The sequence below is a fragment of the Rattus norvegicus genome, chromosome 16 (assembly GCF_036323735.1).
Source record: "Rattus norvegicus strain BN/NHsdMcwi chromosome 16, GRCr8, whole genome shotgun sequence".
In the NCBI taxonomy this organism is placed as follows: Eukaryota; Metazoa; Chordata; class Mammalia; order Rodentia; family Muridae; genus Rattus; species Rattus norvegicus.
This window is the reverse complement of record NC_086034.1, coordinates 29753937-30042294: the sequence shown is the minus strand read 5'-3', so window position 1 is coordinate 30042294 and position 288358 is coordinate 29753937. Positions and strand designations below refer to the sequence as shown.

The window sequence follows — 288358 nt, the reverse complement described above, 5'->3', positions numbered from 1 at the left end:
ATTGCTACCTATGAAGTTGGAGCCCAGGGTCAGTCCATGGATAGTCTTTGGGTAGTAGCTTAGTCCCTAAAAGCTCTGGTTGGTTGGCATTGTTGTTCATATGGGGTCTCAAGTCCCTTCAAGCTCTTCCAGTCCTTTCTCTGATTCCTTCAACCGGGGTCCCTTCTCAGTTCAGTGGTTTGCTGCTGGCATTCGCCTCTGTATTTGCCATATTCTGGCTGTGTCTCTCAGGAGAGATCTACATCTGGCTCCTGTCAGCCTGCACTTCTTTGGTTCATCCATCTTATCTAGTTTGGTGGCTGTATATGTATGGGCCACATGTGGGGCAGGCTCTGAATGGGTCTTCCTTCAGCCTCTGTTCTACACTTTGCCTCCCTATTCCCTCTCAAGGGTATTCTTGTTCCCCTTTTAAAGGAGTGAAGCATTCGCATTTTGGTCATCCCTCTTGAGTTTCATGTGTTCTGTGCATCTAGGGTAATTCAAGCATTTGGGCTAATAGCCACTTATCAATGAGTGAATACCATGTGTGTTTTTCTGTGATTGGGTTACCTCACTCAGGATGACATTTTCCAGTTCCATCCATTTGCCTATGAATTTCATAAAGTCATTGTTTATGATAGCTGAGTAATATTCCATTGTGTAGATGTACCACATTTTCTGTATCCATTCCTCTGTTGAAGGGCATCTGGGTTCTTTCCAGCTTCTGGCTATTATAAATAAGGCTGCTATGAACATAGTGGAGCACGTCTCTTTCGTATATGTTGGGGCATCATTTGGGTATATGCCCAAGAGAGGTATAGCTGGATCCTCAGGTAGTTCAATGTCCAATTTTCTGAGGAACCTCCAGACTGATTTCCAGAATGATTGTACCAGTCTGCAATCCCACCAACAATGGAGGAGTGTTCCTCTTTCTCCACATCCTCGCCAGCATCTGTTGTCACCTGAGTTTTTGATCTTAGCCATTCTGACTGGTGTGAGGTGGAATCTCAGGGTTGTTTTGATTTGCATTTCCCTTATGACTAAAGATGTTGAACATTTCTTTAGGTGTTTCTCAGCCATTCCTCAGCTGTGAATTCTTTGTTTAGCTCTGACCCATTTTTTAATAGGGTTATTTGTCTCCCTGCAATCTAACTTCTTGAGTTCTTCATATATTTTGGATATAAGCCCTCTATCAGTTGTAGGATTGGTAAAGATCTTTTCCTAATCTGTTGGTTGCCATTTTGTCCTAACAACAGTGTCCTTTGCCTTACAGAAGCTTTGCAGTTTTGTGAGGTCCCATTTATTGATTCTTGTTCTTAGAGCATAAGCCATTGGTGTTTTGTTCAGAAAATTTTCTGCAGTACCCATGTGTTCGAGATGCTTTCCCACTTTTTCTTCTATTAGTTTGAGTGTATCAGGTTTGATGTGGAGGTCCTTGATCCATGTGGACTTAAGCTTTGTACAGGGTGATAAGAATGGATCAATCTGCATTCTTCTACTTGCTGACCTCCAGTTGAACCAGCATCATTAGCGAAAATGCTATCTTTTTTCCATTGTATGGTTTTGGCTCCTTTGTCAAAAATCAAGTGCCCATAGGTGTGTGGGTTCATTTCTGGGTCTTCAATTCTATTCCACTGGTCTATCTGTCTGTCTCTGTACCAATACCATGTAGTTTTTATCACTATTGCTCTGTAATACTGCTTGAGTTCAGGGATAGTGATTCCCCTGAAGTCCTTTTATTGTTGAGGATAGTTTTAGCTATCCTGGGTTTTTTTGTTATTCCAGATGAATTTGCAAATTGTTCTGTGTAACTCTCTGAAGAATTGGATTGGTATTTTGATGGGGATTGCATTGAATCTGTAGGTCGCTTTTGGTCTTATAAAGGAAAACATCTAACTGGGGCTGACTTACAGTCTCAGGGGTTCAGTCCATTATCATCATCATGAAAACCATGGCAGCATGCAAGCAGATGTGGTGCTAGAAAAGGATCGGAGAGTTCTACAACTTGATCCAGAGGTAGCAAATAGAGACTGGGACCATATATGACCTCAAAGCCTATCTCCACAGTGACACACTTCCTCCAACAAGGGCACTCCTACTCCAGTAAGGACATACCTCCTAATAGTGCCACTCGTTCTGGCTAAACACTGAAACACAAGAATCTATGTAGGCCATTCCTATTCAAATCTCCACATATACAAATATACAAACACAATTGTATGAAACCAATATACTTTGAGATACAATACCACATTCATCTTGCCATAATAACTCCAAAATGTTTTAAAGGTTGCGATAAAATCAGCACTGGAATAGATAACTGCTTTTAGTATAAGAGGATTGGAATTGACAAAGAGGTTCAGAGAGGGAGGGAGAAGTGGGGAGGGGGAAATCCCAGGTTCTTGTGATCAAGGACAATGACGTAAGCAGAGATAGAGACACACAGAACAGAAGCAGAGATAGTTTATCCGCAGATCATTTCAAGGTGGTGAAGTGGGCTGATTCAAGTTGACTTCTTCATTACTAACTTTAAGATTTTACTCAGGTCCTTCCAGGCTTCTACCTTGCAATCCTCCTGTAGCTGGGAAGATACTGACCTATGAAAGAGAAGAAAATAAAAAGAACTGGTGATTGAAAATGAGTAGAATGGATTTGTCTCTATCCAGAAAGTTCTGTTCTTAGAATAGAGCAAAGAAGAAGGAGATTGCAGTGTGCGTAGGAAGGAGTGTGATGATTTCTGATATAGTGCTTCCTCTAAGGGAAGCTTCCTCTTAACCTCGATTCCCGTCTACAAAGCTCTACTTGTTTGCTTCTCTGTTGCTGCGATAAAACACCATGACCAAAAGCAACCCAGAAAGGAAAGCTGTAATTTCAGCTTACAGTTGACAGTCACCATCAGGAGGAACCAAGGCAAGGAGTCAAGGTAGAAACTTGAAGCAGAAACCCGCTGGCCTGCTGCCTGGCTTGTGCCTCGGTACGTTTTGGGGCTTTGTTTCTTCATACAGACCCACCTGCCTATGGATGGTACTGGCCATAGTGGGATGCGTCCTTCACCCCATAATTAATGAAGTCAGTCTCTCACAGTCATGGTCACAACTTCCCTCGTCCCAGATTGGTGTCAGGTTGACAGCTGAAGTTAACTGTGACAACAATATTAAAAGCTCACAACCAGTGTTTCTGGTTGCTCCTGATGTGCTGAAATCCCCTCCAAATCCAGGTACTTTTCTTAGTCTTCTTTCTTCTTGATCTCTCAACAGCAAGTTAATCTTTTTTTCTCTTGTCGTCATCAATATGGCATCCTCACTTACAGAACATGCTACTCGTGTATTTCCCCGGCTCATTCCAATTCATTTGTCCCTATGGCCTCGTATTCCTCCGAGACTCTGCGTCTCTCCTCCCTCCCCCCACCCCCAACATGTTCAGAGTCCATGCTCAAAGTTTTTCAGAAAGAACTTAGTTTCTCTATTAGGCTGTCATCCCCTGTTTCCATTGATGTTCGGGGTTGGATCTAATGCTTTGTCTTAATTTACCTCCCAGAATCATACGGGAATCTGAAGGTTCCGCTGCTAAAGGAAGACTGCCCCCAGTTGGCTCTGAATGGGAAATAAAGTTGCCAACAACCAATGGCTGGGCAGGATGAAAGAGGGAGGGTTTTTAGATTGTATGGGAAAGGAACCTACGGAGGAGAGGGAGAGAATCTCCATGACTCAGAAGCCCAGTACTTAGATGTAAGAGATACAAGAAAGAAAGCAACCAGCCATGAATCACTTCCCCATTACGTCTGGGGTAGCAGAGATGAAATGTTGATTTAGCAGGTTGGACTCAGTAAATTTGGAGGGGAGGATGTATATGCTAGCCGCGCGGGGAGGATTAGGAAGGGCATATCAAAATTAGCTGTCGTGCATGTGTGCATGTGTCCATGCGTGCGTGTCATTAGCAAATCCATAGAGCTCTTGGTCGGGTGCAGCCTGTGTGTTACCTACCTGAGCCAAAGCAGTTTAACTAATTCACTGCTACACAATATTATTATAAACTTTACATATCTTGTTCTGGAACTTCGCAATCTACACAGTTAAAATCTGTCCCATCTCTCCATAACCTCTCAGGTTAACAAGGACATATTCTTTTCCTCTTTGAAAATATTTGCCAGCTGAAATGGCTATGCAAGAAATTGACCAAGAAGCTCAGCCCAACTGCCCTTTTGTCTCTCACAAGCTTCAGCTAGTCCACTCAGAATTTCCAAATATTCAGGTGGTGTGTCTTTGTAACAATAGTTAATATCTCATGCCAAAATATAAATCACAGAAAAAGTTCTTTAGTTATTTTTAACTGATATTAGGGACAGTCCTGTTTTTTTTTATACAAAACTGTCTCACTTCCAATTATGTCTGCATAGCTATCTATCCCCTTTCAATCACTGTTTTTCTACTTTTTGATATTTATTTTTGCTCTTTGTATCCCAATGCTGTCTGTCAAGGCAGTGACAACTGCATTCACCAACCTGCTCCTGGGGTCCCTGCCAAGCGTGCCTTCAGCTCCAAATGTGTACAAAACCCGAAGGAATCATTTACAAACATGGCTATGCTCCTGAAGATAATCACACCGTTTTAATATTATAACGGTGTTCACATTAACTATACTTAATAAAACCAAGCTACTTAACCTGACATTATTCTAATGCATAAAAATAAATGTTATCATTAAAGGAACTTGTTACTAAATACAGCCAAGCTACTACACTAAGAAATGATGAAATTGGACTCTGTTTCTTCATGATTTAACTTTGTGAATCTAGCCTTTATGGTGGTCCTTGTGACTTGTGGTCTTCGGTTACACTGACTATAAAAACAAGAAGAAACTGAATAAGTGGATACAAACCCATCCTGCACATTCTTGCTCCTGCTGGACCTAAGCTGGCAGCAAGAGGACAGTATTAACTGAGTACTACAATGCTGAACAAGTTTATACAGCACCGGTTGGCAACAGTGCAGCCAGAACAAAATTAAAAGTCAGAGGCTCCAAAGTCGGATGAGATCCAAGGATGCCCTGTGCCTTGCAAAAAGCAGCTGATAGATCCACCCACAGGTGGTAAATCCTATCCAGTGATTAGCATCTGGATTCAGGTACCAGAAATTTGGCAAGCAGATCTCTTGCCCAGAGAATGAATGCAACAAGAAGAAGGCCTGTTTCTATTTCTGTTACATAAGACCACTTATCATTAGGAAATAATTGGCTATTGCTTGCCAAGTGTGGAGATCTGTCTTTTATGAGGCAACATGGCTGCTTTCACATTCTAAACACAGGCTCTGAGGACAGACAGATTCTCTATTTAGCATAAAGAAACCGAAGACACTTGATATTTGCAGTAGAAACCTCCAGAGTGTTTATATATGACCTGACGAACGTCTCCTCTCTAAGTAGAAAGATGGGGCAGTGGCCTGTTAAAGTTCTAATTTCCCTGCCTGGGGCTTTAACCAAAACACATCACCTTGTAATAGCTTCCTCGAGTCTCTCTGGCTGTGAAGTAAGTTGTCTGCCTCCTGTTCTCACCATGCCACACCCACTCCATATCCTGCTTTCTTTTTTTTTTAACCTTTTGCAAAATTCATGTTAAAACTTAATCCCCTTTAATATCTTAAGAGGAGGAGCCTGTTGGGGTGTGTAGAGAGAAATCCTCTTCCTCAAATTATTTATTTATTGGATTATTTATTTATAAAAGTGATGATGAGATCTTGGTAGAACATAATTTGTCCTTCCATGTCTCCTATCATGTGAGAACAGATTATTTCTTCCTTTGTGTCCTCTTCTGTGATATAAGGATACAGTCATGACAGAAACAAGATTAGCCTTCACCAGCCATTGAATCCATTGGCACTTTGATCATGGGCTTTCCAGACCCCAGAGTTGTGTGAAAATAAATCCATGTTATTTGTAAAGTATTCAGGCTCAATTATTTTGTTATAGCAGCACAAGACATACCCTTGCTACAGTAGACTAAGATATACCCTTCTCTCTAGACAACGTCCTGCCAATCAAAATTCCAGCTTAAGAGGCAGAGTGTGCCATTAAGCAAGGGTCACTGGCTGAGACCAGAAGCTACTCACAGCTTCCCCCACTAAGTGGGCTAGACTCCGCAATCGAGGATTACAGTCTGCCACACAGTGAAGACCCACCAGATACTATATGTTTCACATTCAAGTTACTGGTGACTTCAAGTAGGCAACCCCAAGATTTGGCAGCAGGAGCAGGCCATAGTCTTCTTCTACAGGGAAAATAATGAGAGAAAATGACCCAGAAGTCACCCAACCCAGAATACATTTGCTGAAAGCCTGAATTACTGCCACCCATTCAATGTGGCTCTTGTATCACAACAGCCACATCCTCGAAGCGGAACTCTGACCAGACCACGGCCAGCTTCTTACTCAGTGCTCAAATTTAGGAAAATGGATAAAAACTTCCTGCCTCAGACCTCTCGAAATCATCACTGTCCATTGATGCCCATATGCTGGCACTGCCTGTCTGAAACAATGTTTCCAATCAGAAACGTCTTGAGATCATTCACCGAGTATTTTTGAAAATGCACATTTGGCTTAAATTTCTGCTGAGCATGGTATGGTACGCTGGAATATACAGAGCACAGAGGCACACTGTCCTCCTGCTCTGTGTGAGATCAGGTACCAAAGATATTTGAGAGCTTTATACAGACAGAAAGATTTAGTCTGGGAGAAGACCTGGGAGTTAAACATTTTAAACTCATTACTCAGTTTGGAGGTCTGAGAACAGCTGTGATCAATGGTATGATATAATGAACTAGACATGCACACAAGTGTGCATGCATCCTTCAAACCCCCAGCTTGCCAACATTTTTTGGTTTTGTTAATCGAGCAATTAAATCCCTAAATACTAACCGTAAAGCATGGGGACTGTACAAGCACAACTGAACCAAGCATGAGCAGCAAGGGGAAAACTAAAAATTATAAATGAGTGAAAAAGAAAACCTTCAGGCCAAACACTCTTAGCCCAATTAAGCTTCCTAAGGGCATCAGTAGACTAACAACAGCAAATGACTGACACTGCTCTGTAAACAATATGCCGTGGTTTTTGTACACTGTGTGCTACATTTAAACTTTTAAACCTATTTTTAAATATGAGCATAGAAATACCTAAACTATATTCATGAAGTGAATGTTTCACAGCTGTGTCAATATTTATTACTATTTTATATAATGGTATAAACATGGCAATTACCAGACATTGGTAGAAGAAATTAAAGTTTGTATGGGCTCATTCTTTTTATCTATTCCCATGCAGGAAAAACCAACAAATGTCTGATACCAATTCTCTCTAAAAAACTAAAATTCATATGAAAATATGTCAGACAGTTAACATAAAAGGAAATCTGGATGTGTGATTTCTTTAGGAATCAACTTTTTTATCTAATTTTAGAAAATTAGAGCATGTTTTTTATAGACAATATTTATTTTTAAGATTTATACTTTGAAATTTTTTTTCCTGATCATAGAAATCCCTTAATGATGGGATAGACATTTATAAAACAGTGACCTAAAGTCAGTGATAAAAGTCAGGGTCATTGAAAAATTCTAATTTATGTTTTTATTGATACACTTAATATATAACATGTAGAATGAATAAAGAATGAAGAAAATTCTTACCACAGAAAATAGCAGACTAATTTTTGGAATATAACATTTTATTGGTCCTTGAGAATGTATGTAATGCAATCCTACATGTTCAGGTATTTTGATCATACTCTTGCCATATTCCTATTTCTTATCCTCCTCCTTTTCTTCCAACACGTACCTTACCTGCATCTATGTCCTTAAACTGAGTTTAATAAGAGTTACTTCCATATCATGAGTATAGAGATATTTACTGGATCGTGGGTACTCCTGAAGAAAAATGACACTCCCTCTCTAAGAAGCCACTACCTACTAATGGGTCCTCAGTGAGGGGTGGGACCTTATGTATCTCTGTCATCTATGCTGGAATGTTAACAGGCTCCATTTTGAGCATGTCTTACATAGGTACTAGCAGCTGCTATAAGTTCATGAGAGCGGCAGCCATGTCATGTCCAGATGACAGAGCGTCCTAGTATACCTGCCCCTCCTCCAGGTCTTACACTCTGTTCTGCCTCCGGATGAAAACAGAACCATCACAGATACAAATAGTTAAGGCTGAAGGTAAGACCATACTGAATTTTCAGTAGTAGATCCTAAATCCAGCATGGGTGTCCTTATAAGCAAATGGGAGACATACAGACAGAAGGAAAATGAGAGGACACATTTCTGATGTGTATGATAACGTGTTATGGCAGCAACAGGAAACTCAGACAGTGGACATGGTCCACTTCAGTATCTGCTCACAGATGTAAGCTTAATGTGAATGGAAACAAATTTATTAGCTCTGCCTCCATTTAACATGACTGAATTGATTATAGATAAGGCCTACACGGTGTCCAAGAAATTAGTCTTCTCCCACAAATTCTTAAGTTTGAAGAGCAGCTACTCGAATTCATGGGATGCGAGGATTGTCACAGGGCAAACATCTTAGTATGTGCTCATCCTCCCTCCCCTCTAAAGACCCATAAAGTTCATTTTAAAGTTCAAAGTTGACTTACTACAGTTACAGGCTTCATGAATTAATACTTTGGGAAAACTCTGCTTGTTAATCCGGATTTAGCCTTTACATTTTACAGTGTGTGGTTATGCAACGGCTTCATGTTATTCCTGCAAATGATACGCTACAATTCTTGAGAATCATCCTGGAACAAAGAGCAAACCTGACCCTACTTTTGCCATAGGTGGTGATCTCGGCAGTCTCTTCTGGGTTGTACCTGGGAGACTTTAAGCCTCAGTAATATTTCCTGTTCTGCATAAAGTGATCCAGGCTCTGCTATTCTCTTATTCCTCTCCTGCCGGGAAAGAGAAGCTGCCACCATCTGGAATTCCTTGGAGCTTCCTGAATGATCCTGTGTCAAGGCCACTGCGATTCCAGGATCTCTAAACCTTTATGGTCTATTGTTCTTAACGACCATATTGTTTTCAGTTGTTGTGGGAAAAGCTTGTCAGATTTATGTCTCATTCAATGCTCTAAAACCACAGTTAGCATGAACTTCCAAGAATGTGACTTCAGGAAGGAGTTATGAAGAATATGATTAAAATACACTATATGAAATTCCCAAATAATTGATAAAAAAAATATTTTAATCCTTGGAAGGCCTTTAGAAGTGGTTAAAATTTGCTGCCTACAAACCTAGGCAGAACAGGTACAAATCCCATGAAAACTAAAATCATAGTCTTACCAGTCTCTGCAGGTTGACAGAAACAAATGAAATATAGGTGAATTAGAATAGCAGAAGTCAGAGAATGTGCTGTTCTTCCAAACAGAAATAAGTCAAAGTCTTCAAAAGGTAGCCATCATTGCTCTCCCTGGCTGTCTAAAGCATACGACTCTTGAGTTATGCTGTCTGCAGTCATGTGTAACCAGCAAACCTTCCCTTCAGAAACTGGACGTCTTAACACTGAGCTTCAGAGTGATGGCAGACCCATGCAAATAGCTGTGCTGACAGGGCAAGGGAAAAAAGAACTCAAGGAAAACACCGGCCCTGCCTTTGGCTCCAAGAAAATACAGTTTTAATAAAGAGAAAGGACAGGAAGCTGTACACCGCAAGACCGCCGTCCACATGGTGATCCTGTCCTCTTCAGCATGCAGAGGGATTAACCACTGATCCTTCCCTGAAATGGCCAAACTTATTCCTGGAAATGTGAAGTTCCAACAGAATTCGGTGACTCCCTAAGTTCATGGTGCCTAGCACAAAAAAAAAAAAAAGTTGTAATCAATTGACTTTGTTGCATTTCTCCTTCGATTTGTTAGAAATTTCAAGTAGCAGGCATTTTAGCATTGTTTTGAGCAGGACTTTACCCTGAGTAAAGCTCTTTGATGCTACTTAATTTGATTTTGGGGAGGGTATAAATGTGTGTTGTGCATATGTCTGTGCCGTATGTGGCTATTAGTGTACCTGCAGGTATATGTGAGCATGCATACACATGCATGTGAAGGTTAGGTCTTTTCTCAATCATTCTCCACCTTTAAGTTTTTAAGACAGGGTCTGTCACTAGGCCCAAAGTTCATAGACTCAGCTTGGCTTACTGGTAAGAGCTTTAGGGGTCTTTGCTTCCAAGTGCTGATGTTATAGCATGTGATCTCAGGCTAACATGCTTGTATAGTAGGCACTCTAGTGACTGCTATCCCTTCAGTCCTTTGATCTCATTTTTAAGCTATGATTCCTTCCCAATCCTCCTCTTAATGCTAAACTTTACCAATTCCAAACCCCATACCAGTTAAAAAGAGCTGTGAACTCTTAAACCTTCACCTGTGTTAAGAACACAATGTTATAATGCACTGGGAGAGTCATATGCGGTAATCTCAGGGTAGTCATCACTTAATACAGTCACGGGTCAAAAAGGAGCTTTGAGGGAAAAGGTCTAGAGCAACACAGAAAGGTACCAAAGTGATGGGTACAGTGAGCTTATAACAAACACCCGCCATGGAGAAGAAACCCTGGGAAGATCTCAAGTTCTTTGCACACTGCAAACATTCTTTTGCTTCTTCACAGTCAATCTGCCTGCAGTATCCAAACACCAGCCACAGGGAGTGAACTTGTTGTGAGTTCTCTACATGACCTTTGATTTATCTTCTGATTCTTTGGTTTCACAAATTTTCTACGCCCAAACCAATTATCAGAAGACAGGATACAATCTATGCAAATTAAAACTGCAATAATTAATGCATTGTTGGGTTGCCCATGCCTAAACAATATTCTTCCTACACCCAAATGCCTGGCCCCACATGGATGTGTTGTTTCATTTCGGTTGTTACATTGTGTTCAGTCTTCATTCTACCAAAAGCCTGGGATTGCCACAACTCACCCATCCTGAGAGCAAATTTGGCTTTGAGCGGCTGTCTTCAATTCTGTAACTTTTCATATTTTATACAACTCATCTTCATGGGTCTCCCTGACAATATCCTCATTCAACATACAAAAGAAAAAGGACAAAACCAACACCATCAACCATGCATGCTAAAAGCATGATATCTTCCTACCACCATGTTGGTCTCATCCCTTTCATTTATCTTCTGTTGGCCTCATTCCCAAGTTTGTCCACTCACTCTCTGTGTTACCAGAAAAATTGTTACATGAGACATTGATGAAATATGGCCCATTTTAGCTAAATATACATGTGTAATACACATGTGCTTTCAGAATAGAAGTAGGCAGAACTAATTTCACATAGACCGCAGTGGCACCACATCTGTTCTCCATAAACATCAGTGAAGGAACAGAATTAGTTTGGAGTTGGCCCAACGATGAGAAACTCCCATGCATTCAAGTCTTGGCACTTTCTCTTGACTAGCACTCTCATGCTTCACCAACATTTTACTCTTTTGAGACACAATTGTTCTCTTCTATCAAGCGGCAAGAGGGGTCTTCTGACCGCCATTATCTCATTGTGTGGATGTCCTCATTTCTGTGTGCAGATGTCACTGATTTAGAGAGGTGTTCAATTTAGAGAGAAAAGATATAAGTGAAGGAGAAAAGGGGAGCACTCTCTTCCTTACAAAACTACCTGATTTGACGTCAAGACACATAATACAAATGCTTCCCCTGCAAGTCAATCTTGGATACCAAAATCTGGTACAAACATCTGACTCATATTTTTATCTATTACTAGTGCAATTTAGTCCATGTGTTATATATAATACTACAGGTTTTCCTAAAAATATCAACATCCTTCCATTTAACTTTAAAAATGCATTTCCTTTTCTAAGGGTCCCCATCAACACCCAAACAGATGAACTGACTTCCTTTCTTAATTCCAACAGTAAATAAATTCTGAATCAAATTACCCTTTTGAGATTCCTGATTTTAAAAGTTAAAATAAGGCAAAGAAATTTTTTATATCTAAAATGAAATTTATTATTAAAATGAAGATCTGTAGTGACATTTGTCCTTCAAGAATCTCAAGTAAATATAAATACTTCTTGAGCCATTTTCAGTTTTCTAATTTAAATGATACACTGTGTGATGGTTACGAACAATTGTTTCGTGAAAAATTGCTTCCCATACAAAGTTTCCTATCAGCTCTCATAAGTTATTTCCTACAATTTCTGAATCATGTGGAGAGTGTTTATGCATCTGTGTATAACTGAATGACCTAAATTACTTTAACTTCTGAGTCATCACGCCCCCATCCTATCTTTATATTTAACTCTATTTTTTTCCCCTCGGTTTCAATGTCAGTGCCTACCAAGCTTATTCACAAATAGCCCGACTCACAGTTTTATTGTTTCCTACTAGAGACAGAGTTTGCACATCCTTTCTTCCTAAATTTCTCTCATTTTATGTCCTAAATCACTTTGTGATGCTAGGTAAATACACAGCATCTTCAAACTACGAAGAAACTACTTTAACTCGCTAGTACCAGAGATTCTTTTCTTCAACAGCCCGAAAAGTTATCTAGACACTCTACTGTTCTAAGACAAAGACTCCACTAACTCACAAAGAAGCCACTCTCTTCCTTCACAACTCTGTTTTACTTGTTCTGCCCTACGCTGATAAAAGTAACTTCCTTCCAGTTCGTTGCATGGCTGCTCCATGAACACAGTCGGATGCGCACTTCAATGTCACCCGCTCAGACAGACTAGACTAGCCTTCTCCATTCTGCCATTGCTCTTGACTTCTTTTCATAATATTGGCCATCACTTGGCCTCTTATTCAATTAGGTGACACAACGCAATCAGAACATAAGCACAAAAGAAACCAAGACTACATTTTGTGACCACTTTATTCCCAATTGCTAGAAATTCCTGATATAAACTGAAGAGCACAGATCTATCCTGTTTGGCTGGGCACTGACTAACCATTGAGCTGAGCTGGGCATTATTACCAACTTTCATTCACTGTTTCTAGTTAGAATTACATAAAAGCAAACATTCTTCCACATAACAGCCAATATTTGAATATTTGAAAGCATTTTAATTTCAAAGCTACCACATATTAAGCTCTCTGAGGACCCGCAATTAAACTACAGTTTCATCATCTCAAAACAGACAAACAGAAAAGTGAATGCAGAAAGCAAAATCTGAGGTTTAGATGGAGTAGAGGAAGTATTGGTTGGGAATTGAAAGCTGGAGCTGGTCTAAAGGAAAGGAATACCTACCAAACCGGCTGGGAAGCTCATGCACCTATGTCAGCACTAGGGATTGGGGGATGGGTTGCTGTGGCAAACGGATCATGAGTATGAGTTTGAGGCCATATTGGGCTAAGTAGAGAGTTATAGGTCAGCCTGAGACTCTCTACAGAGAAGGGGGGAGGAACTGAGGAAGAAGAGAAAGATGAGAAGGAGAAGAAATAATAATGATCAAGATTCTCCCAGTTTTCTCTTACCAAAAGATCTAATCCCAGCACTCAGAAGACAGAGGCAGGCAGATCTATGTCATTTTAAGATCAGGATGGTATGTATATCAAGTTCTGTGTCTTCCAAGACTATGTAGCAGAACCCTATCTCAATAAATAAATAAATAAGAGTATTATAAATTAAAATTAGATTTCTAGGTCAGTAGTATCTCTTTGTGACAGAGTAATACAAATTCCAGTATATGCCAAGAAGTGCTATTGTGATTTCTTTCTCAGTAAAAATGTTTTATTTTATCTGGAGAATTAACCTCTGGCCCTTGTTTCTTTGTTTCTAAGTTAAAAGGAGGCGTGGCACTATTCTATTTTTCTTCAGAGCTTTAAACTTGCCCTTATAGCCAATGTGCACATGGGAAATCAGCTCCACTTTTTAGAGAGCATAAATTTCTCTTGACATTAGAAGAAACAAGGGAGTTAATGATCGAGGGTTCTAACATTCCATAGCTGAGCAATATATCCTTAAACATATTATGAAGGAAGGTACTAAAAACACTATGGATCTACTTAGTGGTTTGAAATAAAAATAAAAGTAGGCTGAATACCACTGACTGGATATTCTTTCTCTACAGATGGTCTATGAACCAGAAGAAAAAAGAGAAAAAAACATATTACCTGAGTGACCAAGGTCTGACATTAAACAAAGAGAAGGCCAAATCATTCATCTGAATACAATGGTGACATTCTAGTTCTGCGTGCATCTCCCTATGAAAATGAGTACACACACACACACACACACACACATACACACACACACACACACACACACTACTGAATTAATTTAACTAGAATTTATGAAACACATTACTGAATTAGTTTAACTAGAAGGTATAAAACAGAGAGAGAGAGAGAATAAATACATGTGCTCAATAATAGAATACATTGTGGGAACTTATCATAACATCTTGTACTATTTATAGTAGGTGATCCCTTTAATGTATATTCCTTATTCTTTTCATTTTTTATTTTGCACCAGTCCTGGCTTTCAATGCATCTTGGATACTTGCTGTAGGACATTGTATTAATTTCCCTGTCATTGTAATAAAACACTTGACAAAAGCAGCTTAAGAAAGGAAGAGTTTATTTGTCTCCCGGTTTGAGGATACAGTCCATCATGGCTGGGAACTCATGACAGGAAGAACAGAGGGGCTGGTCTGGAAATAGAGATGAGTACTGATGCTCTGCTAGGTTCCTCTCCATTATTCAGCCCAGGAACCCAGCCCATGAAATGGAGCTGCCCACTTTTACAGTCTGTTTCCACATTTTACTTAAACTAATCTAGATAATCCCTCACAGAAATGCCTGGAGACTCATGTTGGAAGTAATTCAAGACCCTGTCAAGTTAACAGTCAGTACTAACCAACACAAAGATAATTATTTTTAAGTATAATTCTTTCTTGAGTTGTCTTAACTTTTACTTAGGTTTTTTAACAATTTCATACTTAGAAAATTTTTCTTCTTACTAGAATATTATGACAATGAATAAAATTGGGAATTATAGTATATATGTATTTTAGATGTTTTCTTACTAAAGAAATTATAGATGATTCTCAATAAGCTATAAATTAATCTTCAAAGATAAGACTAATATGCATAATATGCATAAATTAGGACTATAACTCTCATCTTAGAGCCACCATAGCTAAAGTTGTCAGACTACAGCCTGACAAGTTCAAGGCTATCAACCTTCTTGCATGGAGCGAGGTGTAGCTGAATAGCTCCACCACCAACTGGAGCTATTGACAGTTGATAGCTTTGGAGAAAAACAGTTTGCTTTCTTTAAGAGTATGACCACTGGTAAATCCACCACACTCTAGTAGATGCCTCCTCCCACCCATGATTACATGGACAGTTCATATAAGTTAGGTGAGTTGAGGAAAGACAGAGAGACAGACAGACACACACAGACAGATGAAAATGGACAGAGGCAACAAGACAGAGAACTAGCCAGAGAAAATGAAGAGGCAGAGAAGGGTGGATCTGGAGAGAGTTGGAGGTTAGGAGTAAGTGTAATTTAGATTTTTTTTCAAATCTTATTTTTAATGATGGTTCTAATGTTTTAACCTCCCTTGTAGTCCACTACCCAACAGAGGCAGTGGAAAAGAAAGGATACAGGGAAGTGGACCTGTTTAGAAAGGTTCTTTGGAACAACTCCATCTGTGTTGTCTGGAAATCAACAGTTCAGTTCACAAACACTTCACAGATACACCAGCAGTCCAGGTCAGTAGAGTTGGGTTAACGACAGTGGTAACATGACCTAGCAGCCTTGTTTCGAATCAGCAGGAGGAACCAGGAAGAACACCAGGAGACGTTCTCAGCTCTGCCTCTTTCAGAGAAGTGAAGATCAGCAAAGACGGGAGACCTACACCCATTGCACAGCTAGCTCTACCAGCAAGCCAAACTCTGTCTCAGTCACTCCACTGAGTCTTATTTATGCCCTCCAAACATCACATGTCCTCCACATCCCATGAATCAACCTGAGTCTGTGGAGTCTTGACATATGCAGCTCAACTACTAAATATAAAGTGGACCAAGACATGTGTGTTACTAGCTAAGAATCCTTCATCACTTGTCCTTTTACATGCTTGCTTTAGTAGACCATCCTCTCTCCTGTGTCTGCATCAGTGAAACGTTCCATCATGAGTCTGTCTTAGTCTTTCCCCTATGTTCACATCAGGAAAACACTCCTTCAAATGCTTGCCCCAGCAAAACATCATCCAACAGCTCAATCTCCAAAGAACCCTCAAGTTTCCACTTCAAGTAAGGAACAAAAACAACCAAAATACATTGTAAGAAATTCTCAAAAAGTTCATTAAAAAATGATGTTAAGCTCTTTTTTGATATATTTATGTTCTGTGTCAACAGTACACAATCATTTAACCTTCAACCTCATGAGTTCCTCAAAAGGCAGCCAGCTATGAGTGCAGGAAGGCAGTGAGAGTGGTCTGCATGGTAGCCCACACCCAGTGACAAAGCTCACTGCCCCTACCTGTGCCCTCCTCACAAAGGTGTGTCCACTTCCTTCAGAAAAGAATCTGGCCATATTAAATCAGCCAGTTTTCTCCTGCTGTCCAACTTACTTACATTTACCATCTAAATTTTCTCCTCATATTATTTCCTGCTTCTCCTTGTTGAACACTTCCAACACAGGGCAGCCTAAAACCTTCCTCATATACCATTTTTTCCATGTTTCCAATCTTCTTTACAGATCATTGCCTGCCATTATCGTTTTCCTTTTTCCAAAACAATGAGCACTTCTGAGGACTCCCCCTTGGCCCAGACTTCTTCACCTCTCCTTCCTTGTAGAGATCTGCATCAGGACCCTGTCATAAAAATGTTTACTGATTGCTGTAATTCCTTCCTCTTCGAGTTCCCAATGAACCTTCTTCCCCTGTGCCAACACCATCTCCCTGCAGATAAAGACATTGTTACCTGGAGGAAGCTGGTTTCCTGTCCCCCATTTGCTGAGTCACATGTTATTACTCTGCTGTCATTATCCAAGTCTCTCTCTCTCTCTCTCTCTCTCTCTCTCTCTCTCTCTCTCTCTCTCTCCCTCCTTCCCCTCCCTCCCTCCCTCCCCCCCATGTATCTCCTTGTCTCCGTCTCTGTCTCTGTCTCTTCCTCTCCCTCCCCCCCACCTCTGGCACCATATCCTATGTGCATTACCGTCAGTGCTTTGTGGCCTCCTCAGATAAAATAAAAGGTTTAACTTGCACATCTTGGTCACTTTTTCTTCATCAATCATTTCCTCCAGCATATCTAAAAAGAGTAGAAATAAGCATAATAATCACCATATACTTCAGTTTAAGAGGGAAAAAAAAGAGGCTATGACAAGATAATTAAGTTACCTAAGCTTACAGACTAAACAAACATTAGCATACATAGGTGGTGGTGTATATATAGGTTGCAGTTATGAAAGTAACTGACATTTTGAAAATAAAAGCTGTTGAACAACAACCTCTGGAAAATATGAATTTATTTTACCAAGAGTCTCCACGGACACTTGGCTGGCTCACTCTCGTCCCTTCCTCTGAACATAGAATTGTAAATGGTTTTAACCGCATCTCAAAGGGCCTCAGTGAAAGTACAGTAAAACTCAAAGGTTCCCTCCTGATCTCTGCAGTTCTCTTCTCCCAGGGTTGAAGTTTCCAGCCTGTCCCAAAACCCGGACAAGTGAAAATAACTATAAACTGTAATTTTTGAAACACTCGTTGTTCTCCCTTTTTCAACCTCAGCAGATTTCCTCTGCTTAATTCCCATCTCTTTTGTTTTCATTGAAAACAATTTGTCGGGCAGTATAAATTGAAGCCTCGCGTTATGCTTAAAGATCTCTGGAATCGATGGAGCTCATCAATGTTCTGCTTGATAAACTGCTGAGCCGTGCTTCCTCCGCCTCTGCCTTGGATGTTCCACTTCCTCTTGCCTTCAGTAACATAACAATTCATGATATCTGATTAACCCTTAAGGAAGCACTAGTGGTCTGTGTCCTATAATGTCCAAATATATGTCCTGGTCAACTTTTAGGATCCATGATAAATACTGTGTCCTAAGTAATGACAGCTTAACTCTCCAGGGCTGTATAAGAACTCATTGACCATTACAGTTAACACAGAGAGAGCTCATAGGACCCTTATCCATACAATGCAAAGGACTGCCACTGTTCTTGGTTGTCCCCCAGAACCAAACAGAAAAACCCTTAAGATATGACATACTTTGATTGCAGGACACAGAGAAGTAAAAATAAAACTGGAATGATTGTTTTGATAGGAACCAACCATTTTATGATTACACTGTTTAACCAGAAAAAAAAATTATACCAAATACCGTAAACCTAATCAAAATCCCGTAACTCAGGAGGTCAGAAAGACCCATGGAAAACCTCCTACTGTCATTTTGCTAAATTGACATGTTGCCAAACTGCCATCTAAATACTTCTCTTTATACCTATAGATAGCTTTTCTTGCAATCTTGGTCAGAAAAGCTTCTATATGTAGTGGGTAGCAGTCAGTGCAGGGACCCATGACTGATCAAGTGACTGAGATTAAGAGACAATAAGTGCTCAGCCCTTAATGGGACACCTATAACCTCACACATACATACACACACACACACACACACACACACACACACACATATACACACACACACACACACCAAAGCTCAGAGGACATCACAGGAGAGGAGATGGTAGCATGTTAGTGCCCCAGGATAGGGAGGTATGCCATGAAGTCTTCTGAATGTGACATATCTGTTACCTTCATAAACTCACAGAAGCTATGGCCACACTGGACCAAACCAGGCAACAACTCAGCATGGATAGAGGAGAAGTACATGAGGCTCTACCCCTGGCTGAGGAGTTATTTACACCAAGAGATTAGTAAGAGAGTTAGTTTCCTCCAGAAGTGTGGACAATGGTCAGTTGTGCATTCTCCAAAGAAAGGCTCTACTTCCAAAAGCATGCAGGCAATGTTAATTGGTCTCAGTGACTCATATTTTTTTTTAAAAAATAGGACATTTTATAAGATATAATAACTGGAATGCCTGGCCCACCACATCCACAGGTCAAACACACAATGAATCAGAAAGCTCCTAGGACGTGTACATTTGGAATATAGCAGTTGAGGAATGCACCTCGGAAGCCATGTTAGCACTCCGCCAATCACAAGGTGCAGGTAGAAGTTGCCTTCAAAACAGATAAAGACGGCTACATTTCTTCGGGTATCACAATGAACTAATTGATTAGACAGATACTTTTATCAGTGGACATTTTCCCAATACAAGGCCTTATTGGAATATTCAAGTTTGCTATAAGTGACCTACAGGGACAAATGTTCACATCAAGTTCCATTGTAGAAAGCTAAAAGAGAAATAAAATTTGATAGCTGATAAGTCCTTGGTAAACATTTCTGTTTTTAAATAAATTATGATAATCATGGAAAATAAAAAATTTCTCTTAAAGCTTTTGGGCACAGGGGATTCTTTGTAGCAGTTAATCCTTAGTGGGGACATTTAAAAGAAAATTTTCCAAATAAATTGGTAATTTAAGGATGATTGGGGCATGACTTAGCAAGAGTTTACCACAAACCTTTGTCTACTACTCTTTTGTTTCTGTTGGGGTGATTACTTGAAGGAGAACAAAATGACAACCACTTTCCTCAAGATCATTACTAACTCCACATCTGACAGAGAAATAATATCCAAAATACATAAAGAACTCAAGAAACTAAATACCAAAACAATAATAATCCAATTTTAAGATGGAGTACAGATCTCAACAGAGAATTCTCAAAAGAGGGAACTCAAGTAGCTGAAAAACACTTAAAGAAATGTTTAACATCTTTAGTCATCAGGGAAATGCTTCTGTCTTACATCTGTTGGAACTAATAGGATCAGTCAGACAGTGACAAATCATGTTGGGAAGGTTGTGGAATAAGGGGAACAGTCACCCACTGTTGATGGGAGTACAATCACTGCGGAGTATCACTAGGAAGAATAGTCACTATGGCAACCAATATGATGCTTCCTCAGTAAGTGGGAAATCAATCAACGTCAAGACGCAGCTATACCACTCTTAGTCATATACTCAAAGAATGCTTCATCCTACCCAAAGGACACTTGCTTAGGTTTGCTCATGAAGCTTTATTCATAATAGTCATGGACAGGAAACAACCTAGGTGTCCCTCAACAGAAGAATGGATAAAGGAAATGTGCTACATATGTACAATAGTGTATTGCTCAGCTGTTAAAAAACAGGCACTGTAAAATTTTCAGAAAAAAAATGTATAGAACTAGAAAAAGAATCATCCTGAGTGAGTTAACCCAAACCCAGAATGATAAACATAGTATGTATCCATTTGCATGTGGATATCAGCCATTAAATAAGCAATAACAAAGCCACAATTCATAGACCCAGAGAAGTTAGGTAAAGGGAGAGGAATTGCAGGGGGTGCGGGTTGCAGCATGGATCTCCCTAGGAAGGGGAAAGAGAATGCATTTATGTGTGGAGTGGGGGAGATAGGAACAGGAAGATCAGGTAGGGAGAGGGAGGAGAGATGGTGTTGGGGGGGAATTCAGAATTTGGGGAGAGACAGTCAGAATTGAGGGGCCCTTAAGGGGTTTTATGAAAACCTAGTGCAGTAGAACCTTCCTAAATTGTATAAAGGTTATTGTAATGAAGTCTTCAAGTAATGAGGGAGGCAGTCCCAACAGGCCATCTCTTGTCACCAAATGAAGCTTCCAGTATTGGGGCTGGATTATATTCAATTGAGCTGTTGGCCAAATCAGTCCCGTGGAATTCCCCTCAAAACCCAGGCTGTTACCAAGACAATGGGTTGCTTCCTGGAAACTGACAGCAAGACCATATTGCTGAAGGCAACATTCACACAAGTCATTGAACACAGAGCTGGGGCCTACAAAGAACCTTCACTACCAAAGGAGAAGCATAAATACCAACCCAGCCACACAACCTTTCATCTACCATCTGCAAAATATGCTAGGGCAATGGTGGCACAAGCCTTGTGGGAGAAACCAACCAATGTCTGATTTGAATGAAGGCCCACTCCACAAGATGGAACCCATACTTGACATTGCTTGGATGACTAGGTAGCCCAGAGACCTAGAGTAAAACCAAATACTACTAGTCTAAAAAAACAAAGTAACAAATGACTCCTAATGACATTCTGTTGTTCTCATAGATCAGTACCTAACTCAGCCGCATCAGAGAGGTTTCCTCCTGCAGCAGATGGGAATAAATACAGAGAGACACAGCCAGACGTTATGCCGCTTTTGAAACACAAAGCTCTAAATAGGGTGGCAAATTTCTCCCCTCAGAGAACCCAGCAGAAGAGGAGGCAGAGTGTAAGAGCCAGGTGGGTAGAGAAAACCAAGAGAATAAGGCCCTCTAAATCAACTGAACAACGTTCATAGGAACTCATGGAGACTGAAGCTTCACTCTCAGGACCTACACAGATCTGCATGAGGTCCTCTGTGTATGAAGTTTTCAGTTTAATATTTTTATGGGACTCGTGGACATGGGAGGGGGTTGGTCTCTCATTCTTCTGACTTCTCTTGGGTCTCCTCATCTTCTGCTTGTTTGCTTTATTCAGCTACAATGAGGTAGTTTCTGATTTATCCTATTGCATTTTATTTTGTTATTCTGGTTATCTTTTAGAAGCCTGTTCTTTTCTAATGAAAGACAAAAAGGGAGTGGATCTGGATTGGAAGAGAATCATAAATAAAGGAGAAACTGTAATTTAAAAAAACTATTTTTAACAAAAGGGTGTAAAAAGAGAGAGAAAACCATTTTCCTCTTTGGCATCCTAAAATTACAGACTTGCAAAGTTACATCTACCCAGCCTGGGCTTGCATACTTATAGAATATTGATTTTTAAAAGATGTGCCAGATGGGCTGGAGAGATGGCTCAGTGATTAAGAGCACTGACTGCTCTTCCAAAGGACCTGAGTTCAATTCCCAGCGACCACATAACGGCTCACAACCATCTGTAATGGGATCTGATACCCTCTTCTGGTCTGTCCAAAGATAGTGACAGTGTATTCACATACATGAAATAAATAAATAAATCTTTAAAAAAAATGTGCCAGAGAATCAAATCTGACTTACTTTGCTGGTAAGTAAAATTTAGTATTTTCCTTATTTAATCTACTAGATAAAACATATCTCTTCTAGAATATGTGTGTTTTATGTTTTAGACATGCATAAAGACAATAGAGCTAGCCAAGTCAATTAAATTCTTAGCTATAAGTCTCCAGTCTATGGAGTTATATGTTGTTCAGAATAACAGCATTTCCCAGAGCAGTGACCCTTATCCTCTTTCTTCTAGCCACTAAGTTCATAGCTACCACTATCACAATATTTAATAAATAACAGAGTAATAATTTTATCTTTGAATACAAAGGCATCATAGTCACCTTTCTGTATGGTAGTCTTCAACCTTCTTACTGCTGTCACCCTTTAATACAGTTCTTCATGTTGTAGGGACCCCCAACCATAAAATAGATTACTTCATAACTATAGTTTTGCTACTGCTATGAATCATAATGTAAAATTTGATATGTAGGATCCTATATGCAAACTCCATGAAAGGGTTGTTCAATTTCCCAAAGAGGTCTCGACCCATGGGTTGAGAACCACTGTTTTTGAACTTCTCTTTCTTTTTATTATCATTTTCTATTTTGTTCAATTTGTGCCAGTTCAGTTATAGGTGAGAGCTGTGATGGTTCTCACTCTTTTCTCCTTAGGTTTTAGAGGTTCTTACTGTACCTCAGAATCTCTTACTGTCTCACTTCTAATTCTATTTAAACTCTATGGGACTCATGAGCCAGATATAACTGCCGGCTGGGGCTCCAAGAAGAGCTTAGCTTGCACCCTTGCTCTTGGCTCCCCAGGAACTCATCGACAGCATCCAGCCCCTTCCTTGTCATCTAGCTGTATCCCAGCCCTCCTGAGACCTTGTATGGCCAACACAACTGCTCATACTCTATGCTCTACATTTTTTAAAAAAGACTTTGGCTTTCTGGATAATGTCTGATCCAAAAACTGATTTTAGGTCACCCCTAGGCAATATTTGGTTGAGTGGAAATCTTAAGTATATGTTTTATGCCATTCTTAAGCAAATACTAGATTGAGTCTTTATCTTTGGGGAAGTCCTATCCAGATTTCAGTTTCTAAGGGGAGATGATAATGTAGACATACTTTTCAATGGCAACGGTATTCTGAGGGTAGATACAAAAGTCTTTCACCTTTTGGTATCTAGCCTCTGAGGAGCACTGCCAAAGAACCAAAGATGGTAGGCATATTGTGTCTTTTATACACTTGTTCTATTCACATACATTCTACTCATTCATTTTATACTTAGGCATCTATTTTACCATTAAAAATGCAAATAGGGGGTTGGGGATTTAGCTCAGTGGTAGAGCGCTTGCCTAGGAAGCGCAAGGCCCTGGGTTCGGTCCCCAGCTCCGAAAAAAAAAGAACCAAAAAAAAAATGCAAATAGAACTTAGAAACCATCAATATTCAAAAGAGTCCACTGCTGTCTTGATTTAAAAGGGCGATAGACGTGGTGATTTATGAAAAACTGAGTCAGCTGGGGAACACTGATAACCGTCTCCCCTTGTGCGCCCTCACCAAACACACTGTGTAGAGTGTGAATCAATTGTATTTCAACCATTTTGTATCCTTCCAGAAGCAGAAAGAGATGTTCCAGGCATATGAGGCAGAGCAAAGTTAAGGCGCTTATGGTTAAACGAGCCTCATTTCTAATAAAAAGTGAGCAATTCTTAGGACCACACTACTGTATACTGAAGTGGATCCACCCTAAAAAGATAAGGAAAAGTCCAAGTCACAGTAACTCAGAGTGTGTCCTTAATTAGAATAAAGGCTTTGGAATGTGATCAGTGTAATTCAGTGTGATCAGTTCAGAAGACAGCATTAGGATGGATTCTAACCGAGTTTATCTGCTGATTCATAAAAAGAGAAATTAAGACAGAGAAGAAAAATGCAGACACACAAAAAACATCATTTACAATCAGCTGACTCTACCCAAAGCTAGAGGCAGAGTCTGAAAGTGATTCCCAACTCGTTCCACTACACTATTAAATTATTATCATATTTATCATATATACTATATTTTCATTATATTACTATATTATATTATATGATAATGTAAAGTATAATTATAATTGAATTATTATATTAATATATTATTTATTATATGCCTTATATATTATGTCTGATATATTATGTCTTATACATTGTCTAATAATATGACTTATATATCACATATTTATTATATATTATGTTAAATTATTATTATTATTATTATTATTATTATTATTGAATACAAAATAACTTTGCCTTCACTTTTATAGGCAAGTGTCACTCTACTGCCCAGGATGACCTGCAACAATCTTTTTGTCATAGCCTTCTGAGTGGGGATACTGCTCACTTTTTACTAGAAACGAGGGTCATTTAACCTTAAAGCACCTTAACTTTGCTCTGCCTCCTATGCCTGGAACATGAGGCAAGCACCCCAGGCCCAGGTCAGGCGACTGGAAGATATAAACATTTATTGTTATGAACAGCAAGCAAAAGGTAGCACACCAAACTCCACAGAAATTCTCTCCTGTGAAATGCATGCCCTCTTCTGCTGATTGGGCCTCACTGATTAATATGAATGAGACCAGAGGCTCTGTGTCAGTGCCTCATTAAAATATTCTGCATGCTATACTTTTTAAATCGCCTATGATAAATTAGCATGTATCTGTTAATAAATTGTATGTATCTATTGTTATAAATTGTGAAGAAGTGACCTAGGCTCAGAAAAACAAACAAACAAACAAACAAAAGAAAAGAATGTTCAAGCAAGCTCCTGCTATCTCCTGATCAAATGGGCCTAGGAGAGACCACTTACCGATTGGTCCCTCTCTACACTGACTGCTCTTCATAGAATGCCTTTCTCCTTAGTTCTACAAAGAGATTAATCTTTTCCTTTTTTACTTGGAACACGATTACACCATTTTCTTCAATTTTCGGAAAAGTCAAATACTAAATTTTTGAAAGAGTGTAATGTATTAGTATCCCCCGCCCCCCAACTTGGTGAATTTAGATTCAAACACCGGCTTGAGGTAGCCAGTGAAAAGGATATCTTGTGGTTTGGCGAAAATGCCTGACGCTCTTTCATCCCTGTTAACCGTTATATGTTTGAATTTGGTGGACAGTTTTTCTTCAAAAGCAAAGAGATCGAGTCCTGAACAGCCCATCGGTCTGAATGAAAGGCAGTGGGAGCTCTGCTCTGTGAGTATTTGCATTTCCTCGTTTATTTAGCATGCAGTTTCCTAAGAGCGTTGACCAGAAAGCATCTGTCCGAACAATCCACATAGCCAGTCAAAGGGGGCCCTTTTCCCCTTGCATAAGTATGTTAGAGCCATTGACCTGATTAACCATAAATCAGCTGATGGGCTTAAAAATAAAACTTCACGAGCTAATCCTTTGCGGCATACAGAGGCGCGGACAGTCAAAATCGAAGTGAAGAACATCCAGCACTTTGCTAGGTCCCACAAAAACAATCTTATGGATCAAGATCTGACGGCTTCATGCTACATTTTCCTTAAGTATCACACACCAGGAGACTGTTTTTACAAGCCATATGAAGGGCATAAGGAAAGCCTGCTAGCCTCAGGGTCAAGAGGTACAAGCCTTTTTTATTTTATGTGTTTGTGTTGCTTTTGCTGCAGCCTTGACGGGCTGTAAATGGGGGAGGGGCATTTAAAATTCACCTAGAATGAATAAAAATCTGTGACTGTCGTGCCTGCTGTTTGTTTGTTTTCTTGTCTCTTGAGAACATGGAGGCGTCTCAATCTTCTGCCTGGCTTTCCAACCCCAGAGTTTCCTCAGGGGAAAATAACTAAATCCTTTCACCAGCATGCCGTCAGGAAGAAACTGAAGGATGACAGAGATGTGTGGAGTGTGTGAGTTTTCATGTGAATGCTGTCAGCATAAATTAGGTGTGGTTAGGAAGAGAGAAACAGCAGTAGCCGCAGGAAGACATCTTACAGGGTTAGAAAAGCAGACAAGAGAATAAAAAGACAACAATGTGTCTTGAGAAAGGGCGGCCTCGAGTGGAAAGAAATACACACAGATTTTTTTTTTTTGCGCGGGACACAGAGAAAGGAGCGGGGAGGGAGGGAAGGAGGAGGGAGGGAGGGAGGAAGAGAGAGAGAGAGATTGAGAGAGAGATTGAGAGAGAGAGAGAGAGAGAGAGAGAGAGAGAGAGAGAGAGAGAGAGAGAGAGAGAGAGAGGCAAAGAAATAAAACCAACCAGGCTTGAAAAGTACCAGTCAAAGGAGAAGCGGTGGGGGTTAGGCGGGGTTTCACTGTGTCTGGGGGTCCACAGCAAAGGTGGCACAAGGCTTTGTGAGAGGAATCTGGGCTGGGGAGAGATGGAAAACACCCTAACAGGAACCTGAAGTCACTCTCAGAAAGGAGAAGGCCATTTCTAAGCTTTGAAATGCCAGGTTCCTTCCTTCACTAACCTTAGGCAGAAAACCTCTCCCTGTGAGAGGATGCTTGACCTCCACAGTGTGGCTCTAATTTACTTTTATAGTCAAGTGATGTCAGTCATTTTAATTGTTGTAGCCAAGTTGATTATCTTTACATTATCCTTTTAATTACGGCTATCATCTAACAATGCTGCTCCATTGAGCATTTAAACCTGAAGTCTCTAGGGAGGACCTTTTGTACAGACGAAGACAGACAATCCCACTGCTCTGATTGAGTCTATTAGCAGCCTGACCTATCCTACCTATTAAATTGCCAACATAACAGAATGAATGATTGTGTGATTTCCCGCTCCAGATTCCCTCCCATCTGGAGAGGGTCTCAGCAGGCCAGAGGGATGGAGCTGTGCTGCGTATTTCTGCTCACTTCTCCAGCTTCTCCTTGTCCTGTCTGTGAAGGTTCTGTGTTCAGGGGTAGCTGATGTGTATGTTGTTTCTGGCACAGCACTAAGAACAACATGGAGCCGATCTATCTGGGCTGTTTGTGGCCAGTGGTAGCATTCATAGGCATATCCTATATACTACATATACTACATATACTACAGCAGGGCTGCTTCTAGATGTCCATTCATTCACTCCTTTCCTATGCATTAAGTTATATTCCTAGCAGAGGCCGTGCAGTCATGCTCAATGGGCTTTGTTCTTTGTCAGCTCACCTGGGACCTAGGTTCGTGTTTTAGACATAGCTCTTCCTAATTCTTAAAAATATGCCCATATCATAACCCAAATATTACCCACATTTATAGGAGGAAATAATGACTTCTGAATGGGAGCCCGGGAGGGGAGCCTGTAGGAAAAAAACATGGTATTGGTCGGATAACCCATAAAATACAGGAATGTGGTAGAAAAGGTCTGAAAATATACATATAGTCTGTAAGGCAAAGATACGTGCATACTCGTGTTTACTAAAACATTTTCATACTTGCTTAGCTATAGAATCAGCCTAAATGCCTGTCAACAGATGAATGGATAAAATGTGGATTCATACACAATGGAGTTCTATTCACCTTTGAAGAATGAAGTTAGGTCATTTGCAGGAAAAATGAATGGGACTGGAGAACATTCTGGTAAAGACTCAGAAAAACAAATGTTGCAAATTCTTCTCATTTCCAGAGTCTACATTTAGATATATACGTAACATGGAAGTAGGAGGGTTCTATGACAAGAGGGTAAGATATAAATGGAGAAAAAGAGTGAGGGGCAATGTCAAGGACCAACTTTGGCTTGGAGAGGAGTTTGTCTGGGGAAGGACTGTTGGAGAGCTGGGAAAAAATGACTCAAAGTCAATCATGGGGTATAAGCCTGTGTTCTGCTCCAGACAGCATTCTTTGGAGATATCCAGACAATTTATACAGGTAGCTCAGATCTCAAAAACCAAAGCCCAGTCTTATCTACATATCAATTCAGTCATTTACTCCAGGTTCCCTTTTGATTATCCCATGAATTAGCATTCCACCACTCCAGCTCCTTGATCTTAGAAAGAGACAGAGATTTTAGCTTTGCAAATGAATTCAGAGATCTGCCCGCCTTACTAAACTCAAACAAACCAAAAAAAAAAAAAAAATGGCTGGGTGTGATCCCATCCTGAGATTACCTATTCCTACCACACCTGAGTCCAATCTAGCTCTGTCCAAGGTTGACCTTAAACTCAGGAATCGGCCTGCCTTTGTATCTTTCTGACAAGCTGGCTCTTTGTGTAGCTACCACAGTTCTTTTAAGTATGTGAAGCCCCTCATATAATTTATATTGCATGTTTATATTTTGCATAGTCGAGAAATTATATATTTTGAACTCATGTTTTCCGAGTTAATTCCCACAGCCTTAAGGGCTGTCCTGAAGGTCTCAGCATTTACCATTTTTGCTAAGGATATGGACACACCCTCAACTCCTAGACTTGTGCTGTCTCTGATTATCATGGAGTCATTAACCTTAACAGGGGAGCATTCCCTGAAGGAGGAACATAAAAGTATATACATTATTACACAAATAAACCTTATGCCCACAGCAACCACCAACACTTTAAAGGCGCATGCCCTGCTGGCTCTGTTCCAGAGGTTGGAATCATTTATGACCAAGTTGGATTCTGCAGGAGAATAACAGGAAAAAGAAAATATATATATGGAGGGAGAGAGAGAGAGAGAGAGAGAGAGAAGTAGATCTAGATATAGATAGATCTTTTCCTTAGTGTCCTGCCAGAAACAACACACACATCAGCTACCACTGAACACAGAACTTTCACAGATAAGATAAGGAGAAGCTGGAGAAGTAGAAATACACACTACAGCCCCATCTCTCTGGACTGCTAAGATTCTATTACTTTCTCCAGATGGAAGGGCATCAGGACTGGGAAATCACACAATCATTCATTTTAGGGTGCTGGCAATTTGTTAGGATATCTGTGTGTGTGTGTGTGTGTGTGTGTGTGTGTGTGTGTGTGTGTGTGTGTGTTCATGAATGTGACATGAAAGCATGAGGCCTGTTTGGTGGCAGGAAAGTGTCCATCAAGAAGAGAGGAGGCATGGTGACAGGGAAAATAAGAGCAAAGCAGTGATGTATCCTGTGTGATAATGAAAATAATTATACATTAATTAAGACCTTAATTTAATTTACTCGACTTAAAAATATAATGCTCAAGAACACAAAATTTAGAAAGCAAGTGTCTAGGTAGGAGCTATATAAAGTTTCCTAGAAAACATATATGCATAGGAAAAATAAAAAGGTGACATTTGTCAACGGAAGAGAAGAATACCAAAGGAGGCTGTGCCCTCCTTAACATAGTTGGTATTTCCCCTAGGGAGGCAAAGTTTAGAACAGAGGCAGAAGGAACACCCATTCAGAGCCTGCCCCACGTGTGACCCATACATATACAGCCACCAAACTAGATAAGATGGATGAAGCAAAGAAGTGCAGGCTGAGGAACCGGATGTAGGTCTCTCCTGAGAGACATAGTCAGAATACGGCAAATACATAGGCCAATGCCAGCAGCAAACCACTGAACTGAGAATGGGACCCCCGTTGAAGGAATCAGAGAAAGGACTGAAAGAGCTTGAAGGGGCTTGAGACACCATATGAACAACAATGCCAAGCAACCAGAGCTTCCAGGGACTAAGCCACTACCCAAAGACTATATATGGACTGACCCTAGGCTCCAAATTCATATATAGCAATGAATAGCCTAGTAAGAGCACCAGTGGAAGGGGAAGCCCTTGGTCCTGCCAAGACTGAACCCCAGTGAATGTGATTGTTGTGGGGGGGGCGGTAATGGGGGGAGGATGGGGAGGGGAACACCCATATAGAAGGGAAGGGAGAGGGGTAATGGGGATGTTGGCTGGGAAACCGGGAAAGGGAATAACAATTGAAACGTAAATAAGAAATACCCAAGTTAATAAAGATGGAGAAAAATATATATATGTTCAAAAAGAAAAAGAAAAGAAAAAAATTGTGCAAGACTTTGAAAAGCTGTTGGAGAAAAGATTTATTTAAGAAAAAAAACATAGTTGGTATTCTATTTACTAACAATGAGAATCCAGTGAAGTTTCCTAGGCAAAGGAGTCTTTTCATAGGATATATTGGAGCATCATTTTGTAGGGACTGATACAAAATGTGCAAGAGGTAGTAACTTCAGTTAGTGGGCCAGCCCTGGTGGCACACACAGAGAATTTAATCACAGTACTCTGGAGACAGATACAGAGGTATCTCTGAGAGTTCAAGGCTAGTCTGACCTGCAACAGCTAGTTCCAGGCTAACCATGAGAAGAGGGGTGGGGGGAGTATGGGAGGAGAAGGAGGAGGGAGGGAGGGGGAGAGAGAGAGGAGGGACAGAGGGAGAGGAGAACGAGAAAGGAAGAGAGTAAGAGAAAAAAAGAGAGGGGAAGGAGGTAGAGAGGAGGAGGGAAGGAAGGATGAGAAAGAGATAGACAGACAGACAGGTTTAGTGAACTACTCTAGTTCTGCTTCTTTCTCCCACTCACTGACTCTTTCTGTCAGAGAAATGTTTACTCAATTCCTGGCATCATCTGTATATGAAATAAGAATACAAACCAAACATTTAACCATAGAAAATGATACAAAAACTACAGTTAAGCAATTTTTTTCATTTGGAAATTTCACTATTTGGTAAAGATGAAAACACATTTGGATACTAATGAGACTTTGTGTTAATTTTCACAAAGAATTGAATTCTGGATGATTATTTGACAGAGAAGACACCAAAATCCTCCACATTTCCAATGTTTTGGCTTTATTATATTAATTCTGAGAACATTGTTTCACATAATACACAGCACAGAACAACAGAAGTATGTTTAGGGTCATTTCAGAAATTTTTGGAAAACCTATTCTAATCCCAAGCCAAACTGACTTCAGGAAGTCAGCAATTGAAAAAGAAAAGTTTTTAAATTCAAGTTTTCTAACACAACACAATTCAAAACTACATTTGGTGCATACACCCTGAGGAATGACAGTAAAAAAAGAATGAGAACTGTTTTCCAAAATTAAGTCCTTGTCCACAGGAGCAGGGTTGTAGAGGAAAAGCATTGCAATTCACTACACAAGAGAGTCCACGATCTTAGCAAAAACAAAGAGTCCGGAATCTTAGCAGAGTGCCAGGCTGTTAAGTGGCCTCCTGTACACACGGCAGGTTTAGAGCTGCAGTGAGGTCATAGGATATGAAATGGGCTCTAACGTTGTTTCATAGTCTCAGATTCACTGTGTGCTTGATTTTAGTCACTGACCATTTAGAAGCCTTTTACTATTGCCAAATTTTCCACAGTCCCACATTCAATCATAAAGCCTCCTATAAGACCACCGCCACAGTTTAAGACCTGGGGACTAGTCTACCAACCCAGGCATAAAATTTTATTGGAAAAAAAGCAGAAGTAACTACTTTTAAACTTTCTGGTAGAGCCATGCGATGGCTCAGAGGGTAAAGTCATTTGTTGTGTGACCCTGAGGACCTGAATTCGATTTTCATCCCACAGTGGAGGAAACTGACTGGTACTAATCCCTCGATTGTCTTCTGTCAATCACAAGTACACTGCAGCGTGTACACATGTGTGCTGCACTCACACACACAATGACAGTTTAAAGCACTATTAAAGTTGCTGGTAGCAGCACTGGTGTTTGTATCCTTGCCTCAGTGGTGTCTATGAAAAATCAACACAGCCATGATAGAGAACATGTGTCCTGTGGCAGGCCAAGGATCAAGAGTTCAAGTCCAGCCTAAAGAACATAGTGAACCCATCTCAAATAAAAAATACATAAGTAAGCACTAATATGCAGACAGAGGTATAGGGAGAGGGTCAGGAGGTCACAGTACACACAAACTCAAAGGCTATTCATGCTGCTCCTATCTTGACAAGGACCAAGAGTGGGGACCAGCGGTGGATTGTAGATGGTGGCATATAGCAATGAAGAACAAAACAAGGGAAACAAAGAGCAAAACTGGAGGAGATAAGAGACCCTGTATTAGTCAGGGTTCTCTAGAGAAAGATAACGGATAAAATTCAAATGTACATAAGATCATCAGAGTGTAGGTTATAATCTTACTATTTGTAAAAGGCAAATTTTCAATGGGGCTTTGTTTTGCTTTATGTTTTGTAATTTTCAAAAAAGTCCCCAACCTGAGAAAGACTTGGGTAAAGAGAGAAAAACCTACTGTTCAGAGATAATGAAGTCTCCAGTAGGAGAGCAATTCATAAGACAGAATTAAATAAAATTCCAGTAATGAATATTTGAAAGTCACCATTATAAACTTGACATTAGACTTCTCAAGAGAGATCAGAAGATGAAAATAAACACCTTCTGCCCTCCCAGGATTTATATTTAGAGAGAGAATCAGATAGGGCTAAACAACACAATTATAATGTAAGAATTGTTTTAATTAGCATACTCATCAATCAGCACATTCACCAATCAGCACATTCACCAATCCCAGTGAAAGCAGAGAAAGGACCACAGGGAGCCCTAAGGGAGAAACAGAACACAGGAGGATCTTTATTTTGTTTGTTTGTTTGTTTGTTTGTTTTGCTCTACTGATTGAGTTCCTATCTCGGTTTTGCAGCATGACAGTCTCCCGACCACCACCAAGTCTGCCTAGTTTGTTACCATTAGCCATGATCTCCAGCTTTGAGAGAGAGTCATAGGACAGTGGGTGACATGCAGCCAGGGTCAGGCCAGTGGAAATCCTCTCCAAGATATTTATTTTGTATTGTATCTTGCTTTATCGTTTAAGTGTGTGTGCAGTGTATTGCACATCAATTAGCACTCATAGTTGAAAAGAAAGGTCAGGAAGAGTAATGAGAGAAACAAGGAAGAGACACAGAAGAATGGGAGGGGGGTGTGATGAGTTCTAAGAATAATCATTTATTTTGATGATGTCTCCAAGTCTTGGCTAAGATAAGAATAAAAGAAGGATGATGTGGATACTAAACTTCTTGATACAAGTATGTTATCCCAGGCTTTTGGAAGGCAAAGTAGAAGCTATCCAGTTGCAATACTACTTAGGTCTTAAAAAAGATTGATTAGAACAAGAGCCAAGTACAAGAGCCAACAAAAAAGATAAAAACATAAGGAAATATCAACTCCTACTGCTTGACCCCTGCAATAAGGAAAGGGGGCAGGAGCATCCTCCATGAAGGGAGGGGGAACTTCTTTGAGACACTGAAGTCATCAGCAGCTAAGGGGAGTGCCTGGACAGAGTGTGCAAGCTTTGGAAGGTGGCAGGGAGTGCGGATTCCCGATCTCACACTGGAGATTGTTTCATGGAAGGATACCAGGAGAAGACATCTTTAAGGAAGAATTATACAGGAGTGTTTGAATTTAATGATGGGAAGAATAATTACCTTACCTAGCAAGTTTTAAATATGGAAAAGAGACAAGAAACAAGAACATGAAATGCCCAAACCAAACACAGGCAAAAGCTGCTCTAAGTATGGCAGCATGGAAGAGAGGTGCCCTGTTTTCTCAAGTGACCGTGACTGCACACAGAGCCATTCTGTGAATGGAAATGCTCAGTCCTTGAGAGGGGATGGGAGAAAAGTGGGAACTCAGAAGCTGGGACTTAAGTCACTTAATCCTGCCTTAACCACACTCCATCTATTCCAGTTGGATGGCCCATTCCATCCCTCTTTTCTCCTTCTTCCTTACAACAGAACACTGGTTTTATTAACAGTTTCAACTCAGGGCTATGTAATCGTATCCCCAAACCACATTTAAAATGCAGTAAGTCGACCATTTACGGCCATCCCATTATCCTGATGATGATGTTTGTCTGAGAGTGGGCATGTAACCCAGTTTGAGGACATTAGGAGTGGGGAGAAAACCTGAGAAGTATATTCTTATTCTTAAACTAAGAATTGAGGAAATACTATTTCATCTCCTTTGGTTCAGCCTGTTCTGACTAGATGTAACACTTAGAACATGGTTTTCTTGTGGCTTTGAGAGAGGCTAGTCTAAGGATCCAATATTCAACTGGGGATGGAGGCCTGAAATGGAACACTAGGGAAAATGTGGAATCTTTTTGTTTTGTTTTGCATTTTTGTTTTTGCTTTTTGAGACAGGGTTTCTCAGTGTAGCCTTGGCTATTCTGGAACTCACTGTACAGACCAGACTGGCCTCAAACTCAGAGATCCTCATGCCTCTGACTCCTAAGTGCTGAGATTAAAGGCATGTGCCACCACTGCCAGTCTTAAAACATGGATGGGTTCTTGATGACATTAGCAATGAATTAAACAAAACAAAATATTTGCAGTCCAGCATTTTTCTATGTCAGAGTCTCACTTTATATCTCTGGCTGGCCTGAAACTTGCTATTTCATTGAGGCTAGCCTGGAACTCAAAGAGATCCACCTGCCTCTGCTTCTCTATATAATGCTAGGATTAAAGGTGTATACCATCATGCCCTGCTGCATTTCAACATTAAGTGTATGTTTAATGTTTTTGTTTTTGTTTTTTTTTTGTTTTGTTTTTCCATCTTTATTAAATTGGGTATTTCTTATTTACATTTCAAATGTTATCCCCTTTCCCAGTTTCCATGCCAACATCCCCCCTCTCCCTCCCCTTCTATATGGGTATTCCCCTCCCCATCCTCCCCCCATTACCACCTTCCCCCCAACAATCACGTTCAATGGGGGTTCAGAAGCACGTGCCTTGCTTCTCACATAAAAGAGATGTGTCACTCCAGATGAATTTGCAAATTGTTCTGTCTAACTCTTTGAAGAATTGGATTGGTATTTTGATGGGGATTGCATTGAATCTGTAGATCGCTTTTGGTAAAATGGCCATTTTTACTATATTAATCCTGCCAATCCATGAGCATGGGAGATCTTTCCATCTTCTGAGGTCTTCTTCAATTTCCTTCTTCAGTGTCTTGAAGTTCTTATTGTACAGATCTTTTACTTGCTTTGTTAAAGTCACTCCGAGGTACTTTATATTATTTGGGTCTATTATGAAGGGTGTTGTTTCCCTAATTTCTTTCTCGGCTTGTTTCTCTTTTGTATAGAGGAAGGCAACTGATTTATTTGAGTTAATTTTATACCCAGCCACTTTGCTGAAGTTGTTTATCAGCTTTAGTAGTTCTCTGGTGGAACTTTTGGGATCACTTAAATATACTATAATGTCATCTGCAAATAGTGATATTTTGACCTCTTCTTTTCCGATCTGTATCCCTTTGATCTCCTTTTGTTGTCTGATTGCTCTGGCTAGAACTTCAAGAACTATATTGAATAAGTAGGGAGAGAGTGGGCAGCCTTGTCTAGTCCCTGATTTTAGTGGGATTGCTTCAAGTTTCTCTCCATTTAGTTTAATGTTAGCAACTGGTTTGCTGTATATGGCTTTTACTATGTTTAGGTATGGGCCTTGAATTCCTATTCTTTCCAGGACTTTTATCATGAAGGGGTGTTGAATTTTGTCAAATGCTTTCTCAGCATCTAATGAAATGATCATGTGGTTTTGTTCTTTCAGTTTGTTTATATAATGGATCACGTTGATGGTTTTCCGTATATTAAACCATCCCTGCATGCCTGGGATGAAGCCTACTTGGTCATGGTGGATGATTGTTTTGATGTGCTCTTGAATTCGGTTTGCCAGAATTTTGTTGGGTATTTTTGCGTCGATATTCATAAGGGAAATTGGTCTGAAGTTCTCTTTCTTTGTTGTGTCTTTGTGTGGTTTAGGTATAAGAGTAATTGTGGCTTCGTAGAAGGTATTCGGTAGTGATCCATCTGTTTCAATTTTGTGGAATAGTTTGGATAATATTGGTATGAGGTCTTCTTTGAAGGTCTGATAGAATTCTGCACTAAACCCGTCTGGACCTGGGCTCTTTTTGGTTGGGAGACCTTTAATGACTGCTTCTATTTCCTTAGGAGTTATGGGGTTGTTTAACTGGTTTATCTGTTCCTGATTTAACTTCGGTACCTGGTATCTGTCTAGGAAATTGTCCATTTCCTGAAGACTTTCAAGTTTTGTTGAATATAGGTTTTTATAGTAAGATCTGATGATTTTTTTAATTTCCTCTGAATCTGTTGTTATGTCTCCCTTTTCATTTCTGATTTTGTTAATTTGGACGCACTCTCTGTGTCCTCTCGTTAGTCTGGCTAAGGGTTTATCTATCTTGTTGATTTTCTCAAAGAATCAACTTTTGGTTCTGTTGATTCTTTCTATGGTCCTTTTTGTTTCTACTTGGTTGATTTCAGCTCTGAGTTTGATTATTTCCTGCCTTCTACTCCTCCTGGGTGTATTTGCTTCTTTTTGTTCTAGAGCTTTTAGGTGTGCTGTCAAGCTGCTGACATATGCTCTTTCCTGTTTCTTTCTGCAGGCACTCAGCGCTATGAGTTTTCCTCTTAGCACAGCTTTCATTGTGTCCCATAAGTTTGGGTATGTTGTACCTTCATTTTCATTAAATTCTAAAAAGTTTTTAATTTCTTTCTTTATTTCTTCCTTGACCAGGTTATCATTGAGTAGAGCATTGTTCAATTTCCAAGTATATGTGGATATTCTTCCTTGATTGTTATTGAAGACCAGTTTTAGGCCGTGGTGGTCCAATAGCACGCATGGGATTATTTCTATCTTTCTGTACCTGTTGAGGCCCATTTTTTGACCAATTATATGGTCAGTTTTGGAGAAAGTACCATGAGGAGCTGAGAAGAAGGTATATCCTTTTGCTTTAGGATAGAATGTTCTATAAATATCCGTTAAGTCCATTTGGCTCATGACTTCTCTTAGTCTGTCTACATCTCTGGTCACATAGGCTCAAAACAGTGTTCTCCATGCTAATGAGGTACCTAGAGGTCCAGAGGGCTTAGTCAATAAGCTTCCCTTCCTAGACATTCCTCCCTGAAAAAGGTATTTGATCTCAGGTCCACCCTGAGAAGTGGGGTATGGTTTTACACATCCATTTTCCGCCGTGACAGTAAACTGTTTAGAACCACAGACTGTCTCTTTTCACCAAGATCCACAATGGGGAGCCATGAGGAAGGCCTTTGCCTACAGAGCCATAGCCTAATCTCCAGTAGAAGGCCTCTCTGCACTCCCAGCCACAACCACCACCAAGTCTGCATCTGCCAAGCCAATATCAATCACCACTGAGACAAGCCAGAGCTCCCCTCCCCTACAGCCCCCTCTGTCCCAGGCTAGATGCTACTCCCAGCCCATGAGTCCCTAACTCCATTCTCTGCTCTTCTGAGACTCCCAGCAGTGCCTGGATATTCAAGAACCCAAGAACCCCACTGCCCCGACCTTGTTGCAGGTCTGGGGACTCCCAAGCCAGCTCTGTCATTCCCACAACTAAGACTGTGCTTTCCCATACCCAGAGAGGTGCCTCTGAGCTTCCCTAGAGTCCAGCACCCGCCCCTGCAGCAGCGGTAGGATAAGTGCAGTCAAGCTCCCTGTGTTCCACCTCCTCAAGCAGCCATGTCCTGTGGCAGAGCAGACACTGACCCACAACCCTACACACTTACACATATGTGTACACACATATGCACACACAGGTACACACAGAGACATGAACACACACACACAAACCTAAAAAATTTAGAATTCATATATAATATGCCCTTGGACTACTTAACAATCTACAGTTGGTAAGTGACAGAAAATTTAAAAGCAATTTATTGCCTTAGAAATTACATTAAGGCAATACCTCTGGTTTCCATGCAGGGCTTAATCTAAGTATCAATCATGTGTATCTAACCTTTTGATATTTGTTCACTATTTTTTTTTGGTTTTTTTTTTGTTTTTTGTTTTTTGTTCTTTTACAAAGGCCATTTTCCAGAAACTCTGACTCAACTCCCTAAATTCACTTTTAATGGAACAATTTTGTGTCCTTGTCTTGACTGGCCAGAGTAATATAATTATAGATGGATGAAGCTTGCTTTCCATGAGTACCATGGAAATAGCAGAGGAGCAGTCCCTGAATATACAGGCTGGGATGAAACAGTTGGAGGGAATGCAGAAGCCCTCGGAATGGAATGGTTTAATAAGAAGAAGGACTAGGAAGTGAGCAGAGGAAAGCATTACACGTTCATTTGGCTACCCATCCTCCACATCTCTAAGAGAAGATAGCACACTAGTCCACTGAACGATCTCTGAGTGAAGCATCCCTCCAAATCCAGTCAGTACATGAATCCTTGTGTTGTACACTCAGTTGGAATCATAATACTTTCTTAGATGGAAAGTATTAACAGGAAGCATTTAGAAAGAGGCTGAGAGAGAGAGAGAAAGAGAGAAAGAAAAGCAGAGAGAGAGAGAGAGAGAGAGAGAGAGAGAGAGAGGGAGGGAGGGAGATATGTTGCTCCTTGTAATTATAAATTACAGTTAAATGGAGTTGAAAGCTAGCACACAAGACAGATTTTGAGATTGTTGATGTAGAGGCGGGGCCATTTGTGCAATATACACAATAGAGAAGATTATACAAAGTAGAAAAAGCAAGAGTCAAGATGAGGTATGCCGGCTGCCCCCGCGGAGAGCTCTTAGGCAGCATCCCACGAGCAAACTTGAGCCTCGGGACCACAGGTAAGACAAACCTTCCTGCTCCAAGCAAACTGCATGGTGAACTCAGGACACACAGAGGCAAAATTCCTCTAGGACCGGACACTTCAGGTTTTTAGCGGGATTCCCAAACCCGCAGATCCCTGCCCGCAGCAGCTCGCTGCTCCCAAACACCTTGGGAGAGAAACCTCACTGCCTGGACAGGTGGGCACTCCTGAGACTGCAGAGCAGAAGAAACCACCAACACTGGTCACCCCGGCCCACATCCCTGGCCCAAGAGGAAACTGTATACGGCCTCTGGGTACCCTTGGATAAGGGCACAGCAGCAGCAGGTCCCCTGCATCTGAGACACCGCCAGAACCTGAAGGGACCAACCAGATAAACAGTTCTCTGCACTCAAATCCCCTGGGAGGGAGAGCTAAACCTTCAGAGAGGCAGACACGACTGGGAAACCAGAAGAGTCTACACTCTGCCCACATTACTGATTCCAGAAGAAAACACCAAATGCCATCTGGAACCCTGGTGCACAGAAGTTCCCGGAAAGGGCAGCACAGATCTTCCTGGTTGCTGCCCCCACGGAGAGCTCATAAGCAACACCCCACAAGCAAACTTGAGCCTCGGGACCACAGGTAAGACAAACCTTCCTACACCAAGCGACCTGCCTGGTGAACTCAGAACACAGGCCCACAGGAACAGCTGAAGACCTGTAGATAGGAAAAACTACACGCCCGAAAGCAGAACACTCTGTTCCCATAACTGGCTGAAAGAAAATAGGAAAACAGGTCTACAGGACCCCTGACACACAGGCTTATAGGACAGTCTAGCCACTGTCAGAAATAGAAAAACAAAGTAACAAGAGAGATAATCTGATGGCAAGAGGCAAACACAGGAATCCAAGCAACAGAAACCAAGACTACCAGGCATCATCGGAGCCCAATTCTCTCACCAAAGCAAACACGGAATATTCAAACACACTAGAAAAGCAAATTCTAATTTCAAAATCATATTTGATCATGATGCTGGAGGACTTCAAGACAGATGTGAAGAACTCCCTTAGAGAAACACAGGAAAACATAAATAAACAAGTAGAAGCCTACAGAGAGGAATCATAAAAATCCCTGAAAGAATTCCAGGAAAACACAATCAAACAGTTGAAGGAATTAAAAATGGAAATAGAAGCAATCAAGAAAGAACACATGGAAACAACCTTGGATATAGAAAACCAAAAGAAGAGACAAGGAGCTGTAGATACGAGCTTCACCAACAGAATACAAGAGATGGAAGAGAGACTCTCAGGAGCAGAAGATTCCATAGAAATCATTGACTCAACTGTCAAAGATAATGTAGAGCAGAAAAAGCTACTGGTCCAAAACATACAGGAAATCCAGGACTCAATGAGAAGATCAAACCTAAGGATAATACGTATAGAAGTGAGTGAAGACTCCCAGCTCAAAAAGACCAGTAAATATCTTCAACAAAATCATAGAAGAAAACTTCCCTAACCTAAAAAAAGAGATACCCATAGGCATACAAGAAGCCTACAGAACTCCAAATAGATTGGACCAGAAAAGAAACACTTCCCGTCACATAATAGTCAAAACACCAAACGCACAAAATAAAGAAAGAATACTAAAAGCAGTAAGGGAAAAAGGTCAAGTAACCTATAAAGGCAGACCTATCAGAATCACACCAGACTTTTCGCCAGAGACTATGAAAGCCAGAAGATCCTGGACAGATGTCATACAGACCCTAAGAGAACACAAATGCCAGCCCAGGTTACTGTATTCTGCAAAACTCTCAATTAACATAGATGGAGAAACCAAGATATTCCATGACAAAACCAAATTTACACAATATCTTTGTACAAATCCAGTGCTACAAAGGATAATAAATGGTAAAGCCCAACATAAGGAGGCAAGCTATACCCTAGAAGAAGCAAGAAACTAATCATCTTGGCAACAAAACAAAGAGAAGAAAAGCACACAAACATAACCTCATACCCAAAAATGAATATAACAGGAAGCAATAATCACTATTCCTTAATATCTCTCAACATCAATGGCCTCAACTCCCCAATAAAAAGACATAGATTAACAAACTGGATACGCAACGAGAACCCTGCATTCTGCTGCCTACAGGAAACACACCTCAGAGACAAAGACAGACACTACCTCAGAGTGAAAGGCTGGAAAACAACTTTCCAAGCAAATGGTCAGAAGAAGCAAACTGGAGTAGCCATTCTAATATGAAATAAAATCAGTTTTCAACTAAAATTCATCAAAAAAGTTAAGGAAGGACACTTCATATTCATCAAAGTAAAAATCCAAAAAGATGAATTCTCAATCCTAAATATCTATGCCCCAAATACAAGGGCACCTACATACGTAAAAGAGACCTTACTAAAGCTCAAAACACACATTGCACCTCACACAATAATAGTAGGAGATTTGAACACCACACTCTCATCAATGGAGAGATCATGGAAACAGAAATTAAACAGAGATGTAGACAGACTAAGAGAAGTCATGAGCCAAATGGACTTAACAGACATGTATAGAACATTCTATCCTAAAGCAAAAGGATATACCTTCTTCTCAGCTCCTCATGGTACTTTCTCCAAAATTGACCATATAATTGGTCAAAAAATGGGCCTCAACAGGTACAGAAAGAGAGAAATAATCCCATGCGTGCTATTGGACCACCACGGCCTAAAACTGGTCTTCAATAACAATAAGGGAAGAACGCCCACATATACATGGAAATTGAACAATGCTCTACTCAGTGATAACCTGGTCAAGGAAGAAATAAAGAAAGAAATTAAAGACTTTTTAGAATTTAATGAAAATGAAGATACAACATACCCAAACTTATGGGACACAATGAAAACGGTGCTAAGAGGAAAACTCATAGCGCTGAGTGCCTGCAGAAAGAAACAGGAAAGAGCATATGTCAGCAGCTTGACAGCACACCTAAAAGCTCTAGAACAAAAAGAAGCAAATATACCCAGAAGGAGTAGAAGGCAGGAAATAATCAAACTCAGAGCTGAAATCAACCAAGTAGAAACAAAAAGGACCATACAAAGAATCAACAGAACCAAAAGTTGGTTCTTTGAGAAAATCAACAAGATAGATAAACCCTTAGCCAGACTAACGAGAGGACACAGAGAGTGTGTCCAAATTAACAAAATCAGAAATGAAAAGGGAGACATAACTACAGATTCAGAGGAAATTCAAAAAATCATCAGATCTTACTATAAAAGCCTATATTCAACAAAATTTGAAAATCTGCAGGAAATGGACAATTTCCTAGACAGATACCAGGTACCGAAGTTAAATCAGGAACAGATAAACCAGTTAAACAACCCCATAACTCCTAAGGAAATAGAAGCAGTCATTAAAGGTCTCCCAACCAAAAAGAGCCCAGGTCCAGACGTGCAGAATTAGTGCAGAATTCTATCAGACCTTCAAAGAAGACCTCATACCAATATTATCCAAATTAATCCACAAAATTGAAACAGATGGAGCACTACCGAATTCCTTCTATGAAGCCACACAATTACTCTTATACCTAAACCACACAAAGACCCAACAAAGAAAGAGAACTTCAGACCAATTTCCCTTATGAATATCGATGCAAAAATACCCAATAAAATTCTGGCAAACCGAATCCAAGAGCACATCAAAACAATCATCCACCATGACCAAGTAGACTTCATCCCAGGCATGCAGGGATGGTTTAATATATGGAAAACCATCAACGTGATCCATTATATAAACAAACTGAAAGAACAAAACCACATGATCATTTCATTAGATGCTGAGAAAGCATTTGACAAAATTCAACACACCTTCATGATAAAAGTCCTGGAAAGAATAGGAATTCAAGGCCCATACCTAAACATAGTAAAAGCCATATACAGCAAACCAGTTGCTAACATTAAACTAAATGGAGAGAAACTTGAAGCAATCCCACTAAAATCAGGGACTAGACAAGGCTGCCCACTCTCTCCCTACTTATTCAATATAGTTCTTGAAGTTCTAGCCAGAGCAATCAGACAACAAAAGGATGTCAAGGGGATACAGATCAGAAAAGAAGAAGTCAAAATATCACTATTTGCAGATGATATGCTAGTGTATTTAAGTGATCCCAAAAGTTCCACCAGAGAACTACTAAAGCTGATAAACAACTTCAGGAAAGTGGCTGGCTATAAAATTAACTCAAATAAATCAGTAGCCTTCCTCTACACAAAAGAGAAATAAGCCGAGAAAGAAATTAGGGAAACAACACCCTTCATAATAGACCCAAATAATATAAAGTACCTCGGTGTGACTTTAACCAACCAAGTAAAAGATTTGTACAATAAGAACTTAAAGACTCTGAAGAAAGAAATTGAAGAAGACCTCAGAAGATGGAAAGATCTCCCATGCTCATGGATTGGCAGGATTAATATAGTAAAAATGGACATTTTACCAAAAGCGATCTACAGATTCAATGCAATCCCCATCAAAATACCAATCCATTTCTTCAAAGAGTTAGACAGAACAATTTGCAAATTCATCTGGAATAACAAAAAACCCAGGATAGCTAAAACTATCCTCAACAATAAAAGGATTTCAGGGGGAAATCACTATCCCTGAACTCAAGCAGTATTAAAAACAATAGTGATAAAAACTGCATGGTATTGGTACAGAGACAGACAGATAGACCAATGGAACAGAATTGAAGACGCAGAAATGAACCCACACACCTATGGGCACTTGATTTTTGACAAAGGAGCCAAAACCATACAATGGAAAATAGATAGCATTTTCAGCAAATGGTGCTGGTTCAACTGGAGGTCAACATGTAGAAGAATGCAGATCGTTCTATGCTTATCACCCTGTACAAAGCTTAAGTCCAAGTGGATCAAGGACCTCCACATCAAACCAGATACACTCAAACTAATAGAAGAAAAACTAGGGAAGCATTTGGAACACATGGGCACTGGAAAAAATTTCCTGAACAAAAGAACAATGGCTTATGCTCTAAGATCAAGAATCGACAAATGGGATCTCATAAAACTGCAAAGCTTCTGTAAGGCAAAGGACACTGTGGTTAGGACAAAACGACAACCAACAGATTGGGAAAAGATCTTTACGAATCCTACAACAGATAGAGGCCTTATATCCAAAATATACAAAGAACTCAAGAAGTTAGACCGCAGGGAGACAAATAACCCTATGAAAAATGGGGTTCAGAGCTAAACAAAGAATTCACAGCTGAGGAATGCCGAATGGCTGAGAAACACCTAAAGAAATGTTCAAATTCTTTAGTCATAAGGGAAATGCAAATCAAAACAACCCTGAGATTTTACCTCATAGCAGTGAGAATGGCTAAGATCAAAAACTCAGGAGACAGCAGATGCTGGCGAGGATGTGGAGAAAGAGGAACACTCCTCCATTGTTGGTGGGGTTGCAGACTGATACAACCATTCTGGAAATCAGTCTGGAGGTTCCTCAGAAAATTGGACATTGAACTGCCTGAGGATCCAGCTATACCTCTCTTGGGCATACACCCAAAAGATGCCCCAACATATAAAAAAGACACGTGCTCCACTATGTTCATCGCAACCTTATTTATAATAGCCAGGAGCTGGAAAGAACCCAGATGCCCTTCAACAGAGGAATGAATACAGAAAATGTGGTACGTCTACACAATGGAATATTACTCAGCTATCAAAAACAACGAGTTTATGGAATTCGTAGGCAAATGATTGGAACTGGAAAATATCATCCTGAGTGAGCTAACCCAATCACAGAAAGACATACATGGTATGCACTCATTGATAAGTGGCTATTAGCCCAAATGCTTGAATTACCCTAGATGCCTAGAACAAATGAAACTCAAGACAGATGATCAAAATGTGAATGCTTCACTCCTTCTTTAAAAGGGGAAAATGAATACCCTTGGCAGGGAAGAGAGAGGCAAAGATTAAAACAGACACCGAAGGAACACCCATTCAGAGCCTGCCCCACATGTGGCCCATACATATACAGCCACCCAATTAGACAAGATGGATGAAGCAAAGAAGTGCAGACCGACAGGAGCCGGATGTAGATCGCTCCTGAGAGACACAGCCAGAATACAGCAAATACAGAGGCAAATGCCAGCAGCAAACCACTGAACTGAGAATAGGACCCCCGTTGAAGGAATCAGAGAAAGAACTAGAAGAGCTTGAAGGGGCTCGAGACCCCATATGTACAACAATGCCAAGCAACCAGAGCTTCCAGGGACTAAGCCACTACCTAAAGACTATACATGGACTAACCCTGGACTCTGACCTCATAGGTAGCAATGAATATCCTAGTAAAAGCACCAGTGGAAGGGGAAGCCCTGGGTCCTGCTAAGACTGAACCCCCAGTGAACTAGACTGGTGGGGGGAGGGCGGCAATGGGGGGAGGGTTGGGAGGGGAACACCCATAAGGAAGGGGAGTGGTGAGGGGGATGTTTGCCCAGATACCGGGAAAGGGAATAACACTCGAAATGTATATAAGAAATACTCAAGTTAATAAAAAAAAATAAAATGTAAAAAAAAAAAAAGAAATACTCAAGTTAATAAAAAAAATGGGGTTCAGATCTAAACAAAGAATTCACAGCTGAGGAATGCTGAATGGCTGAGAAACACCTAAAGAAATGTTCAAATTCTTTAGTCATAAGGGAAATGCAAATCAAAACAACCCTGAGATTTTACCTCATAGCAGTGAGAATGGCTAAGATCAAAAACTCAGGTGACAGCAGATGCTGGCAAGGATGTGGAGAAAGAGGAACACTCCTCCATTGTTGGTGGGATTGCAGATTGATACAACCATTCTGGAAATCAGTCTGGAGGTTCCTCAGAAAATTGGACATTGAACTGCCTGAGGATCCAGCTATACCTCTCTTGGGCATATGCCCAAAAGATGCCCCAACATATAAAAAAGACACGTGCTCCACTATGTTCATCGCAACCTTATTTATAATAGCTAGAAGCTGGAAAGAACCCAGATGCCCTTCAACAGAGGAATGGATACAGAAAATGTGGTACATCTACACAATGGAATATTACTCAGCTATCAAAAACAATGACTTTATGAAATTCGTAGGCAAATGGTTGGAACTGGAAAATATCATCCTGAGTGAGGTAACCCAATCACAGAAAAACACACATGGTAAGCACTCATTGATAAGTGACTATTACCCAAATGCTTGAATTACCCTAGATGCCTAGAACAAATGAAACTCAAGACGGATGATCAAAATGTGAATGCTTCACTCCTTCTTTAAAAGGGGAACAAGAATACCCTTGGCAGGGAATAGAGAGGCAAAGATTAAAACAGACACAGAAGGAACACCCATTCAGTGCCTGCCCCACATGTGGCCCGTACATATACAGCCATCCAATTTGACAAGATGGATGAAGCAAAGAAGTGCAGGCCGACAGGAGCCGGATGTAGATCTCTCCTGAGAGACACAGACAGAATACAGCAAATACAGAGGCGAATGCCAGCAGCAAACCACTGAACTGAGAATAGGACCACCGTTGAAGGAATCAGAGAAAGAACTAGAAGAGCTTGAAGGGGCTCGAGACCCCATATGAACAACAATGCCAAGCAACCAGAGCTTCCAGGGACTAAGCCACTACCTAAAGACTATACATGGACTGACCCTGGACTCTGACCTCATAGGTAGCAATGAATATCCTAGTAAAAGCACCAGTGGAAGGGGAAGCCCTGGGTCCTGCTAAGACTGAACCCCCAGTGAACTAGATTGTTGGGTGGAGGGTGGCAATGGGGGGAGGGTGGGGAGAGGAACACCCATAAGGAAGGGGAGTGGGGAGGGGGATGTTTGCCCGGAAACTGGAAAAGGGAATAACACTTGAAATGTATATAAGAAATACTCAAGTTAAAAAAAAAAGATATACCAAGATGAGTACAAGTGTCAAATGAGTCAACAAATATAATATACTAGCAACACCCTGCAACTTCTAATGTCAGAACCAGACATGCCCAGAAATTCCCACTTCAAATTGTCATGCGCTACTTGAGCTCATTGAAAATCTGGCCCCAGAAGGGGGTTTGTCATCCCATTTCAGATACAAGCATGTTTGTCCCAAAGTAATTTGAAGGCCACTTGTTCTACAGATGGGCTGCCTATTCCCCCAAATCTGCAATAGGGAGGAAAGAGAACTGCTGGTAGTGTTAAAAACAGTGTGTCCTTAAGAATAGCTAGAATGCAAACTATCTTAACAGAGGCTGCTCATGGTGTCAAAGAACCTACAGTGGGAAAAAGAAGAGACAAATCCCTCCATAGGAAGCTCATCCAAGACAAAGCTCAATTGAGGGCTCCAGCTGCCTCAACTTCCCCATCAGTTTTTGTTGGATGCTGTAAGTACCAGATCTGATCGTACCTATGAGCTATTATTCATTATTTTGCCTGGAAGCCTCACCTGAGGGTACACTCCGCTCCGATCAGAACATATTTTTAATCAGGAAATCTAGGTTACAGTAGACCAGGATAGCCTAGTCTACTTCTGTTGGATATTTGTAAGCCCCCAAATTGATGATGTTCCCCTTTGTTTGCTCTCAATGGGCCACTCCAGTCATCTCTGCTAGAGTGTGTGAACATGTGATTTGAAGATGTTTTGCTATCTATCTGTTGCCTCTCCCTACCTACTATTATATATCCTTTCATGCACTACTTACTAAATTCATTCATATTTATTGTTATCTCATAGCTTTGTTTTACCCCCAAAACAAGTTTGTTGTAAAACAGAATGCCACGTTATGCTAGAATAGCCTTTACACTTCACGCTTGTTCTATGGCTGGTGTGTGGTGATTTCCCTTGAGTTTTAGTCAATTTTCTGTTGAATTGGTTGCTCCATTCATTATGGTGCCAGAAATAACTGTCGTACCATAGATGTATATAAGAGGGTAACCATGTATGCTAGAAATACCTGGTATACCTCACAACCCATGCATTTACAATGGTACTCAAGTATGTCTGTGTATGTGCTCTCCATACTTTTCATGTGATGCACTTTCACAAGCAAAGCTATGCCATTAAGGAGCGGGCCAGTGTATCTTTTTTCGCTCTTCCTATAGAAAACCAAAGTGCTACTTTCCACCCAGTATCTGTACCACAAAATGTAATAATAACATTTGGTTCTTCATTTTTGCTCATCCCTACACCCAAGTCATTATCAACTCTGCCTAAAAGTGTATTCCAGATCTTTCTGGTTTACATCAGTCTTTGCTGAGTTTAATAACCAGCCATACTATAATACACTCTCCAAAGAACAGCAAGGATATGTTTTTCTAAAAAGAAAGAATTGGAGCTTGCCACTTTCCATTTTTAAACGTTCTAATTAAACTTCTTTTAATAAGAAAATATAAGATCTTTTTACCTGTCTTCATAGCAAGGACTGATATCACTACCAGTTTTTCTGTCTTCCAAAATTCCTTTTGTTCCCAGCTCTGCTCTGTGATCCTTTGACCCACTATGGTATATAATCCACCGACCTTAGCATCAGTCATTATCCTTCTCTATCCACCATTTGCATGTTCGTTTCTATCATCAGTTTGAAGTTCATGACCATTCATTATAATAAGTCCTTGTATATATCTTCAAATCTCCTGGACCTCTCATGACATTATTATTTAACTTTTTTGTACTACAGATATATTGAGTCAAACTCATAGCTTTCAGGGTGGGACATGCAGACCGCCATACCTCAGGCTTAGACCATAAGTTGGACACTCCTGGAATGTGTGCATATTGGAGGTAGTTGTTTGAACATCAGAGGAACCTAGTTGCCTACTGATAGCCCTCTGCATTTCTCTGGACCATCCCCTCCTTCACTCTTCTAAGCTATCCCAGCTTCATCTTGCTTTTAGAAAACAGGATAGATCAGATAAGACGTCATAAATTTATATTACACCTCCCAAGCTGTGTGATTCTGTTGTCCCTGTTCCCTCTACTATACAACTTCAAACCAACTATCATTGTCTTAACCAAAGCCCAAGTACTCCATGTAGTAATGCTAACTCTGATTTCCTCTCATCTACTTGAAAGTCTTGATACATTCTCCATGGTCCTTCCCATTTACTTCCTACTTGAACCTTTTCCAATACCACATCAGTGTGTTATTATTTCTCCCATTAAACTAAGAACTTTGCTTGAGCCCATATACATCTCTACCTTGCTCCATTTCTCATCTTCCTCCTGCAACGAAATGCTTTTTCCTCTTTCATTCTTTGAGCCCACATTCCAAAGGTGAACACAGAACCACTCAGTTATGAGACACAATGCTGAGAGGGGGGCCAGCAGTTAAGACTACTCGCTGCTCTTGCAGAGAACCCTGGTTCAGTTCCTAGCACCCACAATAGGCTGCTCATAACCACTTTTAATCCCAGTTCAATGAGACCTGATGCCTTCTTCTGACTTCCATAGCACCATGCATACGGCTCATACACACACATGTGTGTGAAGGAACACATGCACACACACACACACACACACACACACACACACACACACATTTTAATTCAAAATTTTAAAAAACAAAAAGTAATCTTCAACTCCTAGGGTTTTTTTCTTTTACCTTAGCTTTCAGCAACAATTGAGAATATTTTTCATTCCTCCCTCGTTCACATTTTATTTACTTAATGTCTGGCAAATTGACATTGCCTGACTTTCCTCTTATCTCTCTGGCCACTCTTTCTGACTCCCTATTACTCTCGTTTTCTCTTTCCTTCAATATATTAATGTCAACTACGCTGAGGCCGAGGCTTCAGGGCATTTCTCTTTCTATACTCACTTCTTTGATGATCTCATCCAACATCATGATTTTATACATCATCTGTAGGGCTGACAATTTGCAAATTTATAACCCTAGCTGGGACATTTCTGTTGAACTCCAGATCCAGACACCCAAACACCTACTACATAACTTCACTTACAAATGTCTAACAGGCAATTAAGAATAATATCCTAAACCTAAGTATTTCACCTTCCCTCTCAGCCAGTCTCCTCTATTTCTGTGCATATGGACTCCATCTTCTGTCTGGATTGAAATCTCTCTTCCTATTAAAATAACCACCTACCTGTCAGCACACAAAGCCGCTGCTGGGCTCCTACCAACTAGACTTTCTATTTCTCTGCCAACAACATCACCTTCTGTGTCGAGTATTGAAACAGCCTTCTAACAGGACTCTATAACCTTAATGGATGTCCCTTTAGAGTTTCTCTCAATGTAACAGACTAAGTAGCCTCACCAAAATATGAGAAATCCTAACACAGCATTCTAATTGCAACCCATTTCAGTGAAATGAAAAGGCAGATCTTACAGACCATCTGCAAGGCTTTAGAAGAGTGGCTCTGAATCCCCTACGACTGCTATCCTATGAGGCAACTTCCTCATGTTGTGGTGACCCCCAACCATAAAATTATTTCCATTGCTACTGCATAACTATAATTTTGCTATTGTTATGAATTATGATGTAAATATCTGTTTTCTGATGGTTTTCGGCAACCCCTGTGAAAGGGTCCCTGGATGCCAAAGGGGTCATGTCACAGGTTGAGAACAGTTGCTTTAGAATATGTGTTACCCTCTTTATTCTCATAGTCTGCTATATCAGATATCCTTGCTCACTTACATCCAGTCCAAAAGTCTTAGTATTGCTGAGACGCATAAAGAGTGTCCCACTGTAAGACTTTTGTTCTGTGTTACCCCTTTCCATTTCAACATTAAGTTGGCTTAATCCTTTATTTTCTTCATGATTTTCTTAAATATCACTATTTGAAATATAAAATCTTCCTACAACCATTATTATCTAGTCCTCTTCCTTCTGCACTTTTTTCTACAAATCACTTAACTTTGGTCACTTCTGAATGAACTCCTCTGGATTTGTGTGTGTGTGTGTGTGTGTGTGTGTGTGTGTGTGTGTGTGTGTGTGTTTCCCTAAACTAAAGGCAAGCAAAGCAGGTCTCTCATGACTCCCCCATTGCCTGCTTTGCTAATTAAATATTCATTCTAAATAATAATTATCAATAATTGTTTCCATTATTACTGCAGAAGAGATAGCTCATGAATTTAAGTTACTTGCCTAAGTTTATTCAGCCAATAAGGAGTCTGACTCACAATTTAAATCTAGAATATCAAAGCTTATATATAGAGTCCCATTTGTAAGGTATACTGTCCTAAAACCATGTTGTTAGATATTTAAATTAATAATGTACTGACTGCTTACTAGACATTTTATTTGAGACCCTTTTAACATGTTCTATGATCTCTTTGCTTTTGGTTCATATGAAACATATTTTTATAATTATAGTTCAGAAATTTCATCTACCTGCTTCTGACTGCAAATCCATCAAGTATTCACTTACCTTACCACCTCTGTTACTCTTCTTGCTCTATTTCGTAACATTATAATTACATTGTAACAATTTAGGCTGACATTTGTCTTTCACAGTCAACAAAGATCAAATAGATTTGTACTTTGTACAAAATTAATGTGATTCACACATTCATAAACTTATCCAGACTTCATCTGAGTAATATATAAAGATATTTAAAATTGTAGTCCAAAATATCCCAAAGCCCTCAGCTCCCTTCACTCACCACTAGATTGATGGCATCGATTTCTGCTCTTCATCAAGGATTCACTAGTGCAGAATCTTGATGACATCCCATCTGCAAACCACCTTGGAGAGGACCAGGGTTAATGTGCTCCCCTCTGGTCAGATCTTTTTTTTCCTGCTTTGTGCTCGGCACTGATTCCCTGACATTTGGCTAGCCATGAATATCCTGAAATACAGCTGCCCAGACAAATACCTTCCATCTTCTAGAAAATGAAAACTTTGAAATAATGGGAATTCCTGTGGTCTGGAATAAATAACCATTTTGTAGGTGCTGCCTTCCTCCACTGAAATATATGCCTATGTGCTGAGTTTTGAGAGAGAAAAACACCCTCTCGATTCTTTTTTCAGCTGCTGGAGAAATCTCAGCTGGCTATTGCTTTCTTTCTTTGATTTTAATGTTGAGTTCTTCCTCTACAAATGCCAAGTGTAAATATCTCCATGTAAAGTAGAATACTGTGACACGTTAATGCTGATTTATCATGAAACAGAAATTACAAGAGATACATTAGGACTATTATGACAGAGTGCTATATTGTTGAAAAGAAGAAGAGTCCCCACACCCGCGGATCCCGGCCCGCAGCAGCTCTCTGCTCCCAGACCCGGTGAGAGAGAGACCCAACCGCCTGGTCAGGTGGGCACTCCTGAGGCTGCAGAGCGGAAGAGACCACCAACACTGCTCACCCCTGCCCACATCCCTGGCCCAAGAGGAAACTGTATAAGGCCTCTGGGCTCCCGTGGGGGAGGGCCCAGGAGCGGCAGGACTTCTGCGCCTGAGACACCGCTGGAACCTGAAAGAAACAGACCGGATAAACAGTTCTCTGCACCCAAATACCGTGGGAGGGAGAGCTAAACCTTCAGAGAGGCAGACAAGCCTGGGAAACCAGAAGAGACTGCTCCCTGAACACACATCTCGGACGCCAGAGGAAAAAGCCAAAGACCATCTGGAACCCTGGTGCACTGAAGCTCCCGGAAGGGGCGGCACAGGTCTTCCTGGTTGCTGCCGCTGCAGAGAGCCCCTGGGCAGCACCCCACGAGCGAACCTGAGCCTCGGGACCACAGGTAAGACCAAATTTTCTGCTGCAAGAAAGCTGCCTGGTGAACTCAAGACACAGGCCCACAGGAACAGCTGAAGACCTGTAGAGAGGAAAAACTACACGCCCGAAAGCAGAACACACTGTCCCCATAACTGACTGAAAGAGAGGAAAACAGGTCTACAGCACTCCTGACACACAGGCTTATGGGTCAGTCTAGCCACAGTCAGAAATAGCAGAACAAAGTAACACTAGAGATAATCTGATGGCGAGAGGCAAGCGCAGGAACCCAAGCAACAGAAACCAAGACTGCATGCCATCCTCGGAGCCCAATTCTCCCACCAAAACAAACATGGAATATCCAAACACACCAGAAAAGCAAGATCTAGTTTCAAAATCATATTTGATCATGATGCTGGAGGACTTCAAGAAAGACATGAACACACTTAGGGAAACACAGGAAATCATTAATAAACAAGTAGAAGCCTACAGAGAGGAATGGCAAAAATCCCTGAAAGAATTCCAGGAAAACACAATCAAACACATGAAGGAATTAAAAATGGAAATAGAAGCAATCAAGAAAGAACACATGGAAACAACCCTGGATATAGAAAACCAAAAGAAGAGACAAGGAGCTGTAGATACAAGCTTCACCAACAGAATACAAGAGATGGAAGAGAGAATCTCAGGAGCAGAAGATTCCATAGAAATCATTGACTCAACTGTCAAAGATAATGTAAAGCGGAAAAAGCTACTGGTCCAAAACATACAGGAAATCCAGGACTCAATGAGAAGATCAAACCTAAGGATAATAGGTATAGAAGAGAGTGAAGACTCCCAGCTCAAAGGACCAGTAAATATCTTCAACAAAATCATAGAAGAAAACTTCCCTAACCTAAAAAAAGAGATACCCATAGGCATACAAGAAGCCTACAGAACTCCAAACAGATTGGACCAGAAAAGAAACACCTCCCGTCACATAATTGTCAAAACACCAAACGCACAAAATAAAGAAAGAATATTAAAAGCAGTAAGGGAAAAAGGTCAAGTAACATATAAAGGCAGACCTATCAGAATCACACCAGACTTCTCGCCAGAAACTATGAAGGCCAGAAGATCCTGGACTGATGTCATACAGACCCTAAGAGAACACAAATGCCAGCCCAGGTTACTGTATCCAGCAAAACTCTCAATTAACATTGATGGAGAAACCAAGATATTCCATGACAAAACCAAATTTACACAATATCTTTCTACAAATCCAGCACTACAAAGGATAATAAATGGTAAAGCCCAACATAAGGAGGCAAGCTATACCCTGGAAGAAGCAAGAAACTAATCGTCTTGGCAACAAAACAAAGAGAATGAAAGCACACAAACATAACCTCACATCCAAATATGAATATAAAGGGAAACAATAATCACTATTCCTTAATATCTCTCAATATCAATGGCCTCAACTCCCCAATAAAAAGACATAGATTAACAAACTGGATACGCAACGAGGACCCTGCATTCTGCTGCCTACAGGAAACACACCTCAGAGACAAAGACAGACACTACCTCAGAGTGAAAGGCTGGAAAACAACTTTCCAAGCAAATGGTCAGAAGAAGCAAGCTGGAGTAGCCATTCTAATATCAAATAAAATCAATTTCCAACTAAAAGTCATCAAAAAAGATAAGGAAGGACACTTCATATTCATCAAAGGAAAAATCCACCAAGATGAACTCTCAATCCTAAATATCTATGCCCCAAATACAAGGGCACCTACATACGTAAAAGAAACCTTACTAAAGCTCAAAACACACATTGCACCTCACACAATAATAGTGGGAGATTTCAACACCCCACTCTCATCAGTGGACAGATCATGGAAACAGAAATTAAACAGTGATGTCGACAGACTAAGAGAAGTCATGAGCCAAATGGACTTAACGGATATTTATAGAACATTCTATCCTAAAGCAAAAGGATATACCTTCTTCTCAGCTCCTCATGGTACTTTCTCCAAAATTGACCATATAATCGGTCAAAAAACGGGCCTCAACAGGTACAGAAAGATAGAAATAATCCCATGCGTGCTATCGGACCACCACGGCCTAAAACTGGTCTTCAATAACAATAAGGGAAGAATGCCCACATATACGTGGAAATTGAACAATGCTCTACTCAATGATAACCTGGTCAAGGAAGAAATAAAGAAAGAAATTAAAAACTTTTTAGAATTTAATGAAAATGAAGATACAACATACTCAAACTTATGGGACACAATGAAAGCTGTGCTAAGAGGAAAACTCATAGCGCTGAGTGCCTGCAGAAAGAAACAGGAAAGAGCATATGTCAGCAGCTTGACAGCACACCTAAAAGCTCTAGAACAAAAAGAAGCAAATACACCCAGGAGGAGTAGAAGGCAGGAAATAATCAAACTCAGAGCTGAAATCAACCAAGTAGAAACAAAAAGGACCATAGAAAGAATCAACAGGACCAAAAGTTGGTTCTTTGAGAAAATCAACAAGATAGATAAACCCTTAGCCAGACTAACGAGAGGACACAGAGAGTCCGTCCAAATTAACAAAATCAGAAATGAAAAGGGAGACATAACTACAGATTCAGAGGAAATTCAAAAAATCATCAGATCTTACTATAAAAACCTATATTCAACAAAATTTGAAAATCTTCAGGAAATGGACAATTTCCTAGACAGATACCAGGTATCAAAGTTAAATCAGGAACAGATAAACCAGTTAAACAACCCCATAACTCCTAAGGAAATAGAAGCAGTCATTAAAGGTCTCCCAACCAAAAAGAGCCCAGGTCCAGATGGGTTTAGTGCAGAATTCTATCAAACCTTCATAGAAGACCTCATACCAATATTATCCAAACTATTCCACAAAATTGAAACAGATGGAGCCCTACCGAATTCCTTCTACGAATCTACAATTACTCTTATACCTAAACCACACAAAGACACAACAAAGAAAGAGAACTTCAGACCAATTTCCCTTATGAATATCGACGCAAAAATACTCAATAAAATTCTGGCAAACCGAATTCAAGAGCACATCAAAACAATCATCCACCATGATCAAGTAGGCTTCATCCCAGGCATGCAGGGATGGTTTAATATACGGAAAACCATCAACGTGATCCATTATATAAACAAACTGAAAGAACAGAACCACATGATCATTTCATTAGATGCTGAGAAAGCATTTGACAAAATTCAACACACCTTCATGATAAAAGTCCTGGAAAGAATAGGAATTCAAGGCCCATACCTAAACATAGTAAAAGCCATATACAGCAAACCAGTTGCTAACATTAAACTAAATGGAGAGAAACTTGAAGCAATCCCACTAAAATCAGGGACTAGACAAGGCTTCCCACTCTCTCCCTACTTATTCAATATAGTTCTTGAAGTTCTAGCCAGAGCAATCAGACAACAAAAGGAGATCAAAGGGATACAGATCGGAAAAGAAGAGGTCAAAATATCACTATTTGCAGATGATATGATAGTATATTTAAGTGATCCCAAAAGTTCCACCAGAGAACTACTAAAGCTGATAAACAACTTCAGCAAAGTGGCTGGCTATAAAATTAACTCAAATAAATCAGTTGCCTTCCTCTATACAAAAGAGAAACAAGCCGAGAAAGAAATTAGGGAAACGACACCCTTCATAATAGACCCAAATAATATAAAGTACCTCGGTGTGACTTTAACCAAGCAAGTAAAAGATCTGTACAATAAGAACTTCAAGACACTGAGGAAAGAAATTGAAGAAGACCTCAGAAGATGGAAAGATCTCCCATGCTCATGGATTGGCAGGATTAATATAGTAAAAATGGCCATTTTACCAAAAGCAATCTACAGATTCAATGCAATCCCCATCAAAATACCAATCCAATTCTTCAAAGAGTTAGACAGAACAATTTGCAAATTCATCTGGAATAACAAAAAACCCAGGATAGCTAAAGCTATCCTCAACAATAAAAGGACTTCAGGGGGAATCACTATCCCTGAACTCAAGCAGTATTACAGAGCAATAGTGATAAAAACTGCATGGTATTGGTACAGAGACAGACAGATAGACCAATGGAATAGAATTGAAGACCCAGAAATGAACCCACACACCTATGGTCACTTGATTTTTGACAAAGGAGCCAAAACCATCCAATGGAAAAAAGATAGCATTTTCAGCAAATGGTGCTGGTTCAACTGGAAGGCAACATGTAGAAGAATGCAGATCGATCCATGCTTATCACCCTGTACAAAGCTTAAGTCGAAGTGGATCAAGGACCTCCACATCAAACCAGACACACTCAAACTAATAGAAGAAAAACTAGGGAAGCATCTGGAACACATGGGCACTGGAAAAAATTTCCTGAACAAAACACCAATGGCTTATGCTCTAAGATCAAGAATCGACAAATGGGATCTCATAAAACTGCAAAGCTTCTGTAAGGCAAAGGACACTGTGTTTTGGACAAAACGGCAACCAACAGATTGGGAAAAGATCTTTACCAATCCTACAACAGATAGAGGCCTTATATCCAAAATATACAAAGAACTCAAGAAGTTAGACCGCAGGGAAACAAATAACCCTATTAAAAAATGGGGTTCAGAGCTAAACAAAGAATTCACAGCTGAGGAATGCCGAATGGCGGAGAAACACCTAAAGAAATGTTCAACATCTTTAGTCATAAGGGAAATGCAAATCAAAACAACCCTGAGATTTCACCTCACACCAGTGCGATTGGCTAAGATCAAAAACTCAGGTGACAGCAGATGCTGGCGAGGTTGTGGAGAAAGAGGAACACTCCTCCATTGTTGGTGGGATTGCAGACTGGTAAAACCATTCTGGAAATCAGTCTGGAGGTTCCTCAGAAAATTGGACATTGAACTGCCTGAGGATCCAGCTATACCTCTCTTGGGCATATACCCAAAAGATGCCTCAACATATAAAAGAGACACGTGCTCCACTATGTTCATCGCAGCCTTATTTATAATAGCCAGAAAATGGAAAGAACCCAGATGCCCTTCAACAGAGGAATGGATACAGAAAATGTGGTACATCTACACAATGGAATACTACTCAGCTATCAAAAACAACGAGTTTATGAAATTCGTAGGCAAATGGTTGGAACTGGAAAATATCATCCTGAGTGAACTAACCCAATCACAGAAAGACATACATGGTATGCACTCATTGATAAGTGGCTATTAGCCCAAATGCTTGAATTACCCTAGATCCCTAGAACAAACGAAACTCAAGACGGATGATCAAAATGTGAATGCTTCACTCCTTCTTTAAATGAGGAAAAAGAATACCCTTGGCAGGGAAGGGAGACGCAAAGATTAAAACAGAGACTGAAGGAACACCCATTCAGAGCCTGCCCCACATTTGGCCCATACATATACAGCCACCCAATTGGACTAGATGGATGAAGCAAAGAAGTGCAGACCGACAGGAGCCGGATGTAGATCGCTCCTGAGAGACACAGCCAGAATACAGCAAATACAGAGGCGAATGCCAGCAGCAAACCACTGAACTGAGAATAGGTCCCCTATTGAAGGAATCAGAGAAAGAACTGGAAGAGCTTGAAGGGGCTCGAGACCCCAAAAGTACAACAATGCCAAGCAACCAGAGCTTCCAGGGAATAAGCCATTACCTAAAGACTATACATGGACTGACCCTGGACTCTGACCCCATAGGTAGCAATGAATATCCTAGTAAGAGCACCAGTGGAAGGGGAAGCCCTGGGTCCTGCTAAGACTGAACCCCCAGTGAACTAGTCTATGGGGGGAGGGCGGCAATGGTGGGAGGGTTGGGAGGGGAACACCCATAAGGAAGGGGAGGGGGGAGGGGGATGTTTGCCCGGAAACCGGGAAAGGGAATAACACTCGAAATGTATATAAGAAATACTCAAGTTAATAAAAAAAAAAAAAAAAAAAAAAGAAAAGAAGAAGAGTCACAACTCAGAAAATAGAAATGGGAAAATCAAAATACAAATCTGTTCTTTCTCTTGGAGGGGGACAGTAAGTACATAAAAAAGAGAAGGGAAAAGTTCCAATATAGTTAGCACTAAGTCTGACCTAATTATTGTAATAATAGCTGATATTAGGGAAATAGGGATTAGAGTGCTTTGAAATACTAGTATCATATTGCTTACACCAGTATCTTACACCAGTTTCTAATGGTGCTAAACATCACGTAGCCTTCGATCTCAGCAAGCGAGTCATCATACAGGCTAATCCTCCTATTTCAGACACATTCCTGGAGAGCCTCTATAGGAAGACCACTGATTCACTAGTTCCTCTGAAGACTGTCTGACAATCACATCCAGGCTAGCCCTGTGCAACCTTCTTTATAGCCATAGCATATGTCTACCTCATCCAACTAGAACACTTCTCATCCACAATGTTCCCATCCATACCTTCAGCTGCTTATAAGACACCATCTCCGTCACTTAAGAAGTAGGTTGAGGGGGCTGGGGATTTAGCTCAGTGGTAGAGCGCTTACCTAGGAAGCGCAAGGCCCTGGGTTCGGTCCCCAGCTCCGAAAAAAAAAAAAAGAACCAAAAAAAAAAAAAAGAAGTAGGTTGAACCATTCTGGAAATCAGTCTGGAGGTTCCTCAGAAAATTGGACATTGAACTACCTGAGGACCCAGCTATACCTCTCTTGGGCATATACCCAAAAGATGCCCCAACATATAAAAAAGACACGTGCTCCACTATGTTTATAGCAGCCTTATTTATAATAGCCAGAAGCTGGAAAGAACCCAGATGCCCTTCAACAAAGGAATGGATACAGAAAATGTGGTACATCTACACAATGGAATATTACTCAGCTATCAAAAACAATGCCTTTATGAAATTCATAGGCAAATGGATGGAACTGGAAAATGTCATCCTGAGTGAGGTAACCCAATCACAGAAAAACACACATGGTATGCACTCATTGATAAGTGGCTATTAGCCCAAATGCTTGAATTACCCTAAATGCACGGAACACATGAAACTCAAGACGGATGATCAAAATGTGAATGCTTCACTCCTTCTTTAAAAGGGGAACAAGAATACCCTTGGGGATTAAAGATGTGTACTAAAGGATTCCAGCCAAAAGGATTAAAGATGCATACTAAGGGTGTGTCTGTATTCTAGCCAGATTACACAAGCCTAAAAGTTCTTTTGATGTGATCAGAACAGACATGTTGCTGGATTAAAATTCCTTCCCACTCTTCTCCAGAGTCCTCACTGCTTTTCCTTAGAGTCTCCCATAATATGCTAAACATTAGCAGGAAAATCGGGATCTGTAAATCCAAGATCTGTGTGTCCCATCCCCACACTGATTTCAACATACCCAAGGCCTGGAAGAGATGGTTCCCATGTTCTAGTTTTCTTCTTCTTGAATCTACTCTTATGGCACACAGATATATTTTCTCTACACAGTTATAAAATCTATGAAGCAATTCTTCCAGGATTGGATTATAATAGTTTAAAAGGAGAAAATAAACTCAGCAATCACCCTCAAGAAAGAAGAAAGTAGTCTTACTATAGAATTCTATTTTGCATGTCAAATGCTTAAGGAGTTTGCACTCTTCCCCTTTGTTTTACTAACATAATAAGTCTTAATTTTCTTTAAATGACTCAGAAAAAAATAGGAAAAAGCTTATATGATAAAATAGTAAAAGTTAAGCACATTAGTAATTTCAAAATTATCTCAAATGTGAATATAATAAAGCACAAGAAATGACTTAATAAATGGCTTAAATAAATACATCTCTTTCCTATTATAAAAGTTTTGGGGAGTAATGTATATATAACCTTATATTTATATATAATTTTCATAAAATGCAATGAAAACTGAAGGGAAGGCTTATTTTAGTTTCCCAGAGTTACTTAAATTTCAGGACTCAACTTTTTTGTGTTTACTTTCATGTCCCATATTCAACATTTCTTTTTTCTTTTTAATAGTAGCTTGAATCTAAAATTTCTTTCCAATTGTTCCTTGGCTCTTCTTACCATATCATACTCACTTAAAAGTTTCTGTTCCATTTCTTAGAAAATATTATATTAAGAGAAGAAATCTAGGCTCTGAAAGACTAACATCCATGTTGTCTCTCACATGTGGATCCTACCTTTTAATTTTTAAGAACTCCCCATCTACCCCACTTCAGATACCTAATTCCTGAAGAGTAGAAAGTGTGTGTCAGTTTCCATGCAAAGCTCAACTCTCCCCAAGACTTGGCTTCTATTTGACGAAAGACCTTAGGAGTGGTTAGAGTGCTTTGAATTTCTCTATACTTAGGGCATATCAGTGCCTTGAATTCTAAAAACTTAATCTGGATCAGTGACACCAAGGGAATTAACTCAAACAGTTTTATGGAGGTTACACAAGCCAGATTGGTCCCTGTGGAACATTGGGAAAGACTTCAACCATCTCCAATGCTGTTTGCCCAGCTCCTATCAGCTCCTTGCTCTCACTGAAGTTGTCTAAGGGCAATTGGCTGTAAAAAGAAAAGATCCTATATAAATACCCATGTTATTTTTCTATTTCCTTCTTCCAAGTACATTGGAAAGGACAGGATTTCACACAGGAAACACTTAATGATAATATTTGGAAGAAACCTGCTGACTTCGTAAGATGCAGTTGGCCAAGATTCAGCTCAGAAATACCCGGGGAAGTAAAAGCCTCCTAGAGTTACCAAGATGAGGTTTCTGTAAGTAATGAAGCTGCCCATAAAGGGCAGGGTACAATATCACTTACAAAGGAAAAAAAGAAAACATTAGCAAAACTGAAAGCAGCCTGCGAGTGTGGGGCACAGGTGTGCCACAAAGCAACTAAAGTGTCACTCTACAGCGAATGCGGTCCATGAGGGCTCTTGGGACAGATGGTGGTGACAAAGGGAGTCAGAAGGAAAAAAGACTAGAAGAAATGAAGAAAAGGGGAAGATGAAAATAAAGGAGCACAGGGAATGGCCATCCAGAAGGGAAGTCAGCAAAGTAGTAACAGACACTCCGCAGTCATGGTGATTCCCTGAAATGCCAACTGATGGGTTCCCAGTGGAAATGCTTACCAAAGGCCTGGCAGAATGCTCTTCCAGAAGTCATTTACATTATTGATAATTGTAAAGTGCAGTGCCCAGAGCATAAAGTCCTTACTTCTTTTGTTTCATAAGGGCACAAGTACGAAGGAAGATTTGTATTCGTTGCTTCCTAAAGGAATATGAACAGACATTTGTTTTGTTTTGCTTTGTTTTACTTCTTCTTGTTAAACTCATCAGAGAACAAATTCCAACTAGGTAACAGCCAAGGTTAGATATTAAGACTATTATTACTAACCTTTGTCAGTGGTGGTATTTTGGCTTGGTTTCAGACTACTTAAGACTATTTTATCATCATGTAGCCTAGGCGTGCTTTGAATTCATTATGGAACTCAGGTCGGCCTTGAACTCGTCATCTTCCCACTTTGCCATGTGAAGCTCTGGGACATGTGCCACCATATCCAGCTAGGTTATTAATCATTTAAACGTTGGTAGAAACTATCATGTTTTTATAGGTTAATAAAAAAATAACTTAAATGGCAACCAAAATTCACATCTAACCTGGTGAAGAAATGAAATTTCCATATGCAAATGTTGGGAGATTTTATAAAGGCTAAGTCCTGACAGGAAGTAGAGGGAAACCCCTTATTTTCCCAACACTGTTGATACTGAATAAAAGGCTGAGAATTAAAAATGGGAGTATCAAGATACTTCCTCATGGGGCGATGAGTCAAGGAAGAGAAGGAACATGATACAACACTGATAATTAATCAAAGCTTATGAAGACATGCCCATGATGGTCTAGTAGCAGAGAGCTGGAGTTTCTAATCCTGGAGGTTTCAGAGTGACTATGAAGGGACATATGGCTTCACTTCAACTAAGAACAGGAGAGATACAGGTCCAATACAGGAGTATCAAAACTTTCTCTAAATAAACAGAAATAGAATTTGCCACTGCTGAAGAGCTGGAGACGCACATGTGTGGGATGAGGGGAGTAGGCTTACAGTGACCCTGGCTGGCCTCGGCAGACCTGTAGCACAGCGCCTGATTCTGGCACAAAGCCCAGGCTTCCAGCTGACAGGTGTGTATCCAGAAAGGAAAGCCAGCTCTATGTGAGATTTCACACGCTTCCCTCCTAAAACCTTCCCTAATGTAGATCTCAGATGCACAAGTCACTGCCCAAACTAACTCCTTGCCAGGAGAATTAATTATACTGGTAAGTGCTAATCCCATAGCCAGGAAGTGACTGCAAAAGGCTTCACTTCCAGAAGAAAATCAAACATAATTCTCTGTAGTTCTCTTTGAACCACTACACGGCCATTACCTTCAATAATTTTACTAGTGGTTTACAAAACGTAACAATTAGTGTTTTGCTAAGTAGGCCTTAGCCCTGTTTTATTTTGTCATAATAGGCCTTGAGTGAATTAGGCCTACATAGGAAAGAATGTTCCTGTCTCTTTTTGGAGGATGAATCGAGTCTTAACTGCATGTTTTGATTAACATAAATGAACCCAAACTAAGGGGTGGGGTCCAGCTCAGTGATACAACACTTGCTTAGCAGTTTCAGAACTCAAGGCTCAATCTCTATTTTATTCTTCTTGGTATATACTCAATATGCATACATATGTGTATATGTACATCACGTACATGTACGTATATATACATGTCATCACCATCGTGATACATGTATCATCACTATGTTTGAATGAGGTGTATGCCATCAATAACTACATGAAGGCAGTTGTGTAGGCTTCGTGCTTGGCAGAGACATTGACGTAATATGTATCAGGAAGTGACTGTTACTGGCTTCTATTCAGGGAGTAAAACGGAAGGGATATTGTTTTTCACAGAGTTCCATCAGTATCAGTCACACGCTGTGAAATGTCATCCAATCATTTCCTGCCTGATAATTCTTGCTAATACTTAGTCCCTTGACAGGACTGAGGTATTCATCACTTAGAAGGAGAACAGAACCCAGAACCAAAAGAGAACTGTATTGCTAGAGTTACAAAACAAGTCTTAGCTTACATTTGGAAGATCCAGGATTTGAAGAAGAATTTGTGTAGCCTAAAGAAGCCATGGTGAAGGTCTAGAATATAGAGATTGTGAGAGAGAACCATAGTACACACAAGGAATAAGGGAAACTATCTTTTTCCACCCAGTTAGAAGGAGGGATAATTGTTTCTTGGATTCAGAATTGCTACCACAGATGAGGTAGAGCAGGTGAAGATGTTAGCACACGATTCACTCCCTTCTCCAGTTAAAATTTCAAAGGACAGAGATGCACAGCTAGGTCTGTGACTCTCATACCAGAAAATTCGAGACTATGCTGTACTATCTACCAAAGTGAGGGATAGGCCCAGAAAGGAGAAGGTAGAACTGTGTCATTATTCCTCTGTTTGGATTTTACTTCCTACAGAGTTCAGTGTTTTGTAACTCTAAAGATATGGATAACCTCACCATCACCATCACCATCACCCTCATCACCATCATCCTCATCTTCCTCTATCTCTTCTCCCTCCAGGCCACTGATCCTGATAAACCACTTCTTCTGTCTTCATGTTTCCATTAAACGTAATTTATCTAAAGCAGCATTACTGATCTCTCTCCACCCCTTCCTCCTCCTTCTCCATTGGAAGAGGTATGGCTTATTTGGCTACTGAACTGGCGAATGGCACAGAGCTCTGTACTTCTGGCTTTTCTCCAGAAACTCTGCCTCAGCAGCAACTTAAGAGACTCTGGGGCAGCAATATGTAAGAGATATATAGTTACACGTGGGTATTCTCCACAGAGATTAAGAGCCGGACGCAAGCCCATCATTCTGTGATGGTAATTAGCACTTTGTTTACATTGGATCATTTGACACTGCCATCTCTTAAGGATCTTTATATTCAGAGACAAACTTGTTTTGGAAATATAAGTATACTCTTACTTATAGAAGAGGACTATTGGATTACACTAGCTAATTGAGTGACTACTCCATAATACTATATTTAATGACAAACCAAATGGTATCTAATAAAAGCCAAGTGTTCTTTGTTTGGAAGCAAAGTGATGAAGTTCACATAAAATGAGAGAACAAGCAGTTTTTAATTCTGACATTCTTACCACAGCCATAAGCAGTCTTTCACATACCCTTCCAAAAACCTACATAGTACACAGTTACTCAATTTTATTTGGTCAGAAATAGTCATTGTCTACAATTATCAACTGACAAATAAGGGAAAATATTTTTTAAATTTCAAAATTTGCATGTATGTATGGCCAAGGTCTTCAGAGACATAAGATATTACAAATTATAAATGCTTTCAAATTCATATTAGACTTCTATGATCAAAACTTCAAGTCTTTGAAAAAAGGAATTGAAGACTATACCAAGAGATGGAAAAGTCTCCCACACCCGTGAGTCAGTAGGATTAACATAGTAAAAATGGCATATACCCAATGGATGCTTCATCCTACCACAATAATATTTGCTAAACTATCTTCACAGCAATTTTATTCACAATAACCAGAAACTGGTAACAACCTAGATGTCCCTCAACTGAGAAATGGATAAAGAAGATGCAGCCCATGTACATAATGGAGTGTTACTAATTGCTAAAAAGAAAAAAAAACGATATGCATCATGAAATTTGCCAGCAAATGTTTGGAACTAGAAAAAATATCATCCTGAGTGATGTGACCCAGACCCAAAAAGACAAACATGGTATGTACTCACTTATAAATGGAGAGTAACTGTTACAGGCTAAACATGCTACAACACACAGACCCAGAGAGACAGCACTGAAACAAGACTATACACTATGTTTCAGTTTAGGAAAATATTACCACACTGGGCACATTGGACCTGTACTTTCAATAAGTCAAAGGTTTAAGCATATCTGGCCAGCACACAGCTCAATGTGAAAATGTCTAGACATTGTGTGGAAGACGTGCAGTTTGAGCATTCTTTAAAAGAGGTATTGTATAAAATTAATGGGGATGTCTAACCTACTTCCCACTTTTTCCCGGCAGAAATATCTAGGAAAAGTGGTTCCTGGGATGATGCATTTCCTCGGATTCCTTCTGACTCTAAGAAGACTAAGAGTGTCTCCAGTAAACTGTAAAGGTTCAGGACTGACCACCCCTTCCAAATAGGGCTGTGGAATACATGCGAGGATAATATATAGCCAGCCCCCACGGGGAAGAAATAAAAGCAGAGAGCTCAATTTAGTTCTTTAAAGTAAAAGCAAGATCCAATCTCTTCGTAGCTACAGCTCAACTCACATCGGTTGTGCAAGTATCAGCAGCACATCTGGGATGCACAGTGACTTAGCTCCTTGTAGGCAAATAAATGTTTACCTAGTTCATTAAATATCCCCAGGCAAAGTCAATCTACTATTGAAACCATATATGAGACTGCTGTATGTAGACCTTTATAATAAAACAAACACAAAAGGTAAGATAATAAATCAATTGACTTTATATCTTACAAGGTTTAACTAAATGCTTCTTCACTGTTGTAAATATATATGTATATAATATATGTATATTTATATATATTTACATAGACAGGTGATTTATATATTTTTAACAAATATATATTATTCAATACACACACATATATATATACATATATATACATATATATGTATATATATATGAGTGTTATCTTCACATCTTCCTTCTTGCAGTATTATTTTTCCAGAGCCAGTTTTGAACCATACTCTCTCAATCCAGATTTGGATTCTGTCGCTCAGTTGTGCTTCCATTTCTCAGCCTATTTTTCCCTACCTACCCCTCGAGGTGACTCATAGAAGTTGATGATTATAACAAACTCTAGATTGCTCCTGGGACACAGCGAGTGTGTAGTGCATGCTAGCTGCTGTCACAGTCTGCAGTATCAGCACCAGCATCATTGTTCTGTATCCTCTTCCTTTGCTACCCTCTCAAGTACATGCTATTGGGAGACCATCAAACACAGGCTAACGGGAGACCATTCCGGCTGGCCTTGTTTGCAATGTAGAAACTGCAGGTGGAGCAATGTTTTCCCATCACGTCCTCACTCCTCCCCATGGAAATAAGAATGGTGTACTTCATTGGAGAGTCTAACAAAAAGAACCTTCTTCTCTGTCTTCATGCAGACGTCTAGCTTATCCTTCTGTTCATTTCCTCTTCTGAAGTGATTAACATAACCAGTTGAAGGATGAAATGTTAGTAAAATGGTTTTAAGTAAAACTCAAGTGCTATTGTTCAATCAGTGTTACCAGTAAGAACGTTTTCAAGACCAAGCGACTGCTGTTTCCACGTTGCATCTGGAATCAACAGGGGAAGAGTGGTAAGACACACTGACCTTCTATGACCTCAGCACTAACCTGCACTCAAATTCTTTCCATTCTTCTACCTGCTCAACTCTTTCAACAACTGTATTTCTCAGCCAATAACATGCCTGCAAACCATATCCACAATTGATCTGGTCAACACTTTGGACACTGTACAGAGATGAGTTCATACATTTTTCCTGATTTTGATCTTCATTCTTCCAAGACTTAATGACTTTCACATTCACTTTGTCCCTCAGGCCAAAGACCTGAGCTTTCCATGATACCTCCTTTCTAATCTTACATGTTCAATTCTACTCCTGAGACATCCTATTCTTCCTGTGGTCCCATATGGATCTGTCTATGTGCTTATTTTGGACTTTCCTTGTCTCTCTTATATAACAGTCTCCTATACCGTCACACCCACCATCACCAATATTTCCCTTTTTTCTCTTCCTCAACTTCTCCTAGAGTGATCCTAGGACCATAAACACAGTCCACCAGTCAGTCATGCCACATTCCCCTCAGTAAAGTTTGAATTTGTCGAAAGGAGAACTTCAATTTGTAACTGTTGCCTAGTCCCCCAAGTTAATTACTCCTAGCCAGCATCCTCCATCAGCATGTTTTATGCCTTAGTTATAGTGCATCCATCCAGAACGATGAGATGGGAGGTGGAGAGACAGTTCAGTGGGTAAAGTGCTTGCTTGCTGTCCAAGCATAAGGACACGAGTTTGGATACCTAGCACCCACATAAAACCTTGTCTGGTGACTCACACCCTAACTTTGGTGTTGCATAAGACAAATGAAAACAGGTAGACCAACGCGGTTGGCTTAACAGCCAGTCTACTCACAACTGTAAGACTGCCTCTTAGGGGAGAGAGAGGCCGATTCTTAGAAAAGATGTAGTGAAAGTAAAGCACCCAGCATCAGCCTTTGGACTCCACATGTGCACACATAGATATGAATACCTGTACAAGTATACACACACACACACACACACACACACACCCCAGAAAAGGGAGGTTATGGAATTATTTATATGACTTACTTGAAAGCTGAAACAGAATCTAATCAATAGAAAATTATTTCACCATCACTGAAGTCTGATTTCTCTAATTAAAACATAGTTTTGCACATTTAAATACATTTGAATTGTTCAAATATCTTAAAGCTGAGCATGATCAAATCAAATGAGCACACAGAGCACTATTCCTTTATATCATATTCGCTATCCTTGGTCAAAAGGGAGCGAGTGCAGGACGGCTGAGCTACCTATGCATCTGAATGTAGTCCTCACCCAGCTTGGAAGAGTTCCACGGGACCCAGGCAATATGTGGCTCGCCCATTCTCATGAATCCACCTTATGGGCATCTTATCTTTCTTAACATCTTAATTTTTCCCAAAAGAGCTTTTTCTTAACCTCAGTCATCCCCCAGAGCACGCGTTACATTGCTCATGTGACTTTATACATATTCTCATTGTCACTTCCTGTCACCTTTTTGCTCCCTCCAGACTCTTGATCACCCAACCTCCAGCACCTCCCACATGTAGTTCAATAACTGCTTATTGGAAATGGGTACTGCTTATATTTTATTAGATTTCATGATTAATGCAGAAAAGAGACAAATACAGAACAAGAAAAAATGCGCCTCTGTTTTCCTTTTGAAAGCTTCCTATTTCTACCAGGTTGCAAAATGAAGTGGGTGGGGAATAACCAGTTACTTTAATGTCAGCAGCCATTTTTCAAAACACATTTAAATGCAGAAAAAAAATTTTGAATAATTTCAATCTTAACAGGAAATCCAAAGCAAGGTCAATAATTGCTTTTTCACAACTTTATTTCGGAACTGCGTATTCCAGGAGCAAGCACGCCACTATCTCTCTCCACAGCCATAGCTAGCCTTGGTTCTATTAAACCTGAGTGGAAAGGTGGCTTTATGTGAAATTGGTTTACTTTTAATCAATTTGGACAATAGCCATTGATTGCTTTTCCTGCACTCTTAAAATTTCACGATTACAAATACCTATAAATAATGTCACCTTGTCTTGGGACTTGAATTTGAAGACAGGAAACACATCAGCCTGACACGAATCAAAATCCCCACTGCTGTAAGAGTTCAATCATGTTCAACATCTCAATAAAGGCTGTGGCTGCTCATTCTTAGGGCAATGTCCCTGCTTTATCAATGTCCAGAAGTCAGTGCTGAGTCATTTCATTTCTTGAACAGAACATTATGAGCATTTTCTACCAAAGCTCAATTAGTCATAATTTTAATAATTGCCTTGTTAAAACATGCATGGCAGGCTGACTGTTCTAGGAAAAACAGTAGGTTAGTCAGCTGGCTAATAGCGCTCAACTGGTAAATTGCTATGTTTACTTCTTGCTGTATGGACACTGCAGTCAGACATTTGTGGACCGGTAGACATGAGTCAGAGGCTGAAAATGTCCAGGCACATTCATAGACAGCTCACCAAGGACCATCGTGAGCTGTTTTTATCTTTTTCTAACTTGCAGTTTCTAAATGGGCTTGAAGAGTGGAGAGAGCTGGGTACAAGGCCATTTTCCTAGATGCAAGCAAGACTACACCGTGCCAGTTGGGATCCAGGAAGGAGAAATCAGCCTCTATACGTAGAGCCCTTGAAACTTGTGCCTGGACTTGCAACCAGAGCATTAAAGCTATTCAACTTTAGGTATCAAATATGACTAAGTAATTCCATGGCAGAGCGCTCTTCTAGTGTGTCTGATAACGATGGGTTGCTTGATTCCCCAGCAGCATAAGTGCATGCACACACACACACACACACACACACACACACACACACACACACACACACACAAATGTTTCTGCATGTTCTGCAAACCTGTTCAGATAATTTCTCATTACATGTCTGAGTGCTTTCAGACCACGGTGCTGTTCTGCTGCTTGTAGCAAGAGAAAGGAAGGAGAAAGAGGTGTTTTCAGGAGTTTCTAACTGAAGTTTGAATATGGGAGTCTCTGCTCGGTGAAGCTGCAGGACAAAGACTATTCCCAGAGGATCCTGAGCTAAGTAGCAATGGCTACACTCTGACCCTGCCATAGTTCAATTACTAGATCCGTGATTGGCAACGTTTCTAATGCTGAGACCCTTTAAGACCGTTCCTCATTTTGTGTGACCCCCCAACCATAAAAAAATCTGATATGCAGAATATCTTATATGTGACCCCTGTGAAAGGTCATTCGACCCCTCATGGGGTTGAGACCCAGAGGTTAAGAACCGCTGTACTACATAAGTTGTAGGCATGCGCAGTGAATCTGGCCTCATGTAAACATCCTAACTGTGTGGAGCAGCACTGGGAAGCTGTCCGCAGCACATCTGTGCAACACATTCTCTTGAAAGGAGATCTGAGCCGGTGACATCCCATGTCCAACACAGACATCATTTGTATATTTGTGAAAATAATTTAGTATCAAGTTTCCCATAGGTCTCCATTTGTCCCCCGTAGAACAAATGCCTAAGATTTGAGGGTTTTTTTTTTTTAATCACATTAAAAGAAAACAAAGGACTAACCTACACTAATGACATTTTCTAGAAAAAAGAAAGCATAGTAGATTCCATTTGGACAACTTTAGGCATACACCAGTGTCGTAGTTTGCGTTTACACCGCTGTGATCAAACACTGACCCAAAGGCCTGCTCTGTGACATGTCTCTGGCACCCAAGAGACTAGACAGGGCAGGAACCTAGGGGAAAACCAAAACACTAGTGTTCTGCTAAAAGAATATGGCAATAAAGTCAATGCTAGTGACATTCTGCTATACTCTTATATCAGTGTCTCACTCAGCCATCCCTGAGAAGTATCTTTCTGCAGCAGATGGGAACAAATAGAGAGACCCAAAACTAGGTTACATACAGAGGGTCAGTCCTTTGTAACATTCAGTCCAAGGCAAGATGTCTCCATCAAACCTCTGCCCTCGTGGTTCAGGGAGCTCTTAAGAAGAGATACAAAGATCTAAACTGCAATCTAAAACTCGACCTGCCCAAATTCCTTTCCATCTTTCTCTCTTGCTACAAGGATCCAGTTCTCCTCCTCCTCCTCCTCCTCCTCCTCCTCCTCATCCTCCTCCTCCTCCTCCTCATCCTCCTCCTTCTTCCCCTCCTTCCTCTCCTCCTCCTCCTTCCCCTCCTTCCCCTCCTTCCTCTCCTGCTCCTTTCTCTCCTCCTCCTCCTTCCCCTCCTTCCCCTCCTTCCTCCCCTGCTCCTTTCTCTCCTCCTCCTCCTTCCCCTCTTTCCTCTCCTCCTCCTCCTTCCCCTCCTTCCCCTCCTCCTCCTCTTCTTCCTCCTTACCCTCCTTCTCTTCCTCCTCCTCCCCCTCCCCTTCTTCCTCCTTACCCTCCTTCCTCTCCTTCTCCTCTTCCTCCTCCTCACTCTCCCACTTATCTTACAGCATGACTTGACTCCTAAAATCTGATAAATTGGGCAGTGAGGTTGCCACAGTTGAATATTGTTTACACACAATGACTTCTATGCACCATTCTGCTGAGGTCTGGAGCTCTTTAGATGGAGACCTCTGCTATGCTCATGTCCAATGGCTTTTCCAGCTCTACTTTAAGAAAATGAAAAAGCAGGATAGCTAAAGCTATCCTCAACAATAAAAGGACTTCAGGGGGAATCACTATCCCTGAACTCAAGCAGTATTACAGAGCAATAGTGATAAAAACTGCATGGTATTGGTACAGAGACAGACAGATAGACCAATGGAATAGAATTGAAGACCCAGAAATGAACCCACACACCTATGGTCACTTGATTTTTGACAAAGGAGCCAAAACCATCCAATGGAAAAAAGATAGCATTTTCAGCAAATGGTGCTGGTTCAACTGGAGGGCAACATGTAGAAGAATGCAGATCGATCCATGCTTATCACCCTGTACAAAGCTTAAGTCCAAGTGGATCAAGGACCTCCACATCAAACCAGACACACTCAAACTAATAGAAGAAAAACTAGGGAAGCATCTGGAACACATGGGCACTGGAAAAAATTTCCTGAACAAAACACCAATGGCTTATGCTCTAAGATCAAGAATCGACAAATGGGATCTCATAAAACTGCAAAGCTTCTGTAAGGCAAAGGACACGGTGGTTAGGACAAAACGGCAACCAACAGATTGGGAAAAGATCTTTACCAATCCTACAACAGATAGAGGCCTTATATCCAAAATATACAAAGAACTCAAGAAGTTAGACCGCAGGGAAACAAATAACCCTATTAAAAAATGGGGTTCAGAGCTAAACAAAGAATTCACAGCTGAGGAATGCCGAATGGCTGAGAAACACCTAAAGAAATGTTCAACATCTTTAGTCATAAGGGAAATGCAAATCAAAACAACCCTGAGATTTCACCTCACACCAGTGAGAATGGCTAAGATCAAAAACTCAGGTGACAGCAGATGCTGGCAAGGATGTGGAGAAAGAGGAACACTCCTCCATTGTTGGTGGGATTGCAGACTGGTAAAACCATTCTGGAAATCAGTCTGGAGGTTCCTCAGAAAATTGGACATTGAACTGCCTGAGGATCCAGCTATACCTCTCTTGGGCATATACCCAAAAGATGCCTCAACATATAAAAGAGACACGTGCTCCACTATGTTCATCGCAGCCTTATTTATAATAGCCAGAAAATGGAAAGAACCCAGATGCCCTTCAACAGAGGAATGGATACAGAAAATGTGGTACATCTACACAATGGAATATTACTCAGCTATCAAAAACAATGACTTTATGAAATTCGTAGGCAAATGGTTGGAACTGGAAAATATCATCCTGAGTGAGCTAACCCAATCACAGAAAGACATACATGGTAAGCACTCATTGATAAGTGGCTTTTAGCCCAAATGCTTGAATTACCCTAGATCCCTAGAACAAACGAAACTCAAGACGGATGATCAAAATGTGAATGCTTCACTCCTTCTTTAAATGAGGAAAAAGAATACCCTTGGCAGGGAAGGGAGAGGCAAAGATTAAAACAGAGACTGAAGGAACACCCATTCAGAGCCTGCCCCACATGTGGCCCATACATATACAGCCACCCAATTAGACAAGATGGATGAAGCAAAGAAGTGCAGACCGACAGGAGCCGGATGTAGATCGCTCCTGAGAGACACAGCCAGAATACAGCAAATACAGAGGCGAATGCCAGCAGCAAACCACTGAACTGAGAATAGGTCCCCCGTTGAAGGAATCAGAGAAAGAACTGGAAGAGCTTGAAGGGGCTCGAGACCCCAAAAGTACAACAATGCCAAGCAACCAGAGCTTCCAGGGACTAAGCCACTACCTAAATACTATACATGGACTGACCCTGGACTCTGACCCCATAGGTAGCAATGAATATCCTAGTAAGAGCACCAGTGGAAGGGGAAGCCCTGGGTCCTGCTAAGACTGAACCCCCAGTGAACTAGACTATGGGGGGAGGGCGGCAATGGGGGGAGGGTTGGGAGGGGAACACTCATAAGGAAGGGGAGGGGGGAGGGGGATGTTTGCCCGGAAACCGGGAAAGGGAATAACACTTGAAATGTATATAAGAAATACTCAAGTTAATAAAAAAAAAAAAAAAAAAAAAAAAGAAAGAAAATGAAAAAGGATGAACTGCAGGCATCTGCCCACGTGGGCTGACACAGCTTTCCCATCTGCGCTTGTTGCAGATCCACTCTTCCTCCCGCGTGCCCCTGGGTACAGCGCTGCTCCTGCGAACCCCACTGCCAACTCTGATGCTGCATCCACGGCGCGCATTTATGCTCCACTGGTTTCCACAGTTTGAATATCCCTTAAACACCAACCTGCCCAGCTCTGTTCAGAGCTTTGTCTGAAATACCAGTGGTTGTTTTTGAGTTCTGTTTATTATGGGTGCAAGTAATAATTATTGGCTACCGGCTCTAAACATGCCTGCATTTGTTTCCTTATTCTGTAAAAACAAATGGCCAAAACACTGCAGCCTAAACATTACTCATTTATTGTTTCAGCTTTTCCACAGTCAGAAGACTTCAGAGCTCAGATGAGCTCTCTGCCAAGGGTGACACAAAGCTGCAATCTTTTTCTATCTTTTATCATCCTTTCCTCCCTTCTTTCTTTCTGTCTTTCTTTTTTCTCTTTCCTCCTTTCTTTCTTTCTGTTCCTTCTCTTTTAATCTGATGGAGACTTCACTGATTTCTAATATGATATGTTTTGAATACTACGCATTTTCTTGTCCCCCTTCACCCTCTCTCCCACTTGTTCCCTTCACCCGCTCCCTAGACAGTTTTACTTCTCTGTTCGTGCCCGATGTGCCCACATGATTCTGCGTATGTATATAAAAACCTAGGAAGCACAAATGGGAGGAAGCATATGTTATTTGTCTTTCTGGACTGGCTTCATCTACTCAATAGGATTTCCTCCAGTCGCATCCATTTTCCTACCAACAACATGACTTTTTTCTTCTTTAAGAAAACAATTCCATTGTGTGTGTCCACCACATTTCCTCATCCATGGCCCTTTGGTTGGACGCTGGGTCCCATAGTTTAGCTTTTATGAACAGTGCTGTAACAAGCATCTCAGTAATATCTTAACTAAAAGTCTTTGGGGTAAATATTCAGGGGTGGTAGAGCTAGGTCATATGAAAGCCATAATCTTATTTATTTTTTTGAGACCTCTATACTGACTCTCATCACAGCTGAGCTGAACTACCTTATAGTCCCAATAGAAGTGTATGAGGCTCCCCCTTTGTTCACATCATCATCAGCATTTTTTAAATTTTGGTTTTCTTAATGCCTGACAAGGCAACAATGCCGAGGCCAACAGCACCACAGCTCTGACTTCAAGCCCAGATTTGTCTCCAAAGCCGCCCAAGCTGTGAGCAGGCTGCCGGGGGAAGACCGTGGCCTTCGTACTGGCTATTTAATAAAGGGAAATTCTCAGGTACTGCTACTGCCTTACAGGTTTTCCCCATGAGTGGTTCGTGATGTAACTAGTTGCTTTCTTCTAGGCCAATGAGGGAATGCATCTCTAACCCCAGTCCTCCTCCAACTGGCTATGACTGAGTGTTACAGCAGTGTCCTGTGTCAGCGGGGTATTGTCCAGTATTACTATCTATAGCATAACCTAACCAAGGGAACCACAATCCCACTAAACTCAAAGCTTCTCAAAAGTAGGTTTTCTAGACAAGTACTCACAGGTACTCACACTCAAAGGTAGGTTTTCTATCCAAGGCATGTTAAGCTGGAAGCCAGAATCCAGGAGACCATCTTAGAATTCTGATGGCTGCACTTCCCTCCTCTGCTGGGCATTGCTATGCTGGAGCTGCAATTCTGCAAACAATTCTTCATGGTTACCTGTGTGGTCCCCTTTATCGCTTTCCTATGATGGTCTAGAAGGGAGAGAGCTGCTGAAGAAAGTATTATCCTGTGTCATGTGCTGTGTCCTTTCTAGCATTACCTCGACAATAACCCTTTAGTTTGAAAGCAAAGTGATTCGATCTTCAGTTAATTAATAATGCCAGCAGCAACTTCACCCAAGCCCTCAAAGGTCTGCACTTGAGCCACTCTTCTGAGTTCCAGGGAAGCAGTGCCGGACTCGGGGGTTCCTGTACCTGATTCACCTGGTTCTTCCTAGTTTCTAATAACCTCATTTCCTTCCCTAAATCTGGACTGGGAGAAAGTCCTCTGTTCCTCTATCATATCACCTTATGATTAAGGTGATACTTTAACTGTATCACCTCATGGCTGCTGTTTTTATTTTGTCAGTTCTCCAATAATTTAGGCAATTGTTTGTTGTGAATTTTTCCTTTAAAGAAAATACTATGGTGTTCATGTTTATGATAACTTCATATTGTGTAATAGCTGTAAACAGTATTCTTGCTACTTTGTTTTCTAAATTCTATTTTTTAAGAGAGAAAAGAAAAGAGAGACAGACAGACAGACAGACAATGCTGCCCGAGATAACCTGAAACTGGTTGTGTAGATTAGGTGTGCCTTTTTCCCCAGAGTGCTGGAATCAAAAGTGTATACAACCGCACACAGCTAACTCTTACTTTAGTGAATGGTAGTGCAGAACACAATGTCTTCCAGAAGTGCACTTGCTACACTTACAAGTGTCTGTAATCGGCATTTTAATGACTCGGTTGTCCTCTATGTATCTGCTGTAATTGGTTTATCTGGCGCCTCGCCTTACTAAGCCACTTTAAACGTTTGTTACCATGTGTAATCTCTTAATGAGTATTCACAGAGAGACATGTTTGCATCATTCCAGCTTTTTCTTAGAATGAATTTGTAGAAGAACGATAAGTGAGTAAATGATTTTTTAATGTTGAGATGAGGGGCTGGAGAGATGGCTCAGTGGTTGAGAGTAACTGTTGTTCTTCTAGAGAACCTGAATTCAATTCCTAGTACTCACATGGTGGCTTATAACCATTCAATTCCAGAGAATCCGATGTCCCCTTCTGGCTTTTGTGGGCACAGTGTGCACATGGTTTACAGAAGTACAAGCAGACACATCCACAAGCACAGCCAAACATCAGGCAGAGGTCGAGGAGTCTTAGGGAACGATCTGGGACAGGACTGAGGGAGCCAGAGGGGTCAAGGTCACCTCAAAAAGACCTACAGAGCCAGCCAACCTTTGCCCGTGGGAGCTCACAGAGACAGAACCATCAACTAAAGAGCATTCAGGGGGACTGAACCCAGGCCCCCTACGCGTTTGTAGCAGATGTGCCCTGTCTTCATGGGAGTCCCCTAACAATTGGAGCGGCAGCTATCTGGTACTTGGTTGCCTGCTGTTGTATCTCCTTCCCTTAGCCAGACTGAGTGGGAGAGGATGCTCCTAGTCCTGCTGGACTTGATGTCCCAGGGCAGGATGACACCCACGGGAGGCTTTCCTTTCTCTGAGGAGAAGAAAAGGGAATAGTGGGGGAGGGTTTGTGAGGGTGGGACTGGAAGAGAGATAGGGACGGGGTACCTGTGTTCAGGATGTAAATTAATAGATGGAAAAAAATAAGGTCAATTTTTTTAAAAAAAAATTTTAGATCAAATTTCCCCTTTAAAGGCTCATTTTTATATTTAAAATTTATCAACCATGAGTGTGTGTCTGTCCATCTATGTTCTTACTGGTGCATTACTTTATCTGGTAAAATTGTTAGCATTTGGGTAGATAGAAAATAGCGTCTCATTTTAACGCATCACTGAAAGGCAAAACCCTGCCTCTGTGTGTGCTTGGGTTTTGCTTCTTTACTTGTTAATAAGATGCCACTGTGGCTTTTCCAGGTACTTCAGCTGGAAATGATAACTTTGCTCCTCTCAGCATCCGTCAAACTTCCTCTGCATCTGGAACTTTCCATGCTGTATTTTTGGTCGCATTTTCCATTTACTTTAGTCCAGTGCCCCTGGTGGGAACATTATTCTGTTTCTTTTAATTATTATCACAGCATTATTTTTCCCACATGCTTACAGGTTGCATGTTTTCATCCTCTCTTGTCTCTTCTCTTATCAAAATAATACTTTGAAGAAGCTCCTTTCCTTCCCAGAGCAAACTCAGATATTCACAAATACAATTGAAACCCTTTGGTTTTCTCCCAGTGTTATACTTTATGCTTCTCCGGTCAAACTTCACACCCTACTCTGGTAAGCTGCATTCTTTTGAACTCATTTGAGAACTTTGAATTTGTACCTATGAAACTGAAAAATATTCAGTCTTAAAAACTAATCACATAACCCTTGATCATTTCCAACTATGACAATGAAAATCAAATATTTGGCAATAAGCCTCTGATGTTAAAACATACTTATATTCAAATATGGCTTTGATGTTTAGCTTTGCAACCACATGTATCAATAGGAGGAATGTTCAAATTCCTGTGTGAAGGATAGATATAACAACAATAACTACTGAATATTAACTGTGTGAATTAACCACAATGATGTGGTAGGCATCCAGCCTCTATCAGAAGGTACAACAGAATTGACGAATGTTTGTTGGGCTCCTTCTGTGTTCCAGGCAGTCACTGATTTGAGGGTGTGAGGATATAAAATCCGATGAAGCATGCAAACTCTCTCCTCCTCAGGCATACATTTTAATGTTAAAAAAAAGAACTATTAACAATAGTAAGATATGTGTTTGATGAGGTAAAACATGGAGGTGGAGGAACAAGGCAAAGAGCATGGAGAACTGGGCAGTTGGAGGACCAGAGCAAGGTGTAGGGTCAGGTGGTCACCAGATGTGCCTAACTCAAAGGGCGCATGGGAGCAGAAATTGGTACCTGTCAAAGAGCAGGAAATCCTGCTTGGGTACGGAGCAGAACACATGCTTATCCTCTGATGCCAATGAGAGGGACCACCACAGTAAAGCAAATAAAGCAGCAAACAGGAAAAGGAGAAGTCAAGACCATGCAAGGAGAACACGAGTTCAAAGAGTAAAGATTGAGCACTAACAATACCTAAAACCAAGATGGGAGATCCTGGGCCCAAGAGATGGCTCCGTGGTTAAGAGCATCTGCCCTTATAGAGGCCCAGAGCTCAATTCCTAGGACCAAAGCCAAGTGGTTCATGGCTATGTGTAACTCCAGCTACAGGGGATCTGACACCCTCTCCTGGCTCCCACCATACACACACACACACACACACACACACACACACACACACACACACACATTCACACAGTATAGATACATACATACACAGAAGTAAAAATAACAAAGTAAACCTTTAAAAAGAAAACACAGAATGCTTGAGGAGATGTCTTAGCAGACAGAGCACTGCCTGCCCTTCCAGAAGACCCAGATTTGAGTTCTGGCACTTGAGATGGCAGCAACCATCTGTAAGTTCAGTCCCACAGGATCCAATACCCTGTCTGGCCTCAAGGGGAACTGCACACACACATGGTAGACAGACACATCTGCAGGAAAAATGCCCATACACATGAAATGAATAAAAGGAACAAGAAAAACCTTTAAAAAGAAAGACATTGTTTTAGATGGATGGTACTGCAGAGATTTTAAAAATACAGATACATAATGGGAATTTGTTTAAAACTAGGAGAAGTCTTGGGAGGGGAAGCAAAAGCAAGCTCCCCAAACTAGAGAACAGGAAAGTGAGAATTACAGACATTCCCTAGGATCAAAGCTGGACACTGCTCTACAAGAAACCTGACCACATGAGCTTTAGGAGGAAAATATGTTGAACATAGCCATCTAAAGATGCCTTTCTTATTGAATACTCTAAAATGACAATAATCAAGTAAGTCTGCTCAATTTTCATCTGTCTTGGCTTGTCTGGATATTTTCTGATGTCCTTCGTGCTAAGATGCTGATTCAGCTGACAACACTCATTTTTATCCCACAAGAATAAATGAATAAACATTCTACTTTGAGGTACATCTCAGAGCTGATGCCTGGCCAATGCAATTGTAAAAGAAAAAAGAATCTGAGAAGCCAGTTCTTCAAGTATATTCCTGCAAGATGGTCAATAGCCCTGACTCACACCACATACTTAACAAATGCCCCAATTTGGGTTATACCACATTTCCAATGCCTTGTCCACTGATTTTCCCAGAAAAAAATATTTTTAACAAATCTTTCAGGAGTATAAAGCCAGTCAGTAATATTAGAATTCTGTTCAAATGTCTTTGGGTAGTTTTTATTTAATATTGAACGTATTACCTTTCCCCATAATTTGGTTTATACTTGACATTCAAGGTTCTATAACCCATTCTCCATGTTTTATTTTATTTAAATAGTTTTTGATAAATTAAAGAATATTTTATTTAAAAAAAAACTAAAAATGATACTAGCTGAAGAGATGGCTCACTGGTTAAGAGCACTGGCTGCTCTTCCAGAGGTCCGGGGTTCAATTCTGGGCAACCACATGGTGGCTCACAACCATCTGTAATGAGACCTGATGCCCTCTTCTGTCATGCAGGTGTACATGAAAACGCAGCACTCATATAAATAAATAAATCTTTAAAAATATATGTTAGCAAGGAAAAAACAAATTACAATATTGAACCAAATGGAATTTCTATCTCTTTTTTTTTTTGGTCTTTTTTTCGGAGCTGGGGACCGAACCCAGGGCCTTGTGCTTCCTAGGCAAGCGCTCTACCACTGAGCTAAATCCCCAGCCCCTGGAATTTCTATCTTATGACAATAAAAATACCCTGATAGAAGCACCGGAGGGGAAAAGAATTATTTCTATTCACAATTCAAGAGCGAAGTGCACCTTGGCTAGGCAGGCAAGGAAACAAGAGACTGAGGCAACAGCTCACATTATACCACAGTCAAAAACAAACAAACAAAAAAATAATAATAATCACAGTCAAGCCGGGCATGACAGCAGACAGCATTAGTCCCAGCACTCAGGAGGCAGAGACGGGCGGATCTCTGCGACTTCAGGGTCAGCCAGTCTACATTATGAGTTGTATGCTAGCCAACTGCACAGTGAGACTCTTTAAAAAATAAAATATATAAAAACAGGAAGAAGGGAGTGTGAGTGGTCCTGTTCAGCTACTCCCCCGTCTTTATGTAATTCAAAACCCAAATAAAGGATGATCTCACACACACACACACATACACACACACACACACACACACACACACACACACACACACCACTTAGGGTAGCTCTTCCAAACTCAATAAATCCAGCTAAAATATCCCTCATAGCAATCCCAAAAGGCTGACAGAATTTAAATAATCGTGCTCAGATGGCTGTGGAGGTCTGTCACCTAAATGATTCAAGTTGATAATTGGTTAACAACTTATATGGAAGTAGAACTTCCTGAAAATCCCTTTTGGTTGTATCTAATTAATCAATTGACCTATTGCAAATTCTTAGACTTCCTAAACAAACAGGAAAAAGAAAAGAAGACTGCCCATTAGGCACTAGGTCAATGGAACATTCGCAGTCACTGTCTCTAAGGAGTAACACAGGAGTGCTTCTTCGGAAATGCAAAGGTGGTTCTTGCTAAACTCACACGTCTACCACGAGATGAAGAAAACCAAAAAAGAACCACGACAGGGCTGAAACTAGATGGAAATGTTAGCTTTATATGCCCTTTTTGCTTGTACATAATATGTCTTAAAGAGATGGGGGCAGTTGGGGAGACAGAGACAGAAAGACAGAACAGAGACATAGTAGAGTAAGAGTACCAGCTTCCTTTCTGCTCCCCTTACCCTGAACCTCTGGGCAGACTGCAGTGACTTAGCAGCTGAACTGTGAGAAACAACAAACAAACAGAAGGTGGAGAAAGAGAACAAAGAGCCAAGGGCAAGAAGGGGCTTAGGAAATGAAATGTAAAAGCTGAGAAGAAAGAGAGTCACGGAGCTCCAAGTTCTGTCCAAACACACACCTTTTCTATAGATGCACAAGGGGAAAATGTACACATTTCCAGACAGGCAGGAAAGCCTGAAATGATACTTTATCAGCTTCTGAAAACACAGCGCACAATTTTAGCTTCCGAGACGCATTGCTTACTAAAAGAAAAACATCAGTGTCCTTTGATGAAACATAAGAAAACCAACAATCGCATCATAATATCCACAATGTCCAGGATATGATACAAAATTATTTCAAATAGGAAAATGTGTCTCATTATGGGGGTGTGGGACAATCAGTAGACGGAGACACAGAAACCAGCCCGGAGTCAGTGAACAGTATCTCCACGTAGCTGCTGTGACTGTCTTAATGAGGCTAAAGAAATCAAATTCTAACAAATAAAAATAATGGAGGTCTCAGTGAAAAATGAAAACGTATGGAAAAGCACAAATGGAAATTGTAAAACCAAGTCTGAATTAAATCATGCATGAAGTGGTTTCAAGAGAAGAGTGAAGAAGACAGGGAACAGATAACTATGAGTCCATTGGAATTACAGTCTTAACTCCTAAGTGGAGGAATAGTGTAAATAAACACTGACCAGGGTCTCAGGGACTCACAAAGCATTAACCAAAGCTCTAGCACACATGTGACTGGATTCTCAGAAGGAAACAGGTGACAGAAACAGGAAAAATATTTTAAGGGAAAAAATGGGTGAAAGTTCCTTCAATTTAACATGAGACATAATTTATAACTAAGGACAGAAAATTCTGATCAGGTTGAAAACAAGTCAGCAACGAATAGCCAGGCACAAAACTCAAAAAGCAGGAATGCATTTTGAGCATATAAAAGATAGAATAGCAGATGCTAACAGTTTGAAAAATAAATGTTCACAATCTGATTTCAGACATGTTTTTGCCTCTATCTTGGCTCCTGTGTGAAACTTTTTAAAAATGTAATTTTATTTTATTTTAGGGAAAATTCTCCTTTTTGTGGTTTAGGTTGCCTTATCTAGCCAAGGCTAGCCCTGAATTGTAGATCCTCCTGTCTATGTCCATCTCTCTGTTGCTCTTCCACTCCTGAGTAAAGAAGTCTTGTGCAGATATTGACAGCCATACTCATTTTTTCACTGTTCACAAGAGCTTCATTTTTGCCAAAAAAAAGAATAGATTTAAAAAATAGTGCATAGCACAACGCAGTTTTAGTCAACCATAAAGCAAAAATGAAATTATAAAATTTGCAGGAAAAAAGGGTGGCCCTAGATATAATTCTATTAAGCGAAGTAATCTGAACACAGAAAAACAACTCCATGTTTTCTGTACTTTTGGGATTCTAGAATTTAAAATTTTATCTCTGTGTTTCTGAGAGGGAATCTAGGTTGTGGAAACAGAAAGGGATCCACAAGTGGGGAGGGAATCATTACTACTCTGTCCTCAGCACATGGTTTGGTTTGTTCATGGAACAAATGTTGTAGACTTCACAGCCCTTTTCTAGCATACACCACTCCCAGTACAGAATTTTCTTTTGCATTAACTAAATTTACTTAAAACAGTAAGAGACCAGCACTCTGAAAAGGACAAGAAGGTAGAGAGCAGGAGCTACGTGTGAACACAAAGCTGATGGTTAGGAGAACACAAGGTAGACAAGCTAGCCAATATGAAGGACTAGCTATTAGAGACAAAAGCAGGGTGAAAGGGTTTGTCACCTGTCACAGCTTGAGGGCGCTTTACAATCCTCTCAGGGGAGGTCTGGTTGTCATCCCACATTGCATCTGCCCTTAGTGTTAGACCTGAGGGAAAAAAACAGTTCCACAACTGCCTGATTCAATGGAGCTGTATTTAGAACTGGCCTGCCACCTGCCTCTCCCAAAGTCAGGATTTCAGAGAACAACCCCACATTAACTTTTGAGGTCCCTTTTATGGGGAAGGGTTAGGGTTGATAGAAAACAGCTGTTGAGATAATTGGATGTTAGCACCTGGACCCAAAAGTTAGGGACCCAGGACTCAGGGTTTTGTGGGGTAATTAAGTGCCAGAATACATCAAGGTACATGGGAACACAAGTTTTCATAAGGCAGAAGGGATATTGTGAATCACAGGTCCAGGAGTTTTGCAAGGCAAAGAGATCATGGGGTCACAAGTTCATTGTAGGCTGAAAAACATGGTTTTCAGGGTACATTAGGTTTAGAAACAAGACCATATTCTTGTAAGGTGTGGAAACTTAGTGCCAAGTCATGACAATGTGACTCCATAACAACGATGGGGCTCCTGTTTTGCTTTCACGCCAGGTAGCAGAGAGCAATAAATGCTGGTGTTCAAACCACACTCACTTTTGTCTTTAGTTGGAGACCCAGTTCATGAGAAGATTGTCTCCCACAGACAGTGTGGGGCTTCTCTGATTAACTAAATCTTTCTAGAATGATCTTTCCAGGTTCAGGCAGAGATGTGTTTCTACCCTTATCCTAAATCGACTTAATATGGCAATGCCCATTAACCCTCACAGAATGTGAAACTGAATCTGTAAAAGTGTACGCACTGCGATCTAGGAAGAATGGACTTTCCAATAAACCTTCTTGAATAACTACTTACTATGTGGAGAGCAATGGAATTTAGTCTAGTCTACAGAACATGTGCAAAAACTCATTCAAGTCAGGTTCTACAGGCTGCTGAAAAGGATCCGTAGGATTTCAGGAGAATAGAAGACTTCTAAAAACAAAGCCAAGACTAACTGCAGGATGATTCTTGTGGGAAGTAAGAGGATCCATGTGTATATAAAACAGGATTTATCAAAGCATTGGTTTAAATGGCTATGACATCTCACCCTCAAGGTCTACAATCTACCTCACAATGGCCCAAAGAGTCCAAGATGCTATCCAATCCTATGCCAAAAGTCCGAGAAGCAAAAGAAGGAAGATGGCATCTTTCTGTGAAGGGTAAACAATTTGGAGTGTCATGCTGACTAGATTTAGGGATGCTTAAAGAATAGGTATAATACTATTGATGCTATTTCTGTGAGAGTGTTTCCAGAAAAGGATGTCATGTGGTAAACTGAGTAGGAGATCCATAGACCCCAGGATATGGGTTGACATATTCTGGCAGCTACAGATGGAGCAGAAAGCAGAAAAAAAAAGATAAGGCCTATCTTCCTCCTCCTCCTCCCAGCTCCTCCTCCTCTTCCTCTCCTTCTTCCTCCTCTCCTTCCTCCTCCTCCTCTCCTTCCTCCTCCTCCTCCTCCTCTCCTTCCTCCTCCTCTCCTTCCTCCTCCTCTCCTTCCTCCTCCTCCTCTCCTTCCTCCTCCTCCTCTCCTTCCTCCTCCTCCTCTCCTTCCTCCTCCTCTCCTTCCTCCTCCTCCTCTCCTTCCTCCTCCTCCTCTCCTTCCTCCTCCTCCTCCCAACTCCTCCTCTCCTTCCTCCTCCTCCTCTCCTTCCTCCTCCTCCTCTCCTTCCTCCTCCTCCTCTCCTTCCTCCTCCTCTCCTTCCTCCTCCTCCTCTCCTTCCTCCTCCTCCTCTCCTTCCTCCTCCTCCTCCCAACTCCTCCTCTTCCTCCTCTCCTTCCTCCTCTTCCTCTCCTTCCTCCTCCTCTCCTTCCTCCTCCTCCTCTCCTTCCTCCTCCTCCTCTCCTTCCTCCTCCTCCTCTAATTCCTCCTCCTCCCAACTCCTCCTCCTCTCCTTCCTCCTCCTCCTCCCAGCTCCTCCTCCTCCTACTCTTCTTCCTCCTACTCTTCTTCCTCCTCCTCTCTTTCTTCCTCCTCCTCTTCCTCCTCTCATCTTTCTCTTGTCTCTCTTCCAGTTCTCTCTTCTTCCTCTTCCTCCTCCCCCTCCCTTCTTCCTTTTTCTCTTCCACCTCTTTCTCCGTGCTCAGTTCTTCTTTGATGAGGAAGCATGTTTTCTGATGCTACTTCTCTTAAATTCTAGGTTCTACTATGAGCTGCTGGGGCTTGTTCAATGATCTTCTCTGCTAAATAGATTTATGTCAACTTGACACAAGCTAAAGTCATTTGAGAGCGGGGAACCTCAATTTTTAAAAAATGCCTCTGTAAGATTTGGCTGCAGGAAAACCTGCAAGGCATTTTCTTAGAGATTGATTGAGAAAGGGCTCAGCCCATTGTAGGTGGTGTCATCCCACCATTGGTGGTCCTAGGTTTCACAGGAAGCAGACTGAAAAAGCCGTAGAGATCTAAGCCAGTAAACAGCACCTCTCCATGGTCTCTGCGTCAGCTTCCGTCTTCAGGTTCATGCCCTGTGTGAGTTCCAGCTTTACTTCCTTCAGTGATGAACACTGATATATAAATATAAGTCAAATATAGTCTTTCCAACCCCAAGTTGCTTTGGTCATGGTGTTTTATTATAGCAGTAGTAACCCTAACTAAGACACCCTCTTAATATTTGTGGACTTTGATCCTTGAACTGATGGCTCTGACTTCTGAGTCATAGTTGCTGGGTCTATAGAGAAGAGGAACTGTTCCTCTTCTATGATCATGGGAAACAATGTCCTAATAAATCTCCTCACATGCACATCTAGAAAGTGCCAGCTAACATACCCTGCTTTTGTTCAGTTCAAAGGTCAGAAATACTAGAGTCTCAGCTCACTGTAGTCAAGTAGTAGGAGTCACAGACTACTCAAAGGAAGGTCAGACTCTCAACTCCATATGACCGCAACTGGCTTCATGGAGACCTTTCACAGTCTATGGATTTAAATGTTGATATCATCCAGAAAGACTCTCACAGACACACCCAGAGTAATTATTGACCAAAAGTTTGAATATACCCAGTCACATTGACCACCGCATTAACCATAAAGGAAAAGTTAGATAGAGTCAACCACATTTAAATTAAGAACCCTTCATCCAAAAACAACACAGGCAGGATAAAAACAAGCCACAAACTACAAAAGGACAATTGTAACTTAAGTGATGGTGTTAGTCATCTTGGGTTGCTATGACAGAATGACAAAATGCCAGTGACCAGGAAAATGCCCAACATTCATTTCTCACAATTCTGAGCTCAAGACGCTGGCAGATTCTAGGTTTAGGAATCTCTCTCTCTCTCTCTCTCTCTCTCTCTCTCTCTCTCTCTCTCTCTCTCTCTCTCTCTCCCCTTCCCTCTGGTTAGTAGACAGTTGCTTCTTGTTATTTGGTTGAGAAAACAATCACTTCCCTCACTCTCTAAGGGTTTACATCTATCATTAGGAGTCCCACAGTCATGACCCTGCCTAATCAAATTACAGTGGGAGCTCCTGCTACCACTGTATGGGGTAAGAGTTACAACATATAAATTTTAGGAGAACATAAATATGCAGAGCATGACAGTGGCCAAGTGAGGATTAATATCCAACATATGTAAGCAACTCTCATGAATCAACCTCACTCTTAATCAAAGAAATGAAATTAAAACCAGAGGAAGGAGATAGTCTTTCCTACCACAAATTTGCTAAAATAATGCCATGGGCTGGTAAAAATAAGGAGCGGCAATAATGTAGTCTAGGGAGGAGAATAACTAGTGTCATTATTGTGGGAAATTACTCAGCAGTATACGTACTAGCAATGTGGAGTGAGCACTTAACTTCTGTCCTGAAATTCCACTTCTGGGAAGATGCCCAAAGATCCAAGACAGCACTTATCCCCGTGCAATGAGTCAAGCACAGAAACATTTTTATCAACAGTGTCCGTGTGTGTGTGTGTGTGTGTGTGTGTGTGTGTGTAAAATGAGGTAATGAATTACTGAAGAATGGGATGATGGTGATCATGATAATATTAAAAATGACAATACTAGCTAATACATAAATTGTTTACTGTTATCAAGCCCTATCTAGCTGTTATCTAAATGCAATTTAGTCCCAGACGAATCTGATCTAAGGAAAGAATGAGGAGTATGTGAAATATTTTCAGAACCAGCAGCTCTCATTTCTATGCCAATATATAGTGAACACGGGAAAGAGATTTCCAATAAGGAGTTAAATAGTGGCATATTATTGAGTAGGCTAATGTGATTCCAGTGACAGGGAAAATAGGAAGTAGCATAAACCTAACATGTGAAAGTAATTTTTCAAACCATATACATCAATCGTGAGATTATTGGCTTGAAATAAAAATGGGAATGAATGAAGATGGAAGATATAAAACACCAGGGAAGCCATCAAAACTCTCAAGAGTCACCCGGCTCCAGACTGGCTCGGACGCCACAAAGGAAATCCTAAGATCTCCTTAACGAGAAATAGGCCGTGTCCCTACACATGGCACTGAGTGGAGGAGGAAAAACTGAGAATCATTAAGTTGCCTTGGTCTATTGCCGACAGAATAAATTTAATGAAAATACAGTTTACATACTATCCCATCAGTACCCTGTGTGCATGGGCAATCGAAGAAACTAAGTAGATCAATGTTAGTGGAATTTAAATGATCAGTGATTTTTAAATCCCAGAGGAAAGATAAATGGTGGGGAAGCCAGGCCTCTGTGATCACTCATTAGAATGCCACTCACCAATCTGCATACGCCTTCCATTAGCCCTGAAGTCGGTGCCACAGCTCTGCAGGGATAAACACATACCTCTCTGGTGATCATGGTTTACAGAAATACGTTTCTCCATAATGTTCATAAATAGCCAAGATCTACATTAAAATAAATATGTCCCTTATGTTCTATTCACACGCTGGAATTGTACTTGGTAATGATTATAAAACTCCATTTAGCAGTTTACAGGAAACAAGTTGCTCACCTTCCTAAGGGCTGAGCTCTCTTCCACAGCAAGCTGGGTGGGAAAATGGTACCCAGGACTGCGCATACTTGTCAAGCAAGTTTGAAAAGAAATGGTGCTGGGGGGTTGGGGATTTAGCTCAGTGGTAGAGCGCTTGCCTAGCAAGCGCGAGGCCCTGGGTTCGGTCCCCAGCTCCGGAAAAAAAAAATAATAACAAAAAGACCAAGAAATGGTGCTGGACTGAGAAGACTATATTTTAATTCGTGTATGGGTCATAAGTATATGTGCAGGATATAGGTCATACAATTGGAAAGAAGTAAGAAAAAAAAAGAAAGCCCAAGGACTGTAGAAAGGGGGAGGAGCAAGGGGGAATAGAATGCATGTGACATGCAAATAGAATGGAAACTACTGGAGAGAGAAGATACACGAGGAAAGGAGAAAGCAACAGGGGAGGAAAGGAGAGACAAACATCACCCCCCACAAAAAAAGCAAAACAAAACAAAACAAAACATGTATGCCAGTGTGAAGGCACCACATAGTCTTTATGCAAGTTTTTAAATTTTTAAAAATTAATTACAAAAAGAAGCCAAAGATTTTCATAATAATTTTTAATAGCTGAAGGTGATTGTGTGTCTCTGTATGTATGTGTGTGTGTGTGTGTGTGTTTACACACACCCTAAAGAAGAAGACATCGAAGTCATGAACTGCAAGCATTTGTTGACCATAAATACAGCCACCAAATCCCAACCCGCTCAATAAGAGCCAGAAAGAAGGTAGTTCTGGAACAACTCTACTAAGCATCTGGAACTCATTTCCCCCCGTAAATTGTGTATGACAAAGCTGAAACAATGCAAGAAGGAATTGGATAGAGCTTTCTGTCCATAGATTTCATGCAAAAAGCGCAGCAGAGTGACATCCACCCATGAAGGCAGTCACAGCAGGACATCCCTCCAACCACATGTTCCTGTGTCACTGAGAGTCACCAAATAGATTCTACAGAATGCCACCTCTTGTCATTTTATCTTTACTGGCGGAGCGCCCAGTACATGGTGCCGCTCTATACATAGTTGTTCAATGACATCGAATACAGCCTGTAACCCAGCTCCCTCTAAACCATCATTAATCTTCAGGGTGCTGTGTCTTTGCTCTTAGGGAGATGAGAAACTGGAAACCAGAGACCTCTGGCAGACTGAAATCCTCAAGCTAGTTCTTAAACTCAATAAAAATGTAAAGTGAGGTATCCTCCCCTTACATTAAAAAAAATGGAGCTGGGAAGGTGTTTCAGTGGGTGACAGTGTAAGCACAAGGACCCGAGTTCAAATCTCTGAGGTTGAGGTATGAAGCCTGGGACAGCTGCACACGACTGAAACCTCAGCACTGGGGTGGGAGTGGCCACAAGCAGATCCCAGAACTGTCTGGCCAACCACGCTAGCCTAAATGGTGAGTTCCTGATAGGGAAATCCTATTATACACTATACAGAGCTATACAGAAAGATTTCCAACATCCTCCTTTGGCCTCCAAATGCATGTGCACAGGTATGCAACCCACACACTCCTGTGTCTATACCACACACAACACACATATTAACCCACATAATACACAAATATGTAGAAAAAATACACATACAACCTGTTGAAAGAAAGAGCATAGCATATATGCAATACAAATACAACACAATACATATACACAGAACACACACAACAAGACAACCCTTACAAAAGAAAGCATTTAGCTGGGAGTTTACTTATAATTTTAGAGCTTAGTATATAATTATCATGGCAGGAAGCAGACAGTTATGGCATTGGAGCAGTAGCAGAGATCTTTACATCCTGATCCACTGGCAGCAGGCAGAGAGAGAGAGACAGAGAGACAGAGAGACAGAGACAGAGACAGAGACAGAAACACACAGAGAGACAGAGACACAGACACAGAGAGAGACAGAGAAACAGAGAGAGAGTCAGAAAGAGAGAAGAAGAAGAGGAGGAGGAGGAGGAAGAGGAAGAAGAAGAGGAGGAGGAAGAGGAGGAAGAGGAGGAAGAGGAGGAGGAGGAGGAGGAGGAGGAAGAGGGGAAAGAAAGACTAAGCTTAGTATGGGCTTTTTGAAACCTCAAAGCCTACCCTCAGTGACACACCTACTCCAATAATATATCAGCCTCACACGGTCCCATCAAATAGAACCTAAGCACTTAAATATGTGAGCCTCCATAGGGAGGGAATTTTATTTAAAACCACCACAAAGTATTGTTGGAAGAAACACTAGCAATGTTAACTTACTACATTAAATAAAAGCACACAAAAGTTACTCAATAAAGTCGCCATTATGAATACCTTTAATTTTTATGGAAAAACTCCATTAAGCAGAGAACTTAGCAGTGCCACATTCTCTCCTCCTTCACTGGATGGTTGTGTAATAAAATTCTATTTACCAATCTGTTGAGTTTACAAATGAGCAGAGACAACCATAACTTGTGGGTCAAGTGCTACCCATCTGTGGAGAAATAAAATGTATGAGAAAATAATGCTGCTCCTCCATCTTTCGTGTGGAATGACCGAAGAAGGCATCCTTTCTTGAAAGTTGTTCACAATGCATAACTACGATGCCAGAGCTGCCAAAACCTACCAACAACAGAAAAAGACCAAGTCCTGTAAAACACTGTGACATGATGACTTTAGCAGACTCCCATGGAGAAATCTCAAGGAAATTCTCTCCTATTTATTCCAGAAATGTTTCTAGCCTCCCCCTGAACCATGAAGAATGTATCGTGCCTTTACCACTTTTCTTCATTGGCCCTCTGGAACCCATTCTCGCAGCTGCAGGGAATAACAAGAACCAAAATGGTCCTGAGGTCCCTGGCTGTCACTTTATATAGTAATCAAAGATTACGGACAAATGAAACTAGAGTCTAAAAATGTAACCTCCTCACTGTGATGTTTAAAATCACCCGCCGGGAAGCAGAGCGAGTCTGAGCTCAGAGCTAAACTCTACACAATGGGCAAACATTTTCTTCACGGAATTATCACAAGAAGGAAGGAAGGAAGGAAGGAAGGAAGGAAGGAAGGAAGGAAGGAAGGAAGAGACTTGAAAAGTAGACAGAAAAGAATGCTTCCTCCTAGTGATTTCCGTGGTTCATTTTCTTATTTTGAAAAAGTAAAATCCATGCAGAAAGTAAAGAACAGGAAATAAACAATGGCGAGACTCCTAACTCGGGCGCCTCCTGACTCGGGCGCCGCCTGACTCGAGCATCAGCAGCTGGCTGTTACTGCTCTAATTCCATCTCCACATAGAACAGATGTGCTCCTGTAGAGAAATTTCAACCCAGAAACATGGCTACCCTTGCAAGGGATCGCATCCAAACACTTCTAGGTCTGAGTGTGCCGGTTGGAATGACACACACCTCCCATCCCAAACAATGAAGATAAAGTTAGTTTGTAGTCAGTTGTTAGTTGGTTGTAGTTAGTCAGTATAGAGGGCGCTTCAGTGAGTGCTGTTCAGTTGAGTTCAGGCAATGCAGTGGAGTTCAGCTGAATTCTATTCAGTTCCATTAAGTTCAGTTCAGTTTGTACAGTCAGTGCAGTGCAGTTCGTGGGATTCAAAAGCAGTTTTTCCAAGCAGAGCAATTCAATGAGAAACCGAGAGAAGTCAGTTTGAAGCAGTCGGCTCAGAGTGGAGTTTTGAGTCAGAACAGCTGAGTTGAACCAGCCAGCCAGAGCTCAGAAAAAACTAGAAAGGGTGAGCTTACTCAGCAGTAAGCCTCCTAGACGACAATTACATCTGGTGAATAAAAGTTACTACGACATGCTCTGAATAGCTGTGTCTTCCCAAATTGTGTGTGATAAAACCCTAGCATAAAAGGTACAGTGTTGGGAAGATGGGCCTCTGATCTCGTCACTCTGTTGTTCACAAACTTTCCATAGCTCCCCAGTACCTCAGAGTGTCACCAGGGCTTACACACCACACTGACGGAAAACATGGACCATGCAGCCAGGTTGCTCAAGATTAAGTCATAAAGTTACTACAGCTATCAACCCTATTCACGGGATACATTTCAAGACCGGAGTTGACGCTTGAAAGAGCAAACAATGTAGAATGAACTACACGTATGAAGAACGTTCAGTTCTCACTTCAGGAGGCATTTTAAGGCTTCTCTGGTGCACCTGAATTGTGAGCTCTATTACTTTCAGTGCATGGGGTTATTGCTGAGAAGAGTAAGGACCACTCAACTGGAAGTAATAAGATGTCACAAGAGCTCACCAGTCGATCGCAGACATTGGATTGAGTAATGGGAAAATAGTGTATAGAGTATGAGTGCACTAGACAGGGGAGTGGGTCACATGCCAGGCAGCACTGAGGACGATGATGCAGGATCTCCTTGCCCCACAGAAAAGGGTACACAACTTACAGCTTACACGTTATTTCTGGAATTTTGGACCACATATATAAAGAGGAAATACTAAGCTTATTAGTCCATGGCCCTGGGTGTGCTTCTTAGCATCCTAGTACCTCACCCTGTCTACATATAAATGAGAGAAACAGTAATACCTATTTCACAAAATGAGCGAATGTACATACTGCACATGGATTGATGCCTATGGTTCTTACACTATCTACCTACTCACTCTGTGGGAAAACATCATACTTCCTTCACACAGTTATTTTTCCGTTAACTAATTTATTCACATTGCATACCAATCACAGTCCTGTCCTACCACTCACCCCTCACACAGCCCCTCACCCTCACCCCCAACACTCCCCTGGGTATCAACCCATCTTGGAGGATCAAGTCCCTGCAGGACTAGGCTCATCCTCCCACTGAGGACCGACAAGGCTGCTCACTTATGAAAACAGGATCCACAGGCAGGCAACCAAGTCAGGCACAGCCCCCACTCCAGTTGTTGGAGGACCCAAATGAAGACCAAGTGGTACCTCTGCTACATGTGGGCAGGGGGCCTAGGTCCAGCCCATGTATGTTCATTGGTTGCTGGTTCAGTCCACACAGTTATTTTTAGGGAAATATAATGGAATATTTTTTTGCATAATTCTAAAGGATTTCCACCTTTGCTGTGAACTTATCAGTTTGTTGCTTTCCCTCTCTGATTGAAGTTTCTTGAACCAAACTTGAGTCCCTGTCTCCCCATGTGGGGTACTTTCCCCACAGTGCTGTACCTTATCTCTGTGGAAAAAGTCTCCTCCCTTCTCAACCAGTCAGATCCTCCCACTTCAACTTCCCAGATCCTCCCACCTCAGCTGTCCAGATCCTCCCTCCTCACCTGCTCAGATCCTCCCACCTCAGCTGCCCAGATCCTCCCTCCTCAGCTGTCCAGATCCTCCCTCCTCACCTGCCCAGATCCTCCCACCTCAGCTGCGCAGATCCTCCCACCTCAGCTAGACAGATCCTCCCACCTCAGCTACATAGATCCTCCCACCTCAGCTGCCCAGATCCTCCCACTTCAGCTGTCCAGATCCTCCCACCTCAGCTGCACAGATCCTCCCTCCTCAGCTGTCCAGATCCTCCCTCCTCAGCTGTCCAGATCCTCCCTCCTCACCTGTCCAGATCCTCCCTCCTCAGCTGTCCAGATCCTCCCTCCTCAGCTGCACAGGTCCTCCCACCTCAGCTGCACAGGTCCTCCCACATCAGCTGCACAGGTCCTCCCACCTCAGCTGCACAGGTCCTCTCACCTCAGCTGTCCAGATCCTCCCACCTCAGCTACACAGATCCTCCCACCTCAGCTGTCCAGGTCCTCCCACCTCAGCTGTCCAGATCCTCCCACCTCAGCTGTCCAGATCCTCCCTCCTCAGCTGCACAGGTTCTCCCACCTCAGCTGTCCAGATCCTCCCACCTCAGCTGCACAGATCCTCCCACCTCAGCTGTCCAGATCCTCCCACCTCAGCCGCACAGGTCCTCCACCTATCTCAGTCCACCTGAACAGCTCTACCAAACACCATTCAGGTCCTTGCAGGAGAATTTGTTCTAGCCATGACTTCCTTCTTTGAGAATTCCTTCTATGAAAACACCTAAATTCCATCTTATGAAATTCCTTTTAATTTTAAATTTTATAACATCACTTATTTGGGGGCTGGAGATCTAACTCAGTGTGTACAGTGCTTGAAACCGTGCAGACAGCACTACATAAACTACAAAGTGGTGGAGCACACCTGTAATCCCAGTCCTCAAAAGGTAGAAACAGCGGAATAGGAACAATGAAGTCATCCTAAGCTGCATAGTCGATTTGAGAACTGCCTTGGCTAGAAGTAGAAAGAGGAAGGGGTGGGGAAGAAAGCAAGGGGGACAGAAAGGGAGACAGAGAAGGGAGGGAGGGAGGGATAGACAAGGAAGGAAGGAAGGAAGGAGGGAGGGAGGGAGGGAGGGAGGGAGGGAGGGAGGGAGGGAGGAACAAAGGGAAGGAAGGAAGGAAGGAAGGAAGGAAGGAAGGAAGGAAGGAAGGAAGGAGGGAAGGAGGAACAAAGGGAAGGAAGGGAAAGAGGGAGGGAGGGAGGGAAGGAGAGAGGGAGGGAAGGAGAGAGGGAGGGAAGGAGGAAGGAAAATTTGAGGACAGGAAGAAAAAAGGAAAGATTAATATTGGGAGTAGTTACAAAGAAGGAAAAATACTTTCAAAACTTAGAACCTTCTGTCTACTTCTGACTGTCACACCTTCCCTAAACATACCATCTCATTGTGAAAACACAAAACAAGCAGGACTATGTTCTTGGGGCATATCCCCTATCTATAGGAAAGAATTAAATCTGATTCATTTTATTTAGACTCTCACAATAGTTAACAGAGGTCAGTAGACATAGTACACACTAAATAAATACAGGAAGGGGCAGGGAGTTCTGCAAAAGTCTGTGCTCCCAGCAGGTTTGATTCAGAACAGGAAAAGGTAAAAGAGTTTCACAAATACACAAAAACATCGTGATCACCTTGGAGCTGTATTTTAAAATGTTCCACCTTTACACAGTTTAAGTTAAAAGAAACACAGTAACTTTCCTCTTTGAATAAAGCCAGAGATGCTGGGTACAAGCTACACATTGGAATTGTTAAGTACAGGGACAGAATGTAGCTGTGGTTCAGCACCAGCCCAGCCTCTAGCTGGCACTGACTCCAGAGGGAAATGGTAAACAGAAACATTCTGAGTCTGACCACCTGGAGCTATAGGAAGCTTCTAAGTTTGATTTGTGTTGGAAGAATCATGGTCAAGAAAGGAACATACGCACAGCCACTTGACATGTAATTCTTGAAGGAAAATGTGAACTCAGAGCCTCTCCCCTTCGCCCCAGATCTGTTTTTCGGAAAACTGTCTAGGAACACAGAATTAGCCCCTGTGCATCTTCCGAGAGTTTTAATCTCATGTTCAGAAGCAGTTGGTGTCCTCCCAGCAGGCCGGCAAAGTGATTGATCTAGCAACAGAGCAGTTTCGAGAGCTCTGTACCACAAGCATGGGGAGGATGACCCCAACAGAGCAGTCTTTCAAAGGCTAAGCAAAAACATAGGAAATAACAGGTTGATTTTCTTTCCATTCTAGTCTATTCTCCTCAATCTGAAATATATCTGACTGCTTCTATATTCTCTGCCTTAAAGATTAAACCTGTGTGAGCTGGAGCTGTGGGTCAATGGGTAGAGTGCTCAGGTGCAAGCCCTGGCACTACGTACACCAGAGGTGGTGGGAGACACCCACCAGTCATCCCAGAGGTGGAAGGTAGAGGCAGGCAGGGTCAGAAATACAGGCTATGCTCAGCTATATCAAGAATTTGACCAAGATGGGCTATGGAGAGACTCTGTCTCAAAAACAAATAATAGGGGCTGGGGATTTAGCTCAGTGGTAGAGTGCTTGCCTAGGAAGCGCAAGGCCCTGGGTTTGGTCCCCAGCTCCGAAAAAAAGAACCAAAAAAAAAAAAAAAAAAAAGATATCCAGCAAATAAAAAAAAAAAAAAACAAATAATAGACTCTCTTGATCTCGCTCTTGCTTTCCTCTTCCCACTCTCTCGCTCTCTCTCCATTGTCTCCCCCTCTCCATGTGCTCATGGCCACACTCTACTCTCTCTCTCTCTCTCTCTCTCTCTCTCTCTCTCTCTCTCTCTCTCCAGATATATACATATATATATGTATATATATATATGCCTTTCTCTGTCTCTGCTACCCTCTCAACTCCCCCTCTCCATGCCCTGAATAAACTCTATTCTATACTAAAAAACAAAACAAAAAGCAAAACAAAAAAAAACACAATAATATAAGCCTGTAGTGGTTTACAGCTATGAAACAGCTAGTAGTATCTGCCTTAATATCCTTTTTGACACATGGAGTGATCATAGTCTCACTGAGTCCTTGTGGCATAACTAGTTTATTCCTGTCTGACTATGAAAGATGCTGAGTGCCAAATGTTGGGACAAGACCTTAGGACGTAGCTCAGCCACAGTATGCATAGCATATACACGCAAGATCTGGGTTCAAGCCCCAGTCCTGCAAAGAGAAAGAGGGAAGCGTTACAAGAACTTTCTGGAGGATTTCTGAAGCTAACAAGGGGTGGCCCTAGATTCGCATCCATGACCCACAGCGATTGCCAGCTATGGCTGCCATCGCCACCAACCAACAGCAGAACCAGAGGAAGATATGCATGCCGTTGATGACACCTTCATAAGACACCTGTTCCAAGACCTCTATTATGTACCCGTGTCAGGAGGTGATTGTCTGTCATAAAGACCACACTTCATTTTTATTAAGAATCTGTGGGAATTCTCAGGACATAATTCTAGGCTCTCACTTTAAATTTGAAAGCCGATAAAACCATCTTCTTACCCAAAGAATGATGTCCGGCATCCACAAGGTCCTCGAAGTCTCTTCTTCCTGCCGCTGCAGAGACGAACAGCAAGCCCTTGCTGGTTTCCTCATCCTTCCCACGTCTCTGGAGTCACACTTCTTCAAAGATCACCCCATTCCTTTCATGTACCCAGTTTGCTGCTCTCAATGCCATCTAGATGGTGTCAACTTCCAAATGTGTTCCTCCAACCTTGCTAATACAGAATGCTTCTCTATTGATGAGTAACGGACACTTGAGGCTTAATATATCTCTCAAGGAGCTCAACATGCCTGCTCTACGTAAGTCTTTCCTCCCCTGCTTGGAAGCTCCTCCATCGTTCAGCTGGCCAGGTTGAGCCTTCAACAGTCGTACTCAGCTGTCTTCTCTGTGTCTTAAGTTCCACATAAACCATGAGGACATCCTCCTGACCTCAAAACTCATCCTAGATCCTACCTGCCACTGCTCAGTGTCTGTTCTCTGCCATCTGGGAACACAATGTTTTTACCTTGCTCCTGGGTCACTGGTACTCTCTTGATCCCTGAAGTAATTTTTTATATTAATGCCTGACAAATCGCACCTCTCCTCAAAGTATTCAGTGACCCCCTGGCTCTTTCTGAGTAGATGCTTCATTAGACTGCAAGGACACTTTCTGGTCTATCACCGACTGCCCCCACGACACCCTCAGCCTCTATACAGTCTATTCCAGCAGCAATTGTCTCTCTGCAGATGGACTCATCACAGTTTCTGCTCCAGGGGATGCTCTTTGGAGCATGCCCTATCTTTGACCAGAGTCAACACACTCCACTATGCACCCAGCTCTTCCTTTGCCTTATTGCAAGCTGTCACCCCCATGTCCCCACTCAGAGAGTGCCTCCATCACCACACCATGCTAACTCTCTTCTCTCCTGCTCCCTACTTCTCTGTAGTCCTTGCCTTCTATTTTACTATGAAATCAACTCAGGATGCTTCAACTGAGATACACCCTATGTCACCAAGATCCATTCCCTGCTTGATCTGCCATTGAATCTCCAGCACCTAGACTAGGACCTGCTGCAAAAGTGTCTAGTGGATGGTTTATACAAACATCAATATCTTTAGAAGTAATCAAGTCAAACATCCCTACAAAACTCAGTTAGCCTTTGTGCAGACTTTCTCATGTCTTAATTGATTTGCTTTTGCTAAGCCTGGGATTGTTTATTTAATGCATCTGTCTGTCCTTTGTGAGATGACGAATAGCTCAACACTGGGGACTGTCCTCATCCCGCTGAATCCCGGCAACTGCCTCAACACTGGGGACTGTCCTCATCCCGCTGAATCCCGGCAACTGCCACAGGACACGTTACAAAGCAGAGGCTTACTAATGTTTGTTGAGTGGGGAACTGGACCATAAAGCAGTGAGAATAGGGTTCTCACACACGCAAGCTCTATGTTCCTGGCTTGAATGGGTGTCCTGATGAGATAGTGGTCAGTCCATCTACATGTGAGGGACTGGCAAGCTGGATAAGAACACCATGCAAGGTCACAGGCTGCTGGGTTTGACTGAGCACAGTGAGACAGCAGCTGTTTAAGCAGAAGGCCGTTTGTTTGGGTTTGGACGTGGTTCTCTATTGTTTTTAATCCTCCCAGTCTCTCTTTACAGGCTTGCTTACATCTGGGAGGTAAAATAAGTTCTTCAGGGAGTGAGAGTAGGGGTCAGTTTTACAGGATTCTTTCAGTTTATTCCAATTTATAAAACTGAATTGTTTGGGAGCCAAAACACTGACGAACTAAGATAGATTTTCTCTCTTGAGAGTAATACAGTGGTGTACATTTAAAAAAACTAAGTTTATATAGTTTTTGTTTCTAGCATACAATTGTCCCTCTCTTAGAAGTAAAGGCCTGCTTTGTTGCTGGGAGAAATGGTGTTTCTATCAATGTTATGCTGCCATCTAGTGGACAAATAATGTATGACTCAGCTGGACAACTGAATGCCACTAACACAAAATCCCCCAAGAAACCCTAAAAAACTGATCTACTCCTTTCCCCTCAGTGGAGAGAAGATTCTAGCAGAATTCCACCATCTTTCAAACAGCTTATGCTTTATGTAACAAACTGTCAACTTTTCAATATCTTTGTTAATAAGTCACTTTAATAGGACTTTGATGTAAGGGACGTTGTCCCCTTCAGGGAGATCCCCTACCCTGTCTTTATAGCAATCAGACAGAGTCTCCAGGAGAAGTGAACCTCAAACGCTGTCTCCTCACCATTGTACAGAGAGCCTGAGAGACAAGTGTGGAGAGCAAACTTAACCCGATCTCTTCCCAGGTAGGAGCACAAGTATTTCTGCTCATTCTCTTTCATATACCGATACGATATTTCATATCAAGAAAATTCATATATTCTTTTACTCACTTGTGTCTTAATGTGCTGGATATAACTACGAGCTTTTGTGGATAGTGAAAGAACTCATCTTCGGGATGACAATAGACTCCAGCATATCCCTCAAAACTGTAAAGTCTACAGGCAGCTCTTTTCTTCAGATTTCCTGTCACTTCTTGCACCACACTGACTTTGTGTCAGAGCGATGACTTCTGGCTTAATCCGTGTCGTCTTTTTCTCAATAACTTTTAATGCTCGTTCTAGGAAAACGGAGAAAGACACTGCATGGTATGAAACTCATAATACATTCCCTTCCTTTCCCCTCTCTCATAGAGAGAGCAGCTGCCGTGCACTTGGAAGATCACCCTGGATCACTGACACAGGTAAAACATAGATGTAGGAAATGGGCAGGGAGGTCTCCAACTTTAAAGCTCTCATAGAAGCTTCTCCAGCAGAGACATTGCATATACTGTGGGGTGTGTGTGTGTGTGTGTGTGTGTGTGTGTGTGTGTGTGTGTGTGTGTATGAGTGTGTGTATGAGTGTGTGTATGAGTGTGTGTGTGTGCCTGTGCGTGTATGTGTGTGTGCGTGTATGTGTGCGCGTGCATGCATGTGTATGCGTGTGTGTGTGTGTGTGTGTGTGTGTGTACATATTAAATAAAGTTATGCCATTTGGGGTCACAATGCTCCTGAAGGAGCTACGGGCTAATAACCCAGTACTACGAGGCTTAAGAAACCTCTTTTCAAGTTGTTGGTCAGTGAAGTCCAAGGGACTCCAAGAGTAATATAGGCTGATGCTATTGCCTTCAATGGTCTTCTAGAGAGTAAAGGTAAGTCTCTACTGCTGAAGGCGTCATGCACATCAGACACCAAATTCAGAAGATTTGAGCTATATGTGACCTGGAAGTTCCTTCCTGAGAACTAGCTGTCAGGTTAGCAGAAGGCTCTATGGAATCTTCCAAGGGAAGGGAAGCGACCAAGAGTACTACCCAGCGGTGATGATTATGAACAGCAGTGAGTGACGGAACGGGTATCCCTACGTGTGCAGTAGTGGAACTCATCTCTTGGTGGTAACTAGCAGCTATCTAAGTGTCTAAGTGGACTTAAGGCCTACTCGAGACAAGGCAAATCCTACTTGTAAATGCACCCAACTTCCCAGTGGCTTGTAAGTCATGAATCCTAGCAGAGAGCCTTCTGCCACAATCTTACTAAGCCAGGATCACTCTCAAGTGTATACTAAGTACTACAGGTAAGTATAACTCTTGCCACTTCATCAAAGAAGCTTCTCTTTGAAGCAGATGGAGACCACAACTGGTCAACATGCCCCTAGAGTCAGTGGATACATCCACAACACAACACCTAAGGCTTAGGGCCTGCAATTTAAACACACACACACACACACACACACACACACACACACACACACACACACACAAATTCCAGCTAAGTATCAACATCGGTGGTCTCACCCATCCTGATGGCCAGCCCCAAGCGGCCATCTGGCCCTGGTTCCTGTGGCCGGCCTGCTGCCAAGCTGCTCAGGTCAAAAACCAACTCCTAAGCTAGCTCTCTTGGCCTCCCACTTGTTAAACTGGCCAAATCAGTCTTTTCTGAAATGCCTGGAGTGGCTGCTCACACTTCCCAGACCATCCACACCCTGTAGCTGGCCTGCAGAAAGCCTGCTACCGCTCTGCTCAGCTTAGCCCTGTGAGAGGATAACACTAGAGACTTGGATCAGTCGGATTTGTAACGGTAAAAGTCCAACCCCAAAATGCCTGTGCAAAGAACACACAACTCAACTGATAAAAATATAAGCTGCAGACCTAGATTGGGCAAATGTACCCTGTACTACTCTACTGCCCATCTGTGAAACCCCTAGCTACTGGTGGCTCCTCTAAGCCATGTGGGTCAACTCCATCTTCACCCCCCCATCTTGTCTCCCTCCACCCTCCATTTCGTCTGTCCTTCTCTTCTCCGCTTTCCTTCCTTTTCTGCCCAGAAGATCCTGCCTCTATATTTTCGCCCAGTGATTGGCTTCCTTTTGTCTTTATCAGCCAATCAAATAACTAGGGGAAATTCCCCTATATCTCACCCCTTCTGTCCAATAAAAAAACTCTTCCCCCAGATATAATTGAAAAAATTATGACAGGCAAATTATATAGTATGAGGTATAAATGACATCTAGTCCATTAATTCGGTAGAGAAAAGCACTCTACCATCTATCTAACCTAAAAGGCTTACAATTCTACCCCTGAGTTATGTCCTGGTTTAGCTTGTTACTATCTGAAAACTATCTTTTCAAATATATATTTGAAAAGATTATATCAATAATAATATATATTGATATATATATCAATGTTAAATAGCTTGGGTTGGCTGAGAGACTATGGTCAGTCTTCAATCCTGCCAGAAATCTGAGAGTGACTTAATTATAACCTGAAAGTATAAGGAACACAAAACATGATTTCAAAAACTTGACCAATTTATAGGACAGCTGATCACCTGGACAGTCCTTCATTCCTCAACATGTTGTAGCATCAGTCTGTGGCGATCATCGCAGAAAAGGAGGTGGGAAGATTGTGAGAGCCACAGGACCACAGTGTCCTGGGAGATTGTGTCTCCTAGAAATAGCAGGGAAGCTACAACAGTGAGACCTCAGCATTGCAGCTGCCTGAACAGGACCAGAACAGTGACAATACCAACAGACAAGCTAGAGTAGAAGGTGGGATCTCCCAGAACCCTATCCCTAGACTAAGAACCCAGGAAATTAAAGACTAGTGAGAGATGGAGAATAAACCATCCCCAGGGATAAGCCTCTTTCTTGGTTATTAAGACATCCCTAAAAACATATACATACAAGCAACAACATCAGAAAGACTCTGTATGTTGTATTCATACATTTATGCATTTAAACATGTATGCAACAACAAAAATTAAAGAGAAAGAGTCCACGAATTTAAGAGGTATTGGAGGGTATGTATGGAAGGGGTTGGAAGGAGAGAAAAGAAAGAGGAAAATTATGTAACTATATTTCAATCACATATTAATTTGCTTTTATAGAGGTAGTGGATTACTGGCTGGTTTTGTTTCAACTTGACACAGGCTACAGTCAGCCCAGAAGAAGGAGCCTTGGTTGAGGAAATGCCTTCACCAGATTCAGTTCTAAGGTATTTTCTTTTTTTTTCTTTTTTTTTTTTTTTGGTTCTTTTTTTCGGAGCTGGGGACCGAACCCAGGGCCTTGCGCTTCCTAGGTAAGCGCTCTACCACTGAGCTAAATCCCCAGCCCCCTAAGGTATTTTCAAAATTAGTGATCAGTGGGGGAAGGCCCAGCCCATTGTGGGTGGCGCCATCCTTGGGCTAATGGTCCTAGGTTCTATTGCTGAGGCCAAGAAGCGCTTGCTGGCAGGAGCCTCATATGGCTGTTCCCTGAGAGATTCTACTGACACCTGACCAATAATAGATGCAGATACTAACAGCCAACCATTGGACTGAGCCTGGGGACCCTAATGGAAGAGCTAGGGGAAGGACTGATGGAGCTGAAGGGGATCGCAACCCCTTAAGAAGAATGATATCAACTAACTGGACTACCCAGAGCTCCCAAGGACTAAACCACCAACCAAAGAGTATACAAGGAGGGAGCGAGGACTCCAGCCATATATGTAGCAGAGGATGGCCTTATGTGACATCAATGAAAGGGAAGGGCCTTGATCCAGTGAAGGCTTGATGCCCTAGCATAGAAGGATGCTAGAGGGGGGAGTGTGTGAATGGGTAGAGGAGCACCTTCATAGAGGCAAAGGGGGGTGGGATTGGAGCAGGGTTGGCAGAGAGGGAACCAGGAAAGGGGATATCATTTGAAATGCAAATGAATAAAATGATTTTAAAGAAGAAAGAGAAGAAAAGAAGGGAAGGAGGAAAGGAAGGAAGGAAGGAAAGAAGGAAGGAAGGAGAGGAAGGAAGGAAGAAGAAAGGAAGGAAGAAGAAAGGAAGGAAGGCAGGCAGGCAGGAAGGAGCTGGCTGATCGAGCTATGGAAAGAAAGCCAGTAAGCACATTCCTTTGTGGCTTCTGCATCAGTTCCTGCCTCCTAGATCCTGCCTCCTAGATCCTGCCTCCTAGTTCCTGTCCAGACTTCCTTCAATGGTGAACAGCACTGTGACAGTGTAAGCCAAATAAACCCATTCTTCTCCAACTTGTTTTTCGGTCATGGTGTTTCATCAGTTCAATGGAAACTCTGAGACAGTGAGGATCCATAAATACAAAAACTCTGAATTGTCAAGAAATAAAGGGAAGTAAGAATGACCTCCTAGAACATCCAGGCTGTAAAGTGAGTACTTGCTCATACGGCTGACAGAGAGAAAGGAAGACCCATTACGAGTGTGTCAGAGAACTCAAGATTTTGTTCTAGGGAAGTCTCACTGACTTAGACAAGTTGGACAGGAGTCCCTCTGGAAGATAAGGGGATACCATAGTGGCATGCATGGCAACGGAAAGGCAGCCATAACTGCATTTATATTAACCATGAGAGTTTGAAGAGATATTCATTTTAGTTTTTCAAAGCATGGTCTCAAGCAGGCACAGGGTCCTGCAGTCTTGTTACTGGATGGGCTGATGAAGGGGCATCATGAGTTTGAGGCCTCCTGGACCCTCCCAGGCTACATAGCTAAACCATGTGAAAAAAGAAGATAAAGTGGAGATGGATAAAGTGGATAAAGAAGATAAAGAAGATGAGGAAGAGAAAGAGAAAAGGAGGGTGCTCTTTTTCTTTGCCATCATTGAGTAATATTTTCTAGAATTAAATAATAAAGTAAGTGATGAATTCATGTTTAAATACAATAATCACTTTAAAATTTGTCCCTGTGATTATATACTAAGTATGAGAACAATAGATTTTCTTGGAAAGGGTTAAGATGTACAGACATCTTTTGGAATTAATATAACCAAATGCCATAGACCAGGTAACCAATAACCATCAGAAATGTATGTCCTGCCACTTTGGGGATAAGTGCCCAAGATAACAGTTCCAGAAGACTCAGTGTCTGTAGTCAGCCACTTCCTGACTCACACACAGCCAGGCAGGGAGCTGGTGAGAATGCATTATGTAGCCTATGTGAGATGCTGGCCTCATGATTAATAAGATAGGGCTAATGACATTCTGCTGTACTCATAGATCAGTCCATGTCTTGATCAGCCATCATCAGAGAAGCTTCCTCCTGCATCCGATGGAAATTAACAGAGACCCACAGGGGACAATGTGCATAGAGTGACAGCCTTTGAAGTGCCTGGCCCTAGTGGGATGTCTTTATCAAACCCTCCCCTCAGGACTCAGCTATGAAAAGAGAAGGAGAGAAGAGTATAAGAGCCAAAGAGTGTCTTTCAGACACAAACAGACTCATGCACACATGAATCCAGAGACTGAGTCTGCAAGCACATTGCACAGGTCCAAACCAGATGGGGTCTCAGCCCTGGCATGGGGAAGTAGACATGAGTTCCCATCCCTCATCAAAAATCTATCTCCAATTGTCATTGTTTGCAAAGAAAAACTCAGTTTTCTCCATTGGAGGCTCACTGGGTGTATAAATTAAGGGTCAGCAGACCCTGCAGTTGATGGCCAGCACAATATGAATTCAATCATGGTTTTGTACATATTTTTGTCTCAAATTGCTTTGGCATTTTTTAATCTCATGAATGTTTTGCTTGTATATTACCGTTTTCAATTTTGTGCTTTTATAGGTTAAGTGCGACAGTGTCTATGTGTCTGTGGGTGTTTCTTATGCTTTTTTCTGCTGTAATTTTTTAATTCGGTTTTGTGCTGTTTTATTAACCTGTTTGGTTTCTAAAGAGAGAAATAAGGCCTGGAGTCAGAAGGGTAGGGAAATGGGGAGGACCCTGGAGGAGATGGAAAAAGGAAAACTGATCAAAATTTATTCTATGAATTTTCAATGAAAAAGAAACAGATAAGCCAATACAAACCACTTTTAAAACGTAGAAAAGTCACCAACTTAATAAAGTATAATTATGAAGAAGAAGGAAGGGAAGAAGGAAGGAAGGAAGGAAAGACAGAAGGAAGGAAGGAAGGAAGGAAGGAAGGAGGGAAGGAAGGAAGGAAGGAAGGAAGGAAGGAAAGAGGAAAAGGAGCAAAAATGAAATGACTGAAAGCACCGCCCCACAGGAGAGGATACTTTTAGTATGTTGGACATTGCCAAATTTGGGATGGGGTATAATACACAGAAAAGATCTAAGAGGAAATACTAACCTTGGGAAGAACAGGTAGTTGAAATCCTTGAGGAACTAAGAGAAATTAAAGGCAGAAAAATTCTTTGAAAACATAATGACCAGTTGAATGAAGCTGGGTCTTATGGGTTATCAATATTGACTGTTCTTTCCAGAGAACCTGGGTTTAATTCCAAGCTTCCTCCTAGCGGCTCATAGTCAGCCATAACTCGGGGAATTTGCTATCCCCTGCTGGGCTCCACAGGCCTTGCACGCACACCAAGGATGCGCAGGCATACATGCAGGTAAAACATGCATTCACATAAAATAAAAAGTAAATACCTATATGACATGAGTGTAATATATATGTGACAGCAGTAATTTTTCTAGTCATACTTATAAAAGCCACCAAATATTTCTGAAAGTTCCAACCTACAAATATGAAGAATGCCTCCAATTCTCCCTCTCCTCCCTCCCCTTACCCCCCCTCTTGTTTATTTTAAAACATAATAAAATCTGTAGATACACTGCCAAGCTTGTCAACAGCTTACATGGCTTAGAGTTATCGTGACAGCTGGCTTTTCATTTGTGGTTAAAGGCTGTTTTGAATCACTCCGGACATTAAGTAGGGAAACCAGAAACTCAGAAGTCTATGTTGTTGGTCAGACTTCCTCTTACATTCCTTATTAAGTCACCACAAATCACTGTCATTTATTCATTCTATAAATGCTTGTCTAGTGCCTGCATTTTGTATAGGCTACATTGGCTGAAGGATCAGAATAAACCTAGGAGCTATTGGATGAGGAAGATTGGATGTGAAGTCAGGCATGGATAATCAACACTTGCAACCCCAATATTTGGGAGGGCTGAAGCAGGAGGATCACATATTTGAGACTATCCTGAGCTGCAGAGAAATATGCTGGTCAAAAAAGATATATAGTAAGCCACCAAATCAGCAGCTAATCATAGGGAGAAGCCATTTTTTCTCGGAAGCATTAGTGATGTCAACTGTACCCCAAGGTGGACCAGCATGTTCTAAGAGTGTCCAGGCCACATACAGTCAATGCAGCAGTCCTGTGCAGGAATGATGAAAGAAGAGGCAGGGGGTGCCAAAGACCCCCAATGCCCTGTAGATAGAACTCATTCGTATCTGGGAACCTGGCTCCCTGACTTTATCAATGAAAGTATTTATCAATGCAGTGAACGTGAACCTCACTGGAAGCCAGTAGTGACTGTTGGCAAGCACACAGGTCTAGGAGACAGTTACTACCATAAGCCATATTTACAGTAATGCCATGGTGGCAACTGCAGGAAACAGTTACCATCACTGAAGAGGCACAGACACTTTAGAGGGCCACATCCTCCTCTCCCTCCTTAATTCCCTAAGGCCCACCTTCATTGTTCTTCATAGTAATTCATCATTTACACATTAAAGAATACATTAGCCAAAACCATAGATACCATTGATATCTTTAAATTTTAGTAGAAATTTTCTGCCTTTACACCCACAAGAGAAACTACTTGGACATATTGCATAGCATCAAAAGATAATACAGCACAAAACTAAGTATAAACTCTAGCATATACAATTCAGTGGACTGTGAGAGTTCACAAGCTGTTATAGTGTTTATGAAATAAAATATATTGATTGCAAAACATTGTTACAAGCCAATATAATGCCAATTGTATGATTCATTGTTTCCAATGGGGAAAGGAAATGTTTAGAGAATATTGAACTTAAGTGAGTTCTAGACACTTAAACAATCAGTGAGAAATCAGCTGACTTGTTTTAAACATGCACACACACACACACACACACACACAAGCTTTCATAAACCACAGGTAGAGTGGATCATCTCTCTGAATTTCTAACTTAGATTTCTAAATTAATGGTTCCCTGTGATAATTTGATGGAGTAACAAAGTTCTGAATTGTAGTTATAGTAGGTAAATAGTATGAAATACCAGGGAGACAAGGCTTCATAGCAGAAAAAATCCAGTATTACTGTTCTCTGCAGTTTTTTGTTTGGCTTTATTTTTTATAATTTTGGACAAATTAATCACCCCGAGTGATGAAGTCAAGTTTAAAGCATGGATAACTTCACATAAGTCAGAGGTTGTCATGAGAACCAAATGAAGAAGAAAATGCTTAGTGTACAAAAGGGCACAGATGATCCCAAATCTCCCATTGTTTCCCCCGCCCACACAACTACACAGATGTGAGAGCTCGCGGGTGCCTGATAATTTGACTTGACAATGTAGTCAAGTAACTCATATGCTATTTTTATTAACGTAACCCATATTTTGGACTAAGTTGATTGTTCAAGCTAAATGGTTAAACTGACAGCCTAACAAAAAGCCTTATCATTATAAAAGAACTTTAAAAATTATTAAAATTTGTTTCTGGGTTTTGAGGGGTTTTTTTGTTTTTGTTTTTTTTTTTTTTGAAGAAGAAGAAGAAAGTGTAAGGCTGAGCGCAAATCGTCACTGTGCTCTCAGGCATTTGAAGGTGGTCGAGCGTGATTGCTTTGTGTGGAATGTGGCTTCAAGGTGAACACTTTATTATAGAAACCTCCTTTTGTTTAGAAAATATTTAATCTCAATCAGGGGCCTCTGACTATTCAGTTCCTGGATAAAAAACACACACAGCCTTTATGTTTACAGTAAGCCTTAATCAGCACTAGAGCTGGGCAGACATCTACACTCTAGGCTATTAGAATCAATTTCTGCATCAATAAACCCCGAATTATAACTTTCCACATTTCATCTGAGCAGCTCTTAACTCCAATTTGCTAACCCTTATGGATGTTTTCATGATTCACATACCCATGGCAGCTTCCTCTTCTCTTCGTCTCCTTATAGTTCTCCTCATACTCCAAGCCCAGGAGCTCCATGCCCTGACTGTCTCTTCTGCTTAGTTATTTTAGCTTCTTTATTTAACCAATAGGGGGTAACTTGGAAGGCAAGGCTACATAGAACCATTTGTGTACGTGCAGATTCTCTTGTCCCTGGGGCAGCCAGGCCTTGGGGCCAGTATTTAGCATTTCAGTACAAGCAAAAGACCAAACCTCAACTTAGTCTTTTTTATGCAGTTTTGGCATTTCACTGGGAAACTAATAATTTAGTGCCTCTCAGGGAAAGGTGAGTTTGGCGTTTTAACCTCATACCCCCTCCCACTGGGCTGGGCTGTCATGGGTCAGAGACTTATAGACATGGGGTGTCATCCAATACTGGCATCTCCGACTGCTGTTATCTGAGCCCAGAAGCTCTTGAACTTAACACTGAAAAGGGCTTTTGTTGGGTGGAAATGCTACCTTGGTACAGCTGGGACTTGCCTGCAGATGTACAAAGGAGAGAGCTCTGAGAATTGTCTCTTCTAAAAGATGCTTCAAATTTTTTTGCCCTCCATATACTGAAGGAATGCTCTATTTTATGACAGAAACACTTGATCAACTATGCTGACTGCTGCTCCAAGCCAGAAACTGGAAATGACCTGGGTATCTGCCAACGGATGAATAGACAATGAAAGTGTGGCACAGAATATTACCCAAACACTAAAAGAATGAAATTATGAAATTCCCAGGTAAATGAGTGGAACTAGATAAAATCCTGAATAAAGTTGCTTAGACCCAGAAAGACACATGAATACTGATAAACTAAAAAATAATAAAAACAAATTAAAATATGGCCAAAGAGCCAAAGGAAAACACAAGAGACACATATAGACACACACACACACACACACACACACACACACACACATATGAATTCCCATTAAAAACTGGAAGCCAAAATATATACACAAAGGACAGGTAATGTGGGGGCCGGGGGTCATCATGACTTATGATTATGAGATAAATTATTAGTTTCCCAGTGAAATGCCAAAACTGCATAAAAAAGACTGAGTTGAGGTTTGGTCTTTTGCTTGTACTGAAACGCTAAATACTGGCCCCAAGGCCTGGCTGCCCCAGGGACAAGAGAATCTGCAAGTACACAAATGGTTCTATGTAGTCTTGCCTTCCAAGTTACCCTCTATTGGTTAAATAAAGAAGCTAAAAAATAATAAACTAAATGATAAACTAAAAAATAATAAAAACAAACAAATTAAAATATGGCCAAAGAGCCAAAGGAAAACACAAGAGACACATATAGACACACACACACACACACACACACACACACACACACACACACATATGAATTCCCATTAAAAACTGGAAGCCAAAATATATACACAAAGGACAGGTAAGGTGGGGGCCGGGGGTCATCATGACTTATGATTATGAGATGAAGAGCTTCCAAAAATGTTGTTGAATCGATTTTGCGTTGGACATCTACTGCTGGGCCTGAGGCCTCCCCTTAAGAGTGCTTTGTTTCTCCAGTGAAACTTTCTTGCAGAAAACTAAGTTTCACTGGCACGAGGCTATCAATTGGAAACAGCTTCTGAGTTAGACCCTCTGCTTCTCCTTTCAGATCTAGCACCCGATCTGGTACAGACCCATGCCGCATGCTGCTGCAGCCTCTGTAAAATCATGTGTGCCCAGCCCTGCTGTGTCTGAAAGGCCTTATTTCTTGGTTGTTCTCCATTCCCTTTGGTTCTTACACTCTTTCTGCCTCCTCTTCCTCAAAGTCCCCCGAGCCCTGAGGAGAGGTATTTGCTGGAGACATCCCTCTGAGTGCTGAGAGTTCTAAGGTCTCTCTCTCTCTCTCTCTCTCTCTCTCTCTCTCTCTCTCTCTCTCTCTCTCTCTCTCTCTCTCGTCTGGCTGTGGGTCTCATCTGCTGCAGATGTAAGCTTCTCTGATGATGACTGAGCAGGGCATGGATCTGTGGGCATAGCAGAATGTCTTTCCGAGTCATTTTATTGCCATGTTCCTTTAGCGGAACAGTAGCATCTGGGTTTTCCCCGTTCCCTGGACGATCTATCTCGGGTTCTTGGTCTTCCAAGCAGAGTTGGGTATGGGTTCCATCTCTAGGAATGTGCTTTAAACCAAATAATAATTGGCCACAGCCACAAACTCTGTGCCATTCCTGAATCAGCGTGCCTTTCAGGCAGGACACACTGTACACTGGAGGGTCTATGCTCACCCGATCCGTGGTAGTGTGTGGGGTACCTTCCAATACGGTGAACACTCACCCAGAGAGGTGACAGCTCTAGGTGGGCACTAGTTTGACCTCTCCCATTCAGTGAGTTGTGTGGCTGTTGTCTTCAGCCTCAGGGTCTCACTGTCTGTGGAGAGCAGACCCATAATGTCTGCAACAGTTTAAATCGTGCAGGGATTCCCATGAGTCACTTTGGCCAAGAACTCAATTAGATGTAATCCATTCCCAGTACTGAAGCTCCACTGGGCGATGAGGGAAGTCCAGCTAAGTCCCCCTCCCATTATTTGGTGATTTTATATGGATTCCCTTCAGATATGTACATTTTATAGGATAACTACTGTATTAGGTTTGCATATGGCCCCTCAGATGGCCCTTGGTTTTAGCTGTCCCTCTTCTGATTCCCTCTCTTACCTCCCTCTTCCTATGCGATCTTTCCGTCTCAGTGCATCTCCTCATTCGTAGATAACTATTCTATTTCCCTTTCCTAGGGAGACCCATTGCTCTCCCCAGCCCCTTGCTCTTTACCTAACTTCAGTTGTCATACAGACTGTGGCTTGCTTATCGGTGACATCACAGCTAGCATCCATGTAAGTAAGTACGCAGTCTCTTTACTTTTTTTTAACTTGGTCATGTGGTCTATTTTTAGCTTTTTGAGACGTATCTGAGCTGATTGCCACAGTTTGCAATGCCACCAACAGTGAACGAAGGTTCTCCCTTTCCCACATACACTCTAGCATTTGTTGTAGGTTTGTCCATTGATCTTTGCCATTCTGACTAGGGTAAGATAAAATGCCAAAGTTGTTTTGATTTGTACTTCTGTAATTGCTATAGATGATGAACATTTTTGAGATTTTTTTTTCTTAGACAACTTTTTCTTCTTCCAATAGCTTTCTATCCAGGCCCCAGGCCTATTTTAAAATGGGTAATTTGTTGTTTTGACTTCTTTTGCATTTTATATATTCCTGATATTAATCTTCTGTCTGGTACATAGCAGACAAAGATTCTTTCTCATCGTATGAGCTTCCTCTTTACCCAGTTGATTCAGTTGATTGTTTCTTTAGTGTTGTAGAAGCTCTTCTGTTTTCATTTGTCATGAAGCTCAAGAAGCAGGAAGACCAAAGCATGGCTGCTTCAGTCCTTCTTAGAGGGGAACAAAATATTCAAGGGAGGAAATACAGGAACAAGTGTGGAGCAGAGACTGAGGGAAAGGCCATCCAGAGACTGTCCCACAAGGGGATCCAGCCCATTATACAAACACCAAACACAGACAATATTGCAGATGCCAAGAAGTGCTTGCTGACAGGAAACTGATATAACTGTTTCCTGAGAGGCTCTGCCAGAGCCTGACAAATACAGAGGTGGATGCTCACAGCCAAACATTAGACTGAGAAAGAAAATGGAGTCCCCCAATGGAGGAGTTAGAGAAAGGACTGAAGGAGCTGAAGAGGTTTGCAATCCATCGGAAGAACAACAATATCAACCAAGCAGACCCGCCAGAGCTCCCAGGGACTAAACCACCAACCAAAGAACACACATGGAGGGACCCATGGCTCTGGCTGCATATGTATCAGAGGATGGCCTTGTCAGGCATCAATGGGAAGAGAGGCTCTTGATCCTGTGAAGGCTCGATGGCCCAATATAGGGAAATGCCAGGGCAGGGAAGCAGAAGTGGGTAAGCGGGTGCAGGAGCACCTTCATGGAGGCAGGGGGAGGCAGGATGGAATAGGGGGTTTCCAGAGGGGAAACCAGGAAAAGGGATAACATTTGAAATGTAAATAAATAAAATATCCAATAAAAACAAAGTCAAAAAAGGAATCCATTTGCCCAAGTATTTAGTCTAACAAATGGCAAAGTGGACCTTCCTAAAACAAAAGAGCCTGTTTACTTTCTAACAAGAGACAGAAAGGTAAGGAGTGTCAGGATAGAAGGAGAGCCAGGGAGGAACTGAGGGGCTAGGAGGAGGAGAAACCACAATAAGAATATATTATATGAAAATAATCTATTTTGAATAAAAAAATAACTTCCCTGGTTGGGACAGGCCTGACATGATGACAATATATAGCACAGTAAATGATCGTCGCATTTGTGTTACAAAATGCATAGTTGTTGGGGGCGGGTTGTTTATTTGTTTTCGATAGTGGTGACTTTTTAAATTGTTTTTTAAAAGTTGCCAGTAAATACACACCCATGTATACATACTAAAGACTGTGGTCTCTATACTCATTTCTAACTGTTATTTGACCACACTAAGTACAAGTCTTGCTGCAAGCAGGATATCCACACCACCCCCCACTTCTCATACCAACTCCAAGGTTCCATGGCTTCCCACAACCCCCTCGGCACAGCTCATTCACTGGAAGGACTGAGTCTTCACTGAGGGACTTGAACCCAAGGTTGTGCTTGAGTCTAAGAATACAAAGGACTCCGGATCTGACACCTCCATGGTGTCCAGCTTTGATACCTGGCTGAATACACGGCACAGTAGCAGCCAGTCAAGCTGACCCAAGTCTTCCCAGGCAGAATTCCATTGAGGTCTGATGTGTTAGGCATGAATGATTGGTTGATTAACTACATGGTAGAAAGTCAACCTCCAGGTTGGCTGATATATGATTCAAAAAACCAGGTTGGCTTGTCTTTCTACTGTGACTAACTCCCAGCTCATGCTCTGAGTCATAGGTAGTCCCCTTCCCAAACAACGACATTCTTACCATGTGACTCTCAGTCAGGGCTTCTTGAATTTTTCCCACTTATACTCCCTTTCTGCACAATTTTATTCAACCTTTGACATACAGGTATATACAATAGGTACACAAATTAAACGTTTACGGTAAAAATTGTCATAAAAATTTATTCCAACACAATTCTTTGATACACATATAATTTTACTACTTATTAGATATGAAAGAAAAGTTGCATACTAATAAATGATGTGCTTGTTTAGTTTTACAGAAAGAATTAAATCCTGGCTGAGTATTGGAGTACCTTCAGTTTTTTTCTGAGTTGATTAATATTTTAGTTTTATAATTATTCTGAGAGCACTGCCCCATATAAATGCATCAGTTCCAAATTATCTAAGTCAGTGACTCAGCCATCCTTAAAATCAATTATTCTAGCACAGTACAATCCAAAGATAAGTGAATTTGACTCTTACATGCTGAGGAAAGATGGTAGGAAAATATTTAAAATCTTCATTTTCCATAATTTAACCAAAACTGTCTTTCTACAAGAGCAGAAAACTTCTTGTGCACAGTAAAAGCACTGCAGTTCATAATTTATAATAATAAAATTGCAGAGCTGAGCAAAGGTGTCTCAGGCAGCGGTCACTGGTGCGTGCATACTTGACACCATGTACTATGCTCAGCTCACATGCTGTGTATCAGAACCAAGGCCAAAGCAAAGACACAGACATAAGGAGAAGGAAGGGGGAGGGTACATTTAAAGTCCCCCCCCAAACCCCCAAATCCCTACACAATCAAAATATTTCAGAGCTACCAAAATGACTCATTCAGCAAAAGCACTTTTGGGACAAGCCTGTCTACCAAATCCCATGATGGGAGGAGAGAATTGACCTCTCAAAGTTGTCCTCTGGACTCCATAAAGGCAGCATGGCTGCAAACACACACATACACACACACACACACACACACACACACACACACACACACACATACACACACACTCGCACACACACACATGCACATACATATATAAATACATACATACACACACCACACACACAGCACACACTTAACACACTTATACACATGCACACCACACACACTCTAAATAGTAATTTTTTTCTTTTTTTTATTGGTTATTTTCTTTATTTACATTTCAAATGTTACCCACTTTCCCGGTTTCCCCTCTGGAAATCCCCTATAACCACACCTTCCCTCTGCTTCTATGAGGGTGCTTCCCCACCCACCACTCACTCTCTCCCACCTCCCCAACCTGGCATTCCCCTCCACTAGGGCATCGAGCCTTCACAGGACCAAGGGTCTCTCTTCCCAGTGATTCTCGACCAGGTCATCTTCTGCTACACATGCAGCTAGAGCCATGGGTGACTCCATGTGTATTCTTTAGTTGGTGGTTTAGTCCCTGGGAGCTCTGGTTGGTTGATACTGTTGTACTTCCTATGGGGTTGCAAACCCCTTCAGCTCCTTCAGTCCTTTCTCTGACTCCTCCACTGGGGACCCCGTTCTCAGTTCAATGGCTGACTGTGAGCATCTGCCTCTGTATTTGTCAGGCTCTGGCAGAGCCTCTCAGGAAACAGCTATATCAGGCTCCTGTCATCAAGCCCTTCTTGGCATCCACATTAGTGTCTGAGTTTGGTATCTGTATATGGGATGGATCCCCATGTGGAGCAGTCTCTAGATGGCCTTTCCTTCAGTCTCTGCTCCATATTTTGTCACCATATTTCCTCCTGTGAGTATTTTTGTTCCCCCTTTTAAGAAGGACTGAAGCATCCACACTTTGGGCTTCCTTCTTCTTGAGCTTCATATGGTCTGTAGACTGTATCTTGGGTATTATGAGCTTTTGGGCTAATAGCCACTTATCAGTGAGTGCATAACATGTGTATTTTTTTTTTGTGATTGGGTTACCTTACTCAGGATAATATTTTCTAGTTCCATCCATTTGCCTAAGAATTTAATGAAGTCGCGGACCCAGGGATCCATCCCATATGCAGCCGCCAAACCCAGTTATGTTTGCACCACCAAAGTCTGGCAACCCGGGAAGCCTCAGTCTACCAGCAGCATGATGGTGTGCTGTTCTCAGCTCCTGTGATGTCTTCTGACGCTCCCTTTTCTCCCAGCCTTATTCCTTACCTTTAGATTTAGGAGAGAAAGGACCAGACGCGGCAAGAAGGAAGTGAATATGTACCACTGTAGCTTTTGCCATCAGCAGGCTTGGTGTCCCTAGTACTCACGGGAACTGCACGGGATCAGTAGGCACCGTTCTGTCCATTCGAGTCCCCGAATCTGTGCTTTGAGAGAATGTTTCCCACCACAGAGAGCTGATGTGGTTGCTTTCAGCCATCCCAGAAATGCCAACTATTTCCATTTTAATGAACGATGTATAAATCCTAAGAGGTGCGATTCCAAATTACATGGAGGTCAGTGCCCCCACCTGTGCGCCACTGCAGAGGAGAGTGGGTGAGTTCGCAAGCAGAGGAGAGGTCAAGCATGAAATAGTTCCTGCAAGGAAGGACTATTCCCTGAGGTCAGGGCTGTTTCATTAAAACGAAACCCAAGGACTGAGCAGAAAGCAACTGCATGTCTTCGTGGGCGTGGCCCGGTGCCAACCTGTCAGAAACCTCCTGTGCTCGTTTAAGACGAGGAAACATATGAATTTGAAATACAGTTTTCTGTCTGCAATTTAAGTAGACAAACAGACATGGTTTCTAAACAAAGGATTCCTGTGTTTCAGACTTGTATCCGTCAAGATGGAGCAGAGAACAGAGGCCAACTGGCTGAGACACTAAAATGAAGCCCCAGATGGGTCTACGGAGGACAACGAAGAGGCCATTGTGCTGTGGCCTAGGCCAGCTGACAGCTGTTACCGCTGTAATTCATCTCCTCCCTCTAACCTGTGCCCTCCATGGGCCTCACATACACACACACATAAGTCTGAAGATGAGAGAGGCAGGGCACGTAAAATGGAAAATAGGCCTGAGAGTATAAAGCACAGGGACCCTTTACTTTCAACCTAACGTGGGGATGTTCAGTGCGTTGTTGCTGGCCTTGGCCTGGCCCTGTAATCACCCAAGTCTAACCTCACTAGCACAGTGAGTTGAGTATCTTTATGCTGCATGAATATTGACCCTGGTGACCAACTGGGTTGTCGCTGAGATACTAAATCTTTTTAAATCTTCTGTTTTCAAAAGTTGGACATTAAAAAAAACACATTTTATGAAATCTCCTGAAAATGGAATCCCTTCCAGCAACTTACTCATGTACCATTTCCCTAGAGGTTTTTCGTCCTCTTAAAGGACACCTTGACAATACTGAGATCAGGCTCCATTAGCTAACTCCATAGACACAATTAGGCAGAGAGCCCTGGGGATGGGCATTGACACAGGAGAGAGAGAGAGAGAGGGAGAGAGAGAGAGAGAGGGAGAGAGGGGGGGGAGGTGAGCTGAAAATTAATCAGAATGTATTACATACATACACAAATTGTCTAAGAACAAATTTAACTAATAAAACAATTACAAAATTAATTAGAAATGAGTTCAAAAGAAATTTGACTTACTGTATTTCAAAAATACTATACCAAACTACTTAGGAGATATGAACATCTACCCAATTTTAAAATTTCATCACCTCTGTGGTAGATTAAATGGGGTCTTCCCTGGGACTCACTGCTGCTACCTTATTTGAAAAGAGTGTCTTTGCAGATGAATGAAAATGTGGAACCTAAATATGAAAAGATTATCCTGAATTACCAAGGGTGTCATAAAAAAATCCAGCAAAAAAAAATCCTTATAGCGATAGAAAAAGAGAAGGTACAGAGATGGAGAGATAACAGAAAATAAGGACAACATAGCATTACTGCTGTCTCCAGAAGTCATTGCAGTGTTTACTCTGTGATGAAAAGAACTGTGTCCCAAAGAAATATATATTCAAGTGCCAACCTTTGATACCCGAACTGTGACCTTATTTGTAAATAGGGTCTTTGTAGATGTCATCAATTTAGAGTGGTGTCATATCTATTAGTATGATCCAATCCGATGACTGGATTCCTTATAAAAAGAGGAAGATCTGGGCAGACACAGTCAGAAGGGCTTCCATGTGATGAAGAGGCAAAGGTTGGAACCATGTGTCTATAAGTCAAGACCAGGGGATTTTCAGAATCAGAAGTTAGGAAGAAGCAAAGAATGATCCTCTATTTGAGTCTTTTTCTTTTCTTTTCTTTTCTTTTTTCCGGAGCTGGGGATCGAACCCAGGGCCTTGTGCTTGCTAGGCAAGCGCTCTACCGCTGAGCTAAATCCCCAACCCCCTCTATTTGAGTCTTTAAAGGGTTCACATCCTAGCCAATACCTTGACTTCAGACTTTCTAATCTCCAGAAATGTAGGAGTACAAGCTTCTGTTATTTTAAGCTATCTGTCAATTTTTTACAGGAGCCCTAGAAAATTAAGACAGTGGTTACAATGCATCTGTGTCAACATCAACATGCAAATGTTACCACATGTATTACTTTTCTTTTCCCTGAGACAACAATGCAATTTAGAAGATGGAGGGTTTGTTTCAACCCATGGTTTGAGAGAGCAGAGTCTACTATATGGCAGGGAAATTGGTGGGAAACTGAACACTGGTCATTACCGTGCCCACAATTATGAAGCAGGAGACGAATAATGGTGTTCAGCTGACTTTTTCCTTTTTCCAGCTTACTGGATCCAGGACTCAGCCAGTGAGCTGGTCCCTCCTACACTCAGGGCGAGTCATCTCAGGTAAACCTCTCTGGAAACACCCTCATGGATACAACCAGAGTGTGTCTCCTAGGTGATTCCAAACCCTGTCAAGATGACAATGAAGAGGAACCATTGCATCATTCATCAAACCAAGTACCACACATGGAAAACGTCCCTCCAGGTGCCATAACTTCTAAAAGGATAATTTACCTTTGAAAAATAACAAGAGAGGGGCTGGAGAGATGGTTCAGGTTAAGAACACTGGCTGCGCTTCCAGAGGTCCCAAGTTCAATTCCCAGCAACCACATGTTGGCTCACAACCATCTATAATTGGATCTGGTTCCCTCTTCTGGTGTGTCTGAAGAGAGTGACAATGTACTTGCATAAAATAAATAAATAAATCTTTAAAAAAAATAGCAAGAGACAATATCACTAAGATCCACCATTGTGGATCTGCTGATATGGCTCAAAAGTTAAAAGGCTTGCCACTGCTCCTCTGGGAGACCTGAGTTTGTTTCTAAGCTCCCATGTCAGGTAGCTTAGAATTTCAGGAGTTCAGTGTTGCCTTCTGATACCTACAGACATACACACACACACACACACACACACACACACACACACACAGAGAGAGAGAGAGAGAGAGAGAGAGAGAGAGAGAGAAACCTTACTCTTTTTGAATTGCTAAACATAATTACCAAGACAGGGAGGCTTCTAGTAACTCCTTAATATATATAGTATGTATAATATATATGTGGAATGTATATGAAATATATTTGGAATATATACTATATATATGGAATATATATATATATATATGTACTTTGTATATATGGAATATATATGGAGATGGGAAATTTCTACCCTGTTACTTGGTCTCCTCTTCATTTGGCCAGAACAAGTCTGAATTTCTTACTACCCAGTCATGTGTCTGAGAAATTCTATTATTTTCTCTAAAATAAGCTGTTTCCACGATTGTATAAACATACTTAAATGTGTTTAGCCTATCCTAGCCTTTTAAAAACATGGAAGTCTACTGTCTCTTAATTGTGACTTTGTCCAGGAAAAAGACATTAGTATGTTTTGTGTGCCTGATCTCAAGAGAGTTCCAGAACCACCAGTCAAGGGAGGGTCTTTAATTTTGTTTTTTTGGGTTTTTTTGGGTTTTTTCTGAAACTAAGTCTGAGAGAACAGCTGGGCCATCAGATATTTCGAAAGGTTAAGCTAAGCAATCAAGGCTGGATTCCAACCCAGGTGTGGCCCTCTCCAACGCCAATGCCTTTCCTGAGGCAGTGGATGCCCTTCCCGGGGCCTTAAAAACAAGTTTGAGCTGCAGTAGAGATGGTTCAGTCAGTAAAGTGTTTGCCACACAAACAGGAAACCAGAATTCAGTTCCACAGAACCCATTAGAAAACAGCCTGGAAAAATCAACACTCTATCGAGAGCTGGAAGGGGGTTTATGAAACTCCACCCTTGCTGAGATCTATCAGCAATTGGTGGCTGCTGAAGGACGGGTCAATTTTCTTCTGGGTTGTCGCCACTGGTAATTTTATCTTGCTCTGGTGGATGACCCCATACACCTGCACATTTGGGCAGCATTAATTGGTCAGAGTAGGGTATGAAAGAATTTTTAAATATTTTTTTATTTTTTTTAAAAAGAGAAAGTAAAGGTTGGGGTGGCAATATTAGAAGAGTCTTCTGAAAGTGGGACAGGATTCCACACAATCAAGATGCATCATGTACATGTGTTAAGATTTCAAGAAATAAACTTGGAAACTCCTTGAAGAAAGAGGAAGATGGGGAAGGGGAGAAGAAAAGGCAGAAGAGGAAAAAGGAAGAGGAAGAGGAGGAGGAGGAAGAGGCGGAGCCAGCCTGACATGGTGGCACATGTCAGTAGTGCTGACATTGTAGAGGCAGGCAGATCCCTGGGAAAGCCAGGCTCACAGAATCGGTGAGATCCAATACAAAGTCTTAACAGAGAAGGTGCACAGTGATGGAGAAAGTCAGTCAAACTTAACCTGTGGCATCCACCTTCAAGAACTCATGTGTGTGCATGCATACGGAGGAGCATGAACACATAGGCACATGTTTTCTCACTACGACCACCCCCACACAAACATGAGTCCATGCATGCCCATGAACACACACTCACATACACTCACACACACATACACACTCATGTTTGAACCCTCCCCCTCCAGGTCCCACCACTCCTCTGGCCTTTTCTTTCATACCCTCTCTGTTTCACACACTCAGCCCTTCCTCTAAGCATTGCTTCTCTTGGTCATCAGAGGGTCAAAGCGCCTACTGGATAAGTGGACTCCGTTTGCTCAGAAAGGAAATTCCAAAGAAACCAAACAAACAAACCCCAGTCAAATGGTGACATTAGAAGGGTATGTCTGCCTTCCTTCCCTCATGCTCTGAGATATGTTAGTCATTCTCTCACATCTTAATTTCTTTAGGCTTTTGAATATTTCCCTCATGTGTTCCCTCATAGTACATTCTTTCACATGCAGTATAATTCACTATGAAAATAACTGCCAAGGTCTATGACAAACCAGCCCTTGGCCCAATAGTATCTGCTATCACCGTGCTAAACACTGTCCACAGACCACAGACCATCAATGAAGACCTTCAACGCATCTATAAGAGGAAATAAACAAAATTCTGACTTCAGCAACTGCAAAGATCTAAGAGCTTCCTGCTGCCAGCAAAGGCCTGCTATTGGCAGAGGTTAACATTGGCAGCCTGCGGTATATAACCACTAGTGACGATGGAGGCCAGTGGGAAACCTAGCAAGGAAATCAGGCAAATTCTGACATTGAAAAAATGATCAGAACTTTACATAAATGGTGATATACTTTTACACTTAAATGGTTACATGATCTACATTCTACAGAGGACACACTCCCGTGTCACACTCCCAGAGGTCACACTTTGTGACCATGTGTGTGCTTTGTCTGTGCAGACACTATTACACTCTTGCTTTTGTCTTTTAGCCAAGCAATCAACCAGGAGAATCTCCTCTTTAAAAATAAGAAAGCCTTCCCCCAAGAAATTGAGCACAATCTTTCCCAAGGACCTTAACTATTGGCACATCTTAATCAGTCTAGCAAGGGTACATTAGCATTTTCATGTTGTTTTGAGGGGATCTCTGCATATGTCATACAGGGAATCACTGTATTTGAAAAAAAATTTTTTTCCTATGTAATACAACCCCCAGAGGACAGGAAGCATAACTCTTCTTCATTGACTCTCAGCTCGGGGTCCATGGCATCTCTCCCACCAACAATGAGTTCTAAAGATACTGGCTTCAGGGCCTAAAGGTCTGGCCTGGTCTCCATGATAACAGATAACATAGAGGTCATTTGTGCTATTAGCCACCTCTGGTCCTGGTTGTGGGAGCTTGGGGGAACCTATGGCTACAAGGGTCATTTAGATGACTAGCCACCTTCTATCCTGGGAGCTTGATATGGCCAGGTCCAATAGACGACACAGGTCACCAAGCTAGACTTAGATGATGAGCAAAGAAAGACTGTTTTAGTAATACCCTAGGCTTCAGGTCATCCACGCAGTGGATGAGCTTACAAAGCCTGTTGAGCCCCTTGTGCTCAACCACTCATCTTCTTTTCTGAACCTCACTGACCTTCTCACACTGACTGAAATTCAGACTTAATCCTCTCTGGATTCTAGTTAAGTAATTAGTTAATTCATTCACAGGTTAGTTGGAGTTTTACAAGTTCTTCAATAGTGAAGGAAGCATCCTAACTCTTGGATTTCTGTTTCATTTCTAGAAGCTGGATTTCCGTTAGGTGGGACATAGCTAGGAGTCAGGACAGGAGCTCTGGAAGTCAGGGTCTGGGGGTGCAACTTCTTGAAGGTTATGGACTAGTCAAGGTGGTTTTTAGCAGGCAAGCTATACTGAGAGAGGCCGAGGTCCTAGGAAACCCCTTTTCTGAAAAGTCCTCTCCAGATAGATAGATAGATAGATAGATAGATAGATAGATAGATAGATAGATAGATAGACAGACAGACAGACAGACAGACTAGAGAAGTCTAAAGAAGCAGAAGGAGACGATGCTAATGAGAAAAGAAGACAGAGGAGAAGAGGGGAGAGAAAAAGAGAAAGTATAAAAGTTTCTAATAGAAAAAAAAATATACCCAAGGACCAGATGAGTAGAAAGACAGAAATACAAATGGGGTGTGGTGGTGCATGCCTTAATCCCAGCACTCAGAAAGCAGAGGCAGAAGCAGGTGGATCCCTGAGAGTTTGAGGTCAGCCTGGTCTATAAGGCGAGTCCAGGACAACCAAAGATATTACACAGAGATACCCTGTCTTGAAAAACCATTAAATAAAGAAAGAAAAAGAAAAGAAAAACAAACACAAACAAAACCATCATACATGTTACAATTACTCACAAATAACATGTTCTGGTTTGGATGTGAGTTAGGCAAAAGCACATGGTTTCATGTACCTTAGTCCTAGACCCTTAAAAAGTGGGGAAGGGTGCAGTGTAGTTAAAATATCAGCGGTGTGCCACACAAGGAATAAGGACCTCTCTCTCTCTCTCTCTCTCTCTCTCTCTCTCTCTCTCTCTCTCTGTCAGAGCCCGGTGAGCTCTCATGATGTTCACCCCACCCCACTCTCTGACTTCCTGTTTGCTGTGTCTCACACACACACATACACACAAATACACACACACACACACACACACACACACACACACACACACACGAGCAGTGCTGCCCTGGTGCCATATACTATAAGGTCCTCACCAGATTTTGACATCCCCACTCCCAACCACTGCACAAGTTATTTAATAAATAATCTGATTTTTATAATAAATTACCCAGAATCAGGAATTTTGTCATAACAATGGGAAAAATTTAAATATTATGAGACTGAGTTTGAAAGCGACTCTTAGGTAGGAAAATAATGACTTCTCGTCTTCCCCTTTTTCCTCCCTGTTGTTATCTGTGTGCAATCGCAGGAAGCTGGGGTGTCAATCACAGGCATGCTGCCTTCTGTAGGCTACAGGAAGCTCACTCGGATGTCAGCTCGGTTACCCCAGGTACAGAGCTGAGAGTTCCGACTCCTGGACTGTTAGGAGCAGAGTTAGATCATCCTGTCTGTATTGATGAAGAAAAAGAAAGATGAAATCCAAGTTTGTAGAGCTGGGGTTGGGTTTCTTTGGGTTGGGCATAGAGCAGTGGGGATCTTTGCTTGAGAAGCCCAGCATTTAAACGCCAGCACTGCATGAAAAAGGAAAAGGCAGGCAGGAGGATGGGGGTGGGGGCAGTTGTTGGTGTGAGCATAATCCTACAGGACTAGTTAAAAAGGACTGAACGGAAAACTCCAGCAAGTAATCCTCCGCTCATATGTTCCTGTCCACCCTGTCTCCTGAACTCTTCTAGCTGCTTCACAGACAGCATAATGATGGAGTAGACCTGAAGCCCTCCTTACCTTAATGATAGGCACACTTTGGCTTCAGAGGCATTCTGTGTGTTCAATACTGACAGTGGTGCATCTTGAATTTTAAGCAAAGAATGCTGCACCAGCTGCAGCCATAATAGAACCCCAAATCCCACAGCAGTAGTTTAGGAGACCCAGACAAGCCATCTCAACAGACATGCAAAGGCCTGGTAAGACCCAGTGCTTTCTCACCATCTTGCTCTTTGCCTTTAAGGGGAAAAGTTAGAGTGAAGTTTCTATGCAAAGGACAGCAGAGGGTGGCTGATGAGGTGGGCTACTGAATCCCTGCCTTAGATAGGCCCGTGGCAAGACAGGGGGGCAGAAGTAGGCCTGACACAGTGGGTCTGATTTTTTTCCAGAAATATTTAGAATAACTGCATGCTGGTGTAAGCAGAAAGACCAACTGTCGTCAGAGAGTCCACTAGAAAATTCTAAAGAATGTATTGTTACTCCAACTCTGACCCTCAAACCAGTGATTCAGCTACCCATAAAAGGGCCTCTCATCTTCCCTGACATGTGTTGTTCTAGGGTAATGAACTAGTGACTTCTTAGGAATTCATCTTAGGAATTCATTAAGTACAGTGCTAATTTGTCAGTTGAGTCCATGAATAATTCTAAGAGAGGGAGTCTGTCGTGAGTTAACTTTGAAAACATGCATAGAAAAAAAGCATAAGGAAAGACTACATTTCTTTCCATTTTAAAACGATAACAGGCAAACATTATGTGTCCCTAGGTGTTGGTGAGGGAAAGCAGGCTGTGTCAGTGTCAGACTGCCATTGGTGACAAGGCTCTGGTTTTATTAGAAGTTCATATTGGGACGCCTTTGTTTAGACATGTGCTAATCATTGCCTGCCATACACTCCTTCAGGAATCACTCCCTCAGCAAACACCTGCAGAAAGACATGCGCATTCCTGTAACCCAGAACATCTGGACCAAGTTCCTTGTCATACCATTTCATCTCCAGCGGATGATTCGGTGACCATTTTACAAACAGGTTTTAACAATTTGCTCTCATATGCTATTCTCCCTCTCCCCTCCCCCTCCCCCTCCTCCTCCCTTTCCTCCTCTCTCTCTCCCATCCCTCTTTCTCCCTACCTCTTTCTCTATATCTCTCTATGTCTCTCTGTGTCCCTCTCTCTGTCTCCCCCATCCCCTCTTCCTCCATCTTTACCTTTCTCTTTTCTTCCCTCCTGCCCTCCCTATTTGTGTGTGGGAGAGGGGAATCTGAAACAGGGATATTTAAGTGGAAGAAAGAAAGAAAACTACTTTATATAAATACACTATAGCCCAGGCTGGCCTAAATCTCAATGCATACTTGAGGCTGACCTCAAATCCACAGTGAGTAGCCTGTCTAGCTTGCCAAGTGCTAGGATTACAGGCATAAGCCACCAGGTCCAACAGTTAAAGAGTAATAAATAGAAAACACACATCTCAGTTTTCAGATGCATCAGGGAGAGCTGCGAGTGGTACCCAGATCTATATGACTAGAGGCTACTCTTCCAAGAAGAATCCCACCACTTCCCTTATGATGTCCCCACTGCTGATCTTCCAAGGCTATTGGCAGACACAAGTCACATGCAGAACCCTCAACTCAAGTTGATCTGCAAGGAGGATATTTAAGTGGAACCAAGGTCTCTTTATAGCCCAATAGTACACCACATCACTTTTCCAATAAGGAAACTTTTACCTCAGGTGAAGCACACCCAGCTGTGGGTCTTTAGCTTCCTTAGGTCAGGCCCCAGTGTCTCAGCACCAAGTTATTTCATTTATTGTGGGACCATAAAAATGATAGTGTATCAGGGGATAGTGAACTGGCTCGGCCAACAGTGTGCTTGGCACACATCAGATCCTGAGCACTCCTGTTATAGGAAGGAGGGAGACAGAGACAGAGACAGAGAGACAGAGAGACAGAGTAAGAGACACAGAGAAGCTGGAAGTGGTGCATAGCTACAACCGGAGCCCTACGGGCACAGATAGGCAAATCCCTGTTCAGCTAGCCTAGCTCATCCAGGGACCTTAACATTCAGTGGGGATGATTGAGAAAGACACCAATGTCAACCTCTAGTCTTTACTCATGCTCACACAGAGAAGCATGTACCTGGCACATGTGTGTCACACACAATCATATATATACACATACACTCTCCACACACAAGACAGATAACAACATATCTTTAAGTGATCGTCACACATCCTGGCAGACAGAGGTGCTAATAATAACATTGACTGCATTTGGCCCACATTATATGCAGTCCGTTTCCTAAGTGCTTTGCATGCACTGGTTTATTTGACATGTGCTGCACAGACCCCTTCCCACCAGCCTTCCTTCTAGACTATACACTGAGCAGAAGCTTCACTGTGCATGTGTGAGTGTGTCTGACTTTGTCTTCAGGTCTGGTTGACATCAGTTTCCCACCTGATTAAAGACTCCTGTGCTTTTATTTTGTGCAGCCCACCTCTGTAGGGTTTCCCTGATTGTAATGTGACTAGAAGACAAGACATTAGCCAGGACCAGCATCTGAGTGTCTCCCCAGGAAGTCCCTTGGGAAGCTGGCAGACAGTGGGAGCAATGTGGTGCTGGGTCTTCCTCTCTTGGGATGATATAAGTGCCTGGCCTGACCTGGTAAATACTGAAACATGTCTGTCTTCAGTAAGTGTAACATTGTGCCAAACATTACCATTTCCATGGGGATATTGGTTGAGCTAATTAGATTCACAGAAATTCTCATGGCAAGAATACAAGACACTGCACTTACTGAAGTGGTGTTTTTAAAACATCTTCTTCAGAATAGGTAATAAGTTTCCTGAAATCCAAAGGGTACTCATTGGCATCTGTGAAAAAATCAGCTGAATAGATACATTGACTAGAAAAATGAAATCTCTGGTGGCAGTCATGCCAAACAAGCAAGCCAGGGGGACTCAAGGGTGGACTTTGAATCTTGTACTCCTGTTTGCCAGCTCACTGAGGTAAAGCATTTCACTTGAAACTCCAGCTTATTTTCTTCATTAGTTGCCTGAGGATACTAGAGGAGCTCTTACCATACAAGGTGGTTGGAAAATAGTGCATGTCGCTGTTGGTTTGACATGGGATGTGCCACAAGATCCAGGCTCAGCGGTGGTGAGGAATATGAAGATGGTGCGGACAGTGATAGATATGGAGGTGGTGATGAGGATGCTCCCAGTGATGAAGATGACAGTAATGATGATGAGGGGGGGAGGATAATAGAGGAAAAAGAGACAGAGATGACAATATGGTAACAGTGGTGATAGTGATGTGAGGTGGCAGTGGTGATGAGGAGGATGGAGAGAGAGGACAGTAATGGTTAGGATGATAGAGACAGAGAGGACAGTGATGGTGAGGATGGTAGAGACAGAGATGGTAGTGATGGTGAGGATGGTAGAGACAGAGAGGACAGTGATGAGGAGGATGGAGACAGAGATGACAGTGATGGTAACAGTGGTAGTGAGGATGATGAGATGGAGGTGGTAGCAATGGGGACAGTGATGGTGAGGATGATAGAGACAGAGATGGTAGTGATGGTGAGGACGATAGAGACAGAGATGGTAATGATGGTGAGGATGATAGAGACAGAGATGGTAGTGATGGTGAGGATGATAGAGACAGAGAGGACAGTGATGGTGAGGATGGTAGAGACAGAGATGGTAGTGATGGTGAGGATGGTAGAGACAGAGATGGTAATGATGGTGAGGATGATAGAGACAGAGATGATAGTGATGGTGAGGATGATAGAGACAGAGAGGACAGTGATGGTGAGGACGATAGAGACAGAGAGGACAGTGATGGTGAGGACGATAGAGACAGAGAGGACAGTGATGGTGAGGACAATAGAGACAGAGAGGACAGTGATGGTGAGGATGATAGAGACAGAGAGGACAGTGATGGTGAGGATGATAGAGACAGAGAGGACAATGATGGTGAGGATGATAGAGACAGAGAGGACAGTGATGGTAGTAATGGTTAGGATAATAGAGACAGTGAGGACAGTGGTGGTAGTGATGGTTAGGATGATAGAGACAGAGAGGACAGTGATGGTAGTGATGGTTAGGATGATAGAGACAGAGAGGACAGTGATGGTGAGGATGCTGCTGATGCTGCTGCTGCTGGTGGTGGTAGTGGTAGCATAGTTACGGTGGTAACACCTCATACCAGGGCAAGTTGATTTTCAAACCCCAGGAAGAGAACTCAGATCCTAGTAATTACTGAATGAATATTCAAAAGCAGGGGATGAAACAAAGAAAATACAAGAAGAGTCAAAGGAACTTAAAATCTAAAAGAAGAAAAAGAAATCACAGATCCCACCAACATTTTAGAGACTTGTACCTCCTGACGTCAGGGGAATTTTCAATACATTTCACTGTGGTTTTTCTTAGCACAATGAGTCATTATTGCAGATTCTACCCGACATCAACTTGTATCACTCTGTGACCTTTACCCTACATAAGCCTGCTGTTTGCCCTGTTTTATAAGCACAAATTCCTGGGGAATTATGCAGTGCTATAAAATTAATCACAGAAAACTGCACATATGCACTACCCTAGAAAAGCAAGTCACAATTAAGTCAATTCAGGCATACACTAGTCATCTAGATTAGTAAAAAGGGAGGGGCAAAGAGGGGAGCACCAAATTGAAGCATATATAATGACCCAGATTGCCATTTATTTTAAAATATCAAAACCAGAATGCTGTGTATTGTCAAGGTAAGTCATGAAAGTCAGGAAACATTCTATCTAGACATTTTTGAGGTAGAAATTCCAAATGTCATCCAATTGTAACCACGGAAGAAAATCCTCATGAGAACCTTGAAAAGAGAAACTTTGCAACATGCTGGATTAAATGATGTCTTTTTCTTTGTAAGCTTCCCACACTAAATCATGGGAAGATTTCAGAGGCTGTCTGTATAAATAAAATATGAATACCAAAGTTCAGTATTTCATCTTTGCAAACACTGCTTCTCTTTGTTTATGTCAAGAACTGGAAATCAGTCCATGTAGTTATTCCCTGTAAAGTGATGGGTCTGGTTTTCATTGTCTGTGAGAAAAAGAAGTTCAATCTGTGTTATTGAATTAAAATCAACTTCCCAGGCCCCTCCCTCTCTGATTTTTGTTATCTAGAGCAGCAAAACGTAGCTGTTCCTAACCCACGCTTTTACCACTTCAACTGCATCTCCAGTGTTAACCTTCCATTAAAAAAATAACAAAATATTTTAGTTCATATTTTTATTTAGCAACAGTGTTGAAAAACTTCCCAAAAATGTCTTAGCATCCAGGATTATATTTTGTTTTGTGAGGTTTGTTTTGTTTTGTTGCTGTTACTGTTTTGTTTTTTATTTGTGTGTGTGTGTGTTCCTTTGCTTTTGTTTGTATGTGTGTTTGTTTGTTTGTTTGTTTTTGAGACAGTTTCTCTATATCCTATCTAGGGTCCCCTAGCTGTCCTCAAACTTGCTGCACAAACCAGGCTGGCCTCAGATTCCTGAAGATCCACCCACCTCTGCCTCCCAAACATTTGGATTAAAGATGTGTACCACTGTATCTGGCTCATCCAGGACTACAGAAAGAGAAGTATAATACTTGAAAGATAATGCCCCTAGCTCAGTTCTGAAAAACAAATGATACCAAAAAAAAAAAAAAAAAAAAAAAAAAAAAAAAAAAAAACTCCTAAAATGTGAGGAATTCAGGTGCTAAACACGTAAGACCCATCTCTCCCATTCATCCCTTCATTCAGAACCAGCTGGAAAGTAGACTAAGTGGAGATCAACTTCTTACTGATAAATTGTTTAAAGAACTTGTTGGCTCTATGCACTAATGACCCTGTTAGTCCTCGGTTCTCATCAGTCTCCTTCACCAGACCAGCACATGTACCCAAAGCTTCTACTGGCTTCCCAAGGGAAAGCTTGCATGGAACTCTAGGGAGAAGAAGGGGATGGGGGAGGCGGGATGGGAGGAAGAATTAATTTCTTCCACTTGATTAGCATATCTGGTGTTGCTCTGTAATTAGATAAGGGATTTCTCTCTAGGAAAGAACAAGTGAGAGTAGGCACTGGGGACTGAGATGTAGTTCAGTCAACACAGTGCCAGGAAGGAGTTTCCTTCCCACAGCATACAATCCACCTCTCGTTAGGTGAAAATGAAAGCTATCAGGACATTGACTAGGAAGAGCCAGGCATCTGTGATTCCAGCACTGAGGAAGGCAGAAGATTGTTTTGAGATCAAGGCCAGTCTAGAGGTTATAAACAAACACTATGTCCAGAAAAATATTATGTCCAAGTTATATCCTTGGGCACCCCAAACGGTTGAAAGGATCACCCCAGGAACAACTCCCAACCCCTCATATATGAGTGACTGCTCCACCTGGTCTCTATGGATATGCAGGGTTGAGCCTTCTCCAGTCTAGGTCCTAAGTGGATGTGTAAACAAGTACAGGGAGCAAATTTAAAAGCATGAGGAAGGAAGTGTTGGAGGAGGTAGATTTTTCCCACAGGGCAAAATCAATTCAAAACCCAGGACTATTTTCAACCCTCAAAATAGTGGGCTATAAAAATGTCTGCCTAAACATCAAACACCTGTAGCAGTAAATATTAAAAACCAAATCTACCACCTTGCGCTAGTGTTGACTCCATTGGGCCACATGGCATCTGCAAGGTATTTCCATCTTAAAAAGCAAAGCATCTCAACCCAACTGGCCAAGCTACCAATCTCCAGCCCACACTGCTGCCTGCTACTGTCTCAGCCCGGCAGCAATCTCACCATCCATCTAGTTTCACCGCAGGTTGCCACCTCGTCAGTTCCATACAGAGATCGCCTACCTTGCAGATCTCTTTCTGTGAACTCTGCTCACATTCCCAGCATCTGCCTCCTGTGGCTACAGTCACAACTCCCAGTAACCCAGTAAAATCAAAACTCAATAAGCTTGTAATTTAACAATCAGCTTTATATCAGTAAATTCAAAGTCCACAAAACATCTGCACAATAAACTCACCACCAATTGCTAATTATATAAACCGCCCACCTAGATAAGACAAATTGTCCTGTAAAAATCCATCCCTAATGAAATATTCATAACTACCCACAAAGCTCTGGGTCTTCCTTCTCAGCCTCCACCTTGATTCTTCTTCCTCTTTCTCCTCTCTCCCTCCTCTCTTCAAAACTCCATGTCTGCCTTACTTTTTCACTGCCCAACCACAGGCCTTGCCTTATCTTGTGCCTGCCTTCACTTATGTAAAGACAACAATCTACAGACATTTATCTCACATGGCACAAAAACATCACAGAACAAAAGGCAGAAAAACTATAAGAACCAGAGGTCAGGATGGACGGGCAAAACTGCCTTGGGGACATGGCAGGACGGATGTACCCATGAACTTACACCACCATGGCTGCTTCACAGGACCTAGCCAAGGTCAAGTAGTGGGCCCTGGATGGCTGTTGAGTCCTCACCTACCCCCCCCAGAGGATATTGACCCTAATGACTGCTGAGGAGAGAGAGTCAGGTCTTTGTAAGGGTGTGGCTCCTGGTTAGCCATGCTCTAGTGCATGGCCACATACCTATGTGCAGATGGGGCTTCACTAACTAGACTCCATGAGTTATAACAAAATAAGAGACAGACAGACCGACAGACAGACAAAAAAGGACATGAAGTTGGGAAAAGGTGGGGAGAGCTAAGAAGAATTGAGTGGTGGGAATGCAGAGTTAATATGAGAATATACTGTGTAGTTAACGTGAGATTTTAAAGAATAAAGATGCACGTGCGAGACTTCAGAATGGCACAGACTATAAGTGCAGTGTACCATTTATTCTTCATCCCTTTAGATGAACGTATGGCTGGTGTTGTCTGGGTGTGTGTTGGATTCCAGGAGCATAGACAGACACATGAATAGTTCTTAGGTGTACTGGCCAGGAATGGCCATGTGTTATCTGATATAGAAACCCTGAAGGGTATTTCACAACAGAAGCTCAAGGTCACAGTTCAGGATGACCTTAAGTTGTTATACTTTGGTATAAATCATATTTAGAAAAAGAGGGGAGCAGTTTCATCGACAGCTGAGAGGGAATATGATTATGACAATGATGGTGGAGTTTATCAAACATTGTGGCTAAGTGAGGCTTCGGGGCTGGTCCTGGTCAACGGAGCTCTGGTGAAAAATGGCTCAGAAAAATGTGTGCTGAGACAGCAGAGCCACGGGGTGGAAATACTGAACCCGGCTGGGTCACGGGATGCAGCAGCACGTAGCTCCTGGACAATTACATGGACTTAAGACTGAAGCAGAACAAATTACTCTGTTTTGTGATTCTTTTGCTTTTGAGACAGAGTCTCATGTAGGCCAAACCGACCTTAAATTTTCTTTGTGGTCGAAAATGACCTTGAACTTCGGATCCTCCTGCCTCAGCCTTACAAGTGCGGGGTTAACAGGTTTGCATAGCTACGCCCAGTTTGTGTAGAACTGGCGAATGAATACAGAGCTTTGTGTGTACCAGGCAAGCACTGTACCAACAATGCCACATTCCCACCTACAAATTACTCTAAGTTGTTAGCAGGAATATTGGAGGTTGTTTCTTTTCTAAAACTATCTAGCATTTCCTGTTAGAAACCATGAATAGCAAACCTTGAATTTCCTTAGGATTCAGCTTGGGTCTATTTTCTTCTAACTCTAAGGGGTTATATGTATTTGAATAGTTTTAAAGGTCATCTGTCTCTTGCTAACACTAGCTTACAGATTGCCCAGAGAGCACTGGACCACTCCAATCACCTGGACATAATTAGTGGACTCTTTTCATCCTCAAAAGTATCCCAATCCTGATGACTCAGTTAAAAGTCCACTTTATCGTGCTGCCAGTGATGTCCATATCTCTAGGTCCAATCTCAAATCTTTTTCCCTTTTGGGGGAAACCTTTAGCATGGAGAACCCAGCCATCCACTCAGCACCTCCATTTGTCTGTCACACAAACTTGAACATTCCCTAAACTGAAGTTACTTGCTTTCCCAATCTGTTTCTTTTCAATAGGCCATATAGAAAGCACTGGGTTGCTTAAGTGAGAAGAACCAGGAGTCTCTGAGAACCAGCTAGGTCCCTATAACACCAGCTCCTCATTAAGACCCATTAACTCTACTTCTGAATACATCACAAACCCACCCACGTCTAACCTGTACTACCACAGCCTTACCCAAGTCACCCCTCTCTTAGATCCCTACAGTAGACTCCTACCTGGTCTCTGCTCTTTCTTCTACCTGCCACACAGTAGCCAAAGTGATCTTTCAAGTATAAACTAGGCCGAGCTCCTTTCCAGTTAAAGAATACTCAGCTATGATCAAAATCCCAAATCCTTAGTTCTGCTCTATAAGATCACTTGGTCCTTCTCTCCCACACTCCACATCCCATCACCCACCTTTCTCTGCTCCAGGCCTTCTTTTTGGTAAGTCCTTCAGAATGGTGTTCATTCCTCCTGGAAAGTCATCTGCTGGCCCATCCAACTGACAGACCATTAGATGTTCACACAGTGTGCATTCTCATCTCTTTAAGAATACTGCTGGATTACATTGCCCAAACTCCTTTGTAGTTCAGAAGATAATTCTAAACAATATATAGTATATATGCATTCTCGCCCCTCTACATGGATGGCTAGACTACATTTCCCAGACTCCCTTGCAGTTAGGAATGTGAGTCTAGGCCATGTTATTTAATCAGTATGTAGCATCCTTGGGTCTGATGGTGAAAGTATACTCAAATGCATGTGTACTGTGGGTCCTTCCCCCTTCTCAGTGGTTATGCTGAATAAGATTGACAATGCAACCTAGACGGGTACCTCAAGATGATGGCATACCTTCCACAAGAATGGATCATGGACTATGGTCTCAGACTGAGTGGTGTTTATTGTCTTTCTGCTCAGTACAGAACTGTTTAATAAGCATTAAATACACTTTTGTTCAAGCCACTAAGGTTGGGGTTCTATTACCATAACAGTTGCTGTTATACTTTATGCCTTATAGCTGGAGCATTGAAGTTAACCACACTACAACCACCAGAAGTGCTACACACACACATGCTCACACACACACACACATACACACACTCCCATACTCAGTCTCCACATGACTCTTACATATTCTATTTGAAGTCTGGGTTTGTGTGCCTTAAGAGGCCACCTCTGACTCCTTCTCTGTATGTTCTTTCACTTTAGTCATCACGACCCAAGCTTACACAATAACTGTGTATATTTATATAAAGGCTGTGTCCACAGTTGGCCCATTAAGATCCGTCCACTCGGGGCTGGAGCGATCGATGGCTCAGCACTTGAGAGAAGCAAATTCGCACCACAGCATCTACAACTACTGTAAGTCTAGTCTCAGGGAATCCGAAGGCCGTCTCACCTTTGTAAGTCACTCATGTACACAAACCCACATGCAGGCAGGCAGGCAGGCAGACACACACACACACACACACACACACACACACACACTATATATATATATATATATATATATATATATATATATATATATATATATATAAATCTCTGTCTAAAACTCCATGGAAGCAGAGCCTTTCATTCAACATGACAATGCTCTCAAAGCCACTGCTTGGAGTGCAGATGTCAATGACTTTTTTCCCAATGTCTAAGTTAAATAAACAAGAAGCCATTGTACAGGAAATACTTTTTTTTACCATGAAACTAAAGTATTAGAACCAAAAATTTCATAGAGAAAATGCACGCCGTGGGATTTTTTTTTATCCTTTATTCATTTAGAATGCAATTCTGGGCCAATCTGCAATCAAGACAAAACCCCAAACTCTGAAGTTGCACTAACAGGCTGACTAATACAGTTCTGTTCTTCAAAGTACACGCAAGAACTAGGTTTTCCTTCTGCTCAGAGCCCCTTTGCAAAGCACGTACGTTTTCCTTCCCTCAGAAGCACATTAACAGGATCATGCTTATACAGTGGATCAGCACAAGAGACTAAGGACAACTTATATGGAACTATGTGATTCTCGCCATACACACAGTGCTCACAGATCCAAGCTACATCGGTTGACTTTTTCATGGCATCTGTCATGTGACATTGTCACCAACTAGGTTAAAGGATCTTCCTAGATTTTAAAGCGAATGTTCATGAAAGAATGAAGTCGATCCAGACACTACGGTTCTGTCCAAGTGTATTTAAGTGATTAGCAACTACTACTTAAATGATCAAAAATAAACCGATGTTAAATATTAACTGCACACAACCTAAAATAAAAGAGCCACGTTGCATCTTACTATAGTCTATGGATATATTAAAGCCATTAGTTAGGAGCCTTTCTTAAAAATTCAAAGTCTCTGACATCATTTTCCACCACTCCATCAATTCTTCCTTCTCCTCCTCCTTCCTTTCAGAGAAAGACTCCAGCTCAAAGTCCACCTGAGGAGGAAAACAGAACAGATTTGTGGCTTGTACAGTAGAATAAACTCAACCTAACCACTTGGGTTAAAGGAGATTTTGCTTTAAGTCTGTGGCAAATGAAGCATAGCTTTGTAAGCACAAACTCAGAAGACGGTTCACCTTGGAGCGTGCTTAACCGGAGTGGCTTCCAAAGAGCACCTATTTCGGAAAATCCATGCCCGCCCCCGCCCCACTGTGGACAGTTCTTTAACTCCCGAGCTCTGCCTCTCAGCCATGAGTTTTGTCCTGGTTGGGGGGTTGGACTAACAGAATACAGCCCAATGCATCAGTGCTCATCTAAGAAGTGCTGTTAACGAGACCCTCAACAATACATACAGACGCTCCGGTCCTGGTGAGCTCAAGGGGCTTGTCCCGGGGGGCGGGGGCTGAGTCCTCTTCTAGTCTATGCAGAATCTACACATACCTACATAAAAGGTTGATCCAGCCTCAGCCCTGACCCAGTCCTCCTCAATCTCCCACATTATCTGGAACCAAAGTTCCTTCATACGCTTATTTCAATGCCTGCTCATTTGGGTATAAGATTATACTCACTACATCCTCAGGCTATTTGAAATATTGAAGAAGAAAAGAGTTGAACCTGTCCCAGCCTGTGCCGGGAGCTACCTTGTTTCCAGGTTTCCCTGACCAAATCTGCTTCCTGCCTTTCACAGAACACAGATTCATGTACAGGTAAACACAACCGAATTTAATAAACCATTTTTGAAATTCAAGATCTTTTGTTTGCAAAACCAAAATGTTTGGAGATGGGTAGACTGCTCAGTAGTGAGAGCTGTTGCTCACCCAGCAAGTCTGGGACACAGCCACATCGTGTGTGCACCACACAGCACAGCACACACACGCATGCACACACACACACACACACACACACACACACAGACACACAAATATCTATGTACACTTTGAATTCCTGGTACATAAACAAAATTAGAGTGAAGTTTCCTTAAGCAAATCTTCTCATCGGAAATTCTTCAGGCTTCTTTATGGTCCCAATAATATAATATAAAATTGTATTGGAACTTTGGTCCCAGAGAAATGTTAACATTGTCATCGACTGCCTGATAGAATTAATTGAAAGTACTTTTGAAGGGCTGGGGGTGGGACTCAGTGGATGAAGCACTGGCCACGTAAGCTTTAAGAGTTAGAGTTCACATCGCCAGAATCCACACAAAAGCCAGACCTGTGTGAAGGCTGCTTGTAATCCCAGGAGGGAAACAGGGATGGGAGATCTCAGGGCAAAATGTTGAGCAAGAATAGCCAGAAGCTCCGGGTCAGCAAGAGACACTGCCTCAAGGAGTAAAGCAACGGAGAAAGACATTCAGTGTGAAATTCGGGATCTCCATGAATACACACACACACACACACACACACACACACACACACACGTCCCACAAGCGCATCGCTCTTCCTCCTATTAAACTCTGCCACTTTTTAAACTATTCAGCTCACCGTACTTCATTCTTTTTTTTTTTGTATGTCTGATGTGTAGTTTGTGTGAATGTATGTTTGTGTGTTCACATGAGGGGTTCATGTGTGTGCGAGTGCACATGTGTGCACATGCATGACTCTCTGGTGTATAAATAAAATTACAGTAAAGTTTTTTCAAGCAAACCTTTTTATTAGAAATTCTGCAGGCTACCATATGGCCTGAGGTTGATGGCTGGAAACTTCTATTGCCCTCCATCTTATCCTCTGGGGCAGCATCCAGAGTTACCTGATTTGCTAGTCTAGCGGCAGCTCTCTGAGGGTCCCCCATCTCTGCCTTCTAGCATTGGATTCAAGGTGGGCTGCCATGTCTACTGGGCATGGATCCCAGGTGGCTGCCACGTCTGAGGGACATTCTCTTGGGTGTGGGGATCAAACCCTGGTTGTCCCTTACACTTGGGATAGTCACTGTGTATTCCTAACAAACATTTAGTTAAGTGCCTAAGATTATCTTCTGGCACTTTTTTCTAATATATACTGAGTAAGGCACTGTGCTGGGTCCAGGAGAGGGAAAGATAACTGTAACAGAATCCCATTTATACTGAAATCAAAGATAGAAATAAAAATTAATATTTTAAGTCTAATTTTGTATCCTTGTGAATCTCTTCAAAAAGCAGAGACCATGATCAGGTCACTGACTTTATTAGACCTCAGTTTTCTCATCTGTTAAGTGGGGATAATCACGGTGCCTACCTTGTAAGGCTATAGTGAAGGTTAACTATAAATCTCTCTGATATGTTTGACAATGGCAAGTGCTGAGCTATTATTCTCATCTCCTTTTATGAATACTTACCCCAACAGCAGGGCTGAAAGGAACTGCCACTTTCTTTGTGATTGCCAGGTAGCCGGGAGCTGAGGCTGTAAGTTTATAGTTTCCAGGCGCAAGCAATCGCCAGTAATCCCCATCCTTAGCTGTAGAAACAGAACATCAAAGCTAGGCACATGCTGGAGAGGACGGTGATACTGTCTGAGGACTAGTACATCGTTAGCTCAGTTGACTTTCAGTGAGTTTCTACTCTGATGAAATTCTAGGAGGAGTGCAAACTTCTCTCTCCACAAGCCTCGTGTCTTAGAGCCAAGTCACAGACAGCCATGCTAATATTACCCTTTAATATATGAGTCTCCTGGTCACAAAAAATCCCCAAATGGTAAGGATTACCAGAGCACTGCATTTTCATTCTTGCCAGGTCAAGAACTCAGGTCCCAAGAATCTTCTAGATCAATGTTTCAGAAAGCTTAGCCCCAAGACAGCTTCATTAGAATCCCCTGGGTCCTTGTCAGTAATTTCAACTTCTGAAGATTTACATGGCGTACTGCAGTGCCATTCGGGAACTGGATCTGGAATTCTTAAGCTGATCTGTGATTTGATCTCTTTCATTCCCCAAAGTTTCTCCTAAACATAAGCTGGGTCCCATAGCCCATTGCACTGAGCTCATGCATGGGCCTTAACTTGTCTCTCTTGATCCAAGACTCATGGCAAACTACCTTGGATATTTTCCAACTCTATACTCTGCTATACAACCAATATGACTGTAAGAAGCTTAGGCAAATACCCATGGTGACCAGTTCTAATCCCTAAACATCTTCCTGGCTCATGAAGATCATGTCACTTCCTCTGTGTCTCTCTGGCCCACCAGTCTCCTGTTTTCTACAGTCCATCTTCCCAGCCTCAGGTGCAGGTCAATCAAATAGAAAAGTTGGCAAAATGCAGGCTCTGCCCGACTAGCTCAGAAGTGAGCCCTTGGGTTCTGTGTACTGAACCCTCTGGGGTGAGGCTGAAGCCTCTAGGCTTTGAGTCTCTCACTTTGAGTAACAAAGACCCTAGTGAGCAGTTTGCACTCTCCATTTCGCCTGTGCCTCTGACACACACCCTCATATGTGCCTTATGGCAAAATGTCCTTAACGTGTCAAAATTTTTCGCCGCTAAAGGCTCTCTCCTAGTCTTGCCTGTATCGCCTCTGCTCACACCACTCCCTTTGTTGAGAGAGATTCAGTCAAGAGTCTCCATGCTGCCAGATCCAGTCATTCACTCACAAGGGTAACTTTACTGCGCTCCTTTAACCATCTCTTGAAGCATCCAGGACAACACACTTCACTTTATTTCTGGGCTAGTGTTCATTTAGAGTCTTATGGCCTTTGCCTCAAAATTAAAAAAAAAAAAATAGACAACATTCTTACAGCGGGAACTATAGAGTAAAAGGTCCAAGCTCCCTTCTAGGTTTTATAACCCACCAAAGCCCACTAATTCCTGAGCTCCTCCCCTCCAGGTTTTGTAACCCAACAAAATCCACTAATCCCTGAGCTTGACATTCTACCAATCCTGGGGCTTGCCCCAAACTCAGGACTTTAAATCTCACCAATCCTCACCCTGAAAAACCCCTCCTGCCCCACCCCCCAAACCATATATAATCTGTCTCCTGTTCCACTCCCTGCTGCTTCTCTCCCAAGCAGAGGCAGCCACCCTTCTGTGTCTTTCCCGAAATGTCTTGTGTGAGGTTGCTTGTGCAGTGTGACTCTGTGGTATTCCTTGCCTCCTGACTGCCGGGATACCTTTCCCTTCAGAGACGCATCACTTACACAGGGGAAACCTCTTCTCTCAGAGCTGCAATGTTTGCCTTGGGGAAACCTTCCCTGTCAGAACGATAACACACAAATCTCCGTTTCATTCCGTTCTAGGAATCATTCCCCAAATTAGATTTCTCTCATGTTTTTTGCATCATGTGATGAAGAGAAAATAGTATTTCCGGAGTTAGCGGAACATCCTGTGGCCAGGGGGCATTAGGCTTGAGTTACCAGGAGTAAAGGGGGTAGGATCTTGGCCTGGGTTCTAGGATGCTGACTGGGAAAGCATCCCAAACTTGGGATAGTGTTAAATATTGCTGAATACGTGTATAAATGAATTGAAGAGGACAATAAGCCTTTAGAAAATAAATGAAATGTTAAATAATCCTAACGACTAAGAAGAGTGTTCTTGCTACTGATTTTGTTATCTGGCTGCAGGGACTCCAGTGTTGGTGGTTAAAGTAAAATGAGCTTGATAGAAATGCATATGGTTGCCCAGACACACAAGTTCTGGGAGTTTAACCTCAGCCGCTCCCAACAGTAAAGCAGGGCAGCAGACTTACAACCGCCCGCTCTGGGTAAAGGGCGCCACCTGCTGGCTCCAAACATCCTAGGCTTCACTGCTCCGTCTCAGAACAATGTGGAATTAAGAAGAGAGTCCGGGTAAAGGCAGATGAGGCAATTACTGCTATACTTAGAATTAGTATGCAAATTTTAATTATGATAATTAGTGGTTATGTTCATTTTCATAATCCTTGCCTCCAAGAGGAAAAAAAACTAAAACAAAATAATACCCACCCGAGGTGACATCATGGTCTATCCCATCCACGGAAATGGTTGCGTTGGCAATCGGATTACCTTGAAGGTCACGGACAAACCCTTTAACACCTCGGTGTATCTGTGAATGTCAAAGACAGTCAAAAAGGAATTATAATAGAGACGAATTTAAAATGTGCTTCGTGTCAAGCATCTTCTTGCTTTCTAGCAATACGGTGTAGAGCCTCATTATTTAAAAAACAGAACAGGCACAAATCTTCTGAGGACATGGATTTTTGAAGGACATTCCGAATAACAGAAAAGAAAAAAAAAGCCTGTTATGTTTGTGAAGTTTTAGCCTCTCTCTCTCTCTCCCTCTCCCCCTACCCCTCTCTCTCTCCCTCTCCCTTTCCCCCTCTCTCTTCCCCTCCCCCTCCCTTTCTCTCTTTCAAATAAGGTCATCTATAGAAACGGTTTATAGCGCTGAGCTGGCCAGTATGTCACAGCCTATTAATACTAGCTCTAGCTGAGCTGAATGAAAAGATCTGAGCTGTGCCTACCTCTGCATCGAGCTCATTACCGACATGGTTTGGACTGAAAATAAGGGCGTGACAGATCAGGGAACTCCAAGACTGAAAATCGGATCCCAATTAAGGATGGAAAGGGAAGGGCAAGTAGTGAGAATAGTCTCTCTGGATTATCAGCAATTAATCACTGCCATCCAAGCTACGGAACGGCTCCTTTATAGTCTTTATAAGATAACTTATAAGCTTGTATGTATGTGCATTCATACAGATTCATGTGAGCATATATGCACGTGTGTGTGCGCGTGCACACACACACACACACACACACACACACACACACACACACGCCTGTGGGGGACAGAGGTCTACATCAAATGTCTTCCTCCCCTACCGTGTCCCATTTTATATTTTGAGACTGAATTCTCACTGAACCTGGAGCTCCCAGTTGGCTACTAACTGACTACTAACTGGCTAGTGGTTAGTCAGTGAGCTCTGAGGACCACCCTGTCTGTGCCAGCAACCTTGCCTCTGACATAGGTGCTAGAGATTCAAACTCAGGGCATGATGCTTCCCCAACATTTTACCAACTGCTGTTTCCCCAGACCAGTTCAAATCTGTAGGCAGTATACCTTCTAAGGTATCAAATGTAAGTCCCTAATTACATTTGATATCTTAGTATCTGAAATCCCAGATTCGGTCTCCAATATCACATAAATTGGGCATAGTGGTACACACCTGTCGTCCCAGGTAGAAAGAGGTGCAGTCAGATGGATGAGTCTGATAAGGGAATTCAAAAAGGCCAGCCTGCATGCAGGAGACCTTGTCTCAAGGAAAGAAAGTGAAATTTCTTCTGCTCCTGAGATATTTAAATATTTTCTACAGAGCATAGAATAAATTCCAGGCATCCCTTTTATCATTGAAGAGAAAACTTGCCAGTCATGCATACTTTTTCTGCGAAATGCCCCACTTCTCAGTAATAATTTTTGCATTTGTTTTTCTTTGAAGGTCTAAATAACAGTATGTATTGTTTTTTGCTCTAAGGGCATTTATTTCAGAAATAATGAGTGACCATTTTGAAGGCAATTAGTTTAGTGAAAGGTGCATAAGTACATCTTAAGTTTTTGTTTAGGGCCTTCTGAACCAGCCGACCAAAACTGAAATACTGAAACATTCAGTGGAGACGGGAACGGGAAATGTTGGGTTTCCGGGTGGAGAGGTGAGCAGGCCGTTCCTGATCAGACCTGACTGTAGAGGACTGTACTCAAGGATCACACGTCACAAATCTGAAACTGGGTTGAGGGATTTTTGTTAAGGACCCCTAACAAAATTAAATTAATAAATTCAAAATGCCCCTAGCTTGTTCAGGGAGGGCCACTTTGTTCATCTTAGAGATACTGTAGTCTTGACATCACACATTTTCGTGAAGCTTGAAACAAAAACAAAATTTTTAAATTGCCTTACCATGGAAAAATCATGGGTATTTTCATGGATGCAGCAATCACCACAGAAACGTGATTAGTCTATAAATATGGTGAGTTAAAGTTCCTGACATTTTTTGCTTATCCACTTGGGACTGAGAATATGCAGTGAAATAAATATTTAAATAATAAATGCCCTTCCTCTTTTAGATTCAGTGTGTGTGTGTGTGTGTGTGTGTGTGTGTGTGTGTGTAAAGTTTTGCAGTTGTGAGCTGCCATGTGGAGCAGGGAACTCGGGTTCTCCATAAGAGCAGCAAGTACTCTTGACTGCCGAGACCTCTCTGCAGCCCCAAAAGCTGGAGATAACATTTAACTGATCTCTTTTGTTTTTCTCTAGACAGAGCTTCACTATGTACCCTGTGTGACCTGGAACTCTCTTACCATGTCAGCAATGAACTCAAGATATCCTCCTGCATCTAAACATTTTCTTCTGATATATCAACTATGAGTAACTTTCTAGTATATCAATGTTTTTACTCTTCTTTTAAGCACATTATTCTTTTTCTGATGCAGGAACTTTTCTGTTTGAAAACTCCTGCTGTAGCAATAAATACCAGAAGACATGTCAAGAGCAGTCATAACTGTGAAGACAGGGTTCATACTAGAAACCCCTGTCACTTTATGGCTTTTGCAAAGAAAGTTCCAGAAGCTCAGATTTGACTGTAGCTTCGAGGGTTGTTCTCCTGTTCCTGACCCCTCCTGTGGTGTTCTCTCTCCAGAGTTCAGGAGATTTCCATTCCCTAGCATACAAAGGCAAATGCTGAGTCAGCTAAGGTCTGTTTGGATCAGGCACCCTTAAACACGTCTGTAGTGTTGGGTCACACAAAGAGCTTGCGCACTGGGGGCTTGTAGGGCGCCCTCCTGTGGTGAACAATAGTACTGCGCATGCACAGGTTTTGCACCTGGTGTCAGTTGGCCAGTAATATGCTAATGAGGGGTGGTACCATGCTAGTGAGGTGATTCATTCTCCGCCAATCCCTGGAGTACAAGTAGTGGGGTGATAGTGGAATGACAGTGGGGTTATAGTGGGGTGACCCGTGCCCCGCCAATCCCTGAAGGATTATTAGCCTACTGCTGTCTATATAAGGTGAGCGCTCTTGCTGCTTGAGGTCCCCTGTCCCTGTTCAAGAGAGCTGTACAGTAAAGGCTTGTTCGCAGAAGAATCCTGTTGCCACCCGTTGTTTATGGTGGTGAGACGTTGGGCGCGCAACAAGTGGTGGCCCTGTACGGACACCCGAGGACATCCTCATAGATTTCAGAACCCTTCAGCTCCAGGATGGCGACGTCGGAAAGTTCCCAGTAAGGGACGATAAAGTTCTCTGGAGGTAAGCAGAGACGATGAAAGCCTTGGTATAGAGGCCGAAAGGTTTGTAAGCAGAGAAGATGAAAGCCTTGGTATAGAGCCCGAAAGGTTTGTAAACTACGGCAATGTTGTTTCCAATTGATCCTTTGTGGGTAGGGCTTGTAATTTTGTTTATTTTTTTTCTTTGTGTGGGAAGCCATTACAGCAGTTAGGACAGGTCAGAGGGTCCTTGCAGAGCAACAAGAAAGTATGTCGGAGGGAGAAAAGGTCTCGAAGGAAAAAAAGAAAAGAAAAGGAGATAAAAGGAACAGAGAGAAGGCAGAGATAAAAAAAAGAGGATAATCAGGACCAGGAAACAAATAAGATATATCCTTCTTTAAAAGCCTTGATCTTAGAAATGTCAGACAATCTAGAAAGCATCACGGACAGCTTAGAGAAAGTGAAACTAAAGGTAGAACCATCGGGTCCCAGGCCTCCCGCAGAGCAACAAAAGGAAGCGCAGGACTCGACCTCAGTTCTACCACCAGACTCGTATTGACCCCTCGAATGGGAACTCAGGTGGTGGATACAGATTTTAAAGGCCCCAGTAAGCAGAATTCAGAAGGATCACAGAAATTGAAAGCATGTGCAAAGATAAAGATTTGGGATAGTGGTAGTGGTCAAAAGGGGACAAGGTAAATAATGGTAAAATTTTTTTGTGTATGTGTTCTTTTAGAGTTATGTTAAAATCTAGAGAAGCAAAGTCGATTCTCATAGATGCTTTTAGTCTTTGGACCCTGACTAGAGACAGTTTACACCCTAGACAAGAGAAAGAATGGGGTTGAGAAAAACAGTCCTCCCGAACTCCACAGATGCTTTGGCAAAAGAAGGAAATGAGCTTAAACTTTTTGGAGCTCTCCTGGGAACAGAAGGAGGTGGGAGACGTCTTGCCTCCTTGCTGGCTCCTATTGGAGAAGTGCTTATTTCTGGTTCTGGGTTCTTTAGGTAGGATGTCTGGGTCCCTTTGGTGGGACACCATCTAGTTCTTTTCCTCTGTGTCTATTGTCTGTCCTTGGTGCACCAAGCTGTCCATGTATGTCAATTTATGTCTGGGTCTTGCTTCTCGTTGCTTGAATGTTTTGTGTTTCATGTTTAAAAGAAAAGGTTAAAATTTTAAATGCTGGTTGATTCACCCATTGATGTAGCTTTAACTCCTTTCAAGAAAGGAACAAATAAATAAAAAGTTTCAATTGGCTTTTGGAGCCTGCATCTGTAGCTAGAAGCCTAAGTCCACTGGGCAAGCTCCCCAGGGGGCTGGCTAAATGTTTATACTAGGTGATCTTAAAGACACCAGGAGCTTCACAGCTTCTAAGGTAACGGAACTGATGGCTGTTTCTCTTAGAAAAATCTTTGACTGTGATTATTGGACTCAACAGGTGACAAGGTGTTTCTCTTAAAACTACAGCTAGAAAAAGTAAAAATGGTGATTGATTTAAATATTAAAGGTATGTGTAGCCACTTCATTTTTGTTTCTGATTGGCTTTAAATGTATAAATATTCTCTACATGCCTTGGTTATGGACTATTGGCTTTTAAGTTTATTGGATATGGTTAAAAAAAATGTAACATTGGTAACAGAAAGTTGACATAAAACTGGTAAATTTGGATAGAGTCATTCTAGACAACATGTGGCATGAGCCAATCTAGGGAAACAGGTCTAAATTGGGATGATATTTTTATGGAAATCTTATCCTAGAAACCAGGCTTCTAAAAGATTTTAAGACAATGTCTCTTTATTTAAGTATTGGAGACCGCACCATCATGTGTTCATATGTAGGAATTGGCAGTCAAACCTTGTAGCATGAAGGATAGACTCGGTGTTTTGGAGACTGGATTTTGGGATGATGAGGCTGATCTCGAGGAAGAGGCTGCTCAGTGTGAGAGGGAGAGATATGAAGATTGTGGCACCCTAGAAGCGGCTTATGCGAAGGTGGTTAAGATGCTTGAAAACAATCAATTGTTCATAGCACCTGAAAAGGTTCAAATGGGCCAAATGGGAGAATATTTAGGAACTAAAATCACTCCTCATAGCATTTCCCCTCAAAAAATTGAATTACGAAAAGATCATTTAAAAACATTAAATGATTTTCAAAAATTACTAGGAAGCATAAATTGGATTCGACCCTATATTAAAATGCCCAATGTAGATTTACAACCACTTTATGAGATCCTGAAAGGGGATTCTCAGCTTACTTCACCCTGTGCTTTAACCAAGGAAGCACAATTATCCTTGAGGAAAGTAGAAGAAAGACTGGAAAAGGCAATGCTAAAAAGGTACAAGGAAAAGGAGGATCTCCTTTTGTGTATACTGAGAACCTTTCGTCAGCCTACAAGAGTGCTATGGCAACAGGGACCGCTTCTTTGGATTTATCCCCATATTTCTCCTAATAAGACCCTTGAATATTACCCTTCTGCTGTTGCACTTGCTGTGTTAGGCGTTAAGTCTTGCATTCAGCATTTTGGTATTTTACCCAAGAAAATTATTATACCATATACAACTGCTCAGATGGGAACATTGTGTGCCTTGATAGATGATTGGGCCATATTACGCTGTAGTTTTGGTGGAGAGTTTGACAATCATTATCCTAAGGATCCTTTGCTACAATTTTTTACTGAACACCCAGTGATCTTTCCTAAGATCACTGCCTCAGAGCCTTTGTCTGGAGCGTTAGATATTTATACAGATGGCTCCAAAACAGGTGTAGGTGCCTATCTGGTTGATTCTCAAGGACCAGTATTAATTCAATACAGTCCAGGCACCCCCAAATTATAGAATGTAAAATTGTATTGGAAGTTTTCAAAAGATTTCATGATTCTTTTAATTTAATTTCTGACTCTGCTTATGTAGTTAATGCTGTGCGCTCACTTGAAATTGCAGGGCCAATTCGGTCTACTAGTACTGTATGTCAAATTCTTTTAGAATTACAAAATTCGATTTGGGCCAGAAAAAATAAATTTTTTATACAACATATTCGAGCCCATACTAATTTGCCTGGTCCCATGACCAGTAATAACGCCCTGGTGGATGCTAATACTCGTAGAGAGTTTATTTTTCATGCCGCTCCGGTTGATCTCGCTAGAGAATTTCATCAAAAGTTTCATGTTCCTGCTTTTACTCTTCAACAAAAATTTAACATCTCTAGGGCTACAGCTCGTGATGTGGTGTTACGTTGCCAGAATTGTGTTCAATTTCACCACCCTCCTCATGTGGGGATTAACCCTCGTGGTCTGATCCCCGCTAAAACTTTGGCAGATGGATGTCACACTCATCTCAATTTGGAAATTTAAAATATGCTCATGTTTCTGTTGATACCTGTTCCAGTATTATACACGCTACTCTGATGACTGGTGAAAAAGCTCATAATGCCATTAGTCATTGCTTAGAGGCATGGGCAGCCTGGGAAAGCCTGATAGTCTCAAGACAGACAACGGGCCTGCCTATACTGCAAAGTCCTTTCAGGCATTTTGCCAGACAATGCAGGTCAAACATACTACAGGATTGCCATACAATCCCCAAGATCAAGGAATTGTGGAAAGAGCACATCATACCTTAAAAGAGCTTATAAAAAAACAAAAAGAGGGAATTGCCAGCAGCTGAACACCAAAAGAACAACTTTCTTTGGCTCTTTTTACTCTAAATTTCTTAATTTTGGATGCACATGGCCGCTCTGCCGCGGATCACCATGCTGCCACTACACCTATGACTAATGCAGAAGTAAAGTGGAAGGATGTCTTAACTGATGAATGGCATGGCCCAGATCCCGTGATTTCGAGATCTAGGGGAGCTGTCTGTGTTTTTCCGCAGAATCAAGAAAATCCAATTTGGGTACCTGAGTGCTTGACTTGAAGATTGCCTTCTGCTCTTCCTGAAGATGAGACTACGAACCCTACTATTACTGGGAATGGTAATCCAGGTTGATTCACACATCTTGTGGGCTATTGCCAGATTCTGGCCAGTACCCATGCCAGTTCATAGCAATTCTACTGTTTTGCCAACCTTTTTCTCTACCTCCTGTTTTCGTGATGTTCCCTGTATAGTACCAAATGGAGAAATGCCCCAATGGTATGCCGCCATTAACTTTTCTCTGTCACATACCTTATGTTTTACTGTTTAAGAAATCTTCCCTGCCCTGCGTTTGGTTGCATAGAGCCACATTTCAATATTCAATATAATATAAGCTCTAATGTGAGCAATGTACCCATTTGGCATCTGGCTTTCTATTAGCTAATCAAAGGATAGATTTAGTTCAAAAACAAATTGAAGCACTGTGTCATATGACACAGCTGTCCTGTGTTTCTGCCTTTAGAGGTTTATGCATTATTCCTTTGCGAGCTAACTTTTCTCAGCATTCTCAACAGAGCAAAGAAATCTCGAATTACCTGAAAGGAAACTGGTCCATGAAAGCAGAGCAACTATCAAGACAATTGCTGATGCAGATTGCTGTCCTCAACAGCACTAGGTTGGACCCCATCACAGTTGAAGATTTGTCCTCATGGATTACCAATGCTTTCTCTCTTTTTAGGGAGTGGGCGGGCATGTTTGCCTGGGGAGCTATTGTCCTCCTGGGTTGCGGAATAGATCTCTGGCTTATTGGCCATTTAAAAAGAGAACATGCCAGACACGAAGTGGTTGTTTACCAGGCTATGACCACCATTAAAAAGGGTGCTTCTCCCAACATGTGGCTGGCCTCTTTGAAAGATTAAGAGTTCGCCCTAGATCATTTTTGTCACTGTCATGTGGAGTCATTGTATCCAGAGACGGGCAACTTTCCTCAAGCTCGGACCAGCCTAAGACATGGAGCCCAGTGGCAATAGGGTAACTCTATGACGGGTAATGCCAAGTTTGGATGAGAACGACCTAAGACAGGAGCAATGACAAGATTGACGTGACACCCAGATCTAGACCAGTCATTTTATTAAACAAAAAAGGGGGAGATGTAGGGCGCCCTCCAGTGGTGAACAGTGGTACTGCGCATGCGCAGGTTTTGCACCTGGTGTCAGTTGGCCAGTAATATGCTGAGGGGTGGTACCACGCTAGTGAGGTGATTCATTCTCCACCAATCCCTGGAGGACAAGAAGTGGGGTGATAGCGGAATGACAGTGGGGTTATAGTGGGGTGACCCGTGCCCCGCCAATCCCTGAAGGATTATTAGCATACTGCTGTCTATATAAGGTGAGCGCTCTTGCTGCTTGAGGTCCCCTGTCCCTGTTCAAGAGAGCTGTACAGTAAAGGCTTGTTCGAAGAAGAATCCTGTTGCTGCCCATCGTTTATGCTGGTGAGACGTTGGGCGCGTGACAGGGGCTGGAGTCATCCCCTCCAGAAACTGTAGATTTTAGGACATGACAGGAAACTCATTGCCTAAGAGGATCCTTAGATGGGTTTGATTCAAGCAATCCATGAAGCAGACTCAGAAATTCCTTGAGGATTTTGGAGAACTAGACTTTTCCAAAGCTATTGAATGGGGAGCAATTCTCAACAAACCACCGACTCTAATTAGCTTTACAATTCTAGTTCCTGTGAATATTCCAGTTAAAACTGTGCAGGAGATTCCTCTCCACCAGTGACAGAATTAAACCCAACCACCTATTGGCAGGAGGTGAAACCTAGGCCTTACTTAGATTACAGGCCCAGATGTTCAGTCCCTAATCAACACAAGTGTCAAGAAAGCAGTGACAGCAGGAAACCGCTGGCAACCTTCATGAGCTCTCCTTGGCTTTTGATTCAAGCTGGAGTGTTCGTGGCACAGCCTGAGTGCTTTTGTCATAAAGGCCTCTTCCTGCTTCTACACAGCTTGCACCACAGCACCAATGCCAGATGGGAGCAAATTCCCTTCCAAGTGGCCTGAAACGGTGCCTCCATCCCTTCTGTTCCCAACTCCTCTCTGTCCTCAAACGACTCAACATCAGGAAAAGGACAAATATTCTCTTCCCCAATACAATGATTTATGGTTTATTTAGCTTTATATTTATTCCCCCCCCCCAAAAAAAAAAACAATTAAGCATCAGCTGGGCCTGTTTTTTAACTGTTGGTCACGGTGATGATCTTATTGGTATTAACAATAGGAAATCGTACATACAGCTCCAAGACACTTTTTTCCTAAACTCCTATGACTGGGTTAAGGGCCCCTCTGTGCCTGACCATCAGAGTTCTCCCTGTAGTTAACCTTTATCTCAGCAGTTACAGCCTACCAAGGCTAGGGGCTCATGTTTATGACCTCACTACCACAGACGCATGTGGAAGACGCTCTCTAAAACCAACACCTCCCAGAGTACCTGGGATATAAAAGTAGTTATACATATTTCTGTTGGAAAAAATGGACAAACAAGATCTAAATGTTTTGTCAGGAAAGCATCTTTGGACGGGGGGGGGGGGGGACAGTGAATGGGATGTAAAGTGAGTAAGAATAATAATTTAAATTAAAAAATGTTTTCCATGGCTAGTTCATAACGGTAATTTTGCTACTGTTATGAATCATAATGTAATTATCTGATATGCAACCCCTGTGAAAAGGGGAGGGAGAGGCAGACAGATCTCTGGGTTTCAAACTGACCTGGTCTGCTTAGTGAGTTTCAGGCTAGCCAGCCTACAAAGTAAGAGCTTGTTTCAAAACAAACAAACAAACATAAGTACTGGTTTTATGTGTACATTTTCATATGTATTCATGTTCATAAGTCACTGTGATTGTCAGCTTCAACTGTCAACTTGATACAATGTAGTATGAACTGGGAAGAATCTTAATGACTGCTCAGATCAGGTATGACTCTGCCAGGTTTTCGGATTATATTAATTAGTTAACCATATTGAGGTAAGAAGTTCCAAGATAAAAGTGGGAAACACTATCCAATAGGTTCAGATCCCAGACTCTGTAAGAGTGGAGAGGCTGAGCTCCATACAGATGCACCCATCCATTGTCCTGATCTACATACAGATGCACCCATCCATTGTCCTGATCTACACACAGATGCACCCATCCATTGTCCTGATCTACACACAGATGCACCCATCCATTGTCCTGATCTACACACAGCTGCACCCATCCACTGTCCTGACCTACACACAGATGCACCCATCCATTATCCTGACCTACACACAGATGCACCCATCCATTGTCCTGACCTACACACAGATGCACCCATCCATTGTCCTGACCTACACACAGATGCACCCATCCATTGTCCTGACCTACACACAGATGCACCCATCCATTGTCCTGACCTACACACAGCTGCACCCGTCCATTGTCCTGACCTACACACAGATGTATGCATTCTTTCTCTGCTCAACTGTGGATGTGGGCAGCTGTCAAGTCTCTGCCCCACTTACTGACTTCCTCAAAACAAAGTGCCATAACCTGGAACTCTGAGCTAAAATAAACTCTCTCCTACATTGCTTGTATCAGGAACAGAAACGACACTAGGATGGTAGCCACATGATTTTTAAGAACATTCATGTATAGTGAAGCCGTTTGATTAGTCCAGGCCCTCTAGAGGGTGCGAAACAAACATCATTCTAGCAGACTTCAGGTGAAAATGACGACATACGGAATAGACTCTGATAACAAATGAGCCACTGCAGGCAAGGGGTGATGCCCACTAGTCTGTCCACTAATTTATCACTGACACCAACATCTATGTATACTATAGTGGGGATAGAAATGCGAAGGCCAGCCAAGTCTGAGCAGGCAGGTCAAAATTAATTTTGATAGAGTGTGAGATGCCCTGAAATTCTATACCAACATATTGATTGCAACGGCTATGTAGGTGACCCTGATAAAGATTTGGTGTTGACAACACAACAGTTACAACAGGGAAATTTTAGAACAAGACTTCCTCGATTAAACTCTTTAGTACATAACCTAGCAAAGCCAATCAACTTCTTTGGTCTCCGATTCTTTGTCTAATTCATAGATGAGGATAACAGTGGCGGTCCCAGGTGATTTGTAGAATTGTTTTAACGATCCAATGCATAAATTTATGTGTAACATATCCAGAATAATCCCTGAGAAACACTAAGGGCTCAGTAAATCTTCACCTGAGGTCCACATGAGTCTAGTGAGAGGGAGGAGAAGCATTTGGAGTACAAAATCCAGAAGACTCACTCAGGCGCTAGTCTCACTCCTGCATGACTGGTTCACCCTGTTCATATCCTGGACCTGTCAAAGGCCCAGGGTGATCAGCTAAGAGAGTGCCTTAAGATGGTTACTGCTTAGCAGAGTGTGACTAAAGGAAATTAAGATGTCTCATTTGACAGCTCTCTACTGTAGTCAGTTCCTAGTGAGCAGTCATGAACCATAAGACCTATGGCAAATAAAAGTCTAATTCTTCTGTTTCCCACATTGGCACCTTCATTCAGATGACCCACCCCAAAGAGAACCCCCTTTATGAGTCTATTGTACTGCAGGGTTAAAGACTGCTACACCAGCTGACGTTGGGTACTGTGTTTTACCTGCTCCAGGTAGTTGATGAGGGAGTTTTTGTTATCTTCCCAGTAGCTTTTGAGAGTCTCTTCAGGTGGGAACTTCTCACAGCTAAGCTCCACAGTGATCTCAAAGCAGTTGCTGCTCAGGTAATTGAAGTCTTGCATTCCTGCCCAAGCAGCAAAAAGTCAGTACGTACATACAGTGGCTGCAAGTCTACACACGCCCTTCTGGTAATCTAAGGCCTTCAACAAAAGACAGAACAGTCGGTACACTGAAGGACTCCTCAGGAGTCTACACAGAAATGGCCTCCCATGGGGAACAGAAAACATTCTTGAGAGACTCTTGTTTTAAACACACAAAATCCAGTGTCTTAAATGGTCATTTAGCTCAATGCAACCATGTTGTAGGGTGGGGACAAAAGCAGATGCCATCCACATTACTCAGGGCTTAATGGACTTCAAGAAAGTCAAGCTGAATATCCCTTGGCCTGGTAAGGAAAAACGCATCGCTCTAAGCCGCCTTCCTATGAGGCAGGAACTGGGAGAGTCTGCTGAGATGACATGAAACCGAACTCAATGTGTGTTCCTGAGGGATTCGGACTTTCAGTATATGATGTCTACTATCTATGCCTCTTAATTATATCAAATATTAAATCGATTAACATGGCACATCTACTTCATATTAGATATAATGTTAATTATACTGCTAACTAAACCACAGAGTAGATTTGATACTCAGAATAACTTTAATTAGATTACCATCACTGGGGGTGCTGTTGTCTAGCAGACGGCTTTCCTAGAGCCAAACTACCCACATTCAAATTGCTGTGTTGGCTGCTAAGAGTTCCTAATTGCCTCCCTCTACTTCCTGTACAATGGCTAAGAGCTACATGGCTGGGAAGGTTGTACCTCCAGTACTTCGTGGCAGCCCAGAGCCAATGGAACAACCCAAGATGACCCTTTTTGTCAGAAGACTTTCCTGTCGCTTAGAATCTGGGTCCTTTACCTAGTAGATCTGGCCAAGGCAGATGCACCTCTCAGCTCCTGACTGGATGTGCACGCTAAGCTCCTGCCTTGACTTCCAGCAATAATGGACTTGGACTTGTAACCCAAATAAACTCTCCTTCCCCTCTGCTGCTTTTAGTCAGGGCATCTGTCACAGCAAGAGAAATAAAATTATGACAGGAAGGTAAAGATCTTCTGAGTTTTCTTTGTTTACAGTGGGACATGATTGACTAAGGCGTTGCTATGGTTACCATGAGCATTATCAGTTCTTTGCTAATTCATATGACTGTATATCATGCAGATGATACACAGGCTGCTTGGAGAGGTTGGTCCAAAGAAATCACTGAAATTTTCTCTCTTTGAATCCTAAGTGAATCCACCCTTGGTGCCTGCTGGTTCTCATTTCTCCCACCTCACGTAATTCAGGACTCCCTGCCTTGGGAATAGTGCCACCCACAGCAGGCTGAATTTCCCACATCGATGAACAATCAAGATAATCTCCCCAGACATGTGGTCAGGCCAATGTGATCTAGAATGTCTCTCAATTGAGGCTCTCTTCTTGGGTGATTCTAAGTTATAGCAACTAGCTATATAATGAACAAAACCAGTGTCTTAGAGCAAAATACAAAACTGCTCTCTAACATAAGATGAACATACATTATTCTCCACCTGATGTACTTAACCTTAAATCTCACGTAGACCATACTTCCCAACTGACAGAGGGAAAGTGTCAGATCTTGCCTGCCCAAATGCAAAATCTGAGTAGAAACAAAAGAAACTTGTACCATAGAAAACATAAAGAACATTCTCTAAGAGCATAAGGAATCAAAACGTAAAGCCCTTGCTCTCTCTGTTACCAGGTGAGGCATAGGAAATATCCCTTAAGTTATTGATGATTGTACATTTGCACGTTTTGCCCTTCATCTCTAGTTGAGGTTACACCTCTAAGTAGCTGGGGCAACTTGGCAAATGAGTTCTGCAAAGTAGTAGAGAGAAGGCCACAGGAGTTGCCTCATCTGTGGGGGAAGGTGTCCCGGACAGCCCCATGGACTAGCAAGCAAGCATTCAAATATATGAGTTAATGGAGGCCATTCCCATTCAAATCACCCCACAAGGTCTGCTAGATGCTGCTGCATAGCCTCCAAAACGCACATTGGCTTAAGAGAAAGGCATGGCTCGCCTAACATAAGGAGGCCCTCTTACTGCAGATGGCTGAACTAGAAAAGTGGCTAGTTACCCATATTCAGTTTCTATATCCCTAGCGTACTCCTTCAGATAGTAGCACCTCCATGTTTAAATCAACAAAACCAGAATAACATGTAACAATCACCTCGCTAAGACAGCAGAAAGTTTCATCTCCTTTTTTAATGACTGAGGAAGAGTGAAAATTCTATAGGTGGCGATCATTTTCTGAGTCTACATGGTAAATAAAAGAAGCCAAGTTCCCAGAATCAGAGAGCAAAGGGGACACTCACCACCGGGGACGCTGTACCATGCACCACCATTGGTTGTTCCATCTACAAAGCTACTGTCATCATCATTCTTGCGACAGGGAGGTCGATTGGGGTCAGACATGACTGGGTTGAAAGAAGAGTATGCGCGAGCCAAGCTTTGGAAAATTGCGTCATCAGGGCAGGAACTGTATTCATGAGCAGTACCTAGAAAATGAATTCACAAGATGGGAGAAACGGACAGACTGCGACCCAAAAGCATCGTTCGCTTGCTGAAGAGTCCCTGCTGACGTAACTTTTAGAAAGGTGAAAGTTTTCAGGGAAGATGAAAGTTAAAGAATCAAACAAAAACACCTAGTTTGATTCTCTTCCTTAACACCAAAGTGTAAAGATTAGGCAGAATGTCCTAGGACCATACCACCCGGAAAGCCCCTGCCTCAGAGGCTAAGCAGGGCCGGGCCTGGTTAGGACTTGAATGTGAGGTTAGGTGGAATGCGCACTCTACTTATGAACCGAAAGCCTCACAGGAATGGTGAGATCACAGCAGGCCGGACCTGGAAAGATGGAAATATTTAAATTGTTTAGTTAATAAATTATTCTTTGGTAGGGCACAGGTGTCGGTGCCTGTGATACCAGGACTTGGGAGATCTAAGGAAAGGATCTAGTTTAAGGTCATTCTTGGCTATCTGCGTCTTAGGCCAAGTTCTGGGCCAACTTAAGCTATGTGAAACCTTGTCTCAGATAGATAGATAGATAGATAGATAGATAGATAGATAGATAGATAGATAGATTTCACCAGTAGCAATTTTATAAGCACTATAAAGTATCAACACACAGACTGTCCGACATTAAACCTGAGCTGTTTCTAAGCTTTCCTTGCATGTATATGGCAGGAAAGAACGTTTCTTTTGACACCCTGTAGTGTTATTTACGTGTTATAATTATGCCTGACTGACGAGTTACCTGGCTAACAGTAAATCATAAGATCTCAACGTGCACCTAACAGTGCTATCTAACCTGACTTCTTTCAAATCTGGGTTTTCAGTATCTAAAACACAGATCTTGCCCTCCGGGGTTCTCGGAGAAGGGATTCTACCTGGGAGTTTCTCTCTAAAGCTTAACTGAAACCCATGAGAGAAAAATCAAAGCAATGCTTTACCTCTGTGACACTAGCAGGGGGGACCCACGGGCACAAAGTGAGAACACGCTATGTGTTGGGATTCCCACAGCAAGGGTGAAAGTCGCAGGCTGCCTGGGTTATGAGCCACGCTGTACATGAAGCTCTCCAATGTCTGTCTGAGATCCACTTTACCAGAGACCAGGACTGGCCTGAATTTATAGTGGTGCTAAACCTTCCTATAGGCTCCTGCTGGCACTATTTAATACAGTTTCTTATGTTTCGGGGATGAGGAGGGTCACAAAATTATTTCGTTGCTATTTCATAAGTGTAATTTTGCTACTGCTATGAATCATAATGTAGAACCTGGTGGTGGTGGTGCATGCTCTTACTCCCAGCACTCGGGAGGCAGAGGCCCGAGGTTCTCTGAGTTTGAGCTAGTCTGTTCTACACAGTGAGTTCCAGGACAGTCGAGGCTCCACAGAAAAACCCTGTCTCTAAAACCAGGAGAACAACAACAAACCCTGTATGAATCATAATGGAGCCTTCTGACATGCGGCCTCCAAAGTGGTCACGACCCACAGGTTGAGAATCACTGTTCTAGGCCTTCTTTTTTCGCCTCTTATTTTTTTTCCAAAAGTTAATCGAGCTCCTGTTTTCTTCTAAAAGCAAAGCACTACAAGCCATTCTGCCGATTACCTGTCTGGGCCAGTACCACATGAAATAGCTGGAGAGGCTTGTAAACGCAAGCGCGCGCTTGCAGGCACTGGTTCCCTGAGTGAACACTGCAAGTGAGACGCAGAGGCACACAGCTATTACAATCCCAGCCCTTGGGAGGCCAGGGATTTGTGAGCTCAAGGCCATCTCAGACTGCAGAGTAAGATTCTGGTTTAAAAAGCGAGACAACACAAACAGCAGCAGCTAATACAGAAATCATGCTGTCATTCTTGACTGGAAACTCAAGCCACTTGGGGGTTTGGGGGGAACTACGTACCACTCCGCGTCTCATCATACGGGTAATTAGCCACGAGGTCTCCTCCGTGCAGGTTGGCAGAGAGCACAAATGGGATGTCCATGATCCAGTGAATGACAGCCTTGGTCTCGGGGGCAAGCTGTTCCAAAGAGTAAAGATCACAAGAATCAGAAGCTGACAACTGACATTGGTGATGTCTCCGAACAGAAGACAAACAAAATCACAGACTGCTCACAGTTCAAACAGGCTGGGTTTAGAAGGGAAAACATTTTCTTAGGAACAATACTCAACCTGCCAGGATCCGCTATGAAAAACTCTCCTCCTCCCCCTCCCTTTCCTCTACCTCTCCCCCTCCTCTCTCTCAGTTTGAAAACAACATGCATATCACATTGAGGACCCTTCCTCTGTCTGCCACGGCCCACACAACCTTAAGAATAATTCGGAACAAATTGAGAAACGCCTGTTGAACCATAAAGTTTTTCCTCCACGCAGGTTTAAACACGGCAGATTTTATTCCCCATCATTTCTTACTATTTTTCCATTTCCCTTCAACTACTTCAGACATTGCCTTTATGACAGAAAATAGTCTCACTCAGAAAATCGGTTTACTTTGGAACAGCCATTTTAAGTTTTAAACAGAAGCACGCATTTTAGGAATTCGTGCTGACTTTTCAATGGTTCGTGGCTTTTCTTGGAAGTAAATAAGAAGGAATTTATAACAAAAGAGAAAAATCAATGTTGTAAAATTATAAAAATAAAAAATGTATAGATGTCTTTTACCCCGCTTGGTCCACACCGCGGTGTGCCAAGATATCTGCTAGATATCTTGGCGGAAACACATCCCAACCGCACACTTTCCTACACTCAAACCCTCACATAAAAGAACACATAACACAATAATCTTAGATCCAAGTGATAAGATATAATTGCCCACTTAAGCATACAAAGCCCGGTGCCATCCATCCCTTAGGAACATTAATAACAACCTGTAAATACACAGGGCAGAATCTTAACGTCACCTGCCATATTGTCCTGCCACGGCTCCTCCCCCTCTCTCCCTCCAGTCTCTTCCCTTTCTCCTCTAGTCTCCTCCTCTTCCTTCAAACTTCTCTCCCGCCCATCCTTCCTTCTCCTCCAATGACAGGCCTCCCTCTATCCTATACCTGCCCCTCATCTGTACTTTACAAAATCAATGGGGAGGTGGTTCTGGTGAAGTCACCTGAGTTCTGAGTACTGACTAGGCAGCTGTCATTGGGGCAGTGAAATTAGCATCAAAATACAGTAACTTCAGGGCAAACCACAACAAATCAACTTGATTTTCTTGCATGAAGGTTCTTTTGTGTGTAGAACCTCTCATAGCAAGTGGGAAGGACCTCAAACCTCTCTCCAGTCACCTTTGAATAAAAGGGAAGGTTTCCATGAGCTCAGAGTTACCCTGCCTTGTCAGGACAGAGTATGTAGTAGTATCAGATTTTTGTGTTTCTGTGCTGTTGATGACCAGGTCTTGCCCACAGTGTTTCTACCGAGCACCGCAGCATCCTCACTGGACCTGCGAGCTACTCACTGCTGTTTCACAGAGCAGAGTCCAAAGGCAAGGTGCAGCTAAGTAGCATCCAAGTTTATACAAGCAGGGTTTCAAACTCAGGCTACAGGACTTAGGGACCACACTGGCTCTAAATTATCAGTTGTTCAGTACTAAGCATGTTCAGTACTAAGCACCCTTCTTACACCATAGGGTGTAAGAAGTCCCCCACTTGTGAGAAAGTGTGATTTAGAAGAGGGTATAGTTAACTGGTTCCAAAGGAAGTTTATACAGGACATGTAAACTGGTGTTCCACAACACAGCGGGGTAACCCTTTGTTAATAAAGACCTAGGAGAAGACTAGAGAGATGACTCAGAGACCAAGAGAACTTATTGCTCTTCTGGAGAACCTAGCTTTACTTTCCAGCACCCACATCATGCAGCTCACCAACACATATAACTCCAGCTTCAGAAAATCTAACACCCTACCGGATTCTACAGACACTACATACATGTCACACACACACACACACACACACACACACACACAGAAAGAGAGAGAGAGAGAGAGAGAGAGAGAGAGAGAGAGAGAGAGTACAAAGAGATAATGAATGTCTAAGGAGCTAGAACTGCTAGTCACTCTGATTGATCGTTGCACCTTCACATGTGTATGGAGGGACCATTTCAATCCCACAATTGTGTCAATCAAAAAGAAAAAGAGCTATGCACTATTTTTGTTATTTCTCTGCTTGGTTTTGTTCTCTCTACTAACCAATGCTAGATGCAGAATATAGAGCAAAGACATACAAGCTCAAAGAAGAAAATGTTAGTGACTTCATAATTTCGTTCCATAAACACATCTACCTATTTATATCTGCTTTACCCTCTGTTTGTAACAATATAGTCATTTCAAATTTAAACTTTAAAAAAATGTGTTTTGGAACAAGCTCAAATATAGTCCTGAACACACAACCTTTCATACAGTTCTTAGCTTTTGTCTGTTAGGTCTCTTTTATACAAACATACTGATAATGCACATGTTACTGTTTTCAAAAGCAATCAAGTAAATTCTATGATTGGACAAAATAAAGAGGTTTTTGTTTTTTTGTTTTTTGGGTTTTTTGTTTTGTTTTGTTTTGTTTTTTGTTTTTTGTTTGTTTTTGTTTTTGTTTTGTTTTGTTTTTTGACTGTGAACAGTCTTCCATCCTGACTAATGCTGGGAGTCCCTGGTTACTGTAGTTACCTATCTAACTGACCCATTTTGTAGAGAGCCCCCCAAAGGCAAGACCCTGAAAAACTACACAACCATTTATGACTTTAAAACTCCTGTAAGTGTGCTGGCAAGATGGCTCAGTGGGCAAAGGGGCTTGCTGTTGAATCAGAGTTTATCCAAAGGGCTCACAAGGCAGAGAAAAACTGACTCCCAGAGTTTGCCCTCTGACCTCCATGCACACTTATAAACACCCGCCCCCACAACAAGCACACACAAATAAGCAAATAAATAAAAATTTTTAAAGCTTCTAAACTTTTCCATTTTAAAGACTCTAAGTTTAGCTCAATGACATGTTCTATAATTAGATGGCTTTGGCATTTAAAATATGTTAAAACTATATTTATTCAGATGCCTTCACAACTCCAGCCAGTAAAGAAAAGCATAACAGTAATAAATTTTCGGATGTATTTTAAGCCCTGCTATCCTCAAGCAATTCAGGCCAAGGCTCACGTGCTGGACTGAAGCAACCGCGGAGGCAGCCAGGCTGAGAAGTTCGGGGCCAGATGAGAAATGAAAAAATGAGAAAGGGAGGGAAGATTTTTATTCCTAATGTCTAAAAAATGAGGAGAGTATTGGTCCCTCATGGTGTCTGTCTGGAGCATGGCGACATCTGTAGGGCTTCCTTGGGAAACAGGATGTTTTCCTGCCATCTGTCACACACATACCTCACAGACCCTGAATCTGTATCCAGTGAACTCTGCATCCTAAACCATGATTCCTGGCACACAAAACAAAATAAACCTTAAAAAGTAAAGCCCTTTTTGAGGCATAAAGATATTATGTTGAGAAAAGGGAACTTGAAAATGAAGACTACACTTGCTCTGAACACTTGCTCTGAGTCTAAATGGTGTGTCATTCTTAATGTCAAAAGTAAAGAAGGCAGAGAGCCAGACATGGATTATTAGTTACCTTTTATTAGTTACTTTTCAATTGCTGTGATTTTTCAACAGCACCAAGGCAACTTATAGGAGAAATAGCTTACATAGGTCTTACGGTTTCAGAGGGTTAGAGTCCATGATCGGTATGGCAGGGATGTGACATCCTCCTTCAACACCTCCTAATCCCCAAACAGTTTCACCAACCGAGGACCAAGTACTCAAATACATGAGTCTATGAAGGACAATATTATTCAAACCACTAAAGATTTACTATAACAATTAAATCATCTCATATCTCTGGTAATGAATTAAAGTTGAAGTATGATATCCTTTCCTCTAATGTAAAAGTGGCATTGGGGCTTTTAAAATGAATGCTCTCCTACACTGCCTCTCACAGGCTGGGAGGTGTTAGGTGTGTGCCATCATGCCCAGCTCAACTGATTAGATAAGTCATAATAGGCCCACAAAAACATAAAATTGAATATATGCAGCTACACAGAAGTTGAGTTAATGTTCAGGACCCACAGTTACATAAAAGTAAGCCAGGGTGAGAGGGCTACACTAGCAATTGTATGCGGTTGGTACTGACTGACGATAGCAGTTGAGAGCCACTGAGTCCCGGGCTCAATTCCTGGAGTCATGGGGTAGCTCCCAAGGGTCTGTAACTCCAGTTCCCAGGGAAAGGCCACTTTGGTTTTCATGAGATTGTCTCAAAACAAACAAATAAATGTCACAATTTTCTCTCACTCTTTTTCCTCATTCTCACTCTTCCTTCCGCTCTTCCACTCTTCTCTCTCTCTCTCTCTCTCTCTCTCTCTCTCTCTCTCTCTCTCTCTCTCTCTCTCTCTTCCTCTCTTCCTCTCCTGGCTTGACATGATAAAAAAAAATGTCACAATTTTGTGCCAAAATGACAAAATAAGAGGTAATATCTTAAAAAAATGAATGCTCTCATTTCAAAAGTACATAAGCACGTCTCTTTTGAAGATTGATTTTTACTTGTAATTATGTGTACCTGTGGGTATGTGCACATGAGTGCAGATGCCTCCGGAGGCCAGAAGAGGGCGCCAGATCCTATGGAGCTGGTGTTACAGTGGCAGTGATCTTCCCAACACTGGTGCAGCAAGTGCTCCTCACAAGGAGCCATCTCCCCAGGCCCCGTTGGCATCTCCTAACAAGATTGCCCAAGGCAAACGTATGCAAACGCTGTAGCGAAATCAGGCATGCAAGGGGTGGGGTTAACTAGAGAGGGAACCATCCATAATGGCTGGAAACAATCTCTTGTGCACAAAGGTGTCAATCAGTCCTCCTGTGACCAAGAGATTCTCAAACTAATAGAGAATAATTCCTGTTTATTATTTTCCTCCTTTCTCGGAGTTAAAGATATATTAAAGCATGAGCTAGAGAAAATATATGGGCAAATACCAGAGCCAGCCTCCACGACCCCCTTTCTGTCTTACGACCTACAGCTGATTACCCTATGCTGCTCTCTTCCACCCAGACCCACTGCTCTCCCTTCTCCTGAAAGTCATTTTCAGGACAGGAAACTGTAAAGACGTCTATGACTCAGAGGAGGGACGTTTGTCTCTTAATACCAGATACTGTGAGGCTCCTCCTCCTGCAGAGTCCGTGTCTCCATCTAGCAACTCCAGGAGCACAGCCTGCATCCTAAGTGCAGAATCCTAATATAGAACTCTGAGCCAAAAATCTGGAACTGCCCGCCTCCCGGAGCCTCCTAACCGGTGTCTCTACATATGATGGTGGATGTCTGTCTGAACTCCAGCTGTCGATTTCTGTTGGGTGCATTTTTCAGATACAGCGAGTCATTGGTGAGACTTGTTTATCCTTACTCATACGAGGCCCTCAGCTGACTGTGTGTCAGGCTCAGCTATGAATCATAGCAAGCAATGGACTGAAGTCAATGAGCAAACAGCCCTATAAATAAACAACTATGCTATCAGGCATATGCAGCCCTGTATAAGAACAGCACCCACCACAAACAAATTCCCAGAGCACAAGGAGTGTCAAACAGGAGCTGCTCAGAGAAGGTCACATGGGGGAAGTAACTCAGAGTGGAAGGGAAGAATAGTCTAGACAATTAGAAGAGCAGCCGATATGAAGACTGTGATGTTAGCAAATGGCACACTTGGGGGTACAACTAGAGCAGTTGACCACCAGAGGCAGATTAAGGAATAAGTCAGCCAGCAACCACAGTATCCACAGGGCATCTGAAGGGTCTCGGAGCTGTAATGAGAGTCTACTTCCCAAAATCTCACATAAGAACTTCCTAGAAGTAGTGAACATCACAGGGCAGGTGCAGCAGCACTTGGGGATAGAAGTAGGAGAATTTCAAAGTCAAGGCTAGCCTGGGCTAAGTACCAAGATGCTACCTCCAAAACACGGAAATAAGTAAATAAAAACAAGAAGAAAGAGGAGACAATGGGGCTGAACTAAGCCAGGAACTGAGATGGAAATGAATGGGGTCAGGTGGTCAAGTCTTCGGGAAATAGGGTGAGCAGGGACAGAGATAGGAAGTGAAAGACCTTGATGATAGGGATGAAGGAAACAAAAGCTGTTCTAAGAGGAAACACTTCTTTCTAGATGTTCTGAGCTTGGGGTCCTAGGTACCACCTGATAAGGAGACCCAGTGAGCAAGGGAAACAAAAGGAAAGCTCCCAGGGGGTGTAGAAGGAATTAGAAATGTGGAACTTCAGGAGATCTTATACAGAAGCTCATGAGAACACCTCCAGGCAAGGATACGAGTACCAGGAAGTAGGTAAGCACAAGGTGAGACCTGGAGGAAGGCTGTGTCTCTTCTAAGACAGACAGTGCATGGAAAGAAACTCAGCAGATGTGAGGAGCAATAGAAAAGGTAGGTATGGTGGTTTGACCATGCTTGGCCCAGACTATTTGGAGGTGTGGCCTTGTTGGGGTGGGTGTGTCACTGTAGTCGTGGGATTTAAGACCCTCATCTTAGCTGCCAGGAAGCCAGTCTTCTAGCAGCCTCCAGATGAAGATGCAGAACTCTCAGCTCCCCCTGCACCACGCCTGCCTGGATGCTGCCATGTTCCCACCTTGATAATGATGGACTGTACCTCAGAACCTGTAAACCAGCCCCAGTTAGATGTTGTCCTTGTAAGAGTTGCCTTGGTCATAGTGACTGTTCATAGCAGTAGAACCCTAAGACAGTAGACGATGTGGAATTTTACAGGAGAAAGTTTAGGGAAAAAGGACAAAGATCAACAGTGTGGAGTCCCACAGAACTTGGTGGTCAGATGGGGCTGGGGTGGGGGAGGGCTTGCTCCAGCCAAGACTCCCAACTGTGTTCTCTGCTTCCCCCATCCCCTCCCTTTTCCACACTTTATCCGGAGTCCTCAGAGGCATGCTAAGTCCCAGACTCCAGCCCCTCCAGCCTTGGCCTGGAGAGTAGAACGTAACTGTCCCACCCAAGATTTATGCCATTCCAAAGCCAGGTGATGGTGGCACACTTAAGCCCAGCGCTCAGGAGGGAAGAGGCAGGTAGATCTCCGAGTTCGATGCCAGCCTGGACTACAGAGTGAGCTCCAGGACAGTCGACGCTATAGAGAGAAACTCTATCTCGAAAACAGAAAACAAAAACCAACAAAAGCGATTCATGGCAGTCCTGTGTCGTTCACTGTGATGATGACGCTGGAACATGCTTCCCCAGCTACGGGACAGACCCCGGGAAAGCCGCACACGTGCTACCTTTGAATTTTGGTCCACAATTTTCTTCAGATTCTTCAGCAGGTGGTTGTTGGGACCGCCTTCTTTCTCATTAACATACACGATCCTATCCAAGTCTGGGAAGTTCCGGTTCAGATCTATTCCCTGGGCATTGCTGCGGCCCACGAACCAGTCCTTCAGCTCACCGGGCTAAGAGACAACAGAAAGGCCGCCATTGCATATTAGCACAGTCGATACCTACTTAACGTCCCCATCATTGCCCTCAAAATTTGATTACTGAGATTGTCTATTACAATATCCTCCCAATACTACCGTGCTCACCGCTTTATCAGCACGCTCATGAAAGGGCCCAATTTAAAATATTTGTTTGAAACTACACTTTGAAAAGAGTAGTTTTAATAAATAATATTTTTAAATTAATAGTAAGTATATGTAAGAGATGTTTAGCAAATTTCAATAACTGTCAGTACAAACTAAATGATTATGGGTGACCTATTTAAAAATCACACCGTCAACAATTAGCATCAAGTAAAATTGCCTCTGTGAATCCCAGAAGCCTGATTTTAAATCTACAAATGAAAAAATAATCCTAAGAACTTAGGATGAATTGGACATGAGTTTCTTGTGTGTTAATAACTTCAATGCCTTTTACAGGTTTCTTTTAAAAAATGTGTGTTCTGTTTCAAAATCTTGAAGAAAAGATTCTAAACGTCTTTATAATAAAATGATCAGCATGAGAAAAATGAATGTGTTTATAATGTTTGTTACATAACGTGCATCAAAATTTTACATTTTACACAACAAAGAGAACACACAACTATAACGTTCACAGTGTAAGCCCACATAGTTTCTCTGTAAAAGCCTTTAGTGCCAGATACAGTTATATATGCACACCTTTAATGTCAGCACTCAAGAGGCAGAAGCAGGAGAATCTTTGTGAGTTCAAGGCCAGCCTGGTCTACAAAGCAAGTTCCAAGTCACCTGGGTTACATAGCGAAACCCTGTCTCAAAAATAAAAAAGCCATTAGTTTTTTGCCTCGCACTTAAAATGTATACAATTATTTTTATTGTAAACATGAGAATTTGGGTTTGGCTCTGGTTTTGGTTTGGTAGTGAGCGGGGAGGTGACAGTGGGGGTTGTGTGTGTGCAGTGTCTTTACTGATCTTTCATAAAACCAGCAATTAAAGCAATTAAACTTCTGTAAAATAATGACCTAATTGCAAGTCATTCTGCCTTCAGTCCAGCAGAGAGCGCTAGGACGCCAGTTCACTCAGCGGCAGGTGTAACTCGCGGTGGTTCTCAACCTTCCCATGCTGAGACCCTTTAAGCAGTGCGTGCCTCCTGCTGTGGTGGCCCCTCAACCACAAAATCCTCTCTGTTGCTACTTCACAACTGTAAGTTTGCTACTGCTATGAATCGTGTTCTTCGATTATTATCTGTGTTCTTCGATGGTCTTAGGCAACTCCCATGAAAGGGTGGCTCATTCCCAAAGGGTTCACGACACACAGGTTGAGAACGGCTGCTTTCAAGGCAAATTTGCCTAGTCACAATTACGAATATAGAAGTGTCATTTATTTAACAGTTCGGTAAAACACAAAGCATTAACTCATTACAAAACTTCTCATTAGAGCTTCTGCTGAAGAACTCTCTTTGTATTCTTTGTATTCTAAACTTTTTTTCTTCCTAGCGAGCTGGACTATGTCTCCCTCACACTCGGTGAACCCTAAGCACTACCACGGCATCATGGATAGACAAGTGCGCATGGATTAATATATCAGAAAGATGGAGACAGCAGGCCACCCACCCTGCCAGGCACTCACCTGAGATGCTGCTTTCTCAAAGCCATCGGGGTTCAAGGAGGGCATGATATGGATTCGTGTGCTGTGGATCAGGTTGACAATTGTCTCATTCCCTCTCTGGTATTCGTTACACAGGTACTGGGCCAAGAAAATGAGCAGCTCCCGTCCAACCGCCTCATTACCATGCATGTTCCCAATGTATTTAAACTCAGGTTCACCTAAAAGACAGAAAAACGCATGGTAGGACTTTCTATGTCAACAAAAATCGGCAGAGGACACTCCCGCTATGCTGATATTTTAGCAACTTGACACAAACCTAAACATATCTTTTCATAGACATAGCATTTCTCTTAATCGAGAAATGCTTCCATGAGATTGATCTATAGGCAAATCTGTAGGACATTTCCTCAGCGAAAGGTTGATGTGGGAGAGCCCAGCTCACTGGGGTCTACGCCAGCCACCCTTGGGAAGTTGGTCCTCCACGGTACAAGAAAGCAGGCTGAGCAAGCCGTGGAGTGCAAGCCAGTAAGCAGCAAGTGACCATGGCCTCTGCTTCAGCTCCTGCCTCCAGGTTCCTGCCTTGAGTTCTTGCTCTAACATCCTTTAATGATAGACAGTAATGAGAAAGGGTAAGCCAAATCAAACACCTCACCCCCTCCCCAGGCTGCTTTTGGCCATGCTCTTTATCACATTCATGGAAAAGAAGCTAAGGTGACAGATTTTATATATATATATAAAATTTTTTGTGTGAATAACCAAGAGCTTCTTTTCCCTCTAAACAAGGAAACAGGATCCCAAACATCCTACAGCGCTATCCTCCCAGCCCCCCTCCCCGGTGATGACATCTTGCAACATTGTGCCCACTCTCAGTTCTTGAGGCCCCTTCCTGCCGTAGGAATCAGGATCACCGTGGAAGTAATTAATGTTCACTGCAGTAAGTCCCAAGATTCTTGCTGAGTAAGACCTGTTATCCTAAGAGGAAGACAAGACCATGAATTCTCTCGCCTCACTGAGGAAAGACCCTGTGAAGATAGCACGTTATGGAGGCGTCCACCGGCATGGCAAGAAGAGAGGGTTGATCACAAACCATGTCTGCTCCACCTCCATCTTCGTTTCTTCAAAACTCATGGAAGGAGTGACCTCTAAGGGACTCTAGCCAGCTCACAAACAAGTCTCTGGCAGGTCTTGCCCTTCTCCCCCTCTCCTCTGCCTTGCTAAAAACTGTTCATTTACACTCCTAAAGCTGGCCACCTAGGAGCATCCATTTACTTGGTCACTTCCTCCTCCTCCTGAGGCCAACCCCTAAGGTTTAGCTATCAAAGTATTGAAGTCCAGCACTCAAAAGATCCCTTTGGCTCACCTAATTAACAAGCCCAATTAAAATTAAACACCCCACCCTAGCACGGGGCTTCCCCCTACCTTTATATGTGCCGCACCTGTCTCCTGTCTATCCAGAGGCAGCCCTTTGTCCTACTCCAGGACAAATAAATACTCCTCCTCCCTCTCCCTTGTCACCTTCTCCTTCTCCTCCACCCTCTGTCTCCTGACTTTGTCTCTCATTCCCTGCCCTTTGTCCCCCTGAGGCAAATAAGTCTCCTTTGTGCTGAGAATTTGGCCTTGGGGGCCCTGATACCATTTCTTACACTGAGTCCAGTCTTTGTTATGGTGTCCCAATCAGACTCACATCCTAATTCTGATAAAACGCTGGATGCCCCTGTAGGTTATACCCTGCATTTTGTTTTCTTGCATTACCCTTAGCAAACATTTGAAAGGTAAATATTGTTACCCATCTCTATTTTCTAGATGGATGGACTGAAATCCACACTGCTGAAGAAACCGGACCTTGATTGTGCAGCCTGAGAGACAAGAATGCAAATCCTGGCCTTCTGCACTAGTTAAAAGTCCATACTCTCTTTCCCCCCTGAGCCATAAAGATTAAAAGGAGACAAACGGTGTGGGATCAAGCCCTGCACCAGTTCTTACTGGCTGGCCCTCTGTAAGTCATTTCAGCTCTCATCCTCTCTGCCATCTTAAAAACAGAGAAAACAAGAGGTTGTACCCTGTAGAGAAGAAATAATGGCTGCAAATACCTGTACCCGGAAACAGGAAGTGCTGTGCCTTTGCTGTCATGATTCCTAACAGTGTTATGATTACTGCTACATTATCTTGTCACTGTGAGATTCTTTGTCAGACATAACCTAATTTTTGTAACTAATTACCTAGAATAATAAGGAGAGACGGTTGTTTCTGTTATCAAGATGGCGCAAATGAAGCCCAAGGAGAGAAAGTGTTGCTGAAAGACTTTGAAATGGAATGCAGTCGCCTATTTCTACTGCTCTCAGTTGCATTCTGGGAGGACTCCTGATGCTGCAGAGCATGGCAGACAAGGGGTCTTCCTGAGTTCTGCTCCTTTCTGCATCATCTACCTCAATTTTTCAGTGGACAGGATACTCCCACTTATAAAATCATGAGACGGCTCCTCTGAGTATTAAAGAGACAGTCCTCTCTCTCTCTCTCTCTCTCTCTCTCTCTCTCTCTCTCTCTCTCTCTCTCTTTCTCTCCTCTCTCTGTCCCTCAAATGTATTACTTAAATATTCTTTGCCTGAGATTCGAGAGCCTCTGACAATAGTGGCTGTTCACAATGGTAGCCTGTTCTTGGGTGTCCTTGTTCGCCTCCTCCAGAGTTTACGCTAATCTTAATCTGAGGATCAGGTGGGAAGTGGGACAGTGCTAATTATATCCAACTTGCTTTGTTTTCCTTTAAGGAATTTGAGGAAGAGCCTCTACCTAAACTACCTGCAAGGGACTGGTCAAGGGGCAAGAAAGAGGATAAGAAGGATGAAGGATGTTCCCTTTGATTCTGGCCTCCAGTCATACCAGTTTGTCTTTTTGTGAAAGCACACTCTTAATTCTGCCCCTTATTGTGTAAAACATCTGCACTGGACACCTTCCCTTACTGTGTGGAACACCTGCACCAGATTCCTTCCCTTACTGTGTGTGTAACACCTGCAGCAGACACCTTCCCTTACTGTGTGTAATACCTGCAGCAGACACCTTCCCTTACTGTGTGTAACATCTGCACCAGATTCCTTCCCTTACTGTGTGTGGAACAGCTGGTTGGGGAACAGGAGAAGCTGTTGCAGGGAGAGAGGAGAGAAAAAAGAATATAATGAGAAGGCCAGGCTGATTCCATGGTAGACTTCAAATTGGCAATTAAGGAGACTAGGCCTAAAAACTGAACAACTCCAAGCAAGGCCAGGCAAGTCAATTACTAATAGAAAAACCCCAGGTTCTCGCCTTTACTCCCAGGTAAAGGAATGTCCCAGCCACCTGACCTGAAGCAAGGACAATGGGTCTGCAGCAGCTTCCAGACTTCCTCAGCTACTTCCTCAGTAACAGTCCTCAACCCTCCCTCCCCAGCAAGTTTCCATGCCCCACATCCCAGTAACTGAATGACTATAGAGATGGACCCAACAGATTCACATAGAGGTCACCTACCTACCCAGGAATCCCCTAATGTGCTTTAAATCAGGCCTGCAAACTTACTTGGGGGTCTCTTTCAATCTTGGTCGTGGGAGACCCCAGCATGCTGAACTTCTGCAGACTAAAACACTCTTTGAGTTTACATACTATGTGAGTCCAGGGTATCGTTCTTCAGCAAATCATGGACCCTTATAATAGATAAAAGAGTGGAGAAAGATAAGAGGGAAGAGAGAAGAGAGGAGAAATCAAGGTCAATGAAGGGGGTGAGAGAATGGAGATTAGAGGGGAAGAAGAAAGGGGAGGAAGGAGATGGAGAATGGGGAAAGATGATAAACACACACAAGAGTGATATAGAGAGGGAGAGGATGAAAACAGATGAGAGAATGGGGAGACAGGTGGGGTGGGAGAGATGGAGAAAGAAGAAAGGGAAGACAGTGCAAGCAAATAAAGGTGAGAAGCTATCTCACGTTGTTTGAGAAAATTGATAGGGTGGGCACTGTGGTCCCCAACCCCAGCACAGTCTGCAGCTTCCCGTAACTGAAAAGTGTGAACTTGCCCCATGCCTTGAAGAGAGAATGACTAAACTGAACTTTTAAAATTAATTCTCTGAGTTTCAGTTTTAAAAGGGAAACACTACCTGTTTTATGATCACCGCTATATTATCTTGTCACTGTGAGATTCTTTGTCAGTCATAATGTAATTTATCCTTTGTAACTAATTCCCAAGTATAATAGAAGAGACTGTAACTTAGCCAAATTGGCCCATCTGCTTCAAGCTGGCAGTTTCTTTTGCATTTAGACACAAATGCTTTGGGGTTGTGCACATTCTTTTTGTTTCTGCTATGGGTGTCACCATTCCCTATGCCACACTTGCTTGTGACTCTTGATTTCTTGGTCAAAAATATTTCAGTATTGTTTCTGGGTTTTGCCTGTGCAAGAAATTCCTTTCACAGCAACTCTCCCCAAAAATTTTTATTATACTTATGAGTAGATAAAAAAATTCTTTGGGTAAACGTGAGACAACATATGTCATTATATATGTTGTCAACATACTAATATAATGAAATTTTAAAAAGAAAAGTAATTGTGACAGCACAAAATAAGGAAAGTTATCCCCGACCTCAGAGAGAAATTGAGCCATTACACAGTGCTAGCTCCAGAATATGAAAAACTCAATTCTTTTCAGCAGGCTAACATGATGTAGGAGATGGAGTCATGATAATTAAATATAATATTTGTTGGATCTCATATAAATCCCCTAGCAGAAGAGACCAGAGGGAACTTAGAAGCAAATAAAACACCAAATAAAAAATTCCTAAACTCTAGGAATGTGGGGTCTGAAGACACAGCTGTGTGCTTGAACGCTGTCAGGGATGAAGCAATGATCGGGGAACGTTGGCCACACCACGACCCCGCTTCAGGATTCCAAACCACACTATCTCCTGGACCTCGTAAGCTGCTCCCCAGCCCTGACCCCACCTAAAGCCAGAGGGAACCTTTTGTTAAGAAATAACTTTTCATTATTATTGTCGTGCATATGCCTGTGTGTGTATGATGTTCAAGGGACATAGAAGACGTGTGGATGTCAGAGAGCATCCTGGAGCTGGTTCTTTCCTTCTGCCTTCACATGGGTCCAGGGATTGAACTCTGTTCATCAAGACTGTAAAGCAAATGTTTTACCTGCTGGGACATCTTGCTGTACCCAAGTTATCTTTTGAAATTACAACTCTCTTAAGAACCTATCAATAACTACCCATTTTCTCCTAGGCCTAGGTTTGACCAACCCAGCAGTCCCAAGAAAAGAGAGGCCTTTTTTTCTTTCAGTCATACTACAGCCAAGGTACTGTTGCCTAGAATACTCAAATTAAAACATGAGCATACTTTTCTATCTTCACATTTTTAATTACAAATAACCACAAAGTAACACGGGTAACGAGGCCTGGCATTGTTAACACCTCAGTTTGAAATTATGTATTAATCACTGTGACTAGATTCCCTCCCCTCCCACACTAAGCCTGCAAGTTTTGTTAGAGGTAAAATGGTGTCTACTCCAGTCTGTCAGCCATACTGTGCAGGGAACCTATAATATGAAAAGACCTCAATAAATAGTAATCCAGGGAAATCTTGAGAAAGTTGTAAGTTAAACATCCAAAGTCCATCTTCCTACACAGTGAAAGGGAGTAAGTGAAAAACCAAAGGGAACTTGAAGCATCATAAAGAAGGAACTCTGAGTGCCATGGAGAATATTAGAAGCCTCCATAGCTTGCTGCCTTAGTGGAAATTCCTTTTGGGGAGTAGAGGCAGCAGAGTTACAAACAGCTGATTTCCCAAGAAGGAGATTAATCTCCATGGTCACCACAAAACCTTGCCAGGCAAGAGTTTTCTAATCACTATTTTTGTTGTAGAGGCTAAGCAACAGATTCTGAAGAAACTGCTTTCAGAACCCTTAATCCCAGAACAGAGCCTCAGTTGAAGACTGGGTGGGATGAATGGACCTCACAGTGCCAGCCTGTCTTTAGTTTATTTGGGGGCTGAGGGACTCGAGGGGGACAGGTGGTGGCATCTGTCTTCCTGTTTACAGTGTGTTCAGGAAAGAGCAAACCCCAGGTTCTCCAGGGCTGAGGCTGCCAGGTGCGGCACTCCTTGTGGATGTAATTGATGATGCACACGCACCCACACGGGCTCCCTTATCTCTCTCCTAGCAACTGGCTCACGAACCACAATTCTCCGAAGCACAATTTCCTCGCTCACTATCAGACTCATTTCATCTCTGGATAATAAACCCCAAGTTCCAGGGTTGGCAACTGAAGATTAGCACAGGAGCGGGTAGATTGCACAGGGGGTACTCAGAAAACTTGCCTTCCATACCACATCAATTACCACACAGTTCTTTTTAAGCTGTCAGTATTGAAGTTCTTATCACAAGGCAATAGTCCTCAGTCAAGAGGTTATTAAGGCAGTCGTCATACATAGAGAATCCTATTTAATACGGATCTCTATAAATTCTCTATAAAATATCAAGTTTCTTTTGTCATCCATCAGTAGCATGGAATAACTAATCTACCTGATAAGACTGGCATTCTCATTAATACAAGTAACACAAAAAGTACACAAGCTTGACACAAGCTAGAGCCATCAAAGGAAATGTCCCTATGAGATCCAGCTGTAAGGTATTTTTTTAATTAGTGATCAAGGAGGTGGGAGGGGTGGGTAGCCTGACCATTAGTGGGGCCATCCCTGGGCTGGTCATTTCGTGTTCTATAAGAAAGCAAGTTGAGCAAACCATGAGCAAACAGACCAGAGAGCAGCATCCCTCCATGGCCTCTGCACCAGCTCCTGCCTCCAGGTTCCAGCTCTGTTTGAGTCCCTGTCCTGACTTTCTCCATTGATGGATTGTGATCTGGAAGTGAAAGAGAAACTCTTTCCTCCCCAACTTGCTTTTTGGTCGTAGTGTATTGTCAAAGCAGTAGAAACCCTGACTAAGACAATAAGTTTAGAACAGTCACTTTTAAAAATAAAATCCACAAAGGTTTGTTTTCATTTTTATTTTTTTAAGATAAGTCTTGCTAAGTAGGCCAGACTGGCCAACATTCAGATCGTCCTCAGCCTCCTCAGAACTTGGGTTGTAACAGGTAGATATTACCAAACCTGACAAGAGCCACAAAAGGCAGAAATTACTTCAAAAACCCCAACCTAGAGCAGCAGAAGATTTTAAGTCTATCCTTATTATTCTTAGTTTGCTAAATCTATGTATCAGTATGACTTGAAATAAATATATAAGAAAACACAATTTAAGGAAATGTTTATTGCCACAAAAGTAAAATGTTAATATTTTACTCCCGAGAAACACACCCACTAGGCTTAACGTGCAGATACAGTTTGAAGCAGTCGGTAAGCTAACAATGCTCTCAAATACAGGGAATATTTATACTGTAAAATGATCTGAGAGGATTTAAAGCAGAGAGGTTAGAAGCCCAATAGGCTAGTCTAAAAGAAATATTCAAGCGGGGCTAGCGAGATATCTCATCTGGTAAAGGTGCTTACTATCGAGCCTCGGGATCCAAGTTTGATTCTCAACACTCATATACAATAAATAAAATTTCATCTATAAAAAAAGTTTTAAGAAACAGCTAACTTAAAGGCAGATGTAAAAGCAGTATATCTGCTATATTTCCTATAAGAAAGAAAGAAGGAAGGAAAGAAGGAAGGGAGGGAGGGAGGGAGGGAGGAAGGAAGGAAGGAAGGAAGGAAGGAAGGAAGGAAGGAAGGAAGACCATTTCAGCCCTTCTCCTCATAGAAACACCAGACAGGCTGACTAACCATTGTGTGTGTGCTGCATTGGCTAGGGAGCTTGAAGGGCCACAACATGGAGAAAATTACTGTCGGAAAATGAGCTACTGCGATGGTTTGCTTGGCACTATTAGAAGGTGTGGTCCTGTTGGAGTATGTGTGTCACTCTGGATGTGGGCTTTAAGACCCTCATCCTAGCTACCTGGAAGCCAGTCTTCCATGAGCAGCCTTCAGATGAAGATGTAGAACTCTCAACTTTGCTTGCACCATCCCTGCCAGGGTGCTACCATGTTCCCACCTTGATGATAATGAACTAAACCTCTGAACCTGTAAGCCAGCCCTAATTAAACGTTGTCCTTACAAGAGTTGGCTTGGTCATGGTCTCTGTTCACAGAGGTAAAACCCTAAGACAAATACTGAATTTGAAAGTGAGAGAGGAATTGTGAGACTACATACCAGCTACCAGAGCACCATACATGTTTAGGAACAATAAAGAACACAGAGATAGAAACAAGCTTGAGTAATAGTAAGGAATGGAACCCTCCTGTGATTTAGCCTGAAAACAGGTAAAGCATACACCAAGATGAATCGGTTCACCAACATTTTATTACAAATGAATCCCTGTTCACACGGGAGGTACATTCACCGCCCAGTCACACAGGGAGGCTGGTTCTAGAACACTCCAATGCTAGCAAAACATGAAGAAGCTCAAGACCCTCATTATATATAACCTCTCCTCTTTCTCCTCCATACTTGACATAATCTGGACTACAGGTAATGTTTGACACAGAGCAAATATCATGCAAATAACTGTTTGTGGTGTACTCCTACAGGGTAGCAAGCAGAAAAAAAGTCTGTATGTATTCAGTATGGATGAATTGTTAAAATATTTTTGAGGGGAGTAGAGAGATGGCTCAGTGGTTCAGAGCACATGCTGCTCTTCCGTTCCCAGCACCCACAACTGCCTGGACATCCAGTTCCAAAGAATTGGATATCTCTGACCTCTATAGACACCTCTAAGCACATGGCAAACATTCACACACACACACACACACACACACACACACACACTCTCTCTCTCTCTCTCTCTCTCTCTCTCTCTCTCTCTCTCTTTCTCTTTAGGATAGTAAAATAATTTTTAAAAAATAATACTATTGAATAGCACATATTCATAAACAAAATTCCATTTCTCAAGGACACTACAATGGAACAATGACTTCAGTGACTTTAAGAAATGGACAAAGGCTATAATAGCTTCCCAGTCATTAAGCTGATCTGACTCACAAATTGCTTGCAGGTAGGGACACTGGAACAGATGGGCCCTTTCATCAATGGGCCCTCTCCTCCTGTGGTAAGGATGGTTGGTGTAAGCCCATTAGTGCTGCAAATTGCTTCCATTCATTTGACAATCAGCACTGTTACAGTTATAAATCACCTTTGCAGGAGCAAAGCCCTGCCGGTTAGTTACTGAATCATCAATAAGGACATCAATAACTGGCTCCTGCTTCAGCACAACATTAGCAGGCTTTTTTTTTAATGCTGAACATATTTCTGAAGGAAATTCAAAATGCCAAGAGTCAGATAAGCAGTGGAAGAAGTTAGTTTACTCATAAGGACTGGTTTGTCTTCTACACAATAAATGATGGAAAATAAAGGGAGAGAAACTTTAAATACACACACACACACACACACACACACACACACACACACACACACACACACCATTGCAAAAAAAAAAAAGAAATTACAAACCTAGAAAGCACTATAGCCTCCTACTTTGTTTTTTTACTGCTTTTAAAACCATATTGAAAGAACAACCCAATTAACTTAACATCTTAAAGTGCAGTCTTACTTAATCTGATTTTGTTTAATGGTCTCTGAAAATAGAACACATTGCATAACTATTTCTATCACATACAGATTGTTTCTTTAAAGCTTCAGTTGATATTTTTAATTTAATTAATTAATTAATTAATGTAATTTATTTACATTTCAAATGTTGCCCTCTTCCTGGTTTCCCCTCTGCAAATTCTCCTATCCCCTCCAGTCCCCCTGCCTCTATGAGGGTGCTTCCCCACTCACCCACCCACTCTCACCTCACCACCCTAGCATCCCCCTCTGCTGGGGCACGGGGCCTCCACAGGGCCAAGGGCCTCCCCTCCCATAGATGTCAGATAAGGCATCTTCTGCTACATATGCAGCTGGAGCCATGGGTCCCTCCATGTGCACTCTTTGGTTGGTAGTTTAGTCCCTGGGAGCTCTGAGGTGTCCAGTTAGTTGATGTTTTTCTTCCTATGGGGTTGCAATCCCCTTCAGCTCCTTCAGTCCTTCCCCTAACTCCTCCATTGGAGTCCCCATTCTCAGTCCAGTGGTTGGCTTTGAGGATCTGAATCTGTATTTGTCAGGCACTGGCAGAGCCTCTCAGGGGACAGCTATACTAGGCTCCTGTCAGCAAGCGCTTCTTGGCATCAGCAATAGTGTCTGGGTTTGGTACAGAGGGTCAGGAAATTGAATGGAGTTGTGTAGCAGTGGGGGATGGGGAACTGGGAGTAGCCACTGGAAAGTTCCAGATGCCAGGGAAGCAAGAGGTTCCCAGGACTCACTGGGGAGGGCATTAGCCAAAATACCCAACAAAGGGGAGAGAGAACCTGAAGAGACCATATCAGTGGATAGGCAAGGCCCGCAGTTGAGGGATGAGGCCACCTACCCCATCTCAAAATTTCAACCCAGAATTGGTCCTATTTAAAGGAAATGCAGGGACAATGAGTAGAGCAGAGCTGAAGGAAGGGCCATCCAGAGACTGCTCCACCTGGGGATCCAGCCCATCTGCAGACTCCAAACTCGGACATTATTTTCATTTGTGTGCTTATGGAGTTTTGAGCCTGTGAGGATGGATATGCAAGTATAAATGCAAGTGCCCTTGAAGGCCAGAAGAAGACATTGGATCTCCTGGAACTGAAGTTATAGGTGGTTCTGAGCTGCACACTATGTGTGGGTGCAGAGAAGTGAACCCGGGTCAGTATTCCCTATAACCGCTGAGCTATCTCTCCAGCCCCATTTTTGAAAATATTAGTTATGTATTAGCTATTGGCATTACTTTATAACTCTTTTATATATGAATTAGTTAGATCCTCATTGAAAAAAAGGGACTGACCCAAACAAGGAAGATCTTCTCTTCTTTCAAAGCTCATAGAAGAAGCGGAGTTTCAAACGTTGTCTGAAATGGCCCGGGTCTTCTCAAATGAAGTCGTTTGGTGTCGTCACAGAAGACACTGCAGAGTCAGTGCATGTCCGTACACAGTGGTGTGCAGGTTACACCCTAGTGTGTAACATTGCCTATTTGTAGTGTGTAAATGCTTCCACCCCTTGCCAACTTGTAATTACCAAGGCTAGGTCATTTCACTGAAAACTCAAATAGGCTCTCACAAACCAAGTACTTCAGTCTACCACAACACATGCTGAGCAATACCTGGGGATAAATAGCCTCTGATTCTTCTAATGGTTCCCCACCAAATGAAATTGAAGCCTAAGGAGTCTGAGAAGTTTCAAACATGTGAGAAGTATAATCAGACTAGACTCTTCCCTGGGCTTTCCATGCCTCCATCCATCTCATGTTCGTCAGGCTGGGGCTGCGGTTGAATGGAAGAGCTCTTGCCAACTGGGCACAGGCGCTGAACTTGATCTCCAACACTTTACAAGATTAAACTATTACACTGGGAAAGTTAGGAGTCCTGATTTTGATTTCTGTTGTATTCGTATAGGCATGTATTTAAAAGCACTGTGGTATCAATTCAATGGAGGGGAAAGGGATGGGATTACAAAATATTTTGCTGTTGTTGTTTTGACTAAGCTAGTTAACCCAGCAGTCTCTCCTTCACCACACTCTGCACTCCTTTGGCAAAACATTAGCTACAAGAAATCACAGGAAATGTTCTAGTCTAACCACAGGAGCCAAAGTCAACCTGTAAGCCCCACCTGCTCAAGGACCAGGTAACTTCCAGCAGTGTGCGGAGTTACAGTTCTTAGAAAATAACAAAGCTACATGGTTTTCCATCATATTTTTATGATAGCCCTGTGGATTTGCCCTTAAGAAACCCCTACGACAAGTGACTCCCGGCATCTCACTGGGATTCCAGGGAGTGGAGCTGAGCAGAGCCCATCCTGGTCAGTGTTTAACTACTGCTTGCTTTAACTTTGGCTCAGAATTGTGGAACTGGTTTTTCTCTTGAGACTCTCCCTCAGGAGTAACATAACCTGTTAAGATTTGGTTTTACTATATATTTACAGTCCCATCAGGTGTCCAAAATGCCTCCTCCTCTCCTTACCAGCAAGACTATTCTCATGATGGGAAAAGAACTAATGGCCTCCTCACTGACATTCATAAGATACATGTCATAAGCACATAAGTGGCCTTAGAATAAGTGCTTAAACTGTTAACACAAAACACCTTATTGTTGGTGTCCGAGGAGAAGCAGCCCCTGAAACCCCCCAGAAGCCAAAGACTTGTCCAAGAATGTCTTGGGCAGACACTTCCAAGCACAAGTCAGGTACGCTGTGAGTTGTCTTAATGAAAAAGTCTGAGTGATGATTGAAAACCTTTCTGCAGATAGCTGTCCCACAGAAAAAGCAGGAGTCCTTTAAGTATTGTGACATCTTGTGACGACCCCAAGCACTGGTTGGAATGCCCATATGAAGAGATTTGCTAAGAACCCTTCTGGATCTTGACACATCCTTTAAAACTCTCGATTCCTAACCACTTGAGATAACTCTCTCAGAGGACCCTGCTGTCCTTGGGAATGTTCTTAGCAAAGCAAATACAAAATACACAGTGGAAAGAAAAATGCATCTAAGAGGCTAAGAACAAAACTGAATTAAACAAGCTAGCTTAGAAAGTGGAGAACAACTCCCTTTTATTATCTCTCTCTCTCTCTCTCTCTCTCTCTCTCTCTCTCTCTCTCTCTCTCCTTTCTCTCTTTCTCTTCCCCCTTTCCCACCTCTTCCCATGGTGACTTCCCTGACCTCCATCCTTGGGGCCAGTGAACTCGCCCAAGAGCAGCTTCCCAATAAATCTGCATTTAATATGAAAAAAAGAAAAAGAAAAAAAGAAAAAAAAGTAATGGGTTTCCTTGGAGCTTTTTTTAAAAAAAGATTTATTTATTTTATTTATATGAGTGCATTGTGACTGTCTTCAGACACACCAGAAGAGGGCATCGGATCCCATTACAGATGACTGTGGGCCACCATGTGGTTGCTGGGGATTGAACTCAGGACCTCTGGAAGAGCAATTAGTGCGCATAACTACTGAGCCATCTCTCCAGCCCTCCTTATGGCTTTTAAATGCATCCTTAATTTTGGTTAGCCCATCTCCACCCTTCCTCTATCTTATCCCCCTACCAACCCTTGTCCCTGACCCAAATAAACCTTTGACCTACAGAATCATAACTGATTGAGGTCCTGAGAATAAATGTCTCGTGAAAGCTTGTTCCTAAATGAGACCTCTATATCAACCCTACCCCAAGGCTTATGAAAGAACACAACAGCAAAAGAATGGGAAAGAATGTTCTATAATACTGTCTTCTAGACATAATGTGGCAACATGACCTTGAACTCATGAACTTGACACTATGGTTACCTACACAAGATCAAGCTCATAAGACCAGTCAATATTTCAGTACATAGCACTGATTGGACTCAGTGGGGAAAAATAGTGGAAAAGGCATAAAGGTGGGGGTGTTAGGGGTGTCCAGGGAGGATGGGAGATAGGAGTTGGAGATGGATATGGTCAATGTATTCAGGTATAAAATTATCAAATAATAAATTAAAGAATTATAAAAAAAGTAGGAGTCACTGACTCTAAACATTTACTTCCTTTGTTTAGATGTTTGTTTAGCACTTGTGAGACCAAAGGCAGAATTAACATGTATCCAGTATATACCAGGTGCAAAGACAATATTTTTTATTAGTAGCTCATACAAAACAACAACAACAACAAAACCAACCTTAGCAGCCACCCTAAGAGGCAAGGAAGATCATTGTTCCCAATTATCTGGGAACCCAGGTCACATTAGGCTTCCCTCCTGTGAGGTCTGGATACCCCCACCCCCACCCCCACCCCTCTCTCTCCTCCCTCTCTTCCTCCTACTCCTCCCTCCTTGATTCTCATCCTCTTTCTGTCTCTTCATATATAAAACATGGTTTAAAAAATAACAATCCCCACACAGAGCTGGAAGCATTGCTAGAGTGCCGCAGAGGTCAAGCTCCGGTGCCAGCACCAGAGTCAGATGGCTCCCAATGGGCTGCAACCGCCACTCCAGAGAACACAGTTCCCTCCCAGTGACTGTGCAGACACACCTGTACACACAAAGAGAGGGAGGGATAATCCCTTTAAAACTCTAGATAAAGGCAATTTGTCATCATTAAAATGTGTGTGGGAGAGACAGATGGGTAGACCATCATCTATGAATATAATTTGGGTGTTTGCTAGTCTTCTTACTGGCATGAGTTTTTTGTTTGCTTTTTGTTAGTTTTGTGTGTGTGTGTGTGTCTGTATGTGTGTGCGTGTGTGAGACAGAGAGAGAGAGAGAGAGAGAGAGAGAGAGAGAGAGAGAGAGAGAGAGAGACCTTGTACATCTAAACATCTATTTTAGAAAATCGTTTCATGAGTATTTACTTTGTGGCTTTAAATGAGAAACTTGGGTGACACTATCAAGTTTCTAAAGACTGAAAGCTCTTCCTGCTTTTGAAGTTGTTTTGTGGCAAAGGATTGATTCATCCCACAGAGCCCCAGAGGACAAAGCTAGAATTGGTAACTAGGAGCTTCAGAGACAGCAGTTAGCACAGCTGAAGAACAAGCTTCCTTTTAGTGACAGCAATTGGAAGGCAGAGGGGATGCTGGGAAGTGATTAATTCCCACAGCGACAGAAAGTTCTCTAGGAAATGTTCTTTGGAGTTTGGACTAAATGACCTTTCAGAGTCTATAAAAGTGGGTTCTAAATCCTGTTTGATTAACTATTAGCAGTCAAGGTCCTAATACTGTCCTTTACAAATCGGGGGCGTCTGTAGACATTGCAGATGAATTGGATAGTTGTCCAGAATAAAGCTACAGATCAGTGTAGTAAATTAAAACCCAGTTCTTAAAACGCAATGGAAAAACCCTTATCCGGTCCCACTCATCCCTGCCTCTCTTTATGGCCATGAATGAACAGCTCATCCACTGCAGAGAGTACAGACCGGGGGATGAGTAAAACTGACGTCATTAGCACCTGTGTGGGTGGAGAACAACCCAGGCAGATGTTAAATCTGCCGGAATAAAATGTTCCATTTGCTGATAACCTGAGGAACAGCAAGTGGGATTAACCACCGAAGTCAATGCGTAAGAGCTTGTCTGAACTGCTTCTCAAATGATCCTCAGAACACGGTTTTTTTTCCCTTTCTCAAAAAGAGGATAATAGATAAGTCAAATTGATTTGTCAAAATATTTTCAGGATGTAACTTTTCCAACATTATAATCGAAACCTCCCAGTGTTAAATATCAGGATGGTTCCAGAAGCATCAGGCAATGCAATACACTTGTTTAAGCCGGTAAAGAGCCATTGGATGAGAAGCTATGCACCTATGATGCCAGCACACAGGAGGCTGAGGCAAGAGGAGCATAACAAGGCCAGCTTGAATTGCATACCGAGATCGTGACGTAAGTAGGGTGGGGTAGACAAAGGTCAAATAGAGTTTTCTGGGTCATGTTGCTCGTGTAACCACTGGCTGGTAAGTAGCTCTTGGGAAGGCTGAGTCTACTGAGTAGACAAAGGTCAAATAGAGTTTTCTGGGTCATGTTGCACGTGTAACCACTGGCTGGTAAGTAGCTCTTGGGAAGGCTGAGTCTACTGGCTACCTCTCTTCAGCTGATCATTCCTCACCACAGCATGCCATTCCACACAGAAATATCCTTTAGTGAATGTGTCCAAAGTTTCAACTGGGCTGACAGTACTGGGTTAAAAGTGTCTGTGCGTATTATTACACATACAGACTTCCCAGCTCTGCTCCCAATGACCATTCTTGAGAAGGCCTCAGAAGGAAGGGGCCTGAGTACCAACATTCTATAAAGGGTCTAGAGATGATCTGCCAGGGTTGACAAGGAATGATTTGGGAATTGACACCTGAAGTGTAGGGATGAGGACTTCCAAGATGGCAGCTGGCAAGTGGGAGTTTCAGCATCCGAGAATCATTGGGACGAAGACTGAAGAAGATGCTGTTCACTGTTCAAAATTTTTGATTTGAACTAAATTAAGAATTCCCTCATATTTGTTCTCCCCAAATTACAGTACATGAAGATTTTACACTTTTAAGAAGTGTATTCAAGATGTTTGCACAGCAGAACAAAGGAGATGCCACCATGGCCACCCACAACTTTCCAGAGGCATGTATTACTACAGATTCTTCTTTTCAATCCTAAACAGACAGGAAGCCACTTCTTGCCATCTCTTACAATAAAGATGAACAAAATATTGGGACAGAAATATAACAGTACCTGAGGTCCTGTAGCCTGGGCTCCCAGGGGTCCTGTATACCAAGGTCACCCTCTTGTTCACATTCAGACCAAGACCAGCCAGGACTACATAAGACCCTGTACCCCCCAAACCAAACAGAAACATGAGCTCTCAGAGGAGTTGTCATGTGGCTACTGCATGTATTTGAGCCTTCCATAATCGAGAGCAGAGCAAGACAAAGAGTAGGAGAGGCTTTTCAAATAGAAGGAAAAGGAGGGAGGTGGGAAGAAGTCAGGCAGGGAAAGAGAGAAACGCAAAACCAAACAGTCCAACACTTGTTCTTATTCTTGGTTATCCCAAGCACCTTGAGCATCCACCCACCCAAAGGCATTTACCAAAACCCCCTACAGTGTTGCTAAACTATCCAGGCAAGAGAACACACTGCTCTTCTCAACTTTCAATCCAGTGTTTAAATTTTAAACATACATTAAATAATTATGCACAGCATTATATTTTTAATGCTCTTGTAAATAAGTTATGAGTGAGTGTGGTTCTTTGTAGGGATGCACAGTCGTACTCTTCTCTCACTGAAGTGCTCTCAAGGCTTATCACTTATCCCAGCAATTCCAACTTTATCTCTCACTCAGTACCCAGCTTCCTCTTTATTTATTTCTTCAGAGACGAAGGCAACACCATTAGAAAACTGTTTTCCCAATGAAGGATAAGTTGTAAAATGAAAAACAAAATCTCACACAAGGCCAAGTATATTAAGTAAACAGATTTATGGTAACATCAACAAAGGCCTATGATTCCTGAGATTGCAAAAGCATTGCACCTGTCCCTTCCTTTAAGGATCTTGTAATTGTAATTTAAAGTAAATTACAGAGAAAATTAGGGGATATTGAAATGTTTTGCTAACTGAAACTTAAACCACTTCAGTGAAAAAATAGACAATTTACTAAAACTAATATCAATTGTTTGCAATTGTATGACTCCCTAAAATCAACATTATCCCCAGACATAAAGTGGTTACATAAAAATCACTAGTTTTGCTTTAAGGCTACTTAAGATTCTTCTCTATTGGAATGATTTGAGATATGGTGTCAAACATTCTTATTGAAATGTTTCTTCTCTTTGTCTTTTTATAGTATCTCCCGATAGAGCTCAGGCTCATCTCCAGCAGCAAGCTGTCAGCATTCAGCTTTAAAGTATTTCTCTGTGTGAGTATGTTTGGTATGTGTATGGTGTGTGTGTGTGTGTGTGTGTGTGTGTGTGTGTGTGTGTGTGTGTGTGTATGTTTCTTAAAGGAAATGAGTATTCTTGTGTGTGTGTGTATGTGTATGTTTAGTGTATGTGTGTGTGTATGTGTATGTTTAATGTATGTGTATGGAGTGTGTGTGTGTGTGTGTGTGTGTTTGTGTGTGTGTTTGGTGTATGTGTATGGGGTGTGTGTGTGTGTTTGTGTGCGTGTTTGGTGTATGTGTATGGGGTGTGTGTGTGAGTGTGTGTATGGTGTGTGTGTATGTTTGGGGTGTGTGTGTGTGTGTGTATGTGTGTGTGTGTGTGAGTGTGTGTCTAGAGTCCAGAAATGGACATGCAGTGCTTTTCTCTATCACCAGCTACCTTATTTGACTGACTGCCTCTCACTGAACCTGAAGATCACCGGTTCACCCAGACTACCTAGGCAGGAAGCCCCAGCTCCTCTCCCACATCTGCTTTCTGAGAATTGTGATTACAGGCACAGGCCACCAGTGTTGTGGGTGAGTGCTGGGGATTGAAGTCAGGTCCTCATGTTTGTACACCTAGTACTTTCCTAACAGAGCCACCTCCATAGCCCCATTTAAAATATTTCTTTATAAAAATTAATCCATTAGCTAATTAATATCTTTCTGGCTTCAAGATTAATAATAAGAACCATCAAACAGATACCAAAAGTTTCCAATTTTTTTCTAGCTGCCTTTTAAGTGTTGAGGAAATAAAAATAACTATAGCTCAAATTCAGCATGAGATAAGAATTTCTCACTTGGGGAGATAATCAAAAGATGTTCGGGAAAGTTCTGTAAGCCAAAAGAAACAAATGAAAAGCCATGTCATGTCAGAGCTCTGAAAATAGGAAACCCTGATCCTCTTTCCCTCTGCACCAGTCAGCAAAACCTTGCTGTCTTCACGGTACTTCACACACAGATCCCATCTCCAACAATCTTCTGTCGATTCTTCGTCTTTCCTAAAGACAATGAGTATTCTTTTTTTTTTTTTACTTTTTTATTTTTTTTTCCATTTTTTTTTTTATTTTTTATTATCTTGAGTATTTCTTATATACATTTCAAGTGTTATTCCCTTTCCCGGTTTCCGGACAGACATCACCCTCCCCCCTCCCCTTCCTTGTGGGTGTTCCCCTCCCAAACCTCCCCCCATTGCCACCCTCCCCGCATAGTCTAGTTCACTGGGGGTTCAGTCTTAGCAGGACCCAGGGCTTCCCCTTCCACTGGTGCTCTTACTAGGATATTCATTGCTACCTATGGGGACAGAGTCCAGGGTCAGTCCATGTATAGTCTTTAGGTAGTGGCTTAGTCCCTGGAAGCTCTGGTTGCTTGACAATGAGTATTCTTGAAAGAAGACAGCCACACACTCACAGACACGTCAGAACCCAATGTTCCTTAATCTTCGTCTCATCTTCCTCCTCTTTAAACTGATGGCAAAATCAGACAGCGCAATTTTGCCCTTGCAAAGAGGCACTGTGATCTCGAATCTAGAGTCTAGGATTTGGTGTCATTGTCCTAATGGTTAAATGTATGCAGTGAGATATTCCAGAGATTTCCAGTGTGCTTACCCATTTATTAAGCATGAGCATGCACATACATGAGCATGTAGACAAACACACACAGACACACACACACACACACACACACATACACACACACACACACAGTCTTAGTTAGGGTTTTACTGCTTTGAACAGACACCATGACCAAGGTAACTCTTATAAGGAGCTGACTTACAGGTTCAGAGGTTCAGGCCATTATCATCAAGGTGGGAACATGGCAGCACCCAGGCAGGCATGGTGAAGGAGGAATCAAGAGTTCTACATCTACATCTGAAGGCTGCTAGCAGAATACTGACTTCCAGGCTGCTAAGATGAGGGTCTTAAAGCCCACACCCACAGTGACACACCTACTCCAACAAGGCCACACCCCCTAATAGTGCCACTCCTTGGGCCAAGCAATTCAAACCATCACACACACACACACACACACACACACACACACACACACACCCCTCATGGTTAGAAACTGTCTCATCTATATTTTACTGATGAGCAACTCAAGGGCCCTTCGAGATGCTGGGAAATTAACATCCCATCCTCCCCATGCACACCCATTTGAGAACTTACTCATAGTATACTCATAGTAGTAAAAGGACCCCATAAGATGTGGACCCACAGAAAAAGAACTTAACTCTTTGGTTTGGTTGGCTTTTGTGTCTTGAGACATGGCTCACTTTGTAGTTCAAATTAAAACTCACCATGTGACTAGCTCAAGCGAGCCTTAAACCCACAACTCCTGGAAAATATGTTTGTTTGGTTGTTTTTGTTTTGTTTATTCCTCATGAGACAGAGACTCCTTCTGGAAACTTGATCAGTCAAGAGTTTACTTTATACCCCAGGTTGGCCTCAAACTCAAACCTATTCTTTTGCCTTAACCACCAAGTGTTAACCACCATGTCTGGCCTATGCTCACAATGTTTTACAAAATCTTGTTCTATAGTAAGAACATGACATTTCTGTTTGTCATACAGTCTTCAAATGTTTTCTCTAAACTTATTTTTCTTTTTTTTTGTCATGCATTTTTTCACATAGAAGCTCATAATTTGTTAATGAAAACCATCCAACTCTCTTCTTAAGTGGCATCTGGGTCTTTTCTCTCTTTAAAAGAAAAATTAATCAAATACAAGCAAAATTTTTATTGTATTTTAATTTTCAAATTCACAACTTTGTGCCAGCATGTATGTGGGGCAGGGGTGACTGGAAGGAAGTCTGTTATGCCAACTTCACTTTCCTGATTTAGTTTTTCAGAGCAAGGGGACTGTTTATATAATCTTTTATGTAGTTCAGACTGGCCTCAAACTTACTCCTGTTTCTGCCTCCCAAGTACTGAGAGTGCATATGTATATGAATGTGTGTTCGTGTATACACACATACACACACACACACACACACACACACACACACACATGCACACGCACACGCACACGCACACACCTAGCTGTCCTCTCTGAATTCAAATTTGACTTTTACCATGAATTAGATGTTTACATACACTTCAGCCTGTTTCTAGATTTTATGCTACCAGTTGCTGCTTTATTAAAAAAAAAAATGTGATCCTGCTATTGGATCACAATATTTTAAGGTTTTCCTTTTCTTAAAAAGAAAGAAAGAAAAAAAATGTTTACATTACATGTCAGATCCTGGAGACCAGAAGAGGGTATTGGGTCCTCTGGATCTGGAGTTAAAGGCAAATATGAGCTGTTTGATACTGGTGCTGGGAACTGAACTTGGGTCCTCTGGAAGAAGAGCAAATGCCCTTAACCACTGAGCTATCTCTTCAGTCCTATGACAAAAGAATGTAAGTACACTTTAATAGCTAGTAGGACTAGTACTCCATTATAAGTGCCCTTTGTCGTAATTTCTTTCTTTAAAATTGTTTCATTTGTCATTTCAAATGCACATGAAAATACTTTCCCAAATGAAAGCATGCAAGCCTGAATTTTTGTGACCCTTTTAGAAAATTTGCAATTTTCATGGTTTTAAGCCTGTGAACTAAATTTCCATTTCTTCATGTATGTTAATGAAGCATATAACTCTTTACAAAGGATGTAGGTAATGCCAAAAATTAGCCTGTAAACCCCGCCTGCCCAGGAGCTGGGGTGTTTCCTAGAATCCTAGAAATCATAGTTTTTGGAAAATAACAAAGCTTCATGGGAAAGTGAGGTAGCCTATAGGTTTGTCCTTAGAAGCCCTGGCAGCACATGACTGGGAGCCATTGCCAGCTGGGAAATTCCAAGGATTGGTCCTGATCAAAGTCCATTTCTTGGTCAGTACTTAAAATTTAATAAAGCTTGGTTGAAATTTTTGCCTGAAAGGGTGGAGTTGGTCTTTTGTGGCTAACCTCAGGATTAACACTTACTTCTCTGTGGAAGCGATTCCTGGCAACACAGTTGTCACATATCACATATCGAACTCATTATTGCCAGCGTTTTTAAAACCTGCTAAAGCTCTTTTTTTCTCTCATCTTCTCAAGCACAAAGAAAACGTCACAGTCAGGGAAAGGAAGTTAAGAGTAAGGATTTTAAAAGCTAAAGGCAATTTGATGTTAGAAACGTTTAAATGACATACGATGGATAAATAATGCTAGTAAAAATTAAGACTGAAGATGTGGATACATTGAATTAAGTCTGGGAAAAGAGGTGCACATGTTAGCAGAAGGAAGTAAGACCATAGATTCGAACTCATTTGTGCTACTATTGTGAGCATATCTACAGGGGTTGGCAGGCACATAACTTACTACACATGTGGAGGTCAGAGGATAAATTCAGATAGTCAGGTCTCCATTTGCATTCTGCACGTGGAACTCAGGTTGTCAGCCTTATACTGCAGGGACATTTACCCTCTGAGCTGTGTGGTCTACACACATGAAAAGAGATCTGTCCAAATTTCAGTAATAAGCAAATGTGGTTCCTTGTGTCTTGTCATTGTTTAATACATGTGCAAATGAACACTGCCACGAGCCAAGATGCTTCAAACTTCTCCACCACCACCATCACCCTACCACCCCACCACCCACCACCGCCACCACCACCCCCACCCACCACCCCCACCATCACCACCACCCAACCACTAACGCACCATCCCACCACCACCCCACCACCCCACCACCCACCACCGCCACCATCACCATCCCACCCAACCACTAACGCACCACCCCCACCACCCCCACCACCACCATCACCACCCCACCACCCCACCATCACCATCCCACCCAACCACTAACCCACCACCACCCCACCCCCACCACCACCCCACCCCCACCACCACCCCCACCATCACCCCCACCACCACCCCACCCCCACCACCACCACCACCCCCACCCCCACCCCCACCACCACCATCCCACCCAACCACTAACCCACCACCCCCCCACCACCACCACCCCACCACCCCCACCATCACCCTACCACCCCACCACCCACCACCCCCACCATCACCATCCCACCATCACCACCCACCCAACCACTAACCCACCACCCCCACCATCACCATCCCACCATCACCATCCCACCCAACCACTAACCCACCATCCCACCACCCACCACCCCCACCATCACCACCCAACCACTAACCCACCACCACCACCACCCCCACCCCCACCACCACCCCCACCCCCACCCCCACCACCACCCCCACCACCACCCCACCCCCACCACCACCCCCACCCCCACCACCACCCCACCCCCACCACTACCCCCAGATAAGACTGAGACCAACTGTTCCAGACCCGATACCTCACACAGAATTTGCACTGCCCAGCGCATTGACATTTGAGCCCTAAAAATGGGCCTAGTACAATGGAGGGGCTGGATTTAGATTATGTCAGTGTAATTAACTTAAATGTACATAGTGGTTTGTGGCCGCTGTAATTAACAGTGCCTCATGTACATTAACGTAAGTGGTACCTTATGGTTACACTTGTAGGTGGCGTTGCTCTTGCTGTTGCTGCTAGAATCTGGAGACTGAATTCAGCTCTGACACCCAAATTCGCCCTTCTAATGAGTTCATTTGCACTCCAAAGGAAAGACTGGGGTGTTGTGGTTTGCACAAATTCGGCCCAGGGAGTGGCATTGTTCGAAGGTGTGGCCCTATTCGAATAGGTGTGTCACTGTGGGCGTGGGCTATAAGAGCCTCACGCTAGCTGCCCGGAAGTCAGTCTTCCACTACCAGCCTTCGGATGAAGATGTAGAACTCTCAGCTCCTCCTGCACCATGCCTGCCTGGACATGCTATGCTCTTGACTTGACAATAATGGACTGAACCTCTGGACCTGTAAGCCAGCCCCCAATTAAATGTCATACGTATTGGTTGCCTTGGTCATGGTGTCTGTTCACAGCAGTAAAACCCTAACTAAGACATTGGAGTTTTCAGAATAAAACCTGGGAGTACTGTTGTGCCCATATTAACATGAACTCATTTTATTTTTATAGAAAAATGAATTATTTTACTGTAGGAAGAAATCTTTCTCAGTGGGGAAAGGGCCCCAAGCACTATTTAAACATTAAGAATTTACAGCATGAATGCTTTCTTCTATACAAAATGCAGAATGCTCCTTTACTCCCCTCAGCAGTAGAAAAGGTGATGAACCTGACAAGAGCGTTCGCACAGCTGCTCACAAACTAAGCAAGCTACAAGTGGAGCAAGTGGTCATTTGGGCTTTGGTCAAAATTCCCAGTGCATCCTTGAGCATAACCCACACCTGTGAGCTAGGAAGGAAAGTCAGAATGTACACATTCAGTAGTATCATAGCCAAGAGAAAACAGAAACCCAGATATAATGAAATAAACATTGAAAGTCAACCAAACCAAGACGGTGTGGGAAACGCCTACTCACAATGTTAGAGTTCTAGAATGCAACTAGTGAGTCCATGGGTAGCTTAAGAGAACAAGATAGATAGATAGATAGATAGATAGATAGATAGATAGATAGATAGATAGATAGATAGATAGATAGATAGACAGACAGACAGACAAAATAAAATGGAACCCAAAACCTCTATTACTGCCACAGGCTATATCGGAGACAGTAGAAACAGCATGTTCTGTGGCAAAGTGGAACTGAAGCCCTCTGGTGGCTTGTGTCACAAAAACTCAGTTTTGGTCACTTTTCTCATTGCTCTGACAAAAGCAACAGAAGGAAGAAGTGTCTTCCTGTTGAGAGATGGAGGGATGTCTCCGTCTCTACCATGTCAGAAAGTATACAGCAGTAGAAGTACGAAGCCTCTTGTCAGGTCTGTCTGCAGTCAGGAGGCCGAGCATTAGGGCAGCTTGGGGCCTGTTCACTTTATCATCCTCACTTTCTCCTCAGTCAAGACTCTAGCCTAGAGTGTGGGGATGCCCACATTCAGGGCGTATCTCCCCACTAGGTTAAACCACTCTTGAAATTGCTTTAAGGACGTACTCGATGGTTGGGTCTATCACACACAGTCCATAGAGTGATGTCCTCACATACACAGGTTCTAGTTAATCCTGGAACCAAAAAAGCCAAGTGTGGTGTTATATACCTATATATCAGCACTCATGAAGTAGAAGCAGGGGCATTAAAAGTATCCTTCACTATGTAGTGAGTTCGAGGCCAGCCTGAACTATATGAGACCCTGTCATAAAATAAAATGTACAGTTAGAGGTATGTCTTCAAGATGATTCCAAATCTACTGAAATTAATGATGAATTAATCACAGCCAATGCCAGCCAAGTGCTGATAACATGGCCTCTTCTGCAATTATGCCTCTCTATAAGCCACCCTTGCATATCATCCAATTCTCCATACGTAAAATTAACGAGACATTTAATACTCTTTGAATTACAAACCTAATCCCCAGTCAGCAGGGTGTCCATATTTTGAGACTGAGAAATAGTCACAAAGTTTACGAATTAGCTATACAGGCGTTCTGGCTACACTGGGTACCTAGCACATGCTAAGAAGATGCCAAGGAGACATTTTAGTTCTCAAGCCTTTCCCCTTCTCTTTCCCTCAGAATGTGCTTGGCACTGGAATATTTTCTATCTGGGGGCATCCTGGGAAATAAGTAACATTTGTATTATTGCTATTAAGATTAGGTTGTTAAACAATTTCCATCCCTTTGGCATTTGCTGATGCTATACATGGAAAAAGAAACACCCCAACATTTCCAAATCTCTTGGGGATTTCCCAACACTAATGAGCCAGTGCCCATAAAGTATGCATATGATGCATAGGAAGACCCTCCAAGGCAAGTGTTTCCAACTGTAAGACAGAAGGCAGAGACAGTATTTTCCAGACCACTGCTTGGAACTGTCCCAGCCTGGATGCTGGTGATGGCTGGGGGCTGGGAATTGTTGGAAGGGTACAAGAAAGAAATCTCATAAGACAGATTAGGCTCGAATCGCCTAAATTATTACAGATGCTCTCTCTCGTGCATGCCCATAATGTGCCTTTGAGTCATAAAATCAGTATCCTTTCCCAGAATCCTTCACATCCGGCCGTAGCCCCAGAAACCATCACCTGGAAAGGGGTTCAGCAGTTGGGAGAGAAATTCTGAAGCTGATGCCTGGTTTATTTCTGTTGCAAATGAACCTGGGTAACCCCTCCACTTTCTATAGCACAGCAGCATCAGTACAGTGGAAGGGACTCAGGACCAACTGGTTAGAACTTCAATAATTAAAGGAGATGGAGTCAGTAGATGTCTGACCTATGATCTCAGCAGACAGAAGAGCAACAACAGTTCAAGTCCAGTCCAAGGCCCACCTGGGCTCCATGGTCAGACCCTGTCTCCAAATTTTAAAAGGAAAAAGAAAACCAAACAGAAAACTAGAAGGAGTTATTTTATGTAGTGATGAATGTTAACTTCAAAGCCACCACTCTTCCTGCCTGCCCATGACTCATTGCTGGCCAAGGAACACCATGAGCCCTTCGGTTTAAGTGTTCATAGCACAACAGGCATGTTGAGACCTAGGAGCAGATACACACAGAGGAAAAACAGAACAACAAATGCACTTCCTGTTTACAGCAGAAAACAAAAACGAAAACAAAAACCTTACTACTCCGGGACAGCTGAAGTGTGAGTCTTATGTGAAACCCTATGACAGAGTAGCTGCACTGTGTAAAGGACGGTCTTGGAGTCAAAGGATAAAATCTAAGGACGCCAGGCAGCAGAGAAGCATGCTTCGCCAACAACTGACTGGCCTGTGTTCTTTCATCTGGGTAATGAGTTGACCTGAGAAGACCTCTAAGCCCTCATAGTTGAGTCAAAGCCAGGGAAAATGCCAATACCTGAGTCTTCCCCCCTTGCCTCTGTCAGGACCTGCTGTGGAGCTGGCAAATTCCCTCCCAGGACTTACCCTGAGGTAACACATTACATTACTGTTATTAAGATAGGCTTATTTAGAGATTTGTTCTGATAGCAACCGTAGATGTGATCCCTGAATGGCTGGTTGCTCGGCTCTCTTGTCTCACCAACAATCTTTTATCTATAGCACTGGCATTGTCTCAAATGATCTCTAGTCAGACTTCAGCCCCAACGTCTTCATATAGAGAAGTGTGCGGCACGACTACACACGATTTACACCAGCAGTTAACAGGTCCTTCTTGGATTATCTATTTCCCTGGGGGTTTTTCTGAGTGTCAAAAGCACAGATGATCCTCCAGTTACACTGAGGCATGTGGCACGTTTGAAGCTGAAGTGAATCTTTAAAGTGACACGAGTCACCTTTGAAAAGCTGCTCCAGCACTCTTCTACCACAACACACTGTTCCTTTGATGTGGAGAGCTGACACTAGAGAGCCCAGATGGCTCTTCCGTGAATAATTTACTTCTAACAATTTCATGAGGAAACGAACCTTCTGTTGACTTATAAATCAGAATCTTCCCTCCACTAACTTCACCTCCCCACTTTTTCTCCCTTCTCCCTTTTTTCTTTCCTGTGATCCTTGTGTTGTTGCCTTAACCAGGTTTTAAAGCTGGCCTAAATGCAAGCCGCCTTTGGGACATTGCCAGGCAACTGGATTTTGTGTTATTTTTATGTTGTTCCTGCTGTTGATATTACCAATGGAGGTTGTTGCTTTCAAACCTGAAGCAAGGCTGTTTATCCAAGACCATTTCAGTGAGCTTGGCACAGGAGGGCTTTCTCATTACTTCTTCTCTAAAGCCTAATCACAGGAGCCAGAGTCTCTGAGGGTTTGAGCCTCTTGCTGACTACTAATCAGACACTTGTGAAAACAACACTCAGAACATGCCAGGACACATCCCAGTCAGAAGGCCCTGCATCAGATTCATGGATGCACCGGGCTGCTCAGCAGGGAAGGGACCAGTTTTGCACTCGATGTGAGCTAAGGCTCTTTGCCCAACCTTTTGGCCAGTGATGTTCGTGCTTCTTGCAACTCTGAAATCTTCCACTTAGAGTTTCCAAGAAATCCTGGGGTGTTTCCACACTTGGCCCCAGGACAGCAACTGGCATTAACCTTTATAGCCTTTAGTGCTTGCTAGTCCTGAAGCCAGAGTAGACCTTATACCCTGTTAGAACTCTCTTCTCTTTCTCAAACCGTTTTGACTTTAGTCACTTGTAATACCCATCATGTCTGACGTTCTGCCTTCAGATTCATCATTTGTCCCCCTCTCAATACTGTAGGTGCCGTGGGGACAGCGGATGTTCTTTCTGTTCATCTTTAGTGCCTCAGTCTAGAGGCAATCAGACAGATGCTTGAAAGATAAGTGTCTATGCACCAGATGAAGTGAAACTCAGCACAAATGTATTCAGATAAAGGTCGGATGATGCCCAATCGCCTCCCAACTCTTTCCTCAAGCGCTTGCGTGGCTTTCACCAAAGCTGCCTTCTGGTGCTCTGCACTTATATCTGGGAGACGCAACGCCCACACATAGTTCTCATTTTCAAATTTTGGGATGTTTCTCAGATCTGTTCTTTTTCCATGTGCCACCTCATTATCTCTCACTAGCTTATGAAACAGTCTTCTAGTCTGCTGCCTCCAGGAGTGAGCCAGCCAACCCCTCTCCTTCAAACAATCAGAGGCATTTTTTTAAACACACACACACACACCACACACACACACACACCACACACACACACACACACACACACACACACACACACACACACACGTGACTATATCCTCTTCTCCTAAGGAACACTCCTCACAAAGCTTCTCTCTCAGAAGACAATGTCTAAATCCTTTGGTTGAACTCATGCAGTGGTGCAGAGCCTGGTTGGTTTCCAACACCTGTCCCTCATCTGCCACCTCTCCCTGACTCACTCGTCACCCTCTAGAGTGAAATGCCTCACCTCCGCATGCGCCACATTGCCTCTGCCTTAGTCCCCAATCTTGTGCAAAGATCTCTTACTCATATTGCTCAAGTGTTAGCTCCTCCAAGGGAAAAAAATAATTTCTTTGAATTCTCCCCACATCCCACATTCTGCCCCAGGTTGTCAGTCTTTCCACAATATCCAATGGATGAAGATAACATTGCTAGTATTGTACTCGGTAGTGTCTCCATGTTTACGTGTTGTCTGAAATGAGGCAGATGGCTGAGAGCACAGTTTACTGCTCACACATCAGGGGAAGGGAAACAACTCTAAAAAGTTAGCAATCTGGCTCTAAGGGATGCCACCCATGTCTGGAGCCAGAGTTCACTCACAGACAGCAGGTAGAGGTGGCCAGTAGGTTACAAGCCCAATGCCCAGTGTATGCATAACAGGCCAACATGTCCACTGGTGAGGAAAGGACAGTGAGTAGACACTAGCTCTGGAGCAGACGCTCCTGAGAGCCACGTTCTTTGAGATGAATGCACCACGCTATCTGGTCTTAGCCTCAACTGTGCTTAGCCGGGTCAACCATGGTGCTAGACACTCAACAGTCACCAAAATCAGAGCAAGGCCAGAGGCCAGAGATCAAGCAGAAGGGTCCTTTGTTGAGGTACATTATACCAGCATCTGCAGGGCTCTTAGAAGCCAGGTCTTAGAGCTAGGAAGTCTTAGAACCATTCAAAGATACGCATCCTGCTTCTGATTGGTGTGAGCCACCAGTTCCCAGGGCTTGGCTCCACCCAGGTGCTCACTTCTTCCATCAGTAAACTCTGTTGTCAGGACATTTAGCAGGAGTGCCTCTGTGTGTGTTGTTTTGTATTCTGAGTGTTTGCAACATTTGTTCAATATTAGATAATAACCTCAGGATCCACCACTGTCATTTTTCTTTTTATATTTATTGTATCTAGGACCTGAATTGTAATATGAGTCATGGTCTGAATGCAAAATGAGCTGTACAAGTCCATCCCTGAACACTTGGTTTTGGCTGATGGCCATGTTGGGAGATGGTATAGAACCTTTGGGAGGTGTAGGCTTCCCTGCAGCACTTGGCCATTTCAAGTGGCCCTTTGAGGGGAACATTCTGGTCCCTCTTATGGTCCAGTTCTCTGCTTCCAGGTCCCATCACCGTGTAAGGAGTTCTACTGCACGCCCTGTTGCCATGGGCCCAGCCACTCCTGCTTCCTTTCCCACACTAGCAAACAGAATTCCCTTTGACACTGTAAGCTGAAATAAATCCTTCCTGCCTTCAGTGGCTTCTGTTGGGTATTTTGAAACAGGGATGAGAAATCAAGCTCGCACCCTGCCTGAACTACTGAAGTGCCACGATTACTAGCATTGCTAAGACAGACGGACACCACAGAAGGGCAGCTTTTCTTATCCCTTCAGTGAATCCTACTTCTGTTCAATGTTACTCTGCACTATAGAAAATGTTACTAAGTCATTTTCCTGACTTTTGCCCTGGAAGGAAAACAACTGCATTCTTTTATAATAATATTCATGCTCCCAGCCTAAAATAAGCTTCAGGACTTTTTCTACATCCCCTCTGAGTCCCCATGGGGTTTTTTGGTCTTCTCATCCTGATTATATGCCAAAACAAGTGATAATAATTAGTAGTTGCATGTCAGAAATAAAAGGGATGCTTTGGGATAGGGCCATATGAAGTGAGTGTGTTGTTGTGTAAATATGTGGCGGCACACATTTTTCAAGGCAGCAGCTTGGTATAGGGAAGCACATCTAGACTGAATCCACACCAGGATCCCAGCGTTGCATGTGCCTTGGTAACAAAGCAATCCTGAACAACTGGATTAGTCTCTGTGCCATCATCTATCAGATGAGGTCATTAACGGATTAACAGCAGGTCTTCACAATGAGAGGTCGTGGCAAGGGAAGCTGATGAATGACTACCAGAGTGATGGCTTTAAAACCTTCCATAAACTGTAAATCATCAAGTGGATGGGTTCCTTTTTTCTATTTGCTTCCCTGAATCTGTGTGTTCAATGCAGTAATTGCATCTGTATTTCTCTACAGTTTACTAATTATGCTAAAAATTACGCACTTGCATTCTGAGTGAAGTCATTCAAGTATTTTGTTCAATGTGAACATATTAGGCAGGGTATGTCTGGTGTTATCACATGTGGAAATATGTGTGGATATGTAGCTGAGTTTGGACTTTTACCCTCCAGCAGGGTCCCCTCTCCTACCTGCTGCCTTCATACTTGGCAAGTTCTTCTGTTTGTCTGTGCTCCAATTGGGATTTACCCAACTGGCTATGGATGGACCTCAAAAGAGCTGGCTTTCCTAAGCAAAGGAAAAGAGGCCCTGCTTTGTTCCCAGCCCAAGCCTTCATCCACCCATGGTTAGCTAGAGGCCACAGAGGCAGGATGTTAATCCAGACCCTCCACAGGCCCTGTGAACACAGGTGCCTATAATTGCAAGCATCATGACTTAGTATTTAAGAGTTTTGTATTAACATATAACTTCATCTTTAAAGTTCATCTATCTGACAGGTTGCTAAATAGTCACTGGAGTTGCCTTCATTCTGTTGAAATGTCCCTAGACATGTGGTCAATTAACTGTAAAAAATACATTTTGAGAAAAACATTACCATGATGATTGGGCCACAGTTTTTCAGAACCCAACTGTTTCCTATTTAGTCTATTTTAATGTCAATCTAATATAAAGAGGTTTTTACCAGTGTGAGCAATGGTCATTTGTTCGTGCTTTAACACAAAGAATTCCTCCTCCTTCTCTCCTCCATTCTTTCCCAAGGCTTCTTGTTTTGTCTTTCCTTTGTTTTGTTTTTGCTGTTGTTGTTAGCCTGAAAGATCCTGACATTTCTGTTCTTTCTGAAAACTGTTATATGCAAAACCACACTCCGTTCATATCATCGACTCTGTGTCATTGATGTGTAGACTTTCTAAACACTCATAGCCCACCAGCTCCAAAGATCGGGTTAAAACACACCCAGAAATCAAGTGTGCCCACTGCTACCCTTCCTACAAACAGCTTCTTGATGGGTAGTGTCTCTCTTACTCCCAGTGCCTCATAGCTATCAAGGGGTTATTAAATTCAGAGGCTGTCAAAATGTGTAGGTAGACCAAAGTGCTTGATGCCCAAGTCTGACCGCTTGAGTTGGTTCCCCTAAAGCTACTTAAGGTGAAATGAGAGAACTGACTCTTCAAAATTGTCCTCTGTCTTCTAAACATAACACACATAAACAAGGCACACATCACACACATTCCCTACACATTCACATCAAGCACACCTACTCACACGCAATAATAATAAATAATATTTAAACTCGGGATTCAGGGCAACATGTGCTGGGTAGGAGCTATGTTTCTCATCCCTTCAAGCTCTGTAGGTGATGGAAATGAAGACACTAAAACAACAACAACAACAACAACAAAATAGAAAGCTTAATATCTAGAATTAAAGCAAATGACGTGGTGTTGTATGTAGGTCACACATAGTCAAATGTGGACGACTGTGTGGAGCAGCCTAAGAGATTTTCTTACAAAATGTGTGTCCTCTTTGGCTTCTAGTTGAAACTACATCTCTATTTTCATCTCCAATCTCCAACTTGCAACTGTTTTCCCCATATCAATCAGTTTTGTTTTTGTTGGGTTTTGGTTTGGTTTATGTATTTTGATACAGGGCCTCTTTTGTGCCCATGTTAACCTCAAACTTGCTAGACAGCTGAAGTTAGCCTTAAAATCTTGATCTTCATGTCTCTCTGCCTGTGAAATACTGAGTTTATGGGCATGGCATGTAATTTTAGTATCAATCTTACAAATACAAAATATAGGTCTAAGTTTATGTGTTTATCAAATTTGAACCTACTACAGAAGGCATGGATACTGAATTCAGAGCTGGAGATTCAGGCACAGTCACAGACCCTGAGAGTCTAACAAGAAACTATTAATCACCCAAAATATTTATCTCATTATCATGTGTCTTAATTAGGATTACTATTGCTATGGTGAAGCACCATGGCCAAAAGACGAAAGTTGGAGAGGAAAAGGTTTATCCTGCTTATGCTTCCATTCACTGTTCACCACCAAGGGAAGTGGGAAGTCAGGACAGGAAGTCAGTCCTGGAGGCAGGAGCTGATGCAGAGGCCATAGAGGCCTAGAACATAGAGGGTGCTGCTTACCGGCTTGCTCCCTAAGCTTGCTAAGCCTGCTTTCTTATAGGACCCAAGACTACCAGCCCAGGGATGGGTAGCAGTGGGTTAGCTCTTCCTCCACCAATCACTAATTTAGAAAATGTCTTACAGGCCTGCCTACAACCCAAACTTTTTGAAGCATTTTCTTAACTGACATTCCCTCTTCTCGGGTTCTCCATGAGGTCCTCCATGCCCTCAGAACCAGAAACACCTGGGTGACTCTAAACTACCAAGGTCAGGTGTACCTTGGCTTCCTCTGAACAACAGCTTCCCTGTGCTGACTCTCAGGGATTACTTTCCAGACTTCACCTCAGTGATGTTGGTCTCTTCTTAATCACCACTAAGTTCCATCCAATGAACATCAACTATCCCAGCAAAGCAGAGGATTCACTTCAGTAGTCTGGTATCTTATTAATCACAGCTAGCTCATTAGCCCCAGTTAACCAGAACCACAGAACCTTATCTCAAAATAACAAATGACCCCAATGGAGATTTTTAATTTCCCTCTAGAACTTCACAAGCCAGGACTCCATCTTCTCTATTGCCCTCAACACTCTTCTCTTCCAAGTTCCTACTGAACAGCTCACCAAACATTGAACACTAGGTAGATTTTCTTCCACAAAATTCCAAAGTCCTTCCACAGTCCTCTCCAAAACAACATGGGCATAACTGTCACCTAAATACCCCACTCCTGGAACCAACTTGACTACTTCTATTTTCTATTGATGCAATGAAACACCATGAGCAAAAAGCAAGCTGGGGAGGAAAGGGTTTATTTGGCTTATACTTCCACATTGCAGTTCACCATCAAAGGAAGCCAGACAGAAACTCAAGCAGGGCAGGAACCTGGAGGCAAGAGCTAATGCCATGGAGCAGTGTAGCTTAGTGGCTTGCTCCCTATGGCTTTCTCAACCTACTCTCTTATAAAACCCAGAATCACCACCATCAATGTGCCAAGCCCTTCCCCATCAATCACTAAGTAATAAAATGTCTGACAGGCTTGCCCACGGCCACATCTTACAGAGGCATTCTCTCAGTGGAGGCTCCCTCCTCTCAGGTAACACAAGCTTGTATCAAGTTGGCATAGAACTATTCAGCACATCATGGAAGTAAAAGTCACAAAACTATGACTATAGCAAAAACACCCGAGATCAGAAGGACAGGGAAAGTTTCCCTGAGATGGTGGCATTTCAGCTGAGAACAGACAGCTGAGTGGGAGTTAGGCAAGGAAGTTTTTCAGGCAGAGGAAAACAAACCACTTCAAATATAAAGGCAGAACTTTCAAGGATCTGAAGAAAATAAGGCCAGCAGGATACGCAGGAAATAAGAACAACAAGATGCAGGATGTAAGGACAGCTTGGAACTCACAATGTAGATCAGGAAATATAAGACCAGCAGGATATGCAGGAAATATCAGGTCAGCGGGATATACAGGAAATAAGAACAACAGGATGCAGATATTATAAGGACAACAGGATATGCAGGAAATAAGACAGGATTTGTACAAACAGAGCAAAAGGGAAGGGATCAGGAGAAGCAGGCGCAAGGAATGTCATTCCCCTGAGCAAGTTGAAGCAATGAATTAACTTTAAACAATAACCTGACAGCCATTTGTAAGTCAGAGGGACCACGTGCTCTATCACGGAGTGGCAAATCCCACAATGGTCTGTTTTGTAACAAAGTTTTATGAGAATGCAACCTTCCCTGCTTATTGTCAGCTACGGCTTACCAGTAGGAAAGAGAAGCTCAATGATCATGTGGCCAACAACGCTAGAAAGCCTTGTCTGTCTCTGTGCAGAAGACATTTGGTGACTTCTAGTTTGAGAAATTCATCAGAGGGACTAAGACAATGTTAAGAATAAGTCAGGATGTACTGGGGAAGGTCATGCAGGAGAGATTGTGCAGGTCTGGCCCAACTGAGGAAAATTAAGTGGAATTGAGCCAGGTGGGATAGTTTGCACTTTCTTTTTTTTTTTTAAATTTAGAGAATACTTTATTAGTTTTTGTAATCAAACCCACGTAGATAAGACCTTACATATTTAATACAGTGTGTTACCCCTGTACAAATGGAAAAAACTTAAGTTCAACATTTCTAGACCAATATGGCTGTTAATTTCTGTACAGTGCCAACTCAACACAGTAAACGGGGATACTTTTTTCCAAAGTTGACAGCACAGCTAAAGTTTCAAAAAATTCAAATTATATATCTGTATATATATATTTATATTTATATAAAAAGACCAATAATAGCAGTGTGTTATGCATCAACAGCAGCAACAGCTTTTCCAGGTTCTGCAGTCATCTGAACAAAACTGTAGAGACATCCAGCACACTCCATTAAAAAAGAGAGTAAAAAAACAAAACCCGAGAAAACAGCACAGTTCTGTTACTCTTGTGGTACCTGGCACCATTTTTTTAAATTAGCTTCTCAATCATCATCTGGAAAGAAAACATTCTGAGCAACATCATTAAAAACAGCTCTGATAAAGCACGGTCACAAGGCAGGTACAAGCTATTTTACATCCACAGAGGTATGATACAGTACTGTCCTACATCTATAATACTAGAGGATACAATTTAAAAGGCATTATTTGAGAGCTGATTCTACTTTTCCAGCAGAGGGCCCAAAGGATGGTGTGACACAGCCTTGTAAAGAAACATACTCTAGACAGGATTTCCTTTCACTAGTGGCACAGTTCTAAGGATTCATTCTCTCCATGAATGTCAGCTAAAACCGTTATTTAAAAAATGAAATATCCCTAAAACAAAACTGTATAACCACCGGATTCACATGAAGATGACCTAGTGGAGACAAGCTGGACCTTACCTTACCAACAAGCTATCAAATCTGTTATGTTTAAACAGTGAGACCTCCAAGGAAGGAGATGCCAAGTAGTGCTTCAAAGCTTCAGACCACAATCAAACACAGCATCCTTTTCAACAGAAGCAGAAGCTCATCTGAATATGCTCAAGGATGCTGACATCAACATTTAATCATCTCCTCACTCATCCAGGAAGAAGGGGAGATCAGTTACTACTGTACTTTATTGTGTTCAACCAAATCACCATGTTACAAAAATAGCAAGCTGCCATAATAAAAAATAAGGCTCCTCTATCCAGCACCAGATAGCATCATTTTACTTTCAAGCCTAGAAATTGCACACTTGTATATAAACCAACCGAAGATGAGGATTGAGAGTTCATCTTGGTGGATTTTTTCCTTTGATGAATATGAAGTGTCCTTCCTTATCTTTTTTGATGACTTTTAATTGAAAATTGATTTTATTTGATATTAGAATGGCTACTCCAGCTGGCTTCTTCTGACCATTTGCTTGGAAAGTTGTTTTCCAGCCTTTCACTCTGAGGTAGTGTCTGTCTTTGTCTCTGAGGTGTGTTTCCTGTAGGCAGCAGAATGCAGGGTCCTCATTGCGTATCCAGTTTGTTAATCTATGTATTTTTATTGGGGAGTTGAGGCCATTGATGTTGAGAGATATTAAGGAATAGTGATTATTGCTTCCCATTATATTCATATTTGGATGTGAGGTTATGTTTGTGTGCTTTTCTTCTCTTTGTTTTGTTGCCAAGATGATTAGTTTCTTGCTTCTTCTAGGGTATAGCTTGCCTCCTTATATTGGGCTTTACCCTTTATTATCCTTTGTAGTGCTGGGTTTGTAGAAAGATATTGTGTAAATTTGGTTTTGTCATGGAATATCTTGGTTTCTCCATCTATGTTAATTGAGAGTTTTGCAGGATACAGTAACCTGGGCTGGCATTTGTGTTCTCTTAGGGTCTGTATGACATCTGTCCAGGATCTTCTGGCCTTCATAGTTTCTGGCGAAAAGTCTGGTGTGATTCTGATAGGTCTGCCTTGATATGTTACTTGACCTTTTTCCCTTACTGCTTTTAATATTCTTTCTTTATTTTGTGCGTTTGGTGTTTTGACTATTATGTGACAGGAGGTGTTTCTTTTCTGGTCCAATCTATTTGGAGTTCTGTAGGCTTCTTGTATGCCTATGGGTATCTCTTTTTTTAGGTTAGGGAAGTTTTTTTCTATGATTTTGTTGAAGATATTTACTGGTCCTTTGAGCTGGGAGTCTTCACTCTCTTCTATACCTATTATCCTTAGGTTTGAACTTCTCACTGAGTCCTGGATTTCCTGTATGTTTTGGACCAGTAGCTTTTTCTGCTTTACATTATCTTTGACAGTTGAGTCAATGATTTCTATGGAATCTTCTGCTCCCGAGATTCTCTCTTCCATCTCTTGTATTCTGTTGGTGAAGCTTGTATCTACAGCTCCTTGTCTTTTCTTTTGATTTTCTATGTCCAGGGTTGTTTCCATGTGTTCTTTCTTGATTGCTTCTATTTCCATTTTTAATTCCTTCAACTGTTTGATTGTGTTTTCCTGGAATTCTTTCAGGGATTTTTGTGTCTCCTCTCTATGGGTTTCTACTTGTTTATTTATGTTTTCCTGGAATTCTTTCAGGCATTTTTGCGATTCCTCTCTGTAGGCTTCTACTTGTTCTCTAAGGGAGTTCTCCATGTCTTTCTTGAAGTCCTCCAGCATCATGATCAAATACGATTTTGAAACTAGATCTTGCTTTTCTGGTGTGTTTGGATATTCCATGTTTATTTTGGTGGGAGAATTGGGCTCCGATGATGCCATGTAGTCTTGGTTTCTGTTGCTTGGGTTCCTGAGCTTGCCTCTCGCCATCAGATTATCTCTAGTGTTACTTTGTTCTGCTATTTCTGACCGTGGCTAGACTGTCCTATAAGCCTGAGTGTCAGGAGTGCTGTAGACCTGTTTTCCTGTTTTCTTTCAGCCAGTTATGGGGACAGAGTGTTCTGCTTTCGGGCGTGTAGTTTTTCCTCTCTACAGGTCTTCAGCTGTTCCTGTGGGCCTGTGTCTTGAGTTCACCAGGCAGGTTTCCTGCAGGGGAAAAGTTGGTCCCACCTGCGGTTCCAAGGCTCAAGTTTGCTCGTGGGGCACTGCCCAAGTCCTCTCCGAGGCGGCAGCAACCGGGAAGATCTGCGCCGCTCCTTCCGGGAGCCTCCGTGCACCAGGGTTCCAGATGACGTTTGGTGCCCTCCTCCGGCGTCTGGATGTGCACAGAGTGCAGCCCCCTCTGGTCTCCCAGGCGTGTCCGCCTCCCTGAAGGTTTAGCTCTCCCTCCCACGGGACCTGGGTGCAGAGAACCGTCCATCCGGTCTGCTTCCTTCACGTTCCGGCGGTGTCTCAGGCGCAGGGGTCCTGCCGCTCCTGGGCCCTCCCCCACGGGAGCCCAGAGGCCTTATACAGTTGCTTCTTGGGCCAGGGATGTGGGCAGGGGTGGGCAGTGTTGGTGGTCTCCTCCGCTCTGCAGCCTCAGGAGTGCCCACCTGATCAGGCGGTTGGGTCTCTCTCCCACGGGGTTTGGGAGCAGAGAGCTGCTGCGGGCCGGGATCCGAGGGTGTGGGACTTCCGGTCAGTTTGCACTTTCAATCCCAGAACTCAGGAGGCAGGGGCTGGCTAGTCGATCTCAGTGTGTCCCAGGCCAGCCTGATCTACATTGTGAGTTCCACGACAGGCAGAGCTACATAATAGTGAGCTCCTGTCTCATAATATAAGTATTACTATAACTGTGGAATTGTGTGGTGAGAAGGCTAGTCTGACTCCATGACAGGCTTCCGATTGGCAATTAAGGAGACAAGGTCTAAATCTTTATTTCCAGGAACTGGGCAATTCCAGGCAAGCCCAGGCCTTAGAAACTGCCCCACCACCTGGCCTGAAGCAAGGACAATGGGTCAGCAGCTGCTTCCTCAGCAACAGTTTCCAGACCTCCCATCCCCATCCCATAACGGAATGTCCATGCAGACGGACCCAATAGATTAACATAGAGATCACCTACCCCAGTGTGCCTTAAATCAAGTCTGCAGGCTTACTTGGTTGTCTCTCTGATCTGGTGATCAGAGACCCCAACGTGCTGGATTTCTGAAGAATAAAACACTCTTTGTGTTTATTTGAGTTCAGGGTATCATTCTTTGGTGAATCATGGACCCTTCCAGTGTCTAGAGAGATGGCTTCCTCATATCCTTTGGCATCTTCTCTACTCCACCATATTATAAATGCCTTCATGTTCAAACCAAAATTGTGTTGGCTTTCATACATCACTGCCAGAAATTCTCAGTTCCTTTAGGACTTAATTTCAATTACCACAGCTGTAAGGTATGTAGAAAAAGACAGAGCTGTCCCTTTCATACATCACGAAATGTCGAGGGAAGAGCATGCGATTGTGTGGAAAGCACAGACTTCTCATAAACCCTCCCCTGATGTTGACTGAGGGTCCCTACTTGGTAGAGATCGTAGTAACTGCTTCAAAGAGAGTTGTGTCACTAAAATGAGTACACAGAGCATCTGCCCTGCAGCCCAAATGTGTGGGCGTGTGAGTGCGTGTGTATGTGAGTGTGTGTATGTATGTGTGTTCATGTGTCTGTGTGTTTTTGTGTGGGCATGTGCCTGTGAGTGCGTGCATGCACGTGAATGTGTTTGTGAGTGCATGTGCATGAGTGAGTGAGTGTGTATTGTGCGTGTGTGCGTGCATGTGTGTGTGTATCCCTGTGTATGTGTATCCCGGTGTATATGTCTTTGTATGTATGTATACAACAACAATTAATGGAAAAAAAAAAAGAGGCCATACTTTGAAAGAAAGCAAGGCAGGGTGTGGAATGATACGAATGTCACTCTTTTAATTTCCTCTGAACTGTGCTGGCGTTCATCAGCCTTAGCATCTTCAGACAACCCAAATATTTAGCTTTAATCATCTTCCGATGGTTCCATTTCTTTTCTTCTGAAATACAACAGTATCAAACAATATCACCCTATTTCTCTCTCTTCATAGACTTGGAAAGTATGTATCATTTTTAGATTTATTTTTTTTTGTGGAAAAGGTTCACTTAAAGGAAAGTTATTAAATATAAAAGGTACTTCCATATGTATGCAAATACATGTATGTATGAACATGTACATATAATTTTTGAGATAATGTCTCAAGTATCCCCAGTTAGCCTTGAACTTGTCACCTCTCCCAGTTTTAAGGAATGCTAGGGATGCAACCCAGAGTTTTGTGTGCGCCAGGTGAACACCCCACCAACGGAGCTACATCCACAGCCCCCAGGTATATATTTTTTCCAAACACAATATGGAAACAAAAAGTGTGTATTTCAATACCTAAGACTCTCCACATCGACCATTAGCTTCAGAACATCCTTGTTCTCTTCCTATGGGAATGTACACTAGAAATTATGTAGTTTGCATATTAATTATCCAAGTTAAATGTGTGCACTTCAAAGTGCCCCTGAAATAGACTCAAGGGTGTCAGAATAAACTTCACTCTGGGACTCACACAAGGAAGCCCTTATTTTGAAAAAGTCAACCTCCACCCCCCCCCCAAAAAAAAACCCACTTTTATGTTGTTTTGCTGCACAGCTTGTTTTGTACTACCCCAAGAAATTTTGTGCAAAATTCCCAGGGTGACATTTTCCTTGGAGAACAAGACGCCCTTGTAGCAAATATGACTAAGACTATTTCTTCCAAAAATTGAGTCAACACATGCCATCAATTTAGCCACAGATGGTGACTTATTACTTACAAGCAGTAATCCTTGTAGGATAAAAACTGCCCCTAGAATGTGTGATTTCTGCAACTATGAGAAAGCAATTTTAAAGACAACGACTCTGGTTAGAGATTTAACTGGGGGGCTGAATTGCTTAGCGAGCTCAAAGTCCTGGGTCTTGGTCCTCAACACCAAACAGCGCTCATGGGGGATGAGCAGTGCAGAGGGGTATCCGACCCATTTTAAAGAGCTGCCCGATGACAATTATAATACTTTGTAATAGTATTATCTCTTTTTTCCTGTTTACATTGTTTTCAAATAATCAAAACACTTTTTTCTAGATACATGAAAATTATCAACAGGCAAGCTCCTAAACCAGCCATGACTGGCCAAGTAAGGTAATGATTTCCCTAAGGCTCAGGTATTTCTTACCTGTCTAATAGGTTAAAGCAAGCCCAGAATCACAGACAAGGGAAAAACAAAGGCTCAAGATGACTCTGTCGTGACTGGTTACGGTTTTTACATTTTGCGTTGTCTATTTAAGCTTCATAGTTTTAAAACTGTAGCGGTTTTTCCTCATGCTTTTCATGGGACTACTTTGTAGAACTTGGATTGGCAACAGTACTGAAGCTGAAAGATGCAGGAAAATGCTGCACTAACATTCTCCAGAGGACACCTTTCTGAGTCTTTGTGTAGTTCATCTGTCAATCAGCACAATATGCAGAGCATCCAGACTCTCTGGAAAGGGCCAGCGTCCAAACAAAGTGCTGAGAGGAACGCCCGACATCCTGGGGCCAAACATGAGGGCCACCACTAACCTCAGCACCCGGGAGGCAGAGGCAGGAAGATCTGGTCCACACTGACTTTTGGCTGAGCATTTGAGAGATCTCCGAATATGCAGAACCTTTTCTGCAAAAGCTTACCGCTGCCATCTTCAAGATTCTCATGAAGAGGCCTACATGCTAGCACTCCAGAGGAAGAGGCAAGCAGATCTCTGTGAGATAACAGCCTGCTGGGTCTACACGGTGGGTTCCAGGCCAGCCAGGGCTACAGACTAAGACCCTATCTCAAAAAAGAAAAAGACAATATGAAAGAAAAAATAGTTAGACATTTTAATGTTATAAATTTCTTTATAATTTGTTTAGTTGGGAAGAGGGCCTATAAGAGACCCAGGACATGTGGAAACCAGAGGAGAGCTTTCAGGAGTCAGATTTTGCCATCTACTCTGTAGGTGGCGACCACACGTACACCAATATGAGGTGCTTGCCTTTAATCCCAGCACTCTCGAGACAGAGGTAGACAGATTTCTAGGAGTGTGAGATCAATATGACCCAGGCTAGCCAGGGCTCCATAGTGAGACCCTGTCTCCAAACAAAGTCAAAGAAAAAAATTAAAATACCCTTATAAACAGTGGTAATGACATCTTGAAAGAACAATACTCAAAAACAATGTCACAGCTTCAGTTGTTTTTTTTCAGTTTGAATATAAAAATGAATGAACCTGACCGCTTTTATAATATAAAAGAGATGGAAAAGTTCCTCTTTAGAGGTGAGTCATGATTAAAATATATGTGGTAAACAATCAGAACAAAAAAAATGACCTGAATAAATAAATTGCAAAACTCCTCGTATCAAATAACAAAGTGGAGGGGCCAACCTCCAGCTGAGGTTGAAGAGGAAAATCAAAGTCCCCGGAGGAAAGTGTCTTCCTCCACACAAGGAACCTCTTAGTCCTGATGCTCTTGGAATCACTAAAATCGACTTCAAACGTTCTTTCCCCTTTCACTTAAACCGTTCTCAGATCTTTTCTTATGCTAATGTGTACTTTGAATCCTCAAGTAGGGTATTTAGTACAATTTCCCAAGCTAACTCGCCCCACTTTTTTAGTATTCAGTGGAGAATGGCTTGTGAGGGGGCTGAGCTAGATAAACCTGTTACAGAACTACAGAAGAAAACAAAAGTAGTGAACTAGGTTAGAAACAAGAATGTGGAAATAATAAATTGGGGGAAATAGCATGTAGGGCGCAGAAGTCCGGATGGTTTTAGGGATGAGACTATGGTCCTAGGAAGCGGCTCGCCCAGTTACAGAGTGGGCCCCACTTCAGACAGAATATTAAGTGGGAAGAGAAAGCAGATCAAAGATAAGGACATGAAGTTCAGCAGTGGAGTCTCCAAGTCCTTGCCTGGGAAGCCAGGCAAGGGAGCCTTCTTCCCAGACCCTCAAAGTGCCTTGTTGAATCCATAAAACAAACCAAGGATAGACAAGTTAACAACAGAAACAGCTGCAGGGTAACCTGCAAATGCGTGGGAATGGCAGAAAGTGTGGAGCCCAGAGAAGTGCCAGATGGCTGGCATTTAGACAGCATCTGAGCTACAGCCCGTGGGGGCTCTGTTCTTGCTGCTCCGTGGTGGTGGAGGGAGGCCTGTTGTAGGTGTGGGTACCAAGGCACCCACACCTACAAGCACAGGGTGACAGAAGGCCACTGCATTCCATCCAGAGGAACTCCTTTTGATCTTCTGCATGTTAAAAATATGTCAGGTATGCTGAGGCCTGCAACCTCAGTCCTTGGGCAACCCAGGCAGGAAGTGTGAGGCAGGACGTGTGAGGCAAGTTTGAACTACATATTGACCTCAAATTCAATCTAAGTTACATAGCAAGGCCCTGTCTCAAAAGCAATTGTGTGCTGGAGAGGTGTAAAAGAATTCATCCACGGTAGCAATCAAATTATTATTTGCATAGGTGTGACCGAGCTGCATTGCCACACTAGCAAGCCTGATATAATTTTTAAAAAGAAGAAAAATGGAAAATATCTTCACTTTTCCAAATTCATACTTTAGTATATTTTCACTCAAAATAATTGAGAAAGAAATCTGCCTCATGATTAAAGGGGCAAGCAACTATGACTAGCATTTCCTACATTCTATTCTAGCATACCTTTCTGAGGATGAATGGGATAAGGTAGAAAAAACAACCATGAATGTGTAAAACATTTATTCCGATGGTGAGAGACCTACTATTTCTACCTTAGATGTCAAGGAGGATGCTGTACTGCATGAAGATGTTTAAGGAGCACATTTTATGCAAATCCGATCGCTTTTATGTACAGCACACCATACAATCTTGGTCACAATCTCTAAGAAAAAACTTCCAATGCTAATGGACTGATCCAGACCACGTTTCTTTCTTCAGGCACTGAGGAAGAACCACACTGGTACTTAATATTCCGCTGCCTTGTTGCCGTCCTTCCTTGCCTGACTAGCAGAGAGGTTTAATTTCTCTGCAAAGCTTCAAATTACAAGTAGGTGATTTCCTAGTGTGTGATTTTTATCACGGCCACAGCTCTCTGAGCACTTCCTGTTACCATCTGTCTCTTTGAGGGCCAGCACTTTTCCTGGCTTATTTCTCATCAGTCTGCTGTCTGGCATTTTCTCTGGCCTTCTGGGATTTTGGATAGCTGCTCCAGTCTGATTTGCTCTAAGCTCTTCCCACTCTTGTGTGTCTTAATTCTTCCAACCAGTCTGGAATTCATTCATACAACGCTTGCAACATCTTTACCTGACGTTCTCTCTCTCTCTCTCTCTCTCTCTCTCTCTCTCTCTCTCTCTCTCTCTCTCTCTCTCTCTCTCTCCCCCTCTACCCTACTATCTCTCTCTCCCCCAAGTCTCTCACTGAATTTGGAGCTCACTCCAGAGAACCTCCTACCTCTGTCTCCCCAGCAGTAGACTTCTTTGGCTGTTATAGGGGTTCAAACCCAGGTCCTCACAGCACAGCAAGTACTTCATCTATGGAGCCTCCTCCCCAACCTACGTTTTTAAAACATCACCTTCACCCTATTCCTCACTAATTGTGGGAAAGGCTTAGAGAACAAACTCCCAGACCCCTTAGAACTCATGTCCAATGCTCCATAGATCAGCACTCCGGAGTTTGATCCTTGATGTCTTTCATAATTAGCACTTCATGAAATACTCATCGCATAAGAAAACAACTAAAGCTGTCAAGTTCTGTTAGTACTGAACAGTAAATGATTCACAGTCCTCAACTCTCTCACTTGCTGTAAATTATCTCATAGGTGTTCACCACATCCTAAGTATGGCTCCAGCAACTGGTAATTCAGTGATTTAGTAGAAAACAAAAAACAAAAAACCAAGGGCAGGAGAGATGGCTCAGCAGTTTAGGGTGCTTGTTGCTCTTGTCGAGGACTGGAGTTTAGGTCCCTGAACCCATACAGTGTGGTCATATTCACCTGTTACTCCAGCTCCAAGAGATCTTGACATCTGCTTCTCACCTCCAGGGGTAACACACATGAATGTGGTACACACACATATAGGCAGGCAAAACTCTCATACACATAAAATACATAAATCTAAAAAAATTTTAAATAGAGAGGAGATATTAAATTTCTAATAAAGAAGGAACTGAAGTCCTATACGTTCATGTGTGTATGACAACATATGTGAGTCTGTGTTTGACCTGTATGCACATACATACATACAGGCCAGAGGTTGACATCATATATCTTCTGAAGTTGCTCCCTCTCACTTCTTTGGAGCCTGCTAATTCAGATAGACTGGCTGGCTGGCAGCTCCAGGATCCAACTGTCTGTATCCCTGGTCCTAATGCACACCACTATGCCCAGCTTCTGCATGGAAACTAGAGATCAGAACTTGCATGGAAAACACTTTACCGATGGACCCATCTCCCCAGCCAAAGCAAGGCACTTGTGAATTGGAAAAACGAGGCTGTTTCCCATTTACGCTGGAAGAATCCACTTAATTCAGTATTCTTGCCTACACAGATTTGTGTTCCCACCAAAAAAAAAAAAGGCATAGTGAAAAACATTTTACTGCCAGTAAATATTTGTGAAAGGGATGAATAAATGCCTTTTAGTTCATTAGTTTTACAAAATTAACTAGTCCCTCTGAGCAGTGTTTCATATCTATAATGGAAATGTAATTCTTTTTTTTCAAGGCTGTAATCTCTACACCCATCCACAGAAATAGCTCAAAAAGAGGTGGCCCTTTCTCCAAGTCAAATGTCACTTGCTAATAGCAAAGAAGTCACACTTAACTTAGCTCAAGTAATTTCATGTGGCACCTTTGACATTGAAACAACTCACTAGAGAAAGAAGAGAACAAAGGAAAAATGGAGTTTCCCGTTTTTAACCAGGAACAACAGCACACTCTGCTAGACCCTGACTCTCTGCCACACTCACACATTCCAGTCTACGCCCTACTCCATCTGTATTGACTGCTATACTGAGAAAGTGCTCCTTCCGTTTCCTGGACCTGGCTAATAGAGTATCTGTGCCTCTGAAGGAAATCTTTCAGGTGCTGCTGCTTCTTCGTCTCCTTCTCCTTCTCCTTCTCCTTCTCCTTCTCCTTCTCCTTCTCCTTCTCCTTCTCCTTCTCCTTCTCCTTCTCCTTCTCCTTCTCCTTCTCCTTCTCCTTCTTCTTCTTCTTCTTCTTTCTTCTTCTTCTTCTCCTCCTTCTTTTTCTCCTGCTCCTGCTCCTGCTCCTGCTCCTGCTTCTGCTGCTTCTGCTTCTGCTACTTCTGCTTCTGCTTCTTCTGCTTCTGCTTCTGCTTCTGCTTCTGCTTCTTCTGCTTCTGCTTCTGCTTCTGCTTCTTCTGTTTCTTCATCTTCTGTTTCTTCTTCATCTTCTGTTTCTCCTCCCCCCCTTCTACTTTATCCCCCTCCTTTTTCTCCTCCTCCTTCTCCCCAGTTCTAATCCTCGATGCTTATGAAGAAAGAAGAGCCCTATAGTAATGTCAGAAATCTGACTCCTCTTGTTGTAACACATTGTATCGTCCGGAAGTATTTGTTGAGAGCCCACTGTGTGTTTGGCGCTGTCCGAGGTGCTGATAACACTACTGAAAAAGACAAAACTCCCCATCACTACTGTGACCTAAATGGGTAAACAGCAGACAAGAGTGATGAGCAGGAACACCTGGGAACCCCAGACTGTGAAGGGACAAGCTAACCCAGTCCAGGGAAAGGGGTGATCAGCAGGCACATCTGGGAACACCAGGCTGTGCGAGAGCAAGCTAATCTGAGCCTGGGGGGACACTGAGGCACAACACAGTACAGTCTAAAAGATGAGGAAATGATAAGGAAGAGCAAGGCCAAAACTGAGAAGACAGGAAAGAGTGTGTGGAGAGCCTGGAATGTGGTAGAACCTGGTGATTCGGAGATTATGGAAATAACACCAGACAGCCCAATGTCTCGGCTGCGTTAGCTCCTCTGACCGGTTTCTCTTCTTGCCACACATTCCGCATCCCTCTCACATAAGTGTGTCATTTTTCCATGAGGTATGCTTTCAGAAATGTAAAACAGTATTTTACCCTCTCCACAAACTGTAGCATATTAAAGAGAATTGTTCCACCCAACCCCAGCTAGTGTGGCTGTAGTAACAAAGGCTCCCTAGGGCAGGAAATTAAAGGGAACTGGGTAAATGCAGGGACCAGAGGGTAAGTTAAACTTTCTTCATGTATCTTCTCCCTCCATTGCCAAGCTTAATTTTAATAAGAAGACCAGAACGTGTCCTTATGCCTTCATTTAAGACAAGGATTTGGTCTCATTTAAATTTAGGTTTGAGCAGTTACAAGAGTATGGAAAATTGCTGAGTTAATAGAAAAATATAGATAAGGACACCCTCTGCCTAATCCAGGGCTGAAAACTGAAAACACAAAAAGCTGCCCCACCCCCACCAAATGCCTATAAATCCAGCACTGGGGAGTCTAAGGTGGGTGGATGACAAGTTTGAGGCCAGCTTGGATTTTATAGTGCAATTCTGTCTAAATAGCACAGAAAGAAAGAAGGGGAGTGGAGGGGAGGGAGGTGGCAGAAGGAAAGGGAAGAAAGAAGGAAGAGGAATGCAGTGTACCGAAGCGGAGAGCCAGGTCTAGCTTCCAACTCTATGATTTATATTTAATGTTTGCAGTGGATATTCCTGGTTGTCATCTGGACCCCATCTGGAACGAGCTACCAATCCAGAAATGGAGGGCACACCTATGATCCAGATCTTGAGGTTGGAAGAGAAACAAGCTTTTGATCTGAATCTTGACGAGAGCCAACACTTGCTTTTAAGCCAGATCTCAGTGGCCTTGAAAACTCTAGGCCCAGGCAAGATGGTACACACCTTTAATCCCAGGAGGCACAGGCAAGCAGAGTTCATGGCCAACCTTGGACAGAGCAAGTTCCAAGTCCACGTGTTATGGTACTCACTTTTAATCCGGGCCAAACCTTCTGCTGGAGGCCTACATAAGGACAACGGGAAAGGAAGGGTTTGTTTTTCTTTACCTGCTTGGACTTATTGGCACATCTGTGTGAACCTATTTCTTCAAGATTGCAGCTTATGCAGAACGCCAGCTGACACAACCAGCCACGTGGGACTGAGCTAGATTCCTGGGCTTCCCATTCACAGCTGCCCATTGTTGGGTTAGTTGGACTGCAGACTGTAAGTCATCATAATACATTCTCTTAATGACAGTGTTTAACCTTAGTGACCATACATTCTTTAAAAAAAAAAAAAACAAAAACCAAAAACAAAAAAGGTCAGTTTCACTTGAGAAACAGAAAGCACTCCTAAAAAGAATGGCAAATACAGCGAAACACACATCGCCAGCTGTGTTTGCATGAACTCTGATCTGTATGTGTCTACATGCCTGACGCTACCGTGCTTCCGTTATGAATTGGAGAACGATTGGGGATAAGAGAAAAACATGGAATAGAAATGTTTACCAAAAAGATTTAACTGGGGGTGAAAATTTATGAACTGGTCATTGTCGTTTGCCCCAAAGCATACCTTAAGGAAAAATAATACTCAAAAATCATTTATGATGGGCGTGACGGCTCTGCTGAGTAAAGTGTTCTCCTTTGCTGGGCTTAACCCAAATGATAACAGAAATCACTGAGATTACGCTCTGCAGCAGCGGGTTCTGAGGACAATGCAAGTTCATTTCTACAGAATTGGTCCCCAGAGAACAATGGATCCTGTGTGTGATGGGAAGACGTGTCCCTCTGCCACCTCATATTTCAGACAAAAGAAAGAAAGGCCATAAGAACCTGGGAAACGCCTTTCCCAGCAGGGTTTCCCACTATCCAGAGACACTCCCGGGATGGCACTGGTAATATGTTTAATAATTTTCTCTATTGAAGAGTTTGTGAGTACCAAGGCTAAGCGTCAAGTAAACTAAGGATACAAAACCAATACCGTACTCAAGCACAACCATTTGAAATGAATGTGGACGAACGAGAAAATCCATTTGTGCAGAGTTGGTTACATTTTAAAGGAAAGGAGAGGCTGACTCCCTGTTTTTCCACGCTGCCATGTTTCAGTACTTCTCTTTAAGATGCGAGCATCTACTAAGGAAACAGCCAGCCCTCCCTGCCTCCCACGGCATGCCACTTTTCAAGGTCAATTTCCTTTCCACGTGGATTCTTCTTGCAAATTATTTATTTATATATGTATGCTGTATTCAAAATGTCTTCAAATTACTCCAGCCAGTATTCACCCAACTAATGGTGACGATAGTGTAATGGAGATAATGAGTCACACTGTCTGTGTGAAACACCCTCCCCACCCCCTGGCTCACGTGTATAAACACCTACACTAAACTCTCAGTTAGTGGCACTTCTTTGGGTATGGTGGAAAGGATGGAGTCTTTAGGATAGGAGGCATAGCTGGGAAAAAGGGTGTCACTGGGGGCAGGCCTTTGAGGACTGTAGCCTAACCTACTGATTCTGACTTAACCATCTGCTTCCTGGTTGGTGCCACATGAGAAGCTGTCGCTGTGGTTGATGCCACACACCGATATGCTCCATCAGCCATGCCTTGCTAGGCTGTCCCCAGCTGGAAGCCAAGACAAGTCTTCCATATCTGACTAACACTTAACATGCACCTCTATTCTCTAAATTGCTTCGGTCAGACTGAGAGACCAGATCTATTGGGTTCACACTCCATTTTTGAAAACCTGACCTATGGTTAAACTCAAGTTAACTAACAAGCCGGTACCTAGCACCAGTTTCCAGGCTACCCCCAAACAAAAGCTGCGTCTAGCACCAGTTTCCAGGTTATTTCCCAACAAATCTATATCCCAGGTTACAAGCCCACCCCTGGCAATTCACCTTCTAACAATCACCAATCAGGAGGAAAGCAGAAGTTAAGTTTACGGTTAACTTAACCATATTACAATAAGGCACAATGGCCCCCAGTCAGATGTGTACCAAGGCAGATACCCTCTTCTTGAATCTATAAATGCTTGCTTCCACCTTTCTGCTGTGTCAGGGTTGGCAGGAAGCCCAAGCTCCAGACTCTAATGCGATGGCAATGATTGCATCAGATTTAGCTCCTTGGTGGTCTTTTTGGGGTTCGTGAATGTTTCCTGGCACAGCAAGATATTCTGTCAAGGTTGCAAGAAAAACAAAACCAAAGAACAGACAGACAAACCTAATACACGATAGAAACCTAGTCTGAGCCTCCCGGTTGCACCATTTCTTTTGTTGTTATTGGTTGGTTGTTTCTTGTGTGAAGACTATTCTGAGAAGCATGGCTGACTCTGAAGTGTATGGAAACATTCATGTATGAATTAACCTTGCCTTTCTCTGAGGCAGATCATCCTATTTCACTGTAGATTCTGAAACATCAGATCTTATTTTTTTACCTGATGTTATTGAAAGATACAGAACTCTTTCAAGATAAATGCAATCTGATCCATTTAATCTGTTGTGCCTCCCTCCAAATAACATTCTCTTCGGTTATTTTAATAACTTGGGAGCAGAAAAGCCTAAAACAGGATTGCATAGCTTTGAAAGTGCCAAATTCTACATGTGCTTTGCTTTTCTTCTTACACAGCAGGAGGAAAGAAAAAAGACTTGGAGAAAATAACAAAACCAAGCTACTTTTCCCAGTCTTCTATAAGCAAGCTTAGGAAATGCGTGAGACTGGATGTTCCTCTTGTTCACATCAAAGCAGACTCTTCCTCAATATTCTATGAATCATTCGATTCAGAGCAGAATTATAAATGGAGAGATCACCCACCAATCCTCGGTTCAGAGAGACCTTTGACTCATTACTTCCAGAAAGATCAACAGCTGACCACATTTCAGGTGTCTCCAGACACCTCTCGGGTACCAATTGACTGAGAAAGGTGAAGACAGGGCTTCAATGGCATCTCTATGGGCTCCTTAAGATCTGTCAATGGCCCCTCCTCTATGTTCCCACAGTCTGAGATCTGTTGCATAAGATAAGCTAAATAGAAAGAGAACTGAGGAGGAAAAGTCTGCAGGTGAGAGGGGTGGAGAGTAGAGAAAAGGGGAGGGGAGCGGTGCAGAGGAGGAGAAGAGGAGGGGAGGGTGGAGAGTAGGGGAAAGAGGAGAGGAGGGTGGAGAGCAGGGGAAGAGGAAAAGAGGGGTGGAGAGCAGGGGAAAAAGGAGGGAGGAAGTGAAGACAAGAATGGGAAGAACAGCAGAAAAGAGTTTTCAAAGGAAACTTTACTTTTGGATAAATACTGTCAGCCCCTCTCACACTGCTAAAGGGCCTTTCCCAGCAATTTCTCCACACCTTAATAATTCTTCCATGGAAAAGAAGGGAAAACAACTCTTTTGGGTGAAGAGAAAAGGGTGGACTAAAAGAAGCCAGACTTTTAAATTACGTAATCCCAGGACAATAGTGCGGTGAGCATCTCTAATGTAATACGGACATCATCACCTCTGCTGTTTCACTGGGGTCTAGGAAGATTAGGTCTCCCTCCCACCTAACACACACACACATACGCACACACACACACACACACACACACACACACACACACACACACACACGCGCACGCGCGCGCGCGCGCACACACCCCTGAATTTGTCAACCAAGCAGCCCAGGAAATGTGAGGCTCCCCCTCCCTGCTTCCTGCTCTATCTGCTTAGCTTATCTCGAGCAGTAGAGCTCATGACCAGCCATCTGGCGGGTACAGCTCACTTTGTGCACAGTTGGTTAATCAGTACCACATGATTGACTGAGAAAGGCTTTGATCAATGGATACATCTTTCCCTTCAAACTCACTATTGAATGAAGATAGAACTCAGTAGAAGGCAGCTTCTGTCTCATTTTTGGACGTGACCACTCTGTCTCTTGTTCTTCATAGCTCCTGTGCTCTGCGCATGCACGTGACTGAAACTGGACTTCCTGCTGCATGGTCCTGAAATCATGCACAGAACGGGAGCCATGGGCTCACACGAATGTAGGCCCACACCCCGTCCCTCCCTCCCTAGTCCTAGGACAAACAAGAGCACCACAACTGAAAGGAAGAAAACCAGTCGGGAGGTAGATGTCCTTACCTCCAAACCAAACTCAACATTCCTCATGAGATCTTTAATGGAATGTTCTCCTTCCTCTGGTAAACAGGGGGAAAAAAACAGTGAAGCAAACATCATCCTTCTTTTGTCTTTTCAAATAAAGCCACAAAATTGTAAACCATTTGCCTCTTACGTATTAAGTGAGTTTCTATTTTAGTATCTTCTAGGATGAGACTGCAAATGTGTAATAAAAATAAGTTGCCATTAATAGCTGGGTGTTTGGCAGTTGATAGAACTCTGGCCTCTGCCATTCCTCAGCCAGTCCAAGTGTGATTTTCCTGTTTAGGCACAGCTATGAATAAGCACAGATAAGAAAGCTGCACAAAACGAGGCCGTTCTGAGCTCTGGTTCTCGGTGGGTTTCCTCCTGACCTTCTACAAACCGGTTACTCATGCATGAGTGGCTCCTCATGATCTGACAAAAACAACATCTTCAAGAAAAATGCACGGATCCGGAAAGGATTAGTTTGGGTGCAGTGACCCAAAGTCAGAAAGACAAAAGCCTTGTTCTCTCTCGTACGTGTACCCTAGCTGTAAATGTGTAGGTTTATATAGACGGGTACAGATGCAGTTAAGTCTGAAAAGTTAGAAAGAATATCAAGAGAAGCTAAAAAAAGATTTTAAGGATGGATAAAACAAAGAGACATAAGACATGAAATTGGAAATAAGGACTACCCCATGGAAGGACGGGAGGAGGGGAGTGGGGGAAGAGGAGTCAGCCCATGGGAGGAGGGGGAGTCATCCCATGGGAGGAGGGAGGAGTCAGCCCATGGGAGGAGGGGGAGTCACCCCATGGAAGGACAGGACGGTGGGGGAGATTGGGTGGAGGAGAACTTACTAAAACACACTTCATTTGAAAATACCCTAATGGCACCTAATACTTTGAATGCTCACTTTTAATTAATTAAATTAGGGTCAGGCAAGTACCTCAGAGGTAGAGGCAGTTGCCAACAAGCCCGACAACCTGAGTTTGAGCCTCAGAACCCACAAGATGGAAGGAGAGAACCATATCCTACGAGTTGCCCTCTGACCTTGAGTGCGTACTGTGATACACACACACACACACACACACACACACACACACACACACTAAACAATTGTTTAAATTTTTAATAAAATTATTTTTTTGAAATACTGATCTGTCGAGATCTCTAATGTGGGTGTGAGGGTAGGACTACTGCGTGGCTGGCAGACAAAGCGACTTTAGAAGGAAGAGCAGCTGCTCCACGATCCTAAGACCCTGCCAATCTCCTGAACACAGGCCCTGCAATGACTGTGCAGAGTCCAAGCTTAAGGAAGAGTCCCAGGAGGCCATAAAGCACCAATCAAGCATCTCGTAACACAAATAACAGAAGCTCGACAGACTTCTTCCTGGGTGAGAAAAACAGAATGTTTCATAGAATCCTATCATTAACATCCACTAGCCCTGATAAGTTTTGTTGGCTTGTTTGTTTGTTTCATTGCTTGTTTGAAACCAAGAGTTCATGTATATACTGGAAGATCTGTAATAGAAAAAAGTATTGCGTGATGCCAGGGATGTTACTCAGTGGAAAGGGTACACACACACACACAAAGCTCTGACTTCTGGCCCTTGCACAGTGATAAGCAATTATAATCCCAGCACTCTGGAAGTGAACACAGGAGGATCAGAAGTTCAGAGACATCCTTGGCTACAGAAAGAGTTTGAGGGCCAGCCTTTGGTACATGGTACCATCAAGAACAATCAACAGATTGAAACCTATTATTTAATCTTATTCTGTCTTCTAAGGAGTGTCAACTTTCCTAAGCCTAACAGGATCTAAGGGTAGCTAGAATATTCTAACAAGTCTTCCTTGAGTTATATCCTTGCACTCTGTATACTGATCTGCCTGTTCTCTCTGTCTCCTGTGCACTAGTCATTCCAGAACTGGCTTGCACGCATGCTCAAGAACACAAGAATAGACCTACACTAGGCATTCTTGTGACACGACAAATGTAAGAAGGGACAGGACCTGATTTTAACAGTCTGTTCCCACAGTGTCATCTGCAGGACATTGTTCCTCCTCCTCCTCTATCTCCTCTTAACCCTTTTAACCAAAACATTTTCTGAATACTGGGAACAATTCACAAGGAAATAAATACAGGGTACCTACCGGTTGACTCAGGAACCTGCAATTACCACTCAGTCTACAAGATCAGCGTCCCTGGCATGGTGGTTTGAATAGGTTTGACCTATTCATGTATCCTGGATTTATGTGTTTCAATGCTTGGCCATATGAAGTGGCACTATTAAGAAGTGTGGCATCATCGGAGAAGCTTTGTTGAAAAAGTGCATCACTGTGTAGGCAGGTTTTGAGGTCTCTTGAGCTCAAGCTGTAGCCTGTGTGGAATGCCAGTCTCCTCCTGGTGCCTCTGGATCAAGATGTAGAGCTCTTGACTCCTCCAATAACACATCTGCCTGCACGCTGCTTTGCATACCACCATGATGATAATGAACCAAACCTCTGAAACTGTAAGCCAGCCCCAATTAAGTGTTTTCCTTAACAAGAGTTGCCTTGGTCATGGTCTCTGCACAGAAAACTAAGACACCTGGGCACTTAGAAATAAAAAATTTCAGAATTTACTTCAGGCCAACTTAAATCAGAAACTTATGGAGAGAGGTCCCATCAATCTGCTCAGGACAATGGCAGGGACTCCAGATTGGGAGACTTACATCTTAAAACAAATGCAGAGTTTCGAAACAGAACACACACAAACTTTGAGTTCTTATGACACCTCTTCTTAGCTGTCAACATTGAGCAAGTCAGTCTAAACTGCATCTCCTCATCTCTGAAATAAAAGAATGCTGACAGATGTCTGACCAGAAGAGCTCTTCAACAAATACATTTTACATTTTCTTTACATTTTCTTTACATTTCCTTTACATTTTCTTCCTCCACCCTTGATATATAGTCAGCATGTAGAAACCCTCCATGCTCATGTTTGTCAGTGACCTCAGCACAATGGAATAGAGCAAGAAGAACACACAACCATTTGCAATCAAACCTTCAAGCACAAAACTTTGTTCTTTGCGAGAGCAGTAACCACATTTTTTTTAATTTTTTAAAATTTTACTTACATTGGTTTTCCGCCTCCATGTATGTCTGTGAGAGTGCCAGACCCCCAGAAACTGGAATTACAGACATGTGGGTACTGGGATTTGAACCTCGGTCTGTTGGAAGATAAGTCAAAGCAGACAAGACAGAGCAGTACCCATTCTTAACTGCTGAGCTACCTATTTTCCTCAATAGTTCCATGGAGCCATAAAAGACTGTATAGTAACCAAGATAATTTTCATTATTACTGTTGACTTGCATTAGGTTTCTAGGGTTAAGCTTTAAAATCTGATCTCAATTTGGGGTGCTAAATATGTCTCACTGTTACAAACCTCAAATCCCTAAAAAGGGCACCAGGCTCTAGCATTTCACATTCTGAATTTCCAAACAGTCTAGCCTAGGGAGATATCGCTGTTCATAACATGCCTGCTACGCAAGACTGAAGACTTGAGCTCTATCCCTAGAGGCCATATAACATCCTTCATGGACATGCCAATGTGTGCCCATTCCCCAAGTGCTGAAAGGTGAGGCAGAAAGAGCTTCAGGGCTCACTGTCCAGTTAGCTGAGTCTCATCATTGACCGCCAGTTCCAAGTAAAAGACTCATCTCAAAAAACAAGGTGGATGTTTCCCTAGAATGCACCCAAAATATCTGGTCTCTGTATTGCACTTGAACACACATGCATGAGCACACACACACACACACACACACACACACACACACACACACACACAAAGAGAGAGAGAGAGAGAGAGAGAGAGAGAGAGAGATCCTCCCCCAAATAAAATAATTTTATACCAAAATAATCCTTTAGTATGGATTTTAGAATTTAGTTTTTTCCTTTCTATTCTCCACCTTGCAAGTTTTCTTAGGGTTTTCGTGTCTACTGCATCTTCTTCAGCATAAATAGAGCTTCGTGTAATGTGTTTTACATGTTATCGGGCCAGAGTCCACTGGGGCAGAATCATCCTTGTGATGTGAGGGAACTGCACATCGTGATGATTCTCTTAACATGGGAACCAGTCATTTTCATAATCCACCCAAAAGTCTAAAGAAACACTAAGTAAACACTGAGTGAATTGGGCAGAAAATGTTTGGCACCATTAGTAAAACCAGATTTTCCCTTTATATTGCAAAGAGACTGGCTCTACTGGTCTTGGCCATCACAGGTGCCCACACCTTCATGAGACGCCATGATTTCTGTGGTACTGATATATCCTCTGTCTTTCTCTGTCTATTTCTCTCTGCTCTCTTCTGAGTCCTACAGTCTTTAAAGTACTGATGAGGCTAACATTTTATCCTGAGACTCCCATGCTAATTTTTCTAGCCAATCTCTCTGCTGAGTGGTCCAATCTATCAACACCATTTTACCATCACCTGTCTTGCAAAGAATCCCTAAATCTGTTCTTGACTGAAATGAAGACCTTCACTTCAAAATAATAATCATACATCTCCTTCCAGGTGATTGGTTCCAGCATCTCCCTAAATCTGCTGAACGCAGATGTGTTATCTTCTGCACAAACCACCAGCTAGGTTAGATCCTCAGCTTGGCATTCAAGGACATTCATAATATAAACAAAGTCTATCTTTCAAGGTTTGCACTGCAAGCTCAATGTACAAAGCCCTTCCTTATAGCTATTCCCTGAGAGAACCTTGTAACCACTGCTAGAGAGGATGGAGTTATAATCTGGAGGAGAACTATTCTTCTAGAATTCTGGTCACAGATCAACTGAATAAATGCCATTTCTTCCATATCAGTCCCCTCACTGCCCCTATTAAACCTGTATCTTTCCACTTTGTTCCCTGGAACTTTTTCAATTACTTTGTTTGTTTGTTTGTTTGTTTGTTTGTTTGTTTGTTTGTTTTTCAAGACGGGGTTTCTCTGTGTAGCTCTGGCTATCCTGGAACTCACTCAGGATCAGGCTAGCCTTGAACTCACAGACAGCTACCTGCCTCTGCCTCTGCCTCCCGAGTGCTGGGATTAAAGGTGTGCACCACCCTGCCTGGCTTCAGTTACTTTTAATGTACCTGACATGTTGGGTCTTTATTATCATAACATATCCACGTGTCATAATCTATCCAGCTCTATAGCAGAAGCTTCCTCAAAACGGTAGTTTATATATTTTCTAAAAAGATTTATAATCAATAGTTACTACCTTTACAAATCTTACTTAAAATCCATTTTTATCATTGGCAAATTCAAAACATTAATACCTATTCATTGTGTCATTCACGATTCATTCATTCAATGTATCACTGTGCTGAAACATTCAGCACAATCATAATCATTATCTTAAATGCACACATGTACCCATAATACAATGTATATATGTATAAAATATCTCGTTTCCCACATTAATATCTACAGATATTTGCTGTATCAATTTAAAAAAATTACTTGGTAACAAATGTGGTAATACATGTCTATAATCCCAGAATGTTGGAGACTGAGGCAGGAGCATTAAGAAGCCTAGCTTGGACTACATAGTGAAATCTTATCTCAAAGAGCAAAACAAAATAAATTTATTTTAAAAGTGCATGTAGTGTTGCATGCCTTTAACCCCAGCGCTTGGAAGCCAGAGGCAGGGGGCGTTTCCATAAGTTCAAGGACATCCTGGTCTACAAAGTGCATTCCAGGACAGCCGGAGCTACACAGTGAGACCCTGCCCTTTTTTTCTTTTTAATTTTATTTATTCTCCTCTTATATAATAGATCCCAATGTATTTTCCCCTCCCCACTTCCAAGTCCTCTCTCCCTCAGATCTACTCACACCAGAAAAGAACAAGTCTCCCCAGGGATATCAGTCAAACATAAGACCCTGTCCTTTTAAAAGGACACATATAATCATTTGGCTTAGGGACACATAATGTAAAAGAAATGCCCCAAGTGAATCTTCCTTTAGGCACATCAGGATTAACATGGTCACATAATGAAGAATATTTGGCCAACTCAATTTTATAACATAAATAAGTAAAGTAATAAATAAGCAAAGCCCTTTAACACCTGATGCCAAAGCTTAGATCTATGAATCAATTAACTGAAACAATGACAAAATTACTGACTGGTGAAAACAGGGAATGTCTGCCAAGTCTATGCCTAACAACTAGGTGTATATCACCTAGACTTCTTTGACAACAGAACTATATGTTTAAATATAGCTAATGCCAGATGGTCTCTTCAATTTAAAAAATAACAGGAGGAAATATAATGCTATGAGCCAAGACTCAACCAATGAGATCAGACTTCAGTTGCTAAGCTGTTCTCTCACCATGGCAACACTACGAGCAAGAATGTCAGGTTTTCAAGACAAACTGTCCATCTGAAAGTTTCAGATCACTCAAGCTGTGAGGAACAGATACTTCGGCAGAATAAACAGTCACAAATATAGGACAACCTTCTTTAAGACTCTGTGGCTAATTTTTGGTTTGGGAAATACTAGCAACAATCAGGTGAATTTATTTAGCCTAACAATTTCTGAATTACCATTTACTATGAACATATGAACAAGTCAATACAGGTTTTCTCGATGGAAACCCCACTCAATTAGGGTTATTTATTCTCTGCTATCTAACCTGTAATAACACAGTACATGACTTATTCTGCACTCATCTAGAGCAATCCCCACAGCAGCCTTCCCAAAGGGCCTTTTCTACTGTTCATTTTCCCCTGAGACCAGGATTCTACTTTGGAAAACACAAATCAGGAACCTTTAAGAATTATTTCAGCCAGGCAGTGGTGGCACACACCTTTAATCCCAGCACTCAGGAGGTAGAGGCAGGTAGATCTTGGAGTCTGAGGCCAGTCGAGGAGGAGGAGGAGGAGGAGGAGGAGGAGGAGGAGGAGGAGGAGGAGGAGGAGGAGGAGGAGGAGGAAGAGGAGGAAGAGGAGGAAGAGGAGGAGGAGGAGGAGGAGGAGGAGGAGGAGGGAAGGAAGGGAGGAAGGGAGGAAGGGAGGAAGAAAAGAATTATCTCAATAGAAGACACCCAGCTTCAATTCTTTCAATTCTTCCCCCTAAATTAATTGTATATATTCATTCTAGCAAGTCTAGCAAGTACTATGGTATGGTGGTTATCTGATCATAACTGTTATTACTGATAAATAACTGCCCTCCCTAGTTGCATTAGTCACTTGTCTTGTTGCTATGACAAAGTACTTGGCAAAAGCTTCTTAAGGGAAACAATGTTTCTTTTGGCTCAGGTTTGAGGATATAGTCCATCTTGGGGGTGGGGGGGGTGATGAAGATGAATGCTTCTGTTCAGCCAGTTGTCTCAGTCTTATGCAGTCTGGAACCCCAGTCCATGAAATGATGCAATCTAGGTGGACTGTCCTACCTCAATTAACCTCATTTAAATAATATCTCACAGGCACAAAGGCTAGCTGAACCTACATTATGCCTCATAGAGGCCTGTCTTCTTGGTGGTTCTAGATCCTGTCAGGATTGACAATTGGCATAAACCATCATAACTGAGCAAAATTAAGGTTTTTATTGGTTGAATGGTTTTGTTTTGTTTGGGGGATTTTGTTTGGTTGTTTTTCTGTTTTTTGTTTTGTTTTGTTTTGTTTTTTTTGATTTGTGGGTTTTCAAGACAGGGCTTCTCTGTGTAGCCCTGGCTATCCTGGAACTCTCTGTAGACCAGGCTAACCTCAAACTCACAGAGATCCACCTGCTTTTTCCTTCCAAGTGCTGGGATTAAAGGAGTGCACTATCACTGCTTGGCCCCAAATTAGATTTTATCAATGCTTTCATTTTTATTTTCATTTACTGTTCTCTCATACAATTCATCCAGATTGTCGCTTCCCCTCCCTCCATTACTCCCAGCTCCACTAACCTCCCCTCTTGTCTAGATCTACTCCCGGCCAGAAAAGACCAGGCCTCCTAGAGACATCAAAAGAACATGACACAAAAAGATACAATAAGATCAGGCACAAACCCTCACATCAAGGCTGGACAAGGCAACCCAGTAGGAGGAAAAGGGTCCCAAGAACAGGCAAAAGCGCCAACACCCCCACTAACACCGTCAGTAGTGCCCCCAAAACACGAAGCCAACAGCCTGCAAAAGACTTAGCACAGGTCTATGCAGACTCTGCTTCAGATTGCTGATACTGTGAGCTCCCATGAGCCCTCCTTAGTTGATTCTGTGGGCCATGCTCTCCTGGTGTACTGGACCCTTCTTGCTCCCACATATTTCTCCTCCCTTTCTTCCATAGGGTTCCCTGAGCTCCAAGGTCAGGGGACCCAATGGAGACCTCCAACCTGGGCTCTCTCTCCACCTAATGTTTGGCTGTGGGTCTCTGGCATACATTCGAATCAGCTGCCACAGGCATCGTCTCTGAACACAACTGAACTAGGAACCAATCAATGAACGTAGCAGAACATCATTAGGAATCATTTCATTAATTGTTTTGTTTTGTTGCTTTTTTTGTTCAGTTGTGTTTGGTTCTACTCTAGGTCTCTAGACTTTCCAGCATTCGGTTGTTGGTCTGCCATGGGCTCCCTCATATTATGGAGGCTGCCATTTTGTCCTGTTGACAGTGTCCTTTGCTTTACAGAAGCTTCTCAGTTCCATGAGGTCCTATTTACTAATTGTTGCTCTTAGAGCCTGAGCCACTGGTGGTTCAGGAACGGAAGGTTCAGGAAGTTGCCTCTTGTCCCAGTATGTCCAAAGCTATTCCCCAACTTTCTCTTCTGTTTAATCAGTGCCTTTTATATTGTTGAGTTGCTTGGCATTGAACCCAGGCCCTCCTATATGCTTCTAAGCATGCATATGTACCACTCAGCTATGTCCACAGCTACCGCCAATCTGTATCTTGAAGCAAGATTAAATCCTTCATCCCATCTTCCAAAGTCATCCATTCCATGGAGCATGGTACTGGGAATAAAGTAAACTGCTGAGGATCCCATCTACGTATCTGCTAATCCCCAGTGTTTTCCTAAATCCAAGTCTGCTTCCCCTCTTCTCTCTCTCTCCCCCCACCAAATGTGTGCTTCTGCTTTGTATTTATTTTAGCTCTTTTCTCTGCACTGGAAGCCCAGCCCTCCCACAAGTTCAGAGAAGTCTTTCCAACAAAAGCATGTTTCTTCCCAGAGTGTGGATCTCACGGCCAAGGAAAATAACATCTCCTGCATTTGCTTATGCTGTGCTGGAGTGATGTATTTCGGTCCTTTCCTGACTTCTTCCACCTTTGGCACACCCATAAGCATTCCCTCGCACGGACTCAGGAAGCCCTGCTCTAAGGACCTGCAGGCCCAATGATAAGTCATGTTCCAGTAAACTCTGCAGACAAGTTCACACAAACAGTTCACAGCCACAAGAAATAGCTGTGTCCATTTCCCCAGCTATCTCGGGAAATGAGCTCCAGGCTCTCTATGAAGAGAGCGCTCCAGTCCAGGGGTGGGAGGGGGAGCTATCGTTCTTATGTCCCACAGCCCTGAGGAACACTAATGAAGATTGGGTTCAACATTAGGAGTGATTCAAACTAAATTTTCCCTAATCAAAAACCTATAATTGGAAAAATTAGTTAAATGCTAAGTATTTCCGAACAGTGAAGCTCTCTCTAAATCACCTGACAGACGGCATGAGCGTTATTGGAGCATGAGACGCAGCTGGGTGAATGAATGTTCGAGAGCAGCTGCCGATTTGGAAAGCAGAAGCTGCCGCCGGCTGGGTTCCCCCTCAGCTCCTCGAATGCATCCCTTTTGTTGTTTCTAAATTGGGTGCTTTGTTTTTAAACATGTTTGTCGTGTTATTTTTGAGAGCAGGTATGGGTATGTTATCCAGACTGACCTTGAATTCCAGGCCTTAAGATATCCTGGCATATCAGTGCCCCAAGTATCTAGACCCGAAACCAAAGCCACTGTGCCCAACACAAATTTTTTTTTAATTTCATAGTGAAAACAGAATGCTAACTGAACTATATTTAACTGGTGGAAATTGGCTTAGCAAAATCAAAATTATCTAACATGGTTCTACGCTAAGAATTACTAGAAAGTACATAGGAAGTTGGACATGGTAGGTCTGCCTTTAATCTCAGCACTCAGGAGGCAAAGGTAGAGGTGTGCCTTTGAGTGCAAGGGCAGCCTGTTCTACATAGCAAGAGGCTAGCCAAGGCTGCACAGTCAGACTCTGTCACAAAGAGAAAAAGTATACAATAGATACCGAAGGAAGAGTGATCAACTGCCACTTATTACCTTAAATTATTAGCAAATAGTTATGCTTCTAATTGTACAATATAGGGCAATCTATATAATCATACAATCATTCTATATGCCTAATTTTTGCACATGTAGATAAAGTGTTAGTATATTCTCTACCCCAAAACGTTTTATTTCCTTAATGGAGGACACAGACTCTAAAGGACAACAGCTGCCAAATTGTATTCACTGACAAAATGAAAATGTGATAATGAGGATTAAGGGTGCAGGATTCTTTCCCAAAGGACCCATGTTTGATTCCCAGCATCCACACAGCAGTCCATAATCCCAGTCCCTAAGTATCCAGCACCCTCTTCTGGCCTCCTCAGGCACCAGCACACATATCGTGCACACATATATGCAGGCAAAACACCCATACACTAAAGGATAATCCTTAAGAACAAGTACATACTCTTCTACAGCTTTAGAATTAACCCTTTCTTCTACTGTCAAGGTTTGATCAGGCCAGATGTGCTGCTGCACACCTTTAATCCCAGCATTTAGGAGGCAGAAGCAAGGAGATCTCTATTAATTTAGACGTTAGCCTGGTCCATGTAATGAGTTCCCGGGGCAGCCAGAACTATACAGTGAGAAATTTTGTTTCAAGAATACATACATACATACATACATACATACATACATACATACTAAAAGTCTTTTAATTTAGCTTTTTAACTCTATTTAAATCCACCACCTTCTCCTAAAATATTCTCCATCTTTCAAAAAGGTTGTGTTCATTCATTTTTTTTATTAACTTGAGTATTTCTTATTTACATTTCGAATGTTATTCCCTTTCCCGGTTTCCAGGCAAACATCCCCCTAATCCCTCCCCCTCCCCTTCTTTATGACTGTTCCCCTCCCCATCCTCCCCCCATTACTGCCCTCCCCCCAACAATCACGTTCACTGGGGGTTCAGTCTTAGCAGGACCCAGGGCCTCCCCTTCCACTGGTGCTCTTACTAGGATATTCATTGCTACCTATGAGGTCAGAGTCCAGGGTCAGTCCATGTATAGTCTTTAGGTAGTGGCTTAGTCCCTGGAAGCTCTGGTTGCTTGGCATTGTTGTTTAAGAGGTCTCGAGCCCCTTGTGTTCATACATTTTTATTAATTGCTTTAATTAGCATATAAAATAATGGGCTTCGTTACACATTCCAGGCATACTTATCATTGCACTTTGCTTATCTTCTTCACTGCTGTCCCTCCTGTCCCTCCTGTCCCTCTCCCTTCTCCATCCCTTCCCTATTTCCTCCTTCAGCACAAATAGTTTCTTCTGCTTGGGTGTTTGAATGTGCAGTTAAATGCTGCCTAAGGAGAAAAAACAAGACAGCTGTGTTCTCGCTCACCCATTACGCTATGCTATCTGGCTCCCCTTTCTCTCCCGCCTTCCTTTTTTGATCCTTTCCTCAGTGCTCATAACCACATATATACATATATACATAACCATATAGATACCCATATATAACCATATATACATATATACATAACCATATGTACACATATATAACCATATATGCATATATACACATACATAAACATATATACATACATAGTTATGCATACATATATACATATATACATAACCATACATGCATATAGATATGGTGTATATATATATGGTAATCAATAATAGGGAGTTGCAGTGAGAGCATATGTACATATGTACATATATATGTAGATGTATATGTTATACACACATATATATTAATATACATATTAGTAGATATAAATTTGATATAGATCCCTTAATCCCCTCTTCTTTTCCATCCCTTGCCTCCCTCTCTCCTTGCAACTCCCTATTATTGATTACTTAGCAATACACTAATGTTCATTTTACTTCCAAGGTCTTGCTGGAAGCACAAGCTGGCCTCAAACACAGCAGTCCTCAGCCTCCTGAGTGCTGGAATAATATGCATGAGCCACCATGCCAACCGGTTCTGTCCATGTCTTTTGAAACATCTGTCTGACTTGCTGACTATGACTCACACAGGCAATTGGTTGTTGCTGCTACATTGAATCAAAGGTGGATATAGCAACACAGAGATAACATAGTGGCCTCTAGGACTCGGGATTGATTTCCCAATGGGAACAGGTTTCAAAGTGTTTCTATCTGGCATTTCCAAGCACCTCCTGAATGAAAGTCATTATTTCCCTCTTGGTGATCTATTCTATTAGGATGTTTATATCTAAACGTTGTTAGCAGGGCCTTTAACACCACAGCATATGACCTGTGTCTGAGAACATCATGGAAAGTGTTACTTGGTCTACAAAAGAGAGCCTTTTTAGCCTTGTGCAAATGTTGGCCAAGGTATGAATGCATTCCCTATGCTCCTGTCTGTATAGCCTCCACAAACATATGAACTTTAGCCAATGAATTCTTGAGAACATACCAGCAAGCCTCACCCTTGTGTGCGCTCACTTAAGAAACACATTCCCATTCATCCCCTCCCCTTGTGTGCAGAGGTCATGGGATCTCAGCAACCAAGTGAGCTCGACCTCAATGTTAAAGGAAAACCACCAATAAAAGAAGAATTCTAAATGCTCGGGGAAAGCAGCTTCAAACTCATACTGACTTCCGCTACTGCGTGCTGGATGAGTTTCTAAAGTATAGTTTATACAACATGCAGTAGTTAAAAAGGAGGAAAATGTTTAAAAAGGTAAAAACCATCAGGTGCCAAACTCCTCCATTCCAGAAACCCGAACCAATGGCTTTTTTCATGGTTTTGTTTTGGGGTGTGTGTGTGTGTGTGTGTCTGTGTGTGTGTGTGTGTGTGTGTGTGTGTGTGTGTGTGTGTCTGTGTGTGTCTGTGTGTGTCTGTGTGTCTGTGTGTGTCTGTGTGTGTCTGTGTGTCTGTGTCTGTGTCTGTGTGTGTGTGTGTGTTGAGGGCACATCCAGTTCTCTCCTTCTACTAAACAAGTTCTAAAAAATTGACTTCGGGCCCTCGGTCTCAGTGGCAGGCACCTTTATCCACTGAGCATCTCACTCAGTCCCTGAAGCAGCTGTTAACAGCAAGCGCACTCTGAAGCCTGGAAATAATAGAAAAGGCCTCAATCTGCTTAAATAGTCATCACAGCTCATGGATGGTACTGCCACAGGAGAGCCCAGAGCAAGCCTCACCACTCAAGATACTGTTTAAGTTTTTCAAATTAAAAATACCACAGAACTGAAGCCAGGTATGGTGGTGACTCCTACATCAGAAGCCAGGTGTGGTGGTGCAGAGGCAGGTGGATATCTGTAAGTTTGAGGCCAGTCTGGTTTCTATTGCAAGTTCCAGGACAGCCAGGGATAAATAATAGAAACATTATGTAATATCTTGTCTTGTCTCAAGAAAGCAAAAATCACAAAAGTTGGTAGGTACAGTGTTCTATACCTATAAGGCCAGCACTCTGAATACTGGTAAAGGAAGCAAGTTCTAGACTCTCCTGAGCTACAAAGATAGAGCTTGTCTCAGAAAGGAAAAAAATCAGCCTGGAGATGCATCTGAGTTGGTAGAGTGCACGCCTAGCACGCCCGAAGGCCTGGTTCAATCTCTAGGACAGCAAAGACCAGATGTGGCAGTCCAAACCTGTACTTCAACACTGGGGATGTAGAGACAAGGCCATCCTCAACTGCAGAGCTGGAGGTCACTCTGGGCTATGTGAGATCCTATCACACACTCTCTCTCTCTCTCTCTCTCTCTCTCTCTCTCTCTCTCTCTCACACACACACACACACACACACACACATACACACACACACACACACACACACAGAGGCATGCACACAATCAACTACTTGGATTTTTATCTGAATTATGTTAACTTTTAGACACTGCAGTGTACCAGATTTTATTAGGTATCATAAGGTTTGAATATACTTAATAAGTAGACATATGTTTTTTCTAAATTTTCTTGAAGTTAAAGGTTCTTCCTCCAAAGGAAAACAGTATGTCAAGGCATTCAGTTAGAGATTTACATTCACATGGAAAGCTGGGAGTGCTTAGGAAGAGACCATGTCACTGACCAAATGTGACACCTGCAGCCCCAGGCAAGGCAAATTTTCTCTCAGCCTTACAAGCACAAGCCTTCATAATTTCTATTTCACAAGCTCAAAATCTACAGGGGAGAGTCCTAGTGACTCAGTCCATGTTCATAGGTTTATGTCCTGTTGTGACTTAAGTTTGAACATGAATCAGAGTTTCCAATTCTTCCCAAGTGAGAATATTTGGTTCTTTTTAAAATACTGTTTATTTATTTATATTTATATGAGTACACTGTAGCTGTCTTCAAACACACTCAAAGAGGGCATTGGATCCCATTACAGATGGTTGCGAACCACCATGTGGTTGCTGGGAACTGAACTCAGTGGTTCTAGAAAAGCAGTTGGTGCTCTTAACCACTGAGCCATTTCTCCAGCTCCAAAATATTTGGTTCTTAAGCTAAAGTATTTCCCACCTTGTTGCAAACACTTTCTACTCATTGTCAGTCTGTCTGATAGGGCCACATTTTAATTATTATTTTCTATATTTATTTTTACAGTGTGGGCGCTTTGTCTGTTAGATCTGTTTACTGCGTGCGTGCTTGGCCTCAGTGGAAGTCAGAAGAGGGAGTTACAGGAAGCTGTGAGCTACTGTGTGGGCACTGGGAATCGACCAAGGTCCTCTGCAAAAGCAGCCAGTACTGTTGAACTCTGAGCCATCTCTCCAGAGCCCTACTTTACTCTTAACAAATATTAAGATGATGTTTACAGAAAGCTTAACTTCACATGTGGCTGTCGGTAGTTGTCCTTCCTTCACAGTCTCCGGGATTGTTCACCAGAGGACTTTGAGGCCTTTTTGGATTTTGGTTCTGATCTAAGAAAGCTTCCAGGCTGCAGCCCAGCATAGAAGAGCTGGGTTTTCTTTTGTTGTTGTTTTAACCTGTGTTTGCTTGTTCGTCCTGTGTGCAGGAATGAATAGATGTGTTGGTATGGGAGTGCCTTGGCATATGGGTGGGTATGGGTGTGTGGGTTCCAGGAACCAACTTCGGGGCCTTAGGCTTAGCAGTTGGCACCTTTATCTGCTGAACCGTCTCTGCCCAGACCACATCTAAAGAACAGTCCTATCTGGAGGCCCATGTATAGTGAGTGAGGCATTTATGTATGAAAGCCAGGGTAAGAAGTAGGGTTGACCTAGGGCATTAACACAGGACCCCGCTAGTGACAAACTGATGTGAGCCAGACACCATGAATATGACAATGAAGTTCAGAGGTGGCTCAGTTCTCCACAGGAATACAGGAAGGAAAGCAGAGCTGTGCGCTGATATAACGATTTGCTTGCACACTCACAACTAATGGCTGGCAAAGCGTGTACATCTGTGTTTATGGCTCATTTTGAAGAACTAAGTCATTCACTACTCCATTGAGAATCTACTACAGACCCAACAGACACTTTGGGACAGCCCCAAAATGTGTAATCCTAGATCCATAAAATAACAGATCGGTTAGAAAACCTATTTTCAAAAAAATGGGAAGGAGCCAGAGAGCTGGCTCAGAAGGTAAAAACGTTTGCCAAGAAGCTGGATGACCTGAGTTCAATTTCCAGAACCCACAGGGTAGAGAGAACTGACTACAGCAAGTGGCCTCCATATGTGTCATGGCATGTGAGTGCGCGCGCGCACGCACACACACACACACACACACACACACACACACACACAAGTTTAAAAAAATAAACAAGAGGCATACCAATATGTAACTTGGCAATGTGAGAACATAAAAACTGACATAAAAATACGTCTTAGACTGAAACAGAATTTTCATTAGGTTTTGGGCTCATTCATTTATTATTTTAGTGACATTTTAATCATGTTTATTTTCCAAAAGAATTTAGAAAGCTTAATTTATAAATTGTCATAAGTCAATGCAGCCTTCTGGCCACTTTAATATGTTTGACTAAGAAATTAAGGGAAAGAATAGCCCTCCAGAGAGAAGACCCCAGTACAAGCAATCCTCAGAACGTGTGGACTCATGTCGGGTTTTACAGACACATTCCTGAAGTCTCATTTCACAGCTCTGGTTTCCATCATAAAGGAGTGGGGAGAGCAAGGATGTGGACGAGAGGGAATAAGGCTCCTTTATGTAACCTGCCACAGGCTATCCTTGTCTAATGAAAAAAAAATCAACTTAACCAAAATATGCCTATTTTAAGACATGGGTCTCCATAAATCCTCTTAAAAAATAACTCTTTGGAAAAATAAACACCTTGAGTTACTTGTCTTTCTTAAAATGAAACTATTAATAATTTTTAAAGACTTGTTTATGGCATTATTCTACGTGTTTTGCCTGCATGTGTGTGTGTGCATTTAGCTATAAAGTGGTACGTGCATCTTATAGGGAATGAGATCGCACGACAGCATCTTTAGAACAGAAGGTGATTGGGTATTTCCTTTCTTTTCTTTTTTCTCTACGCTTAGGACTGGACACAGACACTATAGCTGAGCATCCCAGCACTGACTGCACTGAATGCCCAGCCCCTGACTTTCCTCTTAAACATTTCAACAAAAGGACAACCTTACACACTCTGAATCCTGTGATGGCGTGTGCTAATTCTCTGTGTGTCTTAGACACAAAGATGTTGTTAATACAGGACTGAACCTGCAGGCATCCCTAGAGAAAGACAGCCATGGATGAATTACTGACGGCAAACGTGCCCACAGACTCATATGTGGTTGGACATCGTGATGCATACCTGAAAGTTCATGATTCAGATTACTCAGAAGAAAGCCACAAACTAGGGTCTAGAGAGCTCACTCGACAGTTCAGAGCACTTGTCACTCTTGCAGAGGATCCAAGTTCTATTCCCAGCACCCAACAGCAGCTCACAACCATCTGTACCTCCAGCCCTAGGGATCCGACGCCCTCTTCTAACCACCACCACCATCACCACCTCCCCAACCTGCAAAGGTACCAGACATGCGCTCACATACACGCAGGTAAAACACACATTCACATAAAATAATAAAATAAACACATCTTTTATTTTTTAATTTAAAGATAGGAAGGACTGCTCTTCTTTCTCCGTTTGACACACAAAGCTAAAAGGAAGGAAGAGAAGAGAGCATGACGACATTAATATTCACTGGCCTCTCTAGACTGACGCCAAGAAAGGCAAATTTGGGTCATGTGCTTAGAAACCTGGGGAGAATATGTAGCAACACTTTAAGACGACAAGAGCCAAAGAACATTCCTGAAAGAAAGAAGAGTTTAGACTTTTTTTTTTACTTTTTAAATTAGTGTACGAAGTATGAGACATCTATAGATATTGAATATCAATTGGAAATTTCAAGCAATTATCTTGCTTAAATCATCAAAACTTAGACAAAATTTCCATGTCTGTTCAGAGTGTGTTTCTGATTAGTACCATTGATTATATCAGTGGCCACGTCAGGATTGCTTTGCTGTTGTTCTGTTACTTTTCACAAGTGGATTTGAGTCTCGAGAAAATCAGTTTAACTGGCTGATTTCTCCATGTGGCCGTGTGTGATGGTTGGTGGATTGAGCCAGTTTATAACTGTTTCCAAAAGCATAGCGCCTAATCCCACAAGGCTAGCAAAGTCCAGCATCTGGGTTAGCATGCACTGAGTTCCCACAATAGCAAACCCGATTTCTCCTGGTAAATGTAAACAAAAAAATCTGTGCTGACGTCACAAATCAAACCATTTTGTCAGGACCACTCCACTTTAAAGCCAGAAACTGGACTCTGCATCTTAGAGCACGAAGCATTTTATGCTTGTAAATACCTTTAGCATTTCCAGTAGCTTCTCCTATGTCTGTTATCTTTCCGTTAGCAGCACCCAAGACAGAATGGCGAAGGCCACAACCTCTGGATCTCTATGCAGCAGATATTATCCGGAATTGAATGTGACAATGAATTTCATCTTCTGTGAAAGGGTAAACCTGAGGCAGCATTAGCAAAGGGCCGGATGTGGGAGCTCATGCCTCTGATCTCAGCACTTGGGAGACTGAGGCAGGATGGTAACTGCCCATTTGAGGCCAGCCTGGAGCATTCACAGAAGGGTAGAGGTTCTACTAGCTATGTGATGAGACACATACCTGCAGTGTGTGTGTGAGGCGGGTGTGGGGGTGGGGGAATAAAGGGAGAGACATGCTAGACGACTCAACTGGTTAGCTCGTTAAGATACTTGCTACGGAGTCTGAAAACCAGTGTTTGATCCCAGAGATCCATAAGAAGGAAGGAAAGAATGCACAAGCTGTCCTCTGACCTCCACGTGATGCGCGCACTCGAGCGTGCGCGCGCGCGCGCGCGCGCGCACACACACACGCACAGTAAATACATAAATGTAAAAAAGTATCTTGTAAATATAATAAACATCATATTGAACACCAATTGAAGAGCTATTATTAAGTAACCTCTAAAGTGGAAGTATTATTTGAATTATCACATTTGCATTTTCTTTTCATATTTGAGAACTCCATTTTGGTGTGAGGTGAATTATAGTTAAAAGTTTCAAAATTCCTCTCTCCTCCGGTGGAGCAAGATGCCCAAAGGAAAGAAGGCCAAGGGGAAGAAGGTGGCCCCAGCCCCCGCCGTGGTCAAGAAACAGGAGGCCAAAAAGGTGGTAAATCCTTTGTTTGAGAAGAGGCCTAAGAACTTCAGCATTGGGCAGGACATTCAGATCAAAAGAGATCTCACACGCTTCGAAAAACCGAAAAACGCCCCACTACATCAGGCTGCAGGGCAAAGAGCCATCCTCTATAAGCGGCTTAAAGTACCTCCTGCCATCAACCTGTTCCCCCAGGCCCTGGACAAGCAAACAGCGACTCAGCTGCTTAAGCTTGCCCACAAGCACAGGCCAGAGACAAAACAGGAGAAGAAGCAGAGGCTGCTGGCCCGAGCTGAGAGGAAAGCTGCTGGCAAAGGGGACGTCCCAACTAAGAGACCACCTGTCCTCTGAGTCCTCGGAGCAGGGGTCAACACAGTCACCACCTCCGTGGAGAACAAGAAGGCTCAGCTGGTGCTGATTGCCCATGATGTAGACCCCACTGAGCTGGTGGTTTTCCTGCCTGCCCTTTGTTGAAAGATAAGGGTGCCCTACTGCATCATCAAGGGAAAGGCCAGGCTGGGGCGCCTGGTCCAAGGAAGACCTGCACCACTGTCGCCTTCACACAGGTTAACTCAGAAGACAAGGGTGCTCTGGCTAAGCTGGTGGAAGCTGTTAGGACCAATTATAACGACAGATATGACGAGATCCGCCGCCACTGGGGAGGCAACGTCCTGGGTCCTAAGTCTGTGGCTCGCATTGCCAAGCTGGAAAAGGCAAAGGCTAAAGAACTCGTCACTAAACTGGGTTAAATGTACAATTAAGTTTTCTGAACATAAATATAATTACAAAAAAGTTTTTTAAAGTTTCAAAATTCATTAGTGGCCAAAAAAAAGGCTATTAAATTTTTGGAAAGGAGCTAGGAAGTTAGCTTTGTTACTGTTGCAGATAACCAAGTTCTCGGCACCCACAAGGAGGTTACAACCCTCTAGAATCCCACTTCCAGGGGATATAGCGCCCTCTTCTGACATCCACAGGGAACAGGCACACACAAATGCTTATACAGGCAAAACTTTACCCAAACACACAAAATAAAAACACTTTAGTTAAAAATAAATATAAATATTGGTCAGAGAGGAGACAACCAAATATACTCATATTATCAAAATTTTTACTGCCCTAAATATGATCAACTCTATGATTTGAGCTTGATTGTAAAGCCAAGAAGTGGGGGTGGGCAGTGGAATTGCAGTAAGCAACACTATAGGGTAAAGGTGAAAGGTTCTGGATTTCCTCAGCGTAGTGGCTGAGATGTAGGAAGAGGAGCTGGGAGGTTCGCTAGGACAGTATCCCTTCTGGACCAGAGCATGAGGAGCTGCCTGCCACAAGCAAGCAAATCAGATAAATTATGGGTTTGTCCCAATTCCCCTGCCATGCAAAACCGCGGCCAGGCATTTTCTAGTGACCTAAATTTAACTTCAAAGTTTTATTTAGGCTCATTTTAAAAATACATGATTGCCATCCCAAAGGAAAAAAAAAAAGAAGTCATTACTTGAGATGAAATATCCTTCCGTGAAGATTTTTAAATGGCTGCTGTAGAGCCAGCATGCTGACTGTGGTCTTACAGTAAACAGGCTTCTATAAAAAGCAAAATATGTAACAGCCTCAGAAAGTTATTCCTGAGTGCACTGTCCTAAGCAACTCCATGCCTGTAATATTCTACACACACCACTGTCTTCTTTCAGGATAACGCATTTGGGGCAACTTAAATGTAGGTAAATCATCTGAAAACAATTAAAAGCTCTGGCAACATAAGCAGGTTCTTGACATTGGCCAGGTTTTAATAGAAAGAACCATATGTGGATTTTAAGAGAAAGAAGCATTCACAGAAGGACAAATTCATGCAGTTCCGCAGTCCAGGGATGGGAGGAGCACATTTCCACACCTCTCATGTGTGGGCTCATCTGATTTACCAACTAGTGCTCAAGCAGTCTTCCCCGTGACACTCTCAAGCACATGCTTTGATTATCACTTCATGGAGAAACACAAAACTAAGCCCCAGACATGGCTGGCTTCACTATTTTTAAAGCAGACATACATCTCTTGCTATGTAACTTGAACCCCTGGTGCTTTTGTCTTACGTTTATTTTTGTGACTGTGTGTGTGCATTGGCGTGCACGTTATCACTTGAATGCTGAGGGCAGAGGAAAACCTGGGGTGTCAGTTCTCTCCATGGGGCGCTTGGAGATGGAATTCAGATCTTCAAGTTGGCTGTCTCTTTACCACTAAGCCATCTCACCAACCATTCACGAAGATTTTTTTTAAATTATTTATTTATTTTTATTTCCTGTGCATTGGTGTTTTGCCTGCATGTATGTCTGAATATGAGGGTGTCAAATCTTGGAGTTACAGATGGTTGTGAGCCGCCATGTGGTTGCTGGGAATTGAACTCAGGACCTCTGGAAGAGCAGTCAGTGCTCTTAACCACTGAGCCATCTCTGCAGCCCTCATGAAGATTTTTTTTAAAGCTCAAAATTCCCTACAGAAATTCTTGTTGACTATGTTTATTTGCCATTTCTTCTAAAAAGGCAACTTCGCTTTATAAAATAAAAGAGGCCAAGGGTTTCCAGTTCAACAACACAGCAAGGACGTCCTTGTACCTGGGAGATTTCTCCATTGAAACATCGTATGTAATAAAATAAAATATACACATTCTCATGACTCTTGGCTAGCACACATCTGGCGTGCTCGCATGCATTGACCTTCGTCACGACTTTGTTTGGCCTTTTGCCTGTTTGAGAAATTAGGTGTTTGTTCAACAGACATCCGTTGAGTGACCGCCACGCCGGAAGCAGCGTCGCAGTACTTTGCTGCTTTGGCCATCAAAGCCAGTTAAGGCAAGAAGGGTTTCCTTCAGCTCCCACTTGGAGTTCTATTCTGTCACGGTGGGGAAGGAGAAACGGAAGAAGCTAGAGGTCAACTGGTCCGGGCCATCAGCAGTCAAGGACCAGAGAGTGAACAAGAAGCAGGGCTGGAGTGTAAACCAACCGTCAAGGCTTACCCTCCTCCCTGCCACCCAATGACCTTCCTCCTAAGGCTCCGCCTCCTATAGGTTTCCGGCCTCCCTAGCAGTACAGCCGGTGTGCTGGCGTTTGAACACATGAGCCTACAGGGGACGTTTCATACCCAAAGTACAACAAAACGTCTAGCTGTACTAGTCATTTAAGGAAGAGGAATGGATAGAGTAAAACCTCTAAGCATGGAGTTACTAGAAGAATGCACAGGACAGCGAAGGAAACGCCACGGCGGAGGCAATACTGAACTGAGAGCTTCTCTTTACCAGCGATCTCACTTACCAGGCGATTATCATTTCACGGGTGGTGTGTGGACATGGTGAGATCGTAATCAATTGGCTTTCCGAAGAGCGCTCAACTGGAAACAGAAGCCAGGCTTTGAACTCGAGTCCCTGAACCTCAAAATTATCACTGCAATCTTTACCCTGTATTTTTCCAAAGAATCATGGAAACACGAAGAAAGAGCTCCAAATGCAGCTAAAGCTGGGAAGGCGTGAAAAGACCAGTTCTAAATAGCTGCCCCTGTGGCTCAGACAGACAGACAGGTCAGGACCTTTACCAACTTCATCATAAATGCTTAGGAAAACAAGTTAGATCACCAATGAAAACAGCGGATTTGCCCCAGATGTATTTCTTCACTGGGAGAAGCATGAGGTTAGTCTCAAAGAATGAGCGTTTTGTCCCCACTAAATAAAGTGGTCTGACAAACTGAAACAAACAAAAACAAGACCCCACACACTAAAATCAGTAAAAGGCAAATGCCTATGAAGAAGAAAACTTTAAGGGCTTCAGAAGTCAGCTGGCCTGTGTAACACCAACAGTAAAAGGTGGGCAGCCATCCTGAGAAGTCTCAGTCAGTGTGCCCAGCACAATTCTCATAGCTGCTAGGTAAAGGGAAAAATGTTTTGAAAGAACATCCAGACAAATTTCCATTAGAGACAGGTGTCTCTTTAAGATTTTGTTAATTTTATGTATGTGAATACACTGTCACTGTCTTCAGACACCAGAAGAGGGCATCAGATCCCATTACTGATGGTTCTGAACCACCCTGTGTTTGCTGGGAATTGAATTCGGGACCTCTAGAAAAGCAGTCAGTTCTCTTAACCACTGAGCCATCTCTCCAGCAGCCCCAAAGGGAAATTCTTACAGCTTAGCCAATCTTCTAAACAACTAGACACAAGCAATCTCAGGAAATTATTTTGTATAGACCACACCCCTCTGGTCTCAAGGCATTGCTGTGGGGTATAAATTGATGAAGAAGAAGAAGAAGAAGAAGAAGAAGAAGAAGAAGAAGAAGAAGAAGAAGAAGAAGAAGAAGAAGAAGAAGAGGAGGAGGAGGAGGAGGAGGAGGAGGAGGAGGAGGAGGAGGAGGAGGAGGAGGAGGAGGAGGAGGAGGAAGAAGAAGAAGAAGAAGAAGAGGAAGAGGAAGAGGAAGAGGAAGAGGAGGAGGAGGAGGAGGAAGAGGAGGAGGAGGAGGAAGGGAGGAGGGGGAGGGGAAGGGGAAGCGGAAGCGGAAGCGGAAGCAGAAGCAGAAGCAGAAGCAGAAGCAGAAGCAGAAGCAGAAGCAGAAGCAGAAGCAGAAGCAGAAGCAGAAGCAGAAGCAGAAGCAGAAGCAGAAGCAGAAGCAGAAGCAGAAGCAGAAGCAGAAGCAGCACGGGGAACAGAAAGATGGTCGAGCAGCTCTGAGCACTTGTTGCTCTTGCTGAGCACCTGAGTTCATTTCCCAGCACCCGTGATGGTTCATAACCATGCTTAACTCCTGACCCATGAAATATGTCTCCACCTTTGGCCTCCTTGGGCACTGCTCTCACAATAATTCGATAACACAATTAGACACATACATAATACTAATTTTAAAAATTAAAGTGTGAAACCATGAAGCAGCCTAATAAGGAAAGACGAATTGCAGTGGCTCAGTCTCATGAACTTTCATCATCAAAATTATCCCGTTTCGTGGTGTCGGAATCATGCTCATGTTTCAGTGAGCATATGTAATAGTGACTGCATAAATCACTATGCTAGTCACTTATGAACAACCATTACACAAAAGGTAAAGGCGTGCGCCCCCTCCTGGTGAGCGTTCCTAATGAGGCGCTCTATTGAAGACTTAGAAGATAAATCCTTACTGGTAAAATAATGAACGCCTACCTATATACTGTGTTGCATGCAGTCAACAGGGCTGGGCATAGGCACCTCAGTGGAGGACAGCTTGTAACATGTGTGAGGCCCTAGATGAGTTCCCTGGTGCTGCCAAAGGCGAGGGTGTTCTTGTACCCAGCTGATCTAGAGATTCTTCAACGATGCTGACTGGTTACAAACTATACAAGCCTGCTTTTCTTATGTATCGAATGCCTGTCAAACCATTCATCAATATTGCACTGAGTGCACTTGGGAAATTCTGGGGTGACATGTTTCCCTTTCTAAGGCTCCTTTGTATTTCTTAATATCTTCCTAAAGGATGCCAGTGTGAAGGGCGGGGCCCTTTATCCCTTAGGTAAACCAATGTGGTACATGGCAGAGGTTCCTTGCTATCTCTCAAGTCGGTTTCTGTGCAAAGTTGTCTCGTTGGGTTGGGGATGTGCTGGCCCGGCACACACCAGCCTTGGGTTCTACCTTGGGCAGGGCAATCTGAGCATTTAAGGGTATAGGCCAGATCAGCTTCTGTGCTCTTCCACCAGCCAATCACAGGTAACCAGGACTGTAACTTCTGGCAGAAGCTATGTTGACTCATCCAGGCTAAAAATAACTCTTGACCTTGCGTGGTTTGGTTCAGCTTCTTCTCCAGAATCTGTCATCCACCTTCTTTAACTGTTAACTCCTGCTTGATTGCATTTGGTTCACACTAATGCATACCAAATTTATTGGACCAAAAAACAAACAAAGAAACAAACAACAAAAAACAAAAGGCCCACACACTTCATCAAAATCTCTACTTGTTTTTGTTTCTTTGTTTGTTTGGGGGGTTGTTTTGTTTTTGTTTGATTGACTGTTTTGTTTGGGGTTGTTTTTTGTTTTTATTTCTTTGGTTTGGTTTGCTGTTTTTTTGTTTTTTTGTTTTTGTTTTGTTCTGGCTTTTTTGATTTTTTGTTTTTGTTTGTTTTGTCAAGCTGTGTGGATATTTTGTTGGCATAAAATGTTTTATCAAAATATTTGGCAAATATATATTGGCACTCCTGCACATTAAATTTTTACAGATTGAAGGGAAATGGGTCCAAAACAATCACTCCAGCCTGTGAGAGAGAAAAATCCTTGCTCTCAAGACTGTATTTAAGTTGTGTCAGCTGTGAGTCAGGGTGAATTCCCAAAAGCAACATGTAAACAGTTATTGTTCCAAACATATGGATTCTTAACCCTGGAAAGAATGGTCTGATTATTTGGATTCTACTCCTCAGATACAAATTAATAAAGGTTTCTTTCATACATATTTTAGCAAATCAAAAATCAAGCTGTTTCCTGTTGAATCATCACAGAATATATATAGATAACCCTTACTGATAAATTCAAAATGGAATTTCCTGTGTGTGTGTATGTGTGCATGTGTCAGTGAGAGTGTGTATATGTGTGGTGTGTATGTAAGTGTGTGAGTATGTGTGCGAGTGAGTGTGTGTGTGTGTGTGCGTGAGTTTGTGTGAGTGTGTGTATGTGGGGTGTGTGTGTGTGCGAGTGAGTGTGTGTGTGGTGTGTGTGTGTGTGTGCGTGAGTTTGTGTGAGTGAGTGTGTGTATGTGGAGTGTGTGTGTGTGTGTATGTGGTGTGTGTGTGTGTGTGTGTGTGCTTCCTTACTTGCTAACATGTAAATGAGAGGGTACAACATTGGGTACCTTCCTCAATCATTCTCGAACTCAACTCTGTAACAGGGTGTCTTGCTGATCCTGGGGCTTGTCAGATCAGGTGGATTGGCTGGCCAGCCGGCCCCAAGTGTCCCCTCGGTGCATTGCTAGCACTGAGTTTACACATGTGTTCTGCTCAGCATCATCCGTGAGTTCTGAGGGATCCTCTCCAGATCTTCACGCTTGGGTGACAAGCACTTTACTGATGGAACCATCTCCCCAGAGCCGTCTCCCAACCTCCTTTCCCTTTTAATGAATTCCAACAGTGGAAACACAAGAAATTATTTGGGAGGGTTCAAGTTCAGCCCACAGACTGTACCAAACAAATACAAAGGCTGCTTCCTTCTGGCCAGAAAGAAAGCTGTCTGTTTTTGAAGAAGTATCTGTCCAGAATGTGCCAATTTAACCAAATGAAGCTTTCAGTTGTTGTCACCATTTTTTTTAATCTTTATTAACTTGAGTATTTCTTATTTACATTTCTTTTTTTTTTTTTCTGGAGCTGGGGATCGAACCCAGGGCCTTGTGTTTGCTAGGCAAGTGCTCTACCACTGAGCTAAATCCCCAACCCCTCTTATTTACATTTCGATTGTTATTCCCTTTCCCAGTTTCCAGGCCAACATCCCCCTAACCCCTCCCTCTCCCCTTCTAATGGGTGTTCCCCTCCCCATCCTCCCCCCATTACTGCCCGCTCAGTTGTCGCCATTCTTGTTGGGGGATATGTTAAGGTTCTCTTACATCCATTGACTAAATCCTTAGAAATAACCATAATTCTTTTTGTCCTGAAGTTCAGCACAAGGCCCTAAGTGGGTGCTCCCCAACTCAACCACTGCCCAATCCAAGGCATTTGGGTGGACGTTCATAAAAAGTTACCTAGGGTAAGAAAACAAACCTGACTCTTCTTTCGTGCCGGAAAACAAAATGGATATAAAAAATTTCCGTGGAAATTTTCAATCAAGTCATTGAATTCGAAGCAGAATCCAGAGACCGTGAGTGAAGGTACTTGTCGACCTGACAGCCTGGCTTTTATTTCAAGGACCGATAGGGTGGAGGAGAGAGTCAACTTCTGGAAGTTGACCTCTGACTTCCATGCACCATGACGTGCATACACTCAAGCATGTACACATACAGATAAATAAATAATAAAGGTTTCACAAACAAATCCCAAAGATATTTCAGCAATGAAATTGGTTAAGGTAAGTAGTCTCCTTCAAAGGGGTCTGAGGGACATTAGAGATGGTGATTCTCAGAATTTGTGCCTTTCCTGCCCTTTGTGAGGCACTCTCCGACCCCTGGACCTGAGAGTTCCTAGGATGCTTTTCCAAGTGTTGGCACAGACACCGATTGTCCCGTAACCTTTGTGTCAGATTTGCCATTCACCATCTCCCCGGGGGCAGGAACAACCTGTGTAGACGTCTAGAACCTTGCTCATCCTGAAGGTATAGGATTTTAAAATGACAAAGACAATAACATTGAATGCACCCATTTCTACCACAGAAGAGGTACAGATAGGCTTTTTAATCTGTTTATCCTAAAAGGAATTTGAAAGACTTTTTAAAAAGTGATCACTTTTCAGCCAGATTTGCAGGTCTGTGCTCCAGCTACTCCACCAAAATTTTGTTTTCATTTTCAGAACATATCATATTCTTGAAATACTGTCAATTTATCTATACATTTGAAACAAGAGGACATAATGTTAAACCATGGCTTTCATATCATCTCTTTAAATAATTCAAAAAGCCCACCAGAAGCCTCTAATAACAAGCAGAACAAAGGGCTGAGATTGAGAGGCAGAGTCACAGAAGCTTAACTGTCAGGAGTGGCCGGCTTGTTGTGTGACTTGGCTAAAAATGAGTCTCCCTGTAGACCTCCCTTCCTTATTCCCCATAGCTGCACAAACACTAGCCATCAGGGTTCTGCTTCACATGAGGAGGCTGGAACTCTTCGTGAATGTTTTCTCGAACCTGGTTCTAACGTTTCCACCCTAGTACTGAGCCCTTAGCAAATTCATTCGCACCCTCTCATTTACCTTAGCCATAGGCAAGAAAGGTTTTCGGAGGACTTCTCAATCCATACACTCCATGGTTTAAGATCAAAGTCTCTCTATCAGCACCTATGTTGTCCCTTCCCCTGTTGGTTCTTATGCTGGGAAAACTGTGCAGGCAGACGAATGACCACATGGCTCAGTGACAGGGGCTACTCAGTCTTCATGGATTGCATCCCACCACAGCAAATATAAAAAATAATAATAAATAAATAAATAAAAATAAAAAGGAGATAGGAAAAATTCGGGAATGGTGGGAAACATCCACAATCCCAGCTTTAGGATTCAGAAGCTGAATGATCAGGAGTTCGAGGCCAGCCAGGACAATATTTCAAATTCAAGGCCAATCTAATGGACAAGAAACCCAGGGAGGAAGAAAAAGGGGGGATGAGGGGAGGGAGAGATAAAGGAAGGGAGACTTTTCATGTCCTGCATTGAGAATTTTTAGCCTGGGTTTTATGTTTTCTTCGTCGTTAAAGAAATAAAATCATTCCATACTGATTTGGGTGCTTTAGCAAGGCCTTTATTACCAACAGAAAGGCCAGGCCTAAATGCTTTCTAAACAGCATAAACATAACCCAAAGGGTCCCAAAACATTGCTTAAAATATCCTTTTAATACCAAGCCTTTAACACAAATTAAAACGTGCTTTAACGTACTCTGACAGAAAATGCCTAACCCGATGGTTGCTGGAGATAAAACGTGATCATGCACTACTCATCTTAGAGTGGTCAAAGCGGGGGGTGGGGAGTCGGGGGGGGCTGTTATTTTCCCTTAGTAAGGCGAGGCATGGTCTGTAAGCCTGTTAGAAACCTTTTCTACCCTGGTAGGAAGATCTACATGTATGCACCCCACACAACATCTAGATCATCAATATCCTTTTTGAAATTCGCCAGCATCCCCAGTCGAGAGTGCACCTAACGCTCACACAAACGCAGAGGTGGGTACGCAGAGCCTGCAGCGCCCAATAAGCTGGTCCTTTGGAAATTCTCAAATGATAGAAGACTCTCCCTGCTCCTCTGAGACCCCGCCTTCTGCACCTTATTTTTCACTGGTGTCTACCGGGAAGGTGTTTGCCTTCTGAGAACTCATAATTCTATTCTGTTTAGAGTTTGACCCATCTGTGAGGGTGAGCACCCGGGAACTCAGCTCTGGGATTTGTCTGTATTCCTGTCCCCATGCCTCCAGCCCCCCCCAGTCCCCGCCTATGTTCACAAAAAACGGGTCGAAGATGTGAACGATGGAGAGGCTGACGTTCGTTTCCTTCCCACTTCCCATCCAGGCATCCTTCACCCGGCAGCAACTCGGGGCCCACCTCTCCTCCTTCCCGTCCCCGCAGCGCACTTACCGGGCTCATGGACCCCGGGGTTGTCAGACAGCTCGATGACCAGGAGCTCCCGGCCCTCGAAGCTGCGCCCCACCGTGTAGATCCTGCTGATGGCGGTGCACTGCAGCCATACCGACACCAGCGCCTCGCGCAGCTCGGGATAGCGGTGGTACTCGAAGGAGATGCCGTCCTCCTGCTGCAGCCGCCGGCGCCGCCGCATGCCAGCCGCTGGCGCCCCGGGCTCCTGGGCTTCAGCCGCTAACAGCCACCCGCCGGCCACCAGCGCGGCACACAGCGCCAGCAGCACCCGTCCTCCGCGCCCGGCCATCGCGTCCCCGCGAGCTGTACCGCCGGTCTCTTTTGTCTGCCCGGGCCCGGGTGGAGTTGGCGAGCTCAGCACCAGCCTCCTCTCGTCTCACCTTCCACGGCTCAATGAACGGTGCGCGCTGGGGCCACCCAGAGGACAGTGGCGACGCGACGGCTCTGCGCGCTGCACTACCCGCCCCGGGGAGCAGGAGGCAGGAGGCCCGGCACAGGCGGAACAACCGCCAGGGATGCTGGCTTTATTCCTTGGCTCAGACCCACGTCAAAAGCCAAATGGCGCCAGGGACCACGCAGGTGGAATGACAGCTAAGACCTTGGCTTAGGAGGGTTATTGTGAATGAGAGGGAACCACGACCAGGATCACCCTTGTAGAAAACACATTCTTGGGTTACTAGCAGAGCCTTTTGATTTCCACCTAGAGGCATCAGAATGTGGGGTGGGGGTGAGAAGCAACCCACAGCTTGCCTTCTTTCTCGGACATTACTGCTGCAATAGTGGAAACTTAAGGGTTGTGGCTTCATCTTACAGCAAGGTCTGGCTAGAAACCAGAACACTGTATTTTGATTTGATTCTGCTTTCTACCCATTTACAGAGAGCGCTTTTAACTGTATTCAGACATACTCCGGAATCCTTCTAGGGGGAAAGAGAGAGAAATGAGGTAAGCAAGCAAGACCAATACCACTCATCTTCTGTGACACTCTGAGAAACACCAACGAGACTCTGTTCATGCGTTAGACAAAGGATTTCGTTTGGCAGTATGATTCAATCCTGTGATGGAGGAAAAACCGATGCAGATAAATGATATTGTCTTCCCTTTCACAAAGTGACTGCAAGGGTATAAAATCGTGGGCTTAAATGACCACCCTTGGGCAGGGTCTGTACTTTTGGAGCAACATCTGCAGCAGATGTTACTCTACAACAGTTGCCATTGGATGTAACACCAGTATGGATCTGAACAAATAATCCATTGAGCGTGGCCACCAAAAAAAAAAAAAAAAAAAAAAAGATCAGCACACCAGCAGGGGAAGGTTTCATGTGGGACATTTTTCCCCAGATGCCTCTTTCTCCACTATCTAATAATACCCTGTCCTGAATAAAACCTGTCACCTAGAAAGGAATCCAGGTCTATAAATAATTTCATTAGGTTTTTTTTTCTTTTATACTGAAGTTTGAAACCGTGGAAGCACCTTCTCTTTCTGACTCCTTGGTCTCAGATGCAGCTAGAGGGCAAAGGGAACCCAGTTGCTTAGAAAGTGATGTCAGGGGTTGGGGATTTAGCTCAGTGGTAGAGCGCTTGCCTAGCATGCGCAAGACCCTGGGTTCGGTCCCCAGCTCCGGGGGGGGGGGAAAAAAAGAAAGAAAGTGATGTTAGCAGGACAACAGGTTGGGTGGCCTCTGTGGTTCTCAGAAGGCCCACTGCCCTCAGAAGCCGACCTGTGGCAGTCATGGCTGCCCACACCCCACCCACCCAGGCCACTCCCACCCCTTGAGAACCAGACTGCTATAGTTAAGGCACGAAATATTGCTGGCACTGGGTGAAGGAGGCATCTAAAAATTATCTGTCACACGTTCAGGGAACAAACGTAAACCAAAAAGGGCAGCAACTGTAGGCATTCGGCTCACGTTGAGAATTTTAAAAATAAAATTAATATTACTGTTTCAGGGGTTGGAGAAACGGCGTCACAGTAAAGAGCACACAATACTCTTACAGAGCACCTGAGTTCAATTCCCAGCCCCCACAACCAGGGGATCACAGCGTCTGCGTCTCCAGCTCCAGGGATCTGATGTCTGGCCTCCATAGACACCCTCACATATGCAGTAATAAATGGGGACATAAACATATCTAAATACAAGTTTAAAGGAGCACACAGCCATGATAGCGCTCGCCTGTAGTCCCAGAACTCAAGAACCTGAAGCGGGAGGACACCGGGATTGAGGCTAACCTGAGCTAAATAGTGAGACTCTCCCTCAAGCAGGTAAATCAAAGTGTATGAACAGACAGGTTGCCAAGGCACTAGCAGGGAGGTTAGTTTCGAATCGATGGGTCTACATCTCGCACAGCAGCATAGATGCTTTTTTTAAGATAGGGTCTCATGTAGCCCAGGCTAACCTCAAACTCACTATATATCTGAGACTAGCTTTGAACTCCCGATTTCTTATCTGGAACCTTCCAAGTGCTGGCTTGTATTATAGTTAGGTGCTGCTTTAATAAGCTACCACAGATGTGAGTAGGGGGTGGGGCTTTTTGGGGGCGAGGATAGCCTTCATCTGACATCCTCCTTGAGGTAGACAGAACTTTATGAAAAATAGCAACAAAAAGCCCCAATGCTTTCCGCTCTAACCAGCCTGTATTTGATTTCTTAGTTCAGAAGTCTGAAACCAGAGCTATAATTAGGTTTCTAAAAGCATTTCCAAAAGAGTAACCTTGGAAAACCAGAGAGAAGAAAACAGAGTGGCTAAAACCAATGACTTCAAAATATACAGTTAGGATTTTAAGTTAGCAATTGAAAGCAACCTCACTAATTTGTGGCTGGGTTGGGGCATATTGACTAGTAACTACACACACACAACTACTGTGTGTGTGTAGCAGTACAGTAACTACTCCTCTCACTGAAGTCCTAACTTGTCCCATGGCTGACTATTCTTTTAAAATGTTACCTTTAAGGGTCACGAGGTACTTTTTATTTTGTTTTGTTTTTTTTTTTTACTTTAAAAGAAAAGAAGTGGGATTATACTAGCTGTGTACTATTACTTGAAGAGTTCTCTGACATCGTAGATGTTTGTGGCCCTAACCTGTAGAAGGAAAAAGAAAGTTGGTTAGGTTATCCATTCTCTAGTATTTCAGTATAAGAGAACCATATAGCAACTTAGAAAATGTATGTCTTAGGGCTAGACCAATGGTCCACCAGTTAAGAGCATGTGTTGCTCTTCCAGAAGACCCAGGTTCAATTCCCAGCATCCACAAGATTGCTCACAACTGTCTGTAAGAATAGTTGAAGGGGATCCAACAATCTCTTCTGATCTCTGCAGGTACCAGACAGGCACATGGTGTACAATGTACAAAGGCAGGACAGGTATACAATAACAACAACAGTCATAATAATAATAGTAATAATTTTAAATCATTATTTGAAAGTCTCAAATAATGAAACATGTTTTAAACACACGTGTTTTCAAGCTTTCATGATTCACAGAGTCTGGGGTAAGTCTCAGGCATACCTGGTTTAGGGGCTGTCGGAGAGACGACTCGGAGGGGAAGGGTGTCTCCTGCTCCTCCAGAGGACGTGGGTTTGATTCCCAGCACCCACATCAGTGGTATATAATCACTTATGCCTGCAGTTCCAGGAAATGTGACAGTCCCTCCCGGCCACCTTGGGTACTTGGACATACACACATATAAATTTTTAAATCTTTTTTTAAATGAATTTTTAAAACATTCTTCATTTTAACCAGAAAATCGACCAAGTATGGTAGCATATGCTCGTAACTCCAGCACTTGAGGGTGAAGGCAGGAGAGCCAGGAGCTATCGCTTAGTCTACACTACACCGAGTTTGAAACCTGGGTTACATGAGACCCTGTCAAAAGCAAACAAGAGGAGTGGCAGAGATTTCTAATTTTAATATTCAACTGCCAGATGTGTTGTATTAGTTAATTTTCTTGTTACTGTGACAAAATACCATACCCAGAAGAGGCTTACAGAAAAGTTCATTCTGCCTTACAGTTCCACAGTGAAAGTCTGTCACAGCAGAGGAGGTCTGATGCAGGTGGCTGAGATGGCCAGAGCAGGGAGCTGAGAGATCACATTTCCATCCGCCTAAAAGAAGCAGAAAGAAAACCGGAGAAGAGGCAAAACGGTGAGTGTTCAAAGCCTGCCTTACAGTGATGCACTTCCCCTGTCACGGTTCTACCTCCCAAAGGTTCTGTAACCTTCCCAAACAGAGCCACCTGCTGGAGACCAAGTGTCCAAAGGCTTGAGACTATGGAGGCATTGCTCATTCAAACCCGTGCACTAAGAAACAGTGACGCATGTGCTAACACTTGCTAAGGTCCCTTTCAAGTCCAAAATCCTATGGTTCTGGAAGGTTTCTGTTTGAAATGATCTCACAAACCTGAGAGATGGCACACACCACAGACTAGGGCACTGACTGGAAGGAATTAGAATGTGGTCTGTCTTTGCACTTCTGGGTTATTTTACATGTGGGTCGGCTGCACCAGTTCTATTGAAGCAGGCATTAGTCCTTTGTGGCTTCACGAATACACTTACTCATCCGTGACTGTGGAATTTTAAAATATCTTGCATGCAAGTCTTTAATGTGTTTGAATAACCATAGTTAAATTCAACCTGCTATTTTAAAATGTCTTTACAAACAGGAAAAAGAAGTCGAAAGAGACATTGTTGTTTCGTGGTGTCACTTCTAGACGTCTGTTCTTGCATACTTAAACTCTCACAACCCCTACTTTCAGAGTCCCTTCTATTCTCACCAAGGTCGGAAACTATTTCTCTCTATGTGTGTAACTTTTACTCTCTTCCTACAATAGCCTGTTCACCATTTATCTACCCCGCAGAAAGTCTGTTAGCATAGAGTTTGACAGCTGTCCAGCTGTGTGCTGGGGAAGGATTCGTAGTTACCTGGTGGGAAACAACTTGATTTCAGAGGTTTTGCAGTGCTACATGATGTAAATATTTCCACCGTGGCAAGTCCGAAATTTCCAATATGAAATTATCAAAAAACTCTGCTAAGAAATATGCCAGAGCGAGCAACTGTACAGAGTAGTGATGGGCATAGAGTCTCTATCCCCCTCCATTTGAAGACACGAGGCTTAATTTCCCTCTATCGGAAATGTAGGCAGGACTTAGTAACTCACTCAAATGAACATAAGAAAGCAGAAATGATGAGAATTGCATTGAAGAATTAGCTCCGTGGCAAATTATTTATCTAGCATACATAAAGACCTGAGTTAGCTCTCAAGAACTGCAAAACTAAAGCCAAAAGACACGATAGCATGTATCTTCCAAAATCATTACGGAAAAACTGCAGCTTTCCATCTTATTTCTCCTCCCCCTTCCCTCCTTCCCCTCCCCCCCCCGTGTGTGTGTGCATGTGTGTGTGTGTGTGTGTCCTTCATCACTTATTCTAGGGAAGTTGGCTCTATGTTATAGAGAGAGATCTCCATACTGGAAAACCCGAAACAAAACTGAGATTCGAAATCAGTTGTTTATCACTGTGACGAAATACCTGAGGTTAACAATTTGAAAGAAAAATATGCACAGTTGACTCACCCTTTCAGAGATACTAAGTCATCTGCATCCATTGCTTTGGTCTGGGGCACGACAGCAACATGATGGTGGGCAAGTGTGGTGAAGGAAAGCTGTTCATCTAAGGTGGCCAAGAAGCAGAGAGAAGCAAGGAACCAAGGACTCACAAACCACTTCTTACGACGAGAATTCACTCCCTAGACCCACAAAGCTATGACATCATCAATAGATTAGTCTATTCATGACATTAGTGCTCTCATCATTTAATCCTCAAAAGCACACTCCGCACTCCACCTGCACAGCCTGCATACATCAGAGGCTAAGCCTTCTTTTGTAGGACACTTAATATTCAAAACGTAACATGAAGTCTCCAGAGGACACCCTGCAAACAACTGACATCCCTTGTCCCACGGTCAGTGAGTAATTGAGGACAACTAACAACTGACCATGTAATTAGGCCTTGATGTGATTTCTCATCCCAGCTTCCAAGGACTCCATCTCTGACATCTGTTACACTGTTGTCAGTAAGAAGGCAGAATAAGAACTTCTACGTCCTATTTTCCCACAGAAACACATATTTAACTACATTACTGGTCTAGGAAAGAGTTAAGAGGCTAACATGCTCCAGGCAAGCATCAAGTCAAGGTTAGCCACACTGAAACAGACAAGAGCTTTACCTATGTTTAATCCCTACCCCAAACCCACAAAATTTAGAACCCTGAGACATTACTTCTTCTCTCTGGGGTGGGAAGGGGACAAAATACTCAGGGGCAAGGAGGCAGCTCCTGTCTGGCCACACATAAAGCGGTAACAGAAAGGCATAGGTCAGATGCCCAGGAAAACTAGAGGAAGTGAGCCCCTTCCTGTGTCTTGAAAGGCTGTAACATTTGAAGAAGGCACAGAACGGTGGCTTATTTTCCAAGCGAGCAGGAGGGGATCATGGCTGTGATGTCCTAGCCTTCTATGGGGGCTGTTTAAGATGCCTTAATCTCGCTTCTTATACAACATGCTTCCTATATCACCCCTTTCAAAGCACTGGCAAAACTCTTCTAATCAGACCTGAGTGAACAAGAGATAACTGACTTGAACCAACCAAACAACAAGCAAACAAACAAACAAACAAGAGCCAAAACAGATATAACATAAGTAGGAATCAAGGCCCAGAATCTTACCTTTGCCATGGCTGATTTCTGAAGTTCTTTCCCAGTCAAGGCAGGCCTTGCAGTCCCAAAGAGGAGATTGATTCTTCAAAGGGATATTTGTATCGACAGGGTCTCACGTAACATCCCAGATTAGTCTCAACTCCTCCATATGCCTGGAAGTGGCCATGAACTCCTTCCTCTGCTTCCTGAGATATGAGACAGCAGGCATACACTCTACGATGCTGTGCAGAAGGGCAGGAGATCCTCATGGCCAAAACCAGAATCAGAGAAGCCATAAATGTTAAATTCGAAGGCTTCTCTCTTTAGTAGAAGGGATAGATGCCTAGAATGGGTGCTGTTAATAGCCTGATAATCTTCAGTATTCGGTAGAGCCAGACCTCACTCGATCCCGATCCTGTGGAGGAGGTCACAGGTACTTTGCAAAAGACATGCACTTTGTAAAAAGTTCCAATGTATTTATGTGTACTAAGCTCTGTTGTGATCATTGCCACAAGGAAGTCATTATTCAAAGCTGCACTGTGCTTAAATATACCAAGAATAAATAGCTCAGGGTTAGACTCCAAAACCTTGAATCAGCACTGGCTAACTGTAATGTTGAACTGAATTTCCTTCTTGCTTCTTGTGGTTCATTTTTCTCCCAGCAGTAGAGCTTCTTTTAGGGACAGGACTAGGTAAACAATCTACCACCTGAGATATATCCAAGCCCTGTTTTTTCAGATGTGTACACTTTACTGCAGAGATGCTAGAAATTTGAAGAGCCAAGGAAACGAGACACATTTAAAAGAGTGAGATTAAATTTTCACTAACTAACCCTACACAAATGGAGAACTATAAGTTCTCCATTTTGCAAACCAAAATAATAGTTGTGGGTGTACAGAAGAAAAATGGAAAAACAAAGGGTGAAAGGGGGTTTTGTTTGTTTTGTTTAAGGTTTGTTTGGATGTTTTGTTTTGTTTTGTTTGAGGCAGGGTCTCTCTGTTTAGTTCTGGCTGTCCTGGAATTTGCTGTATAGATCAGGCTGACTTTGAACACACAGAGATGTCTGCCTCTACTGGCTGGGTGTCAGGATTAAAGGCATGCACCACCTTGTTTGGCAAGATTTCCTTTTATTGTTGTATTTGTATATATGACTGAATGTATGACATATTTATGCAAGTACCTGTAGCGACAGGAAGAGGGCATTGGGTCCCCAGGAACTGTAGTTACACACAGTTGTAGTCCTTCTTTCCAGTCCCCAGAAATTTGTTGTCTTTAATTATTATTTTTAATTGTATGTATATATTTGCATGTGGGTGAGTGCGTGTGAGCATACGTTCCTGAAAACACCCAAAGGCATCAGACCTTTCTGAAACTAGAATTCCAGGTGGTTGTGAGATACCCAGTGTGAGTGATGGGAACTGAACTTGGGTCCTCTACAAAAACAGTATGTGTTCTTAACCACTGATCCATCACTCCAGTACCAGAAAAGACTTTTCCAGAAGAAATAATGGGTGAAATTTTTCCAACTCTGGGGGAATACACATCTAATTAACAACACTGAAGAGATACCAATTAGGATAAATCATAAGAAGTTTTCTCTGTATACATTAATCCTGCTATCAAAAAGCAAAGGTAAAGAGGATAAGAAAGGTGGCTAATGCCTTTAATCCCAGCACTCAAGAGACAGATGCAATAGATCTGTGAGTTTTGAGGCCAATCTAGTCTACATAGTGAATCTCAGTATGTGTATGAGTGTGTGTGTATGTGTGTGTGTGTGTGTGTTTCACAATATATGTGAGTGATTACATATACACTATACATACATCAGCTTAAAATAATCTGTTATGTTTTCATGATCCTGTTGGTCTCATAGGAACCAAAAAAAAGACAAAGGCTCACAATAGATAAATTAAGAGCAAAAGGAAAATAATCATATAATTATAAAAACCAACAAAGGACAGTAAGACTAGAGAAAAAGGAGCAAACTGCAGGAAGCAGAAGACTGAAACAAGTAGTGAAGAAATCCTTTCCCATTAACCATTTAAATAAAATGTTGTCGTGGTTTGAATAAGATTGGCCTCCACAGGCTCATGTATTTGAATGCTTAGTTACCAGGAAGTGGCACTATTTGAACAGATTAGAAGGATTAAGAGGTGTGGCCTTGTTGGACAGAGTATGCCATTGGGAGTAAACTTTGTGATTTCTAAAGCCCATGCCAAACCCAGAGTTTCTCTGCCTATGGATCAGGACTTAGCTCTCAGCTACTGCTCCAATGTCTGCCTGTGTGCCACCATGGTCCCCACCACGATAGTAGACTAAACCTCTGAGACTGTAAGCAAGCTCCCAGTTACATGTTTGCCTTGGTCATAGTGTCTCTTTACAGAAATAGAACAGTGATTAAAACAAATGTAAATGGATTAGGTTCTTCAAAAGAAAGAAAAAAGGGAGGGAGGGAGGGAAGGAAGGAAGGAAGGAACGAAGGAACGAAGGAACGAAGGAACGAAGGAACGAAGGAACGAAGGAAAAGACTGAATGGACTATGATGTCTATAAGAGATATATATTTTGACACAATAGTCCCATAATACCATCCCCTGCTGAGAGACATTGAATGACTACTGATGTTTTGCTAAATGGACTGCCTTCTAAACACTTCTGTTTATAGCCATAGGTTAGTTCCACTCTGAGACTTTGTCAGAGTGAAACCATGGGGTTTCACCTGAAGGGTTTTAGCCTCATTAATAAAATAAATTTTTATTTATTTAATGTGTATGAGTGTTTTTGTTTGCATGTATGTCTTTGTACCACATGTGTCCCTGACACCCAGGGAGGCAAACAAAGGACATCAGATCCCCTACGACTAGAGTTATAGATGCCTGTGAGCTCTATGTAGATGTTGGGAATTGAAACCAGGTCCTCTGGAAGAGCAGACAGTGCTCTGAACAGCTGGTCCTCGATGTAAGTTCCTAAGACTGATAAGGGACAGTAGAGCGCTGCCTGTGCCCCAGATATCTAAAGAACACAGCAGAGTAGGGCCACTTCCTACCCAAATCAGGCTTTGGCCTACTCAACTCCATAGAAACAAAGTCCACGTCTTGATAAAGCCAGTTAGACTTGTTTCCCTGACAACTGACTCTCAGAAATCATGTGACTGACAGTCTGCTAATCTAGCTGATATGATTGAAAGGACTGGGAGAGCTCCCCCGACCCTCACTCGATCAATATAAGCTAGCTCTGCTATTTCCTGTCTTCTGAGTCCGTCTCCCAGGTCGTTCATACCGCCAGTATTCACCACCGCCAACTGTCTGAGGTCCTGTTCCCCAGCTCCTCCGAATCCTGAGACCACATGGTACACAATGGCCAATCAGGGGCAAGGGACCCTCATATCTATCCAGCACCCACTAAAATACTTTAAAAATAGAAACTCACAATTTTCTCAGAGTTTGAGAGGAAAGCAAAGTCAGGAAAGCTGTCAGTCTTGGAAGCTGCTGAAAGGAGTGAGATCAACAGCAGAAGAAAGAAAGTCAGGTTCTTTTGTTTCGTTGTTGTTGTTGTTGTTGTTGTTGTTGTTGTTGTTGTTGTTGTTTTGTTGTGATGGTCCAAAAAAGCTAGCATGTTTAGCAATGGAGGTTGGCAAAACGATTCATGATAAAGTGGGAGGAGAAAGGCTGAGAAAGCCTGAAGCATCAGAAAAAGCATGTTCGGGCCTTTAACCACTGTCAAAATGGTGGTGGGGTAGATAGGTAAGTGGGTGGGAGTATGTGTGTTAGATTTTGAGTAAGAACTCATGAAAGCTGTCAGGCTGCTTGGCAGAAGCATTACACGTGGCTGCATGGAAAGGGGCCTTCTGAAAAACATATTTTATTCTCATTAAGAGGAGAGTTATTCTCTCCATCTTCTTAGCATGCCATCAAGTAAATCAACTTTTTTAGGGGGTGGACCCCCACCCCTGCTAGATGGTTGACAGGCAGAGCTGGAGTAACTATTAAAAGAGTAGACAATCTTATGTAATGCTCCACTCTTTGAGATAGAGCCAAATATATCAGAAGTATGTTGTTCTTTCAACCAGAAGACCTACAGAGCAGGTTGCTGCTTTCCTTTGTAGTGTTAGCAAAGAGGGATGCAGGGTTCCAAGCTGATGTATGGAGAAGTTCATCCTCAACAACTTTTAAGGTTATTGTCCTTTTCTATTGATCTAATGAGAGAAACTTTTCTCGGTAGGGGGCAAGAGTTAACATAGAGGTCCATAACTGGTCAAAGTATCAAGAATAAGTGACTGTTGAGTGGGACATTGGTCACTGATGTCATCCCCTCCAAGGCTCAGAGAATATGGAAACAGAGGTGGAAAGAATGTAGGCCACAGGGTGGAGAGCTTGGCTGTGAAACACAGTCTTCTGGGACATGAGAACTCATAGCAGCTGTCCCTCCTGCACAAGACCTGAGCAAGATATGGCCTGTCAACACATTACCATGGGTGCAGCCCCACCCCTAGGCACCACTGGTAGTTAATGGTTGACGGGGAATGAGGATGACATTTCTTTTAGTGGTATAACCAGCAATAAGTTTTCCATCTCTAGTAAAGATACTCATGCAAGCAACTGTAGTTAAATTCAGTCATAAAGAAGGAAGGAAGGAAGGAAGGAAGAGAAAGTCATGAACATAAGATGGAAACTTGATGAGAAGACTACTTTCTTTAGGAGAATGAAAATAAGAAAACATAATGGGGGACTATGACCAAAATTCAGTATCTACATCTAATGAGACATTAAAAACAATACTTTGAAAATGAAGGAGCAATTCTTAGAAAGATGAAATGATTTTGAATACACACACACACACACACACACACACACACACACTTACACATGAACCTAATGCCAAAGCACCAAAATAAAGCGAGCACTTTGAGATCTAAGAAGAAATAGATAAGAACATGATAATAATAATTATTTCATCATTCCACTCCCCACAGTTTATGAAACACCCAGACATAAAATGGATGCAGAAGAGAAACTTGACCAACACTGTAGAGAAAATGGTGTGTGTGTGTGTGTGTGTGTGTGTGTGTCCCTCATAATGTCTTTATCCCTTCTTAAAATTTGAAAAGAAAGATAAAGGTACCAGTGCTGTATGAATACCAATTGAAGAAAAAAACATACTTTACTCTGGTCAAAAGAATGGATCTGAGTTCAACCATGGGCACTGAGTGGACCTGACATTCTGTGCTCCCAAAACATTATGTAACTATTATCTCTTCTGTTTAGAATTAACCCAACTAAACCTGTCAGTCACTTGGCCAGGATCCTGCTCCTCAGGGAAACACACTGGAGGGATAGAAGAAATAATCCTTTAATGAGGTAAGGTACTTAATCCCCGCCCCCCAGAAATCCCTTCATATGGTTACTGGCAGATTACCGCTCCTAAGCTTGCTTGCTTTTCTGAGTTCTAACTCAAAGAGTGTAATGTTTTATTTTCCCCACTTTTGTTCTGGTCTTTGAATATTGATCCAAACTGAGTTAGTCTAGTAAATTAGTAATGTCAATCAGTCAAGTTCTTGCTGCTTCTCTGAAGCCCCCACCCCATGCAGCTGCTTGCCAACCTTCAGTGCTGGGTGTGCCTGTTTTCTTGAGCCCTAACTCAAGGCATGGCTATGTCTTTTCCTCAATTCCAGAAATCTTCCAGAAGTCACCAAGATTAGCTTGTCTGTTCTGTTGCTTTTCTTTCAAACCTCAATGGAATGGTCCTTCCTGAGACTCCTTTTAAGTTCTTTTATCTACAAGGCTAAAGACCAACAAAAGCAAAATCCTATTCCCCAGTAAAACACACACACACACACACACACACACACACACATACACACACACACACACACACACACACACTAACACATACACTCACTCATATATACACTCACTCACACATACCCACATACACAGGAGATAGAGAGAAACTCACCATCCAACAGCAAGAGAATACACATTTTTTTCAAGTGCACATGGAATGTTTTCAAGGATTGATTTCTTATTAGCTCACTAAAGAAGTCTCAGTAAATCTAGGAAGATTAAAATCATGCCAGATAGCTTTTCTAACCACAATGGAATGTAACTAAAATAAATAGAAAGAATCCTGGAAATATCACAAATATACAAAAACTATATAACACTTATAAACAAGTAGGTCAAAAAGACAACCACGTCTGATTTACATGGTCTGGGGATCAAACCCAGGGTTTCAGATATAGCCAACACTCTCCCTTCTGAGCTGCATCCCAAGAAAAAAATTTTGACAAAATTCAGTGCTATTTATGGTTAAAAAATACTTTTAGCAAACTAGAGAAGAATTCACCCCATAAGAATACTATATATGAAAAGTTTTGTACTCAACAGGAAAAAAAAATGAAAGTCTTTCCTCTAAAGTCTGAAACAAGACTAGAATTCCTTTTTTTTTTTTTTTTTTTTGGTTCTTTTTTTCGGAGCTGGGGACCGAACCCAGGGCCTTGTGCTTCCTAGGCAAGCGCTCTACCACTGAGCTAAATCCCCAACCCCAAGACTAGAATTCCTAAGTAGTGCTGTAGCTGAAAGACAGAGTGGTGGCTGACATAAGAGAAAAAAATCAACAGGATCTGAAAGAGGAAAGAAGAAATAAAGTATCTCCTCTGTGCAGAGGACATGACATGACATGCAGGAAATCTTAAAGACAGAATATAAACTGCTAGTCCACTGAATGAGTACAGTCAGGTTACAGCAAACACCAGAAGTCAGTTGTATTTCTGAATATAAGCACCAAGCTCTTAAAAGAAATGTGAGGAACATAATCCCACCTACAGTAGCTTCAAAAAGAATAAAATACGAAGGAGTTGATTTACCCAGAGGACTAAAAGGCTAACACACTGAAAATTACAAGTCACTAGTGAAAGGAATTGAAGAAGACACAAAGAAAATAGGCATTGCATGTTGATTTCTCCTGAGAAAGTATTGCTTAATTGACCACACTACCCAAAGCAACCTACAGAATAAATGCAAGGGATATCAATCACCTGCCCAATGTCATTTTATAGAAATCAAAAAAAGTCTAACATTCATAAGGAACCACAAGAGACCTGCAGTAGCCAAAACAAGTCTGAGCAAGACTTGTTGTAAAAGCATCACTTCTTGATTTCAAAATCTATAAAAAGTGAGCGATTAAAGCCATCAAGGCTCAGCGAGATGGTTCTGAGGGCAAAGGAGCTTGCTACCTGACGATGTAAGCCTGATAAAGTAAGTCAAACCCTTAGAACCCAGTAAGGTGGAAGAAGAGAACAGATTATACAAAAATGACCATTGGCCTTCACTTGGGTACTATTACAGGTCCTTACAGAGAAGGGCAGGGAAGAGCAGACGGAATAGTTTATAATAATACTACTAATATATTACATTGAAATTTAAAATGCAGCATGAAACACTAAAACAGCAACAAGTAAAACAAAAGTGTTGGGGCAGTGTTGATGCTAAGGTCCTGTTCCCCAATTAGTTCTTGATCTGGCAGTAAATAAAGCAAAGGGCCAATTCCTTAGTGGAATTCCAAGTCCCTGAAGGCAAGCACTCTGGAAGAGCTACGAGCCGTGGCCACTTCTATAGGCGCATGGTCAGAGATATTTAGCAGGGACTAGATTCAACTGACCAACTAAAGTTAGAGCAGGTGGGAGGAAAGAAACTAAGACTAATACTAAGGGCACATTTTCCAGGTGGGAGATAGTAGTGCCTAGCAATTGTGCCAAGAAGGCAAGTTTAAAGCAAGCAACTGTTTGTGTCTTTTATCCATGGATTCGAGGGAAGCTGGCATGGGACTGGTAACATGGCCTGATCCTGAAGCTAAGGCGGAGTAGCACAAAACTACATGCAACACAAAAGGTCCTGATGATATATTTCAAGGGTGAGGTGTTTGCTGAGAATACACAGAGCCCAGAGTTTAACCCCTAGCACCAGAAAAACAAAAGTAAAACAAGACAAACTACACAGCAGAAAACCCTCAAACACAAAGACTACTGGAACCAAATAAAAATCCCAGAATGAATCCATATATACAGTCAACCAATCCTCTTAATCAAGAATACGCTATGAGGGAAAGTACACTCTCTTCAGCAGACAGTACTGAGGAAGCAGTTGAACCTTCTTTTGTAAGATACAAAATGGGTTAGATTTAAGTGTAAGACCTGGAACTGTAATTCCTAGAAAGAAATAGACAAAACATTAATGACGTATGACCAGGTAGTTTCTTTGGTTTGACTTCCAAAGTACAAAAAACAAAGGAAAATATCAGGTACCTGAGCCTGAATCAAAGGAAAAGTTTCCACATAGCAAAGGAAAACAGTCAACAGAACAGAGAAACAACCTATGAAATGGGAGAAAATGTTGGAACCATTGACAAAGGAGTGATATTCAGGTTGCATAAGGAACGCACCATTAGAAGTTAGGAAATGACCTGAATAGACATTTCTTAAAATAGGACACTCAAATGTCCAAGTGTTCAAAAAACTATGGTCGCCTTCCCCAGTCATCTGGTCAAAGAAATACAATGAAGAGACAGCACCACATCAGATTAAGCCTTCTCCTAAGGACAACTCAAAGTCATTATGTGCTGCTTGCAGCATATCTCACAGTATCCAAACGCTCAAGCCAGGGACCCCAGACTGTTTTCTATTGCCATGATAAACCACAATGACCAAAAGTAACTTAGGGAAGGCAGAGTTTACTTCAGCTTACATTTCCAAGTCATAATTCAACACTGAGAAAAGTCAAGGCAAGAACCTGGACCCAGAAACTGAAGGAGAAGCCACAGAGGGATGTTATTTAATGGCTTGTCCGTCATGCTTGCTTAGGTGTCCTTTTTATTCAAGTCAATGAGTGGGTGGCATCATGTGCAGTGGACTGGCCCCTCCACATCGATCATTAATCAAGAAAATGACCCATAAAACTGACTACAGGCTAATCTTATGGAGGCATTTTCTCAGCTGAGGTTCCCTCTTTCCAGATGACCCTGACTTGTATCAAATTGACACATAATAAAATAATTAAAAAATAATAATAAAATTTGTAGCAGCTATGCACACAAAGATGACTGGATAAAGAAACTGTGAGGTATACACAATGGAATGGTATTCATTCATAAAAATAAGGTGCAGCAACAAAGAAGAAATTGGAAGATATTGTTGTAAGTGAAAATATGGGTATATGGAAGATTCAAGTGCTCAGTTATTTGCAGAAGTTTAGAAGTTGATCTTGGAGCTGGGGAAGTGGCTTGGTGATCAAGAACATGAACAGCTCTTGTAGAGGACCTAAGTTCAGTTCCCAGCACACAAGTCAGACAGCTCCCAACAGCCTGAAACTCAGTTCAGAAAAGCTGACAACCTCTCCTGATTTTTGTACACATGCACGTGTACACATGCACGTGCACGCACGCATGCACGCACACAGACACAGACACAGACACACACACACACTGCACACTACACACTACACACTACACACTGCACACATGCTTGCTACAGATAAAAAAAAAAGTGTCAAAAGTTGAAATCACGGGGCTGGAGAGACAGCTCAGTGGTTAAGAGCACTGACTGCTCTTCCAATGGTCCTGAGTTCAATTCCCAGCAGTCACATGGTGCCCCACAACCATCTGTAATGGGATCTGATGCCCTCTTCTGGTGAGTCTGAAAACAGCTATAGTGTACTCATATAAATAAAATAAATAAATCTTAAAAAAAATTTAGGATTGACAAATGCAATTCTCATATTTTTTTAAAAAAGAAGTTTAAACCACATAAATACATAGTTGAATAATGGCTACCAGATCCTGGAAAGAAATAAAGAATAGGTAACTACATCAGGGTTCCTCTACTTAGGAAAGACTAAAAGGACTCTCGCCAGCCTGAGACTGGCAAACATGGCTCTGGCAGGCCTTGCCCTTCTTTGCCACTGCCTCTGCCTTGCTAAAAATCATTAGATGACATTCCTAAAGCTAGTCACCAAGGTCTATCCTCTTACTTGGCCAATTCCTCCTCCAGAGGTTGACTACCAAGGTCCAGCTATCAAAGTGTTGAAATCCAGCAATCAAAAATCCCTTTTGGTCAGCTAATTAACATGCCATTTAAAAGTAAACACATCGTCGTAACAGGGTTTTATTTTTTTCTTTTACCTTTATTAGCCACCATTTTCCTACGGGCCACTTCTGTCTCCTCTCCATTCAGAGGCAGGCCTTTGTTCCCTCCTCCAGGACAAATACCGCTTAGCCCTCTCCCTTCTTCCTTTCCCCTTTTCCCTCTTTCTCTATCTCCTGTCTTGTCTTTTGTTCCCTCTGGGGCCAATAAATCTCATCTGTGCTGAGAACTTGGTCTTAGGAATCCTGAGCCCATAGCTTTTCCTTCAAAGAATGTCTTGTAATGTTCTGTAGCAGAGCTATGGTTGATAGAAATGAATTTAACATTTCAAATAGCTTCTAAAAAAGGATGTTGAATGTTCCCAACCCAGAAATACCAGTTGAGGTGATGCACTCCAATTGACTCTGGTTTACACATTGTACATATGGATTGAAACGTCACACTGTACTCTGTAAATACGCAATTATGATGTTGAGATTAAAATGACTAACAATTAATAGAAGCGTCTCCCAACTTTCAATTCTTCGTTTTTGTAGATCTTTTCCACCACGCATTGATTTTTTTGATTATTTGACTTTGCTTATGTTTGACTTATTGGCGGAAGAAATCCTTACAACCCGCCCCGTTCCTTCTTTTATCAGTTTTCCGTTTGCTAGGAACTAGCCTCTTGTGGTGTGCAGACTGCCTCTAACACCTCCATTATCTGACAGCCATTCCACTGCCCACCTCTGGATGCCTTTGATGAGCTAGACCAGCATGACTACATAATCAGCAAAAATGGGGTAACAGCACCACAGAAAGCCTCTAATGGTGCCTTGCACAGCTCGTATAATGCAAGACAGGAAATAGCACCTAGGGGCTAAGACCACAGAGTCTCATAATCATCTCTCTACCTCAGCTTGCCTCTTTTGCAGAACCTCAGAACAGAGTAGGCTCCTTTATCTCAAGGTTTCTGAAACAAACTTCCAAGAACATCTTGACTTAGCTTGGGTCATTTTCCACTCCCTGCCCCGCCATCTCCCTATCCCTGTAGCAAACTTCTTTTGGGTATCTAATATAGTCCGTGCTTTTTATTACTGCCAGACTCCTGCATGACTCTTCCCAGCTGGCCCACTAACTTTTCGGAACCTCTTGGCTGTCATCCTTCTCACAGGTTATCCCTTATGGAAACTGTCCCTAACAGCCTCCCACTACTAGGTGGTTCCGGGGCTCCCCAAGCCTCTATGTCTCAGAAATTTTAATAATTCTCTACTTGATTAGCTATAGGCTTCATTTCCCTATCACCTATGTGAGACCATCTAGACACTTTAGGAGATGTTTATGCAAGGAATAAATATTTAAATCCCTAAATATCTCAAGCCATGCCCCTTAACTGAAATCTGATTCTCTGCTCTTTAAACTAAGCCTAGAAGGTTGAGAAAGAATTGTTGCAGGATGGGGTGATGGGGTGGGGTAGGGTGTTTAGCTTTAAGGCAGAATGTTTGTCCAGATTCTTTAAGCTGCAATCATTTAATTAATGGGAATAGCTGGTGACTATGAACATAGGCGGATCTAGAGGAGTATTTTTTTGAGCTCCACCACCTACTACCACTGCCCCTTCACACGGAAACACATTCTGTAACCTAGGAGAACCTGCAAGTCCTCAGCTTTGAAATTCTATGTGGGTGAACCAGTCAGATCTTGCTGTGTTGCAACCAAAATAAATAGAAATGGCTTACACGCTAAGAAGGGATGGAGGAAGGGAGGGAATAAAGATTTAGGTTATTATCTTGATGAAGATGAGGAAATCTTTATGTCTAACTTGCTCCTCACATCCCTTGGCGGGATTAGATGTTGGTCTGCCAGTTCTCAGCCTGGGACTTTTCATGGCATGCTTGCTGACACAGCGAAGGGAACTGTATCTGTAAGTGTGGTCTCAGCTTGGGCACCATCTTGGTACCCATTCCCATGGATGAACTCATGGTTTCTGAAGGGACTCTGGCCAGCGGGAGCATGGTGAGCATGGCCCTGCCTTTCTCTCCCGTGCCCTCTGCCTTGCTAAAAACCTTCAGATTACATTTTAAAGCTAGTCATCAGGGTGTATTCCCTTATCTGGCCAATCCCTCCTCCTCCTGAGGCTGACTGTTAAGGGTCCAGCTATCAAAGTATTGAAGTCCAGCAATCAAAAGCCCCCTTTGGCTCACCTAATTAGCATGCCCAATCAAAATTAAACACCTCATCCTAACACAGGGCTTCCCCTTTTACCTTTATGAACCACCATTTGCCTGTGTGCTGTGTCTGCCTTCTCTCTGTCCAGAGAGAGTCTTTGTCTTCTTACTCTCCAGGACAACTCTCCTCACCACCACCTCCCATCCCCAGTGCTCTTTCTCTATCTTCTGTCTTTGTCCCTTGTCCCTGCTTTCTGTCCCTCTGGGGCAAATAAATCTCCTTTATGCCAAGAACTTGGTCTTGAGGATCCCAAGCCAGTATTTTTCCTCTCAGTGTCCAGAGAAAGTCTCAATCTGCCCAGAAATTCTGTCTAATGTTTGAGTTTAGTAAAGCAATCACACATGACCAGAGAAAAATTCCTATCTGAATAGTAGGATAAATAAATAAATAATAGTAATTTTAAAGATCAAAAGATTATCTGTTGGTAAATTAAGTTGCCTGGGGAATTGCCCCCTAGACTGTCTATAGTTATTTGACTCTTTAGGTCAGTATAGCACTCCTTACAACAGAAAATCACTTTTGTTTCTGGAAGAGGAGAGCAAGAGAGGAGAGAGGAATGGGAGCAGAGAGGGGACAAGATTCTTACGAACTAAAACAAGAAGATGGTGGTGGCTCAAGTCATTAATCCCCCACACTCTGGAGGTGGAGGCAGAGGCAGAGGCAGGTGGATCTCTAAATTTGAGACCAGCCTGGGCAGGCTATAGAGCAAGTTCCAGGACAGCCAGGGCTCTATAGAGAGATGCTATTTCAAAAAAAAACTATAAAATGAAAAATATCATTTTAACGTAAAGTTTCCAGTGGAATTAAAAACGAAACTGAAAAGTTTACATGGTACACACAGCAGTTTTGTTACGAAAAACTTTTCAGTAATTATATCAAGCTATTAAGTAATTTTTGAGATAGGATCTCATTGTGTAGCACAAATTGGCCTGAATTACTCTTTTTCCTCCTCCTCTTTTTAAGTTTACTTGTGTGTATCTCAGCTACATGCTCTATTGCTATAAAGAGAAACCATAACTAAGGCAACTCTTAGAAAGAAGTTATTTAATTGGGGGCTTAATTACAGTTTTATAGGGTTAGTCTGTGATCACTATTCATTATAACAGGAAGCAGATAGGCACGGCATTAGAGCACTTGCTGAGAGGCTTTACATCCTAGTCCGCAGGTAGAGAGAGACACTGGGCCTGGCATGGGCTTTTGAAACCTCAAAGCCCAGACCCCAGTGACATGCCTCCTTCCCAAAGGCCCCACCTCTTGATTCTTCCCAAACAGTTCCACTTACAGAACCAAACATTCAGACATGAGTATATAGAGGCAACTGTATGCAAACCACCCCTTGTTAGGGTAAGGGGCATGTGTGTGTCTCTTTCTCTTTGTGTGTGTGTGTGTGTGTGTGTGTGTGTGTGTGTGTGTGTGTGTGTGAGTTTGTGTGTGTTCATGTGGGGGTCTACACACACTTCATTGCATCAATGTCATACCATGCCTGTTAAGATCAGATAATAACCTGTAGGTACTGATTCTCTTCTTTTACCAAGTGGGTACTGGAAATGCCATTATCCACTGAGCCACCTCAAAAATCCCAAAATCTTAAGTCAGCATTAACTCCATGGTAAAACTCTCTCTAAATAGCAAAAAACAAAACAAACAAAAACAACAAACAAAAAACCAAATCCAACATAGAAATAATGATGAATGTTGAATGTTGACTGTTGCCTTGGTTGGATTAGGAAGTAATAGTGGTTAAGAGCACTGACTGGACCCAAATCCCGTGGGGAAGAGAGCAGACCACCCAGGAGTGCAGACATCCTGAGGCAGCAGGACACACTGCCACCACTGCACACCTCAGCCCACATCCCTGGTCCAAAGGGAAACTGCACAGTGCCTCTGGACACAGGGATATAGGAACAGACAGCCGCCGGTATCCAAAGTTCTGGTCTGCACTCAGTATCAAACTGATCCAGCCAAATAGCACCCTGCACCCAAATCCCATGTAGGAGACAGATGGAACCTCAGAATACCCTCTGCCCACAGTTCCGACCCAAGAGGGATTCACAAAGTGCCAATTGTGCAAGGACCTACATGAGCAGTCAGGGGCAGGACCCTTTGATTCCTGCCCATGCCTAGAGCTGGAAGACAGTCTCCAGGAGCGCTGACATACTTGAAATCAGAGGACCTATTCTCAGGAAAGGCTGAAAGAAAACAGGAAAACAGTTCTACAGGAATGCTGACACAGAGGCCTACAGCAGGGTCAAGTCACTCTCAGAAACAGCAAGACAAGCAAGCACCAGAGACAACCCAATGGTGAGAGGTAAGCGCAGGAACCTAAGCAACAGAAACGAAGACTACATGGCATCATCAGAGCACAGTACTCCCACCAAAGAAAATGCTGGATATCCAAACATACCAGAAAAGCAAGATTTAGATTTAAAATCACATTTTTTATAATGATGGAGGACTTTAAGAAAGACATAAAAAACTCCCTTAGAGGAATGCAGGAAAACACAAGTAAACAAGTAGAAGCCCTTAGAAAGGAAACACAAAAACCCCTGAAAGAATTACAGGAAAACACAACCAAACAGGTGAAGGAGTTGAAAATAGAAATAGAAACAATAAAAAAAGCACAAAGGGAGACAACCCTGGATATAGAAAACCAAAGGAAGAGACAAGGAACCGTAGATACAAGCATCACCAACAGAATACAAGAGATAGAAGAGAGAATCTCAGGGGCAGAAGATACCATAGAAAACATCAACACAACTGTCAAAGAATGTAAAATACAAAAAGCTCCTAACCCAAAACATACAGGAAATCCAGGACACAATGAGAAGATCAAACCTAAGGATAATAGTTATGGAGGAAAGTAAAAACTCCCAAGTTAAGGGGCCAGTAAATATCTTCAACAAAATTATAGAAGCAAACTTCCCTAACCTAAAGAAAAAGATGCCCATAAATATACAAGAAGCCTACAGAACCCCAAATAGATTGGACCAGAAGAGAAATTCCTCCCGTCACATAATAGTCAAAACACCAAATGCACAAAACAAAGAAAGAATATTAAAAGTAGTAAGGGGAAAAGGTAAAGTGACATATAAAGGCAGTCCTAGAAGAATTACACCAGACTTCTCACGAGAGAAACAGATGGAAAAATCCAACACAAGGAGAGAAACCACACCATACAGAAAGCAAGAATATAATTTCCTTGCAATGAAATCAAAAGAGAGACAAACAAACATAATTCCACCTCTAACAACAAAAATAACAGGAAGCGACAATCATTATTGCTTAATAGCTCTCAACATCAATGGACTCAATTCCCCAATAAAAAGACATAGACTAACAGACTGAAAACGTAAAGAGGACCCACCATTTTGCTGCATCAGGAAACACACCTCAGTGACAAAGACAGACACTACCTCAGAGTATATGGCTGGAAAACAACTTTCCAAGCAAATGGCCCAAAGAAACAAGCTGGAGTTGCCATTCTAATATCAAATAAAATTGACTTTCAACCAAAAGTCATTAAAAAAGATGAGGAGAGACACTTCATATTCATCAAAGGAAAAATCCACCAAGATGAGCTCTCAATCTTAAATATCTATGCTCCAAATGCAAGGGCACCTACATTCATAAAGGAAACCTTATTAAAGCTCAAAGCACACATTGCACCTCACACGATAGTAGTAGGAGATTTCAACACACCACTCTCATCAATGGACAGATCATGGAAACAGATATTAAACAGAAACTAACAGAAGTGATGAACCAAATGGATTAAACAGATATTTATAGAACATTCTATCCTAAAACAAAAGGATATACCATCTTCTCACCACCTCATAGAACCTTCTCCAAAATTGACCATATAATCTGTCACAAAACAGGCCTCAACAGATACAGAAAGATAGAAATAATCCAATGCGTCCTATCAGACCACCATGGGCTAAAGCTGGTCTTTAATAACAATAAGGAAAGAACACCCAAATGTACATGGAAGTTGGACAATGCTCTACTCAATGATAACCTGGTCAAGGAAGAAATAAAGAAAGACATTAAAGACTTCTTAGAATTTAATGAAAATGAAAGTACAACATACCCAAACTTTTTTTTTTTTGAGCTGGGGACCGAACCCAGGGCCTTGCACTTCCTAGGCAAGCGCTCTACCACTGAGCTAAATCCCCAACCAACATACCCAAACTTATGGGACACAATGAAAGCTGTACTAAGAGGAAAACTCATAGCTCTGAGTGCCTGCAGAAAGAAACAGGAGAGAGCATATATCAGCAGCTTGACAACACACCTAAAAGCTCTAGAACAAAAAGAAGCAAATACACCCAGGAGAAGTAGAAGGCAGGAAATAATCAAACTCAGAGGTGAACCAAGTAGAAACGAAAAGGACTATACAAAGAATCAACAAAACCAAAAACTGGGTCTTTGAGAAAATTAACAAGATAGATAAACCCTTAGCCAGACTAACCAGAGGACACAGTGTCCAAATTAACAAAATCAGAAATGAAAAGGGAGACATAACAACAGAATGTGAAGAAATTAAAAAAAATCATCAGATCCTACTAAAAAAAGCCTATATTCAACAAAACTGCAAAATCTGGAGGAAATGGACAATTTTCTAGACAGATACCAGGTACCAAAGTTAAATCAGGAACAAATAAACCATTTAAACAACTCCATAACTCCTAAATAAATAGAAGCAGTTATTAAAAGTCTCCCAACCAAAAAGAGCCCAGGTCCAGATAGGTTCAGTGCAGAATTCTATCAGACCTTCATAGAAGACCTCATACTAATACTGTCCAAACTATTCCACAAAATTGAAACAGACAGAGCACTACCAAATTCCTTCTATGAAGCCACAATTACTCTTATACCTAAACCACAGAAAGACCCAACAAAGAAAAAGAACTTCAGACCAATTTCCCTTATGAATATTGATGCAAAAATATTCAATAAAATTCTTGCAAACCAAATCCAAAAACACGTCAAAATGATCATCCATCATGATTACCGTAGGCTTCATCTCAGGGATGCAGGGATGGTTTAATATATGAAAATCCATCAATGTAATCCACTACATAAACAAACTGAAAGAACAAAACCACATGATCGTTTCATTAGATGCTGATAAAGCATTTGACAAAATTCAACACCCCTTCATGATAAAAGTCCTGGAAAGAATAGGAATTCAAGGCCCATACCTAAACATAGTAAAAGCCATATACAGCAAACCAGTAGCTAACATCAAACTAAATGGAAAGAAACTTGAAGCAATCCCAGTAAAACCAGGGACTAAACAAGGCTGCCCACTCTCTCCCTACTTATTCAATATGGTACTCGAAGTCCTAGCCAGAGCAATCAGACAGTGAAAGGAGGTCAAGGGGATACAAATTGGAAGGGAAGAAATCAAAATATCACTATTTGCAGATGATGTGATAGTGTAATTAAGCGACCCCAAAAGTTCCACCAGAGAACTACTTAACCTGATAAACACCTTCAGCAAAGTGTCCGGTTACAAAATTAACTAAAACAAATCAGTAGCCTTCCTCTACTCAAAGGATAAACAGGCTGAGAAAGAAATTAAAGAAATGACACCCTTCACAATAGTCCCAAATAATATAAAATAACTCGGTGTGACTTTAACCAAGCAAGTGAAAGATCTGTGTGACAAGAACTTCAAGTCTCTGAAGAAAGAAATTGAGAAAGATCTCAAGATGGAAAATTTTTCCATGCTCATGGATTGGCAGGATTAATATAGTAAAGATGGCCATTTTGCCAAAAACAATGTAATGCAATCCCCATCAAAATTCCTACTCAATTCTTTATAGAGATAGAAAGAGCAATTTGCAAATTCATTTGGAATAACAAAAAACCCAGGATAGCAAAAACTATACTCAACAAGAAAAGAACTTCTAGGGGAATCATCATCCCTGACTTTAAGCAGTATTACAGAGCAATAGTCATTAAAAACTGTATGGTATTGATACAGAAAAAGGCAGATCGATCAGTGGAGCAGAACTGAAGACCCAGAAATGAACTCCACACCTATAGTCACTTGATCTTTGACAAAGGAGCTAAAACCATCCAATGAAAGAAAGATAGCATTTTTCAACAAATGGTGCTGGTTCAACTAGAGGTCAGCATGTAGAAGAATGCAAATCAATCCATCCTTGTCACCATGTACAAAGCTTAAGTCCAAGTGGATCAAGGACCTCCACCTCAAACCAGATACACTCAAACTAATAGAAGAAAAAGTGGGGAAGAGTCTCAAACACATGGGCACTGGGGAAAATTTCCTGAACAAAACACCAATGGCTTATGCTCTAAGATCAAGAATCGACAAATGGGACTTCATAAAACTGCAAAACTTTTGTAAGGCAAATGACACTGTCAATAGGACAAAAACGGCAACCAACAGATTAGGACAAGATCTTTACCAATCCTACATCTGATAGAGAGATAATATCCAAAATATACAAAGAACTCAAGAAGTTAGACTCCAGAGAGCCAAATAACCCTATTGAAAATGGGGTACAGAGCTAAACAAACATTCTCAGCTGAGGATTATCGAATGGCCAAAAAGCACCTAAAGAAATGTTCAACATCCTTAGTCATCAGGGAAATACAAATCAAAACAACACTGAGATTCCACCCCAGACCAGTCAGAATGGCTAAGATAAAAAACTCAGGTGACAGCAGATGCTGGCAAGGATGTGGAGAAAGAGGAACACTCCTCCATTGGTGGTGGGATTGCAAACTGCTACAACCATTCTGGAAATCAGTTTCTGGAAATCAGGCTCCTCAGAAAATTGGACATTCCACTACCTGAGGACCCAGCTATACCTCTCTTGGGCATACACTCAAAAATGCTCCAACATACAACAAAGACACATGCTCCACTATGTTCATAGCAGTCTTATTTATAATAGCCAGAAGCTAGAAAGAACCCAGATCCCCTTCAACAGAGGAATGGATTAAAAAAAGGTGGTATATCTACACAATGGAGTACTACTCAGCTATCAAAAACAATGACTTCATGAAATTCATAGGCAAATGGAATGAACTAGAAAATATCATCATGAGTGAGGTAACTCAATCACAGAAAAACACACTTTATATGCACTCATTGACAAATGGATATTAGCCAAAAGACTCGAATTACCCAAGATGCAATCCACAGACCACAGGAAGCTCAAGAAGAAAGATGACCAAAATGTGGATGCTTCTACACCTTCTTAAAAAGGGGGAAATATCCATAGGAGGGGATATGAAAGCAAAGTTTAGAACAGCAACTCAAGGAATGGCCATTCAGAGCCACACACACATATGGCCCATATATATACAGCCACCAAAACTAGATAAGATTGATGAAGCTAGAAAATGCGTGCTGACAGGAACCAGATATAGATCTCTTCTGAGAGACCCATCCAGAGCATGTCCAATACAGAGGTCAATGTTATCAGCAAACCACCAAACTGAGAATAGCACACCCTTGGGGGGAATTAGAGGAAGTATTGAAAGAGTTGAAGGAGCTTGCAACCCCATAAAAACAACAATGCCAACCAACCAGAGCTTCCAGGGACTAAACCACTACCCAAAGACTATACATGGACTGACCCAGGACTCCAACTGCATGTGTAGCAGAGAATAACCTTGTTGGGGCACCAGGGGAAGGGGAAGCCCTTGGTCTTGCCAAGGTTGGACCCCCAGTGCAGGGGAATATGGGGGGGGGTCAATAAAGGGGATGTATGGGGGAATACCCATATGGGGGAGGGGAAGGGGGAAGAAATGGGGGCTTATGGACAGGAAACTGGGAAGGGGAATAACCTTTGAAATGTAAGTAAAGAAATATATAATAATAATAATAATAATAATAATAATAATAATAATAATAATAATAAAAGAGCACATGGTGGCTCACAACCATCTATAATGGGATCTGATGCCCTCTGGTGTGTCTGAAGACAGCGCAGTGTACCCACATACATGAAACAAACAAACAAATCTTTAAAAAAAAAAAAAAGAACACCCAGAGTTAAGGATGTCCCACAGCCCTTGGACCCAAATCCTGCTCGGAGAGAGCTGGTCTTCCAGGACTGCTCTGACACCTAAGTCCACAGGTGAGACCACCACTTTCACTCCTCTAACTGTCCAAAGAGGAACCCACCAGGAGCACACAAGGCACAGGAACCACAGAACAGTTGAGGACAGGATCCTTCCAGTCTCTCTAAGGCTGTCCCACAGCCCTCTGTACCCAAATCTCACCCAGAGATAGCTGGTCTTCCAGGTGTGCTTTCACTCCTAAGATCACAGGCTCACAAGCTCAGAGAAGGACAAGCTCCAGTCAGAGACAGCCAGACAAACTAACATCAGAGATAACCAGATGGCAAGAGGTAAGAGCAAGAAACTGCGTAACAGAAATTAAGTGTGCTTGGCATCATCAGAACCCAGTTATCCCACCAGAGCACGTACTGGATACTCAACACACTGGAAAAGCAAGATTTGGATTTAAAACCACATCTCATAATGATGATAGAGGACTTTAATAGGACATAAATAACTCCCTTAAAGAAATACAGGAGAACACAGGTAAACACGTAGAAGCCCTTAAAGAAGAAACACAAAAATTCCTTAAAGATCTACAGGAGAACACAACCAAACAGGTAAAAGAATTGAACAAAACCATCCAGGATCTAAAAATGGAAATACAAACAATAAAGAAATCACAAAGGGAGACAACCCTGGAGATAGAAAACCTAGGAAAAAGATCAGGAGCCATAGATACAAGCATTACCACCAGAATACAAGGGATAGAAGAGAGAATCTCAGGGGCAGAAGATACCACAGAAAACATCGATGCAACCATCAAAGATAATGTAAAATGCAAAAGGCTCCTAGCCTCAAACATCCAGGAAATCCAAGACACAATGAGAAAACCAAACCTAAGGTATAGAAGAGAGCGAAGATTCCCAACTTGAAGGGCCAGTAAATATCTTTAATGAAATTGTAGAAGAAAACTTCTTTAACTTAAAGAAAGAGATGCCCATAAACACACAAGAAGCCTACAGAACTCCAAATAGATTGGACCAGAAGAGAAATTCCTCCCGTCACATAATAGTTAAAACACCAAATGCACAAAACAAAGAATATTAAAAGTAGTAAGAGGAAAAGGTCAAGTGACATATAAAGGCAGACCTATCAAAATTATAACAGACTTCTCAACAGAGACTATGAAAGCCAGAAGATCCTGGACAGATGTCATACAGACCTTAAGAGAACACAAATGCCAGCCCAGGTTACTGTATCCAGGAAAACTCTCAATTAACATAGATGGAGAAACCAAGATATTCCATGACAAAACCAAATTTACACAATATCTTTCTAGAAATCCAGCCCTACAAAGGATAATAGATGGAAAACTCCAACACAAGGAAGGAAACTACACCCTAGAAAAAGCAAGAAAGTAATCTTTCAACAAACTCAAAAGAAGATACCCACACAAACATAATTCCCCCTCTAACAGCAAAAATAACAGGAATCAGCAATCACTCTTCCTTAATATCTCGTAACATCAGTGGACTCAATTCCCCAATAAAAAGACACAGACTAACACACTGGATACGTAAAGAGAACCCAGCGTTTTTCTGCATACAGGAAATGCACCTTAGTGACAAAGACCGACCCTACCTCAGAATAAAGGGCTGGGAAAATTTTTTTCCAAGCAAATGGTCTCAAGAAACAAGCTGGAATAGCCATTCTAATATCGAATAAAATTGACTTTCAACCAAAAGTTATCAAAAAAGATAAGGAAGGACACTTCATACTCTTCAAAGGAAAAATCTACCAAGGTGAACTCTCAAGGCATATTTATCTAGTCCTTCCTGTCTGCTTGGCATTATATATCCTTTACTTCATTTGCTTTTTGTAGGATGATGTCATACAGGTGAGGCAGGTACAGGATAGAACGAGGCCTGTCATTGGATGAGAAGGAAGGATGGGCGGGAGAAAAGTTTGAGGAAGGAGGAGGAGACTGGATTGGGAGGAGGAGGAGAAGCAGTGGAGAGAACATGGAGGCTGACGTTAAGATTCCTCTCTGCACATTTACAGGTTGTTATGAATATTCTTAAGGGGTGGGTGTGCACAGAGCTTTATATGTTTAGGTGGGCAATTATATCAATTGGATCAGAGGTTTTTGTGTTGTGTGTTCTTTCATATGGTGATTTAAGAGAGTATGTGGCGGCCAGAGACACTAAGCCGCCACGGAACTGGGATGTACATTTCTGGCATGGAAGCCTGCCTTGGGAACTAGATGGGCAGAGAGATGGCTGCCAGGCTCAGAGAGAGGCCATTGGCTGTGTGGTATGGGATGGAGCAGAGCAGGTGAGACACTTTGCTGACTGAGATGAAGATGTCTACCAGGTATCTTGGGGCACTACAGTGCCGGATCTAGTGCGGGGTAAAAGAAAGCTTTATTATAATTTTACAGCAACAGTTTTGCACTGAGACCCCAACATAGCAGGAAACCTTACTAAACGCATTTTTGTTTTTGCACATAAGAAATAGAGGATTTTAGAAGATAGGAATTTGATTACATCACATAAAACTATGATTTAAATGTAATTTGGTTTGATTGTAGAGTGTACAGTTTTATCACCTCTTTTCTGTTCCTGCATGGTGACTGTTTTCTGTCAGTAGAATGTTGGAACAGTATAGTTTCTATTGTGGTATAGCATGTGCCAACATCTGGGCATATTTCTAATCTATCAAGACCCTACTCTTGTTTTTGAAAGACCTGGTATGCCAAAGTTTGTAAATACTGGCAACCTTAAAGCCTTGTAGAAAGTGAAGCAGGATCTGTCTTTCCAAGACTTTATCCAAAGGGACTTAGTTTTACCCTTCCCATGACTATCTTTGGGACAATTAGACATATATCAACAGCTTGTCATATGGCTGGTATTGTTATTCAAGGATGAAACTAGTAAGACGTAGAATTTGTATGCCATTATATGAGCTAAATGCTAAATTAATAAATCATTCTGTCATTATCCTGTAGACTCTAAATGGGAGATATATAATGTGATTTCCAAAGGGCTGGCTACCCTATCAAAAGAGGAAGCAATGTAAAACTAAGAATTACACTCTCTTGATCAAAGCAACCATTCCTTCACATATTTTGATGGTTAGGCATCCAGACCAAATTTCCATACAGAAATATTGCTGCTAAAAATAAAATACTAAATTATAATTCTAGTCCTCAAAGCTATGATTTCAAATGACAAAATACCAAGAAGAGGGGCTTCTGCCTGAAATTCTTTCCCACTGTCTTTATCAACCCTGTTCATCTTTCATTCACTTTCCAGGGAAGACTCCACTCACTTCAGAAATACTTTCTATGTCATCTCCAACTGATGACCAGACTGCTTGCTGCTACCTCTCCTCTGTTCCAAGCTGAATATTTGTTCTAAGAAGAGAGTGCATCCTTTACATATAACATTGCCAGGCTTGTAGAAGTCATGACGAATGAAAGCTATAAAGAAATTAGAGGGCTGGAGAGATGACTCAGTGGTTAAGAGCACTGACTGCTCTTCCAGAGGTCCTGAGTTCAAATCCCAGCAACCACATGGTGGCTCACAACCATCTGTAATGAGATCTGATGCCCTCTTCTGGTGTGTCTGAAAACAGCTACAAGTGTACTTATATAATAAATAAATCCTTAAAAAATAAAAAGAAAAAAAAAGAAATTAGAGGTATTGATTCACATGACTCACTGAAATTCAGGTTCTTCAGTATAATTGCATGCTTAAATATTTGTCTCAAACTGAACCAGAAGTTACAAAAAGAGAACTTCGCTCTCTATAGGTCGGTATCTGTATGCAGGTGAGGGCTGGCACTAGTTAAGCCGAGGCCTGTAATTGGACAGTGAGAAAGTGGGGCGGGCCCATAGTTTGGTAAAGGGAGAGAGGAAAAAGAGAGAACCAAGATAGAGGCAGAGAAGGATGACACAGATCCGTGTGGCCTTAAATAGCCATAGGTAGTTATGAGTATTTCTTAAGGGGTCAATTTGTCTTATCTACGTGGGTGGTTTATATCTTTATCAATTGGTTATGAGTTTATTGTGTGGACATATTATGGATTGAGAATTTAACATATACATCAGATTGCTAACTTAGTTTGTTGAGTCATGATTTTAACAGGTTGTTGGGAGTATTAGGGGGTGGATGCTGGGAATGAAAACAGAGCAGAGGCTGAGAGCTGTGAGAGGTCAGCTGCTTCTGGGACTAGAGCAGATCACAGAACCACACGGAACCAGAGAGTTCCTGGCTGGCCAGCCAGGAGAGGGCAGCTAGCCATGGGGGACTAAGAGACCACCGGAGCTAGAGGATAGCTGGGGTAACATGGTGTGGTGCTACACTAGAACCAGTCGCTGCTGAGATAAAAAATACCCTATGGATGCCATGTGGCCCTAAGGTGCCAGCTATAACCACTCTCATTCATTCTCATGACTCTTATCCCTAAAATAAAATGCATTCTTAGTATTTGTGAGGATGTCTAAGTAGATTACACTTCCTGTTTTATGAAAGAAGTTGATTAAATGTCAATGAAGCAGAAAACAATTTTTAAAAATCCTTTAAAAATACAAAACAAAAAGAAAGAAAAAAAAGAAATGAGAACATGCCTTTTAAGAGTATGGGAAATGCTCAGAGAATATCAGCTCATATTATGTAGTTTGGTGGAATCGCTGTTGTAGACTGCTTGTCTTGCATATACAAGTCTCTAGTTTTGATCTGCAGCATTGAGAAGAGAAAAAATAAGTGTGTGCTTTCGGCATGCACCAACTTATTCTTTTTCCACATTTGTTTATTTTAATTTATGAGTATACTGTAGCTGTCTTCAGACACACCAGAAGAGACATAGGATCTCATTATAGATGGTTGTGAGCCATCATATGGATGCTGGGAATTGAACTCAGGACATACTGGAAGAGCAGCCAGTGCTCTTAACTGCCGAGCCATCTCTCCAGCCCATGCACCAACTTATTTTAGCACACTTACCACCATTTATCACAGAAGTAGCTTTCCTCCCAGTTTTGTGTATTCCATAGGAATTCGAGTAAAAGGCAAAGATTAAAAAGAAACTTTACGGGTGATGTGAATACATGGGAGTACACACAAGTACATGGGAGGCAGATATGGAATAAAAGTTTGAAACAAATGTGGCCAAGCAGAGTGTGGTAGTGTGGTTTACAATGTCAACAGCAGGAAGGCTGAGACAAGAGGATGTTAGCAAGGCCATCCTGGGCTACATAATAAAAACCTCTCCAAAACCATGCCTAGCTGGTCATGGTCAGGTAACTGAAGCAGGATTACAGATTCAAGGTCAACCTAAGATAGACAGAGTCTGTATGAAAAAGAAAAAAACCCAAAACCTAAGGACTGGGATATAGTGAGTGACCTACAACGTACTTCCTTATACCCGTTTGGAAATCCAATTAAGGCCAGCAAACTGTTCCCTGGGTCAATGGAGTTCCCCTTACAATCAGCCACCTGTGGACACAGTGCAGCCACCAGCAAAGCTCAGCAAGAAAAAAGGAACCATTCCTTCATTGTAAAACTTACTTTAATGATTTCTGTGCTTTTCCTTATAAGAATAAAACATGACAGCTAATCTTCAATGCTGAAAACCAGAGGATCGGACAAAAATCACATTTATTTCACCAGCTCTGACAGGTGCAGATAGAGAATTCACAAAGCTCCGAGACCACCTGACACACAAAGACAAGGGGGTGGACATCAGAAGTGGGGCTCCTCAATTTAAAAATGCCCCAAGTAACTTGAAAGTCGTTAAGTTATAGTATTCTATGTACATCACGTAGGAAATGAGCCAATTTACAAGATGCTGATAAAGATACTACAATCAAACAATCCTTCACAGAAAGAATAGTCCTGAACTGGTCAACCGCAGACCAGGGGGGTTTCAGTCACTCGATCACCAGCTGATATATTCACTTTGTGATATTTTCATTTCAAGTCAATTCTAAAAAACACCATGACTTAAACTCGAAGGCAGACATTATTGTTGAGAATTTTCTGAAATGGCCAGTGTATGTAAAAAGGCTTAAAAGGCAACGTCAACTTCAGCCTCGGGTGGCGTGAAGTGGTGAGTTGTACATTAACACTTCCTCGGGTTCCTGAAACCTTTCGGTGAGGTTGGCAATATGGCCTTTAAAACCTCCTCCTGAAAACTGTACTTATGTATCTATTTCTTTGTTCCCACATTTACAGATCTTGGGTGTCGAGCAGAAGAGTTCTCATCCCGCAGAGTACTTAAAGGTTGTTAATGTTCCTATCACCAGCAGCCGAGTCACGTGCTTAGTTCTGCTCCCCAGAAGCAATGTTAGTTGCCAGCTGCAGTCAGGAGGGCGGAGAGCAGGTGCTCACTCAGACTTTTTCCCAAGCTTCTTCATCTTTTCAGTGTAGGCATGGTACTGGACATCCGTCCCAAAGATTCTGTCCCACCACGTGAAGGTGGAGGCGTAATTCCCAATGAAGTTCATGTGGTGGAAATCGTGATGCCGAGCCCCGGTATAAAAAGGGATGTAGTTCAACGGGTTGAGAGGGATATCATAACCACTGAAATGCAAAGGACGCAGGTTACTCACGAGACACATGCTGAATGAATGGAATTTTCATTAACAGTCACAGGCTCGTTAACAAGTAACAGTCATCTTTACCCACATTGTTCAATTCCACGATAAAAACTGGGCAGGGTGGGCAGCAGACACTCTAGCCCCAGTTTTTGGGAGGCTGAACAGAAGGACGGTCAGTATGTGGCCACCCTGAGTTACAAGTGAATTGCAGGTCAGCATGGGCTTTGAGGCCCCAGCTGGAAGGACAACAACAGCAACCACAACAGAACTTACAGAAAACAGTACCTGGTAGGGAACCTGACAACCTTAAAAGATAATGGAAATCTGACACCAGGGAACGAAAGGTGAAGTGCATAACACTACTTGTGGTAAGGAAAGGTTGTGTGGAATTAGCATCAAGTATCTTAAAAGTTAAAATGCTACTGTGCTGTTTAAGTTGGGAGAATAAATGACTTCAAAAAGAATCTTGTTTGGTCTCCTCTCTGTAATCTTGGTATCTAAAATTGGCTATAACTCTTTATCCTGTCTCCAGTCTGTGGGAAGGAAGCATCTAAAACATGTATATATTACAAGCAGTGGCTTCCCTAAGTGCAGGGTTTAGTCAGCCCTACCCAGAGACCAGCAACGACCTAGCATGGCAGAGGCTCCAGGCTTCAATGCTCACTTGGGACTGGGCTCACTGCAGCATTCAGCACTTTGCTTGACAAGACACAAGATGTACGCTGTTGTCACGCAGTGCATCAGTCCATAACAACACCTATTGCTTGAACTCTTACTCAGTGATTATGGTCCTCTGCTAAAATATAACATGGGAGATGGCTGTGCTTAAAGTACTTGTCATGCAGGCCCTGAGGATTGGAGCGCAGGTCTCCAGAAACCCACAGAACAGCTGGGTGGCCAGCCTGTAATTTAAGTCTCAAAAGGCAGGGATGGGATAGCCACAGATACAAGCTGGCTAGCAAGTTTTGGGTTTGACTGAGAAACCCTGCCTAGATCATGTTTATATATACCCCCACACATAAAAACATGTGTTCACACACACAAGCACACCAACACACACAGAAAATAGGAAAATGATGCCTTTTACCTGAACAAAAGCATCACTCACCTGTGCACATCGATGGTTTCTAGCAAACGCATGGTCACCCATGCCCACAGAAGAATTACATGATCACACAAAAGCACAATTCCAATGAAAAATCCAGTCCCAAGAATTAGGGTTTCCAAGGGATGTGCATATTCTGCTTCGATTCCAAATGGAGCCTAAGACACAGAGTAAGAATTTCTTACTGTGTTGTGATGGTATCCATGTGTCAGCCTGCTAGTGCCCAGCTGTGCTGCGGTGTGGGCCCAGCTGTGCTGCGGTGTGGGTCCAGCTGTGCTGTGGTGTGGGCCCAGCTGTGCTGCAGTGTGGGTCCAGGTGTGCTGTGGTGTGGCCAGTATCTGAACCAGCACGCTGTATTCTCCACTTAGGCAGTCAGAGGTCTCAAGAGCAAGAATGAGGCTTCCCAAGGAAGAAGGGATTCGCATGACAGCTACAGAGCCCATGCCTCACTTTCCAGCTTTTTTCTCTGCAACCCTTGGACCTCATACTGAAAAACCAATGTTTTTCTTTTTGAGACAGGATCTAGATAGCTGAAGCTGGCCTTGAACTCACGATATCCCTGTCTTAGCTTACGTGTTGGGATTATAGGTACATATTTCCAGACTTCAAGTAAACCTATATTCATATTAGCTTTGTGTTGATTTTCTCAAGAGAATCCTAATTATTCAATTTACACATAGTTCTATAAAATTATATTGTTTGTATAGGTAATGATGATAGACGAGCTATACATATACAAATGACAGTAACAGTTCTCAGCATATTTCTTACCAGTGAAAAGGTCTAATGATATGAATGTCTTAGTATTATCTCTTATCTAACTTCAACTCTAATTAAACACTTATTTACCTATTTGTGTGTGTGTGTGTGTGTGTGTGAGTGTGTGTGTGTACACTCAGGTCAAAGGTCACCCCTTAGGAGTCAGTTTTCTTACCACTTTGTGGGATTCAGGGATCAAACTCAAGTCACTAGGCCCTTAGCTCTTAATACTTATAAATCTGTACCACAAGGGGACACCTATACATGCACACACAGTAGGCCAGCCCCAATCATGATTTTGTTTTCCCAGGTTACATTTACCCTAGATTAACTACTGTCCTAAAGTACTAAGTGGAGACACTTGAGAAATGTTTTAAATTATGCATCGTTCTGTGTAATGTCCTATCAGTCTCAGCCCTCCCAATGAGACTTCTGTCCAGGGTTTATATCTTGAACACACTGCCTGCCCAGTAATCACTTTTAGCTGTCTTATTTAGCATGGTATCTTATCTGTGCTTTCAGGTATCCACTGTGATCTACAGGAAAGGAACTTGCCTTAAAAACTAAATATCTCATCTGAAAATGTACTGCACCTGACGAATTGCTTTAGTTTAAATAGTAAGTGCTTATTGCTTATTAATCTCACTTATGTAAACCTAGTATTACTATTCCCACCTCCAATCTGCCAGGCATCTATCAGGACGTCCTGATAGATGAGAGTGATGAGAGAATGAGAATCAGAACTACTCTGTGTAAGTCTTCAAAGTCTCCCTTTACCATGAATCATATAGAGATCTACCTTTAATTACAGGTATGTGTGCATGTGTGCACATGAGAACAGGTGCCTGTGACTATGAGTGGCCTAATAGAGGTGCTAGGAATTGAGCTCCAATCTTCTTCAAGAAGATAACCATCAGTTATCTCTCCAGGTCCCGCCATGACTGTTTGACACTGAAGGAAATCATTAGGCATGGCTCTGTATGTACATGCACATCATGTTATGCCAATAGGAAAGAAATAAAGAGGACCGAGAGCTGGCTCAGGGCGTAAGGATGGGTGAAGATGCTTGCTATGCCAGCCTGCAGTTGTTTTTGATCTCTAAAGCCTTCTGAAGTGGAAGGGAGAGCGCTGGAAAGATAGGCTGGTGGTTAAAAGCACCTGCTCTCCTACAAGAGGATACAGGTTCAGTTCTCAGGATCCATATTGGGTAACACCAATTGCCTCTAACTCCAGATCCAGGAGATATAACACCTTCTTCTGACTCGAAGAGCATTTGAACACGGGATGAACACTCATATACTCAAGTGCATATATATATATATATATATATATATATATATATATATATATATATATATACACACATATACATATACATATATATATATATATATATATGAGTTGACTCCACAAAGTTGTCCTCTGACCCTACATGTATCCTACCCACCAAGTCCTGTGTGTGCATGCTCATACATACACACATAATAAAACTCAAAAAAGGGAAAAAAAGAAGACATGAGACAAAATACTACTGATAGCTCTTAAAATGCCCAAACAATAAACGAGGTTTTCCCACTTCAGTAGAAAAAGCCTGGACTGGGACTCTAACATACCTGGAACTCGTGATGGACTTTATGAATGTATTTATAAATCCTCTTGTGGTGAAGGAGTCTGTGCAGGAAATAGTGCCAGGTATCCTCGATGACTGCACAGCCCAAACACCTTGCCAAAGTGAAATACCTGGGAAAGGCAGACAGCAATGAGCACAAAGTAACCGAGATTAGGATGCTGCTCGGACATTAAACCTGGTCCCCGTCAGTAGACCTTTTGATTGGTAAGAAATCGACCTGCATCTATTACCCATCAAATTCTCCCAGCTTCAAGAGAGCTGAGCTGGGGGTGGTGGCTCACACCTTTAAATCCAGCCCTTGGGAGGCAGAGGCAGAGGCAGGTAGACCTCCCTCTATGAGTTTGAGGACGGCCTGGGCTCCAACCCAGCCAGGGACACACAGTGAGACTTGGCAGATGAGGCGACATGTTCCAACGTGAAGGGGAGGTTAAGGAGTGTCAACCCATTTCTATTAGATTTATGCTGCCAAAGACCTGGGTACAAACCCAGTTTAAAAACCAGTCTGAAGTTAACAGTAAAGCCGTTGCTTTATCCATCACAGAAATACTTAACTTAAATGAGATAATGAAAAATAATTTATTATATAAATATGCTCCACCATATTATTTAAATACTGAAATATTTAGTAGTAGGAAGTCTTTGTAATCCCCTCATGTAATTATCTCTAGATTTCTCACAATAGCTAACAACATACACGATGTGTAACCATTGTACTGTTGTTTAGCGAATAACAAAAAAACATTTACATGGTGCAGAAAGAATTCAACTTTATTTATTTATTTATTTTTTTTTGAGACAAGACCTCATTATATCTGAGGCAGGCTATGGACGAGCTGTGTAGCCCAGGAGGAGTCTGCAGCTTCAGGTCTACCCACCTTCATTCACCTCCCGAGTGAGGGGACCACAGGTGTGTGCTACCACATCCTGTTTAAAAGATTCATTCCAAACAGCGCTCCTAGGTTCTGGTACATGTATATTCAGTTATATCAGGACATAATAAATTTCAGGGTATTACCCAAATGGAGAGGATAAACATTAAGCAAAATGTAATTAAAGCATAAGCCATGAATGAATATGAATGTCAAATGATCACTGACATACCATCTTGGCATTCTTTCCCAATCATAAGGAATATTGAAAAACTCTGTAAAATAGTATGTTCCACAAATCAGAGGCAACTGGATAAAAAAATGATTAAACAGAATTCCTTTCAAACACTTCCACTGGCCTTCAAAGGTTTCTGGTTTATCCTATAAAAGAAAAAAAATCACAATATTTAAAAGTAGTCTGCTATCAGTGTATCAGCTGAACAGGTAGAAACAAATTCTTCAAAGTTTCTCTAATATGTATACAATCCTTCAGTCCTGTGCTGTGTTCAGTTTATACTGCGTGGCAAGTGATCTTATGATTACTTTAAACAGGTGTAAAAATTGTTGTTAACAAATAGGGTGACAGGGACCCAAAACCAACGTAAGAAGCAAGAGAAGAAGCTATCCAGGCTTGGCTGCCCATGGGACCCTGCAAAGAAGTTCGGCAAGAAGTTCTGTTCCATTTACACTGAGTGCCCCATGGAAAGTCTGCACAAGTAGCAGCTGGGAGCTTTTATTACAATGGCACTCACTGGATCCAGTGTTCAGTGGTATTCATCTGCAGAAATAAGTACCTTCTGTATACACATGGTGGCAGAGCTATGAGAACTTCATGTTCAAGACAAAAAGGGATGTGAGAGTCTGTTCTTAAAATCTCAAGACCTCCTGATGTGTGTACACACAAAATACAAACAATAAAATACATACAAAACAAAACAAAAATGAATCCTTAATCTAAGAATCAACCTTATAGGCTTGGGCTAAAATACTGAACTAATTAAGCAGCTGATGCTCATGGTGACATCAGTTTCCTTAGCAATAAAACAAGTGAATGACACACAGTAGCTTTAGACTGCATTTGTATTTCTGAATCTTTGACCCCACTTTAATCCTCAAGTCTATGAAACTCAGGCTTATCTGTGATGGCATCTTTAGTTTCCTAGGTAGGTTTACGTAGAAAGATAACCAAACTGGGGGCGAGGGATGGTGGTGGAAAGAGAATAGCAGAAAATGGCACCAACCTTATGTGAGACCCGGGCTTCCTTAGTGTGGGACTAGAATAATCAACTACTATTATTCTACTATTACAACGAATAAAACTGCAGGCTCTGTTGTTTATATGATATGTGCAAGCCGGCTAGGATGACACTTAAATGTATGCCTAGCTTACAGTTAAATACCTGAGCTGACCAGTTCTTACTTAATATGCACATCTGTACCCCAGTATGAAGGGATAACCCCACTGGGGCCATGGACTTCAGAGATATTTTACTTACACTTCTCTTGTGAGGAAAAAATCAAAATGTGATTTTGCTTTTATTTTCCTTAAGAAACAATCCCAGCCAGGTCTGTTTCACTTGGCACACACACCAACCTTCCTCTAACTCACAAGCACGTGAATTACTGTCCAGTTGTGTAGTCACTTCGAAGTGGAAAGCGCTTAGTGCTGTGTACACACATTTTATGTGTATGGGTCTTTTGCCTCCATGTATGTGCACCAGGTATATACCTGGTGCCCCAGGGGCTGGAAGAGGGCATTAGATCCCCTGGAACTGGAGCTACAGACCTCTGTGAGCTGCCATGCAGGTTGTCTGGGAAAGCAGCCAGTGTTCGTAACCACGGAGCCATCGTTCTAGCCTTTTCTCACTTCTTTTTGTTTTGTTTTTGGTTAGGGAGGGGGTGTGCAATATTTTTTGAGTCAGCCTCTTATGTATCTTATGGCCTCAACCTGATCCTCCTGCCTCGGCTCAAACACTAGGATCACATGTGTATACCACACCTCATGTGGAGGCAGCGGTAATTTTTTTTTTTTACTAAATGGAGAGAAAATTGAAGCAGTCCCACTAAAATCCGGGACTAGACAAGGCTGCCCACTCTCTCCCTACTTATTCAATATAGTTCTTGAAGTTCTAGCCAGAGCAATCAGACAACAAAAGGAGATCAAGGGGATACAGATCGGAAAAGAAGAGGTCAAAATATCACTATTTGCAGATGACATGATAGTATATTTAAGTGATCCCAAAAGTTCCACCAGAGAACTACTAAAGCTGATAAACAACTTCAGCAAAGTGGCTGGGTATAAAATTAACTCAAATAAATCAGTTGCCTTCCTCTATACAAAAGAGAAACAAGCCGAGAAAGAAATTAGGGAAACGACACCTTTCATAATAGACCCAAATAATATAAAGTACCTCGGTGTGACTTTAACCAAGCAAGTAAAAGATCTGTACAATAAGAACTTCAAGACACTGAAGAAAGAAATTGAAGAAGACCTCAGAAGATGGAAAGATCTCCCATGCTCATGGATTGGCAGGATTAATATAGTAAAAATGGCCATTTTACCAAAAGCAATCTACAGATTCAATGCAATCCCCATCAAAATACCAATCCAATTCTTCAAAGAGTTAGACAGAACAATTTGCAAATTCATCTGGAATAACAAAAAACCCAGGATAGCTAAAGCTATCCTCAACAATAAAAGGACGTCAGGGGGAATCACTATCCCAGAACTCAAGCAGTATTACAGAGCAATAGTGATAAAAACTGCATGGTATTGGTACAGAGACAGACAGATAGACCAATGGAATAGAATTGAAGACCCAGAAAGGAACGCACAACCTATGGTCACTTGATTTTTGACAAAGGAGCCAAAACCATCCAATGGAAAAAAGATAGCATTTTCAGCAAATGGTGCTGGTTCTACTGGAGGGCAACATGTAGAAGAATGCAGATCGATCCATCCTTATCACCCTGTACAAAGCTTAAGTCCAAGTGGATCAAGGACCTCCACATCAAACCAGACACACTCAAACTAATAGAAGAAAAACTAGGGAAGCATCTGGAACACATGGGCACTGGAAAAAATTTCCTAAACAAAACACCAATGGCTTACGCTCTAAGATCAAGAATCGACAAATGGGATCTCATAAAACTGCAAAGCTTCTGTAAGGCAAAGGACACTGTGGTTAGGACAAAACGGCAACCAACAGATTGGGAAAAGATCTTTACCAATCCTACAAGAGATAGAGGCCTTATATCCAAAATATACAAAGAACTCAAGAAGTTAGACCGCAGGGAAACAACCCTATTAAAAAATGGGGTTCAGAGCTAAACAAAGAATTCACAGCTGAGGAATGCCGAATGGCTGAGAAACACCTAAAGAAATGTTCAACATCTTTAGTCATAAGGGAAATGCAAATCAAAACAACCCTGAGATTTCACCTCACACCAGTGAGAATGGCTAAGATCAAAAACTCAGGTGACAGCAGATGCTGGCGAGGATGTGGAGAAAGAGGAACACTCCTCCATTGTTGGTGGGATTGCAGACTGGTACAACCATTCTGGAAATCAGTCTGGAGGTTCCTCAGAAAATTGGACATTGAACTGCCTGAGGATCCAGCTATACCTCTCTTGGGCATATACCCAAAAGATTCCTCAACATACAAAAGAGACACGTGCTCTACTATGTTCATCGCAGCCTTATTTATAATAGCCAGAAACTGGAAAGAACCCAGATGCCCTTCAACAGAGGAATGGATACAGAAAATGTGGTACATCTACACAATGGAATATTACTCAGCTATCAAAAACAACAAGTTTATGAAATTCGTAGGCAAATGGTTGGAACTGGAAAATATCATCCTGAGTGAGCTAACCCATTCACAGAAAGACATACATGGTATGCACTCATTGATAAGTGGCTATTAGCCCAAATGCTTGAATTACCCTAGATCCCTAGAACAAACGAAACTCAAGACGGATGATCAAAATGTGAATGCTTCACTCCTTCTTTAAATGAGGAAAAAGAATACCCTTGGCAGGGAAGGGAGAGGCAAAGATTAAAACAGAGACTGAAGGAACACCCATTCAGAGCCTGCCCCACATATGACCCATATATATACAGCCACCCAATTAGAGAAGACGGACGAAGCAAAGAAGTGCAGGCCTACAGGAACCGGATGTAGATCGCTCCTGAGAGACACAGCCAGAATACAGCAAATACAGAGGCGAATGCCAGCAGCAAACCACTGAACTGAGAATAGGCCCCCGTTGAAGGAATCAGAGAAAGAACTGGAAGAGCTTGAAGGGGCTCGAGACCCCAAAAGTACAACAATGTCAAGCAACCAGAGCTTCCAGGGACTAAGCCACTACCTAAAGACTATACATGGACTGACCCTGGACTCTGACCCCATAGGTAGCAATGAATATCCTAGTAAGAGCACCAGTGGAAGGGGAAGCCCTGGGTCCTGCTAAGACTGAACCCCCAGTGAACTAGACTATGGGGGGAGGGCGGCAATGGGGGGAGGGTTGGGAGGGGAACACCCATAAGGAAAGGGAGGGGGGAGGGGGATGTTTGCCCGGAAACCGGGAAAGGGAATAACACTTGAAATGTATATAAGAAATACTCAAGTTAATAAAAAAAAAAAAAGTGTTCTACGTGTTAATATAATTCTTGAGTGTGTTATCTTCGGCTTTCTAAAGCACAGAAAAAAAGACATGAATCATTTTGTATACATTTCAATCACAGCATGTGGGTCACATTTCACGAACAGAAGCAGCCTCCGCCATTTTTTTTCCATTTAATTAACTGTGCCATGGGGATGGGAGGATACAAGCCGGGGTCTGTCTGCCTTTCCTTTGTTTTGCTTTACTCTGTACTGTTGCTGTCTTGGACACAGCTCTCACTAAGTGGCCTGACTGACCAGACTGCCTTCACCTCACTGAGATTCTACTGCCTCCGCCCGGCTCTCGGTCTTGCCCAGGCTGGCAAACCTCTACTATGCAGCTACAAGCTTTACTTTCTTCTCTTTATGTTAGGAGTTTGTATTGATTGGACATCACTACTTAAGTACTGAAAAATTCACAGCCTGGAGTTTGGTGGCGT

General features: G+C 42.3%; 2 protein-coding genes and 1 long non-coding RNA gene across 4 annotated transcripts in view; 1 reads left to right on the top strand and 2 right to left on the bottom strand.

The window, feature by feature from the left end:
* Window positions 1-133647: 133647 nt before the first annotated feature.
* Window positions 133648-245588, bottom strand: Cpe (carboxypeptidase E). Its single transcript, NM_013128.2, has 9 exons — window positions 245194-245588; window positions 164666-164862; window positions 162866-163033; window positions 155491-155608; window positions 153404-153586; window positions 150951-151090; window positions 139201-139300; window positions 136634-136752; window positions 133648-134316 (listed from the first exon to the last, which is right to left on the bottom strand). The coding sequence occupies exons 1-9, from the start codon at window positions 245498-245500 to the stop codon at window positions 134218-134220; spliced, it is 1431 nt and encodes a 476-aa protein (NP_037260.2). The 5' UTR covers window positions 245501-245588; the 3' UTR covers window positions 133648-134217.
* On the top strand, window positions 177671-188026 carry LOC134482492 (uncharacterized). Of its 2 annotated transcripts, XR_010058661.1 has the most exons (3): window positions 177671-182119; window positions 182519-182659; window positions 187648-188026. It is a non-coding gene; the product is annotated as an uncharacterized LOC134482492 (long non-coding RNA). The 2 variants fall into 2 exon arrangements; XR_010058660.1 differs by lacking the exon at window positions 187648-188026 and having other exon boundaries at window positions 182519-186032.
* A 32346-nt stretch (window positions 245589-277934) lies between the features above and the next one.
* The window catches only part of Msmo1 (methylsterol monooxygenase 1), a 17248-nt gene continuing 6824 nt past the window's right edge, over window positions 277935-288358 (bottom strand). Inside the window, 4 exon segments of the mRNA NM_080886.1 lie at window positions 277935-278874; window positions 280000-280154; window positions 282369-282495; window positions 283487-283635. Coding sequence (NP_543162.1) covers window positions 278679-278874; window positions 280000-280154; window positions 282369-282495; window positions 283487-283635 — 627 coding nt within the window. The 3' untranslated portion in view covers window positions 277935-278678.

Excerpts from the sequence above, each read along its gene's own strand:
- Cpe (NM_013128.2), bottom strand. The coding sequence starts at position 245,500 with ATGGCCGGGCGCGGAGGACGGGTGCTGCTGGCGCTGTGTGCCGCGCTG. Across the intron at positions 139,301-150,950 it reads TCATCAACTACCTGGAGCAG|ATACACCGAGGTGTTAAAGG; the intron begins GTAAAACACAGT and ends TGACATTCACAG. Across the intron at positions 136,753-139,200 it reads AGACCATGATGTCACCTCGG|CTAAGGATGGGGATTACTGG; the intron begins GTGGGTATTATT and ends CTGTTTCTACAG.